This window comes from Carcharodon carcharias, chromosome 22, assembly GCF_017639515.1.
Source record: "Carcharodon carcharias isolate sCarCar2 chromosome 22, sCarCar2.pri, whole genome shotgun sequence".
NCBI classification, from domain to species: domain Eukaryota; kingdom Metazoa; phylum Chordata; class Chondrichthyes; order Lamniformes; family Lamnidae; genus Carcharodon; species Carcharodon carcharias.
In genome coordinates, this window is record NC_054488.1 from 13,336,325 (window position 1) to 13,624,682 (window position 288,358).

The window sequence follows — 288,358 nt, forward strand, 5'->3', positions numbered from 1 at the left end:
TAAGTTGGGGAGGGAGTCTGAGGGGATCGAAGGTTGGGGGAAGTCGGAGGTCAGAAGGGGGTTGGGTCGGGCCAGGCTTGCGGGGTGGAGAGTGTGGTCAGGCCTTAGGAAGGGGGAAGTGGTGGGGGGTGCTGTCTGGCCTCGGGTCGGGTTGGGTTGGGTCTGGTTGGGCCTGGGTGGGAGGTGAGGGGGAGGGTGTTGGGCCTAGAGGTGGAGGCTGTGAGGCAACAGGGATGGGCGGGAGGAGGGTGTCGGGCCTCAGGGATGATAGGCTTGTGGGGAAGGGTCAGGCTTGGGGGGTGGGGCCTGGTTGACGGGGGTGTTCGGGCCTCGGGAGGTGTCAGGCCTTGTGGAATTGATTGGGCCTCGGGACATGGGGGATGTCTGGCCTGGGGTTGTGTCAGGCTGGAGGTACGGTAAGGGTGATTGGCAGTGCAGGTGTCAGGCCTCAGGAGGGGTGGCCGGTCCTGTAGAGGGAGGGTCAGGCCTCGAGCCTCGAGGCGGGGGTTGGGGGGGGGGGGGGTGGTGGAGGCCTTGGGAGGGGTATGGCAATGGCTCTGGGAGGTAGGTCAGGCCTCAGGGGGGTTCGGGAAGGGCATCAAGGGGGTGGGGGGTGGTTTGGCTTTGGTGAGGGGTGTTGTAGGACCTCAGGAATTGGTGGGAATGGTGTTGGGCCACAGGTGAGGGTGCTGGGTCTCAGTTGAGGAGGGTGCTGGGCCTTGGCCGGGGAAAGCGGGGGGGGGTGGGGTTGAGCTTGCGGGGTAAGGTGGGGGATGTCAGGCCTCGGCACGGTGGGGCTTTGGGAAGGGTCAGGGAGGGCCTCGGGGAGGGACGGATGGTGGGGGAGGGGGTTCTGTGCAAGTGTGGGGAATCCTGTGGAGGTGGGAGTGGTAATGGGAGACTCCTTAGTTTTTGGGGGGAGGGGGTGGGGAGGAACCCCTTGGAGGGCCGGTTTGGGTCTGTACAATGGTTACCCAGAATTTAGAGGCGGTTTTAATTCTTGTAACTTTTCCTGGGTAACTATTGATGTAAGCCAGTCAGAACCATCTGAAGTTTGCGATTTAAATTGCATTTTTTCCAATGCAGGTTCCAATGCAGGGCAATAGCCCAGGGGAAGTTTGCACTTCTGGGCAATCGCTGTGCAAACCTTACCTGGGAACTTCCAGGTAAGAGGATTCTTCCACGCATCTTTGCATTCCCCCCACCCCACCCTGTCCAACAAATCTGGCTCTGTGGAGCTCGGAAGTTAAGGCCCAACGCCTACTATTCTTAAATGCGTGGATTCATCACACCAAGATATGCTGATGTATTAAATTATTTTTTTGTGATTTCAGTGCATTTATCAAAGCAATCCAATAGAACTGTGAGTATGTAGAAATCGTGTTCACAATGAATAAAATATTTATATAAATCCTGCACCAATTTTATTTGGCTGGATATAAATTCACATAAATATTGTAACCAATGAATCAGCCAAGCCATTACATGTTATAGAACCATGGAATCTTGCAGTATATTAGCAGGCCATTCATCCCATTCTGCCTATGCTGGCTATTTGAAAGAACGATCCAATTAGTCCCACTTCCCCTAGCCTTTCCCCATAGACTAGCAAATCCTTCCTTTTCAAATATATGTTTGAAAGTTATCACAGAATCTGCTTCCACCATCCACTAAGGCAGTTCATTCCAGATCATAACAACTCTTAAGTATTTTTTTCCCTCATCTCCCTCTTGGCTCTTTGATTAATTGTCTTAAATCTGTGCCTATTGGTTGTCAATTCTCCTGCTAGTTGGAACAGGTTTTTTCCTTTATATGCTACCAAAACCCTTCATAATTTTGAACACCTCTCTTAAGTCACTAATAAATAAACACTGCACAAACACTGAAATTTTCTCCTCTTTAGCATGAAATGATTCAATTTTTCTTTAAAAAAAAGTAAGGTATGTTGAACTGCTCAGGCCTTCTTTGCTGACAAAAGCTTGTTTTGAATAACCTCTTGACTGATTTCTCTGCTAAGTGCAATAAAAGGCTATAAGGAACACATTCACGTGAAATGCTGCTTAACATGTAACGTTTCACTATATTGTATCAGATGTTGGACAGTAACTTTGGGTACTGGATTGCAGTGGAAAGGGTTAATCAGGGCTGCTGCAGGTTTTGCTGATGTGATAAATTACGGTGCACTTTTCAGTGTTCATGGCCAGGGTTTTACAGTCGGTGTGCGGGGCCGGGCCCAACACACCGGCATGTAAGATGATGTGCGATGACTTCGGGCTTGTATCCCGACATCACCGCGCACCATCGCGATATTTCGGAAGGTGGGCGCGCTATGAGGATGGAGGCGCACCCACCATTAATTAACAGGCCAGTTAAAGTCCTTGAGGCACCAAACGAAATCGATTTTGTGCAGCCCGTGTGATTTTTCAGGGCATTGCATGGGAGCAATGGGCAGGCGGGTAGGCCACATTTTCAAAAGCCTCATCCACGGGTCAGTTAAGAGGGGTGTGTGGGCTCGTTAATGCGAGTTGTTAGTACTTTAGATTATTACTTACTGCTACTTGCTTGTGTGAACAGGACAACTTCATTTCGCTTCAGACCTGCTTTGACAGAAATAACAGGCTTCAGTTCCGGTCTCCAGAGGAGCCATAACACTTGGGGCCTTCCAGATATCAGACAGCCTGGGAATGGGGATTGTGGTCTCTGCTGGAGGCACCTCCTCTGAGGAGGAAGGGAGGGCCAGAAGGGGGAGGAGGCCAGGTGTCCCTATTCAGCCTCCAGTGGAGTGACCTGTGGGAGGAGAGGCGCAGGCACAAGGGGCGCAGGGCCAACAGGAAGGGGCCGTTGAAGACGCCACTATCCTGCTGCCAGGGTTTACAGGTGGTGATGCAGCTACCTCAATATGTCTGAGGTGCAATGCCGAAGGAGGCTCTACCTCTCAAGGGAGACTGTGACCTCCATCTGTCAGATGAGTGGCCCTGAGATTAGCTCCGACTATGTGGGTGGACACCCCATGCCAGTGGCGCTGAATGTCATGGTGGCCCTCAACTTCTATGCCTCCGGCTCTTTTCAGATGTCGGTGGGTGATCTTTATGGAGTCTCCCAATCAGCTGTCCACAGTTGTGTCAAGCTGGTGACAGAAGCTCTTTTCAGGCATGCATTGACTTTCATTCACTACCACATGGACAAGGCCAGACATGCTAAGTGAGCCAGAGGCTTCGCGGCCATTGCTGGCTTCCCCCGCATCAGGGTGCAATAGACTGTACACATGTGGCCATCAAGGCGCCAGCGGGTGAGTTGGGAGCCTTCGTCAACAGGAAGGGATTACACTCCATGAACGTGCAGATAGTGTGTGACCATAGGATGCAGATTCTGCAAGTCTGTGCAAGGTACCCAGGCAGCTCCCATGATGCTTACATCCTAAAACACTTCTAGGTGCTGAGGCTCTTCAGTGCTCCAGCCCTGCTGGATGCTTGGCTGCTGGGCGACGAGGGCTATCCCCTCAAAAGGTGACTCATGATGCCGCCATCCAAGAACAGAGGTCGAGTAGCGGTACAATAGGAGCCACGTCTCCACAAGGGTGGGGGTAGAGAGAACCATCGGTCTTCTCAAGATGTGCTACAATGCCTGGACTGTTCATGGGGCACGCTCCAGTACCCCTAGATTGTGTGTCATCGATAATGGTTGCATGCTGCGCTCTCCACAATCTGGCGCTGGAAAGGGGAGACGCAGTGGAGGAAGATGATGTTGACACAGATGCTCTGGCAGCAGACGATGAGTCCAGTAATGGGTCCGAGGGTGAGCACGCTCAGGAGAACACTGAGGGGATAGACACTGACCTGGGCAACCTCCAAGGAGGCAGGGACACCTGGAAGGCTTTGATCCAACGCTCCTTTAGCTAGCCTACCAAAGATAAACCACAACCACATGCCAGGGCTGCAGGCTCCATACTCGTTCCCTCTCAGGAACATTTGCTTGGTGAACAACATGCACTATGTGCCATTTCAATAAAGCTCAATGACAAACAAGTCACTCATAACATCATGGGTTCCCCTTCACCTGCAGAACTAATGAAGCACCCAGAGGCTTGTTGAAAACAAGCTTGTGGAGCCTGGCATACATAAATCAAATTAAATGTAAAGGTGTTCAACATCACATCAACTTAATAAAAACTCAAAAGTAGGACAAAAAAATAGCACAGTGATAAGCCTGTGTTGTATCTAAGGTGATTAACATTTATGTTTTCGGGTGCTACGTCTAGGTGCTCCCCCCTCACTGGCACCGGCATTGGAGACAGCCTGCTCACTCTGCTGTCCTGTTCGCCTTGATGACCTTGACAGGTGTCCTCTGGCCTCTGGAGCCTGTGCTGACCCTGCCTGGGAGGGAATGGCCAGTGGTACAGCTGGCATCTCCCCAGTTGCCACAGCCTCATCAGATGCCATCGTCACTGGCAGAGGGGCGGAGGAGCTGCTGCTGTCATCCAGAGCACCCTGAGAGGAGCCCACAGAGGCAACAAGTAGCTCGTGCACCAACATCAGGTCACTTTGGACCTCCCTGCTCACCATTGATGGATGGGCACTTAGCTGGGATACTGGGTGCCCAATCCATCTCCCACACTGGCAGTGACCACCTGAGGTCATTGCCTGTGTGAAGGCATGCAGGTCCAAGCACATCCCCAGGAATCCCTGATTGAGCTCCTGGAGGAACCTCTCCATGAGAGTCGCCACTATCTCCATGGAGGAGGCAGTGCGCTCAGCCATGAGGGTCATTGCATTGCTCATGCTCCGCATAGACTCCTCCACAACGGAGTCCATGGCACACAGACCCTCATGTGCCTCCGCCAGATCCTCCTGCACACCCTGCTGGACTTCCAGCATCTGCTGCCTCAGGGATGACTCCAGAGGCACATCATTGGCCACTAGCTGAGCATGTTCCTGATCCGCTCTGTCTGCCAGTGCCCTGGGCACTCTCTGCCTCTGCCTGTACCTCAAGCAAGTGTGAAGTGCCCTCACTGCTGTGCCCGGGGACACTAGCCAACGATCTAACTCCCACCGAGGTGCTGGTATCTGTGTTGGTGCCTGCCTGGCTGAGAGGGTGTGACGCTGGTGTGTTTAGGTCCTCTGTGTCCTCTGGGGTGAGTAGAGGTCCTTCAGGCTCCTGACCCCGAGGGTGTTCTGGTGACCCTGAAAGAAAGAACAAGGACATGTCATTAGTTGAAGTCGTTACACTGTTGCTGTGCATGCCTGGCATCTGGACCAGGGTGTCCTTGTCTTTCCACTATCAATGGGGATTCCATGTTGAAGGCTCAAATCAATATACAGACAACAGTGGAGTGGTTGCGATGACAGGCATTCTGACCTCAATGCATTGCACTCTTACCTCACTGTGTCACCCCAACCTCACCGCGGCTAGTTGATTGAGGTGCATGGCATCTCTCCAGCTCCAGTGACTTCTGCTCATATCTGATCAAGATTAGAAGGTGGGGCAGTCCTCCAGTCCGCAGCCTCTCTGCGTTACTGTGGGCTGTCTTCTCCTGAAAGGAGAGAGGAGCATTGATTATTCCACCCTGTATCTGCTTTGCCATTGTAGTCTGGCCAACCCCACCTGAGGAAACGTTGCAGGTCTCAGCAAATCCGTGACCCTGGAGCTGCAAAACTCTCATTCCAAGCAGCCAGGGCTCACCCCCTTGCCCCTCATTGACATTTGCCACTCACACTCTAAGAACTCTAAGGTCTGGCGGGGGAGTGGGGGGGGGTCTGTGTGTGGAGTGAGGTCAGGGTGGTGGGGCGCTCCTAACTGCTGTGCCAAATGACCCAATCCAACACGGTACTCGCCCCTCCCAATCGCAGGAGGTCATTAGAGCGCTTATGGCACTGCACCCATGTGCGCCTCACCACGTCATGGGAGCTGACCCCGAATGCTACCTCCTCCCAGGCATTTTTGGTGAGGTGGGGAGACCTTCTCCTCCCGTCCCTTGGGACAAGGATATCCCGGCGATGCTGCCACCTCCTCCAGGAGGGCAGCGGGACACTCATCAGAATACCTCGAGGCCAACTGCCCCGACGACCTGCCCTCCTGCCTGCCTCGTTCTGCAACGACCCTTCTGCATCATTACGGTGCTGCAACGTCAAGGACAGCCTTTGCACGGCTGCCTGCGCTGTTTTTGAATAGGCCGCTGGGCTGCTATTGGACCCGGCGGACATTGATCTCGCCCTGCTGCATGCCGATGCCAGAGACACGCATTACGCTGGGAGGGCTTTAATTGGCCCCCGTGTGAAATGGCGGTGCACTCCCGATCGCGGGCGGCGGTCACTTTCCTGAGCGTCCCCGCCCACTCCCACCAAACCCACCTGACACAGGAAAAATTCTGCCCTATGATTCAGAAATGGAATTCTGAAGTATAACTGAACCCTCTTTACTGATTCTGTGCTTCTTATGAGTGTAGGTCTGAGGCAGTTCCCTCAAGATGAATAGCAATGAATACTCTTTGGAAATATACTTAGGGTGCATATGAAGATTAAACTTCATCAAAAGTAAAGGTACCTCCCCTTTTCACTCCATTTCCATTAATTAGCGACATATATTTTTCACCAATGTAAATGGAGTCTCACTATATCTGAGTTTAATGTAAACAGTTCCATTATATTAGCTTTTATGATTTTCTGCTGTCCCGCTTCCTTGAACTTCTGTAAAGGCAAATGTGAAACAATATACTTCTAAGAAATATTAGCTTGAGATCTATTTGGTTGTTTTGGACTGAACTCACATTGAGTAATGAATTTTATCTGAGCCTCATTCTAGGTCAAATGGTTAAGGTGGTGGGCTGGACATGGAATTGATCAGGACATAATCATGATTCTGTGGTGGGTCTAGACCACCCCAAATGCCTCTTTCGTCAGTTAACATACTGAGGAAACTAACATAATTCAATCAGAAATACAGATTCCAAATGAATAAATGATTCACTCTTTCTTCAGCTCGCTGAAAACAATTCCTAGTAGTATTATTACATTTTCCAATGTTCTTGGTAAAAAATCTCCCACTAATTCCCATGCCACAGTCCCGAATCAGCTCTTGTCAAAGTCACAACTGACATTCTGTGTGACTGTGGGAAAGATGAACTTTTTCTCTTCATCCTTCTTGGCCTATCTGCAGCTTTGGACATGGTTGACTACATCATCCTTTCCCAACACTTCTCCAACAGCATTCAGTTGAATGGGACTGCACTCGCTTGGTTCCGTTCTTATCTATTCAGTCCTGGCCAGAAAAATGGCTGCTCTCCCTTCTCCTGCACTGTTTCAATGAGATCATCTCATATTCTTATAAAACCCAGAGACTAAGGCCCATTCTACAAAATCTCTCCTCCTAGGACAGCCCTCTCATCCCAGGAATCAATGTAGTGAATCTCCACTGCACTTGTTTTGGGCAAGTAAATTATTCCTTGGGTAAAGAAAGCAAAACTTGTTGCATGGTGCTCCAGGTGTAGTTTTGCCAAAGCCCCATATGATAGCAACCAGGCTTCCTTACTCTTAGACGCCAACCCCCTTGCAATATAGGTTAAACTGCTGTTTGCCTCCCTAATTGTTTGTAGCACCTGTGTATTAACCCTCTGTTATTTGTGTGTGAGGCACCCGAACTCCTCTTAAAACAACATTCACTAACCTCTCACCTTTTAAAAAATATTTTGCTTTCCAATTCTTCCTACCAAAGTGGATACTAAAACTAAATGTCTTTAACTGCACCCAGAGGCCACAGGGCAGCTGGTGTGGGAAGCGGAAAATGTTGCATTGCTGGGACTGAGGTTCATTGTTAAGGAAGAGTAGGTGGAACATTTCTATGACTGTATGATTACGCTACATCCAACTATTTTGATGCAGTGGGTACCCAAAATATAAAGTACTCCATTCCCCATAATAGCAATATCTTTCACCTTAATGAACACAGAAGAGAAAAGAAAGCATCTTCACTGTTGTTGTATAAATCACAACAATAAAAAGCTGCCCTCAACTGCAGTCGATGCCATGCTGATGAAAATTGCACATAGATCTTCAGGCTCCCTGCGCAAGCAAGAGTTTGGCAAATTGTGATGCCAAAGAGCCATTAAGCACTTGGTGCTATGTGAAAAAAAAATGAAAATGGGAACAAAAAACAATTGTATATAACCCACATTTTCCAGAAAAACACAGGCTATCATGCTCAGTAACTGTAATAGAGTAAATCAATCTTGTGAGGTGACTGTTAAAGTAATAATATTTAGATATGGTGAAAGTAAGAATTGAGATGCCACAACAGGGCTGATAAGATGCCAAATGATTAATAATAAAGTCCAGTGGCACAATTTAGGCTATTTGTATCTTGGCAAAAATGTGTAGCTAGACTGTCGTGCCTCACTTCATGTAGCAAGTCATTGAAATGTTGATGTTGGTGAGTTAACAACAGCAATTAAGCTGGGTGAATCCAATTAACTTGAGGCCGCACTCCTGAATCAAAACAAAGAATGCTGGAAGTACACATCTGAAACTTAAGCAGAAAATTCTGGAAACTGTCATCAGGTAAGACAGCATCTGTGAAGGCAGAAGGGTGGGCTTAATGCTTCAGGTCATTGAACTTTGGTCAGAAGATGTTAAAGATGAACAGCTTACAAGAAGCACAGGAGACGATTAAGTAGCAGAATTATGGGGAGGGTAGGAGATAATTAAACGACAGAATTGATCATGGTGTAAGAAAAAGGAGGCAATCATGAGACAGTTTGGAGAAATAATTTCTCTCAGGGTCCACTCCCATTATGGCACTCATCCCTCACTCCTCATACTTGTCTTCCTTTCTCCAGCATAGTCCTGTGCAAGTACAGGAAATGTAACACTGACCCTTTCAGCTCCCATACCAACTGCCAAGCACCCAAACACTCCTTCCAGGTAAATCAACAATTAATTGTGCTTCCAACCTAGTTTACTGTATTCAACGTTCACCATGCGATACCTTGTACACCAGGGACAAATAGTCATCAGCCTGAAATAATAATCTGACCTCTCCACAGGTGTTGCTTGACTTGTTGAATGCTTCAACACTTTCTGTTCTAATTTTGGGTATTATTGATGGTAGATTGATGAAAATGTTTTTGAAAACTTTGTTGCATTTTTGATTTTGTCATCCTTAATACATACTGAATAAGTACATTTGCAGAAATTTCATAACTACAATTATTATTTTATATTTAATTAGTATTTTAAAATCTGAAGATGAAGGACATTAAATAATATGCAGATTTCACAATTCCGTCTGTGATGTTTGTAATATCATATTGACCAGTAGGGGGTGATCACAACACACTGACTGCAATTCAACATCTTACTGTAATCAGTATCCAGGAGTTTCAATTCATTAAAAAAACCTTAAGTACAAAACCTAATGGTTCCAATTGGAACAGATGTACAAGAGAAACTGCAATGAATAGGAAAAGCAGCTTACTTGCCTGCAAGCCTACCCACATCCTTCAGACCCTCACATTCACAAAGGTCAAGTCATGTTACTTATTATGAGCTCTGCTCTCCAGCAAACAAAATTCTCACTCCCAGCCCCAATTCTACTTCTCACTATTGATTTTGCATTTCCACTTACTTTATCTGACCTGAAACTGAACTGAGTTCAGAGGAGAGAATTGCTTTAATTTGATTTGTGCTTAAATTCCTATGGTCCCCTGGATTTACATGTTTGAAAAAGAGTTTGATGCATTGATTGATCCACCAATGACAGTATTTTGATTAAAAAAAGGTGCACCAACTTCAGGCTCATGACCTAAATACACCAGCACTGATTGGGCTAAGGAAACTGGAGAACAAGTAAATACATTCTGAATCATGCTGGACCAATTGTACTCACTGCGTCTCTAAACCTGGCCACCTGACTCTCTGCTTGTCCCCACTCAAATCTCAGCAGCCTATCTGAGTCCAATATTCTGTGTGTTCGTCAGTCTCCACTTTTTAAAAATTCATTGTCAGGCTAAAGCATCACCAGCAAAGGCGACACTTATTGTCCATCCCTGGTTGTCCTTAAAAGCAGCTTCTTAAACTGCCGCTGTCCATGTGGTGAATATATTCCTACAATGCCATTAGATTTAAAGTTTGAGAATTGTGACTCAGGGATTATAAAGCAATGGTGATATATGCTCAAGTTAAAATGTCTTGACCGGTAACTTGAAGCTGACAGTGTTTTCAAGCACCCAATTTCCTTGTCCTCCTAGATGGTGGAGATCATGGGCTTTGGGAGGTGCTGTCGAAGTAGACTTGATGGGCTGTTGAGGTGTATCCTGTAGAGACACTTGCAACCGAGGTATGTAGGTGGTGGAGGGAGTGAATGTTTAAGGTGGTGGGTGGGATGCCAATCAAGCAGACTGCTCTATCCTGGATGGTGTCGAGCTTTTGAGTGTTATTGCAGCTGCACTCATCCAGACAAGTGGCAAGTATTCCATTGTTCTCCTGAGTCACTCCAATATAGATGATGGAGAGGAGGCAGGGAGTAAGAAGATGAGTTACCTGCTACAAAATACCCAGACACTGGTAACCAAAGCTTTGATTTGGCCAGTCCAGTTGAGTTCAGGGGAAGTTATCAACTGATAAGGCAGGGAGTAGAACTAGGTGGAATGCTTTTTCAGAGAGTCAGAGAGCCAATACAGACTCAATGTGCCGAATGGCCTCCTTCTGCATTGTAAAGATACTGTGATACTGTGATACAATGACTGGCTGCTATTACAGTCAACATACACTCTGATCACTAATTTTATGGTGCTCTTGCATACTGTACCTGCTGGCAGTTAACTTTGTGGATAAGAATGAGGCTATGATTTTGGATATGGGTTGTACACACACACACACACACACACACACACACACAGTCTGTCCTGGTTCTGTTTCCCTTATGTTTGAAGCAACTTAGGCTGATGTGTGCCAAGACCTTTCTAAAATGTTGGGTATGTACGTGGCTTGCCAGAAGCAACAAGTTGAGGCCAACCTGCACTATAGGCAACAGCTGTGCACAAGAGCTTAGGCAGCTTAAATGTATTATTAAGATGCTTGAAGAGGAGGAACAATAATAAAATGGTTGAACTTTTAATAAATTACACGCAAAAAAACAGACTCCTTCTTGCTGGCCCAAAGCACAAATGAGTTTGTTTTTTTCCCTGTTTACAGTCATTTATTTAAATGTAACTGCTGTTAAATATAAATCATTTAATTAACTTCTTCAAACATAAAAGTTATTTAGTATTGTAGACAGTTCCTCTTCTGTTGGTTTCATCGCCTGCAACTTCTTTTCCTCTTCCACCAACAAAACCATTCACCTCTGTGTGACCTTTCTCAGCTGCGGAGCTGGGTGGTCCAAACTGGAGGTTTCTTCACAACTGCCACCTTGCAATCAGCTGATATGAGAAGTTAGATGGATGAAGTGTTCCTCCCCAAGAACGAGACCTCAGATTGGAATCATGTTATTAAGAAATAGAAATAGCAAAAGCTGAAAGTGCGCAACAAACCAGTCAGCTTGTGTGAAATAATTCAACATGAAAAGGTGCAATAAAGATATTATCTACAAAAGCAAAATAGGCTAACGTTTGGGAACAGTTCCTGTTTCTTTCCAATGCTGATTGTGCTGCAGTACAACTCCAGCATTTTCTTTCTAGTTTTTTTTTACCATAGTTTCATAGAATGACTTTTTAAAAAATTTATTCTTTCATGGGATGTGGGCATTGCTGGCAAGGCCAGCATTTGTTGTCCATCCCTAATTGCACCTCAACTGAATGGCTTGCTAGGCCATTTCAGAGAACAGTTAAGCGTCAACCACATTGCTGTGGGTCTGGAGTCACATGTGGGCTAGAATGAGGTAAGGACAGCAGATTTCCTTCCCTAAAAGGCAGATGGGTTTTTACAACAATGAATGATAGTTTCATTATCACACTACTGAGATTTATCTCAATCTCAGATTTTGCTGTTAATTGAATTTAAATTCATCCAACTACTGGGATAAGGAGGATTAGCCTGGACTCTGGATTACTAGTTCAGTGACATTACTAGTTCTGGATTACTAGTTCAGTGACATTACCACTACACCACTATCTCCCCCTAAAACATTACAATACAGGAATAGGCCATTCAGTCTGTCGTGTCTGTGCTGGCTGTCTACTAAGGCAATTCACCTCGTCCCACTCCCCCGTCTTTTCCCTGTAGCCCTGAAATGTTTTTTTCTCTTCAGATAAGTATCCTATTCCCATTTGAAGACCTTGATTGAACCTGCCTCTACCAAACTCTCAGGCATTGCATTCCAGATCCTAACCAGTAGTTCTGTAAAAAACCTTTTCCTCATGTCGCCATTCCCTCTTTTGCCAGTTACCTCAAATTAGAGTCCCCTGGTTCCCATCATTTCCACCAATGGGAATAGTTTCTCCCTAACCACCCTGTCCAGGCCCCTCATGATTTTTGAACAGCTCAATCAAATCACCTCTCAACCTTCCATTCTCTAGGGAGAACAATCCAGTTTCACCTATTTATCCACGTAACTGAAGTTCCTTATCCCTGAAACCAATATCATGAATTTTTTCTGCACACTCTCTAATGCCTTCACATCCTTCCTAAAGTATAGTGCTCAGAACTGGATGCAATACTCCAGCTGAGGCCTAATTAATTTTTTTAAATACAGTTTTACATAACTTTTTGCTTTTGTACTCCATGCCCCTATTTAGAAAACCCAGGACCCTGAATGCCTTATTAATGTTATGACCACAGCCAGTGTTAATTGCTGTGCAAACAAAATCCCAGAGAGAAACTTGGCTTGCAGGCCACAACCTTTTTTTTGCATTCTGAAACCGAGATGAAGACGTATCAATCTCATCAGTAAGAAGTCCAGTAACACTTTTAGGATTTTAAAAATTAAAAGTAAAAGTTTTATTAACAAAAGATAAAAGAAAACTTAAGCACACAAGATTACAGTTCCACAATTAAGGCTGCTCTTACAAAACATTCCCCCAAAACCCTCTACTTGGTCAAATCCACAAGTAAACACCTTCCAGGCAACACTCCTTACAGATGTTTAGGTTTGAAATCCAGTAATATTACACAATGCAACTGCTGTAGCTTCGACAAAGGAGTACCACATGACCTTTACCCTCTTCCATTCTGCGGTGGGATCCACTTCAGAACAAGACTGCTTGCTGCAGCCCAAGACTTCTCTGGTTTGACTGGATGGGAGTTTTAAACTGCATCCTCCCCCTGTCCAGAGCTCCAGCTATCTCAACAGCTCAAACAGCTCCAGGTACCTCCAGCCATCTCTGGTTTAACAGCTATACAGCCATCTCCAGCTCCGCAGCTATCACCAGCTATCCACAGTAACTCTAATACACTCTTTTTCCCTTTCATTCCCTTTCTATTGTTCTCACACCCCTTTGAAACTCAAACCCTTCCAAATATAAAATCTTTCATGTTTCCATCTTGTCTTTGCTTTTGGGTCAATAAAATATCATATCCCCACTACCTGTTTACCTATGAACTTATGCATGGTGCAAACATTTTTTTTCCCACCTCTGAGCCCCCTATGATATTCAAACAACCTCTCAACTTATCTAAAAATGCAAACATTAGATCTAACCTATTTACTTGCACCTCAACTTAGCACCTCTATCCTTTTTGTATTTGCAAACCCCCAGACAACCTGACTCCTATCAAACTCTTGTCCAGCTTAATTAAATCCCACACACACAAACACACAGCCTTCTTTACAGAATAGCACAATCCATTCTCACATTAACTGCTTTCTCAACTGCCATGCAACATTCAGTGATTTGTGTACAAAAAGCCTGCAGGTCCCTCTGCTCCTGCAACCCCTATCGAATTGTACTCTGTTTTTGTTATTGCCTCACCTTATCCTTCCTGCCAAAATAAATTACTTCACACTTCTCTGCATTAAATTTCATTGACTTGTCCACCCATTCCACCAATCTGTCTACATCCTCTTGAAGTTTATCATTATCCTCCTATAGTTCACAATACTTCCACATTTTGTGCCATCTGCAAATTTTGAAATTGTGCCCTATTCATCCAAGTCTAGGCCATTGATATATATCAAGAAAAACGTTTTTCCCCATTGACTTAGATCTATCCCAGGACCTTTCATTGACCTGAAATGTTAAATCTGTTCCTCTCTGCACAGATGCTGAGTGACCTGTCAAGTATTTCCAACAATTTTTTATTTTGTTTTTATTTCAGGTTTCCAGCATCTACAGCATTTTGCTTTTGTAGATGAACTCACAGGAAATGAGTAATCAAGATCTGGTATCATTGCCAAATAGTATGTAGGCTGAAGGACAAAACCCAAGGTCAAGTCTATCAACCTTCCAGCGATTGCTAACAATTCAATTCACTGTTGACAGCTCTCACAGTCAATAATTCAATTTCCCCAGGATACTGTGGTTTCTTGTCGAGTACATTTCTTATATTTTTCCGCTACAATTTTTATTTTTGATACTTGAAGGTCATATCAGAAATAATTGTAAATATTGTGGTGGTAACCAACTAATAGCATCTCCATCAGACTTTTTTTCCTGCAGTTAAAAAATATTGCCATAATTGGATAGGTGGAGAGGCGTTTATTCAGACAGAAGAAACCCTATCTCACATTGATGGAAGAAGCTGAGCAGGAATGAGTCACCTTTCATGAGAAGGCCTGGAAAATCAAAAGGATGAGTCACACTGGGTTGCTCTTCTACAGTGTGTGTTATTAATGAGCATTGGTAGAAAGTTGCTTTCCTGTTTTTTTTTAGTTTTTAGTTGGAACAATATGTTGACTGAGAGAAAAAACTAAAAAGGGAAGAGTAGTTAACTAATGGGAAATGGACTAAAAGAAAAATTAAAATCTCTAAAAATAATGTTGCAATTTTCACTGTTTTGCTTTTGTGGAATGTAATCTAACAAAACCTTTCAATGAATATGTCATCTTGCTTTCTGTCCTTAAAGAGTTAACATAGCATTGGCTGTTATAAGTAAATTATTAAACATTATGCCATAATATTGAGCAAGTCGAAAATGTTGACGAAACTACCGGTTGTAAGAGCAGCACAACATTGTGTGTACTGGTGTAGTACAAACTCATCTCACTTCCGCATTCATTTCAAGAAGGACACTTGTGTTGCAACATGCCATCTGATGCCCAACACCGAGGAAAGTAGATGTTGGATGTCTTCTGATTGACAACAAAGCTGGCCAATCAGTAACTCCTCTTTTTTGTGAGTTTAAACAACATCCAGATATGGGAGTCAGGAGAGAGACAGTTGCAGTTAGTACAAAAGAACACATTATGACAGAAGGTAAAATAAATAAAGGTGGATAGCTTTCTCATTACTTGAATCAGTCAGGATAATCCTTTGAACTAAAACTTCACCGATCTACTGAAATTAAATTTGGTTGGGCAACATTATTTTGGTGAACACAGAATTTAGCACAAACTGTAGATGGATTTTTTTTCCGTATTGCTTTGAAGCTGTTTGAGGTTCTTTTTTTTTCAAATTTTGAAGTTAAAAAATTAAATGCAGGTGATCAACATGGAAGAAATAAATACTTCATTTCTTGAGTAAAAATGAGTGGGGTGAAAATTTTGTGTGTGGGAAAAAAATCTGCAAAAGCTTTTCTATACTTTTAGACTTTTACTAGTTTATTATTTAAATTAAGATTAATAGGAAAATATGGTTTGATTTATTCAGGGTGAACACTTTGTTATTATTGGAGCCAATCAGAAGAACACATAATGGGACCATATGACATTCCTCAGTACACTTTTTAAATGCAGGGTTTAACCTATTTATTTTAAATGGGTTATAACCTGCATTAAGATATCAGACAGACCATGTCATATGAGTATTGCTGAAAAAATGCTGTTGAAGCTTTTTGTCTTGCAGTCATCAGGCCAATTCGCAAGAATACCTAATTGTAAAGGGAACAACAATTTATACTGCATGAGAAGAGAGTGCTGATTGGTTGGTAAGTGGACTCTGATTGATAGAGGCGTTGCCATGAAGAATGCACCAGTTAACAGATAACTGACAGTTAACTGCCAAGTTTTGTTTAAATTCGAACTACGCAGGTTGATTGGCTAAGGCATTGCCCTGGGGATTTCAGCAGTACTCAAGTTCTGCATTACCAAATGACTACATGCCATATGAGCATTTATCCACTATCATTACAAGATTAATTTCTGTGCTAATACATTTTTATAAATCCCCTAATAATTGATAGGGAATTTAAATACAGTAGTTTTGAACTGGATTGTTATTTATCATTCCTCCCTAGTCTACTGTAGGGCTAGAGACATGTGTCAAGGTGGTTGGCCCATCCCTGAAGTATGTTAGTGAACCAATTGGGTTTTTAAGATACCACAGCAATCTTCAACACTATTTTTCTGGTGTTGCCCCAAGGATTACTGGATGAATTAAGTTATTAGAACTTGCCATGTAGGATTTCTACCGTTAACTTCTGGGTTGCTGGTCCAGTACTGTAATCTTTAGGCTGCCATTCTGATTCATTGAGTTGCTATTGGAGAGTCCTTCAACATAGCATAGTTGGTGATACAGCTAAGACAAAGAGACCTGATAGGAAAAAGAGAGCCCATACTGGAAACTTCACCTGGAATAACCATGGCATCTAATCAGGGCACAGCAACCATAGTGATGTAAACAGAATAATTATTGCATTGGTAACTTACCTTTGATGGTTTCTTGAGAGAATTCAGATGAAGAACTATAAAGCCCGCCAGATACAATCCCCCTATACAGGTGCAAAGACTACAGATCCAAATCTTATGAGAGTGCCAAAAATTCTGAGATTTCAGAAAATTGGTTAGCTCAGTTGGTTAGATGGCTCAAGCATGATGCATAATGGTGTGGGTTTAATCCCTGTACTGGCTGTGGTGGTTCATGGAGGCCTGCCTCCTTGCCTTATCCCACCCTTAGGGAGTGGTGCCCCTGAAGCTATATGCAACCAATAGACTGTCTCTCTCTCTAATAGAGAGAGATACCTAGGGTCCTTTGTGAATTATCACTACTTACCTATTCAGGTTGGGAAGTCTCAAAATTTGATTTAAAAAATGACTTTGGAATAATTTAAAATCCACTATTTGCTGATGAAAGCCAGCAGAACTAAAAATGAAGAATCTTTAAGCATAGTCTTGTCCAAAAACATAATTGTGGGTCTTATCTGTTTACTTTGGTGGAACAAATCATATTTCAACTTGATGCTAATTATTCAGATTTGGCACACACTAGATAACAAGTAAAATCATGCCAGTTTTTCATTTTCAAAAAATCTAGCTGGAAAGCAGCTGACAAATTGTTTAACGAGTCTTGCTACAAAAAGAAAATTTATTTTTTATTCATTCATGGGATGTGGGCTTCGCTGGCTGGGCCAGCATTTATTGCTCATCCCTATTTGCCCTTGAGAAGGTGGTGGTGAGCTGCCATCTTGAAGCACTGCAGTCCATGTAGTGTGGGTACACCCACAGTGCAGTTAGGAAGGGGGGCTCCAGGATTTTGACCCAGCGACAATGAAGGAATGGAGATATATTTCCAAGTCAGGATGATGAGTTACTCAGAGGTGAACCTCCAGGTGGTCATGTTCCCATCTATCTGCGGCCCTTGTCCTTTGAGATAGTAGTGGTCGTGGGTTTGGAAGGTGCTGCCTAAGGAACCTTGGTGAATTCCTGCAGTGCACCTTGTAGATGGCACACACTGTTGCTGCTGTGCGTCGGTGGTGGAGCGAGTGAATGTTTGTGGATGTGGTGCCAATCAAGCAGGCTGCTTTGTCCCGGATGGTGTCCAGCTTCTTCAGTGTTGTGGGAGCTGCACTAATACAGGCAAGTGAAGAGTATTCCATCACACTCCTGACTTGTGCCTTGTAGATATTGGACAGGCTTCGGGGAGTCAGGAGGTGAGTTACTCATCACACAATCCCTAGCCTCTGACCTGCTCTTATAGTCACAGTATTTATATGGCTGGTCCAGTTCCGTTTCTGGTCAATGGTAACCCCCAGAATGTTGATAGTGGGGGGAATTCATTGATTATAATGCCATTGAGCATCAAGGGGCAACAGTTGGATCAGTGTATCAAAAATAATTAATGTCGTAATTTTTTTTAGATGCATTTGAACTATGCAAATATTTTATCATTTATTATTGTAGACATGATTAAAAGCCAGTGGTGTATATACAGAAGCCATCACTTTTTATATCATCTCTCTGGTAATAAATTACAAGTTGTAATACATTCTGAAATATTTTATTTAAATTGATGGCCTTCCACATGTATGTGTTGAGACATCTGCCATATAAATGTAGTATAGTAGTGTATCACAGATTTGGGTGTTTGCATGTGATTCTCCTGGATAGTGAGCTCTCCATTTTAGAATAAAAACAGAATTACCTGGAAAAACTCAGCAGGTCTGGCAACATCGGCGGAGAAGAAAAGAGTTGACGTTTCGAGTCCTCGTGACCCTTCGACAGAACTTGAGTTCGAGTCCAGGAAAGAGCTCTTTCCTGGACTCGAACTCAAGTTCTGTCGAAGGGTCACGAGGACTCGAAACGTCAACTCTTTTCTTCTCCGCCGATGCTGCCAGACCTGCTGAGTTTTTCCAGGTAATTCTGTTTTTGTTTTGGATTTCCAGCATCCACAGTTTTTTTGTTTTTATCTCTCCATTTTAGATATGATTCTGTTAGGAAAACTAAGGGAAGACAAATTGTTGTACCACACAGAGACAAAGGCGATTTCAGGGTCAGTTATTCAAACAGTCCTTATGTACCTTCCAACAGCCTATTTGATAAATACATTGGTAGAAATTATGGGATTAGATTTCCCTCCCAGCCTGTCAGTCCCTGTAAATGTTTGGAGCTGCAAGCAAGTGGACAATATTAACACACCTTTTTTTCCTTCATCTTGAGAAATGGCTCGGCTCTGATTCTATTCTGGATTGCGTGTTAAGATTGGAGTTTACCATTTGGTGACCTGTAGATAGAAAACAAGTTTTTATGCCTCCAGGTCACAGCATGTTGATTCGATTCAATGTTGCACCTAACAAGATCAATTTTACAAAGCCCTCAAAAAGTGTACGACGAAGATAATTGTGTTATTCAACAGGGTGTTTGGAGCATTTATGATCCTATTGTCATTCTCTGGGTCAGCCTAAGCCATGAAACTTCCCCCATTTGTTTAAACATTTTGATAAAAGCAAAAAACAACGGATGCTGGAAATCCAAAACAAAAACACCTGGAAAAACTCAGCAGGTCTGACAGCATCTGCGGAGAGGAATACAGTTAATGTTTCGAGTCCGAATGACTCTTCATTGTTTTATCTCTACCTTTTAGCCTATTTCGATCCCTTCCCCCCACCCCACCCCCTTGCACATCCTGCTTTCTACCCTTAATGTCACCATTAGCACATTTCTTAGCTAATGTCACCACTGTCAACACCTCCTTGTCCTTTTGCCTATGACATCTTTTGGCAATCTCCACCTATCACTGGCCCTCTAACCAGCTCTACCTGTCCCACTCCCCCTTAAACCAGCTTATATTTCACCTCTTTTCTATTTTTCCTTAGTTCTGATGAAGAGTCATTCGGACTCGAAACATTAACTGTGTTCCTCTATGCAGATGCTGTCAGACTTGCTGAGTTTTTCCAGGTATTTTTATTTTTGTTTCAATACTTTTCTTCCCCACTTAAGTTTTTCCAGTCAAGTGGATTAATGGGCAACCACTTCCTACTCTCTTGCCAATGGCACTTTGTAACTAAATGTAAAGCTGTGTGACCACCTTCAGAGATGACTAGTCATCTTGGTTTCCCTGCTAATGGGAAGATGTCATGACTCCACTTAATGTATTGGCTTCAAATAAGATTGAAAACTGATCATGAGCTCACTCTTTACAGTACTTCAACACTTCATGCCTTTCAGGTCATCTTTGAGGTCCCCATCTGTAATTTGTCTGCAAAAGACCATGGGCATCTCTCTCTGTTAGAGAGACAAGTGGTTAGAGCTTGAGGGCCTTCACTCCACATCAAGCATGGCTGACCAGGAATCTCTGCCATTCTAACTGCCTGCCACGTGCATTTTGGAAGGATTAGGAGCTTCGTCCACATCATAAACACTCCTATGGCCAGCAAGGTGTAGGGCAGGAACTTCTGGCTCAGAGGCAGTAGAACTACCTACTGAGCCTCAAGATCACCTACTAGCGCAGCACTCAAAATTAAGTTAGAGTAAAAGATAAAAGCTAAAAATAAATACTGCAGTTGCTGGAAATTTGAAATAAAAGCAGAAAATGCTGGAAAAACTCAGGAGGTCTGACAGCATCTGTGGAGAGAGAAGCAGGGTTGATGTTTTGAGTCCATATGACTTCTTCAGAGCTAAAGAGAGGTAGAAATGCAATAAAATTTATAGTGCTTAAGGGGGTGGAGCAAGTGAAGCTGGATAGGTCAGCAATAGGTGGGGGCTGAGGAAAGATTGACAAGGATGTCATAGACACAAGTAAAGAGATCAGTTTTCAGCATTTCAACCAACCCATCAGATTATTGGCATCATGAGATTGAAATGTTCTTACTTAATGATGGAAATTGAATAACTAACATTTTGTATTGCTGAAAAAAGACATGCTGTCAAAGCTTTTCATCTTGCACTCATCAGGACTGATTCGCAAAAATATCAAATCAACAATTTATAATGCATGAGGAGGATGCAGATTGGTTGTCAAGTGGATTCTGATTGGTTGCCATGGAGAATGCACCAGAGAACAGTTAACTGCCAAACTTTTTTTTCAGCAATACTCAAGTTCTGTACGACCTAACAGCACTGTGGGTGTACCTACACCACATGGGCTGCAGTGGTTCAAGAAGGCGACTCACCAACGCCTTTTCAAGAACAATTATGGATGGGCAATAAAAGTTGATCTAGCCATTGATGTCTACATCCTGTGAAAGAATAAAGAGAACATACCCAGCAACTATATTTAACATTTTGCACATCCTCAAACACAGAAGAGGAAAAATAAATTCAGACTTTGAGTGTGCATTTATAACTTTGGAAATTGCATACAGGCCCACCCAAAAAAAAATGCAGGATGTCCAATTCAGAAAGGTCGTGTTCAGGAATTTATACTGAATAAATCAGGCTGCAATTTCAGCAAAGTTGCCCACTTCTCCCTTGCAGCAAAGCCCTGGATGTGGCCGCTGCCTGCGTCACAATCTCGACAAGGGCGAGGGGCGGGGCCCGATGCCCGGCGTCCCTCCTAACTGGTGCGCGGGGCGGCCGCGTTGGCGCCTGGGGTGGTGGGGGGGTGGGGGTGTGGCGGGGGGAAGTGTAGTTCTCCGACCGGCCGAGGCGCGCCTGCCTTCCAGGGAGGGAGGGCGGGACTACAGATCCCAGAGGGCGGCACGGCCGGGGTGGCGAGGCAGCCGGTCGCGCGCTTGCGCAGTGCGGGGGGTGTGTGTGTGTGTGTGTGTGTGTGTGTCTGCGCGCGCCGCCGCCCCCTCCCCCCTCCCTCCCAACAACACCTCCTTTCCCATCTTGTTCCTTCACTCACAGATGTGACGCCAGGAGAGACGCATTCTTGATGGGATTTTCCCGAATTTTTCTGTGATTACATCTTTGCCGGGGCCGCACACAGATTCTTTTTTTTTTAAAAATTATTAATATAAAAAAATCTCTCTCTCTCTCACACACACAGAGAGGGACTCTCTCGCCGTTGGAAAGGGGGCGGGCGGGGGGTGGGGGGGGTCAGCAGGGTTTCCATGGCTTCTTTGTCAGGGCTGCAGTGGCGGCGCCTCCAGGCACTCGGGCAGTTCCTAGTTTAAAATTATCTTTTTCTTTATTTTAAATATATATTTTTGTTTGCAAAACCAGAGAGAGAGAGAGAGAAAAGAAATAATAATTCGGTTCGGAAACTAACGTGTGGACTTATCCTGTGGAAACCATTTCTCTCTCTCTCTCTCTCTTTCTCGCCGTCTTTGGGAGTTAAATAAGATAAATTTGTTATTTTTTTTTCCGGAGGGGTTTAATTTAAAAAAAAAAATTATCTAACCGAGTCATTTTTTAAAAAAAAAATATTTATATATAAAAAAAATTGTACGTGTCTTTACTCCTGTTATGGAAGACAGGAGGCGGATTTTAACCGGTTTTTGTTGACGGCGCCGGTGGGGTTTGGCTGCTGTTAAAGGCTTCAGAGATTTGGGTGCAAGTGTGTTTGCGGGAGGGAGAGGGGGAGGGGGGAGGGTTGTTTTTATTTTATTTTATAAATAATCTATGTATATAATATAAAAAAAAGGAAGCAAGTGACCGTGAGAGAGAGAGTTGCTGCATTGCAGCTTCTCCCCACCTCCACCAACCCCCCCCCACCTTCCTCCTCTTTCCCCCACACCACCACCCCCGCCCCCCCCCCCCCCCCCCCCCCCCCGGAATATTATCTGTACAATGGCGACTCCCAGCTACAGCAACAACTCCAGCAGCTCAGCTCAGCAGCAACAGAGTCAACAGCAAAACACAACTACCTGCATGCAGGGTAAGCCACCTCACCGCACTCTTGTGCAGTATCATCTTGTAATGGTGTGTGATTTAAGATTTCCTCCTGCCGGCCTTCTCGTTTTTAGGAGTGTTAGTACTGTTGCACAGACAGCAGCTTCCAGGGCCAGGCCACCTCTCTTCATTGTGCCTAGAGATATGCAAGGTGTGCGTTAGACAGCTCTAATTTCACTACTCTTCAACATGAACTGTTATTAATATTGGGGGAGGGAGAAGCTTTTATAATTCCTTCAGTATTCGCAAAATTACAAAGTACTAGTGTGTGGTTTTTTTTTAAAACAGTTTTTGGCTCCTTTTCTGTATTTGCCTTTTACTGTAAGCAATAAATAATTACATTTAAGTATTGCCTTCTTGCACACCTGAAACATTCCAAAGTGCTTAACATAGTGAATTACTTTGGAGCGTTAGTATGAATGTTATGGCATAATGTAGTAGTGTTGGAATACAAATGCTTATACACTGCCCTATTTCCCCTCTCTGGTTACAGTGCAATATATTATAATTCCATTAACAGTGCAGTATTTTAAGCTGTTATGTCTTTTCACTCTGGCAATCATGTTTTTTATAGTTATTTTTTTTGGCTTACTGTGGTAAGAGTAATGGTGCCTGCCTGAAATTAGGGCTTTAGTTAAACAGGGTTACGTTTAGTTATTACTGAGCAGATATTGCTACCTGTTCTAGCTTATTTTTCAGGTCCACATTCCACTTTCTCTAAAATGGTGCAGTACTTGGACTATAGGTTTTTCTATGTAAATTTAATAAACCTAATTGTGTAAGCATACAGAATAGGTATTGCAGGTTAATGAAGAATTTGGAACATAACATTAAAGGCCAAATCTATTTTGGAAGGTGACAAAGTTTGTATTTGACATATAGCTGGAATGTAGTTGGTGATATAACGCAAATAATTGTAGTTGACTACATAAATTTTTTGCACCTTTTTGGTTTGTAGGATGTTACAGCAAGTACTTAAGATTTCATGTCTGTTTTCAGTGATTATACAGCACAGAGGACATATCTAAATTTGATAGTTGGTGGCCAGCTGCATAATTGTAGATAAGACTATGGTATTTTTCCTGGTATTCTGTCAAAAGTAAAAGATGTTACTTAAGTAATGCCGTATTTATTCATTTGTCATCTTTATTCTCTCAGCCATATCATGCTGTCTCTTATTAGGATCAGCATGATGAAAACAATGCAGTAATAAAACTTATTGAACTTGTAACTTACAAAAAGACATTAGTTATTGCCAACAAAGGAGCAATGTTTAATCTTATGCTGTTTATATTCTTGAATGGTTGAGCTTTGCTGTTATAATTTACAATATCATAAGTAGCTTGGTTAACTTATTGTTTTGGAATCTGCTCCCAGCCAGTCATCCATTCTATTGGTTTACCTTTGCTACATTTCCTTTTCTTCCCTTGCCTATTGTGAGGTGTCTCTATGCCCCACACCATGGTTTGAATATATGGTTAGCCTACTTCTTCAACCTCCATGAACCTTGCTGAAAATAATAATTAGAGATAATTGAGCAACTCTGGTTAACCCCCTTTAAAAAAAAGGTAATAGTAGTACCTACTTCTGTGTGCAGTCCCTAACAGTAACATTTGGGACAAACAAATTGGTGAGTATTGTGGCCATGTGTCCATGTTCTATCACACACTGGTGAGTGATGGTATGTCAGTATGGTGTGTGACTGTATTGCCATGCAAGCATTTCTATTCTGAAAATGTTAATTGACAAAATGTATTGCACCTAACATTATAGCGTAGAAATGTTGCTGTACATAATTTGCACAAAAATTGCAACTGATTTAACAAAAAAATGACAATTTGTCTCTGCATTAATTTTGACTATCGCAAGTTGGATTACGGAAGATCTTTAGTGCAGAGCGAGGAATTCCATACATTGACTGTAATCACTATTGTTTTGGAATTAATTTATGATTGATGTCCAGTGTGCCCTTGGGCATGTGCAATCAATGTAATAGAAGAAGATTTTTTGCAAACTCTTCCAGCAGAAATTGGTTACAGTGCCCCACCTGCACAGTACATTAGGGTGTGTGGTATATTCAACATTTTGTTGTTAGTTGGCTTTTGTGTAGTTATCAGTACAGGTGTTTGGCACTTTCATTTACTTGTGTTAATGTCAGAGCTCTTAATTTTAAGACAAATTATAACTAAAGTGAATTTGAATTCAGTTCCTTTTAAAGAAAATAAAATTCAGAATAAAAAGCTGATAATCAGTAAAGTGACCAGGAAGCTGAAGAATGTTGTAAAAACCTAACTGGTTGAATAATGTCCTTTAGAAAAGAAAACCTGTTCTTACCCGGCCTGGCCTACATGAGTTCAGTCCCATGCCAATGTGGTTGAGTCTTGACTACCCACTGAAGTCAACTTGCAAGCCACTTAGTTATATCAAACAACAGTAAAAAGAAGTTTAGCCTAGTTAGCCTTGTTCTCACCAATCTACCTGTTGCAGTTACATCTATTCATGGCAGCACTGATATTGTGTGTGTGGAAGCCAAGTCCCATCATCACCATAAGACAACCCTCTGTCATATGTTGCTTGCTACCACTATGCTAAATAGGTTTTATTTAGCTGTCAGCCTTGGCACAGTGTGTAGCACTCTTACCTCTGAGTTGGAAGGTTGTGGGTTTATGTCCCACTTCAGAGATGTTAGCACATTCATTCAGCACTGATGCTTCTGTGCGGTACAGAAGGAGTGCTACCCTGTCAGAGGTGCCATGTTTTGGATGAGTTAATCTGAGGCCTGGTCTGCCCCTTCAGGTGGATGTCAAAAAGATCCCAAAAAGTACTTTGGAATTGTCAAACGTTTTTTTTTTAATTCATTCACGGGATGTGGGCTTCGCCGGCTGGGCCAGCATTTATTGCCCATCCCTAGTTGCCCTTGAGAAGGTGGTGGTGAACTGCTGTCTGGAACCGCTGCAGTCCATGTGGTGTCAGTACACCCACAGTGCTGTTAGAAAGGGAGTTCCAGGATTTTGACCCAGCTACAGTGAAGGAATGGCGATATATTTCCAAGTCAGGATGGTGAGTGACTTGGAGGGGAGCTTCCAGGTGGTGGTGTTCCCATCTATCTGCTGCCCTCGTCCTTCTGGATGGTAGTGGTCGTGGGTTTGTCAGGTGCTAAGGAACCTTGATGAATTTCTGCAGTGCATCTTGTAGATGGTACACACTGTTACTGTGCGTCAGAGGTGGAGGGCGTGAATGTTTGTGGATGTGGTGCCAATCAGGCGGGTTGCTTTGTCCTGCATGGTGTCAAGCTTCTTGAGTGTTGTTGGAGCCTCACTCATCCAGCCAAGTGGACAGTATTCCATCACATCCTGACTTGCACCTTGCAGATGGTGGACAGGCTTTGGGGAGTCAGGAGGTGAGTTACTTGTCGCAGGATTCCTAGCCTCTGACCTGGTCTTGTAGCCACAGTGTTTATATGGCTAGCTCAGTTCAGTTTCCAGTCAATGGTAACTCCCCCAGGATGATGATAGCGGGGGATTCAGTGATAGTAATGCCATTGTACATCATGGGGCGATGGTTAGATTCCCTCTTGTTGGAGATGGTCATTGCCTGCCACTTGTGTGGCATGGATGTTACTTGTCACTTGTCAGCCCAAGCCTGGATACTGGCCAGGTCTTGCTGCATTTGGACATGGACTGCGTCAGCATCTGAAGAGTTGCGAATAGTGCTGAACATTGTGCAGTCATCAGTGAACATCCCCACTTTTGAACTTATGTTGGAAGGAAGGTAATTGATGAAGCAGCTGAAGATGTCTGGGCCAACGACACTACCCTGAGGAACCCCTGGAGTGATGTTCTGGTGCTCAGGTGACTGACCTCCAACAGCTACAACCATCTTCCTTTATGCTAAGTATGACTCCAACCAGTGGAGAGTTTCCCCCCGATTCCCATTGACTTCAGTTTCGCTAGGGCTTCTTGAGCCACACTCAGTCAAATGCAGCCTTGATGTCAAGGGCAGTCACTCTCACCTCGGTGCAGGTTCTTTCTTTCTAGCAGGCCTAGCAGTTCAGAATTGGGCAGCCACAAGATGCTGAGTGGACATCAGCAGAATTGTAATCCAATGCTATTTATTATCTCATTCTCCAGCAGGCTCCTCACTCCTCAATTACCACCAAGCCAGATGACCAAGATGACCCCTATCAACATCCTTGGGATTCAATCAGGAATGTAGGGGAGCATGCCAGGTGCAACACCAGGTGTACCTGAAAATGAGGTGCCAGCCTGATGAGGTGACAACACAGGCCTATATGCATGCTAAGTAGTATACTAAAGGTGAGCAACCCTGCAACCGATAGATCAGATCAAAGATCTGCAGTACAGCCATGTTCTGATGTGAATGATGGTGGAGAATTAAGCAACTAACAGGAGCAGAAGGCTTCATGAACAACCCATCCTCATTCATGGCAAAAGACAAGGCTGACGCATTTGCACTCATCTTGGCTAGAAGTGCCATGTGGTGGGCCAACATTGCCCTCTGAGATACCCTCACATATACCAGTGTTCATCCGGTTCAGTTCACTGCACATGCTATCAGGAAATGGTTGCGTTTCCTGACAACATCTGGCTATAGTGCTGAAGATATGGGTTTCAGAAATAGCCATGCCTCTAGCCAAGCTGTTCCAAGACAGCTGTGACATCTGACATTTACCTGGCAATGTGGAAAATTGCCAAGGTATGTCCTTTCCACAAAAACCAGGACAAATCCAATCCAACCAGTTGCTCTACTGTCAGGCATCAGTCAAGTGGAGGAAGGGATTGTCAACAGTGGTATCAATTGCTGCTTATTCACTGATAACCTGCTCACTGATGCCCATTTTGGTTTGCAATTTTGTTTCGAACGTGGACAAGAGAGCTGAATTCAATTGACTGCAGCATCAAGAAGTTCCAGTGAAACAAATCAATGGGAATTGTGGGTGGGGAGAGCTCTGCAGTGTTTGAAGTTGTACTTGACACAAAGGAAGGTAGCTGTGGTGTTGGAAGACAGTAATTTCAGCCTATGGACATTGCTGTAGGTGCTCCTCAGGGCAACAGTCTTGGCCCAACTATCTTCAGCTGCTTCACCAATAACCTTCCCTTTATCATGATGTCAGAATTGGGGCTATTTTCTGATGATTACACAATGTTCAGCTCCATTTGGAATTCCTAAGATAATGAAGCAGCCCACGCCTGTACCTAGCAAAACCTGGACAGCACCTAAGCTTGGGCTGATAAGTGGCAAATAAAATTTGCTGCTCAAGTACCAGACAATGACTGTCTTCTACAAGAGAGTCCAACTACCTCCCCATGACCATCAAACCCTGCACCATCACCTTCCTGGAGGTCATTACTGATCAAAAATTCAACTGACCCGCCTTGCACAATGTTGTGGATACAAGAACATCAGAGCCTGGGTGTTCTGAAATGAATGGCTCAGCTTTTGACTCACCAAAGCCTCTCCACCTACAAGTCAGGAGTGTGGTGTAATACTTCCCACTGGCCTGGATGAGTGCATTTGCAACAACACTCAAGAAACTCAACACCATCTAAGACAAATCAGCTTGCTGCCTATCCACCTTTAAACATCCACACCCTCCACCATTGGCACATGTTGGCTGCAGTTTATATGATTTACAGGATATACTGCAACATCTTGTCAAGACTTTTCAATAGCATCTCAAACACATTGCCTTTCTGATAGTTGAAGTCAATGTGAATGGGAGCATCAACATCGCCTAGTCACATATGTTGTCATAGGTCAATGTTTCTTCATTGTTAGGTCAAAATCCTTTATCCCTCTACAGAACGGATTGTGGGAGTACCTTCACCATTCATTCTGCAGCAGTTCAAGAAGACTCCCCGTCACCTTTTCAAAGACAACCAGAGCTGTGAGATAAATGTTGGTCTTGCCAGTGAACCCCATATCTAAAGAATGAATTTTAAAAATGTTAAGTAGAGCTGAAATTTAGTTATTACAGTAAGAACATTTGCCTCAGAACTGTGGAAGCGACTTATATTTCTGTACAATCGCTGCTGAGTTGCAAGAACTGGCTGCACTGTGATTTAGGAAAGTGAGTTTGTATTTGTTTTTTTAGATATCCTGTAGAGTGGCAGAGGTAGGTCTGTAGAAGCAATATAGAATTTGTATGTCTGTAGTTATGAAGTATTGATACATAAACTTTATTGTGAACAAGTTGTGCAGCAACTGGGAAAAAAACAATTGTATTCTTTTTTGACTTCCCTGGTAGTGTTAGTCTGTAATAGAGATGAGTAATTTTCAATGTGTGATTATGGCACAGTGTCCATTGTACAATGTGATCAAATACATTAAACAAGGTGTTTATAAAGTACATATGCAGCTTTAAACTTGAGTAACTCTGGATGTGCACATGATAGCAAACTGAAGTCTGCATATGAAAGCACAATTCATAAGGTTTTCACACAATACGTTGGAAGTTTCTAGGTTTGCAACATAATTACCCTCTTTTGTGATGCAGTGTAGAATTTGATTTTCCAACGATTCATTTTTTCTTCTGTTGCCATTTCAACCAATTAATAACATGAAATAGGAGCAGGAGTAGATCATGCAGGTCCTCCAGCCTGCTCGGCCATTCAGTACAATCATGGCTAATCTCTGCCTCACGCCCCATATCCCGTGATTTCCTGAAAGATCAAAAATATATTCCAGTTTTGAATATATTCAATGATAGGATCACCACAACCCTCTTCATAACCCTCTGAGTGAAGAATTTCTCCTAATCTCAATCCTACATGATAAACCCTTTATCCTGAGGCTGTGGCATCATATTCCCCAGCCAGGGGAAATGAACCCTCTGTATCTACCCTTGCAAGCCCCTTCAAAATCTTGTACATTTCAATGAGGCCATCTCTCACTCTTCCAAATTCCAGAGAGTATAGGCCCAATTTACCCAGTGTCTCATCATAGGGCAACCTGCTCATCCCAGGAATCAATCTAATGAACCTTTGCTTTACCGCCTTCAAGGTAACTATATTCTTCCTTAGATATGGAGATCAAAACTGCACACACTACTCCTGTTTCAGCATTAGTATTAAAGCACCTTGTGAATTATGCTTTTTTAAAAATTCTTTCATGGGATGTGAAGATCAGATTTGTTGCCCATCTCTGAATGCCCTTGAGAAGGCGATGGTGAGCCATTGCCTTAAACTGCTGCAGTCCATTTGGTGTAGGTGCACCCTCTGTATTTTTAGGAAGGGAGTTTGACATTTTTACAGTGAAGGAAAGGCAATACATTTTCCAATGCCGTTTATAATTTGCTTCTATCATGCACATCTAAAGTTATTAAAATATAAATTTGCTCAATGACTTTATAAATTCCCTGTATGTAGATTATTAAAGTATTAAAGGACTTGTATGCATCAATATTGTACTTGTCTTTAGCCTTTCTTGTATATTCTAACACTTCAGCATGCAATTTACATATAATGGTGAAAGAGCATTTGATAAAGTGCATCTTTATTCTATCCTTTCTTGTGTCAACTTCCTTCATTCAATGGACATGAGTTTTTTTTTACAATGAGGTGTGATTGTGTAGTGATTATGTGACTGGACTCGTAATCAAGAGACCTGGACGGTTAACCCAGAGAACATTAATACAAATCCCATCATTGCATTTTGATCATTTGAGTTCCTTGTGTTTTAAAGCTGACGTCAGTGAAATTGAATATGAAGCAGTTGGGATAGTTGTAAAACCACAACTGGCTTCCTAATATCCTTCAGGGAAGGAAGCCTGTCTTATCTGTTTTGGCTTTAACGTGATTTCCATTTCACACCAATACATTTGCGCCTCAAGTGGCCTGTATCCAACCACTAGAAGGGAGCCCACCAACATATTTTCTGGGAAATTGGGATGGCCAATACACACTGGCATTGTAAGCAGCGCCCATGCCTTGAAAATCAATTAAAATGCCCCTGTTCTTTGTTATTCAGCAAGTATTATGCAAAACCTGTCTCCCCATTTGCAATCCAGTCATATTTAATACAATCCTATTACAGCAAAAAGAGAGATGTAGCTTTGATAATCCTTTACTCGCTCACTTTATGCCTCAGTAAAATTTATTGATAAGACATGAATTCATAAAACTAGATATATACAAATAAACGGCTTCCCTAACTTTGCTTGCACAAACAGTACATCTTATCTGTTTCGCCAATGATTGCCCTGTATTCTGGGTACACCCTCCTCCTTTCCTTCCTTTCTCTCAGCAGTTCAACATGCTTCTTCATTGCCACATTTGCCTTCAAAATGTTTGGAACACCAATGTAAATAAACAAAATGTGCTTACAATGAGCTTGACTCTGTAAAGGAGTAGAATTCCCTGGAGCCTCTGCACAGCTGGGGTTCCAGTGCATACATGAAGAAATGTCTCCTGCCTTAATTTAATCAACAGCCTTGATAGGTACATTAATATCAGTGCTTTTCTGAGTCACTTTTCAACTTGAGTTGGGGAATCGTTTGAAGTAGAGAAGAGGGAGGATTTTTTCGGGGGAGATGGAGATAGAGTTGGTACTCAATTTGAGAGGGGCAGAGAGAAAGGCCTTGTTTGTGTTAGAAAGAGTAGGAGGAAGATGACCCTAGTTTGGATGAGGGGTAGAGAGTGAGAGCAACCCTGTTGTTGGAGGGGTGTTTCAGGCTCTCTTGAGTGGGAGAGTGGGCTGTTCTTAGGAAGGGATTGCATTATAAAATTATAATCTCTACATATTGTGAGCAATTTTACACGAAAATTAGCCCTCCTGATGAGCCATTTTAATTCATTGGAGTGAGGGATAAAGCTGTAATCCAATCTTAGGTTTCTATTCCACTCAGGCCTGAATTTATGCTGCATGATGGCATACTAATGCTTAATGCATTTGTTGAAAATTTCCCTTTCCACTGCCTTAGTAGAAGTGTTTACCCTTTTGTTTAAAGGCTTGCTATGCCTTGTTCTGATACAAAGCAAAGGAATTTCAGATAAATGTGCTAGGATTTCATAGGCCAGCATAATCCACACTCTAAATTTTGCAGACTTTATAACTGGTAAGAGCACCAAGATTGAATTACAGTTTTGTAATTCCCAGCTATTGTATATGTAAATTTAGCTCATATGCATGACCCAGTTAATAAGATTATTTTTAATTCCAAAGTGTCTTGTTTAGCACAATAAATTGTGACAGCAGTCATTTGGTTAAATCCAGTAAGCTGTTAGGTCGCACTCCCACTTTCTCCAAATCTGAATTATAAGTATTCTATTATACTAGTTGAATTATTCTGTCAATATTAGCAGTATTTTATTAACTATATTACTTCATTACTATTTGCAAGGTACCTTACCACTCACTATCAAATAGCTATTTAATTTGGAATGCCATGAGACAAATCTGCTCTCAAGGCTGTTTCTTAACACTTTCTTGTACCTCTCACCATTTGTGTTCCGCACTCCATTACCTCCACTTCCTTTTCTTCCACCCCAGGAAAAAAACCTTTCAAGTTATAGTTAATTTCAAACACCCAAATGTCGAGCCTCCAAACTTACATTCGCTGCAATACTTTTGCACCGGTCAAGTGTCTCCTCACCTTCACCTTTCTCTTTGCCCCAGTAGAGCCTTTACACTCCTCCATCTTGTTAATTCTTCTTGGTATGGCACCCATCTTTGCTCACTTAAGTTCTAGAGTTGCAGACTTGAGTACATCTGGCAAACAGCAGGTTTAGCCATCTATTTACAGATCTGGTTAGCCTACATCACACACTATAAGACTTCCTTTGCCAAAACTATCCAGCATTCCAGAATCAACCTGAAGAATGAAGATAGTTACTGTTATTTTGTTCTTTAATAGCAACCTTTTTCCTTAAAACCACCTTCCCTGTTCTGTTCCATCTTCACCTCCAACTACAGATGCGAGGAGCTCAAGGAATTCTGTATCACTTAAGATTGAACCTGTCTATTAAGCTGCCTCTGCTGCTTTCTCCTTTACTACCTAAGCCAAACCATCTTCTATGCTCATTCCTTGTCTTACTCTCACCCCAACCTCTAGTTTCTCCCCTCATGAACACTAATCTCATTCATGTGACACGGCCCCCTGCTCCCTTCAGCCCCACGCATTCCATTTTTTCCTGAGCCCCATGCTAGCTGACATTGTAAATGGTTACCTCTCCACGGTACTGTCAGTCTCTCTTCCAAAACTTCTGTTTTCAACTCTCCAACCTCTGACCTCTCAAGCCCTTGAGCTCGCCGCTTCCTAAATCCCTGCTTGTTTTTCCCCACAACCCCATGTTTGAATTGCCCTATTGAATTTCTGATACAGCACTTAAATTGATGTAATCAAAATCAAGCATGGCATTTACTGACTGACAATGATGCAAAATCCCCCTTGAAGATAATCACTGTTTTTACCCACACCACCAGACTCCAGTGTTGTGATGCTTTCCTGCTTCATGTTCCTTCACTTCAGTGATCTTCAGTATATCCATAATTGCTGCCCATATTGTATCTCATACTAAGTTCCACTCACCTTTTACCTTTGTCCTTGCTAACCCAAATTGGCTTCCCATCTTTCAGTGCCTTCAGTTTAAAATTCCCATCTTTGTGTTATAATAAATGCTTTTATGTTCTCCTCTCTTCCTAACTCTGTGAGCCCCATGCAACCCACAGAACTCTGATCTCTCGATTCTGGCCTCATGCATTCACCTGTCCTTTGTCCTGGCATTGTTGGTTGTACCTTCAGCCACCTTGGCCAAAGCTCCTTTCATAAATCTTTTCACCTCCCTGTCATTCTGAAGACCCTCCTTAAATCCCACTTCTTTAGCCAAGCTTTTGCCCACTCATATCCACTTCATTGGTTCACTGTGCATTTTTGTCTGATTTGTACATCTGCAAAGCATCTTGCAATATTAAAGGTACCACATTAATGCAAATTGTTCAAGCAGTTGCTTGAAAGGGAAAATCCTAATTTTTCATGTTAAAACCTGAATGAAGATTAATTGCAAAGATGAATTTGAAACCACATTGGCACCATTCTTAATGTTTTTCTTCTATTGTCTTAGTGAGACCACAGCTGGAGTATTGTGTGCAGTTTTGGTCTCTTTACCGAAGAAAGGATATATTTGCCATAAAGGGAGTGCAGCAAAGGTTCATCAGACTGATTCCTGGGATGGTAGGATTGTTGTATGAGGAGAGATTGGGCCAAGTAAGCCTGTACTCACTGGAGTTTGAAGAATGAAAGGGAATCTCATTGAATCGTGTAAGATTCTGATAGGGATGGATAGACTGGATACAGGGATGATGCTTCCTCTGGCTGAGGGGTCTGGAACAAGGGGTCACAGTCTCGTGATATGGGGTAGGCCATTTAGGACTGAAATGGGGAGAAACTACTACTTCACTGAGGGTGGTGAACCTGTGGAATTCTCTACCACAGAGGGCTCTGGAGGCCAAGTCACTGAATATATTTAAGAAGGAAATAGATTCCTAGACTCTAAATGTGTTAAGGGGTATGGGGAGATAGTGGGATTATGACGTTGAGATAGAGGATCAGCCACAATCATATTGATTGGTGGAGCAGTTCGAAGGGCCTAATGACCTACTTCTGCTTCTATTTTCTATGTTTCTGTTCTGAATAGTTCTGTTTGTCATTCTATACTCCTCTCTCCCACCCATTTATTCGAATATAAGGAATTAAATTTTAACATAGTTGTGATACTGAATTTATTTTTCTGTATTAATGCTTTGAAAAAATAAATGTGATTCTATCTTCTATAATGTAAAAAGGATTTCTCCTGGAGCCACCTGATGACTTGATTTATAAAGATGAATTGCTGAGCCACGCTGATCATCAAGCCCCATGTTTGATGTTCAGTTCGCTGATCTTGGCTGATGCAGTTTGAATGTTGGAACTGATAGCTGCCTTTGTGTTTGGGAGAGGAATAATTGGTGCTATAAAGGGATCTTTTGCAGGAAGTCTACTGTGTATTTAAGCAAATTTAGAGGCTGGAAATTAAATTTTACCTTCCACATGCCAATAGTATATCAATGCAGGAAAATAATAATGAAAGCTCGAAAACATTGTCATACCTTTGGGAAATAGTGTGTGTACAGGTTTCATCTAGGAACTCAAATAAATTGTACATCCTGCTGAGGCATACAATAGTATATAGAGTTACATTGGGTAGTTACAGAATTATCCAAGGATATTTTAAGATTTTAAAGTCTTCACCTTCTTCTGAAATGTTGCCTACTCACGTAGTACAAAATAGAGTTTTACTTCTCATTCCACAAGCAAGAATTCACAGGGTGTGTTCAGGATAGTTTCCTAGAACAATGTGTTGTGGATCCAACCATGGATCAGGCTACTATGGATCTGGTAATGTGTAATGAGGTAGGTTTAATAAATGATCTCAGAAAAAGACCCCCTAGAAAAGAGTGACCATAACATGGTGGAATTTAGCATTCAGTTTGAGAGTGGGAAACTTAGTTCAGAAACACCTATGCTAAACTTTAAGGGTGGTTACAAAGAACTGAGGGCAGAGTTGGCTGGAGTGGACTGGGAAAGGATTTAGCAGAAAAGACGGTTGATGAACAATGGCAGACATTTGAGAAAATAGTTCATGACTCACAACAACTGGCTCCCAGTGAGCAGGAAGGATTGTAGGAAGGGGATAAACCAACCATGGTTAACCAAGGAAGTTAAGGATAGTATTAACGTGAAAGAAAAAGTATACAATATGGCAAAGATTAGTGGTAAGCCAGAGGATTGGGAAAGTTTTAAAAACCAACAGAAGATGACCAAAAAAATGAGGGAGAAAATAAATGTTGAAGGTAAACTGGCAAGTAATATAAAAATGGACGGTAAGAGCTGCTTTAAATATATAAAAACAAAGAGAAATCATTATAGGCCCCTTAGAGAATGAGGCTGGGAAAATAATGGGGAACCAGGAAATGGCAGAGGAGTTGAATAAATACTTTGCATCAGTCTTCACGAAAGAAGACACTGATAACATACCAAAAATACTAAATAATCACAGGGCAAAAGTTAGGGGGTGGGGGGAGGGGGGTGGGGGTGAGGAAATAAATACAATAACTATCACTAGAGAAAAAGTACTAGGGAAACTAATGGGGCTAAAGGCTGATAAGTCACCTGGACCTGATGGGTTGCATCCTAGGTTACTAAAGGAAATAGCTGCAGAGATAGTGGATGCACTGGTAGTAATCTTCCAAGATTCTGGAAAAATCCCAGAGGATTGGAAAACTACCAATGTAACACCCTTATTCAAAAAGGGAGGGAGACAACAAACCGGTAACTATAGGTCAGTTAGGTTCTGTCATTGGGAAAATGTTGGAATCTATTATAAAAGATGTAATAGAGTATTTAGAAATGCATAATCTAATCAAGCAGAGTCAGCATGGCTTCATGAAGGGGAAATCATACCTGACAAATCTTCTTTTCAGGAGGTAACAAGCTGGATAGGTAAAGGGGAACCAGTATATATAACATATTTGGATTTCTAAAAGGCATTCGATAAGGTACCACACAAGACTACTTAATAAGATAAGAGCCCATGGTGTTGGGGGTAGAATATTAGCATGGATAGAAGACTGGCTAACTAATAGAAGACAGAGTTGGGATATGGGGGAGCATTTTCACAATGGCAGCCTGTAACTAGTGGAGTCACAGCAATCAGTGCTGGGCCCACAGTTATTTACGATATATATTAATGACTTGGATGAGGGAAATCAATAGACTATTGCAAAGTTTATGGATGGCACAAAAAAATAGGTGGGAAGGCAAGTGGTGAGGATGACACAGAGTCTGCAGAGAGATATAGACAGGTTAAGTGAATGGGCAAAAATATGACAATATAATGTGGGAAAGTGTGAGGTTATGCACTTTAACAGGAAGAATGGAGGAAATGACCATTATTAAAATGGAGAAAAACTGAAGAAAGCTGCAGCATGTAGGGATTTGGGAGTCCTCGTGCATGAACCCCAAAAAGTTAGCATACAAGTTCAGCAGGTAATAGTAAGGCAAGTGGAATGTTGGCCTTTATTTCAAAGGGAATGGAGTATAAAAATAGGGAATAAAAGCAAAAAAATGTGGATGCTGGAAATCCAAAACAAAAACAAAAATAAAAATACCTGGAAAAGCTCAGCAGGTCTGACAGCATCTGCGGAGAGGAATACAGTTAACGTTTCGAGTCTGTATGACTCTTCAATAGAACTAAGGAAAAATAGAAGAGAAGTGAAATATAAGCTGGTTTAAGGGGGGGTGGGACAAGTAGAGCTGGATAGAGGGCCATTGATAGGTGGGGATTGCCAAAAGATGTCATAGACAAAAGGACAAAGAGGTGTTGACTGTGTTGATATTAACTAAGAAATGTGTGATTAGGTGACATTAAGGGTAGAAAGCAGGACAAGCAAGGTACAGGTAGCCCTAGTAGGGGTGAGATGGGGGAAGGGATCGAAATAGGCTAAAAGGTAGAGATAAAACAATGGATGGAAATACGTTTAAAAATAATGGAAATAGGTGGGAAAAGAAAAATCTATATAAATTATTGGGGAAAAAAAGGGGATTGGAAAAGGGGTGGGGATGGAGGAGAGAGTTCATGATCTAAAGTTGTTGAACTCAATATTCAGTCCGGAAGGCTATAAAGTGCCTAGTCGGAAGATGAGATAGGGAAATCTTGCTAAATCTATACAAGGCACTAGTTAGACCACACCTAGAATACTCTGAACAGTTTTGGTCCCCTTATCGAAGGCAAGATATACTGGCATTGGAGGCAGTCCAGAGAAGGTTTCCACTAGGTTGCTCCCGGGTATGGAGGGATTTTCTTATGAAAAGAGGTTGAATCAGTTGGACCTGTACCCATTTGGAGTTTAGAAAAATGAGAGGTGACCTTATTGAAACAAGAAAGATTCTTAGAGGGCTTGACAGGGTAGATGCTGAGAGGTTATTTCCCCTTGTGGGAGAGTCTAAGACCAGAAGGCATAATCTCAGAGTAAAGAGATGCCCATTTAAAACAGATGAAGAGGAATTTCTTCTGAGGGTAGTGACTCTGTGGAATTTTTACCACAGAGGGCTGTAGAGGCTAAGTCGTTAAGTATATTCAAGGCTGAGATAGACATTTTTAATCAGTAAGAGAATCAAGGGTTATAGGGAAAAGGCAGGAAAGTGAAGTTGAGGATTATCAGACTAGCCATGATCTCATTGAATGGCGAAGCAGGCTCGATGGGCCACATGGCCCATTTCTTCTATGTTTTAAGGTCTTAGTTTTTTAACTTATCATTTGGAAAACAGCTGAATTTTTCCCCTTCATTTTAATTTTCTATTGTCTCCCATGAAGTTTTTGACCTTGAACTTCATCTATCTTGTGGAGATCAGTGCTGTTTGTTTCCATGATGGCATGGCGAAGATTTCTGTGTGTGCGTTATTGAAAGGGGATCCATATATTTTCTGTTTGTGGTATAACAGAACAGCAGTGTTGATTCACCACTTACTTCCCTTCTAATTTCCTCCAGTCTGCTAATTCTACAGACTTTTACTGTGGAAAGGAACCATGGATATTGGCAGCCCGACAGTACCTCATCATAGCCATTTTTCAGATGCGACAGACTTTTTCCCCAAAAGTTTTGTCTATTGTAAAATTTGTACAAGTACATAACAGTTCAAATTTGATGAAGCGCAATAGAGATCAGTTTCTTTTGATACAGTAGAAGAGGTGCCTCGCTACACTTGCTATTATGGGTTATATTTATGATATACATTTTCATTTCATATCAGACATTCTCTGGTGCACATAGCCCAAGGGGCTTTACACTGGTTCCAGCCCCTTGGTGTATCATGGTGGGAGGGCCTTAGACAGTGCCTTTCTGTTTTGAATCACTGTAGCGGCTGCCCCAGGCTTTAGTGCATCCCTCAGCACATATTGCTGGACCTTGGAATGTGCCAGTCTGAAATACTTGGTCACCGGTAGCTCTTTGTACTGGACCACCACATGTTTGGGCAGATCAAAGAACATCATTCACTGAGTTGATCCTCCAGCAGCAGTTGATGCTTATCTTTGTGTGTGTCTTTCAAAACAACCCAGTGAGCAGCGAGTCCTGCATAATGGAGCTGCTTGGGATGAACCTTGACAAAAAGCTCTGCAGATCTTTCCAGACCTGCTTTGCAAAGGCACATTCCAGAAGGAGGTGGGCAACATCTCTTCACCGCTGCAACCACCTCAAAGGCAGCATGTGGAGGTGGTGAGATCCTGGATGTGCAGGAAGGATCGGACTGGGAGGGCCTTTCTCACCACAAGCCAAGCTATGTCTTAGTGCTTATTTGAAAGTTCTGGAGATGAGGCATTTTGCCAAATGACTTTGACAGTCTGCTCAGGAAACCATTTGACGGGATCCACCATCTCTTTTTCCCGCAAGGCTTCGAAGACATTGCATGCAGACTGCTGCCTGATGGACTTGTGGTCAAAACTTTTCTGCACAAACTTTTCCATTAGGAAAAGTCCAACTGAATGGAGCAGTCCATGGCAGCATGGCCAGTCCTGAGCTTCGCAATACCAGGGATTGATGGAACCTCTGCATTTAGTGACATTTAGTGTTTGCGTACCGGGGATTGCACAGGTTGATACAGCCATGCATAAAGATGACCAAGATGAGGGTGACTTTGGGTGCGCTTCCCCTCCTCCCCACCTTTTCTAGAAGCTCATACATCATGTCCTTGGGGACATGGTCAATCTAATCTCCAGAAAAAGCAGAAGATGGCTTGGGTGACCACCACAGCGCAGGGGCATGGGCCAGAAGAGCAACAGCGAGAGCACCTTGCATTTGATGACCAGGTCCTTACCTGCAATAGAGAGGGAGTATCACTTCCACATGCCCAGTTTCACAATGGCTGTATGCTCCTTCCAGTTTTTGGCACATACACCCAGCCCCTTGGAACGACATTCCCATCACCTTCAGGCCATCTGACCTGATGGTGAAGAGGACAAAGGATCGATCAGCCCAATTTCTGAAGGATATGGCCTCGTTCTTGCTGTGTTTTACTTTGGCTCCCAAGGCAAGTTTCAAAATGCCAACAGACTGTTTTGCTGTTGCAGAATAGATATACCTGATTATCCTGTTGCATGCCTTCCATGGAAGTGCATTTCCTCATCATGTCAACCTCTGCTGATTTCTTCCTCCTTGCTCTACTTCAGTGACCAGGGGCACAGAAGTTAATTGTCAGTAGGCTACTGCTATCCCTGGTTGATACTCGCAAAATTACAGTGGATGGTGAATTGAGCCTTCAAACCAACCAGCATACATATTTTAAGGGCATAATTCCCCCGAGCTTTGTTTTTCCTGATTTGAAAATGGAGTGTACCAGATAGTATGATATTGTTGGTTCACTAAGTTGCACCAACTGGTAGTTGCAATGTAAATGTAGCATATGTACTGTCAGTTTGTATCAAGCTGTAAAGTGAAATGGCAGTTCTGTGATTTTTCTTAACCTCTATTTTTCACTATTTATTTTGATTTCATGCTATTCAGCTTCATTCCAAAGTAAGCAAGAAACATTCAGTATGTTCTTGATTCAATTATCAAGTTCCCTGTTGTTATTATGAAAGTAAAATACTGCAGATGCTGGAACTCTGATAAAACAAATTGCTGAAAATACTCAACAGGTCTGGCAGCACCTGCGGAGGGAGAAACAGCTAACATTTCAATCTGTGATCTTTCATCAAAAGTTAGAAATGTAATGAGTTTTGAGCAAGTAAAAGCAGGCAGGGTGGGAAGATGAACAAAGGGGTGATAGGGTGGAAGGCAGGAGAAATTGAATGACAAATGGTGCAGGGCCGAAGGGATTGGTAATGGGACAAGTAAAGAAACAATAGATTTGTCTAGAGGATATATGAATGGCAGGAACCTGAATAGCTGCTGTTCAGAAGCAAAGTAAAGGAAGTAAGAGAGAAATGAGCAATTAAACCAAATCAACAAAGAAACACAAAATGAAACAAAAACAGCAGAGATTACAAACTAAAATTGTTGAACTCGATGTTGAGTCCAGAAGGCTGTAAATTGTCCAGTCAACAAATGCAGTGCTGTTCCTTTATGCTTTCATTGAGTTTGATTGGAATGCTGCAGCAGACCAAGGGCAGAAAGGTGAGGGTGAGAGCAAGGTGGAGGATTAAAACAACAGATGACTGGAAACTTGTGCTCGTGCACATTCTTGGAGACTGAATGGAGGTGTTTGGGAAGTAGTCACCTAGTTTGCGTTTGGCCTCCCCAATATAGAGAAGCCTCATTATGAGCAATGAAGGCAGTATACTAAATTGACAAAAGTAAATCATTGTTTCACTTGGAAGGAGCATTTGTGACCTTGGTTGGGGTGAAGGGAAGAGATAGAAGGGCAAATATTGCATCTCCTGCGTTTGCATGGAAAACTGCCATAGGGAAAGGAGGAGGTGTTGAGGATGATTGAGGAGTGGTCCAGAGTGTCACTAGGGCAAGGGTCCCCCTGGAATGCTGGTTGGGAAGGGGAAGATGTGGTGGAATTGGCAGAGGACGATCCGTTGACTACAGAAGCTGGTGAGGTGGGCAAGGAGAATGCCAGTTGTGGTTCTGGGAGAGAAGAGAAGGGGTGAGAGCTGAAACAGAATGGACAAAGCCGAGGGGTGAACCCTCAGTTGAGGTAAAAGGAAGGCATGTCACAATGGTTAGTATAGAAGGTTGTTTCATCTGCACAGATAAGACTGAGACAGAGAAATTGGGAGAATGAATAGAGTCCTTATAGGAAGTGGGATTTGAGGAAGCGTAGTCAAGGTAGCTGTGGAAGGCAATGCTGGCTGTATCGAATTTTATTTTCACTTCTCTTTAAAATGATTCAGCTCCACACAGGACCCTGGACTTTTTAAGTAGAGGCATAATGTGAAAAAGCAAGAGGGTTATGCTGAGCCTTTATAAAACATTGGTTCGGTCTCAACTGGACTGTTGTGTCCAACTCAGGGCACCACACTTTAGGAGGGATGCGAAGGTTTTAGTGAGCTTGCAGAAAAGATTTACAAGAATGATTCCAGTGGTGAGGGGTTTCAAGTACATGCTTAGATTTAGAGATGTTTGTGCTTAAAGAGAAGGTTCAGAGCAGATTTGATAGAGGTGTTCAAAATCATGAGGGGTCTGGAGAGAGTAGATAGGGAGAAACTTCCCATTGGCAGTAGGGTCAAGAACCACAGGACACCGATTTAAGGTGATTGGCAAAATAAACAAAGGTGCAATAAGGGAAAACCTTCATGCAATGAGTGGTTAGGACCTGGAATGCACTGCCTGAGTGTGTGGTGGAGGCGGAGTCAATTGTGGCTTTCAACAGGAAATTGGATAACCTTTAAATTGAGAACATTTGCAGGGCTCTGGGGAAGGGGTGCTACAGTGGGGCTAGCTGATTTGTTCTTGCAGAGAACCAGCACAGACACAATGGGCTGGTTGGCTGCCGCCTTTGGCACATTCTTACAATCTTAGAATAGTAACAAATGAGGTGATTTTGTCCTGTGTTTTAATCTCTGTGCTATGCTGGGTTTTCTGTAAACTAGAAGTACGTTTGCAATGAAACACTACCCCATGTACCCTAATGTACAGTACTTGTAACATGTGCCTCTCCCTCATCTGCAATCCTTGAGATTTACTCTGCTGTCTGTAGACCTTCATTTGCAGCTCCTTAGCTCAAACGATGAACAGGGCCCTGGATAAAAGTTTACTAATATTGGTTTCCCACTAAGTAAAGCCTATTGATGTGATATCATTTTTAGTTGTGCTTGAGAAGTGATAAAATTTGTATGACCTAAACCACAAGTCTTTGGCTGTTAAAGGGAAAAATTTAGCTTTATATTAGTTAAGTCCTAAATCATTGGGAAACTTACTAAGTTGTTAGCCAATTGTTTGTGTTTAGCAGCATTCATTTTCAAAATTCGTTTTGAAATTGTGTAAATTCAAATCTGAAAATATGGACAAGATTTTTTTTCGTTATGTGTATTGTGGGACCCATAGCATTTTTTTGCTATTTATTGGCACAAAACTTGGAAGTTTTATGACCTGGGAGGATGATAAAGGTAGACTTCACAAGGGCATAGGTTCCTGGAATAGGCAGACACAAAGCAAATTAACTTTATTGCAGAGAAGTGTGAACTAATATATTCTGGTAGGAAGAACGAGGAGAGGCAGTATAAAGTATGCAATTCTAAAGTAGGGGCAGGAACAAAGAAACCTAGGGTATATGTGCACAAATCATTGAAGGTGGCAGAACAGTGTGAAAAAGTGGTTAAAATGCTAATGGGATCTTTGGCTTTATAAATAGAGGGACAGAGTACTAAAGCAAGGAAATTATGATGAGCCTTTATAAACCCCTTGTTCAGTCTCAACTGGAGTATTGTGTCCAATTCTGAGCACCACACTTTAAGAAGGGTAGGCTTGGCCTAAATAGCCAAGTGGTTATGGTACTGGGCTTGTAACCCCAAGATCAAGAGTTCAAATCTCACAATGGCAAACTATGAAACAATGTAACTTCATCTGAAGAAACAGATGGAAGCGTGTTTGTACTCGAAAGAGTTACAAAGGTATTAGAGTACAGAAAAGATTTACAAGGATGATTGCAGGGATGAGGGACTTCAGTTATGTGGATAGATTGGAGAAGCTGGAGCTGTTCTCCTTGGAGAAGAGAAGGTTGAGAGGTTTGATCGTGGTGCTCAAAATTATGAGGGATCTAGGTGGAGTTGATAAAGAGAAATTGTTTATTTGGCAGAAGGGCCAAGAACCAGAGGATATTGATTTAAGATGATTGCTAAAAGGCACATGAGGAAATACTTTTTAATGCATCAAGTGGTTAGGATTTGGAATGCCCTACCTAAACGTTTGGGCAGGCAGATTTCAATCATGGCTTTCAAAATGGAATTAGATAAGCACCTGAAGGGAAAAAAAATTGCAGGGCTGGGGGCAAAGGTTGGGGAGTGGTTTGTGCTTAAATTGCCCATGCAGAGAACTGGCATGAACTTACCAGGCTGACTGGCCTTCTGAACTGTAACCTAGTTGATTCTGATATGAAAATAATTTTCTCGATTTATATCTCCCGATTTATTTTTGACCCCATTTCTCTCTACTGTCATGTCAATGAACGTGATGATTTTGGTTGTGAACCAGAAGTGCGCTTGATCAGGTCATGTTTTCCTTTCTGAGATAGAACTTTGTGCCACAGTGAGGTGCTCCATCATGTGGCTCAGCTGACATTGAAATATCCCTTCCCAGCGATGTGGTCAGGGTCGAATGACTTAAGCATTTCAGTCAAAGAAGTTTTGTTTGCAGCTTATCAGGAATTTCATTGGTCAATAGACAGGCTTATTGTTGTATTATTATTGGCATGGCCTAGTTTTCAATTTTAAACTGTCAGATATTTGTAATATAGCAACATTTTCAATACAAAAGGATTGTTCACGCTTGTGATGTTCACAAATTCTTTCTTGAATTGACCTTTTGTAACAGCAATGTTGCCTACAGTTCCACAGGGTCTTGGGCCATTTTGCTTTGTAAGTCTGTTTCATACATAAATTGAATGAATATTGTCTGTGAATGTTGAAATGTAGGTATGGATCAGTTTAACCCAATGTGAGTGGAATCATGCAGATACAGTATATTTGCAATGATTTGGTAATGCTGAGATCTTGAACTCTTGCTCTGAGCATTCTTGTGTGGGCTCACAGCAAACGGTGGACATGTTTCAGTTTCTGACTTGATGATTTAATAATTGCAGTCCTTAGACTTGAGTCTTTACAAATCTGGCTGTGGTTGGAGGACATTTCATGTAATATTTATACTTTCTTTTCCAGTTCTGAGATTTTGTTTTAAATTTTGCTGCAGTTGACTTGGAGAAATTTCATGTGGTTGTACAGCTGTCTTATAACTTGTAATCTTAAATCAATTAAGCTCATGTAAAGTTGTCAGTTTTTTGGCCCCATGGATGCGTTAAATGAATTGGGAGTGCTGGACGTAGTAGGTGAGATAAGCTATTGGTCATCATAATTGGATGTAATGCCCTCACCAGCTGAATGTGATGAAGGGGACCACAGTCTGTTTACATGCCTGAGAGATGAACAGATACGTAGAGGTGACTGTTGGCAGGCATAGCAGCAGAACAGACTTGATCCTTACATTGCCAGCAAAGCTGAGTTTTTTTCCCGAGCTGTGTGTATTTTTAAAGATTCAACTGTACAGTGGTAGCAATAAATAGGTACATTTCTAAAATCAACTTGGTGTGTGAATTCTAATTGAAGTGTCAGACTGCAAATACGTGTTTTTAAAAGACGTTTTTCTTCGCAAGCTTCTGGAGCTATATTTAATAAATCCCACCCCCCTTCAATAAATTGAAATCAGCTAAATGTTGTCTTGTTAATCAGAGCTCCTGTTATTCTGTTTGCTTGGATTATCCCAGTTGATTGAAGTGTTGCTTTTCATAAAACCAAATAAAATACAGGTTGATGTAGATTCCCTGTGCTTATCTCATGTTGTACACATATTGTAATGCCCTGTGTGTGCATGTTATTTTGCCTTCTGTGGGATGTAACTTGAAAAATGTCTTTCCTAAAGCTAAGTAATTCCACTTGTTCAAGTCAATTATTCATCTTTGGACCAACGTTGTTATAAGTAAGAAATAAGGAAATAAGATGAGAAAATTTAGAAAATGCTCAGCAAGCCTAGCAGTATCTGTGAAGAGAGAAACAAAATTAACAGTTCAGGTTAATGACCTTTTATTGGCGATTGTGTCGCCAGTTTGAGACACAAGTACTGTGCCGTTTTCCTTGCTGTAAATGACACTAGCACATGTTGAAGATTGGTAAATGGGAATTACTTTCGGTGTGTCAATTGTTTTGCATGCCAGCTAGTGCTATTTCATCCTTCCCATGAACTTGCAATCAATGACATTTATTGAGGTTTGATAACTGGAGCACCACTACTCTCATATGCCTCGCTGCTGGTACCTATCTTGGTGGCATGAACTGTAAGCAGGATACAGATGTCCCAAATTGCTGCAAGTCATAAAGTGACTTACTACAGTTGACACTTTGAGGCAATTTGACTTAATGGTTCCTTGTTCTGTCCCCATGCAAAATCTCAAGGTGGGATGGGGTGCAGTACTGTAATGATTAGGGTTAAACATAACTCTATGAAGGAAAAGACATTTCTGTGTTGTAATGTTCGTCTGTCTGAGTTCCATCTGTGAATCACATGCCATTTTGATTTTTACCTGCTATTTGTTGTGCTTGCAATGTGTTTGTTTGCTAAGCATCATTGCTTTGTTGAAATTATATGTTCAGTAACTCATTACTATTCAGCTGCATTGCTTGTTCATCCAACAACGGTTGATGATCAGAGATGCACACTGAGTGCAGTTCTGGAGGTAGAGATCATGAGCATTTTCAATAAGAGGTCATATATTCAGTTATCTGTTAACTTAGTCTTGGATTTATCTGTTGAGTGCTTAGACTTTGAGAGAATCTTAAATTGGTTACCTGCTTTGGATGCCACATGACTGGAAGTAGTCTGTTTGCCAAGGCACTACCATTATACTTTATTACAGTTTTTGGATCTCAATTAATGATACCTTTCTGTTGATTCTTAATAGTTGATGGAATTGATTGACTTGTATTTCACTCTTTTGCCTTTATGCTCATACCTGCAAACTGTTAAGTACTTTGCAGGTCCACACAGGTACCCAACATTGAGACTAATCAACCTGGGTTGATTGGCAGAAAAGGATGCAGAAGGCATGTTGAAACAAATTCTGCAACTTTTTTTCCTTAACTCAGTCAGCAATTCCAAATTTTGAGTCTTTTAGTATATTTACCATTTTTTGCTTCTGTATGAGCATTATTTAACTGGAGCACAGGAAAGAAAACATTTCATCGGCTCTCTTAAATGCTAAAGACCCAAAATGTTAATTTGTCCTTTTTCTTTGCAGAATCTAATTGACCTGCTCTGCAGTTGATGCAAAGGATTTCATTGGCTTAAGAATTCAAAGGCAGTTTAGATTCAGTGTGATGTTCTGTTACTTAAATAGTTCTGTCATAGTTGCAAAAGCAGACACGTTATCCCCCATTGCTTGGTGAGGTAACTTTGTGTGTCTCATTCAGCATCAGAAGCTTAAATTCATCTTGAAGTATTCCAGGCAGACTTGGACAACTGAGTTAGTGAAAAGCCAAGAAACCAGCCCATAAAATTAACCTAGTAAAATGCTGCATTTGGTTAAAGACCAGTTGAAGAGGAATAGGTCACTGCTATCAACATTGAGATTCACATTTTGTTTGCTTCTGTGGCCACACTGTTAAATTAATAATTGACTTGCAAAGACTTAATCCTGGTTTCAGACTTCAGTGACCTCTGACACTGCACAGGTGGCCTACACCAATTTGTTTGTTTTAGTTACTGAATTTCAGAGAAGAGTGCTCGGAGACAGAATTTAAATTGAAAGGCTAAATATGAGGACTTTTAGAACTACCAGGAGCTTCTCATTATTAAGACAAAGGAGCAGAAGTAGGCCATTTAGTCCCTTGAGCCTGCTTTGCCATTCATTACGTTTATGGCTGATCTCATGTCTCAACTCCACTTTTCCACTCTCACCCTATCCCTTGACTTTCCTTGATTCCCTGGGAGATCAAAAATTTATCTATCCCAACCTTGAATATCGGATAGAGAATTCCAAAGATTCACAACCTTCCAAGTGAAGAAATTTCTCCTCACTTCACGTACCCAATAACCTGAGAATGTGCTCCCATATCATAGATTGCCCAGCCAGGGGAAACAACCTCTGTATTTTTACTGTGTCAGGCTATTTCAGAATCTTGTATGATGAGATAGCTACTCATTACTCCAGAAAGCCTAGGCCCATTTTACTCAACATAAAACAAACCTCTCATCCCAGGAATCAGTGTAGTGAACCTTTTGTTGTACTGCTTCCAAGGCAAGTATATCCTTCCTTGGATAAGGTTATCAAAAAACAGTGCAATACTCCAGATGTGGTCTCAAAAAGCCCTATACAATTGTAGTAAGACTTCCTTGTTTTTTTACTCCAATCTGCTTGCAGTAAAGACCAATGTGCCCTTTTGCCTTGCTAATTGCTTGCACGCTAAATTTGTGCTCCTTGTGAGTAGCCTCTCTAAACATCAACATTTACAAGTTTCATGCCTTCGTACCAAAAGTGAATTAACCTTTTATGTCCCCACATTATACTCCATCTGTCAGTGTTTCTCACTCACTTAACCAATCTCTATCTCTTTTTCAGCCTATGTCCTCCTCCAAACCATATGTTCCCACATAGAATTGTTTACTTCCAGCCAACTTGGATACTTTACTCGGTCTCTTTGTTGAATTCATTAATTTAACTTGTGGATAGCTAAGATACCAGCGTTGATGCTTGTGCCACTCCACTAGTTACAACCTACCAACTTGAAAGTTACCCTTTTATCCCTACACTCTGATTCCTGTCAGTTCACCAATTCCAAGCTCTTTCTTACATATTTAAATCCTTTGCTGCTCTATCAAATCCTTTTGAAAATACAAGTCTACCACGTCTACTGGCTTGCCTTTATCTTACCTCAAAAAACTTTACATTTGTCATGCACAATTTCCCTGTTGTCTCTGATCAGGCTGTGATTTTTCCATGCACATTAAGACTTCCTTAATAAATTCCAGCAATTTCCTGACTAATGTCAAGCCAACTGGCCTGCCTCTTCCTTTCTTGATCCTTCCTTCGTTAGTTCTCTCCTGTGCCTAGTGACATATGAGGCAGATGAAGTACATGCTAATGTCTGTTTCTGTAGCTTGTTTTTCCTGGAACAAGTCACCAATCTGCCAGAGGCTATGGCTTGAGGGGTGCCACCCTGCATCAAGCATGGCTGACCAGGAGACGCTCCTGCTCTTAATATCTGCGATAAATGTATTAGAAAGATTTACAGGTTGATAATCAACCTGTTTGGCCATGTTATGAATGCATCTTCCTTGGCCATCAAGCCCTGGAGTGGGATTTGAACCTGGCTCAGAGGCAGGTATGCTACAAGACCAGCTGTATTACATTTGCTAACTTGCAATCTGGTGGGATGTTCTAAATCTCAGGAATGTTGGAAAATCATAACCAGCGCACCACTGCAGCTGCTTCTTTTAGAAATCCAGAATATAGCCCATCAGATCCTGAGGATTTGTCAGCTTTTAGTTATTAAGCTTCTGGAATAGTTTTTTCTCTGCTAATATTAATTACCTTGGGTTTTTCATTCTTAGTAACCCATTGGTTACCCTTTATTTCTGGTATGTAATTTGTTTTCTATTATGAAGACAGACATAACATATTTGTTTGTCTCTGCTGTTTCTCATAATTTCTGCTATCTCTGGTGCTAAAGCACCAAAGTTTACTTTAGCTATTCTGTTATATATACCTAGTAAAAACTCTTATATGTTTTTATATTCCTGATTAGTTTACTATCCATTCTATTTTTTTCCCTGTTTATCGACTATTTGGTCATCTTTTGCTGGCATTTAAAACTCAAAATCTTCAGATTTACTACTATTCTTTGCAACAATACAGGGTTATCATTAGCTTCCCTAGCAAGCCAGGAATAGATCTTTCTTGCTGATTATTTTTATAGTGGAATGTATTTTCATTGAACATTTTGAACAATGCTTTTAAGTGTTTCTCACTGTTTAGTTACTGCCATACCTTTTAGTCTATTTAGCAATCAATCTTAGCCAGCTATTGTACTTGCTGAGCAATATTGGTGCATCATTCCTACACTCTATTTGAAATAATAACTACTTGGAGATTGAGGAAAAAATTGCAACTCTTAAATGGTTAATGGTATAAAAAAATTCCTTTTGTAGGTAATCTAGTATTTTGAACAATCAAACTTACAGTATAAACCAATGCCCTTGGCACTTCTATAACTTGACATCCTTTTATTTAACCATCTGACCAAGTTGTACTTCCCTAATGCTGAACTAGTAGACAGTTTTGCGCAGAGTAAATGTGCATTTCATATGAGGGCATTGATTTGTTAGAAACTGCATCTTCTATTCCCAAGGGATTCATTGTAGTCTCTTTGCGTGCCTGTGATCAATGAGCTGTTCTTAAATGTGCTGTGCTGTATGCTGCCAAAATCAATAGGTCACCCTTTTTTGTTTTGTAATTTCTTATGTCACTGTTCCCTATAGTCTTAATGTAGCATTGCTTTCCTTTCGTTATATATTATATATTTTGGTATAGCAGTTACTTTCTGAATGAAATGCTTTTTCAGTTATTATCAAAAATCGGGGAAAATTATGCTTCAAGTGGTACTGAACTGTAAAATTGAGGGGTGGCCTTGCATACACAAGACTTGTTATTAGCTTATGTCTGCTTAGTTTTACTTTGTATATTCCTTCCTCTGATTGTGAGGAAGGAGGAGACTTAACAGTAAATTTAAAAATAAAAATGATCCATTGTTTGAAATCATTGATTCAAATACTGCAATGCATATGTACCACAGATTTCAACAAAGCACATTTCTAGGAAGTATAAACTCTGTGCATAGAATAAATAGGATTCAGACCCATTGCCGCTTAAGAATCTACTTCTATTTTCAAAAACTCATCAGGTTGGTGAATGGGTTAAATGCTGTCTCATGAGCAGCAGTTATTCCTGGCATCCCAACAGGAAGATAAAATGACCTTTGGTATTTTAGACATGTTACTCTGATGTCTTTCTCAGCTCATGACACCCTTTAGTCCTTTTATTTTTGACCCTGGGAGGCCTTTCTAACTATCTGGTATGATGTAACAAATTTGTGCTCTGACTGATCCTTGTGTAGAGTTGACTTTCTTGTCAGCCTATGACTTGCTGTAGTATAGTATTGAATTTATGATTCAATGACTTTGATTGTGCCCAAGGGTGTAGGTCCAAGTAATAGAATGCTTAGTGACTAATATTTTAGCTGTAAATGCTAAATTTATTATTGGGGAAACATGAGAGTAAAACACTTTTGAAAATTCAATTTGACTTACAAAGCTGCAAGTTAAAGTAGCAAGTGGTGCAACAAATAATTAGGTAAGCTAATAGAATGTTATTATTTGTTGCGAGGGGAATTGAATACAAAAGTAGGGGGGTTATTCTTCAGTTACACAAGGCATTGGTGAGACCACATCTGGAGTACTGTGTACAGGAAGGATGTAAATTGTACGTTGGAAGCAGTTCAGAAAAGATTTACTAAATTAATACCTAGAATGGGCAGGTTGTCTTATGAGGAAAGGTTGGACAGGCTAGGCTTGTATCTGCTGGATTTTAGAAGAATAAGAGGCGACTTGGTTGAAACATTTAAGATCTTGAGGGGTTTTGATGTGGAAAGGATGTTTCCTCTTGTGGGAGAATCTTGAATGAGGGGGTCACTGTTTAAAAATAAGGGGTTGACCATTTAAGGCAGATAAGGAGAATTTTTTTCTAAGGGAAGACACTTCGTCAAAAGGCGGTGGAAGCAGTGTCTTTTACTGTTGAATGGCACAGCAGGCTCAAGGGGCCAAATGGCCTACTCTTAATTTGAATGTTCGTACATTTTTCCTGTAGTCTGACTGTATTAACTTTATAATGAGGCTAGTAGTGTATTTGCATCTGTGTAAAATTTACTTTTTTTCCACATTTTTCTCTTCGGCTGAGGGCAGAGTTCCACAGGCTTCATTGCCCTCGGGCACCTTATTGACTATTCTGCTGAGCCTAAAAATGAATGATCCCTGGTTATTTGACTGTGAAGAGAATCACTGTGGAGCCTGATGCTATCCTTGCCTGAGGTGCACTTTCTGGAAGGGGCTGCTGGACAGCTATGAGCTGCAGAAACAATGGCCAATTTATTTCCCCCCTTTAGCTTAGCTGCAGAGGTGGATGATAGTGCATTGGCTTAGGTCAGCTAGCTCTGCATAAACCAGAGATCAAATTTAGAACCGAATGATGTTGCATATTGCAGTGGAGATTTTGGAAGTTATCATATGTAGCATCTTTAGTTTCATCACCAACATCCACTTTTTACTTCTGAAACCGGATTGCAGTTCTCTTGTGCCAGTTTTCAAGCTGCTCATCCTCTCCTGGAGTCTTTGCTTCCTTACTCAGGTGTAGTTATATAAGCACTAGACGCCCTTTGTATTTTGACTAAGTGGCCATGTCATGTGTGGTATGCCATTCAGCCACAAGGCCAAACTGCTAAGTCTAAAGCTGTTCTTGCCTGGCGCCTACATGCTTATAGTGACCAGAAGCAGAAACCCTCCCCCATAAAAAGCTGTGGTTAATTTTAAAGCTCCTTATCACCATCCCATCTGAGAGCAGCTGACAGCATTAGGAATCTTTGTGGTCTGTGCAACAAGTGTGTGAAATCCATCCATTTATTGCCTTGAAGGAAAACATTTAAGCCAGGTTTTGTTTTGTTGCTTCCATCAATGGACATTGCTGTTCCCCTAATTTAAATCCAGGTGTAGCACCAGTTACATCCTTTTGAAGGCTGATTGCTCAAATGGCAACCTGATTGTCTTCTTTCCTTTAACCTATTTGTAAATTAAGCATTGACATTATTGTCCATTTTAGTTTTAGAGAAAAATGAACTTTAGCAGAAGACTAGAGGAAAGTAATATGGTAGCTTGAGAATCATGAAAATTTAGGCCTATGATGCTGTCACAACTCTGGATAAACCCTTGGCACTTGTTAATGCCAAACCAGTAAAGGAGAAAATAGGAGGGGTGACCATAATATTAGTTAAAGAACTAGGTTTTGATGAGATTTTTGAAGGTTTGGAAGTTAGAACGTTGACGAGCTTATGAGAGGTATTGTCACCTGTGGAGGGGTGAAAATGGGGAGGGGGCTGGAATCCATAAAACCAAGAATCAAATGAATTAAGTGTTGTGGGGATGTGAGCACAAAGTGGCTGACAAGATCAGATGGGCAGAGACAATAGAAGCATCTAAAGACAAGGGCAATTATTTTAAATTAAAAGACTGGTGGACAAAGGACCAGTAGACAGCAAAGACTGCGTTTGGGGGAAAGTGCAGCTTGGTGAGGACAGGATGCAAACAGCTTGTGTTTTGGATACAGATCAAAGCAAAATACTGCAGATGTTGGAAATTTGAAATAAAAATAGAAAATGCTAGCAAAGCTCAACAGGTCTCACAGCATCTGTGGAGAGAGAAACAGTATTAATGTCCCGAGCCTGTATGGCTCTGAAGAAGGGTCACACAGACTTGAAAGGTTAACTCTGTTTCTCTCTCTACAGATGCTGTTGGACCTGCTGAGTTTTTCCAGCATTTTCTGTTTTTATATTAGTGTTTTAAACACAGGAGTCGACTAGTGTCAGGCAGAGGTGGGAGCACAATGGTATTAAAAGTGTGGCAGGCAATAAATAGTAGATTCGATCAGGCAAAAGAAGGATGCAAGGGCGCAGAAGATTACAGATCAGAAAGGGAAAAGGATAAAAGGTATCGATATGCCTTTGTTAGTGTGGTTGTTTTGGGGGGGGGGGGGGTGTGGTGAGATTTTCAATGTCTGAAAGATGTGTGGCCCACTTGATGATTATGCCCTGTGGATCTGACCCACCGCTTCATAAAAATTCACCATGCCTCCTGTGATTAGCAGGACAACTGTGCTGTCAACAGCTCAAGACAAAACTCTTCAGAGGCTCTGTGCCTGTGGTGTATCTCCTTTTTGTCTTGCAGCTAATGAAAACTTAATATGGCATTCAGTATATTTTTGTACTTCTGTATAAGTAGATGTTTGTTGATATGTTCACAAAATATGCAGTGCCAGTAATAACTGCGTTGTAGAAATGTGCCTCCTCAGGCTTAATAGTCCTCCTTGAGCACCTCCATTTAAGTTTGTACTAAAGGTGATTTGAGATTTTTGTTCCTCAGATTGTTAAAATCTGATGTGCTGGGTGCACTTAGGTATTTTGTCAACTGACATTAAAAATTGGACATTGAGCCTCCAGGTTTTCAGACCACTAAAAACCTCATTGGAGGCATGACTTCTCAGACTGCTGCAGTTATTTGGTATTCCCAGCTTGCACTGTTGTTTTCTGGAATTGGGCAGTTGTAGAAAGTGAATCCAGCTGAGCCTCCACTCCAGCCTATTCTCTATGAAAATGTATGGAAACAGCCAGTTTAAAAAAAACTCAACCTTTTTTGATAAGTACACAAAACACAGTTCTCCTCAGTTCTGCTTGATTTGCTATTGTATAAAACTGGTGAGTATTTTGAACAAAACGTGCCAGAATAAGATCTTCCATTCTTTTTAAGTAAACCAGAGTGTTACAGTGCAGCTCTTGCCAACAAATGGATTCTATTTATACGTAGTACACTAAAGTCTTTACTGGCAGAAACTGACACTGTAAAAATCACAAGGCCTAATTACTTTAAATTTAGTAAATAGCCTGACTGTTTTCATATTGGGTTCTGGACCAAGGCCCATCCGTTAGTGATTACATGAATAATTCTTTGTAATTTAAAAAAAAAATTCTAGTAATCTGTAAGATTTGTCTCTATCCTAACCATTAAATGAACTCTGTTATGATCCAGTTAGGCACCAGTAATGTTTTGTTTAAAGTAGACAAAGATTGAAATCTTAATAAGAGAATAAAGCCACAAGTTTCCACGGTTTTAAACAAAATAAAATTTACCATGCAAAGTCAGAAAAATAAAAGTCTTATACTCCTAATGTTCAGAATTAGCATGAGGTAAATATGAAATAGCAGGCAAGCTGTGGTTGAACGCACCACGTGGCACATTAAATGGAAAATGCAACCAAAACAGACCCCATAGATTTCTTTACAATCCACCCAGATGTTGGTGTCCACTGTGAGTTGCGCAGTCTTGTTAAAACTGTCTCCCTTGTGAGAGATTTCAACTCTAGCCTCTGAATTCCCTTGAAATCCACTCTGACTTGGACTGTCTCAACAACTGCTCACCTCCCAATGGTTCAGTGTCTTCTCCTGGGACTGCGTTCCATGGGATTCACAAAACTGCACTCCAGCATCTATATACTAGCACAATTTCAACTCTTTAGTGGACAGCTAGCTTCACTGCTGGTGCTGCCCCTGAATTTCACTGAGCTTCAATCACCTGAGCTGCACCAAGTGATCAGCGGTCCCCAAGGCTTCTTCTGAGCCTTAACCTTCTCCACAGCACGGAGCCCCCCCGAACTTCCGCCGCCTTCTCAGCTCCCCAGGACTTCTGAGCCCCAACTACATGGAGCTATCAAATGACTCCTGGGACCTCTGTGCCCCAGCTACATGGATCCAGCTAACAGCAACCCTTCTGCTGCTTGGAGCCGCCACCTCTACTCAGCACACCCAGTTACCTGGCTTGCCTTTACCTGCCGCATCGTGTCCCGTGGTCAGGTTCAGCACCACCATGTAGGTGCCCCTGTGATCCCTACAACAGTCCCTGAAGAGCCCAGAACACTGGGCTGAGCATTTGTGACCTGTCCTGCTCCAGACATCCACCAGGGCATGCCAGGACTCTTAATCCTTGGCCTCTGCCCAGAAAACACCCCGGAGAGCCAGGTCAGTTTGCATTTCTTAACTTGAACAGCATCATGTAAAATGCTGATGCCTATAGTGCTGTGAAATTGTTCCCAAAGCCATGTAAAATGTGAATCTTGTAACTAAATACTATATTTCTAATTACCCAAATTATTCACTGCTGTCCTGCAGGAGACAGGCAATGTTCTTGTGGAAGTGGAACTTTTTGAAAGTATTTTCCAACCTTTGTCCTACACTGGCTCTGGGTGGCAGTAACATGACAGTGCAAAATAATTAATGTACTTATATACAAATTATACCATTGTCAATTTCATGTCCCAAATACATGATTAATGTGCTGATCAATAAAATGTTTGATTATTTAACTTTTCACCATAAATGCAATTAAATCAAAATTATGTTGCAGTGATTCGATCAGTTGAACATTTACAAAAATAGGCACAAGATGCCTAAACCTTTCCAAAACAAATGGAGCATTCCCTTGCATTCTAGGAAAGGGAGGTGGGTACAAGAGTGCGAAGTAGCTGTGCAGCCCTCAAACTATACTAATAATTGGGAATTCTATAATCTTACCTTAAAGCATTATTTGCCTTCCAGTGTTTTGCCATTGAATTTCCTTAGCCTGTATTGGGATGTTTTTGTTTGGTATCCAGAATGGTCAAGGGGTAGGGAGACACAACTTAAGACATTTTATGCTAATGAGGAAATTCAGTGTGAGTTCTGCTGAGGTTAATATTTTATCCATAGAAAAGGCAAGAATATTCTGTGTTTAATAAGTAGTTAGCTGAAACGTTGTTCTCCATTAACAACAAAGGGAAAGGTGTTTGCATCTATATTGCTTCTTTTAAAAAAAGTGATAGATTTATGACTATTCAGCCCAAAAACTATTATTTTCTCCATCACTTTTACTGGCTCCAGCTTGAACAAACTACAATTCTATAACTGCTTCATGTTGTAGGGAATATGAGCTATGAATAGAAAAATATAATTCTAAATGTTGTATTTAGAAAGTAGTTATGTTGAAATAAATGCTTAATTTGCTATGTTTCAAAGTATAGTATCCAACTGAAGAATAATATCTATTGCAGTTTGCCTTTTAGAATAGCTGGTGGCAATATTAGACTATAGGATCACATCTTAAACATAAGAATGCAGAGTTGAGAAAAGGTCAATCAGACAATCCAGTGCCCAATTTGATAAGTTTGTCACTTTCTGACTACTACCCGAATTCATCTGCTGAAGCAGAAACTGGCTCCATTTGCTTTTGACTGCTGACACGACAGGCAGACTACAGCTACCAACTACCCATGGGTATGTTGAACTTTTTTTTAAGAAGGAGCTGTGTTTTTAAAAGAAGTACAAGGAAAGACTGATCAAAAGATGGCTGATAATGTAAAGTGATCACTTTCTGGAAAATTCCTATGTTGGTTATACTGACAGACATGTCCTTGGAGAACATGGAATTTCGCACCTGAAGAGGTGTCAAGCCCCACTCCAAACAGATGCTTGAAAAAAAGGTATTGAAAATGCAAAAGACTGGATTTTAATCTCTGGTGGTTGTGTAGACAATGGAAACTGATTCCCACATATCAGCGGTCATTCAAAAACCCATATCCTGTTGATTTATACATCAGAATATGTAAAACATTCTGAATTGAAAGAAAAGCTGCCTATTCCCCCTCCTGGGAATACACAAAAAAAAGTGGGTTAAAAAGCTGGCTACAGACCAGTGTTTGAGAATGATAAAAACAAGAAGAAACACCATGCAGCCACCTTTGTAGAAGCAGGCAGCTTTTCTCCCTCCCTACTGGAGTTCTAGTAGAAACCACACTTAAAAAGGGAATAGGACAGTTTCTTCAGCTACCCTGCAGAACTAGGTTTCCTCCTCCTGGGATAAGTCAATAAGTGCCTCCAACAGACTGCGAATCTGCCAAAGTCAGCTGTACTGAAATCACCCAATTTAACAGCAGCAACCTACTACAACGTATGTCTCATGGACAAGCCAAGGACTGACTTGTATATTTTTAAACTTTTATTTGGACTCTTAATTTCTCCTATCTGATTGGTGTATGTACGTGTGCGTTATGTCATTTTATCATTTTTCCACTAGTTTTAGTAACTAAGAAACTTGCTCTTTCTTTGACTCAAGAAAACCTGGTTAAATTGTCTCTTTAAAAAGTAAATACAGTTGGGCTGGGAAAAGGTGTCCATGGGAAAAGGATTTTTAAACTAACCTTGTTGCAACCAACCAAAGAGGTTAAATAAAGAGGGAAGCCAGCTCATTCCTCCCCACCCGGGATCATAACAAAATTGGAATTCTCGTCTGGGAATTTAACAAATTGGGGGCCTTGTCCAGGATGGATCATAACACTGTGTCTTTGGAATAAGTATTATTGCACTAGGTTGTAGCCTGTTTCACAATTCAAGAATCTGTGCATTAAATTGTGTTGCTACGTTTGGCTCTTAAATTTCTCCATGTTTCCTTATAATCAACCTTACTGATACTTTTCCCTGTTTCTCAATTGTGCTTGCAATCTCATTCTTTGACTCACTTTTGCCTTCGCTCCCTCTTGCCTTTTCCACATGCTTTGCATTTAGTACTTGCTTTTCAATTTTTAGATGTAAATTTTGTTGCACTTGGTCAAATTTTGTTTTTCAAAAAAAGTAACAAACCATAGGGAAAAAATGAGAAAATCTGATAATAGATAAAGACATAGTGGAAACCTACTGAAAATATTGGAAAATAATTCACAATGAATTATTTGCTGTTCAGCAAAATCGACCGGTTGGAAAAGATGAAATAATGAAGTACTCTAAAAAAATAATTTTGTCTGCTGTACTTGTTTCTTAAGGTTTATAACATGATAGACATTAAAAATTTACAAGAATAGGTGGAAATTGCTAAAAACCTGCAAGTTTCTTGCCTGTTTGTCATGTCACTGATTTAAGCTTGAGGCCTGTGTCTCGCTGAGAAGCCTAATGCCAGTGTTTATGGGGCTTCCCAAAATATCAATGTCAGTTCAAAGAATGCCCAATAAGGTAACAGGTAACAGCACCCAGGCTGCACAAGTGTAACTGTGTGAGCAGAATATAGAATTCCTAGTGTTTCCTTAGACTGCCTACCCGCTTGAGTCTGTTGAATACAAGCATGTTTTGAAGCAATAAGGATGAATTTTCTTTGATTTGTGGGAAGACTGGCATTTTATGTGCCAGTGTGTGCTGTATGTTTGTGTGTTCCTTTAAGGAGACATTGAATTCTTAGCAAAGATTTACCCCAGTGAGAAAGATGCATCATCTGTGGGTGAATAAGGATAGTATTAAATACACTGTACAAATCTGCTAAGATTGCCGGTAGGTCAGAGGATTGGACAGATTTTAAGAACCAACAAATTACTGAATAGATATAAAAAGAGGCAGGAAGAAGAATGAGAGAAAGCTAGCTGGTAATATAAAACAGATAGTAAGAGTTTCTACAAGTATTTGAATAGGAAGAGAGTAACTAAAGCTAGTGTTGATCCTCTGGAGAGTGAGCCTGAGGAACTGGTAATGGAAAACAAAGAAATGGCAGAGGGGTTGAACAGGTATTTGGTGTCTGTCTTCATGGTGGAAGACTTGTAAAATTTCCCGAAGTTGCTTGATAATCAAAGTGATAGGGAGGGATGAACTTAATCATAATCAGCAGGGAAGAAGTGCTAGGGAAGCTATTAGACCTAAAGGCTGACACGTCCCCAGGACAGGATGGCCTGTATCCTAGGGTCTTAAATGGACAGGCAGCACAGATAGTTGATGCATTGGTTATAATCTTCCAAAGTTCCTTAGATTTTGGAATGGTCCTAGCGGATTGGAAAATAGCTAATGTAACACTTTCATTTGAAAAAGGAGGGAGGCGGAAAGCAGGAAATTATAGGCTAGCTAGACTAGCATCTGTCAGAGGAAAAGTGCTGGAATGCATTAAGTAGATTATAGCAGGATACTTGGAAAATCACAGTGCGCCCAGACAGAGCCAACATGGCTTTATGAAAGGGAAATCGTGTTTAACCTAATTGATTGAGTTTTTTGAAAAAGTAGCTTTCAAGGTGGATAAAGGGGAACCGGGAGATTTTAAAAATTCATTTATGGAATGTGGGTGTTGCTGGCTGGGCCAGCATTTATTGCCCATCCCTAATTGTACTTGAGAAGGTAGGTGATGAGCTGTTGCCTCGAACTGTTGCCTTCCCTGTGGTGTAGGTATTTGATAAGGTGCCACATCAAAGGTTACTACACAAGATAAGACTACATGGTATAGGGGGTAACATTACCATGGATAAAAGATTAGTTGACTAACAGGAAGTAGAGAGTAGGGATAAATGGGTCTATTTTGGATTGGCAAGCTATAAAGAGTAGATTGCCACAGGGATCAGTACTGCATCCTCAACTTTTTACAATCTATATCAATGACTTGGATGAAGAGACCAAATGTATGGTAGCTAAATTTGTTGATCACACCAAGATAAATAGAAAAATAACTTGTCAAGAGGAGGTAGAGTGTCTGTAAAGATATATAGACAGGTTAAGTGAGCGGGCAAAAAATTGGTAGATGGAGTATAACGTGGATAAACGTGAACTTGTTCACTTTGACAAGAAGAATACAAAAGCAGAGGGCCAGAGGGTTGTTAGTCTGTGTAATTCTCTTCCTCAGGAGCTAGTGGAGGCTGGGTCTTTAAATTTATTCAAGGCTGATTTAGGTAGATTTTTGATAAATAAGGGAGTCAAGGGTTTTGGGGGGAAGACAGGAAAGTGGAGCTGAGACCACAACCAGATCAGCCATGATCATCTTGAATGGTGGAGCAGGCTCGAAGGACCAAATGGCCTGCTAATCTCACATTCTATGTTCCTTTGTCCTATTCCAGTGATAGAGACATTACTGGGGAATGATGATTTAAAAACAAGAGGCCTTTTATTTTGTAGCAAGTTCTTTAAAGGTATGGTTAGTTTTGTCTAAAACCCAAAAAATGAGTCAAAACTCTTGAGGTAACGACATTCAAAGGATTCATTGCCTATGTAAGTGCAGCCTTTAGATATGCAAATTGAATTATGTAACTAATATGTAAAGTATAACCTCCATTGTACTTTGGAGAGAAGAGGTGTGATGAAAGACTGTCAGTTGTTACAAGCTGGGATACAAGTAAGGGGAACGGTTCTGCGTGATACAGTCTGTACAAAGTGGACCGTAGCAGATCAAATGGTAGAGGCATGTTATTATGATCCCTGTAGAGAATATTAACTTTAAAAAAAATAAATTCAAACTTCCATTTGAGTGGTGAAAGGATGACATGACAAGATTTCATGTTTTAAGACTTCTACTATAACGAACAGACAAAAAGTGCTATTGATTAAACACCATTTTTGTAGGCAACTTAGTTTTTAAATTACAGAACAGAACTTCCCCCTTTTTACTTTTAACTCAATCGAAAAACCCACTTCATCAACATACTTTGCAATGTCCCTTAAGTAGTTATTCGCATTTTTCTGGAACCAGTTCAAGTGATTCTTTCCTGAGGGTTCACTTCCATTCCTGTCCTTTCCAGCCTGGTAACTTTTAACCCTAGAATTGTCTTTGGAGATGAAATTCACCCTTTAGCACAAGCTGGGGGAATCTTCCAGCTTTGTTTCAAATCTGCACAAATTTAGCCTTTTCAATTGGAACATGTGCTCCCACCTGCATTCCTGCAGTTAACCATACTTTCCACCTGCTGCTCTCACTCTCCTGGATCTTGGAAGACTACTTATGTTTGAGAGTTTCCAGGGACATCTTAGAAACCTTGCCCCCCTCAAAGCCCATCTTCATGACAACGTGAAACACATGAGCCTTGTATTCAGGTAGAAATGCTGATTAGCTGTCCTTGAGATCCCAACTGTATTTTATCTTGGAACTAAATGGATAGTTTAAAGCATAACTGTTTACAACCTGACATTCTAAAACCTTCCTGGGACTTTGGAGACTAACAGTCTAACCACTGTCAGCGCACATGCTGCTGCCATTTATCTCTCGTGTGAACATCTTACACTTTCTTTCCAGCAAACAACCTGGGCCTTCCCTTAACCTGTACCAGCATGTCACCCAGGCCTATTGTTAGGCAGACCTCAGAACAGCTCCCTGACCCTCTTCATTTTATCCTCAATTAAAGACAGTCCCAAAGTGTAACAATCTTACAGAACCTCATTTGTAAAAAAACATAAGAAAGGTGACTTGGCGCAGCTCATTAATCTAAAAGAAAGATATAATCCCCTATCACCTTATCTAACTGTTCCTCCACTACCTGACCTAAAATTCTGCTTGAAGTATTGACCAGTGTGAAGAACTAACTCCTAAACATCTTAACTTTGTCCTTAGCCAGTAGGTAATTTAGCTCCAGTTAGTCCCCTGAATTTACCTTCACCTTACAGTTTACTACATTGTATATCTTGTTGAGGTCCCCTTTCAGTTGCCTCCTTTCAAACCTGAAGGGCCCAGGTTTCTCATGTCTTCCCTCGTAACTTAGTCCTTCAGTGCTATGGGTCAGCCTTTGCTTTGCATGCAGATATTGAATGACTTCCCTTTGACCTGATGAAGATGTTTGGCAGTTGTGGTTGAATTTCAGTCTACCAGAGCAGTGTACAATTTTAGCATTCAATGCGTAAGAAGAAAGAGGCGCTACTTTTTCCTTCCATAAATGAAACCAATTACCTGAATTTTTGACCCATTGTACGAAGTTGTGGTTTGGCACTCAGTAAACAAAGGATTGGTTTTTTTTACCGTATGTATGTATGATGTCGATAGTAAAGTGCTTTCTCAAGTCACATGCTCTTCAAAATAATTCATCTCGTATTAATCCAACTAAGAAATTTCTGTTTATTGCGTTATATTGCCAATGAAATTTGATCTCAAATTAAGATAGCTTTGAAAATTAGGAACATAGGAACAGGAGAAGGCCATTTAGCCCATTGAGCCTGCTCTACCATTCCATATGATCCTTTTACCCACACTATCCCCATAACCATTTATGTTATTGTTAATCAGAAATCTACCAATCTCTACCTTAAACATACTCAATAACTGAGCTTCCACAGCCCCTGGGATAGAGAATTCCAAAGATTCACAGCCATCTGAGTGAAGAAACTTCTCCTCATCTTGGTCTTAAATGACTTCCTCCTTATTTTGAAATTGTGTCCCCCGGTTCTAGACTTCCCAACAAAAGGAAACACCTTAACTTCATCTAACCAGTCTATTCCTTTAATATTTTGTAGGCCTCAATGAGATCAACTTTTGATTGATGCTTCAGCCACTTGAACCTTTATCTCAGCTTTTGGTCACTCCTCCTCATCTTCGCTGTTTTGGCTCATGTGGATTTCCTTGGGTCTTTGATGTCTCTTGAGATATTTTCTATATTAAAGGTACCATATAAACCTGTTGTGGCAGGTGCTGGGCTATTATCAATTGAATCTTATCCCAACAATTTTATCATTCCATATCACTGAAGCAGAGTGTTTGTAGAGTAGATCCTTCCAGTTGAATCAGAATGTAGTCTTGTCAGGAAACTAAAAACATTCATGGAATGATCAATTTGTTAACATCCAATCTAATCGAACAGCCACTTCCAAGTGTGAAATGAGATTGGTTTACTGAAGACAGAAAAGCTGTAGTGCTTGTTTCTCCAGCATACAGTTCTTGCAAACCTTTGCTATAGTATATTCTAATAACTAATTAGTTGCAAGCAAAGCAATTACACAATTTGGATATCCTTAGACACAGTGCTTTATGAACTCCTATTTCAAAACTTTCTCAATATTCTCTTACTAGAGAATTTCATGCAGATTGCTTGAGCAAGTCAAGTTTAAAAGAGCTTTGAGATCTTATATGCCTTGAAAATCAGGAGCTTCCTTTGCATCTAGATTTACCAAAATAAACTCTACTCTCCCAAAGTAGTTCCAGTTTTGCAAAACTTCCATGAATGTTTTTAGTTTCCTGACAAGACTACATTCTGATTCAACTGGAAGGACCTACTCTACAAACACTCTGCTTCAGTGATATGGAAAGATAAAATTGTTGGGATAAGATTCAATTGATATTAGCCCAGCACCTGCCACAACAGGTTTATATGGTACCTTTAATATAGAAAATATCTCAAGAGACATCAAAGACCCAAGGAAATCCACATGAGCCAAAACAGTGAAGATGAGGAGGAGTGACCAAAAGCTGGGATAAAGGTTCAAGTGGCTGAAGCATCAATCAAGAGGTCACCTCATTGAGACCTACAAAAAACTAAAGGAACAGACAGGTTAGATGAAGTTAAGATGTTTCCCCTGGTTTGGGAGTCTAGGTGAGCGTTTGGTTGGAGGAGTCGGAACAAGATTGGCCAAAAGAGGTTAATTTTAAGGAGGGTTTCAAAGACAGGTAATGGCCTGTCTGAGATGGTTGCAGTCAGAAGAACGAGGGCTTGAGGAATGTTGTGGAGCTGGAGGATATGAAGATAAGTTGGCTGGAGCGAGTGAATAATGGGAGGCTGGCTAGGAAAGCATTGAAGCAATTGAGTCAGTAACTGAGGTAGGGATGGAGGCAGATGATGCTGAGGTGGAAATATTTGTGGATATAAGATTTTGGCGGGGGAGGTGGCAGGGAACCTTGTACATAGATTCACTTAGATTTTAAGTGACTATCCATTCAAAAATTTATCAAAAATGGAATTAATTAAAGCGACGTACGTAACTTTAGCTGTCATGCTTTTCTGGTTTACTATTTTGAGTAGGATGTGTTATGTAATTAAACCCCCATTGTTACTGTAGATCTCATAATTACTATATTGAAGCCATTAAGTTTTTTAAACAGGGAAATTACTCTGAAGGTATAATTCTCATATTATGGATTCATATTTCCTAAAGCCATGAATGTAACCCAAGGCCAGGGAGACCCAGTGGGGTTTTATGATGTTTGTCCTTTAAGAGCATGTTGCATCATCCCATTATATGAATCTCCTAACCCCTGTATTATGCAATTGTCCCTCAATGTCATCTGTTTGTGGGAGTATTTTTTGTATCAGTGAGATCTAGACTTGTTAATTATCTTGCTAATATATGCAGTAAAGAAACTTTCCATGGTTTTTCTGTATGGACTACATTAATTTAAAAAAAAAAACCCGGTTTGTCTCTTTGGAGGGTAGAATTGCCCTATCTATTACATGTTTTTATTTTGTGTTTTTTAAACAGAATTGAAACACAGAAATCTCAAACAGAAGCCCTTCCTCAGTCCAGACCAAGATCCAGAGGGGAGGAGGGTGGGAAAGTTGGTATGTGGAGGAGAACTTCATTCAAAAAATGAGGACTACTACACTTTTGGTTAGTGACCTACATTATCTTGCTGCTTATTGCACTGCCCCACCTATCCTGAGCCCATTGAATCTCAGAATAAATTGGTGCAATTTAGGTTGTGACTTGAATAGGTTGCCTTCCTCTATTAGAGCTCCTATCAGACTATGCATTATGAACTAACTTTTGACTGTTTAAATATGAGAGAATTATTGTGCGCTAAGTGTGCTCATGCTAAATGTCAGTTAGCATAAGGGCATCAAATTCCCCTATGTTAAAGATAATAGGACTGTAGACAAGGTTGTTGACTTCCCACTTACATTTTCGTGTTCTAGGTTCTTGATTTCTGGTGGTTTTGTTGGGGCCATTATCAAGGTGTTCTTGGGTTTGACTGTGGACTTGGCTGATCTTCTGGGAAGTGGAGAGGAGGGCATCCTTGGTATTTGGGGATCCTGCTCCCAACTGCCCCATAACATGTTGTTTAGATAAAAGAGTGACAGTTACAGCTCTTGATTGTGCTAGAGAGGTACTGATTTTCTGGAGTTAAATGACTGTAATTAGAAGTATATTGATGCTGAATGAAGCAAGTGCTTTTGAACAGGCTCTGGCCTTTGGTTTAATTAGTGCGCTTGAGTGGGTCTGGTCATTGTTGTACGACAGGCTAGAATATGGATATTTTTAATATGTGTATATACATGCACACCACACATGGCGGCGGGTTGGTGGGGTGGGGGGGAATAATTTAAAAGGCTAAGGGAATGTTGATCTTTATCTTGAGGGGGCTTGGAATCGAAGGGGTGGCAGATATGAAGCTTTGTTGGACCTCATTTTGAGTACTGTGTTCAGCTCTTGACATCACACTGCTAGAACGACATATTAACTCTAGAGGTGCTATAGTGCAAATTCACAAAATTAACGTGGGAGTTAAAATAGTTAAGGACAGTAGACGTTTGTATTCTCTTGAGAGAAGGGTTGATCTCATTGAGGTGTTCAAATTGATTTAAGGAACTGGCGGGTAGATAGTGGTAAACTATTTCCTCTGATGGAAGAGCCCAGAACAAAGGGGACATAACATAGAATTTAAGCTAGCCCACTCAGTTCTGATGTCAGCAATTGCTTCTTCACACAAAGGATAGTGGAAATCTGGAACTCTTCCAAAATGTTTTTGAGGTTGGATCAATTGAAAATTTCAGAGCCTGAGATTGCTAGACTAATGTTAGGCAAGAGTATTAAAGGTTATGGAAACATTGAGGATTGATGGATTTGAGATACAGATCCACCATGATCTAATTGCATGGCAGAACAGGTTCAAAGGGCTGAATGGCTAACATGTTTCTTTGCATATCTTTTTCCAAAGAGAAAGGAGACCAACACATTTTTAAACTACAGGATGTAATTGCGTTTTTTTTTCTGCACAAGGCTCTCAAAGTAAGTGAGATTTAATAGGTCTGTCTTCTCTTTTGAAAAGCAGGAAGTACCTACCTTTTGATGAAACTGGAAAAGTGTTCAAATACTAATTTTTCTTCTGTATTTGTTATTGCAGCAAATACTTAATGCTTTATCAAACAGTATACAAGCTGGCAACTTAAGAGTGCGCGCGCTCTGCAGCCTTGCGTGCACGCGCTCTGCAGCCTTGCGTGCGCGCGCTCTGCAGCCTTGCGTGCGCGCGCTCTGCAGCCTTGCGTGCGCGCGCTCTGCAGCCTTGCGTGCGCGCGCTCTGCAGCCTTGCGTGCGCGCGCTCTGCAGCCTTGCGTGCGCGCGCTCTGCAGCCTTGCGTGCGCGCGCTCTGCAGCCTTGCGTGCGCGCGCTCTGCAGCCTTGCGTGCGCGCGCTCTGCAGCCTTGCGTGCGCGCGCTCTGCAGCCACTAGCTTGAGATCAGACAACAAACTCCATTTTCATCTTGATTCCACACCATCCCCTTTCCCCAACTAGAAATTTAACCGTCCTGTTTAGGAGAGAACGCTACAGATGTTTGCAGGGACAATTAGAAATATATATGTTTTGAGCAACCGGATGAGAGGCTCACAACACTTAAATTAAGGATAGGTGGGCTGTCAGGAAGTTCAGTGAACCCTCTGAGCAACTTATAAACCCGCTTGATTCTGTATTGGATTTACACTTCGATATGATGTCAAACTCAAGCAGTGTGAGACAGTGTCCTCTAGAGTGTTTCATTTGAGCCTGCAATAAGTAGGATCCAGATGTCTGATTCATCCTACCAGCTTAGCGGTTCAAAGCTAAAATTGCTTTATGTCAATCGTAAACCGTAGTGAAAATGTACCGTTAGAAATATTTTGCTCATTATGAAGCTTGGAATGAACTTAAGGTGTTTTTTCCTTGGAATTTTTTATTGGCGGAGGAAGGTGGTGGAATACCAGTACTGGGCTTACATTTCTAAAATACCTACCTTTTTGGATTCTTTCCCCTATAATGATATTGATTGATATTGCGTGTCAAAGTGGGAAATCGGCTACTAAGCTCTTCGTATAGCTAGTTCAGAAATTTTCCTCATATGTTGTCACACTTGCTCTGTAGGAACGCAGGCTGGTATTGAGACATGTGGCATGCAGTAACTACATTATCTTGCATTCTGAGTGCCTACTTAATTTAAAAACACACTGACATTGCTACCTATGTATAATCAACTGTCATGAAGGAGAGCCAGACAGAAAGTTACATTTTTGATGCATGTTACAGCATTTCAGTGACATTTGGCCTGAGGTTTAAATTCTTACTGTTGCAGTGAGAATTGGTGATTTGAAGTATTTCTATTTTCATGGGACCTGTTATGTTTGTGATCGATGCTGTGTTAAACTTTCAGTTATTGTGCTCCCTACTGCTTGGCTATGAAGTGTTTATGGTCAGTTCAGACTGAACACATCTGGTCTGTCTGGTAAAAATTTGTCTTCAAGAAACTGTGCTATGTTTTTAAAAATGGACTTTCTCTTCTGCAAAATTGGGTGTGGTTTGTCCCATTGGATTAAAGAAAAGCATGAAATTGACCAACTCAAATGGTAGATGCTTTGATTTGTTTGTGTGGACGAGTAACATTGCAGTTTCTAAAATACCTTTAGTACTTAAACTTTCCTTTATAAAATTAATTTTTAAAGCAGGACTGCAGAAACAGATATGTATACATATTCTTTAAGGCAACTTTGCTAGCTTAATTTCACAGAATTCTACTCATTCTCTGTTTTGGTGTGTAGAAACATAGAACTGTGTGTAATGAAAATATGAAGATTAGAATGAACTTTCTCACATGAAAAGATTTAAGCAAGAAGTTTAATGTAGTTTATAGCCTGTTTGGAAAGGAATCAAATTCTACCCAATTTAACAAAATTAGTTGATTATGGACTATCAGTCCAGGATTGAAAGATTGTAATTTGTAAGATTTACTTTAATGTGACCTATTTCAAATTGGGCAAACTACTTGAAAGCAGTTTTTAAAAAGACTTTTTAAAAAGATGCTGGAGAACATGGTAAAGATGGTACTGACCTTGTGTAGTATGCATAATCAGATTTCCTCTTGATATAAGCAAAAATAACATTGCTTAATTCAGAATAAATAGTCTTAATATATAGTTTGCTTTTGGGCTTTTCTTTCACAATCATTAAATAGAATACTTCAGCTACTGTTGTTACAAATGTACAGGATGTTTGTAAATTAGCTGCTTTAAGGAGGGAGAGTCATAGGAATAAGAGTAGGTTGTTCAACCCCTCAAACTTGTTCCATAATTCAGTTACCTCATGGCTGACCTGTGTCTCAACTTAATTACCTACTTGAGTTTCATATCCTTCGTTATCCCTGCCTAACAAATGTGTCTCAATCTCAGCCTTGAAAATTTCACTTTACCTAGCGACCACAGCCTTTTGGGGGACTGAGTTCCAGATTTAATTCTCCTTTGTGGAATAAGTTCCTCCTGATTTCATCCCTCTTTCCACAGGTACTGTCCTGCTCTTCAAATCTGTCGTTTGATATTACAGAGCTTGTGCTGAAAAAATGAGACATGTCTAAGCTTTTCGTCTTGCACTCACAAGAATACCAATATAAGGGGGAACAATAGTTTATACTGTATGTGGAGGGAGTGCTGATTGGTTGGCAAATGGCATTGCCTTGGAGAATGCACCAGTAATGTTGACTGACAGTTAACTGCCAAGCATTGTTGGTAATTTAAACCAGGCAGCTTGACCCTGATTTGGTTAAAGCATTGCCCTGAGGAATGAGTTAGCGAGTGGCTGTCACTTATTTTGTTTAGCTGAAACAGGCAAAATGTGTGCACCTGTTCTTTCTGTCTGCAAAGAACAGGGAATTACACTGACAACCAGTTTAAGATTCAGTCAGGCTTGCAGTGTGGCATATTTGCGTGTACTGGAAGCTACACATATTAATACACAGGGCCCTGACTTTAAATTTCAAACAATGCTTAGTAGTTAGCTGTCGGTCACCATCACTGGTGCATTCCCCATGGCAACAGCATTTGCTAATCAATCAGCAGTCTCTTCTCATGCAGTATAAATTGTTGTTTTCCCCTTACTGGCATTCTTGCAAAGTGTCCTAATGGTGCAAGACGAAAGCTTAGACGTGCCCCTTTTCTTCAGCAATACTCTTCAAATCTGCCATGATCATCTTGTTTCCTCAAAACAATCATTCCCCTCTCTCCTTGCAAACAGCTACCCCTTGAACTTGCTGTCGCTTGTGACCTACTTCAAATTGGGCAAACTACTTGAAAGCAGTTTTTAAAAAGATGTTTTAAAAAGATACTGGAGAACCTGGTAAAGATGGTACTGCCCTTGTGTAGTATGCATAATCAGATTTCCTCTAGATATAAGCAAAAATAACATTGCTTAATTCAGAATAAATAGTCTTAATATATAGTTTGCTTTTGGGCTTTTCTTTCACAATCATTAAATAGAATACTTCAGCTACTGTTATTACAAATGTGCAGGATGTTTGTAAATTAGCTGCTTTAAGGAGGGAGAGTCATAGGAAGTCTTTGAACGTGTTGTCACTTCCCAAATCCATGCCTCTTTGCCAGAACTCAGTGTTTACATCCTTCTAGTCAGGTTTCTGTCCCTGCCACAGTATCAAAATTGTTCTTAGCAAGTCCTAAATGACGTTCTACGTGACTGGGAATGGTATACAATCCCTCCTTGTCCTTCTTGATCTGTCTGCAGACTTTGACAAGGCTAGCTGCACCATCCTCCAATGTATCTCCGCTGTTGTCTGGCTGGATGGGATTGCACTCGTCTGGTTCTATTCTTATCTATCTAATCATTGCCAGGGCATCACTTGCAGTGGCTTCTGTTCCTGCTCCTGTATCATTAACTTTGGGTAATCTATTCTTGACTCCTATTTCTCATCTATATGCTGACCCGCAGCAGCATCATTACAAGATGGTGTCAGTTTCCACATATATATGCTGGCGGCACCCACATCCCATTACCTCAATACCACCCCTCTTCCTCTCCCCCCTCCGCCCCACTGTATTTAATACCGACTCAATGGGATACAAAGGCACATATCCAAAATATCCCAATGACAAAGATAGGCGGCAACGTAAGCATGTGGATTGGAGTGTAATATTAGAGATATAGTTAAATTATGTGAATTGGTAAAACTCCGGCAAAAGGATTTCAGTGTGGCAAATATGAGGCCACCACTTGACCTAAAAAGGATGAAAAAGGTTCTTTCTGATCGTGAAAACTTAAGAATACTTGGGGGTCCAGGTACATTGGGCATTAATGTTATGAACAGGTACAGAAAATAATCAAAAAGACTAATAGAATGCTGGCCTTTATTTCTCGAGGATTTGAATACAAGGGGTAGAAATCATGCTTCTGCAATACAAATCCTCTGATTTTACCACACCTGGAGTCCTGAGTGCAGTTCTGGACATCACACCTTAGGAAGAGTGAAATACAACATAGGTTTGCCAGAACTCCAAGGGTTAAATTTGAGGCTGTATTTCCTGAAATTTAGAAGGTTGAGGCGGTGATTCGATTGAAGTTTTCAAGGAATCATGGGGAACAGATAGGGTCGATAGAGGAACTGTTCCCATTGGTTGGGTAGTATAGAACTAGAGGGTTGTCTAAAAATTAGATCCAGGCTATTGAGGCGTGAAGTCAGGAAACACTTCTACATACAAAGGGAAATAGAAATTTGGAACTTCCTCCTGGAAACGGCAATTGATGTTGATCAGTTGTAAATTTTAAATCTGAGATTGATAAATTTTTGTCATTCAAAGGTATTAAGAGCCATGGGGAAAAGGTAGGTTGGTATGTGGAGTTAGATCACAGATCAGCCACAATTTCATATGATGATGATAGAACAGGCCTTTCGAGCTAAATGGACTACTGTTCATATGTTCCTAAATTGTCACGCTTCTTGTCGTCCAAAATCCAGTATTGGATGGATAGAAATTTCCTTCAGCTAAATATTGTGAAGACCCATAACCATTGTTTTCAGCCTCTGCCAGTAACTTGAGCCAATGACTATGCCTCTTCCAGGCAACTTTCTGGGGCCAAACCAAATATTGCCACCTTAGTGTCATATTTGATCCCAAGATGAGCTTCTGATCCCATATCCATGCTATCTCTAAGACTCTATTTCCAGCTCTGTAGCACTGCCTGATTCCAGTACTACCTCAGCTCGTGCTGCTAAAGTCCTCATCCGTGCCAATGTTACCTTCAGACTTGACTATTCAAATGCATTCTGGCTAGCCTACCATTTTCTACCCTTTGTAAGATTGAGGCATTCAAATCTCTGTTGCCTGTGTCCTAATTCTCAGTAGGTCCTGTTCCCCCATTACTCCTGTGCTCACTGGTGGTCTTTGTCTCTATTTTGGAATTCTCAACTTTGTTTCAAATCTATGGCTGTGCCCACAGCTGTCTCTGTAACCTCCTCCAGCCCTACACCCCTCCAAGGTATCTGCATTTTTCCAATTCTGACCTCTTGAGCATCTGCAGTTTTCTTCATTCCACCCTGCTTTCAGCTGCCTGGCCCTTAAGCTTGGCAGTTCCATTCCTAAACCCCACTACCTCTCTTCCCTCCTTTTTAAGATGCTCTTTCAAACCTACCTTTTAAACTAAGTCTTCTCTCCTAAGATTTCCTTGTATGGCTTGGTGTAATTTTGCTTGATGTCGCTCCTGTCACGTTTTACTACATTAAAGGTGAGATATAGACAGGTTAATTGAGGGCGAAAACTTGGCAGATGGAGTATAGTGTGGGAAAATGTGAACTTGTCCACTTTGGCAGAAAGAATAGAAAAGCAGTTTACTATTTTGATGGAGAGTGATTGCAGAACTCATTGGTACAGAGAGATCTGGATGTCCTGGTACATGAATCACAAAAAGTTAGTTTGTAGATACAGTTAATGATTAGGAAGGCAAATGGAATGTAGGTGTTCATTGCAAGGGGATGGATTATAAAAGTAGGGCAGTTTTACAGCAGCTGTACAGGACATTGATGAGACCACATCTGGAATACAGTATATAGTTTTGGTCTACTTGAAATAAGATATAATTGCGTTAGAAGCAGTACAGAGAAGGTTCACTCGACTCATTCCTGGGATGAAGGGTTTCTCTTATGAAGAAAGGTCGGGCCTATACCCAATGGAGCTTAGGAGAATGAGCGGTGATCTTATTGAAGCGTAAGATCCTGAGGATACGTGATAGCAAGATACCGGAAGGATGGTTCCTCTTGTGGGGAAACTAGAACTAGGGACACAGATTAAGAATAAGAGACAAAAACACAAATAAAAATACCTGGAAGAACTCAGCAGGTATGACAGCATCTGCGGAGAGGAATACAGTTAACGTTTCGAGTCCGTATGACACTTCATAGAACAGGTGTTCTGTTGAAGAGTCATACGGACTCAAAATGTTAACTGTATTCCTCTTCGCAGTTGCTGTCAGACCTGCTGAGTTTTTCCAGGTATTTTTATTTTTGTTTTGGATTTCCAGCATCCACAGTTTTTTGCTTTTATCTTAAGAATAAGAGACCTCCCTTTTAAGACTGAGGTGAGAGAATTTTTTCCCCTGAGGGTTGTCTGTGGAATTTTCTTCTCCAGGAAGCAATAGAGGTTGGGCCATTGAATTTATTCAAGGAATAGTTAGACAGATTTTTGATAGACAAGGGCATCAAGAGTTATGGGGAGGTAGATAACAAAGTTAAGTTGAGGCCACAACTAGATCAGCCTTAATCTTATTGAATGTTGGGGCAGGCTCGAAGGGCTGAATGGCCTATTCCTGTTCCTATGCTCCTGCATAAATACAAGTTGCTGTTGTTGTATATCTTAATCACTGAGGAGCAGCAGCCCCTTCATTGTGTGATAGATACTGTGTTTTGCAATTGCTGCTAAGTGAGTTCTCCAGTTTTCAGATAGAGGGCTCAAATACACAGGTGAAATGAGACCGATAAAGTGATCTACTTTGAACATATGAATCCATAGGGCAGTTTTATAGTGAGATACCCTCCCATCCCTCTGTTTCTTTGCCTATCTCGCTTCCTTTCTTTGTCAAGCTCAGTTTTATATAAAAATGACTGCAAGAGAAAGCTCTGATCCTGTCCCTAATCTTTCTCAAAGCTTGCTGTGTCAAGATAGTTACACTCCTGATATCCGGTTGGTGAGGAAGAAACTAGAGCACTCTACTTGGAATAGATTTATTCACCGTGAATCTTTACAGTTATATATCTCCTCACTCCACTTTCCTCCTGTCAGTGAGTGTCTATTTACAGGTGCTCAAGTAACTATCCAATTAACGCCCTCTGCCTGTATGTACTTAACCTCAATTAATACAATCAACAAAGATGGTCACAGCAAAAGAACCACCCCCTGTCCCGCGATACAAGAACTCATGATATTTGGTTGGTCAACGGGTGCCCTGGCAAAGTTCAATACATGAAAGTAATTTTTTTGTTAGGATGTGAATGTATTCAACAAGTTTGTATTCTCCCAAAGCTGAAGTAAAGTGCAAAAGCATGCAATTTGATGGTTGTTTATTCTGGAATACGAGCTAGTCAACATTCTTAAAGTGGCTACCTATGTGAGTTAAACCATTATAACTAAAATGAACTTCATAGCTGCTTTGTAAGAATATAAATTGCAACAAAATCCCTTCTAGGCAATGTAGGTTAAGATGCTATAATGTGCTTCCATGACACTGTATACAACTTTGTTCCATTAAAGTTGATGAAAACACAGTAGACTAACACAGAAATCCCACAGATCATGGTGTAGAGTACCTTAAAGAAGTGAACTTGAAAGTGCAGCAGGAATGAGAAAGCATGCACTGATGTAAGGTGATGATTGAATTGCATTGCTTTTAGGTGAGTGTGTTGCATATATTGAGGACATTGGGCAGGCTTGAATGCCTATAACTATGATTTTAGCGCAATGACCTGTCTGTTTTAATTAAAAGTATATTTTAAAGATAATGTACAGTTATCAATGCTGTATAGTGTTTATTTCATTGTAAAGTGCTAAGAACAACTCTTTCGATATAACTAGATCTGTCTGCAAATTCTTCCACTTGTGTATGACATTCAAGAGAAATTATATCAGCTTGTATTTATATTTGATATCTTGTCTGCAAACTACCTCATTTTCTAGGACTAGGTGGTGTGGGTATAGATTAGATGTTGACTTGTAGAATTGAGGTTTGAATTCATTCATGTTGATATGAAAACCTCCTCTGATGCTAAGCTATGAGTTCTGCAAATTGAGTTTTTATAGACTGTCAAGCACCTTGTGCATTTCATGTCTCAATTTAGTACCAGTGGCATTAAAATCTCCAGTTACTCTAAATTAATGATCAACAAAGCAAACACTGTTTGCTTTCTCTTCTATTAAGGAGCACAACAATCAGTAATGTATAGACTAGTCCAGTGCTCTCCTGGCTGGCTTCCCTTCTTCCATCCTTAGAAAATTTAATTCATCCAAATCTCTGTTGCTAGTATCCTAACTTGTAGCTGTCCTTTTTGCCCATCACCCCTGTGCCCACTCACTTGCATTGGCTCCCAGTCCACCAGCGCATCAGTTTTAATATTCTCAACCTTGTATTCAAATCCTTTCCTGGCCTTGACCTTCCTATCTCTGCATTTTCTTCTAGCCCTACAATCCTCCAGAAACTCTGCTTCTCCAACCATGGCCTCTTGTGCATTTCCCACTTCCTTCTCATCACCATTTATGGCATGTCTTCAACCTCAGGCCTTAAGTGCTCTAAGCCGCCCCCAAAACCCCTTTGCGCTACCATCTCTTAAGACTTTGCCTGAAACCTATCTCTGATTAAGCATTTAGTCGCCTTTCCTAATGTCACCTCCATTAGCTATTTGAAAAATCTTGCCACAACCATGTAATATAATTCCAAGTTCTTTAACACTTTTAGATTTACTTTCCAACAAAGGTCCTTGCAGCATAAATTAGAGCCAGGATCACAGCCATCAATACATTATTACATTTTATTATATAGTGCTGCCCAGCGCATATAGGAGAATTTCAAAAAGCTTGGATTTGATTTGAATGCAGGCCCAAGAAGTGAAAGGCCCATTTCTAACCAACTGTTCAAATGAGTCCTTCACTTTTGTGTGCCTCAGCTGCAGTTAGTAATAAATGGTGTATCCAAATCCTGGTACTCATTGTTTGACCTAGTTAATACTGTGAATAATTTTAATATGGCAATATAATTATGGCATGATGTTGATGGTTGATTACATCTGTCTGTCCTTTTATATTTATTTTGTGAAGTTATGGATTTATGATGTCATCTAAGATTTTTTTAAAATTTTAAGTATTAATTTAAGGTCCATAACAGTTCGAGTGCTGTATTTGTGGAGTCATAATGCTTCAGTGCACGTCAAAGGATTTACTCTTACTACTAATTTTTATTGAGGGAAAAATTAGGAGTTGTACCTCATGAAAGGTTGGAATTTGCAAGTTACTGTGGGTGAAGACTACCAACTTGTAATTGAATTGTGCATAGCAGATTCTGTGATTTGATCCAGATGTTTTGTAAAATTTTCTATTTGTGTAACAATAAAAAATCTTTTTAAATACTAGTTAAAATTCAATAAAAGTTTAATTTGAAAAATATGTCCTCAAGATCTTGTCATTATGTGCCACAGTTCAGCTAGAGCTTTCAAAGAAGCCAGCATTTGTTTTTCAGTAGATTGGCCAACAGCGTTTGGCAAGAAGCCCACTGATCAGTCTTTAACAAGTACAGTGGTAGCTGTGGAAATTTATTGTTGCAATTATTTCTAAAAAAAAATTTTTTGTTTTCTCTGCTTTAGGCGTTCAGCTAAGCGTCTGTGGAAACGAGCAAAGTAAGCTCCTATTTCATGGTACTGTATTCTGAAACTTGCTTCTGACTCTGATAACTGGGTAGTGGGTACCTGTCTACTGCCATTCCAACTAACAGTCTGTGGAACTTTGGTCTAGCAAATACTATTTCTTTTCTGGGCTGCAAATATTTTAGCACTCTTCTACAGTGTGCTGACATACATAGAGATTGTCAGAACTTCAGTGCAAAGTACAAGTTTAGTCAATGTCTTCCTGACGTTGGATTTATGTGAAATTGTGTACCAGTAACCATTAGAACTTTTGTGCTTTTGTTGAATTTCTTGGCAGATGGAGATTATTAGCATTTACTTAGTTAGTTCTGAAATGTTGTATAATTTTCAGCTGAAACAAAGAATCATTTTTTTGTAACAATGGAACTATGGAATGATTCCACACAAGATCTGTTGTTGGAAGAATTCTGTGGTTTTCAAAAGCATCATGGTTTGATCATTCAACTATAGGATTATCAATCCCCAATGTAATTCATTTGTTTCACTTTGGAATCTTCACAAATAATTGATCTGAATGTAAAACACACAAGCTGCTACTTTTAATAGGGTTGTGGCTGGTCTGTACAGTCAGACTTGTAATAGGAGTTTTCCAGTCCATGGGGAAGGCAGAAATTAAAGTTGTGATTATAACGTTAAACATATAGGCCAGGAGTTTACTCCAAATTAACATCCAGAGACATGTAGCCTCAGCATAAATAATCACTTAGCTTAAAATATTGTGAAATTTAGCTATTAATGAGGACAATGATAATATACACGAATCATCATCTTCTACTTTTGACTATCAAACTGGGTCTGCCCCCACCACAGCCCCTCCCCGCCCCGCCAAAATTTTCAAATGCAAATGTTTCTGTTTTTTTTAAAGGGGTGTAGGGAGGCAGAGATGGGGTAGGGTTGGTGGTGCGGTACTATTAGCATTGCGACCAAATTTTTTCTGAATTTTTAAAAATATCCTCATTGAGTCTTGTTCTGTTTTCTGTTTGTTTTAATAGATCTTTATTATATGTAGAAGTCACATTAAAAATTTAAAATCTTCCCCAATTGATGTGATGTTGATGTTCATAAATGAAGGCTAAATGAGCTGAAACTTCAATTTATTCTTTAAGTATGAAAATGTATAGTTTGGATTTAACGCTTTGGTTGATTTTCAGTTGTTTGCCCTAATTTACACCACCTTTAAGTTCAAGCATATTCTAACATGATTGATCAGATAATTGGGCGTAACTTTTTTTGTTGTTTCATGGGATAGGGCAGGCTGGCACTTATTGCCCATTCCTAATTGCCCTTGAGAAGGTGGTGGTGAGCCACCTTCTTGAACCACTGCAGTCCATCTGGTGCAGGTACACCTACATTGCTGTTAGGAAGAGAGTTCCAGGATTTTGATCCAACAACAGTGAAGAAAAGGCGATCTTGTTCCAAGTCAGAATGGTATGTCACTTGCAGGAGAGCTTACAGGTGGTGGTGTTTCCATCCGTCTGCTGCCCTTTGTGCTTCTAGATGGTTGAGTTAGTGAATTTGGAAGGTGCTGTCAAAGGTGCCTTGGTGAGTTCTTGCAGTGCAACTTGTAGATGGTACACACTGCTGTCACTGTGCATCAGTGGTGGAGGGAGTGAATAGGTAAGCTGGTGGGCGGGGTGCCAATCAAGCATACTGCTTTGTCCTGGATGGTTTCAAGCTGCTTGAGTGTCGTAGCTGCCCTCATCCAGGAAAGTGGAGAGCATTCCATCACACTCCTGACTTGTGCTTTGTAGATGGTGGATAGGCTTTGGGGAGTCAGGAGATAAGTTTCTCACCTCACAATTCCCAGTTTCTGACTTGCTCTTGTAGCCACAGTATTTATATGGCTGCTCCAGTTCAGTTTCTGTTCATTCGTAACCCCTATGATGTTGATGTTGGGGGAATCAGCGATGGTAATACCATTTGAATATCAGGGGGAGTTGGTTAGATGCTCTCTTGTTGGTGATGGCCATTGCCTGGGCACTGGTGTGGCGTGAATGTTACTTACCACTTATCATCCCAAATCTGAATGTTGTCCAGGTCTTGCCACATATGGGCACAGACTACTTCAGTATCTGAGGAGTTGTGAATGGTGATGAATGTTTTGCAATCATCAGCGAACAACCCCACTTCTGACTTTATGATGGAGGGAAGGTCATTGATGAAGCAGCTGAAGATGATTGGGTCTAGGAAGAAACCTGAGGAACTCTCGCAGCGATGTCGGGGGACTGAAATAATTGGCCTTCAGCAATCACAACCATCTTCCTTTGTAAAACAAAAACAGAATTACCTGGAAAAACTCAGCAGGTCTGGCAGCATCGGCGGAGAAGAAAAGAGTTGACGTTTCGAGTCCTCATGACCCTTCGACAGAACTTGAGTTCGAGTCCAGGAAAGAGCTGAAATATAAGCTGGTTTAAGGTGTGTGTGTGGGGGGGCGGAGAGATAGAGAGACAGAGAGGTGGAGGGGGTTGGTGTGGTTGTAGCGACAAACAAGCAGTGATAGAAGCAGATCATCAAAAGATGTCAACAACAATAGTACAATAGAACACATAGGTGTTAAAGTTAAAGTTGGTGATATTATCTAAACGAATGTGCTAATTAAGAATGGATGGTAGGGCACTCAAGGTATAGCTCTAGTGGGTTTTTTTTTATATAATGGAAATAGGTGGGAAAAGGAAAATCTTTATAATTTATTGGAAAAAAAAAGAAGGGGGAAACAGAAAGGGGGTGGGGATGGGGGAGGGGACTCACGACCTAAAGTTGTTGAATTCAATATTCAGTCCGGAAGGCTGTAAAGTCCCTAGTCGGAAGATGAGGTGTTGTTCCTCCAGTTTGCGTTGGGCTTCACTGGAACAATGCAGCAAGCCAAGGACAGACATGTGGGCAAGAGAGCAGGGTGGAGTGTTAAAATGGCAAGCGACAGGGAGGTTTGGGTCATTCTTGCGGACAGACCGCAGGTGTTCTGCAAAGCGGTCGCCCAGTTTACGTTTGGTCTCTCCAATGTAGAGGAGACCACATTGGGAGCAACGAATGCAGTAGACTAAGTTGGGGGAAATGCAAGTGAAATGCTGCTTCACTTGAAAGGAGTGTTTGGGTCCTTGGACGGTGAGGAGAGAGGAAGTGAAGGGGCAGGTGTTGCATCTTTTGCGTGGGCAAGGGGTTGTGCCATAGGAGGGGGTTGAGGAGTAGGGGGTGATGGAGGAGTGGACCAGGGTGTCCCGGAGGGAGCGATCCCTACGGAATGCCGATAAGGGGGGTGAAGGGAAGATGTGTTTGGTAGTGGCATCATGCTGGAGTTGGCGGAAATGGCGGAGGATGATCCTTTGAATGCGGAGGCTGGTGGGGTGATAAGTGAGGACAAGGGGGACCCTATCATGTTTCTGGGAGGGAGGAGAAGGAGTGAGGGCGGATGCGCGGGAGATGGGCCGGACACGGTTGAGGGCCCTGTCAACGACCGTGGGTGGAAAACCTCGGTTAAGGAAGAAGGAGGACATGTCAGAGGAACTGTTTTTGAATGTAGCATCATCGGAACAGATGCGACGGAGGCGAAGGAACTGAGAGAATGGGATGGAGTCCTTACAGGAAGTGGGGTGTGAGGAGCTGTAGTCGAGATAGCTGTGGGTGTCGGTGGGTTTGTAATGGATATTGGTGGACAGTCTATCACCAGAGATTGAGACAGAGAGGTCAAGGAAGGGAAGGGAAGTGTCAGAGATGGACCACGTGAAAATGATGGAGGGGTGGAGATTGGAAGCAAAATTAATAAATTTTTCCAAGTCCTGACGAGAGCATGAAGCAGCACCGAAATAATCATCGATGTACCGGAGAAAGAGTTGTGGAAGGGGGCCGGAGTAGGACTGCAACAAGGAATGTTCCACATACCCCATAAAGAGACAGGCATAGCTGGGGCCCATGCGGGTACCCACAGCCACACCTTTTATTTGGAGGAAGTGAGAGGAGTTGAAGGAGAAATTGTTCAGCGTGAGAACAAGTTCAGCCAGACGGAGGAGAGTAGTGGTGGATGGGGATTGTTCGGGCCTCTGTTCGAGGAAGAAGCTAAGGGCCCTCAGACCATCCTGGTGGGGGATGGAGGTGTAGAGGGATTGGACGTCCATGGTTTTAGCCATCTTCAATATTCTCCCTCCACCTGGACCCCTCCCTCTGGATTCTTACCTTCTCTCGATCTTTTCATTGAGAACTGTCGGCGCGACATTAGTCGTCTCAATTTCTCTGCTCCTCTCACCCATTCTAACCTGTCTCTCTCTGAACTTACTGCACTCCATTCTCTCAGGTCCAACCCTGACATTGTCATCAAACCCGCTGACAAGGGTGGTGCTGTTGTTGTCTGGCGCACTGACCTCTACCACGCGGAGGCTGAGCGTCAACTCGCAGACACTTCCTCCTACCTCTCCCTGGACCATGACCCCACCACTGAACATCAAGCCATTGTTTCCAGGACTGTCACTGACCTCATCTCCTCTGGGGATCTCCCTCCCACAGCTTCCAACCTGATAGTTGCCCAACCTCGGACGGCCCGCTTCTATCTCCTACCCAAAATCCACAAACAGAACTGCCCCGGTAGATCGATCGTCTCAGCTTGCTCCTGCCCCACAGAACTCATTTCTCGTTATCTTGACTCCCTTCTCTCTCCCCTTGTCCAGTCCCTTCCCACCTACATCCGTGATTCCTCTGACACCTTACGTCACATCAACAATTTCCAGTTCCCTGGCCCCTACCGCTTCCTCTTCACCATGGACGTCCAATCCCTCTACACCTCCATCCCCCACCAGGATGGTCTGAGGGCCCTTAGCTTCTTCCTCGAACAGAGGCCCGAACAATCCCCATCCACCACTACTCTCCTCCGTCTGGCTGAACTTGTTCTCACGCTGAACAATTTCTCCTTCAACTCCTCTCACTTCCTCCAAATAAAAGGTGTGGCTGTGGGTACCCGCATGGGCCCCAGCTATGCCTGTCTCTTTATGGGGTATGTGGAACATTCCTTGTTGCAGTCCTACTCCGGCCCCCTTCCACAACTCTTTCTCCGGTACATCGATGATTATTTCGGTGCTGCTTCATGCTCTCGTCAGGACTTGGAAAAATTTATTAATTTTGCTTCCAATCTCCACCCCTCCATCATTTTCACGTGGTCCATCTCTGACACTTCCCTTCCCTTCCTTGACCTCTCTGTCTCAATCTCTGGTGATAGGCTGTCCACCAATATCCATTACAAACCCACCGACACCCACAGCTATCTCGACTACAGCTCCTCACACCCCACTTCCTGTAAGGACTCCATCCCATTCTCTCAGTTCCTTCGCCTCCGTCGCATCTGTTCCGATGATGCTACATTCAAAAACAGTTCCTCTGACATGTCCTCCTTCTTCCTTAACCGAGGTTTTCCACCCACGGTCGTTGACAGGGCCCTCAACCGTGTCCGGCCCATCTCCCGCGCATCCGCCCTCACTCCTTCTCCTCCCTCCCAGAAACATGATAGGGTCCCCCTTGTCCTCACTTATCACCCCACCAGCCTCCGCATTCAAAGGATCATCCTCCGCCATTTCCGCCAACTCCAGCATGATGCCACTACCAAACACATCTTCCCTTCACCCCCCTTATCGGCATTCCGTAGGGATCGCTCCCTCCGGGACACCCTGGTCCACTCCTCCATCACCCCCTACTCCTCAACCCCCTCCTATGGCACAACCCCTTGCCCACGCAAAAGATGCAACACCTGCCCCTTCACTTCCTCTCTCCTCACCGTCCAAGGACCCAAACACTCCTTTCAAGTGAAGCAGCATTTCACTTGCATTTCCCCCAACTTAGTCTACTGCATTCGTTGCTCCCAATGTGGTCTCCTCTACATTGGAGAGACCAAACGTAAACTGGGCGACCGCTTTGCAGAACACCTGCAGTCTGTCCGCAAGAATGACCCAAACCTCCCTGTCGCTTGCCATTTTAACACTCCACCCTGCTCTCTTGCCCACATGTCTGTCCTTGGCTTGCTGCATTGTTCCAGTGAAGCCCAACGCAAACTGGAGGAACAACACCTCATCTTCCGACTAGGGACTTTACAGCCTTCCGGACTGAATATTGAATTCAACAACTTTAGGTCGTGAGTCCCCTCCCCCATCCCCACCCCCTTTCTGTTTCCCCCTTTTTTTTTTCCCAATAAATTATAAAGATTTTCCTTTTCCCACCTATTTCCATTATATAAAAAAAAACCCACTAGAGCTATACCTTGAGTGCCCTACCATCCATTCTTAATTAGCACATTCGTTTAGATAATATCACCAACTTTAACTTTAACACCTATGTGTTCTATTGTACTATTGTTGTTGACATCTTTTGATTTGTCGCTACAACCACACCAACCCCCTCCACCTCTCTGTCTCTCTATCTCTCCGCCCCCCACACACACACCTTAAACCAGCTTATATTTCAGCTCTTTCCTGGACTCGAACTCAAGTTCTGTCGAAGGGTCATGAGGACTCGAAACGTCAACTCTTTTCTTCTCCGCCGATGCTGCCAGACCTGCTGAGTTTTTCCAGGTAATTCTGTTTTTGCTTCTATCACTGCTTGTTTGTCGCTACAACCACACCAACCCCCTCCACCTCTCTGTCTCTCTATCTCTCCGCCCCCCCACACACACACCTTAAACCAGCTTATATTTCAGCTCTTTCCTGGACTCGAACTCAAGTTCTGTCGAAGGGTCATGAGGACTCGAAACGTCAACTCTTTTCTTCTCCGCCGATGCTGCCAGACCTGCTGAGTTTTTCCAGGTAATTCTGTTTTTGTTTTGGATTTCCAGCATCCGCAGTTTTTTTGTTTTTATCTTCCTTTGTGTTAGGTATAACTTCAACCAGTGGAGAATTTTCTTCCTGATTCCCATTGACTTCATTTTTACCAGGGCTCCTTGATGCCACACTCAGTCAAATGCTGCCTTGTTGTCTAGGGCAGTCACTCTCACATCCCTTCTTGAGTTCAGCTCTTTTGTCCATGTTTGGACTGAGGCTGTAATCAGATTAGGAGCTGAGTGGCCCTGGTGGAAACCAAACTGAGTGTCAGTGAGCAGCTTCTTGCTGTATAAGTGCTGCTTGATAGCTCTGTCGATGACGCCTTCTGTCACTCTTCTTTCCCAGATAGCACTGTGTTGGTGCCAAACAATGCAATGGACGGTGTGCTCAATGTGAAGATGGCACTTTGTCTTCACAAGGACTGTGAAGTGGTCACTCCTACCTATATTGTCATGGATAGATGCACCTGAGGGAGGTAGATTTGTGAGGACAAGGTGTAAAGGATTTTTCCCTTTATGTTGGTTCCCTCACCACCTGTCATATGTCCAGTGTGGCAAATATGTCCTTCAGGACTTGTCCAGCTTAGCCAGTAGTGGTGTCATTCTTGGTAATGAACATTGAAGTTGTCTCTCTGTAACCACCACCAACCCCCCCCCCCCCCAACCCCCCGCAGAGTTCATTCTGTGCCTTACCACCCTCAGTGCTTCTTCCAAATGGTGCTCAATATAGAGATACTGGTTCATCTGCTGAGGGAGGTAAACAGTTGGTGGTTTTCTTGCCCATGTTTGGACCTGATGCCATGAGACTTATGGAATCCAGAGTCAATGTTGAGGGCTCCCAGCACAACTCCCTCCTGACCTATACCACTGTGCTTCTGATGGATCTGTCCTACTGATGGGGCCAGATATACCCAGGGATGGTGATGGCGATATCTGGGACATTTCCTGTATTCTATGGTTCTGAGAGTATGACTGTTAGGATGTTGTTGACTCATTTGTGGGGCAGCTCTCGCAACTTTGGTACAAACCCATAATAAGGAGGACTTTGCAAGATTGACAGTGCTGGGTATGCCATTGTCATTTCCAATGTCAGTTCCAAATTGGCCCACTCATTTTTATTCCTTGACACCAGCAAGTTGTGTTTAGCGTTGGATGTGTTTTGGGGTCTAATGCTGCATGCCTTTGGAGGAAGCTCCAGGCCAGAGTTTTTGTTGATTTTAAAAGTTTATATCCCGCCATCTTCCCCCAGCTTCACATCCATCACTGTACATTAGGGCAATATATCTAATGTTAGAGCTGTTGTTACAATACATCTTTTGCATGTATCATTGTAATTAGGGTGAAAGTACTGTGTAATTGAACACACAACTCCTTAAGTTGTGTCAGTTTACAGTTGCAATAGTCTACAGGTATTCTGATCTGCAGCCAGCAAACATATTTCTGTAGGTTTTTAGCTATTTTGTGTAGTTGTAAATTCAAATTTTATGCACTTTTGATAACATACATGAAATTATTTAGACCTAGTTTTCATTTAACTTTCCCAGGGGGCTATAAAACATGCGGCTGGCCCCTTTGGCCCATTATTTTTTGCAAGATGGGCTAGGTAATAATTTTCTTTTAAAATATTCATTTTATTAAGCCATATTAATTGTAACCAGCATACTATCCATTGGCTTGCAAAGTAATAGTAAACTGACAGCTGGCGTCCTGTCTTTTATCTTACTGACTGAAATTTATATTACATTGGATTTACCCTAAGCTTATATGTTTATCAGGAGATAAAAGCAAAATACTGCGGATGCTGGAAATCTGAAACAAAAATAAAAATAACTGGAAAAACTTCTGATGAAGAGTCATACAGATTCGAAACTTTAACTGTATTCCTCTCCGCAGATGCTGTCAGACCTGCTGAGTTTTTCCAGCTATTTTTATGTTTATCAGGAGAGTTATTTGAAAATTTGAAACATTGTTCATATCATGCCATAGAAGTATGTTTTTTAGAAATGTAGACTGATCTAGTCCTAGTGAGCTTTTAATGGTGACTTCTGATGTTATTTATGCAGATTAAATGGTAATAGCTGGTGAAGGTTTTCTGTTTCCAGCTCTGTTTTGTCCTTTTTCTTTCTTTCCCTAAGTAAAACTAGGTTTGAAAGGTTGTGCTCTGGTGATGATGACTCAGGGCTAACTAAGACATGCATAATGCTAGTACTGTACTGCCCAAACTTCAGACAGCAGTTCTTTGTGAATCACTTGTAAATGAGTGTGAGGAACATCCATGCAGGACACTGATTGGTGGCTTGCAATCAACAACAGTTTGTTTTTCTAAATGTATTCTTTTAACTGTATCAAATTTGGCCTGCACTGATTTTGCCATTTAGGTCAACTTGTGTCTGTATAATGTGTTGTAACTTCTAAACTGGTAGTTGCATCAGAGAAAATATTTAACCTGTAGTAACTTCTCCAGAGATGATTAACTCAATTTTTTTTGAGCTGAATGTTATGCCTGGCCAATGGATTACAGCAGTTTACAGAAAATGATTGGTTAAAGATTCAGATGACTGATTAAAACTTTACCTTCAAAGAAAATTAGTCTATCTAAAATTTATTAACTGTAATGTAGTTCACACTAACATGAGTTAGACAGGAGCTTAAGTGAGTTTTTTTCCCCCCAGAAGTTGAGTTCTCATTTCCCAACTCTGGCCATCATGTTGTCATCAGTACAGTTCCTATCTCTTTCACTGAGGCCTGTGTTTTTCCCTAAAAGTTATGATGCAGAAGAAAGACGACTGTGAACCATAAATAGCTGTCAGTGGTTGGCATTTATGTAAACAGCATTTGTGATGTCTGCATTTACAGTTTTTTTACATAAGTTTATTTAAATCCAACACAAATAAATGTTTGCAGTGCTTTAAAATTCTTGAAATTAAACAAACGTTTCTAATTTAATGGATGCACGCGGAATTGGTCAGGTATTAACTTATTTAGACTGATTTATGTTTTGATTGCAGATTCCTGCCTAATGGAAATTAATTGATCTTCACACCTAAAAGAACATAAGATCATAAGAAATTGGAGGAGTAAGCCCCTCGCGCCTGCTCCACCATTCCATCAATTCAACCCCTTTGTCCCATGGCTGATCTGATCGTGATCTCCCTTCCACTTGCCTGTCCCCAGTAGCCCTTGACTCCCTTGCAGATGAAACATCTGTCTCCCTCAATCTTGAATATATACCAATGACCCAGCCTCCACTGCTCTGTGGTAGACAATTACAAAGATTAACAACCTTTTGAGAGAAAAGATTCCTTCTCATCTCCATCTTAAATGGGTGACCCTTTTTGCTGAAACTGTTACCTAATTCTGGATTTCCCCATGAGAGGAAACATCCTCTCAGCATTTACCCTGACAAGCCCCCATCAAAACCTTAGGTTTCAATAAAACTGCCTCTCATTCTCCTAAGCCGCAATGAGTATGGGCCAACCTGCTCAACCTTATCTCATAAGACAACCCCTTCATCCCATGAATCAATCGAATGAACCTTCTCTGAGCGGCCTCCAAACCATGTGTATTCCTCCTTAAATAAGGAGACCAAACTGTACAGAGTGCTCTTGGTGCAGTCTCACCAATGACCACTGTTGTAGCGAAATTTGCCTACTTTTATATTCCATCCCCCTTGCAATAAAGGCCAACATTGGATTTGCCTTCCTAATTACTTGCCGTACTTGGATACTAACATTTTGTGATTCAAGTATGAGGACACCCAGATCCTTCTGTACTGGAGCATTCGGCAGTCTCTCTCCATTTAAATAATCTGCTCTTCAATTCTTTCTGCCAAAACTTCTCACTTTCCCACATTATATTCCATCTGGCAATTTTTTCCCCACTCATTTAACCCATCTATATCCCTTTACAGATTCTTTGTGAACTTCTACCTATCTTTGTATTGTCAACAAATTTACCTACAATACAATCAGTCCCTCCTTCCAAGTCATTAATATAGATTGTAAACTGATTCTGTGCACCCCACTAGTTAGTTTTTCAGCGTGAGAATGACCCATTAGCCAATCCTCTATCGATACTAATATATCATCCCCAATGTCATAAAAGTTGTGCAGCTTTTATGTGGCACTTTATTGAATGCCTTTTGGAAATCCAAAACCACTACATCTACCAGTGTCCCCTTATCCACCCTGCTTGTTACAACCTCAAAGTACATCAATAAATTTGTCAAACACAATGTCCCATTCGCAAAAACATGTTGACTCTGCTTGATTGTATTATGATTTTCTAAATGTCCTACTAATTTAATAGTGGTTTCCCAATGACGAATGTTAGGCTAACTGGCCGATAATTTGCAGCTTTCCGTCTTCTTGCTTTCTTGAATAGAGGCACTACATTTGCGGTTTTCCAATCAGTTGGGACCTTTTCCAGAATCTAGGAAATTTTGGAAGATTGTGACCAATACATCTATTATCCTGGCAGCCAATTCTTGTCAGACTGGTGGATGCAGGCCACTAGGTCCCATTGGTTTTCCTTGTACTTTTTCTACTATTCTTGAGATGCTTTTACTGTCTTCCACCGTGAACACAGATACTAAATACTCATTTAAAGTCTCTGCCATTTCCTTGTTTCCATTAATAATTCCCCAGTCTCATCCTCTAAGCGGTCAACATTTACTTATTTAGTCTCTTCCTTTTTATATACATGTGGAAGCTCTTATATCTGCTTCACTATTTCTTGCTGGTTTCCTCTCATTCTAATTTCTGTCTCTAATTTTTTTAATAAAATTTTTTCAGTTATCTGGCCTACCAATAACCTTGGCAGCATTGTTCACCTCTTGTTTCAATTTGTTGCGAACTTTTAACTTCTTTAGTTCACCGCGGATAGTTCACCTTCTCGTAGAGTCTTTATCAATAGAAAATCTTTTCCAAGTCATGAAATACTGTATCTCCTTGATGTCTGCCGCTGCTTATCTACCGTCTTGGCTTTTAACCTATTTTCCTAGTCCACTTTAGTTGTCTTTATTTTAAGTTTAAGGCACTAGTTACAGACTCAGCAATTTGACCACTGAATAATGCTGACTAAACTTGGGATTTGAATCATTGTGGTTAAAATAAGTCAGCTCAGTTTGCAATTTTTTTGTGCGGACTTGGATACGTACTTCAATGAGTCTGCTGTCTCCACAGGTTAATGATTACAGAACAGTCAAAAAACAGGGTGTTTGTGTCACTTCCAATTTTGTTTATGCTCATAACACAATATGGCTGTACTGGGTTGAAAGACCCAAGGGAAAGACCTAAAAAAAAATGGTTGAGTCCATCTTCAGAACATTTCAAGGGCAGTACCATCATTTGAGCCCAAGTAACTGGAGTTCATGGATTGTGTTGGCAACTTGAAGTGTCATTAACCTTGAGGTATGTTCATAGTTGTTATGGTGCTATAACTATTCAGGAATCTATGACTCAGTCCTTAATGTAATTAGTTTGACACAGAATCACATCTTTAGCTACAAACTTGTTGCCACCCATTGGGGAAACTATGTTCTGGATTAGTTATCTTAAATAGATACAATTCTTTATGTTGCTTTCAATCCCAATGTCAGGTTTAGCATTGCACCAAAGTATCTTGCATTGGTCCATGCCATTTTTCTTGGGGCACCAAGGTAGCAGTAGCTGGTGAAACATGTATGTGGAAATCATGACACTATTACAGTGCATTCTGTTGCTGGTGAGCCTTGTGTTAATCTTGTTGCCTCAGCTCAGTGGCAACTAATACAAGTACAGCTCAATTTTGATTTTACAGTGATGTACCAGTGCACGTATTCAAAAGATGGCATTCCTTGTGCTTATTGTTCTTGCTATCGGGAGATGAATTGTTCTGTAGCTGAAATTCATAGATTGAGTTGGCAAGTTGAAATGGAGATTGTCATTAGCCATCAGTAGTGTTCATATTGTTCTGGTGGTGGTCTTGTAGAGGAATCTATAAGCCACTTCTTGTTAACCCATTCCTTAATGTCATTAGTTTGGTGGAGTGTCAGTTATCCTTAGTTACAGACTTGTTGCTAACCATTAGGGAGGTCATGTTCTGGATCAGTAATATTCATTAGGTACAATTCTTTTTTCAATACCAATGTTATGTTTGTCTGAGATACATCTCTTACACTGCTCCAGCTGATGCCAGGAAAGATTTCCGTGGTGAGAAATGCATTGAGATTGAATTTTGAGGGTTCTATGTGGTTCTTGAATTGTCCAGCATAAATTCGTGATTCATGTAACATTGATTATGCTACTTTAGCTGTCAACAAAAACATAGTTTAAAAATGTAGCCACTATTTAACTTCTAGGTCAGCAAAATAAAAAAAAATGCACTATTTTCTTTCAATGATTCTGCCCAAGAAAGGATTATGTAATTGGCATAGTAGCCTTCATCTGCAATGCTAAGCATCTGGGCACTAGCTGGGTTTAGCTTAATATAATGTAACTCCATTTGAGAATTCTTGTAGTACAGTCTTAACTGTATTCAATTGCACATTTAAATGTTTAGCTTAACGTAGCAAAAGTCAGTTCATTGTTAGTCTTTGCAGCTAGTCATTTTCAATTTAAAGAATGATCAATATATCTGGGGCCTCCTCTTTAAATCTGTTGGTAATATAAAGACATACGATGTGTAATGTGTATGTATGATGAATGCATTAATATAGCTATATCAGAACAGTTTGAATTTCTTTGTAAGGTTTCTGTTTTATCTTCATGGCACATCTTTGAAAACGTTTTACTGCAAAGTTACTGTTGCATCTCTCCGATGCTTGGATTTGATCCAAGCATTTTTTAATTTGTCTTGTGTGTAATTTCAACAATTATTTCTTCAAATATCTTCCTCCTTAGAGCTCATTTTGATTCTTAACTGAAATTCTCCAATTACTTGGACAAAAGCTTAAATTCTTTTTCTTTCTTGAGTTAAAGAATTCCATATGGTAATCTTTATTAAAGATACCAATTCAATAACTACACTTGACTCAAGTCACTTTTCGTGTCCCAGACAGGTTTTTTTTTTGCACCTTAGTGCGAGTTCTCACCACTCTTTTTTTAGGTAAAGAATTTTCTTCTGAATTTCCTGTTGGAAATCTTGGTGAAAGTTTATATTGATAGCCTCGAGTTATCCACCACCACCGTCCCTTCAAGGAGAGGCATTCTCTCCGTATTCACTGCAGTAAAAATATCATAATTTTAAAAACCTCTGTTAAATCACCCCTTAGGCTTTTTTCAGGGGATAAGAGGCCCAGTTCGTCAATCATTTCCTAATATGGATATCCCATGTTAGGATGTTCAAAAATCCTTTGAAAATTAGGGTTTTCAAGAATCCTTTGAAAACAAGCTGAATAGAGTATGCAACATTTTGTATTAATTGACAACATTTAACTATATTGTACCTGGACTAATGCAATATGTCACAGATAGTTCAACTGCAAGTTCTATTCCAGTAAATCTCAATACACGGTTCTGAATCGTGGGACATAACAAGTAGCTACGAGCTTCCCCCACAGATTATTAACTGGAAAGTACAGCTATTTGTACTGTTAATCGTTATCTAATATAGGGCCCAGGAGGACATTGATCCCTGTCTCAGTTTTATATTTATCAAAATACCACTCGAAACCTCAATTAATAAGCCTTTTCATTCAATATTTGCAGTACAGCAATAATATTAATTCACCTATTATCACAATTTCTTTGTCTTTCCGGCGGTACTAAAATCTTTCCCAGTGCAGAGGGACTGTGTTGGAATTTTGATATCTGCCTAGGGTCTTTGTGTAAATTCACCAATATTGAGCAATGATGATAAAGCTGCATACTATCAATAATGAAGATACCATACATATAATATTTCTATTTATGGATCTTCAGGGTGAAGACAGGGATTTTATGGACGTTTTATTGAGGCATCTCTTATGTTCTGAAGTTTAAAGCATTGATTTATGCCTTATCTGGAATTACAAAAGGAGGGTTGTCTTATGGCTGTTTCATGAGACAGGAGGTACCAAGAAGATTATGCATTCAGGCTTTATTCCCTGCTGTACTGGTCTCTGTTGCTATCAGTCCTGGCTACCCCACACTGACAGCAGCATTGTGGAGCTGGCTGGAGAATTGCAGTGGAGCCATTGCATTCTAGGAAACTACTAGTGACTGAGACAAAGTATAAAGTATTTTATCTAAAAATATATTAATTGTAAAAGCACATTACATGACAGTTTAAAGTTGACATAAGATGCAAACCAAATCAGATTCTTCCATCACTGTGTTGTTCAGTACGTTTGCAATTACTGTTAATATTTACAATATTCATTAAATGTATAGGCTGAGGGATTTTACCCAATTTCAGCCCCTTGGTGTGCTACAGCTGAAAGGTCTTAGACGGTGGCCTCTTCCCACTTCACTTTTGCAATGGCTTCCCCAAGCTTTCATTGCATTCTCCACCACGCAACCCCACATAAAAACAAAAATATGAATTAGGAGTAGCCTCAAGCCTGCTATGCCATTTGATAGGATCAGTCTTGGACCATGCAGTGTATCAGTTTGCAACAAATTCATGGACAACTCTTTGCACCAGCAAGTTTTGGGCAGGTTAAAGAGTGCCTTTCACAGAGTTGATGGTCCTCCAGTTGCAACTGATGTTTTTCTCTGTGTGCTTCTGGGAACAGCCTGTAGAGCTCCCATCAGGGAGCTGCTCAGGATGAATCTCGATTAAAAACCACAACTCTTTCCAGACCTCCTTTGCAAAGATAGATTCCAGGGAGAGGTGGATAATGGTCTCTTTTGCACCACTGTCCCCTTGAGGGCAATGTGTGGAGGGGGTGAGAAGGATTTGATGGGGAGGGCCTTTCTCACCACCAGCCAAGCTTTACTTTGGCGCTTGTTTGAAAGTTCTGTTGATGAGGGATTCTACCAAATGACTTTTACAGTCTGCCCAGGGAACCATCCAACAGGATCCATCATCACCTTTTCCTGCAGGGCCTTAAGGATGTTACATGCGGACCACTGCTAGAGGGCCTTGTGGTCAAAGGTGTTTTTCTACTTAAAGCTTTCCACGAGCAATAGGTGGGGTGGCACTGTCCAACTGAATGGAGTGCTCTGTGGCAACATATTCAACCCTTCCTGACTCCAGATTTGACTGGAAAGTTTTCCAATTCCCACTCATTGATTGAAACTGCGCTTCTGATGTCCAGTTGCAGATTTCATGTCCAAATACCATTTTGGAGAGCACATCCATCATGTAGGCGTGTGATGTTGTGTCAAAGGCCCACTCCCAGTCCAGGGTGATGGTGTCCGTTGCCCTGTTCCCCACACAGCCTTGCGCTGCTCAAGGATACGATCACCTATCAGAGATCTTCCTGCCAGGTGCAGCGCAAGTTGGGTCAGGGTGGATCACAAACTTGAGAGCAGACTTGACTCAATTGCCAATGACCTAAGGCAGAATTTTGTAGTCCATGTTGAGCAGTGAAATGGTTTGACAATTTCTGATTTTCCCCTTCCATTTGTAGAAAAGGGTGATGATGCCTTTCCTCATGAATTTTGACATGCTGCCAGCAAGAAGCATACTCTTGTACACTTGCAGCAGTTCTGGGCTGGTCCAGTCTCAAAATGCAACTTCACTGGTAAGCTGTCGCTTCCAGGAGTTTTATTTGTCTCAAAGGACCTGAAGGCCTTTGTCAGCTCGTCCAGAGTTGGAGTTTTGTCCAGACTCCCTCTCTCCCATGTACTGTCATCTAAGACTTCGATGATGGAGGACAAAAATATCTGGGAGGCTGTGCTGCCTGTGGTCTTCGTGTTGTACAGTCCAGCATAAAATGGTTTGTAGTTCCTTAGTATGTCAGGCTGCAGTGAAGTTACAGAGCCATTGTCTTCCTTCAGGCTGCTGATCACATAGCTCTCTCTGTGTACCTTTTGGAAGAAGAAACATGAGCACTATTCTCCTACTCCATCGAGCAGGATCTGGTCCAGAAGTTGATCATGGAGGCCTCCATAGCAAAATGTGAAGCCTGCTGGCTCTTCACTTTTGGAGATCCCCCTTGACCTCCACCCTGAGAGTAGGAGCAGATTCTGCGTGTTTTTTGAATTTGAGAAATTTGGAGATAGTGAAGTTGCCACCAGATTGATGATCCATCACATAAAGTATCCAACCAGAGGTGTCATTTTGTGACTTATTCTGATTCTAGGATGGCACTTGGGCTGGCCTGAAGTAGTAGCTCCGACTTTACAGTGCAGCTGTTTCAGAAGCATGGCCGAACCTAGCAGGGATCGATGACTTGATTTCGCATAGTTCTGAGCAACTGAGGGAATTGGTGGTGTTTTACTGATAATAGAATTGTGTAAATAATAAAAGTAAAATAATAAAATACATAATAAGTCTTGTTACAACTGTACACAGCGTTGATGAGGCTACACCTGGAGTACTGTGTACAGTTTTGGTCCCTGTATTAAAGAAAAGATATACTGGCATTGGAAGCAGTTTACAAGAGATTCACTAGGCTGATTCCTGGGATGAAGGGGTTAACTTATCAAGACCAGTTAAACAGGTTAGGCCTTTATTCATTAGAGTTTAGAAGAATGAGGGGTGATCTTATTGAAACGTAGAAGACCCTGGGAGGGCTTGATGTTTCCGCCAGTGGGGGAATCTCGAACTAGGGGACAGAGTTACAGAATAAGGGGACACTCATTTAAAACTGAGATGCGAAGGAATTTTTTCTCTGAGCGTAGTGAATGTCTGGAATTCTCTACCGCAGAGAGTTGTGGAGGCTAGATCACAAAGTATTTAAAGAGGAGTTAGATTGATTTTTGAAATATCAGGGAGTTGAGGGATATGAGGAGCTGACACGAAAGACGAGTTGAGGCCTGGGGCACATCAGCCATGACCTTATTGAATTTGCAGGGCAGGCTTGAGGGCCTGAATGGCCTACACTTTTCTTATGTTCTTAAGTGAGTGCTTAAGAACAGCAGGAAGTAAGAGTATTTTGAATAAAATGTACACTGTTGGACTTGCCTTTCCCTTTAATAATGACATATCCCAAATAGCTTAGAATTGGTTAGTGTATAATTCAAGTTCACAAAATTTAGACTTCATTGGACTGAAGAAATACTGTGAAGTAATTTCATTGAAACCTGGTATTTTCAGTGTAATATTGCAGCATCAACTTTTGTTTCTAGTGAGCATTCAAATTTTGTTTCCAGCTTCGCATTCTGCAGTTTTCAGGTTAGTGTAGCCACAGATAAGTTAAAACAGAGTGGGTGTTTAGTTTCAGCTCAGCATTCAGGTAAAATTTAAAGGAAAAAATACTACTGCTGTCATTAATAGATGTCTGCGGTAAACTGGGTGTGTAGCCCCATAATGTAATGGCAGCGGTCATATTATAATTATGGGTGTGGTAGCATTGTGGTTGAGTTACTGGACTAGTAATTTAGAAGCCTAGATGAGCAATCTAGCAATGGGAGTTCAAATCCCACCATGGCAAATGGTGAATTTAGATTGTTAATTTGTTTCTAGAATACAAAGCTACTGATATCCATGTAAAAATCCACCTGGTTCTCTAGCGCCCTTGAGGGAAGGATTTCAGCCATTGTGGCCTATATGTGACTTCATACCTGCAGTAATGTGATTGACTCTGAACTTTTTAAATTCATTCATGGGATATGAGCATCACTAGCTAGACCAGCATTTATTACCCATCCATAATGGTTTTTGCAAAACTGCACTCTGAAATGGCCTAGCCAGCCACTCAGTTGTATTAAAACCACTGCAGGAAAGACTAGTATGGACTGCAGCAGTTCAGGAAGGCAGCCCACCACCAACTTCCCAAGGGCAATGAGGGACGGGTGACGTCTATACAGTTTGAATGAATTTTTAAAAAATCCAGTTTTGTCAGTACACTGTCACTCAAATTCAGATATAAATCTGTGCTGTGCTGCTAGTTCAGTGACAAACCCAGTATTTCTTGACTGATAGATTTGAAATGATGAAATACAATGTCAATGTAATGCATGATTTTCCCCAATAGCAAACTAAGCATGTTCCTTAAAGTGTCTGTTTTCTTCTTGTGGGATTTAGCGAATATGTATAAACATGTAAGGAAAATGTAACTCATTTCTACAATCGGAAAATCTTTGTTAGTTCATTTGAAGCCAGCCTCATTTTCTCATACCAAATGAAATCTTGATATGGCCAGCATTTTGTCCTCAGCAACAAATAGCCATGGTTTTTGCTCTGAGGAATTGAGCCATCCATATCAGGTCTAGATTCATTTCCTAATCTGTGCAGTTAACTAAGCTCAGCTGGGGTAATGAAATTAACACGATAATCAGCCTGCATGCCCTTGGTCAGGGAGGAGAAAATTCAGCTGGGCTGCCCATCCCTGATCACTATCTGGCGAACTCTATTGGGTGGGAGATTTGGTGTTGATGACAAGACAATTGTGTTCAGTGCTTCCTGGAAGCTCTCATCTGCTTTGAAAATCTGTTTGCTAAGTTATAATTGTCTTACTGTATAAAGTACAGTGTGATATTGTTTTGCAATCTTGCACAAAATCTGTCATGAGACATTGTTGCTGAAGTCTGTCACAGAAAAGGCAGCAGTAGAGTGAAATTCTGTCCCTAAAAAAAGGGAAGTTTAATTCCATTTACAAAAAAGCAGACCTCATTTTCCTCCAATTGGTGTACTACATCACATTATAAACAAAATACTTGAATTGATTACAGAATTGTGGAATTGAATAGATCTATTTGTTGAGCAAAGGTACAGTATCGAGGACCTAATTCTAGTGGATGGTACGATTTAACATATTTTTTCTGTTTCCTTGTTTCTCATTGTTTTTTAAACAGTTAAACGTAAAGCATTGAAGTTGAATTTTGCCAACCCAGCCATCAAGACAACAGCAAGACTTCCACTAAATCCAACAGGAGGAGTTCACTTTCAGAACCCACACATGTGAGTGGAGATTTCTAGTTTTACAATTTAAAGCATGCATTAAGATCGGTAATGTATGCACCTAACAAATACTGGAGCATTGTTGTCAAACCCTTTTTATAACCAGCAGAGAAAGTGGGTCTGTCTATGGTCTCCATTAGTATTTTTCTCTGCTCAATCTGTAGAGGTGATTCGTAGTACAACCTGAGAATCCTTGCTTCTATTGATTAGATGCCTTACTTTTCACTCAGTGCTGTGCTTGATGACCGGATGAAGATCAGCAATTAGTATTGTGGGGCTGCCATGACTGGGATTTAAGTGTTTTAGATTATTTTCTGTTGCCAGAGCACTGCTGAATAATATTCTGTAGTAGTAAATCAGTTTTCAATGTAATTGAAACTGAGAATCATGGCACAAATTATCATTTATAATTTAGAATACTCTGTAAAAAATATTGAATATTTTCAACTTCTTGTTTTGTTATATAGATGTTATATGGCCGAAGTCGATTGTTACAGATTTCTATCCGCATGTATTCTATTTTATAACACAGTAAATACTTGGATGAAAAAGTTTTAAAGAAGCATCAACAGTTTTCTTTTGGAGCATGGAGCAACAGCTGATTTTTCGACTGGTGTTCTATCAGACATCAAGTCCCATTAGTGGGAGACTAACTCACTTTATAACGATACTTTTCAGATTCTCCAAATACTAGATCATGCCATCTTGTCCCATGATAAATGCCCTCAAATCGATGAGTCATGAGCTATTTCATTATTTTTCAATTAATATCTTTGTTTTGGAAGCTTACTTTCTAGACATGGAGGTACTAAGTAAGTAATACCTTGCGTAGGTACCCATTTTTAAGAATTGAACAAAATTTCTATTGAACAGTGTATTTTTTAGCTCTAAATAGTTAAGTGCTTCACTTCCAATCAGGTCAGAATTGAAGCCCTGGTTAGTTCCATTAATTCCATGGATTTTGAGTAGCATTGAGAGTTAAGTTCTGAGGAGACAGGCAGCCCTTTCTAATAGAAGTGCAGTTCCTTCCATCATCTTAAAATCGTGTTGAGAGCATACATGGGCAGCCATGGACCCTAACCTTCTCAGGTGGTGACAGAAAGTGATAGGCAGCTCAATAAAAGAAAATTGAGAGTAAAGAAAGGGAATTGGTTTTGCATGTGTGTAGATTTGTCATGAAGCTACTGAACTTGATCATTGTATAAAATGTTCCAAAAGAAGCATATTCTAAATCAGGCCTTATTGGAAAACTGACTACTCAATAATGGCATGTATTTTCTGAGTCGTCTTAATTAACTTAATTAGCTTAATTAACACCAAAACTTTGTACGTAAAATTAACTTTTCAATGTATTGGCTTATGTCGTATTAATTGACATGCTAGTATAATAAATCTCTTGTAACAATTGTTTATTTCACAGAACTTGTAACTGTTGCACATCTTAATGTTATTTTGATTTATGGAAGTGTGCACAACCTTGCATGAAACCTGGTTATATTGAAGTAAAATTTATTCCAGGATTCAGCTGGTGAAGTTGTGGGCAGATGTTCGGTTTAATACATTGATAACCCAATTTTCATAACATGTATGTATCTTCAAACATTTTCTGAGGCCCTGAGAGAAGTCTAACTATATTGAAGAATAATTTAGACCTGGACTTGCATATGCAGGGCATAATTTCAAAGCCTGCAGATGGCATGAAAGTCAGAATACTAGTAAACAGTAGAGAGTGTAGCCGCAGACTTCAGGGGTACATGGTCAGATACATCTCAGATAAAATTTAATTCAGAGAAGTGAGGTTAGTATATTTTGGAAGCGACAATGGAGGGGAGGCAGTATTAACTAAATGGTACAAATTTACAGGGGAGACAGGAACAGAGAGTTCGAGGGGTATTTGTAGGCAAATCTTTGAATGTAGTGGGACAAATTAAGAAGGCTGTTGACAAAATAAAGGACCCTTGGCTTTATGAATAGAGGTATACAGTACAAAAGCAAGGAAGTTCTGATTAAGCTTCTTAAATCACTGGTTAAGCCTCAGCTGGAGTATTGCATCCAGCTTTGGGCACTATACTTTAGGGAGAATGTCAAGGCCATGAAAAAGGGGCAGAGGGGGTCTTCAATTACATGTAGACAAATTTGAATCTGGAAATTTTCTTAATTTGAAAGCTCAAAGAGCGCTCTTTTAGGAATTTGTGTTGATGGATCATTCGGTTTCCTTGAGTCTCTCCATAACACATTTAACTTAAGCGAGATGAGGCTTGATGGTGACCTGATATCTGGCATGCACGTATCTTAGCTTGCTGAAGGGAAGTTGAGTGTTTCTCTTTTCTCAATGTACAGTTTACATATTTATTTTAAAAATGCGAGCGAGAATTATCCATCTTGAAGTTTGAAAAAATGTTTGTGTACGTGTGGTTATATTGGTCTAGTATCTCGTAATGTAATGTGGTCCAGTCCATTGAGAATCCCAAATCAAAATTTACATTTCTGTTCAGCATTGTTTTAAGTTAGCTTTTGACAATAATTTCCATTGGGTTCAAAAACTAAATGTTACAGCACTAACAATTACCACTTTGTTTTTCGTTAGTCTGTTAGATTTTACACTGATATTTTCTGCAGGGCTAGGCCTACCCAAAAACAAGGCCTGGACCTTGGATATTTGGAACTTCCAGCTCCTGTGGACAAAGACTTCATATCATTTGGAAATCAAATGGACAAGGTTTGTTTGGGATAAAAACAAAGTGCTGGAAATGTTTGGGATTACATAGAAAACATGACATTCTGGAACCAGTTATTATACTTGATGATTCATTTCAATTACATTTGTATTTTTGCCCTGGCCGGCAATACAGCCTTAATTATGTATAACCACCTGACTTGGGGAGAGTGGGGGGCACAGCATTTGGCCTGTGGTGTGTCTCAGCTATGTTGGAAGAGAAATACATACAGTTTTCAATTAATTGCTACTGGATATCAATTGAGCACTTGATTTATAAAATACAAATGAATGTTTGTGTGATAAGAGTATTGTGCACATCTCCCTTCTGACTAATGCAAATGCACATGGCTGCTTGCCTGTATTTGTTTGGTTCTGCAATTTCAGATTCTATAATACAGATCTTTTGAATATTTGTCAGTACTGTGTGCCGCCTGTATGATGCTTAATTTCTCCAAATACTTTATTGTAATAGACATAATAGAATTGTCAAACTTGGTTACAATTTTGTTGGATTTCTGTTCCAATTTCCTGTCTTAACTGAATATAACAGAGGTAATAATTATCTAAACTCCCATGTGTGAATTAGATTATGCTGTCATGCACTGGGTTGAGGGAGTGAGGTGGGGTGAAATGAGATCAGATAAGTGAGGAAAGTGCCTTGTGACATTAATCTCTTATGCTGCAATTTAAATTGAGTTTCACTTGGTTCAAGAAGTGACAGTGTGGAACTTGATTCCACTGTTTTTTTCTTATAGAATAATTGAATTTTGTAGAATAGCTAGAGGCCATTCAGTCCATTGTATTTGTGTTGGCTTGAGGGAGCTGTTGATATTTATTCACTTCTCTTAAAGTTACAAATTCTGCTTATACCACTTCTTGCTTTAACATTGTGTATAAAAAAAACTTCACTCATTTTGCGCTGATCTTGAACTTTGTTACCGATTTATGAGTGGAAATAGTGTTTCCACTTTACCTTCCGAGTCCCTCAATTTTGAAGATTTTTTTAATCTAGTCTCCTCTTATCCTTTCATTGATCTAATGAAAGGAACTCCTATTCTCTCATGTGCCCACATAACAAACACACTTGTCCCTGCTCTCATTTTAGTAAATCTGCACACTACATAGCCAAAACGGGACATGTTCTAACTGCAGCCTGACCAGTGATTAGTAAAGGTTTATTGTTATCTCTGTTTGGGATTCCTTGTATTTTTTAAAAGATTATCAGCATGTCCAGCCACTTTTAAAGAGGCAAGAATGTAGTGATATTGTCGCTGGACTAGTAATCCAGTGGTCCAGGGTAATGCTTCTGGGGACCCGGGTTCGAATCCCGTCGTGGCAGATGGTGGAATTTGAATTCAATAAAATCTGGAATGAAAAGTCTAATGATGACCATGAAACCATTGTCAATTGTTATAAAAACCCATCTAGTTCACTAATGTCCTTTAGGGAAGGAAATCTGCCTTCCCTTACATGGTTTGGCCTGCATGTGACTGCAGGTCACAACAATGTGGTTGAGTCTTAAATGCTCTCCGAAATGACTTAGCAAGCCACTCAGTTGTATCAAACCACTACAAAGTCACAAAAAAGGAATTAAACCAGACAAACTACCCGACATTGACCGAGGCACGGAATCATATCTTACAGATAATGTCCCAGACACCACCATCACCATCCCTTGGTATGTCTTGTCCCACCGGCAGAGGTGGCGGCATAGTGGTAATACAGTCAGGAGGGAGCTGCCCTGGGAGTCTTCAACATCGACTCCGGACCCCATGAAGTCTCATGACATCAGGTCAAACATGGACAAGGAAACCTCCTGCTGATTACCACATACCGCCCTCCTTTAGCTGATGAACACTACTTGAAGGAAGCACTCCAGGTGGCAAGGGTGCAAAATGTACTCTGGGTGGGGGGCTTCAATGTCCATCGCCAAGAGCGGCTCAATAACACCATTACTGACCGAGCTGGCCGAGTCCTAAAGGACATTGCTGCTAGACTGGGTCTGCGGAAGGTGGTGAGGGAACCAAAAAGAGGGAAAAACATACTTGACCTCATCCTCGCCAACCTGCCTGCCACAGATGCATCTGTCTATGGCAGTATCAGGAGGAGTGACCACCACACAGTTGTTGTGGAAATGAAATCCCACCTTCACGTTGAGGATACCCTCCGTTGTGTTGTGTAGCACTACCACTGTACTAAATGGGATAGATTTCCAACAGATCAAGCAACGCAAGACTGGGCGTCCATGAGGCACTGTGGGCCATCCGCAACAGCAGAGTTGTACTCTAACACAATCTGTAAGCTCATGGCCCGGCATATCCCCCACTCTACCATTACCATCAAGCCAGGGGATCAACCCTGGTTTAATGAAGGATGCAGGAGGGCATGCTAGGAGCAGCACAAGCCGTACCTAAAAATGAGGTGTCAACCTGGTGAAGCTATAACACAGGAATACTTGTGTGCCAAACAGCATAAGCAGCAAGTTATAGACAGAGCTAAACGATTCCACAACCAACAGATCAGATCCAATCTCTGCAGTCCTGCCACGTTCAGTCGTGAATGGTGGTGGACAATTAAGCAACTCACTGGAGGAGGAGGCTCCACAAATATCCCCTTCCTCAATGATGGAGGAGCCCTGCACATAGTGCAAAAGATAAGGCTGAAGCACTTGCTACAATCTTTAGCCAGAAGTACTGAGTGGATGTCCATCTCAGCCTCCTCTGGAGGTCCCCAGCATCACAGATGCCAGTCTTCAGACAATTCAAGTCACTCTGCATGATATCAAGAAACGGCTGAAGGCACTGGATACTGCAAAGACTATTGGCCCTGACAATATTCCGACAATAGCACTGAAGATTTGTGCTCCTGAACTAGCCAAGCTGTTCCAGTACAGCTACAACACTGGCATTTACCTGGTTGTGTGGAAAATTGCCCAGGTATGCCCTGTCCACTAAAAGCATGACAAATCCAACCTGGTTAATTATCACCTCATCAGTCTAATCTCATCAATAAAGTAATGGACGGGGCCATCATCAGTGCTATCCGGTGGCACTTGCTTAGCAATAACCTGTTCATTGATGCCCAGTTTAGGTTCTGCCAGGGCCACTCAGCTCCTGACCTCATTACAGCCATGGTTCAAACATGGACAAAAGAGCTGAATTCCCAAGGTGAGGTGAGATTGATTGACTTTGTCATCAAGGCAGTATTGGACCTAGTGTGGCATCAAGGAGCCCTAGCAAAACTGGAGTCAATGAGAATCAGGGGAAACCTCTCCACTGTTTGGAGTCATACCCAGCACAAAGGAAGATGGTTGTGGTTCTTGCAGATCAGTCATATCAGCTCCAGGACACCACTGCAGGCGTTCCTCAGGGTAATGCCATTTCCCCGACCATCTTCAGCTGTTTCATCAATGATCCTTCCTTCCGTCATAAGGTCAGAAGTGGGGATGTTCGTTGGTGATTGCATAATGTGTTTAACACCATTCGTGACTCCTCAGATACTGAAGCAGCCCATGTCCAAATGCAGCAAGACCTGGACAATATCCAGGCTTGGACTGATGAGTGGCAAGTAATATTCGTGCCACACAAATGCCAGACAATGACCATCTCCAACAAGAGAAATGCAGCCATTTCCCCTTGAAGTTCAATGGCATTACCAACACTGAATCCCCTATTATCAACATCCTGGAGGTTACCATTGACCAGAAACTGAACTGGACTAGCCATATGAATACTGTGGTAACAAGACCAGGTCAAAGGCTGGGAATCCTGTGACGAGTAACTTGCCTCCTGACTCCCCAAAGCCTTTCCACCTTCTACAAGGTGCAAGTCAGGAGTGTGATGGAATACTCCCCACTTGCCTGGATGAGTGCAGCTCCCATAACACTGTCCAGGGCAAAGCAATCCTGCTTGATTGGCATCACATCCACAAACATTCACTCCCTCCAACACCGACTCACAGTAGCAGCAGTATGTACTATCTGCAAGATACACTGCAGAAATTCACCAAGGTTCCTTCGACAGCACCTTCCAAACCCACGACCACTCGAAGGATATGGGCAGCAGATAGATGGGAACGCCACCACCTGCAAGTTCCCCTCCAAGCCTCTCATTATTCTGACTTGGAAATATATCACCGTTTCCTCACTGTCACTGGGTCAAAATCCAGGAACCCCCTTCCACGTTGGCATTATAATGTAGCTATGTGGATAATCTTGCTTTCATCAAGTTAAGCAGCATCTATGAAGAGAAACATAGGGTTAACATTTCTGGTTGAACTCATTCTGATGAAACTGTACCAAAACAGCCCTAACTAAAGTACCAAATTGCATAATATATGATTGTGCCTCAGGTAACTTACCCCTCCTAGTCTGTCTTGACCTGCCTGCAGCCTTTGACATGGTTGACTTTATCATCCTCCAATGTCTCTGCACCGGGAGAGTTGCCTGCAGTAGTTGCCTGGTTCCATTCTTATCAATCTAATTGTAGTTAGATTATTACTTGGGATGGCTTCACTTCCCCATTCCTGCGCAGTTACCCACTGCAAACTTGTGCTCATCCAAAAATCTGCTGCCTGTATCTTAACTCAGACCAAGTCCTGTTCATTCAACACCTTTGTGCTTACTGAACCGAATTGGCTCCCAGATAAGCAATGTCCCCGTTTTCAAATTCTCATCTTTATGTTTAGCCCCTTCCAGCACCTGGTCTCTCAACCTTGTAATTTCCTCCAGCCCCACAACCTTCCAAAAGATATGCGTTCATCTAATCCTGGTCTCTTGGGCACCCCTGAATTTACTTGTCACCATCAATTAGAATGTGAGAATAAACCAAGAAATATAAAAACAAGGTACTTAGAGCTTCTGCAAGTATATAAAAAGGAAAAGTAGCTAAAGTAAACATTGATTCCTTGGAGGATGAGACTGGGGAATTAATAATGGGAAACAGGGAAATGACAGAGACTTTGAACAAGTATTCTGTATCTGTCTTCATGGTAGAAGATGCAAAAAGCATCTCAAAAATAGTTGAAAATCAAGAGGCTGAAGAGAGGGAGGAACTTAAAACAATCACTGTCATTAAAGAAAAAGTTCTAGGCAAACTAATGGGACTAAAGGCTGACAAGTCTGGACCTGATGGCCTACATCCTAGAATCTTAAAAGAATTGGCTGCAAATATATACTGGATGTATTGGTTGTAATCTTCCAAAATTCCTTCGATTCTGGGAAATTGTTAGTGGATTGGAAAATCACAAATGTAGCACCTCTGTTCAAGAAAGGACGGAAACAGAAAAGAGCCAGTTAGCCAAACATCTGTCATTGGGAAAATGCTGGAACCCATTATTAAAGAAGTAATGACAGGACATTTGGAAAATCATAATACAATTACAGAGTCGACATGTTTTTGTGAAAAGGAAGTCATGTTTGACAAATGTATTAGAGCACTTTAAGGATGTAACCAGCAGGGTGGGTAAAAGAGAGCAAGTAGGTGTAGTGTATTTGGATTTCCAAAAGGTATTCAAAGAGGTGCCTCACTAAAGGTGCCACATAAGATAAGAGCTCATGGTGTTGGGGGTAATATATTAGTATGGATAGAGGATTGGCCAACTAACAGGAAACCGAGTAAGGATAAATGGGTCATTTTCAGGTTGACAAACTGTTAACTAGTGGGGTGCCACAGAGATCAGTGTTGGGGCCTTAACTGTTTACAACCTATATTAATGATCTGGATGAACGGATTGAGTGGATTGTAGCCAAATTTGCTGACGATACAGAAATAGGTAGGAAAGTGACTGCAAAGGGATAGAGGGAGGTTAAGTAAGTGGGCAAAAGTTTGGCAGATGGAGTTTATTGTGGGAACAATGTGAAGTTGTCCACTTTGGCAGGAATTGAGAGACACTGCAGAATGCTGTATTACAGAGGGATCTGACTGTCCTTGTAGATGAATCACGCAAGGTTGGCATGCAGATACAGCAAGTAATTCGGAAGACAAATGTAATGTGCCTTTATTGCAAGGGAGATGGAACATAAAAGCACGGAGGTCTTGCTGCAACTGTACAGGGTATTGTTGAGATCAAACCAAGAGTGGTGTGTACTGTTTTCATATTTAAGGAGGAATATACTTTGGAGGCAGTTCAGAAAAGATTCATTAGATTGATTCCTTGGATGAAAGAATTGCCTTAGGAGAAATTAAGGGGGTTGGGCCTATACTCGTTGGAGTTTAGAAGAATGAGACAATCGTATTGAAACAAAATATTCTGAGGGTCTTGACAGTGTAGATATTGAAAGAATGTTTTCCTTCGTGGGAGCATCCAGAACTAGGGGGTGCAGTTTGAAAATAAGAAGTTTCCCATTTAAGACAGAGATCGGAAGGAATTTCTTCGCTCAGGGTTGTTAATCTTAGGAATTCCCTACCCCAGAGAACAGTGGAGGCTGGGTCATTGGTATATATTCATGGTTGAGTAAGAAAGAATCAGAGAATGAGCCATCAACTAAAACACAGAACAAGTGAAGAGGTCACTCAGTAGAGCACATATCCCTCCATGCTGTAAACTCAACATTATTACAATTGTGTAGCTCGTCCTTGAGGCCTTTTTCCCCCCTAGTTGATGCTCTGTAACTACAAAGCTGAAAAATGAAATCTTAAGAGCTTCCATTTCACTGAGGAGGCATCAGGCCAATCCACATCCAACAACCTGCTCTGAACACTCCGCTCACAGAGCTACGACAGATTTCATCACAGCAGCTGAGGCAATCCACAACATTCTAAAACAATCAACAACATTCTAGATGAAACAATCCATAACATTCTTAAAAAAAATTCAATTTGCCCTGTGTCCCATTGTTAACAGATCCTTTTTAAAAATTTCAGAATCCGAATCTGGATCCACATCTTCACCAAAAACTGATCAGTTCATCCTTGGGGTATACCTTATCTGTGTACCAAGTTTTGTTGAAATCCATCGATTAGTTTTTGAGATATTATTTACAAGCAGACTAATAGTCCCCTTCAGTGGCCGATGTAATAACAATAGTGACTATTTTTAAATTACATTGTACATGACATGCTTTGGGATATCCTTGGGAATGTGTTGAGACCCTAAGTTTCCTTAAAATTCATGCCCCTAGCTTTAAGGTGGGCATGTAATTTTATATTTGAAAATGCTTATACTCCAATTTTGAATTCCTTGTTCTTCCCTAACATTCATTATGCTATAACCATTTTTTTGCATTTTACAGGTATTAACTGGCTTGCACTTTTTTCCCAGTTTTTTGATTGGGTGCACCTTGTATGTATAAACAAATAACCTACAGTTTGTGTTCTGTGTCTAATTTTGGTCTCCTTACTTAAGGAAGGATATACTTGCATTAGAAGCAGTTCAGAGAGGGTTCACTAGGCTAATTGCTGGGCTGAAGGGATTGCCTTATGAGGAAGGGTTGAGCTTATACTCATTGGAGTTTAGCTGAATGAGAGGTGATCTTACTGAAACATATAAGATTTTGAGGGGGCTTGACAGGGCAGTAACAGAGAAAATCTTTCCCCTCGTGAGGGAATGTAGAGCTGGGCACATTTCAAAGATAACTCATCTCCCGTTTTAAGACAGATGAGGAATTTCTTTTCTCAGAGGGTCGTTAGTCTGGAATTTTCTTCTACAGATGGCAGTGGTGGGTGGGTCAGTGAATATATCAAGGCTGAGTTATGCAGATTTTTGATTGAGAAGAGAGTTGAGGGTTATGGGGGACAGGCAGGAAAGTGCAGTTAAGGCTGCAATCAGACTAGATGATCTTATTGAATGGTTTAGGAGGCTTGATGAGTCATATGGCCCACCCCTCCTGTTTCCTATGATCTTGGGTTGTTAAAAAGGCAGGGAACTTTTCTTTGAACTCCCTGAATGTGTTTCTATCTATATCATGCACTGAAGTGCACTAGCATTTTTCAGATTAAACTTCAGAAATAGCTTTGTTATAGGAATAATCCCAAACTAAGCTACTGTATGAAAATAAAAAAATGATTACTCTGGTCTCTTTATTGCTTCTGTTGTTTCCCTCTTTTTATCTTTATTTTTTTAAAATTTCGACTACTGATTCCTTTTCTCCCTCTAACTTTACAAAATCCAAAGCTAGCTTGTTTCCTTCTGTTCATGCAACCACACCCACTATTTTGGAAGTGGGAGCAGTTGAATTCTGCCTCCCATTGGCAATTTTTCAGCCAAAGACAAAGAGTTGAAGGTTATCCAAGTCGAATTCTAGATTTGATATTCTTAATTCTTTTTATAAAAGGGCTATCACCACCCCAGTCCGACAGTATGCTTGCTCATTCCACTTAAAGTGGAAACAATCCATAAAACTTAAAATGATCAATCATCCAGCTTTGAGTTTGCTAAATTCTTTGTATTGCAATTAATAGCATCATCAGGATTTAGTTGAAATGTCATGAGAAAAAGTCAGCTGATAACACCAAGGGTGCCTTCATTGAAATCAAGTTGAGAGCCTCCATTCAATAAAACTGTTTGAGCTGAAGAGAAACCTTGTGTCGTATTGCGTGCATGTTAACAAGGGAATGAGCTGGATTGAAAGTATATGGGGTTGTCTGTTACCTTTGCTATCATTTAATGGGCCTAGAATGTTTTAGATACTGATAAGGATTCTGATGTTATACAGTTGATAGTATGTGCATCTGAGGGTTTGCATTAAGCAATATTAAATTCAAGGTTTCAGTTTTGACAGTACCTTAATGCAGTTTTATGACCTGATCAGACTATGAATAATGTAAAAGTCTTATGTTTAGGGAGCATTCCAAAATATGCGCGACATTTTACATTCATTAATACACTGAGAAAAGGGTATAGCACATGTAAAAAAGGCTAATACATTGGCATGGGGTTATAGAGCTATAGAAGAACTCAATGGTAATTGTAATTTGTACATAAATGACAAAGTAGTAAAACTTGGTATACTTTTTGGTTAAAATATTCTCTCATCTTGTAGATTATGTTAATTAAAACTTGGGAGAATTGTAAATCATATGAGGTCTTCCTTCACTGCTTTGGAGGTGCTCCGTTGGCGATGCTCTCAAGCATTCAGGAAAACAATTCTCTAGGAACATTGGGCAATCTTCAGCAAACATCCCCACTTGTGCAATCTTCAGCGAACATCCCCACTTCTAACCTTATGATGGAAGAAAGGTCATTGATGAAGCAGCTGAAGATGGTTGGGTAGATGACACTACCTGAGGAATGCCTGCAGTGATGTCCTGGAGCTGAGATGACTGACCTCCAACAACCACAGCCGTCTTCCTTTATGCTAGGCATGACTCCAACCAGTGGAGTGTTTTTCCCCTGATTCTCATGACTGCAACCCGTTGATTGTTTTTCCCCTGATTCTCATTGACTCCAGTTTTGCTAGGACTCCTTGATGCCATACTGGGTCCAATTCGATCTTGCTGTCAAGGGCAGTCACTCTCACCTCACCTCAGGAATTCAGCTCTTTTGTCCATGTTTGAACCAAGGCTGTAATGAGGTCAGAAGCTGAGTGGCCCTGGTAGAACCCAAATTGGGCGCCAGTGAGCAGATTATTACTCAGCAAGTGCTGCTTGATAGCACCGATGATGACCTCATCCTTACTTTGCTAATGATTGAGGTTAGACTGATGGGCCGGGTTGGATTTGTCCTGCTTTTTGTGTGCAATGCATACCGGAGCAATTTTCCACATAGCCAGGTAGATGCCAGTGTTGTAGCTGTACTGGAACAGCTTGGCTAGGGGTGCAGCAAACTCTGGAGCACAAGTCTTTAGTACTGTTGCTGGGATCTTGTCAGGGCCCACAGCCTTTGTAGTGTCCATTGCCTTCAGCCGTTTGTTGACATCACGTGGAGTGAATCATATTGTCTGAAGACTGACATCTGTGATGCTGGGGACTTCCGGAGGAGGACGAGACGGATCGTCCACTCGGCACTTCTGGCTGAAGATTGTAGCAAATGCTTCAACCTTATGCTTAAGGACTGCTGTGATGGTAACAATTCATGTTCTAGTAAGTAAATTCTTAGGAATATTTTTGTTCAAGATTTGGGATTTAGATTTTTTTAAAATAGCCTCTGGACTTCACACGCTACACTTGTCTTCAAACTCGGATGACAGTTCATCGATTTTCCATGCTGACTCCTCTTTACCTAAGCCAGTGTCATCTTACTGTACAACCTCTAATTCTGGACTCCTCCTTATTATCTCCTCTCTATTTCCTGTTTGCTATCAGGTTTTTATGTACCCTAATTACGTAGTATGTCTATGTCAGACTATGTAATTTGAGCTTTCCCTGAGTCCATTCACGTGCATGTTTTTGGCTGCTACTCCGAACCTGAGTCCATCACTTTGTGACCTTTTTAATTTCATTTCTCATTAACTCTCTCTTCTATAGTCATGCCTCCTTACATTTCTCTCCCCTCGGGTCCTCTGCCTTCCCAATTCCTGAACCCTTCAGTAGCCCTCGACCTTCCTGCTTTCTTGCAGCCACCCCAGGCTTGATTCCCTCTCAGATAAGCCTACAGCTTCCCCCTGTACCTCTCTTGGCATCCTCCAAAGGGGTCATCAAGTTAATCAGAGCTGGATCATTACAAGCAGCACCTCAAATTGCCCCATCCCAACCTCTCATTGACCTTCCCACCCAGTGCACCCACCAACCTTGCCAATCTCCACCCTGTCCAACTTGCTCCTCCCACTGCTGAGCCTGTGGATTCTGCCCCCTCACCACCCCTCTATCCATCTTCCTTCAGGATGTCCATTCGCTTGTGAAGAAAGCCCTTGAAGCCTCTCCTTCTGACTGTTCCATGCTTTGCCTTGCCAACGCTGTGGCAGTGACAGTGTGATGCTTATCACCAGATCACACCTTAACCTGACCCACTACTCCTCTAACACTTCCTCTTGCTCTGAGCATCTCACCTTGTTCCACCCCTCTCTCACTCATTCAAAATCATTGTTCTCTACCCACTTTGCAAGTACGATAATTTTCTTACCAAGATACCTTGACTGCTTTCTTCTCTTAGCATCTGAAACAAAGGCTTTTTCACCCTTGGTGATTTTAACTTCCATCTTTACTTGTCATGCTCTCTCTCCTCCGAGTTTGCTACCCTTTTATCTTCCCTGAATCTCTCCTTCCATGTAAAACCATCAAACTACTTACCCACTTTCCCATCATATCAACCACAGATAAAGCCATCTCAGACCGCTTCCTTGTATCACTCTACACCCACCACCCCCTTCCATATCTCACCCCTCTCCTCAAAAAAAAGATTCTGACTCCACTGTCTTTCCAAACTACCACCCCATCTTCAACCTCCCTTTCTTTCCTCTTCACATTCCCTGAGCATGTTGTCACCTTGCAGATCAGTGCCCATTTTTCCAGGAATTCTGTGTTTAAATCCCTCCAATTAGGTTTCCACCCCTACCACAGTACCAAAACAGCTCTCATCACAGTTACAAATTACATTGTCTGTAACTGTGACAAAGGTGAACTTTCCCACCTCATCTTTGTCATCCAGTCTGCAGCCTTTAACACAATTGAACTCAACATCCTCCTCCATCACCTTTGGGTAGGATTGCTATTGTGTGGTTCCATTCTTCCCTATCTAATCATTTCCAGTGTGCCAGTTGCAATGGCTTCTCTTCCTGTTCCTGTACTGTTGGCTCTGGTGACCCTCAAAGATCTATCCTTGGACCCCTCCTTTTTATCATCTACTTCTCCCCATTGGTGACATCATCAGAAAGCATAATATTAGTTTTCACATTGTCACTGAGGACACCCAGCTCTGTCTCACCACCACCTCAACCATTCCACGGTTGCTGAATTATAAAGCTATTTTATCGATATCAAGTAGTGGATGAGCAAATATTTCCTGCGATTTAATATTGGGAATACTGAAGCCATTGTTTTCAGCTCCCATTACAAACTTTTTCCCAAGCTACTGACTCTGTCCTCCATTCTGGAAAAAGTCTGAGACTAAACCAGTCTGTTTGCAACCTTGGTGCCATATTTTACTCCAAGATGAGCTTCCAACTATGCATTAACCACCATCGCTAAGATTGCATATTTCCACCTCTAACATCACTCAACTTCATGTGCTGCTGAAAATTTCATTCACGCCTTTGTGAAAATTTCATTCACGCCTTTGTTATATCTAGACTAGCCTATTCCAGTGCAATGCTGGTTGGTCTCCCACATTGTATCTCCCCCCCCCACCCCACAAAACATGAGTTCATCAAAAACTCTATTGCCTGTGTCTTAACTCACACCAAGTGCTGTTTACCCATCACCCCTGTGCTTGCTGACCTATGTTGGCTCCTGGTCAAGCAATTTCTCGATTTTAAAATTTTCATCCTTGATTTCAAACTCCTGCATGGCCTTGCCCCTCCCTATTTGGGGAATCGCCTCCAGCCCCCAACAACCCTCCGAGACATCTGTGCTCTAATTCTGGCCTCTTGCAATTCCCGGACTTAAATGGCTCCACCAATGATGGTCGTGCCTTCAGCTGCCTGGTCCCTAAGCTCTAGATCGCCCTCCCTCTCTTTCTTTCCTTCTTTAAAACAACCCTTTAAAACCACCTCTTTGACCAAGTTTTTAGATATCTGACCTAATATTGGTATCATATTTTGTTCTGTAATGCTTCTGTGAAGCATCTTAGGAGGTTTTCTTATGTTAAAGGTTCTATATAAATGTGCTATTTAAAAATACTACTACTTCTCTCTCTCCTTTTTCTGTCCACACCACCACCACCCCCACAACGTTTCATGCCCTTTAGGTAAGTTCCATGCCTTATAGATTTTTTTTTGGTGCTCGCAGTTTGGGGGCTGTTTACACTTTAAGAATCATAACCGGTGCTTCAAACATAATATGTAGTTAAGTCGTGTATTTTTATGTATGGTTTTTGATTTCTTGTGTGCTTAGTCTACAAACATATTCTAAGTAAATTAACTTAGGAATCAAGCCGATGACTATTGTAAGGAACACCTTCTAAATTAAGTTGATATAAATCCTATTACTCGTGCACCTGGGAAGAACATACGTAGACTTGAGATGAGTTTCATTTTAATAAAGTTGGGCCTTCTATATAGAGATATATTGAGTAATCCATTGGTTAACTTTGCTACAATGTTTGCATAACACTTTGGCTCTTTCCGCGACATCAAAGCAGCCATCCTTGAAAAAAATAAAGACAACTAGTTATACACTTTCAGGGCAGTGCAAGAGTACGAGGGGCCCAAGGCAAACCTGCAGCCTTGCGCATCACCCCCTACAATTAACTTTGGAAAATGAATATTGTACATTACGAATAAAAATTCTACATTTATAATAACACACTTTTTTAACATGAAAAAGCAGAATATTATGATACTGCATATTCTCATTCTACACTTTTCACAGGGTATTTACTAGAAGACATGCAGATTATAATGTGTAATATGGCTCACATGATGTATTACAGTGTGTTCCTGAAACAGTTACTAGATGATTTTGTGCACGATTTACACAATCAATAAATATTATGATAGAGTGGGTTAGTTTAAAATACGTTTTATGGTATTATTTACTGCTTCACAGTTTTTAAATTGTCATGTAGATGTACAAATTTGTAAAGCTGTCGCATAAAGAGAATACGGAAAATGTGAAATTTTGCAATGTAAACACATGGAAATCTATATGTATGTCAGTATACGTGGATGTATATCAGTAGATCTAGACCTTTCATTCCCCCTCATGAAATCTGTTTGTTTACTTATGCAGTTTCATGAAAAGTTCATTCAATTTTTTACATCCTCCCCCTCCACGCCCAAATTTTGCCACTCTCTGCGACTGCCTACTTTGCCCAGTGGTTGTACCACCCCTGGTTGCTTTGTATGTTTGAAGGAGGAGTTCACAGAATTACGGCACAAAAGGAGGCCATGCAGCCCATTGTGTCTGCACTGGCTCTCCAAATGAACATTATGACTTAGTGCCATTCTCTTGCCTTTTCCTCATACCCTTGCACATTGGCTAATTATTTGAATAAAAACAGTGCCCTCTTGAGTGTCTCGATTGGACTTGCCTCCACCACACTTCAAGGCAGTGCATTCCAGATTCAGACCACTCGCTGTGTGAAATAGTTTATTCTCACATCACATTTGCTTCTTTTGCAAATCATTTTAAATCTATGCCCTTTTGTTCTCAATCCTTCTACGAGCAGGAACAATTTCTCCCTGTCTACTCTATCCAGACCCCTCATGATCTTGAACACCTCTATTAAATCTCCTCGAGGCCTTCTCTCCAAGGAGAACAGTCCCAACCTCCCTGATCTAGCTTCATAACTGAAGCTTCTCACCCTTGAAACTATTCTTGTAAACCTCTTCTAGACTCTCTCCAGTGCATTCGCATTCTTCTTACAGTCATAGAGTTATACGGCACAGAAACAGGCCCTTCGGCCCATCGTGCCCATGCTGCCCATCAAGCACCTGTCCATTTTAAACCCATTTTCCAGCGCTTGGCCTGTAGCTCTGTATGCTTTGACATTTCATGTGCTCATCTAAATGCTACTTAACTGTTGTGAGGGTTCCTGCCTCTAGCACCCCCTCAGGCAGTGTATTCCAGGTTCCACCCACCCTCTGGGTGAAAACATTTTTCCTCAAATCCTCTCGAAACTCCCTGTCCCTTACCTTAAATTGATGCTCCTGGTTATTGACACCTCGGCTAAGGGGAAAATTTCTTCATATCTACCCTGTCTGTGCCCCTCATAATTTTGTATACCTCTATCAGATCCCCCTTCAGCCTTCTCTGCTCTGAGGAAAACAACACCAGCCTATCCAGTCTCTCTTCATAGCTGAAATACTCCAACCCAGGCAACATCATTGTGAATCTCCTCTGCACCTTCTCCAGTACGATCACATCCTTCCTATAGTGCAGCAACCAGAACTGCACACAGGACTCCAGCTGTCACCTAACTAGAGTTTTACACAGCTCCAACATAACCTCCCTGCTCTTATATTCTGTACCTCGGCTAATAAAGGCAATTATCCCATGTACCTTAACCACCTTATCTACCTGTGCTGCTGCCTTCAGGGATCTATGGACATGTACACCAAGGTCCTTCTGACTCTCTGTACTTCCTAGGGTCTTACCATTCATTGTGTATTCCCTTGCCATGTTAGTCCTCCCAAAATGCATCACCTCTCACTTCTCAGCATTAAATTCCATTTGCCACTACTTTGCCTATCTTACCAGCCCAACTATATCGCCCTGTAATCTAAGGCTTTCCTGCTCACCCTTTACAACACCACCAATTTTTGTGTCATCTGCGAACTTACTGACCATACCTCCCTATATTCACGTCTAAATCGTTAATGTACACTACAAACAGCAACGGTCTCAGTACCGATCCCTGCGGTACACCACTCATCACAGGCTTCCAGTTGCAAAAACAACTTTCAATCACCCTCTGCATCTTGCCACTAAGCCAATTTTGGATCCAAATTGCCCTGAATCCCATGGGTTCTCAACCCCTTGACCTTTCTCCCATGCAGGACCTTGTCAAAGCCTTACTGAAGTCCATGTAGATTACATCAACTGCACTACCCTCATCTACACAACTAGTCACCTCCTTGAAAAATAACATGGCGTCCAGAACTATATGCAATACTCCAGCTGAGGTTTAACTAGTGTCTTATGTAAGTTCAGCATAACCTTCTTGCACTTGTACTCTATGCCCCTATTAATAATGCCCAGGATACTGTATGCTTTATTAACTGCTGTCTCCACCTATCCTGCCATCTTCAATGATCTATGCACAGATACACCCAGGTCCCTCTGCTGCTGCACCCCCTTAAGAATTGTACCCCTTATTTTATATTGTGTCTCAATATTATTTCGGCATGAGTGTTTGTGTGGAAGGCATGCCTCTGTAGTCTGTCATATTTTGAATCTTGAATAAATTTCAGATTGCCTAAGAAATCAGCCCACCCATTGGAAACCTTTGGTAGTGAAATCCAGGAAACACACAGACCAAACAAATAAGTAAGATTTAATCCAATTGAAGCAAAACTTATTTCAAACTGAGTTCATGAACAGGAGGAAGTAAAGCTTGGTAGCATAGAAAATTGGTCCCAATTTAACTGCTCAACTACTCCAAGGTAAAAAAGGCTAAGGTTCATGATTTTCATACCATTTTGTTTGAACAAAACGAAAATCAGTAGAAAGAACTTTTAGTTTGGTCATTGTGTGCAGAAGCAACAAATTAGAAAATCCTTTTTGGACAAATGTCTGCAATAACTCATGGTCCATTCATGGTTAACACAGCCAATTCAAACAAGACAATTTATGATCTATAATTTGTCAGCACCCTTAGTCTTATAAATGTTACGTGTTGACATCATTTCTAGTAACTGAGGAGTCCAGGGAAGAAAAGCTAACTTTTTTGAAGAATGTTATATCTTACAATGAGGTAGTCTGAATCAGCAAGGTATTCCCCTGTTCTGAGGTCAGATACCAATTGTGGCTCATTGGGAACAATTCAGCTAAGTCATCCTATCTGATGCTAGTCTTTTTGAATTGAGGAGCAATCATTGATTGTATCTTCAGAGTTTCTGGGGTGTCTCAACTCTTAATGCCTATCCCCTGTTTGCCTGCCTTATAAGTGGCTAATTGAAACCACCCCATCTTTTTTACTGACAATCTTGGAGACTAGATTGCACAGCTACACATCCATTGCTCTGTTGTTTGGGCTTCTGTAACACAGATCCAAGTACTTGGGTATTTTTGATGCGCTCCACTTGAAGCCAGAGTCACCATTCCCAGTATTAGCTTGCTTCTAACAAAGGTGGACACCACATCTACTTTATTCTTCCTAAACTGTGTTGAGACATGTGAAAATCGGACCCTTTCTCAAAAAGCAGCCACGTTTCTGTGATGTCTATCAACTCACTTGCTGGGGTCAGGAATATCAGTACTGTGGATTATGATCTCTACTTTTGTTGCACAATGTCAACATCAAGTATTGTGTCCTGTCCAGCATATTAATGAAATTCCCTCTACTGTGTTTTGTGCCATAAACCTAAACAGAGAAGTACAGAACTATTTGAGCTTCAGGTTCTTGCCCTGACTACCTTTGTGAACTTTTGTAGGTAGAAAATTAAGGATAATTAAGCTGTAGATGTAGCTATTCATATTTGGATTGAGAAGGAACAGGACTCTTGCAGCAAAATAAGATAATTTTCCTTCAAGCAGTATGGGTTACATTTGAACCTGAGTCTCAAAATTTATAGGCCTTGTTCTAGCACATGTTCCGCAAAAGGCAGATTTACTTAAGCTTCTCATGTTTTCTTCCCTTTCGTCTAATTTTTGAAGTAATTTTATTCCTTGATAAAGGCACTTTACACCTAAACTGGCGCTGTCATGTGAGTTCAATAACTGGAAGAGACTTTTTGGCCCACTAAGCTTGTCTTTTTTCCATCTCTGACCCACCGACTGGCAATCTTGGAGTGAAAAATAGTTCCATCAGTTGAATTTTAGATTGATGTTTGGATCCCAAGTGCAGCTTGTTCAAATTTCAAGTAGTGAAGCTTGGCAGAACTAACACTGCACGATATTGCATTAAATTTATTCCCTAACCTCACAGCTGGCAGGCTGATGGGAGGCCGCATTGAAGTCTTGAAGGGGAAAAAGTGTAGCAAACCTTAATGGTAGCAAAAAATAATGAGCAATTGGACAGTAACATATATCAGTAGGGTTGTATAACAGGTTTTGTTGGACTGTAAGTCGACAGATGTTTGGAGTCTGGGCCTTGGAAGCGATAAAGAAGTATTCAAGCCCAAATATTAGCAATTCGTTCTAAGCATAAAAGTTCTATGAAGCCTGTTTGTATTTACTGTACTAAACTTTGTAAAATGATATGTCCTTATTTTGTTGGTCTTTGGGAATGCAATGCTGATTGTCTTTGGCACAGGATGTTAATGAGTGAAATAGCTTTTTAAAAAACAGCAACACTGTAGAGAATAATGAAATTCAATGATGCACGTATTAAAAAATAAATTGAGACACTTTATAAAATTCAGATATGCAGTATGACTGTGTTACATTGTGGCAATAAGCAATCTTTAGGCTGTGAAATTTTTGTGTGCATGATTAAATTTGGAGCTCAATTCAAACCTGGCCAAAATAGCTTTGTATGAAAAAATGTTTGTAAATTGGTACACATTCCCTTCCACGACCTAAGTGAGAGCCATCATCCTTTGAGAGAGACAGTGTAGATATTTTTCTTGCCTGTGTGAACAGGTTTACAGACATTGCATGCTGATGCAACAAACAGTAGCAGTACTGCCGGGGAAGTCAGTAATACTGGAGCTGTAGTTATTTTGGGAGGTGTGAAAGATCTGCTCTATATGTTTTAAGTTTTGACAGCTGCATGAAAACCTTTCTCACGCATGGTGAGACTTCATTAGCATTGATAAATGCCTTGGAGTTTTGGTGGTTGACACAGCACACAGTCTAACAGTTTGTGTGTCTTGGTTCTTCAGTATGTGGTTGCAGAAAGGAAGTTTTGCTTCAGTTCATGAAAGGACATTTATCTAATTGTAACGCCTGTTATAAATAGGTGTAGATTATCCTTTTTATCTGAAATACTGTATTTGATTGAAAGCCTTTGGACTAGCATGTTCTTCAATCTATAACATGGGAAAAGGCCCATCAATCCCAATTGTAGCTGGATGTCCATGGCAATTTTCCTCAATAAAAATAAATCAAATTACTGAGCTTGCAAGCCCTAATTTGTTATTTGAGGGAACTGGATCAGAAACAGAAATATTCTAGATAATTTTTATGAAGATGTAATTTTGTAATGGGTTTTGAAGGGTTGGAAATTAATAATTTTATGCATGCAAGCTTGCAGGTAGTACATGGGTTCTTTTTGCTCCTGTCATATGATTGTCATTGTCATTGCATCTACATAAAATAGCGAGTAGTGATTAATATCGAAGTAATTCTGTGCACAGTATGTTAATATTTCAGATTGAATTTAATCCTATTTTTAGAGTTTGGTTAGAAGTTGTGTTCAGGGTTGCTTTTTACAAGTCAGCAGCCTTTTGCAATCATGTTGAATTTATTGAATTGTTTAAGTGGCAGTGAAAACCCATGGTTTCAGTGTTGAGAAAATACTAGATTCTATAAACTCCTGTAAGATATTCCATTTGATTGCTTACAGAAAATTGGATTTTTAAAGCAAAAGCTTAGGAATTCTGTTTGCAATTCCATGGGGCATGCATCCATTCATCATGAATTAATTTCATTATTATGATTTGTGCTTCATCAAAAGGATTGTTTTCTTTCTGTGTAACATGCAAGATATTAGCAAAAATGGTTCTGGTATTCTGTGCTATATAGTTTGAAAGAGATGTGATTTCCAAAGTTCCAACCATTTCATACACTATTATCTATATGAATCTTGCTGAAACACTAATTGTTCACTTCAAGAAAAAAACTAATTTTATGCACGAGCACTTTCTCCCAGTACACTCCATCTTGATAATTGCCTTTTTTATACTTTAGTCAAAGTATATTACCAAGCTTTCCTAACTCTTATGTGATAATTAATACTGGAGGGGGTTGAAGTATCTATGTGTTAATATTTAATTCTGTTCCACCGTGATCAGTTTGCTTAAGCTGGCAATGTAGCACAAACTGATTCGAATGGTAAATGTTCAGAATACTGGTAGGGTATTGTAGACAATGTCAAATCTGTGAAATGTATATTTAGTTTTTTTAGTAGAGATAATTTGACTATTTGCTAGTTCTGTCTGCTTTCAGTATGCATTTAGATATGGCCTCCTGTTTGACTCAGCATGAATGATATGGCAGCTTTTATCTTTTGACACTGCTAGTGCCATTCCACTCCAAAAATACAAAACATTATGGTTCATTCCCTCATACGAGTACCCTTAATACAAAATGTTCTCAACCAGCTCTGCTGATTGTTTAATGGATAAATATGTTAACTGGCCTGATATTGAGCAATGTAGAACATCAAAAGTCGCGTCATGAATCATCTTGCCTCAGCCAAGATACCACTGAACCCTCATGTCACTCAATCAGAAGATGCAGAGCTTCCTGGTTATTATCCTTCTGTGAAGAGCTTCTCTGTTGACATTAGGTGACAGTGACTGCTAGTGAAATAGCTAACTTACTGTTAAGATGCCATTGATAGAGGTAGCTGCAGGTATCTGTCCAAGAAACCAAAGTCTAAATGACTTAGTGTCTTCCGGAGATAGGAGAAGGTGGTGTTACATATCTGTGGCACACGCCTGTTACCCTGTTTGTATTTTGCAGGTAAATCAGAAAGCATAATAACAGAAGCCAGGGTAAAGGAAGTACGCTAATCAGAAAAATGCAACTGAATATTCATATACCATTTCTCCTGTTCTAATGGTCATTTGTGAAATCCTGTTGCAGAGAAAGGCTGCGGACTCACAGCATTGAATCTTCAGGGAAATTGAAAATCTCTCCAGAACAGTTGTATGACTTCACTGCAGATGATCTAAAGGACCTTGGGGAAATAGGACGTGGAGCCTATGGTTCTGTGAACAAAATGATCCACAACCCAAGCGGACAGGTTATGGCTGTGAAAGTAAGCAATTACATTAGCTTTAAGCTAACTTCTGTGAAAATTGGCTTGACATGCATCTTAAACAGGATCTCATGTTAATTATAATAAGTCTAACAAACTTATTTGGAACACAGAGCTATTAAGTAATTTTTTTACTTTATTCCCATTTTCTTGTTTGCCTTGGTGATTAGGTATACTAGTTCTGGGCAGTCAGCATGGACTAGTTCCAAATCTTGTGGAGTATAATCAGTTACCAAGTAGCATGCATCCACTTTATCTCAGTAGTTTAACTTTCAATTTCAGAGTAGCATCCTTACTGCAGCAGTGAGATATTTTTTCATTTCCTATGTTTATTATCTTTATAGCCTTTATAGGTAAGTCTAACCATCTGTTCCAATTTATGGTTGAGAACTTGGTGTGGATCTGCCTGCACAAGAACTGGGTTGGAACTTCACAAGCTCTTCTGATTGATTAAAGCCACTAGAATAAGCACACGTCACACATTTTTCCAGGATGAGCACATTGGCGACAACTTGATTTGAACCCAGTGGTTATGGAGTGGAAAAGGCATTTCACCTAAAATTATAATTTGAGAGTTCTTAACTTGTTTCTGCACTTTGAGTTTAGTTATAACTAAAGAAACCATTACTGCTTTGACCCTTGTAATTTTTGTGTTTTAAGCAGGTGAATGCAGCTTTAGTCAGAATTGAGGATGTTCGCTGATGAATGCACAATGTTCAGCACCATTCGTGACTCCTCAGATACTGAAGCAGTCCGTGTCTAAATGCAGCAAGACCTGGACAGTATCCAGGCTTGGGCTGACAAGTGGCAAGTAACATTCACGCCACACAAGTGTCAGGCAAAGACCATCTCCAACAAGAGAGAATCCAACCATTGCCCCTTGATGTTCATTGACATTGCCATTACTGAATTCCCCCACTATCAACATCCTGAGGGTTACCTTTGACCAGAAACTTAACTGGACTAGCCATATAAATGCTGTGGCTACATGAACAGGTCAGAGGCTAAGAATCATGTGAAAGTAACTCACCTCCTGACTCCCCAAAGCCTGTCCACCATCTACAAGGCACAACCCATCCAATTGCCTGGATGAGTGCAGCTCCCACAACACTGAAGAAGCTTGACACCATCCAGGACAAAGCGGCCCGCTTGTTTGGCACCACATGCACAAACATTCACTCCCTCCACCACTGACGCACAGTAGCAGCAGTGTGTACCTTCTATGAGATGCACTTCAGGAATTCACCATGGCTCCTTCGGCAGCACCTTCCAAACCCTACCATCTAGAAGGACAAGGGCAGCAGATAGATAGAAACACTACCAAGCCCCTCACCATTCTGACTTGGAAATATATCGCCGTTCGTTCACTGTCGCAGGGTCAAAATCCTGGAACTCCCTTCCTAACAGCACTGTGGGTGTACCTACACCACACGGACAGCAGCGGTTCAAGAAGGCAGCTCACCCACCTTCTCAAGGGCAACTAGGGATGGGCAATAAACACTGACCCAGCCAGCAAAGCCTGCATCCCGAGAAGGAATAATAAAAAAAAACAAGAGCTTTAGTACTTTATAGGAAGTAGTAGATCATCTCTGATTAGTGTATTTTTGCTTTGCGCTTATACCCTCTGTTTCTACTCTGATTCACTCTAGTGAAAACTAGACAATTAATACACATGAATTAGCATTTAATGGTCTCATGTATTTCATGTTCCAATAAGGTTTTGAAACCAAGCTCAAATGGTGACTGTGAAATTGAATGTCACACTGTGGAAGCTTTGTGTTTTTTTTTTGCAAGAACCACCTTTTGTAATTCAAATGGCATCTTTTTACGAAAAGCAATGACTCATTGTTTGTACAGTATACCTAATATGCACCCTGTCTTGCATCATATACTGTAATGAATCAATTTGTCCATTTGTATCACTGGTTTCCTTTCTTTTACATTGCTCAAGTCATGTGCTTGTGCCATCAAGTTTTGGGGGCTAAATGTAAAATAGCCAGGACTTGCTTAATAAAAAAACATTTTCAGTACTTTTGTATGCTTTACTGTCAACTTGTATTGAATGTTTCAAACATTTGGAATTATTCAACCAGAGGTATAATACAGGGAAATGCCAAAATCTATAAAATAGGAAGACACAATTTACATATGCTTACATGAAATTTACAGCATAGGGAATATGACATTTGGCCCAATTGCCTATGCTTGTGTTTTTGCTCCTTACAGACATTTTCCCACCCTACTTCATCTAATATATCTACATACTCATCCATTCCTTTCTCTGCATGTTATTAGCTACCTTTCCCCTTCAGGCATTTGTGCTATTTGCCTCAACTATTCCATGTGGTAACAAATACACATTCTATCCACTGTCTGAGGAAAGAAGCTTCCCCAGGATTTTTTAATTGGATTTGTTAGTAATATCATAATTAGAGTTTTTAGCAAGTCTCTCAAGTAATGCTTTTAGCGTGCCCTTAGATGCTTCAATTTTGATTTTTAGCTGGCTGTTTTAGACTTGCCCTTTAGGAACTAGTGGCATTAGTGTGCATCTTGGACAGTGGAAAAACGTTGATTACTTGCTGTGGTGTGGTTCCACAGGTGCTGGTTGTTTTCTGTCACTAAGTGTCGCCATGCGCCTACACTTAATTGTATTGCCCTCATACTACTCAGACTTGAACTACTTTTTATGATGACCAAAGACGCAGCACAGGTCTCACTGCTACAGCTTAAACTAAACATTCTATGACTTGCTATCAGTAGCATCTGGGAAGACAACTTGTTTCTTTGCAAGACCCGGCATCGTCAGTTGATTGTCCCATCGCAGACATATGTCCAATAGCAAAAAGCAACAGATCAGTTAACTCCACAAACACCAGCTTTTGAACCTGGAGCCTGCCCAGTATGTATGACTCAACTATCGGTTGTATAAACTTGTTTTGCCGTTAAAGGAGTTCTCCATGTTGTTTAACGGCATAAGAGATTGTGTGAACTGGTTTGTTATGTGTAAGTTCAGGGTTTTTTTTAAAGGTGTTTAGGAGATATTAGTTTTGAAATGTCATCTGAATACATCAAACTATAAATGCAGCTTATTGGTTTAGTTCAAATTTACTTTTCAGTGTCTACCATTGCGACTGCAGTAAAGAGCAGACCACAAAATGATGTTTAAACCAGCAAATTATAATTTTTCATTTAAAAAAATGAGCAAAAATGTTTTTTAAGTCCAGGATGCATATTACTTTGAAATACCTCAATTAAGTGTAAATATTAATACATTTATAGTTGACATTTCCCTGTAGTCTGGTTGAATAATTACAAATGTTTGAAACATTCAATACAAGTTGACAGTAAAGTATACAAAAGTATTGAAAATGTTTTTATTCAATAAACTTAAAACTCTAGCCATAACAATGTGGTTTAAACTGCAGAAGCTAAAGTTCATAAATATTCATGCTTAGTTTGAACAAAGATAGAGCATCTGGGAGCTACTTAAAAATAGATTGCACTGTAACAAAACTCTTCTAATGTATAATATTGTCATCTTTCAGCGAATTCGATCAACGGTGGATGAGAAAGAACAGAAACAGCTTTTGATGGACCTGGATGTTGTAATGAGGAGTAGTGACTGTCCATATATTGTGCAGTTTTATGGAGCACTCTTCAGAGAGGTGAGAGAAATGAATAAGTTACTTTACCTATTTGAAGCATCAAAGTGCAGTTGCTGTTGGGGGGCCAAGCCATCACTTTTCAGTTATGTGTGGCCCAGTTGAATTGATGTTCAAGCTGAACGTTTAAGTGCAGTGACTGAAAAACTAGTACAGAATATATAGTCATGTTATACAACTTGGTTTAGAGTCAAGACTGATTGTAATTTAAAAACAATGGAAAGTTCAGTGGTAGTAACTGTCCTCCTGTTTGGTACTTCAAATATTAGCCAGCAAAAACAGAAAATGTTGCAAATCCACAGTAGGCCAGTTAGCATCTGTAAAAAGAAAAGATAGGTTCATGTTTTCAGATCTGTAAGATAAGTGAAGGTTGTAGTAGATTTGGAAAAAAGAGCCAGACAGCAGACTGCTAGGTTGAAATACCAGAGCATTTCAGCTAGAAAAAGAAGGGCATGATAATAACAGAATCATGTGCAAATAACTTCGATAGTGAGAGGCCCACACAGAAAAAGGGAGTAAAATGGAGAAAACAGGGGTGGAAAGGAGAAAGAAAACTTGTAGGTGTAGTTGGGCTGAATTGCCTTAGCTTTGATGTAACCCGGCTGAGGGGGTAATAACACATTTCCCAAAACTGAACCTCCCCAATGGACTAAGCCATCCACCACAAACCATTGTGGCTCAACACCAAATCACACCTTGGTCTGTCCCTACTCCTCTAGCATTTTCTTCCCCTCTGAGCACTTCCCCTTGTTCCACCGCTTTTGGCTCTCATTTAAAATCCTTGTTCTGTACTGGCCATCCAAGTACAATATCAATTTTCTCACTTGAGCTATCTTCATTGCTTCCCTCCCAACCATCTCTGCACCAACTGACTTCTCAGCCTAGGTGATTTCAACCTCCACCTCAATTCATCATGTTCTCCCTCCTCCCTTAATTACTCCCTTCCTAAACTCCATGATCCATACTCACAGTCAATCACTTGACATTGCCATTTCATGTGGTCATGCTACTCCCATAATATCAGTCACAGATAAAATCCATCTCTGATCACTTCCTTGGATTACTCACCAAACCTTTCTGCCTTCTTGGCCCGCTCCAGGGAAAATCTATCCCGGTTACTCAGAAACTGCACTTTCAAAATCTCAATTGTCTAATCTTTGCTCGTCTATTCAGCACACTAGTTCTGCAGCTACCAATCTACTCGATCATATCCTCATCTCCACTTTGCCTCATACCCATTAAAAGCATTGCTCTGTCATCCTGTCCATCCCCCTGCCGAGGTCCTCCCTCATCGTTGTTCCTCTGCTGAGGCTCTCCCTCGTTGCCCCACCCCTCCCCACCGAGGTCCTCATCTCCATTCCCTAAAACCCAAGGGAAACAGACTTGATCATATAAGACGAACAACTGGTTTAGCCCTTTACTCCAATAAGAGCCCATTGACTTCTTAGTCACAAGATTATGAGCATATGATCAGCTGCCTCTGCCATTTTCCTCTCTTCCCCTACACTACCAGACCAAACTTCCTCTAAGGCCTTGCCCTGACTCTGTCTCTTCCTCTAGTTTTTCTCCTACCTCATCTCATCCTCTTGTCGAGATAAGACCCAGGTCCTGCTGTTTTGACTATATTCCTGTTAAACTACTGACTACCCAACTTCTATTCCTGGCTTAAAAACAAAACACTGAAAATATTCAGCAGGTCTGGCAGCATCTTTGGAGAGAGAACTAGAGTTAACATTTCAGGTCTGTGGCCTTTCCTTCTGTTTGTTTCTCAGATTTCCAGCATCCGGAATATTTTGCTTCCTTTCCTGGCTCCCATGTTAGCTGCTATTCACGTTTCTCTCTCGGGTTCTGTCCTCAGCTCCTTCAAACCTACCGTCATCACATCACCTTAAAAAAGCCAAACCTTGATCCCTCCATCCTTGCAAACTACCATTCCATCTCCAAATTTACTTTCCCCGAATGTGTAATCACCTTCCAATTTGTGTCCATATTTTTCTGAACTCTGGATTTGAATCCCTCCAGTTAGGTTTCCACCCTGCCACAGTACTGAAACACAACTTGTCAAAGTCACAAATTGCATTTCCTGTGACTATGGCAAAGGTGAATTCTCCTTACTTGCCCTTCTCAATCTGCTTGTAGCCCTTAACTCAGTTGACACACCATCCTCCTTCAATGCCTCTCCACTGTCATCCAGTTGGACGGGACTGTACTCATCTGGTTCCATTCTCACCTAATCATAGCCAGAGAATCATCTGCGATGGCTTCTCTTCCTGCTCCTGCCCGGTTACCTCCGGTGTCCCCAAATAATCTATTTCTCACCTTCTTGCTGCCCATGGGCAGCATCACCTGAAAAGGCAGTATCAGCTTCCATATCTGTGCTGACAACATCCATTTCTTTTGACCCCTGCGCTATCTCTTACAATGTCCGACTGTTTGTCCGAAATCCAGTACTCACTGATCAGAAAATTCTTCCATTTAAATATTGGGAAGACCAGTGCTATTTTTGTTGTTCCTACCAGAAACTTGACTGCCTAGCCACCATCTCCATCCCTTTTCCTGGCAACTGCACGAGGATGAATCAAGCTTTTTGTTACCTTGGTGTCATATTTGACCGCGATAAGCTTTTGGCCACACATCTGTGTAATCACTAAGACAACCTATTTCTAACTTGGTAACATCGCCTGATTCTGCCCTTGCTGCAGCTCATTCACTGCTGAAACCCTCATCCATACCTTTGTTAACTCTAGACTTCACTATTCTAACCCACTCCTGATTAGCCTCCTACATTCTTTCCTCTATAAACTTGAAGTCTTCCAAATCTCTGCTGCATGAGACCTAACTAGCACCAAATCCTGCTCACTTATAGCCTCTGCTTGCTGACCTGCACTGGCTCCCTGTTAAACAATGCCTCGATTTTAAAATTCATCCATGCTTTTAAACACTTCCAAGACCTCATTACTTCCTAAATCTGTAATCTCTCCAACCCCTAATTCTGACCTCAGTGTCCCGATTTTAACTAATCCACCATTCTTGGCTGTGCCTTCAGTCACTAAGGCTGTAAGCCCTGGAATACCCATGCCTCCCTCCCCTCAGCATCCCCCCCCCCCCAAAAAAGTGCCTCCTTCCTTTAAGGCACTCCTTAAAACCTAGCCCTTTGGCCAAGCTTTTGGCCATTTGCCTTCATACCTCCTTATCTGATGTCTTCCATTAGAGGCTGCGACCTTATATTCAGTGCTCAGTATCATAATTTGTTTGCTCCCCTTGTGAAACATTTCGGGATGTTTTATCATGTTAAAACACTTGGATAAGTACAAGTCGTTGAACTGGAAATGTTGGCATCGCAGCGGATACATCAGTCTCAAACAGCAGGCTGATGCCAACAGCACAGACAGATTCTCTACCTTTCTGCTACCTCCCTCTAGAATAATGTTCTCACAGAGTCTGTGTGCATAATGCCATTCTGTCTTCCCACCTCTTTCCCTGGACGCAATCCCACATCAGCAGCACCAAAGTTGGTGTTCATTCAGTTGGGTTGCAAAGTGTCCAGGAGAAAGGTAAAATAATATTTCTGATGCTTTTTTTGATTTTTGAGGATCTTTGTATCAGTGATGAAAGATTTGAGGCTGAAGTGGAAATATAAATTGAAATGGTGGGCTATGTGCAGAATCACTTGGAGACAGAATGGAGAAGCTTGGCAAAATGGGCACCAAACCTTTTAGCTCCCCAGTAGTAATCCTACAGATTTTAGTTCAGGCTAGATATGTATCTTGTCTGCTCGTATAACTGGCTCAGAATAATATAGCAATCACATCAATAACTGATTTTTAGATCAGAATTTACATAAATAGTATCAGCTTTGCGTTGAAAAGGTAACTGATTCCTAGTCCTCATGACCCTTCAACAGAACTAGGTGAATCCAAGGAAGGTGTGTGTGTGTGTGTGTGTGTGTGTGTGTGTGTGTGTGTGTGTGTGTTGGGGGGGGTGGAGAGAAGTGGAGGGGGGGGTGTGGTTGTAGGGACAAGCAAGCAGTGAAAGAAGCAGATCATCAAAAGAACACATAGGTGTTGAAGTTGGTGATATTATCTAAACGAATGTGCTAATTAAGAATGGATGGTAGGGCACTCAAGGTATAGCTCTAGTGGGGGTGGGGGGAGCATAAAAGATTTAAAAATATTTAAAAATAATGGAAATAGGTGGGAAAAGAAAAATCTATATAATTTATTGGAAAAAACAAAAGGAAGGGGGAAGAAACAGAAAGGGGATGGAGGAGGGAGTTCAAGACCTAAAGTTGTTGAATTCAATATTCAGTTTGGAAGGCTGTAAAGTGCCTAGTCGGAAGATGAGGTGCTGTTCCTCCAGTTTGCGTTGGGCTTCACTGGAACAATGCATCAAGCCAAGGACAGACATGTGGGCAAGAGAGCAGGGTGGAGTGTTAAAATGGCAAGAGACAGGGAGGTTTGGGTCATTCTTGCGGACAGACCACAGGTGTTCTGCAAAGCAGTCGCCCAGTTTACGTTTGGTCTCTCCAATGTAGAGGAGACCGCATTGGGAGCAACAAATGCAGTAGACTAAGTTGGGGGAAATGCAAGTGAAATGCTGCTTCACTAGAAAGGAGTGTTTGGGCCCTTGGACGGTGAGGAGAGAGGAAGTGAAGGGGCAGGTGTTACATCTTTTGCGTGGGCATGGGGTGGTGCCATAGGTGGGGGTTGAGAAGTAGGGGGTGATGGAGGAGTGGACCAGGGTGTCCCGGAGCATCTCCGCCGATGCTGCCAGACCTGCTGAGTTTTTCCAGGTAATTCTGTTTTTGTTTTGGATTTCCAGCATCCGCAGTTTTTTGTTTTTATAACTGATTCCTAAATGTTTGAGAATTTGGCTAAAGGTGTAAGTCTACATCCATGTTATGGTCGTTTATTGTTCGCATTGACTGTTTTGCAACTGTAACTGGTATCAAAGCAACTTGTTTTAAACTGCAAAGGTTTGCCAGACTGCCTGTTTTTCATATCTGTAAAGAGCCAAGAAAGGTAGGTCACCAGCATTTGGCTGTTAGCATAGCTGTGAACCTGCATTTTAGCATTAATGAACAGCTCTCTTCTTTCACCCAGTTTGACAGCAATGTGAAATATGCAGTGAACAATGACTTGCACTGCTCTAAAAGCAGAAACAAATTAAACAATGACTGCAGTAGAACATCAGCAAGGCTGCTCTTACAGTGGCAATAGTAATAGTTTAGGTATGTTAGCCAGATATTTTTCTAATTATTAGATCCATCAGCACCAAACTTCAATTATTGGACCTTTCTAATTACATTGCTTCTAACATTTTCTGCTCCTTTAACCAACTCCAGTTCTGTCTCCAAGTGAAAGATTGATTCTCTGTAGTTATTTAGTAAAGTAGGTGGCCCAGATAGACATTATAATATCTGATTTCTTCAGTAAGAGGCTGCTACATTATTTTCAATGTTTAGCATTTATTTGGAGAGATCAATATGCTGCAGTTGTATAGTAATGGATAACCTGCCTTGTATGTCTCCAAGCAGGAATATCTTTCCTTAGTTGGTTCCTGGACCCAAAAAATAACAGCCCTGTGAGCAAAACAGAGAATTATTGTCTGAAGATTGACTAATTCTTGATTCTGTTTTAGGGTGATTGTTGGATATGCATGGAGCTCATGTCTACCTCATTTGACAAATTCTACAAATATGTATATGGTGCATTAGATGATGTTATCCCAGAGGAGATCTTAGGCAAAATCACATTAGCTGTAAGTAACTTGATGCATTTTTTAAATAGAAGTTACCTGTTGAGCAGTTTAGTATCTATAGTTAATGTTCAATTATGAAATACATGACTACAACAATTTGTAGTGAATTAATTTTACTGTTAATTGAGTGTCTGCCTAAACCTTAATTTGCTGGAAAATGGTTTCTGTCCCTGAGTTTCTCAGTGATATAAAGGGACTGAAATGTTCATAATCTCCTTAACTGTAGTTGTAAACTAAATCAAAAACATGCACAAAATCATTTCAGTTGACTTTTAATTAAAAACAGACTTGTCTGTCATTTTTGCTCAACCTGTTTGTTTTTATCCCAACCAAAAGCTAGAACAGCATTTGCTATTGCACTGGAGACAAGTAGGCAACATTTTTGTTTATGGAAATGAAAGGAGCTACAACAAATGAACAAATTAGTCAGTGGTATCTGAGTGGTTAATCCCTTGTGTTGAAGCAATGACTTTTCACCAATACCGTGTCCAGTTACTAGCTGAATTAGCTCTGATTAAGCACTCGCTGTAACTGTTGAAATTATTCTGTAAATTATCATTTTAAATATGAAAGTGTTGATCTCCTCAAGCTAAAGTCTTAGGGAAAATTTGAGATTCATTTTATCTTAGTCAAATAAAACATTTAGCTGACTAAAGTTTGAGCATCCAGTTGATCCTTTGAGATTTAATATTCAGATTTGTAGTTCAAAAAATAATTAAATATCTTTGACTTGAGAAATAGGAGTTTGATAAAATTACTTTGTTGATTATCAGATTCTTCATACTCCTTTGATGTTGGCGCTTCATCAATATTAGTGCAAATATTTTTACTACAGACTTTTCATTGATTAACTTCATTTTTGCTGAAGTTAGTTTCTAACTTTAGTTCACCCTGTAGAACTTGCTATCCTTTTTTTGTGGAGGTTTAAAGATTTTCATAAACTGTCATACCCTCAACGTGATTTTCATGTGCTGGCATGGAGGCATGAAGTAAACATTTTTGGATAAAGCTATATTTCTGCATTTTTAAAATTCTTTCCCTCTAGTTTACCAATGATGCATTTTACGGGCAAATGGCACTGCTCGCATTGCAGATCATTGTTATATATTTAATATAAGGATTTTGAAAATATATGCTATATATAAATATATATTTATTATAGATCTCGATAATATATGTATCTTGTTAGGATGACTGAGAAAGTTTCAACTATATTGAAGCATGGATACCATAAACATTAATTTGCAGAAACAATTAATTTCCCTCTTTTAGTTGGAGAGGAGATATGGTGACTTACAAGTGACCTGTTAATGCTGAAAAAGCGGCATGTTGAAACTTTTTGTCTTGAACTCATCAGCACGCTTTGCAAGAATACCAATAAAAGGGTGAAAACAACAATTTCTGCTGTATGAGAACAGGGTGCTGATTATTTGGCAGATGGACTTTTGTAGAGGCATGGCCATGAAGAGTGCACCAGTGATGGTAACTGATAGTTAACTGCCAAGCATTGCTTGAAATTTAAACCTGGCAGCTTGACCTTGATTTGTCAAAGCAATGCCCTGAGGAATGAGTCAGCAAATGGCCATCACTTATTTTGTTTAACAGAAATAGGCGCAATGTGTGTACATGTACTTTCTGCCTGCATAAACAGGGCCCTGTGTATTGATATATGTAGCTTCCAGTACACGCAGATGCACCAACTGTGAGCCTGACTAACAACCTTAAATTGGTTGTCAGCAAAATTCTTGGTACTGGTTGTCAGCAAAATTCTTTGCACACTGAGGATCGTTTAGCAAATATTGTCCAATCATGGAATCACATTTAATGTTGGACATTGTTTTGAGTTATGCAAGCATGGGCTGGTTAGGTATGGTCTGTACCTTGCCCGTTGCGATTGGCAGCTGGGACTGCTGTTTGATATGAGCCACCAGTCTTTGGGACGTACGACCTACATACCTAGCATCTCACTGATGCTGAAATTCATACACCACATTATTCATTTGTGTGACTAGCAGAGTGTTTTGTGGCTTGACAGCAGCATCCTGTTGGTGGCAAATACCACTCATGTTGCTACTGCACAGTAGCAGCGTGACACAGCTAGCTTCATCTGTTGCTCAAAACTTTGAGATACCGTGACCTTCCAGGTGCTCGAGCCAAAAAGACCTTCTGCCTATCGCACAAATGCGTAATGTGCTATATTATTTCAGTGCCATTGTGACGCAAAGCATGTCGGTCGTGCATCCCAAAGACTGGCGGATCATATCAAACAGCAAGCTCAAGCCACGGTTTGCAGCTGGCAAGGTACAGACTGTACCCCAGCCTGTGCTTGCAAAACTCAAAACAGTGTTCAACATTAGATGTGAATCCACAATTGGACAAGATATGCTAAATAACCCTGAGTGTGCTAAGAATTACGCTGACAACCAATTTAAGACTATCAGTCAGACTTGCAGCATGGCGCATTTGTGTGTTTTGGAAGCTACATATATTTATACACAGGACCCTGCTCTTTGCAGACAGAAAGAACATGTGTACGCGCAGCACCTGTTTCAGCTCAACAAAATAAGTGACAGCCATTCACTGACTGGCCAAGGCATTGCCTTGAGGAATCAATCAGGGTCAAGCTGCCTGGTTTAAATTTCAGGCAATGCTTGGCAGTTAACTGACAGTCACCATTACTGGTGCATTCTCCATGGCAACACCTCTACCAATCAGCATATACTTGCCAACCAATCAGCTTCTCATACAGTATAAATTGTTGCTTTCCCCTTTTATTGATATTCCTGTGGAGTGCCCTGACGAGTGCAGAGACGAAAAGCTTTAACATGTGTCTTTTTTCAGCAATACCCAAGCCCTATACTATCAAGCGACCAAAAACTATTAATGTTGCATTGGCTGTATTCAAATGGGTAATTTAGAGAAGTTTTGATAGTTTTTTTTTCCAGCTAGATTATATCTTGTATCTTTCACCTTTTGCTGCACCAGGTAATATTATGGTTCGTGCTAACTGGAATTATTTTCAGCCTGAATGCTCTCTAACCAGCCTGTATAAAGCCTACATGCATCTGTTCTTTTCCAGACTGTGAAAGCACTTAACTACTTAAAAGAAAACTTGAAAATAATTCACCGAGGTAAGAGTCCAAGCTGTTTAAGTAGAAGAAAAAGCTTGCATATTGAAATTTAGTTTCTTGTCAGCAAACATCAAAACCATATAAAATAAGACATTAAAAATAAATCTAGAAAATTGTTTCATTAAGTATTAATGTCTTATTTTATAATACAGTACTGGAAACACTACATCAATAGTTATTGTTCTGATATTGGAATGATATTCAATTGGTATGTTTGACAAAGTATTAGAATTGGGACCTGTTATGAGCTATCAACTTTGTAAAATAAAAATAATTTTTAAAAAGTTGATTTCCAGCTGAGGAGAACTCGGTATGGGACCAAATTTACTATTTTCTATGTGGGTGGACTGAGTGGACTGCAGCTGTGCATTCTGGCCCATATGTTGATTATGTAACAGTGACAGGCGTGTAAAACTCCCTATTACATCTGCCATTCCAATCGTTGAAGGAAGTTGAGACAGTCAAGTTAAAGATGCTTCAAAAGCTCCAAAAAGAGCTCTTTTTTAAAAAATACACTTATAAAATGATGAGTGCATCAAAAAGGAATTGGAAATTTTAAGCGTGAATATTTACTAATAGTATGTCGCCTCTGCCTTGTCCCATTGGTGTCTGTGAGCTAGTTCTCTGAAATGCTAGCATTCAAGGTTTAAATCAAAAATTTTGCTTAGTCAACAGAGAGCAAAAGTTAGATGTGAATGTATTATGAGATCAGGTAACTCAGCCTAGCCCGTTGATTGAAAATGACCAATTTATATGTCTGCATCACATCAGGTTATAAATTTTAACCACTGAGCCTTTGGAGAAGCTCAGATTTCATCATTTACTTAGTATGGACTTTGCATTGCTATTATAAGCATATAATGTAGTATTTATTGCTCTCTTCCAATGGATATTTGAATAATTGTAATACTTGTCTTCTGTGCAGAGAAGAATTTCAATCCCTTTTTTACAGAAAGTCTTGTATTCTTTGTAAAAGAGTGATCTTATTACATTGTAGTAATAACATGTTTGTTGTGATTTTTTGCAGATATCAAGCCTTCCAATATTCTTATGGACAGGAATGGCAATATTAAACTCTGTGATTTTGGTATAAGTGGACAACTAGTAGACTCTATTGCCAAAACAAGGGATGCAGGATGCCGACCATACATGGCAGTAAGGCAATAGTATTTGTTTTTCAGTTGTGTGAAACTTCAATCTGCTGACCCTCAATTGGAAGTTTGAAGAGCGCATATATTTTAATTTTTGAAACATATGGCCTGTGTTCCCAAAAACAATTCCTTGTAATTAAAGGAAGTTTAAAGTCATGCTAGGTGATGCCTTTCAAAATTTAAAAACTTTAAACCTTACTCCAATGTTTCAGCGAACTTGTAATTGTAGTCTGCGTAATTGCCGATTATATAGAGAATAAGTTAGTTATCAATACAGCTGATTTACAAGAGTATCTGTTTGCTTGTGGCAGGTTGCTAAATGTGTACGTTAGCCATTAACAGTAATAACTGCTTTTGTGGTTTGAAATAAGTATAATGCGGGTTTGTTCTAGCAAAATCACTCATTGCATGACTTAAAAGTAAAGTGCCAGTTAGAAAACAGCCGTTCTTGCCAGCAAGTTTCACTGCACTACCCTTTGCCTGGAAGTAGTTTGTTGTTACCTGTAGGTTTCAAAAGTAAAATGATCAGTTTATAAGTGAAGAGTAATTTGTTAAGATTGACAAACTGTTTTCATATGGTAGAAGTTTGTTATTTTAAAAAAAAAACTCTTTAGCTGCCACATGAAATCTTGTGCTCAAATTCTGCAATAGCCATTTCCTCTCACTGCTACAGTTTCTTTTTGTCTTGTTAGAACTTTCATGTACATTTTGCTAATCTTCACTTGAGATCTTTGGCTTCGGTGTCACAAGTTAGGTAGCATAGTAGCATTTTATGCAAGTTCTCACAATTAAAATTTTGAAGGTCAATGGTAGTGTGCTAACTGCATTTCCCTTCCTCCTTTCCTTGTCATCAAAAACCAAATTCTTGCCGTGACTTGGAACCGGCTTCAGGTTTCTTGAGCACTTCTGAAAATGTTCAGTGCTTTTAAAAACATGAATAGCCTTTAAGAAACTTAAAAACAGAATAATTTGGAAATATTCAGGTCAGGCAGCAGCTAGGGCAAAAGAAACGTTTGACGTTTCAAATCGATGCCCTTGCATCAGAACTGGAAGAAGGTGGAGATGCCATAGTTTTTAAGCAAGAGGTTGGCAAGGGGTGAAGGAGGAGGGTATGAAAGACCAAAATGGAAGGCAGGATTAAATGACAAAGGAATGATGGTCTAAGGCAAAAGAGGGTATTATTGGGACAGGTAAACAAAGGATAGGTGTGGAGAAACTGTAAATGGCAACAGCAGAATCATTATCAGCACCTGCTGTCTGAAAAATAGGAACAGTTGTTATGAACTGAAGTTACTGAATTCATTGTCAAGTCAGGAAGTTGGTGAACTGCCTGATTGAATTATGAGGTGCTGTTCCTCTAGCTTCTGTTAAGCTTAGTGGAACAGTATAGGAAACTAAGAACAGGGATAGGACAAAGAATGGCAAGCGACAAGAAGCCTGAAGTCACACTTGTGGATTGAATGCAGGTGTTCAGCAAAGCAGTTATCCAGACTGCGTTTGGCTTGCTCTTTTGGGGCGGTGGTGGGGGGAGGGAGGGAACAAATTCTAAGTAGCTAGTACAGTATGCTAAATTGAAGGAAATAAAAGTAAATTGTTGGATCACTTGGGGGAATATTTGGGGTCCTGGACGGTGGAAAGAAAGATGGTGAAAGTGGAGGTGTTGCCTCTCCTGTGCTTGCATGAGAGGATGCCATGGCAAAGGAGCAGATAATTGTGGGTGATAGAAAAGTGGACCAGAGCATCGCGAAGGGAACGGTCCCTTCTGAATGTTCACATGGGGAGAGAAAGATCTGCTTGGTGGCAGACATGGCAGAGGATAATCTGCTGACTGTGGAGACTGGTATGGACAAGCTTGGCCCTATTGTGGTCCTGGGGTGGGGAGGAAGTGCATGAAATAAGGCAGACACAGCTAATGCTCTGTCACCTGTAGTGGAGGGAAATCTACAGTAAAGGAAAGAGGAAGGCATACCTGAAACATTGGTATGGAAAATAGCATTGCCAGAACAGATTTGGCAAGGGTGGAGAAACTGGAGAATCAAATATAAATCCTTTGGAGGAAGTGAGGTGAGAAGAAAAGTAATCAAGGTAGCAGTTGGAGTTGAGGGTTGATAGTAGATGCTGGTTGACACCTACCCCCAGAAATGGAGATAGAGAAGTCGAGGAAAGGAAGAGTTGGAGAATGACCACATGAACGTGAGGGAGAGGTGGAAATTGGAAGCAAGGTTGAAGAAGCTTTCCAGTTCAGGGTGAGAGCAGAAATTGTCGAGGTAGTGGAAAAAGATGAGGGAGAGGACCCAAGTATGATAGAAGCAAAGAATATTCCATCTTTCAGCCATAAACAGGCTGACATAACTATGACCTCTGAGTTCCTGTAGCACAACTTTTATTTGGAGAAAGTGAGTGAAATTAAAGGCAAAGTTGTTTTTAGCAAGAACAAGTTGGAATCAGTCATCAGAGGGTGATGGTGGATAGGGAGGGATGGAGCCTCTGTTTAAGGAAGAAGTGAAGGGTATGCTGGTGGTGCATAGAGGTGTAGATGGGCTGGGTGTTTATTGTGAAAGGGGTCAATTAGAACCAGCAAATTAGAAATTTTTTAAAGTGGAGGAGGGCATCAGAAGAGTTTCAGACATAGGCCAGAAGAGACTGGACAAGGAGGTTAAAGTTAAGATGGGAATAAGTTCTGTAGGGTAAGAAAAGGCTAAATTGGGTCTACCAGGAAAGCCCTGTTTGAATCTTGGGAAGGAGGTAGAAGCAGACTGTCTAGATTTGGACATCTGAGGATGGAGGTTGTGATGGGGGTGATGCTGAAATGAGTAGTGATCAGTGACTGGAAAATGATGGTTTGATGGTGGGGTCTGATGCAGAAGGTGGTAGGAGTAGGTTTTTTCTGAGAATTGGCATTCACCTTCCACAGGCAGAGGTTTGGCGCCAAATAAAAACAGCACCACTTTTGTTAGCAAATTTAACAAATGTCAGGATTGGACCTAGGAGTCAAATGTTATAAAGTCAGAGGGAAGCAGGTTACAGTGAATGAGGAAGTAAAGGAATTGAGGGAGCCAATGGCATGCTGGCAGTTTCAGTGGAAAAGATCAGGAGGTTAAGAGGCCAGAAATAGTTGTCTAGATGAAACAAGAATTCTGAAGACAGGCCCCACTGTACAGGGTGAAGACCCCTGCCCAAAGAAGTGGGCATGAGGGCAAGGTAACAGTAAAAACACTCAGCATGTTGAGCATGAAACCTAATGCATCTTCTAATATATTTTGAGTGTAAATTGAGATTTTCACTCGGGCGAGTCTTGCTTCCACTCTCACCCTCATCAGCACTCTGACCCTTGCTTTGCCTCCAGCTTCCATCTTCTCTACGGATCTCTCCATCACATGCCTAACTTCTTGTTTCCAGCACTCGGTCCAAACTCCCCAAACCTTCGATTAAGTTTGTAGAACGTTTAACTTGACAGACCAGTAACCAATTTCAACACAATCCCATTCCTTTTTGTAAGTGCATTTTCCACTGAACTACTCTGTTCTGATTTGCTGCGTCTTGTCACATCCAGAGCTCACCAACGTAAGTGCAACTTTTCCCTAGGAAGCGAGCTGCCAATCATGAATACACAATTCTTAAATAATTTACTTGAAATATTTTGAAGATAAAATTCTGTTGCATTTTCTTTATGTAGAAATGTTAGTCTGCACAGATTGTTAGTAATTATTTTAACTAGTATAAACCTCTAATTTTATAATGGAAATTTTAATATATTTCTACATTTTTTGGATAAAATAGTTTATATTAAATGTAATTGCTCTTGTTCACTTTTACTTGTTTCTCTATTTTCACGAAAACTTTACTCTCGGTGCACACAGTAAGCCATCACAAAGTATTCTGAACTTCTCCATAATGTCCCTGCTCTCACTCAAGACATTGTGTGCAAATATGCGCAAAATTGTTGCATTGAAACCACAAATTGTCACAAACATTTTTATTTATTCATTCGTGAGATGTAGGCACCACTTGTAGCACTGCCATTCATTATCTATGGTGGTGGATAGTTTATAGTTTGACACTAAGTGGCCTGCTATGTTAATTCAGAGGCATTCGATAAGGTACCACATCAAAGGTTATTGTGTAAAATAAAAAGCTCATGGTGTAGGGAGTAACCTAATAGCATGGATAGAAGATTAGCTAGCTAACAGGAAACAGAGTAGGCAAAAATGGGTCTTTTTCTGGTTGGAAAAATGTAACGAGTGTGCGAAGCCTCGACTTTTTACAATTTAAATAAATGACTTGGATGAAGGGACCGAAGGTATGGTTGCTAAATGTGCTGATGACACAAAGATAGGTAGGAAAGTAAGATGTGAAGAGGACATGAGGCTACAAAGGGGTATAGATAGGTCAAGTGAGTAAGCAAAGATCTGGCAAAGAGAGTATAATGTGGGGAAATGCGAAATTCTCTATTTTGGCAGGAAAAATAAAAAAGCGTATTAGTTAAATGGCGAGAGATTGTATAACTCTGAGATCAAGAGATCTGGGTGTCCTAGTGCATGACTTGCAATAGACCAGTCTGCAGGTACAGCAAGTAATTAGGGAAGTTAATAGAATGTTAGCATTTATTGCGAGGAGAATTGAATACAAAAGTAGGGAGGCTATTTCAGTTATACAGGGTTGGTGAGACCACACCTGGAGTAGTGTGTTCAGTATTGGTCTCCTTATTTAAGGAAGGATGTAAATACATTGCAAGCAGGTCAGAGAAGTTTTGCTAGCCTAATGCCTGGAATGAGCGGGTTGCCTTATGAGGAATAGGCTAAGCTTGTATCTGCTGGTGACTTGATTGAAACATATAAGATCCTGAGGAGTGTTGATAGGGTGGATGTGGAGAGGATATTTCATCTTGTGAGAGAATCTAGAACTAGGGGTCACTGTTTAAAAATAAGGCGTTGCCCATTTAAGATAGAGATTAGGAGAAATTTTATTTCTGAGGGCTGTGAGTCTTTGGAACTCACTTCCTCTAAAGGTGGTGAAAGCAAAGCCTTTGAATATTTTTAAGACAGAGGTAGATAGATTCTTGATAAGCAAGGGGATGAAAGGGTAGCGGGGGTTGGCAGGAATGTGGAGCTGAGGTTACTATCAGATCAGCCACAATCATTGTGAATGGCGAAGAAGGCTCAAGGGGCAGAGTGGCCTGCTCCTTCTCCTAATTTGTATGTCCATATGTGTAAAAATCACCTATGTTGACGTGGGACTGGAGTCGCGTATAAACCAGACTAGGTAAGGGCAGCAGAATTCCTTCCTTCGAGGTCAGTTTTCATAATTATCTAACAGCATCATGATCACTTGATAACAGCTTTGTTGCCATGCCTCACATTACACTTAATTAAAAAGACTCATTCAGTATCTATATAAGAATGGTTTTCTCCTATATTGTGCATCATTTCATGCAAAACAACTCTGTGAAATCCACCAGTAATGTTTAGGAAGTATTGCATTTCTTGGCATACTTTCACTTAATCAAAAGTAAAATTAACAAAAAACTTTATCCCATGAGCCCTCCAAATTTATTCTCGAAGACAGGCTGAGCTGCTTCATTCTTAATGCTGAGACCTCTTCGCTTTATACCCGATATAAGAGATGCAGCTATCCTCAAAGCAACCTGCCATTCGTGGATACACAATTCTGTAACTAATTTGCATGGAGTATTTTGAAGATAAAATTATGTTGCATTTTCTTTATATAGAAATGTGCAGCTTTGTTCAGTGCCATCAGTCATACTGCTGCTAAGATCAGACCAGAAAACCAATACTCATTTCTCCCCTTTTGCTTTTTACCCCCCCCCCCGCCAAAAAAAAATGAAACCATGGTAGTTGAGTCCCGCTAGCATTGTGTGTTCCATAACAAAATAGTGTATTCTCTGGGTTTGTCATGAGCAATGCCATGGGACATTCACTTTTGGATGAAGTGAAACTGACATCCTGTCAGGTAGAAGTAAAAGTTCCTATGACACACTTTTGAAGAAAAGCAGGGCAGTTCTTCCTACTTTCCTGCCCAATATTTATCCCTCAAATCAAAAATACAGATTACTTGGTCATTATCACATTGCTGCTTGTGGGAGCTTGCTGAGTGCTAATTGGCTGCTGCACTTCCTACATTGCAACATTGACTGCACCTCAGTAGTACTTCATTGGCTGTGAAGCATGATGGGACACCCTGAGGGTTTGGAAGGTGCTACATGATTGCAAGTGTTCCTATTAGTTAATATTGATGCTATATTTAAACCTTGTGTAATGCATACATCCCATCATTGCCTCATAATGTTTTTTCCTTCACAATTATTTGGTTTTGTTTAGATAAAATATAGCAAAGCACAACTGAAAAGGTAATGAACATACAAACCCAAACATGAAATCAACTAGGAAGCTACTACAGATTTATGAAACTAATCAATCGCAAACGTCCAATTTGAAAGCCTTTATGTTTTTATATGAAAAGTATAGATATTCAAAATTAACATATTAAAAAAGCATGCTTTGCAATAAAATGATTGAATATGCCCATTAAATGGTGTTATTTTATCTTCAAGCCTAAATCTCTAAAACCTAGCCTTTAACAAGGTAGTTTTTCCTGGAAATGTTGAAGGGGTATACCATCACACCTTGGTACTTTGAACACGTGCAGTTTGCATTCATTTCTTGATTGCATCAGTAGGTTTCTCAGAGTTGAAATAGAAGGGTATCTCCCCTTGTCCTGAGCGCATGTGTTTTGTCACTTTGTCCTAACAGTCAACATTTGTCAGGAAAATGTCACGTTTGGGATAGACATTTTTTTCATCATGAACTCAATTTTTACCTTGGTGTAACTCCACCTGTGGTTTCTTTTTTTCATTTTTGGGATGAGAGTGCCATTGGCAAGGCTAGCATTTTTGGCCCATCAGTTAGATATAAATAGAGAAGAAATGTACACAAATAGTACGAGGGTGGTAAAAGGAGGAGTAGGGCCAATTAGGGACCAAAAAGGGGATTTACACATGGAAGCAGCGGGCATGGCTGAGGTGCTAAATGAATACTTTGTATCTGTCTTTACCGAGGCCACAGTGACAGAGGAGGAAACTCTGTCAAGAGAAGGGTTCAAAATTGATAAGGAGGAAGTGTTGGATAAACTGTCAGCACTTAAGGTTGACAAGGCACTGGGACTGGATGAGATGCATCCAAGGATATTAAAGGAAGTAAGAGTGGAAATTGCAGGGGCATTGGCCATAATCTTACAGTCTTCTCTAGACTTGGGGGAGGTGTCAGAGGACTGGAGAATTGCAAGCATTACACCCTTGTTCAGAAAAGCTTGTAAGGATAAGCCCAGTAATTATAGACCAGTCAATTTAGCTTCAGTGGTGGGGAAGCTTTGAGAAAAAATTATTTGGGATAGAACTAATAGTCACATGGAAAAATGTGGGTTGATTAGGAAGAGCCAGCATGAATTTATAAAGGGGAAATCGTGTTTAACTTTCTGGAGTTTTTTGAAGAGGCCACAGAGAGAGTTGATGAGGGTAATGCTGTTGATGTGGTGTACATGGACTTTCAAAGTACAGTGCCACACAACAGACTTGAAAAAAATTATAGCTCGAGGAATAAAAGGAACAGTAGCAACGTGGATACAAAATTGGCTGAGTAAGAGGAAATAGAGTAATAGTAACAGAGGGTAATGGTCAATGGCTATTTTTTGGGCCGGTGGAAGGTTTGTCGTAGAGTTCCCCAGGGGTTGCTATTAGGACGCATGCTTTCCCTGATAGCATGATCTTGGTGTGCAGGGGACAATTTCAAAGTTTGCAGATGATGTGAAACTTGGAAACATTGCAAACTATGAGGAGCACAGTAGAGAATTTCAAAAGGACATAGACAAGTTGGTGGAATGGGTGGTAGGTGGCAGATGAAGTCCAATGCAGAGAAGTGTGAGGTGATTCATTTTGGTGGGCAGAACATGGAGAGACAACATAAATAAGGGGTACAATTCTTAAGGGTGTACAGGAGCACAGAGACCTGGGTGTATATGTGCATAGATCACTGAAGGCGACAGGTCAGGTGGAGACAGCAGTTAATAAAGCATACAGTATCCTGGGCTTTATTAATAGCGGCATGGAGGTTATGCTGAGCTTGTATATGACACCAGTTAGACCTCAGCTGGAGTATTGTGCACAGTTCTGGGTGCCACACTCCAGGAAGAATGTGATCGTGTTGGAGAGAACGCAGAAGAAGTTTATAAGAGTGGTTCCAGGGAAAGAAACTTGCGTTATGAAGATAGATTGGAGAGGTTGGGACTGATCGCCTTGGAGAGGAGAATGCTAAGAGGTGTTCAAAATCATGAGGGGTCTGGATAGAGTAGATAGGGAGAGACTGTTCCCATTCATCAAGGGATCGAGAACAAGAGGGCACAGATTTGAAGTGATTTGTAAAAGAAGCAAACTTTTTCACACAGTGAGTGGTACGAGTCTAGAATGCTCTGCCTGGAAGTGTGGTGAAGGCAAATTCATTCGAGGCATTCAAGAGGGCAATAGATAATTATTTGAAAAGAACAATGTGCAAGGATACAGGGAAGAAGCATGAGAATGGCACTGAGTCATGCCTGTTTGGGGAGCCAATGCAGACATGATGGGCCCTAACGATTCTTTGATTAAAAATGTTTGTTTTTATCTCCATGCTGGAGTTGAAATGTATTTGTTTGAAGCGATTTAAGCCTAGTTTGAAGAGAAATTTGAATTATTACATTCCTGCTGATCGTGATCCAAATTCAGTTTAAAATCCTTTATTTACTGAGATATTAAGCCATTCACATACATAGAAAAATTAATAAAAACTTGAAAATTCATTTTGAACTTTTGATTATTTTATGGAGTAATTTTAGCTAATTTATAGAACTTTGTTTCTTTAAGACTCTAACATAGCAGGCACACTGTTCTGTAAGGCAACTGAGATTACAACGAAAGGGGTGCCAGAAGGCCCAAATAGGTCAATGGATTTTGGGAGGAAGGCCGATTTACAGGAAAGAAGTCAGGAAAGGAGCAAGGGGCAATTTTGAACCTATTTGTGGTAGAATCAAAACCTGAATTTCCACAAATGCTGATAACCTGGGACATGACCACCCCAAAGTAAGTTAAAGCAGATCATATAAAATTAAACAGCATTAAGCAAACAAAGATGTAGCTTCAACTTACATGGCACTCTGTAAACTTGAGGTTATCTAAACAGCTGCCTGTGTCTTAACTCTCAGCAAGCCCCGTTTCCCTTTTGCCCTGTGCTCGTTGACCTGCATCTTAACTTTAAAATTCTCAACCTTATTTTCAAATCCCTCTATGGCCTGGTCCTTTCCGATCTCTGTAATCTCCTCCAACCCCACAAGTCCCTGAGATATCCGCACTCTTCTAATTCAGGTCTCCAATGCATTCCTATTCATAATTGTTCCGCCATTGGTGGCTGTGTCTTAAATTGCCTAGGCCCCAAGCTCTGGTATTTTCTCTCTACATCTCTCCGATTCTCTACCTCATTTGCCTCCTTTAATGTACTTCTAAAAACTTACCTCTCTGACCAAGCATTTGGTTATCTGGCCTAACATCTCCTTATGTGGCTCATTAATGTACTTGGTTTTATAATGCTCCCTTAAAGCACCTTTGGAAGTTTCATTACGCTAAAGGTACTATATAAATATTACTTGTTTTGTTAATCACAAGACATCCTGACGTGCTCTATGGCTGTTGAAGTGGTCTTGTTTGTAATTTAGGGAAAGTTGGCCACCAGTTTGCATGCACCCACAAACATTCCCACAAACAATAACCTGTTTTCATGATATAATTTGAGAGAGAACTTTTGACCAGGAGAACTCCCATGTTCCTTTTCAAATAGTGTCCTGGGATCTTTAATATTATTGGCAGCACCCTAACTAATACTGCTGGGAATTGGATAGGCTTTGATTTTCTTATAATACCAAATACATCATCCAAAAGCTTTGCAATTTTAACAAGGTATTTTGCTGTATGAGCTGACTTCAGTGGTGAGATGAGAGTGACTGCCCTTGACATCAAGGCAGCATATGACAGAGTGAGCCAATGGGAATCTGGGAAAACTCTCCACTGGTTGGAGTCATACCTAGCACAAAAGACGATGGTTGTGGTTATTGGAGGTCAATCACTTCATGCCCAGGACATCACTGGAGGAGTTCCTCAGGGTGGTGTCTTAGACCCAACCATCTTCAGCTGCTTCAGCAATGACCTTCCTACCATCATAAGGTCAGAAGTGGGGATGTTCGCTGATGATTGTACAATGTTTAGCACAATTCGCGACTGCTCAGATATTGAAGCAGTCCATGTCCAAATGCAGCAAGACCTGGACAATATCCAGGCTTGGCTGACAAGTGGCAAGTAACATTCGCGCCACACAAGTGCCAGGCAATGACCATCTCTAACAAGAGAGAATCTAACCATCACCCCTTGATGTTCAATGGCATTATCATCACTGAATCTCCCACGATCAACAACCTGGGGGTTACCATTGTTCAGAAACTGAACTGGACTAGCCATATAAATACTGTGGCTATAAGAGCAGGTCAGAGGCGAGGAACCATGTGATGAGTAACTCACCACCTGACTCCCCAAAGCCTGCCCACCATCTACAATGCACAAGTCAGGAGTGTGATGGAATACACCCCCTTGCCTGGATGAGTGCAGCTCCCACAACACTCGAGAAGCTTGACACTGTCCAGGACAAAGCAGACCGCTTGATTGGCATCGCATCCACAAACACTCACGCCCTCCACCACCGATGCACAGTAGCAGCAGTGTGTACCGTCTACAAGATGCACTGCAGGAATTCACCAAGGCTTCTTCGACAGCACCTTCCAAACCCATGACCGCTACCACCTAGAAGGACAAGGGCAGTGGATAGATAGGAACACCATTACCTGGAAGTTCCCCTCCAAGTCACTCACCATCCTGAATTGGAAATATATCGCCATTCCTTCACTGTCACTGGGTCGAAAATCATGGAACTCCCTTCCAAACAGCACTGTGGCTGTACCTACACCACATGGACTGCAGCAGTTCAAGAAGGCAGCTTATCACTACCTTCTGGAGCAACTAGAGATGGGCAATAAGTTCTGGCCCAGCCAGCAAAGCCCACATCCCGTGAAAGAATAAGACATTTCTTTTATAAATAGCACAGCAACATTCACTTAGGCTTACGTGTGGCAACTGGTGCTCTCTTAGAATAACGGAGCGCACAACCCTTGTGGAAACTGTAATTAAGCATGGAGCTAGCTCCTAAAGGTGAAAAGGGGAGGAAGTGAAAACATCTCTACTTCCCGTCTGTTCAGAAAGAATTTGCCCTTTGTAGTCAACAATACTGAACTGATTTTGCCAAGCTGAGAGTGCAATCTTGGGCGGGAAGAGGCGAAAGCATTTGTGCATCTAACTTAATTTGTTACCTGTATATTTTACAGACATATCTTCTAGCCCAATTATTCTATTTTGAATTTATTTTCTTTCTTTGAATATCTGGTCTACTAAATCAAATCCTTATTTTAATGGTTTTAAAAAAAACTTCAGTTGAATGAGCTTCAGTTTCTCCAAAATGAATGCTTCTAAGCCTGTTATTGTGGTTAAGATCTAGCTTATTATCCTTTGTGCCTTTCTCTGCATCTTCTCTTAGAGCCCCAAGGGTATTCATGCATCTGATGACAATAGTATGTGTTCTCATGTAACATCACAGGGAATGCTGGCTGCATTTTTTTTCCATTCTTATTTCTTTGCAAGTACTGAGTCATTTTGGGGGATGATTTCACTGATGTTGGCAGGCTTATGTTGACCATGTTACATGTGTGTATATGGGCAACGTCAGTCAATTATTTGGCACAAGGGCATCACAACTGAGACCAACTGTCACTTAACAATTACTCAATTTTTCCGGCAGAGATCAGTATATAGGCAACACAAACAGAATCCGAGCCAGTTTTTCCCCCTGGAGTAACAAGGCCATTATTGCATATCTACAATTCTAGTTGTGATTCCCAGACTAATATAATTTAGGATCTAAATCTGGGATCTACCAGGTCATTGTCAATGTGTAAATGTTGGCTGTTTTACTACAAGTGGGAAGGCAATTGCAGTTGACCCTGACCCAACCCTACAAGATGTACATTTAAGTAGAGGAGCTGACTGTATATACAGCATTCTTTTTGATCTGCCTACAAGTTTTAAGAAAAAGTAGTCTGTTATCTTGAAAATACTTCATTGTTTCTCAACCTGGTAAGTGAGGCTTCTTTAGCAAATTTAAAATCCAGCTAGACGCTGAATAAAATTGTTCAAATTTGCAGTGTCACTTTTGACGCTGCATTGGTAATTAATCATTTTGTAGCTAAAATTAGTTCTTTAAAGATCTGCAATAAGCCAATATGACTTAGTATTGCACCATTCTTTCAACACAGCTAACACGACCTGTGACTCATCTGTAACTACCGTTGTCACTGGAATAAATGTATATTGGATCCCAGTTTTATTTTTTACCATTTGGGATTCTCCTTTTTTTGTCCCTGGGCTCTTAATGATGTTTTGATTGTAATGACAACATTCCACAATTTTTATTTTGCCATTTCACAAAGGATTTCGCAAACTTTAGTTATGTTGCAGGGGAGATACAATCTATAGTTAGTGCTGGCATTTTTAGTTAAATTGGAATAGTACAAAAATTTGAAGTGTCATCATTAAGCTACATTGAAATCATTGTGTCATCGCTATTGATGTGTCTATAGGATGACCAAAAGGACTAAGGTCTTTGCTATTGACAGTGATTTTTTCAAATTCTGTAATACTCCATATGACTTAACCTCCAAAAATGTAATTTTTAGGAGGCGGGTGCTCATCCAGGGATGTTGAGAGCTGATTCAAAGTGAGAAATAAATTGCAAGAATTTCTGTTGCAAATTGACTTTATGTTGCAACCGGTTTTTCCATGTAGATTGGAATGAATGTTTCTTTGTAACATTCCTGTTCTTCCATATTCCTGAAGTTATTCAAAGTATTATATCTTCTTGTAGCTTGTTTGAGTAAAACAGAACACCAAATGGTATAAAATGCATAAAGCCAAATAAGTATCTGGTTAAAGTTTAGCAAATTGTCATGTCACTTCTAATTTTTAAATGGCTCATAGAGGGATCATTTTCAGATGGTTTCAGGTGCAAAAGTTTTTAATGCCCAAATATTATAGGGGCAGTTTGATTTGTAGCTCCCTAGGGTGTGCAAAATGCTGCCATTTGAGCTGGCAGTCCCTGTATCACTTAAGAGGCTTAATTTGAGAGTTATGGCAGTCGATTTGGGAAAGCACTGATCAAGGGGAAACCTGAAACCTCTGAGTAGCCTTTTACAAGTTTACTGCACTTATACATTGCAGGACTCAGTTTGAATGTCAATAGGAAGAGAGGCCTTTCTTGTTGACTTGCCTGACGTCCTAATGGAGCACAAAAAAATTGTTTCCCAGGTGCGGTTAAGAGGCCAAGCTTTAACCTGCTTGTGCTATTGTGCTGGCAGAAACAGGAGCATTTTGACCTTCTTACTGTGGACTCAGTGTAAAAATGCCTTCAGGTGTCAAGTAGAGACCAAGGGTTGCAAAATGTAAAAACAAATTAATAACCATTATTTGCCCAAATAAAAAACAAGAATTAAAATAAAATTATAAACTGGAGCTACGTGAAAATTACTTATAATTTTCCTAGAACAGTATTTGCAGGTAAATTGTCAAATAATATGGCAGCTCCTCTTTCCATCACTGCTTGGGAACCAATGAAGGAACTTGATTGTTGCACAGTGTGGCCTAATTAGAAAATGGCCCTGTGTTGAAATGTATTGCTTTGTCACTGGTTTAGCACTGAAATTACAGGTAGGGAGTACTTTTCTGTTAACCTCCCATATGGCACCTCAAGTTTGTGTTGTTGGCTGTTTACTTTTTGTTTTGCCCGGCTTGTGTCTCCATGGCAACAATAAATCACAAGGTCTCTAGCTGTTGCATCAGAAATTTTGGTGAAGCTATTGGAAAAACAAGTTGATCGTAAATGAAACTGTGATCATAGCGAACTCACGGGGCTGCAGACATTTAATTAACAAATCACCACTATCTTGTGCTGTCACTGTGCCCCCAAACTTTGACCCTAATGCTGTAGCAGCAGTCATTTCAATTGTGAGGGAATATGGGAAAAATAACTCAAGTCTCTGTCATTTCTGCAATTTGCATTGCACATAAATTACATATTGTTTTTATAATGGTTATGTTTTGGCAACCTTACTGCTCCTATTGACAGAAATCTTGTTTATCCAGTCCCCTTTCCCCACGTAAATGATGGAAACCTTTCTAGTTAACTTTCACTCTTAAACTTGTATGCAATTCAAGTTCTGTTTCCCTCCATTTGACCCTATTGAAGTACTTGATTTAGATCTCCATTTAATCCATTTGAACAATGTCTAACTTATGTATTGTTCAAATGAATGACAACTTCCCTCCAGAAATAGCTAATATACTGTGAAGGTGGTGTTGATAATCTCAGCCTACATCCAGTTGATGATAAGCCCTTAGTATTGAATGCTTCTGATACTAAATTAGATCCCAGAAGGATATCTTTTGTAGAAAATGGAAATTTCACATTGCTCTTGTACACACAGTCTCAGGGTAAATTGCGACAAAGTAGAGGAAGCTTTTCTCTCTGCAGCTGCTTTAAAAAGGCCTTAGGAGTGCTTGATGTTGATACAGGCTGTCTAAAATGAGCAGTATTCCATTCTTCTGCGTAAGCATAAATTGACAATTGTTTTTTTAATTGCCAAATAAATGAAAACTTGAGGTTATAGTCTAACAGTTCCTTTAGAACTCAAAACAAATTTTCACGTGTACTATTAATCATTTTCAGATTGCCTTATTTCCCAAGAGCCATAAGAAGCTTTCCAGAGCTTTTCAGCAGCTGGCATTTAATCAGAATATATACATGAGGAAAATAGGCCTATATATGGAGAGGGCGAAGTGGAAAGAAAGAAAAGGAGGGGAAATTCAGTGCATTGATGCAGTGAGAAGAGACAGCAACCTCAGGTTCATTGTCTGGTGTTTGCCGAGTTGCCAAGCTTGGGCATTTTACGTACCCTGGCGGGCATGTTTATGGGGGTGGGTGGTTGACAGATAAAATAGGGCAGGTGTCCACTCACCCAGAGTTCACCCCCATAATGCGGGTTGGCAGGCACCGAAATCAGCAGTCCACCCACCATATTTAAATAGATAATAAAGGATCAATTAGTCTTGTTACCAAGCCAATTGACCCCGATACGTTTGAAACGTTTGACGTGGGCAGTTGGATGGGAGTAGGCAGCCTGATTTTTAAAATAATCTCTTTAAGGGCAGGAAGGGAAGGGGGGGTGGTGTTCTATCTTCAGGGGCTGGCCTTTGTGGATTGGGGACAGCCACCCTGGGGTAAATCCTGCCCCACTCCTTTTTTCCAACCTCCCACTGCCTTAAACCCAAAGTCCTCAACATCCTGCCTGGCCACAGCCTGCCCGCACCCTGCCTGGCCTGGTCTCTGTAAAGAACATAACATATCTTTTTAATTTCTGTTGGACTGTGGATTAAAATTACAATGGCTGGAGTTGAAAGACATGTCTATTGGAATAGGATGAGAGATATATTCAGTGTTGCAGGCCTGGAACAGACTGTGCCATGAAAGACAGGGTGGTGCCAGAAAGGAGTCCTGGACCAAGGTAGCTGCCTGTCAACAACATTTTAATTGGCACCTGACAAGGTGATCAGATTTTGTTTGAGAGCGCAGGGCAGCAGAACAGCTCCTAGCCTGAAAGGAACAAGGCATCAAACCTACCTTGTATTTGTGGAAGATTCCAATAATTCCACAATAATAGTTAACTGGCTTTTTCTTCTCATATCTCAATAACTTGCTCTCTTTGAAAACCCCTGTCAAGAGACAAAGGGGAAAATCACTGTTAAAAGGCAAGTGCTCAACCAGTGAACTAAATACTGAAGCAAAAATAAAAACAAAAAAACTGCTGGATGCTGCCAGACCTGCTGAGTTTTTCCAGGTAATTCTGTTTTTGTTTTGTAAATACTGAAGCAGTTCATCTTTCTTTCTTGCCACTGGTTAACGACAGTTTGTTCAATAAATAGTTATTTTCTTATTAAGTTTACAAACCTGGTGCTCATATTCTGTGAACTTAAATTAAACAATTAGGTAGAATTGGGACAACCTGGTGGTTTGATCAAACTTTTCACATTTGTCGTGGCTTAGGGGACATTGTAATTGATATTACAGCGTACCGTCCCCCAGTAAGTTGTGACATCTGCCCAACCCAGGCCCTCTCTGCTTCTGGGGATCCATGGGCCACCTTTCTCCTCCTCTTGCAGTCTCGGTAGTGCTCACTAAGGCGCTCTTTGCGCTGCCGGGACTGATTAAGCTACTGGCCAATCAGGTTGGCTGGCAGCTCCTGAGGCAATATTGCGTTTGGCCTCAGTGTTACTCTCCAAGGGAGGACAAACAATTGACGATCGTTCCTGCTGCTGACTTATATTCTAAATAGAAGCAACCCAATTTGTTGTGAAGACTTGAGAATCACGGCTAGCATTTAGCAATTTTTGTGGGTTTACTGCTGGTACTGCCATTTTGAATGGTAGAAAATTTTTCCATTGCTATTTTGGTGTTTTATGTAAATTCAAAATCCCTTTTCAATATCAGCGACTAGAGTGATATAATTAATCCTTTGTTTACAATACTCTGAATAACTTTTGCTGTATTTCCAGTGGACTTTAACCCTTTGTTTGCTTTTGTGACTCTTAACAAGTGTAACATCATTGTGTTCAATGTTGGTAACATAATGGGAATGTCCGGTATTGTGAACTTTACAAAATTTGTAAATGTGCTAATATTGAAACAGTTAATGCACTAGAGTTTTATATAATATAATATCCTACTTGTCACTGACCTCATGGTGAAGGCATATTCTGCACTGTAAAAAGTATTTTTAAAGTATGCAGACTGCGGCTTGGATTAGCGGCTGACGTCCTTTACTTTCCTATCTAAATTTGGTAGCCTTTCAACTGATGGTCATTCTTGTGTTTGTATTTGTGCCTAATGAATACATCACTTCACATTCATTATGCAATTTGGTCTTTCCCAGTCCAAGTGAGCTCAGGAAAAAGGCATGTGGCTTCTATCGTAATATGCTACTTCCTGTTTGATACAATAACAGTTTCAATCCTGGATTAGGCTTTGTTTTAGCAGTTTCTACCAGCGTAGAATAGAAAATTCGTTATTTACATGTGAAACTGCTAAAATCTTATCTAGTACTTTGGTGAAATTTGGATTTTTCTTGGCTAATTAATATAAATTACTAAATATATTATTTGGATCTGTACTCTTGGGTTATAAATTAAAACAAGTAATTTTATTTATTATTTCTACATCACTTTGCAACGTGTAATAAATACAATACTTTGCTAGCGTTTTTTTCACTTTTGTCAGAAGAACTGTATCTTCAGATGGAGCCAAAACCAGCTTTGAATTTACTAAGTGTAGACATGACCTAAGCTTTGGAACTAAGCACTTTAGTGTGGGCCAGCACCAACTGATGTAATGATCTAAGTTTAGGCAGTAAAAGCCCTAAACTGAGATGACATCATTGGCTCTATTCAACTTCTGAATGAGTGAGCGGAGGTATTTTTTCATCTTGAACTACTCGAGTATTGAGGTGACATCATTGGCATCCCTTTGATAAAGTAGATTTTGCTCACAGCATAGGCATTTTAGGAATTGCTGTGTACTCTGGTGATGTCAGCAGTGTGGACTATAGCCACGCTGCTTTCAGTTGCTGTGGAAAAACTGTAGCATTGACTGCCAATAGATATTCATGTGTTCACCTGAGCCTCTGAAAAGCTGTGATATATTGCTTCAGAAATAGTTTGTCAGTGGTATCTAAACGTTTACGAATGTATGAAATATTAAATGACTTGAGCTAAATCCAGAATATTGCTTTAAAGCTTTAAAACATGACAATGCTAGAATCTGAGCTCAGAAATGTAAACTCATGCAAAGTAAATTTAATTTACAACATCATGCAAAAAGGTGATAAATGTCTTGAGAAATGTTCCAGACAAGGTAATAGAGATGTAAGCTTCAGGCACATTAGTCTGATGCTAGACTGGGGCAACTGAACTCTTCGCAACTTTGTTTTTTCTTGTATTTATCTTAACTAAGCTGTCATACAGCTTACATGCAGTTTGCTGACATTACAAGGTAGATAAGGAATTGCTTAAAAGTGAGTAAACCTTGTAAAATTTCAGTAAACTGGAAGCCATTTAATCTCCATGCCAAGTAAGGAGAGTTGCTGTTATATTGAAGAAATTGATAAGCATTCTGAATGCTAAAAAGCATAACTTGATTATTCAACAGAATTGTGTCTCTTAAGATAGGTTTATGTAGTATCTTTTGGACCGCTCACCCTTAGCTGTTGAATTGTTCTATCATTAGATTTTTCATAACATCTAAAAATGTTTTCTATGCTCTCTTTACAAATAGAATTTTTGCTCTATTATAAATGCACATGGTTGAGAAAAGAAAATTATTCTCAACTTCATTACTGTTAGCAACAAATTGCATTTATATAGTACTATTCACAGGACCATGTTCTATTGAATTTTAGAAGGAATTGCAAGATGCTGTGCAGGGAATGAGAGCAAATGTAAAGGGTGGCCAGAAGAGGAAGATTTTGAGGAGGTCGTTGAAGGTGGGGAGTGGGGGGGGGAAAGCAGAACTTGGATCTAGGAAAGGAATTCAAAAGGATAGTGACCGATGATTCTCCCCCATTAGGTGTAACAAGGTGGAGGCAATCTGTAGCCTGAATGAGAAGACTGTGGTTTTGGGCAGCAGGCTTGGAGAAGATTGTGCAGTTGAGTTCCTGGAGAAGCAGATTTGAAAATAGGCATGAAAGTTTTAGTCAATTATCACTGAGAATGGAAGTCACAGAACATTGGATAACTTAATTTATGTCAGGTGGTGTTTGGGGGCTGGCAAAGAATGTTCTGGATCTAACTGAGTCTTGAGGTGGCAAAGGTGTGAATTAGGGCTTTGGTGCTGGTTGGGTGAGGTAGAAGAGTGTTGATGTGAAAGTGGTTTTGGTAATGAGCAGGAGGTCTAGTTCGAAACCAAGATCTAAGTTGAGCAAGGTGTGCATTGCAGGTGATGGTGGCATGGTGTTAATGTCACTGAATAGTAATTGAGAGGCCAGGCCCAGGCGAATGTTCTGGGGACACAGGTTCAAGTCCCACCATGGTAGGTGGTGGAATTTAAATTCATTTAGTAAATCTGGAATATAAAGCTAACCTCAGTAATAGTAACCATGACAACTGTCATCGATTGTTGTAAAAACCCAGCTGATTCACTCATGCCCTTCAGGGAAGGAAATCTACCATCCTTGCCTGTCCTGGTCAACACGTGACTCCTGACCCACAGCAATGTGGTTAACTCCCTTGCCCTTCTTCAAAATAGTGCTATGGGACCTTTTACGTCCACTTGAGAGGTCAGGGGGAGCCTCAGTTTAATGTCTGATCCAAATGACAGCACCTCCAACAGCGCAGCGTGCCCTCAGCACTGCACTGGAGTGTCAGTCTTGATTTTTTTGCTCAAATCGCTTGAGTGGGATTTGAACCCCACAGCCTTCTGAGTCAGGGAAAGCATGCTACCAGCTAAAGACTTGGATTCATATTGTGTCTTTGTGTCACAAGTGTTATGACCAAGTCCAGAGGAGTGAATAAACTCCTCTCTTTTTCACCCCTGGGGTTCGCTATAACAGAAGAGTTTGAATTTTTAAAAAGTGATGATTTTTCAATTCAGCATGTGCTTGACTGTAAAGCTATATGAAGAAATAAGCCAGCCAGGCCTCTTGAGGTAACAAGGAGCTAGTTTTATTGTTTAAACGCTCACTCAGGTAAAAATCTAAGACTTATTAAAAAAAGATTAAAACATGGCCTGAATCCCACAACATACATTCACACACACACACACACACACACACACAAGCACGTAAAACAGAACCGATTACAGGAGGTGGAGGAGGTTACAATTCTGTGAGAAACAAAAAAATATACTTTCCGTTATACCTTTGGGTTGTCTTGAAATTTCCAATGTAGGTTGGTTATATTTCTGGAGACGGTCTCTTTTAAATTGCAATTTGTCCTTTTCCAAAGTGGATGTTATGGTACTTGAAGTTCCTTTCGATTGAAATTCCCTATCTCTGTGATGTATTCCACAATGTAACAGAGAGGGCACCAAACTTGAAAATAGCAGGGAGAGAGATGACATTACAGTCCATTCTACAGACTCCTTTATGATAGCAGCTTGTGCTGTCCTTTTCTACACTTGGCAATAAAGGTGGCTACTGTCATGTGACTGGCTTTCAAACTGCACAGTCATTGTCCCTTCTCGCAGTGGGATTCTCTCTCTCCTGTTGTTAGAAACTCCATAGATCAATAGTGGCCTCCAACAGGTTAGACGATTAATTCCTTGTTTCTTGTTAGCCATTGTGATAGCCTTTTCAGCTATTGATTTGTTGAATGGTCCATTTCCCCCTTGATAATGTGGAAAGGGGCTTTTACACCTCCAAGGTGCTGCCATCGTCTGAGGGTTCCGCAGGCTTGATGACTCCATGATGGGGAATGCGGTTTCCACAAATGCAAATTATCAGCCATTTTAAAGTAGTGTCTTTTCTTGGCAAAAATCCTTTTGTAGAAGTTCAATATAAATCTGACCAGCCGATGAAATTAAAGATTAATATTCCACATGGCACATGACACATCATGCTGACACAAGGCATTTCATTCATGATTAACTGCTTTGAAATGCAATATTTGTTTTTCAGGCAAACGTGAGCCATAATGATTGAAGTGTGCTGAATCACAGTCTATTATTTTGGTGGTAACTGAGGAAAATATGTTGCCCAGGATACCAGAAGAACTCTTCCCCTGTTCACATTATGTCCTGGGATCTTTAAGAGATCACAGGAAAAACAAAGACATTTTGGCAATTCAAATCCTTTTGTGTCGTGCTGCTGTGTTAACATGTATTTCATGTTAAATAATGGAGGGGGTTTTGTAACATGAAGGTGGAATTGTTCCAGAGATAACCCAGACATATCAAGAGATAATCTAAATAATGGATATTCTATTAACGTTCATTTTTGATTTCTGTTCCTGGTATGTTTGAACTTTAGTTAATTTGCATAGTGCTTTGTAAACTGTTTGAAGGCCTGATAAATACAGTATTGTGTGCTGTTTTCATTCCTTAGCCTTTATGCGATAGCATGAAATTTAACTCGTTAGCTCAGTTATATGTTGCAGAAATGGTTTGGGTGATGAGCTAAGCTGCATCATGTACAATCCTTGGTTTATGGCATTAGCTTATCTCAGCTGGGCAGCAGTCAGGATACAACAATTTGTTTCATTTTTGGAAGAGGGAATATCGGCCAGCATCCTGCTCCAGTTTCTTTTTACTAGAAACTGCATGTGAATTTTAAGTGAGGCTCAGATTCAGCTTAAGTGTGATGCCTGCTACAGTCCAACAGCCTGGCTATACTCACTGACAGCATTCACTTTTATGATTAGCTCTTTGGGTGCAGTATGGTAGGATTGCTATCACCTTTTAATGCACAGCCTGGCAAGTTTTGATGACAGGAGAAAACTGGAAGTTAAGAAATCATGCAAAATGGCAGAAGGCTAGTGAGCTGTTCCATTATATGGTTGAAAAGGTGCCTTTCTATTGACCCTGCAAATTAGGGTTCAGTGCTGTTCAGTATTATTGGAAGAGATTTAATGGTTGTGTCAAAATCACAACTGAACAAACTTGGAGTCAATATATTTAGCTAAATCTGCATATTGATCATGTAAGAGTTTCAAATTATCTTGAAAAATGAAACATTAATGTCAACAATCTTGACATAGATTTCCAGCTTCTTTTAAGCTTAATTGTCCCCTTCAAAACAATTCCATCAGAGCTGCTCAGAATTTGAATTTTAAGGACATTAAGGGATATGTAGTAAAGTGGGTATATGGCGTTCAGTCGCAGATTAGCCATGATTTCATTTAATGGCAGAACAGGCTCGAGGGGCTCAATGACCTTGTCCTGTTGCAATTGTAATAACTGAAATTGCCCATCTAAACCTGGGCCCTGGTCCTTGGAGAGTGCCAGATGCTAAAAACATAGGACGTTGGTAAACTGGGAGAGATGTTCTTACAGTGTGTGTTATCTTGTGCACTTGTTCAGCCTCTGCATGTGTGCTTGCTCTCCCCTCTTGTGCACTCATTGTTCAATAAAGAATATCCTGTTGTTATGTAGTACCTTTAATTAACTTTGATTAGCTAACAGCTTGGACAGCTGGGCTTTTTTACTTTGAAATCAAAGAATTAAGTTGACCTTCAAAAACATACAAAATTGTAAAACACCAATCTTTCGTTACACAAAGAACACAACTAAGTTGGCAGTTTGGTGTTTGTACAAGAAATTGTACCTGTGAACTTTTTTGTATGAAATATATACTTCATGCCATTTTTCCACACTGGAAGTTTAACCATTGTGTGTGAATGTAGCTCTTTCATAATGTAGAAAATCTTTATTTAAAATTAATTCAGGAAATTAACTTTAGGAGTTTAGTTCCCACGTGAAAAAAATCTCACTTCTAGTACAACTAAAAGAGTACTCTTGTGGAATGTGCCATTAAGGTGCATTTCAAGAGGAAAAAGAGGGGTGTGGTGGGAACTAATCAGTTAAAATGTTCTTTTTTAGACAGTCAGAAGTGCCAGATAAAACAAAAGCTTCTGGATGGGAGGAGGGGAAAGGAAGCCCTAGTGCATTATCCATCAACCATGGAAACATGCGTTTATGATGGGAATGAGGTTGTTGATGGATTTCAAGGAATCTGAGTTGCAGCAAGTGTTTTCCTTTTTAAATTAAAAAATGTTCATATATTAACAACTGAAGTGCAATTGGTTGAAAAGGAAAGAAAGTTTAGTTAGAAGGAGACATTTTGTTTGAAGTATTACCTCATTTTAGCAGCAGTGTTCATGAAATTAAAATTAGTTTTGAAAAGTGTTGAACTTTAACTTCCAACTGAAACCCATCAGGCCTGGTTTGCTTGATGTGAAGCCCCTCTAATCAGTTGGTGGACTTCACCTTGAACAAATCAGAAGTCAACAGGCCCCAAAACCACTGTTATTGAATTAAAAAGTGCACGTTTTCCACACCTGAGTACAATCCAGCCGTTCCTACTGAATGTCAACAGATATAAATTAAGGACAACATCATTATTGGCTTTTGTGTTCTCCCTTGTACACGCTTAGCTTTCTAGCATTTACTGCCAAGGTGGACAGTGTCCATGTAAGTAAGCTGTTGAAGCATGAGTGTTGCCTGTGAAACCATACTTCTGAGGGGGATCAATATCTTCGAGAGGGAGAGCAAGATTTTGGCAGTCAAGAAAGCTGAGTTTACAGATTGATAGGCATGACAAGTAATTGAATAAAATTTGTATCTGAAAGTAATTCTGCATACATTCTATTTTGGGAGTGGGTGCAACTTTTTTAGTTTGTCAAAAAGCTACCTGTCCACCCAATTGACAATGCGGATTCAAAGGATTACCATTGCAGTGTGATAAATGTGACTAGATCAAACTGTGATGCGTCAATTATGTCCAAAACAGGAAACTGAACTGCTGATAAGTAAATTCTTTAATGACCCCTGCTGTTGAACAGCATCTGGACAAGTGAGCACATGGAAGATGATTAATGGGTATAAAATATGTAAAATCCCCTGTAGACTAAGGTATGAAGTAAAAATTGAGAACTATCATTTGAGTTACCTGCTGTGCTTTCAAAAAAGACTTAAATCACTTATGTTATGCAAGGTAAATTTATGTCCCCTAAATTTTCCTCTGCAATAATATGAGAAGTTATCATGCCAGATGTTCTAGAAAAGGCAACTTTTAGAATAGTTTTCAATTCAAATGGAATTTTCTCAGCCTAGCACAATATTTTCTAACAATCGAAAGGAAATGGATTCAGACATAGGTGGACTCGTGGGATTGGGCACAAAGCTTTGTAAATATAAAAGCAGCTGCTAAAGGAAGGAGAAAAGCTGCACTGTGATAGCTGCCATGAAAATGCAGTCTGAAATTGGTATGAGTCAGATCAACCATTTCGTCGAAAGATTATTTATCAAGGGCAACATCTGAGGTTAGTTGTGTTAGATTTCAAATTTGGCTGCCTTTGCAACCTTTAATTATAATGGGCTTCAGTAGGCAGACTAAATGGTGGCTTCACAGTGGCATGAGATGTTGAATGTTAGAAAGAAAGTGAACTACAGCAATCAAATTTTCTGGCACCTGACTGTAGAACTTCATTAATGAAGCAATGAGATGCAACTTAAGAGACTGCAAGAAAGGTAATTGAAGCAGAAGGGAGCAGCTTATATGAGCTTGTAAGATAATCATCTCCCTGGCATTGTGTAGGATAATACAGGATGCGGTGGGATGGGAGGGGGTAATTGTGCTGTCAAGGTACACAATTTATTTTCTCTTTCTCTCTCTCTCTCTCTCTGTCTCTGTCTCTGTCTCTCTCTCTCTCTCTCTCTCTCCTCCCCCCTCCCCCAAAAAAAACCAAATAGAAGAAATGGAAGCCTTTTAATGATTCCTAAGCCGATTAGAAATATTTTTATTGGAAGGCTTTGAAGCAGTTTCTGCACGTGTACAGTTAGGTCACTTGACCAGAGAACAGCAGTTCTCATGACAAGTGCAGCAGCCCATTTTTGTGCTAAGCCAGGTTCCTGCTACAGTAGAAAAGCAAAATACTGTGGATGCTGGAAATCTGAAAGGAAAACCAAGTGCTGGAAAGACTCAGGCGACTATTCAATGCTAATCTCTACTTGAAGGATCACAAGTAGCTGCCAGAATTGATATCCAAAAATAGAAAGAGTGTTCATTCTGGCTTTTTCCAATAGTTGATTAAAGAGACCCGTTGAGTTTCCACAAACAGCTTGCAATATTTACCAATGTATATATTTCCTTTAATATAGCTACTCTTCAGAATTCCTAGTGGAGAGCAGTTTTCCTTTTTCGCCTCTGCCAAGTAATCACGTTTAAGAACCTGCACATGCTTTGTGATCTCAACATTTATACTTGAATAAACTATCTTGTTCAACACCCTTCGGGGGGGGGAAGAATTTAACCCTTCACAGACCACATTTTGAGGAGAACCAGGAAGTTGGAGTCAGCTACCTTTGAGAAAGCTTAACAGAATGTCCTAGTTGTCAGTTGGATACCAAACAGTCCAAAGAAAAGGGCATAATGCTAAAATTGGTGTTTGGCTGGTTGGGATGTTGTCATGAAGTAATTCTTCACACACACGGTAGTGGAAAGCCAGAAAACTCTTCTCCAAAAAATTGAGGCTTAGGTCGCTTGAAAAGTTAACAATTGATATTGATAGGTTTTTGTTAGTAAGGGCATTAAGAGATATGGAATAAAGGCAGATAAGTTGAGTTAAGGTACAGATAATCACATGTAATTGATTCGGGAATCTGAATGGCCTTCTGCTGTGTCTATGTCCAAAATATCTGACTAATTTCATGTCGAGGGGACTACTTTCTGATGACCACTTACCGATTTTACTTTTATCATTGATTGTGCCTTGAAAAGGAAATTGCCAAAGCACTTCAAATTTTGAGCTAAACATCTACACAGGACAAATTTCACCATTTTCAACTTCTTTTCACCATTATCTTGCTTAGTTAGGTCCATGATGTATAATCCAAGCTCGGATTGGAAAATATCCTTAGCAAAGTATTAGTACCCCTAGCCAAGCTCTTAAAGCTAAGCTGTACTAAGGGTGCATATTGCAATGATGAGTCCATTTTTACTTGAGGCTTGCTCAGCTCAGACAACTGTTGACAGTAACCATCCAAAGTATGATCTGTAGTTGTACTTAAGTTCACAGAGGAAACTGAAGGCATTTAATTGTTTTTAAACATAATCTGGGTGTGGTGACCCATTCCAAGACTTGTTTGCATGATAAAACTACTCTGATCCACTCATAAAAAATTTGAGGCATTTTGGTTCTAATCTAGGGTGCTATTCTTTCAGATTGTATAACTCCTTTATAAGTGTGTGTTCTCATGCCTAAACCTGCAGAAGATGGCGAGTTCTGCAAAGTATGCTGTTCCCTTTACAAAGAAGTATAATAAGGGAAAGTGTTAAATTGACAAAGTACCTTTTTGTAAGTGTGAATTGGATACCAGTTTGTCACAATGAAATTTAGTTTTTAGATAATTTGGCAGCATTTTAACCTCTAAGTACTTTTGCTGAGACCAAAGTATATGTGATGGCAACTGCACAGAGGTCCAAATCCAACTGCACGCAGTATATGAAATAAGGTAAATGAGCTTGTGGCACACATTGAAATTGGCAGATATGATGTGGGCATTATGGAGACATGGCTGCAAGGGGATCAGGACTGGGAGCTAAATATCCAAGGATATACATCCTATCAAAAAGATAGACAGGTTGGCAGAGGGGGTGGGGTTGCTTTGTTAGTAAGAAATGAAATTAAATCAATAGCAAGAAATGATGTAGAGTCAGATGTTGTAGAATCTGTGGGTAGGGTTGAGGAACCGCAAAGGTAAAAAACCATAATGGGAGTTATGTACAGGCCTCCGAACAGTTGTCAGGATGTGGGGCATAAGATACACCAGGAGATAGAAAAGGCGTGTAAGAAAGGCAAGGTTACAGTGATCATGGGGATTTCAATATGCAGGTAGACTGGGAAAATCAGGTTGGTAGCGGATCCCAAGAAAAGGAATTTGTGGAATGTCTACGAGATGACTTTTTGGGGCAGCTTGTGGTGGAGCCCACTAGGGAACAGGCAATTCTAGATTTAGTGATGTGTAATGAGGCAGATTTGATAAGGGAGCTTAAGGTGAAGGAACCTTTAGGAGGAAGTGACCATAATATGATAGAATTTACCCTGCAATTTGAAAGGAAAAAGCTGGAATCGGATGTAACGGTATTACAGTTGAATAAAGGCAACTACAGAGGCATGAGGGAGGAGCTGACCAGAATTGACTGGGAGATGAGCCTAGCAGGAAAGACAGTGGAAGAGCAATGGCAGGAGTTTCTGGGATTAATTTGGGGGAGACAGCAAAAATTCATCCCTAGGAAGAAGAAGCATACTAAAGGGAGGACAAGGCAACCATGGCTGACAAGGGAAGTTAGGGACAGCATAAAAGCTAAAGAGAAAGCATACAATGCAGCGAAGAGCAGTGGGAAACCAGGGGATTGGGAAGCCTACAAAGACCAACAGGGGACAACTAAAAAAGAAATAAGGAAGGAGAAGATTAAATATGAGGGTAAACTGGCCAGTAATATAAAAGAAGATTGCAAGAGGTTTTTTTAGATATATAAAGGGTAAGAGAGAGGCAAAAGTAGACATTGGGCCACTGGAAAATGACGCTGGAGAAGTAGTAGTGGGGAACAAAGAAATGGTGGAGGAACTGAATCGGTACTTTACGTCGGTCTTCACGGTGGAAGACACGAGTAACATCCCCAAAGTTCAAGAGAGTTGGGGGGCAGAGGTGAGTATGGTGGCCATTACCAAGGAGAAGGTGCTAGGAAAATTGAAAGGTCTGAAGGTGGATAAATCACCTGGACCAGATGGATTACACCCCAGAGTTCTGAAGGAGATAGCTGAAGAGATAGTGGAGGCGTTAGTGGTGATCTTTCAGGAATCACTGGAGTCAGAGAGGGTCCCAGAGGACTGGAAAATCACTAATGTAATCCCCCGTTTAAGAAGGGAGTGAGGCAAAAGACGGGAAATTACAGGCCGATTAGCCTGACATCGGTCGTTGGTAAGATTTTAGAATCCATTATTAAGGATGAGATTTCAGAATACTTGGAAGTGCATGGTAAAATAGGGCGAAGTCAGCATGGTTTCATCAAGGGGAGTTTATGCCTGACAAATCTGTTAGAATTCTTTGAGGAGGTAACGAGTAAGTTAGACAAAGGAGAGCCAATGGATGTTATCTGCTTGGACTTCCAGAAGGCCTTTGACAAGGTGGCGCACAGGTGGCTGCTCAGTAAGATAAGAGCCCATGGTGTTAGAGGCAAAGTACTAGCATGGATAGAAGATTGGCTGTCTGGCAGGAGGCAGAGAATAGGGATAAGGGGGTCCTTCTCAGGATGGCAGCCGGTGACTAGTGGAGTTCCGCAGGGGTCAGTGTTGGGACCACAACTTTTCACTTTATACATTAATGATCTAGATGAAGGAACTGAGGGCGTCCTGGCTAAGTTTGCAAATGATACAAAGATAGTTGGAGGGACAGGTAGTATTGAGGAGGCGGGGAGGCTGCAGAAGAATTTGGACAGGTTAGGAGAATGAGCAAAGAAGTGGCAGATGGAATACAACGTGGGGAAGTGTGAGGTCATGCACTTTGGTAGGAAGAATAGAGGCATAGACTATTTTCTAAATGGGGAGAGAATTCAGAAATCTGGAGTGCAAAGGGACTTGGGAGTCCTAGTCCAGGATTCTCTTAAGGTTAACTCGCAGGTTGACGCGGTAGTTAGGAAGGCAAATGCAATGTTGGCATTTATTTCGAGAGGACTAGAATATAAAAGCAGGGATGTGCTGCTGATGCTTTATAAGGCTCTGGTCAGACCACATTTAGAATATTGTGAGCAATTTTGGACCCCGTATCTCAGGAAGGATGTGCTGGCCCTGGAGAGGGTCCAAAGGAGGTTCATGAGAATGATCCCAAGAATGAAAGGCTTAACATATAAGGAACGTTTGAGGACCCAAGGTCTATACTTGATGAAATTTAGAAGGATGAGGGGGGATCTGATTGGAATTTACAGAATACTGAAAGGCCTGGATAGAGTGGACGTGGGGAAGATGTTTCCATTAGTAGGAGAGACCAGGACCTGAGGGCACAGCCTCAGAGTAAAGGGAAGACCTTTTAGAACAAAGATGAGGAGAAACTACTTTAGTCAGAGAGTGGTGAATCTATGGAATTTATTGCCACAAAAGGCTGTGGAGGCCAGGTCATTGAGTGTATTTAAGACCAAGATAGATAGGTTCTTGATTGGTAAAGGGATCAAAGGTTACGGGGTGAAGGCGGGAGAATGGGGTTGAGAATCAGGCACGATTGAATAACGGAGCAGACTCGATGGGCCGAATGGTCTAATTTCTGCTCCTATATCTTATGGTCTAAGTATGGAAATAATTGCTGTTGTATTTCCTATTTTACAATGTAGTAATTGCACATGAAAATGGATACAAAAAACTTTAAAATATAAGTATAGTTTTGAAATAATATATTCCCATTTAATATCAACCAATTGCACAGTTTTTCTACTTATCCAGGACCAGATACAATGGCAATTTTTTTGTTTTACACACATCATTGAGATGATGATCAAACTACAGTGAGGAAGAAGCAAAATGCAGCTGTAGCACTCCAGTTTGCTGAATTTTAAAGTAACATTAATAAAAATTGATCCACTCCACTTTTATTTAGTTACTCACAACAGGGTTTAATTTTACAGGATAGCTCTTGGAAGCACTAACAGCTTGGAACTTTAGCAGGTATAATCTTCACTGACTTTAAACCTGACCACCTTTTTGACTAATGATGAAGGAATAAGGGCATCTTATCTGAAAAGAAATCGAAGGAACACATATGTGTGAAGCAGCGTGACAGTTTGCTGAATAACATGCTGTGCAAACCTAGGTCAGAATCAGATTGCTCTGTTTTCTGCATTTTTGAATATACTTAAGGTTCTAGGAAATTTGCCAGCTTGGAAGTGCTTTGGGCACTTTCCATGTGTCCCCGCTTAAATGGACAGTGGTTGCCATTGAGCATGAAGCACTTTTTAATGAAATAACTTCAGATTGGAGTTTCTGCTTAAAATTTCAAAGCATTAAGCATCACTTCAAGTGCTACTGTAACGATGCTGTTAAGTTTGTTGTTTAAGACCTTGGCTAGGATTTTCTCTTTGTGCATGCACTAGCTTGCACTTTTGCAACTATTCAAGTGAATAGGTAAGAAATTAGAGTGGTGAGTGCAGAAGCAGAAAAGCTCAACAGTTTTTTGGTCCTGTGTACAAGGATTCAGAAGACTTAAGGCACTTAACTCCAACTGATTCTGCACATTTTTAAGCACTTAGATGCTTATACAAAGGCATTTCTAAACAGTTCTGTCTATATTGGCTAATCAATAGCTGGTTAACAATACAACACAAACTATACTGCGAAACTATGAAGAAAATTGGCATACATATGCTAGTGGCTGTCCTGGAAACTGAATACCAATGTGTTTATCCCACTTTATTGAAATGTGCAGTGCTATAATTTCACAAAATAAACAAGGACATTTATTTAACCCAGCTGCTAGTATACCAATAAGCACCATTGTGTTTGTTTAGGGTGCAATGAGGTCCTGATTTACCTTAAAATTCTCTATGTAGTGTGTGTTGTAGCCCTTAATTGAGCAAGGGATAGATAGCAATTAAATTGCAAATTATGTCCAAAATTACTTGACAGATGAAGAGCAAATTAATTTACATCCTTTTAGGCACCTTATGGTGACCATTTTAATAGTGTTATTGGTGTAGTCTTAGGTTGTGGAACATGATGAGAACCATAGAAATGTTATGGCACAGAAAAGGGACCATTCAGCCCATTGTGTCTGCGCCAGCCAAAAAAGAAAAACCAGCTGCCCATTCCATTCCCACCCTCCAGCAGCCAGTCCGTAGCCTTGCAGGTGCAGGTACCTTTTAAATGAGTTGAGGGTTTCTGTCTCCACCATCAAACCAGGCAGTGAATTCCAAACACCCACCACCCTCTGGGTGAGGAAGTTTTTTCTTTTGTCCCCTCTAACCCTTCTACCAATCACATTAAATCTGTGCCCCCTGGTAATTGACCTCTCCACTAGGGGAAACAGGGCATCCCTGTCTACTCTATCTAGGCACCTCAAAATCATCTTCTCCTTAAACAGGTTACCTCTCAGCCTCACTTCCAAGGAAAACAACCCCAGTCTATCCAATCTTTCCTTACAGCTGCAATTTTCAAGCCCTGGCAGCATTCTTATAAATCTGCTCTACTGTCTCCAGAGCTATTATGTCCTTCCTGTAAGGTGATCAAAACCGTATACCAAATTTCAACTGTGGCCTAACCAGCATTTTATACAGTTCCATCATTACATCCCTGCTTTTGTATTCTTTACCTCATCCATTAAAGGAGAGCATTCCATATGCTTTCTTTGCCAACTTATCCACTTGTCCTGCCACCTTGAGGGACTTGTGGACATTTACTCCCAAGTTCCCTCATTTCCTCTACCCCTTCCAATATCCTCCCATTTATTGTGAGCTGAAGGGAGTGGGTGCAAAAAAGGTAGGAGTTGGGAAAAGAGTTTTGTGAGGTGTGGAACTGTAGGAGATTAAAATAAAGGCCCATCATTTTTGCTCAGCGATGAAGCAGCAATGCTCATGCTGATCTCTGAGAAAGCTGTGTTAAGAGATTTAGGCATCTCTGTGGAGTGAACGTTATCTCTCAGAATAAAAACAAAGTGCTGGGAAAGTTCAGCAGGTCTGGCAGCATCGGTGGAGAGAGAAACAGAGTTGATGTCCATATGACTTTTTGGAACCGATTGTCTCTCTCGACATGCAGTTGATTGTGACATTCTTTTATGGGGATTCTAAGCATCAAGCTGCAGTGATACCATCAAGCTGTCTAAGTAGCCAATTGCATTAAAGAATTATCTTTAACAAACCAGGAAATAAAGAGCACGCCTTAAAAAGTTCACAGTGAAATATCATGAACAAGCTTTTAAAAATGTTTTGACTATTTTTAAAAGCTGTTAATTATATTGGAGGTCTTGTGGTGCAGTGGTAGCGTCCGTAAATTCTGAGCTCCATGTTCAAATCCCACTTCAGGACTTGGCCATAGAATGTGTGTTCATAACGTGCAAACAAGTTGATGATCAGCCTGTAAACTCTTCCAGTACACCTGATGGCAGGCAGTAAGACTGGGAGAATTTCTTGGTCAGCCGTACTGCAGAAGGCAACAGCCAACCACTGCAATACTTTACCAAGCATAACCATGGACCAAACCAGTGGGAGTCCGTGGTCGCCAATGCCCTCTTGGGGCATGGCACCTGTAGGAGGAAGATAGTTATAGTGAGATGTGTAACAGCATTCCACGTTTTTCTGGGCCAGATAGATGTTCAGAAGTAGTGATCACTCAGGTTGCTGTCAAAAATTTACTTAAACCTCATTGAACAAGACTTAACTTTATTTGGGATTTCTAACAATGATATGGGGGAGGGGGAAAAATGCTTTTGCCAGAACAATTGATGTCAAAAATTGCCAACTCCAGGGGGTGCAGATCACAGTGCAGCCTGTGGTGGAGCAGTAAATAACAGACTGCAGCTTCAGAACTTGCGTTGTTCTGCATTTGCGCTAAATCCTGAAGTTGCGTTCAGATTCAGATGGGTAGTGACGGCAAATGCTATCAAAAGCCCTGAAAATTTCAGGCCTTAGAAATTGCTGATGCTATGGGGAGAGTTAAACTTGAGGATGAGAATTTTAAACTCCATATGTTGAAAGATTGGGAGCCAATATATGTCATGGAATGCTCTGCTGATGGGAATGGAGGTGATAAAGGCATGGATCAGGGTTTATGACCTCTGGCCTGGGATAGTGATGCTGAGATTGAAGTCTGCATTATTTGTAATAGAGACTATATAAGCGCCAAAACTCAGTTTAGGTTTGAATAGGATGCCAAGTTTGCAAACAGCATTGTTCAACCTGAGACAGCGGACTTGGGTAAATGCCAGAGTTGGTGATGTGGGTGGGGAGCTGGTGGTCATCACTGAAGTTGACATTGCTTAGCTGGAAGAAACTGCGGCTCACCCAAGACTGGAGGTCAGCCAAGAGGTCTAACAGAACAAAGGTGTAGGAGGTATTGAGAGATCAAGTGGCTAGGTAGAGCTGGGTATCATCAGTGCTCATTTGAAAAGTATTAACAATTGCTTTTCTGTTTTTAAAAAGTTCAAAGTTTTTGCTTCATTCGGAGCCTGCGACTTGCCATTTGGAATGCAGTACAGATATTGTTCATTGAGAATGTATTTTCTTTCTCAGTGCAGGATTGAAGAGGATTTCAGTTGTTTTTCTAAGCTATTTAACTGGATGATTTGATATTATTTGGTTCTTCCTGGTCACTGTCCATGTCAGTTTCAGTAAGCCTGACCTCTGCATTTTGGGTCAAACTTATGTTTTCTCTTTCAAGCAAGTCAATGAACAATATGGATTTAAATATAGTTTTTTTGATCGAAAAGCTTGCAAATTGCGCAAACAATTAATTTTTGAATGTTTTGAGGTCACTTTTTAAAAAAACCAACTTGTTTCAGACAAAAATCAGCAAACACTGTGTACTTGGAAATCCAGGCCAACTGGGTGAAATGCTGAGGGGTGCCTGGTGACCCAAAAGGGGCTGAAAGTGAGCCAGGAAGGAGATCTGATGGCAAATTTGTCAGGGAGCCAATGGTAATTTGGGTCCTTTCCTCCTGTTTTGTTAGCCTCTTCAAGACTGCTCGCTCTCTCCCGCCTCTTTCTTCCTCAGACCCCAGGAACTGTTTAATTTTTTTCCACCCACCCTGCCAGAGTTGACATCCTGCTACTATTGTTCTCTCACCCCTGAACTTGCCCAGCATACCAGACCCACTCTCTGCAGTGCTCCATTATCTCTCTTGCTGCAGAACTCTTTCTGGTGGGCTTTTATACATTGGGGCTCTTTTGGAGCCTGGAACCTCGCTCCGAAACACTGGTCCTTGAAACTCAATCTCAGCGCAAGTTCCCCAATTCAGTGCTGACTTTTTAAAAAATTTGTTCATGGAATGTGGGCATCGCTGGCTAGGCAAGCATTTATTGCCCTTGTTCAGGGGACATTTTAAGAGTCAACCACATTGCTGTGGGCCTGGAATCATATGTAGGCCAGACCAGGTAAGGACGGCAGATTTCCTTCCCTAAAGGGCACTAGTGAACCAGATGGGTTTTTACAACCATCGGTAATGGTTTCATGGTCATCATCAGACTTTTAATTCCAGATTTTTATTGAACTCAAATTTCACCATCTGCTGTGGTGGGATTCGAACCCAGGTCCCCAGAGAATACTAGTCGGTGAGAGCTTCTCAACTGATCCCAGGGCTAATCCCAACTCTGATAAATCAATATCCTAGCTGACATATGATTCCAGGCCCACAGCAATGTGCTTGACTCTTAAAATGTCCCCTGAACAAGAGCAATAAATGCTTGCCTAGCCAGCAACGCCCACATCCCATGAACTTGCACTTATGGTCCTTTCAATGTGAAGCATCCAACTCCCCAAGAACAATGAACATTGTTTCATATTATTTTAGTAATTCCAATTTTGTACAATTCATTTGAATCAAAAGTGCCTATTTAGAAGGGATATAATTATAACCCTGCAGTGAGACTTGCTGTTTTGAACTTGTAGTGTTGCCTTCTAAGGTGGACATGGAAGGGAGGCAGAAACGGGAGCAAGGGAGGAGAGTGGGCAGCAGAAGAGTACAATTACAGCCACCATTTATATTTGAAGGTCACTCAGAAATGAAATAATTTTAACCATTGTGTGCTTACATTACAAATGCTCTTCTAGCAAGATTACATCAGCTGGGATCAGCATTTTAATTAAGCTGATCCTAACTGATGTAATCTCGATAGAAAAACATTTCTTCCTTTTAATCAGTATACCTGTTGGATGACTCATAATAGCTTTGATTTATAAATATTGAAATTCTAGATGTGTTCTCTTCTCCTGGCGATTTTATTTCCTTGACCCTGATTCAATAACAGTATGTGACCATGATTTAAATTATTGCCCATGGGACTCACCACTACTCCTTCAGCCCTATTCTCACTAAACTGCTTACTCACCCAACTTCTCTTCCTGGCCTCCATGCTAGTGATACTGCAAATAGTTCCCTCTCCTCAGGTCCCACTCACTTCTCCAAATCCATCATTATCACTCCTCCTTTACCACCCCCCATTTTATGACATTGGAAGCTATATAAAGGCAAGCTGATAAGCCTTGGCGTGGTATAGGCCTGCATATTCATGTAGCTTCTGCTGCTCTGTAGCTGTTGGAGTACAATAGCTTGCAGTGGCCCTTCTAAATTTGAACACTGGCAGTTCAGTTGTCTTCTAAAAGAGTCTTTTTGTTCAGCTGGTGAATGACAAATGTGAATAATGATTGCCACATTTTGAGTTTTCAAAGTAGGCCGATGAGAATTACAAGTCTTAATTTGATTTAGTTTTAACTTGCCTGGATGGGTGTAGCAGCAACAGCATTAAAGAAGTTCAGTGCCATTCTGGGCACAGGGGTCTGCCGCTGAATTCAGTATCCACGCTCAACATGCACAGCGGCTGCACTATAGTATGTACTACTTGCAGGGTGTACTGCAGCAACCCTCCAAATTTTCATCAACAATTCTGTCTCATGACCTCCATCACAGAGAATGATAAGAGTAGCAATGTCAAGAAAATATCCTTCACCTGACGGTTCCCCTCCAGTTGCATATGATCCTGACTTAGGCATGTAGTCTTTCTTTATCACTGTTGACATGACCTAGAATTTCCTATCTCACCATAGTGGGAGCATCATCACTGCAAGGACTGCAGCAGTTCTAGGAGTTGTTCCAACATTACCGCCACCTCAGGGATACGAGAGAGGTGGTAATTAGGTAATTATAGTCCAACCAGCATCACCCATATTCTGAGGATCATCTTAAAAAATGGATGTAAAGCATCTATTTGCCTGATGTGAAATACCATGATCTCCAGTTTGAGCCATCTCTAATTTCCTTAACTGAATTGGCACATATTGACACAAACCCAAGTTTAGGTGTTTCCATATGAACATACGAATTAGGCAGGAGTAGGGCATTGAGCCCCTCGAGCCTGCTCTGCCATTTGATAAGATCATGGCTGATCTGATCGCAACCTCAACTCTATTTTCTCCTCAACCTCCTATGCCCTTTTACTCACTTGTCAGTCAGGAATCTAACTCAGCCTTAAAAATATTCAGTTACCCTTCCTGCACTGCTCTCTGGGGAAGAGAATTCCATAGACTAATGACCTCCTGAGAGAAAAATTTTCTCCTCATCTCCATCTAAAATGGCAGATCCCTTATTTTTAAACTGTGTCCCCTAGTTCTAGTCTCTTCCACCAGGGCAAACATCACTTCTGCATATATGTTTCAATCAGATCACCTCTCATTCTTCTAAACTCCAATGGATATAGGCCCAACCTATCCAACCTTCCCTTATAAGACAACTCCTTCATCCCAGGGATCAGTTGAGTGAACCTTCTCTGCACTTCTTATGCAGTTATATCCTACCTTAAACAAGGAGACCAAAACTGCATTGTTTTCCAAACATGATCTCACCAACAACTGCAATAAAAACTTCCCTACTTTTATATTCCATTCCCCTTGTAATAAACAACAACATTCCATTTGCTTTCCTAATCACCTGATGTACCTGCATACTAACTTTTTGTGATTCATATACCAGGGCACTCAGATCCCTCCACTGCAGAGTTCTGAAATCTCTTTCTATTTAAATAATATGCTACTTTTCTATTCTTCCTGCCAAAGTGGACAAGTTCAAATTTTCTCTCTCAATAGTCCATCTGCTAAATGTTTGCTAACTCATTTAACCTATCTATATTGCTTTGAAAACCTCATGTCCCCTTCACAATTTACTTTCTGACCTTTGTGTCATCAACAAATTTAGCAACTGCTTCACTGCCTTCATTAAAGTCATTTTTATAGATTGTAAATAGTTGAGACCCCAGCACTAACCTCTGTGGCATTCTCCTGAAAATGACCCTGTTAACTAATGAATCATTAGTTATCTACGCCATACACTATGATTTTGTGTAGTAACCTTTGTGGGACCTTGTCAAGTTCCTTCTCTAGATCCAAGTACACCATATGTACAGGTTCCCCTTTATCCACATTGCTTGTTCCTTCCTCAAAAAAATCTAATAAATTAGTCAAACATGATTTCCCCTTGACAGAACCACGTTCACTCTGCCTGATGCACTAAGATTTTCTAAGTGCCTTGCTTTAACTTCCTTAATAATAGATACTAGCATTTTCCCAATGACAGATGTTAAGCTAACTGGCCTGTAGTTACCTGCTTTTGGTCTCCCACCTTTTTTGAATAGAGGAGTTACATTTGCTATTTTCCAATCAGGTGAGACCTTTCAAGAATCCAGGGAATTTTGGAAAATTAAAACCAATGCATGCTTCAATTGTGCAAGAGGAATGCTTACTGAAGCTTAACTAAGACCATAATATTTACACAAACCAAGCACTAGTCAGATTCCCATTTCTCCTCCAGCTTGAACATTGGTTTGCAAGGAGCTCAGTAGGATGCATTCCATCCGACGGTGACTGGTCTATCCCTCCAGATCCCTTCAGTTGGCTGATTGGTCGCATGGAATCTTGTGGGGCCTTGGACACCAGCTGGAGCATCGGCGAAAGCCCTGCATCGCCTCTTTTACAGAAGGCCCACTGCATCTTGTTCCATTCGTAAATGACATGCCAATGGCAGGCCTTCCCCTGGGATCAAGGATCCGGTTCTGGAAGTCCTTTTGGCCAATCAGAGGCCGACAGCTCTCTTAAACGGCAGTGTCACTGGGGAGGCGGTGGCTGCTGCAGGTACGCCACTCACCTGAGGCCTAGGATCGTCACTGGATCCCAGGCCAGAGATGAGTAATAGCAGGATGGGAGCTCACGTGGGACAGGGGTTGACTCCCAGCAGGCACCACCACCACCACCACCACCACCACCACCCCCACCACCACCACCCCCACCACCCCCCCCCCCCCCCCCCCCCCCCCCCCCCCCCCCCCCCCCCCCCCCGATGTCTGGCCCCTTAGGCACTGAGGGCCTTTGAGCAAGAGACTCTGCCTGGGCGTTCGTAAGCAACCCTGCATGGGTTTGCATGTCATGGTCCCTATAGTGAGCCCCCCCCCCCAAACATGGTTATTAACAACTGCAGTAAGATGAGACAGTTAAGTGGGCATTAATTGGCTCCTGGCATCAAACTCACCATAGGGAGGGCACAGGATTCTTTCTGTCATATGAACACTTTGGAGTACTGCAGATGTGATTGTAATTGGCTCAGATACAGAATTACTTAATTGGTCACAGGATTGATTCTGTTTTAATCTCCCATGTTAAATCTTGAAGCCAATTCAACCCCAGAAACACGCCACTTAACTTTTTTTATAGCTCCACATTTCTCCAAAATGATTAGTAGATTTTTAAACTGGTGTTCAACCACTAAAAAACAAATTTCTAAAATTGTACCCCTAAAGTTGATTGCTGTAAAGTTCTCTATATTTACTGTAAAATAACGTTTGGACTTGATAAATATTTCTTCGCAGTAACCTGAGTAAATGTTCATTTATTTTTAATTTTCATATATTACATGTGCAGTTCCAAAGGTGCTAAACTTAATTAGGAATTCTCTCAGCCTGGGAAACTTTACAGAGCATAACTTGAAGGGTGAAATAAACATCTTTGCGTGAAGTGGACAAATTTTGTTTTAAAATCCAAAAATATTTGTTCAAGCGAAAGGCAAGAAACATCCAAAAATATCAGTATTGAAGACTCTTCCTATAAATCCACCATTCTGAAATAAGTGCAGTTGATAAAAACATTTTTGCATGGCGGTTTACATCTTTGAATTGTTGGTCACAAAATTTGGCCAGATGCAGGAGTAATGGGGCGATGTTTAGTATTTTAAAATTAGACACGAGAGCCTCAGGGAAAAGGTTTGTTTGTACATCGAAGTCTCAGCTGTACTTAACATGCACTATTTCTATTCACCGGCTTCCAGAACTGGCATATTTAGACTGTCACTTGTTGTTCAGAGCGAGATATGAGCAAGTGTTCATGGTACGTGTGACTGCTGTAGTGATAAAAACATAGAAAATAGGAGCAGGAGTGGGTCATTCAGCCCTTCGAACCTGCTTCCCCATTCGATACGATCATGACTGATCCCCTATCTCAACGCCATACTCCCGCACTCTCCCCATACCCCTTGACACCTTTAGAGCCCAGAAATCTATCTATTCCCAATTCACTATATATTTAGTGAAACGTTCCCTTGAAGATGAAGATATCAGCACCTTTTTAGCACCTTCTAGCCTTCAGAAACACTAAAAGAATTGGCAAAATCATGTTTTTTTTAGAAAATTGCTAGAAATATGCAGGAAACCTGTTAGCATCTAGGGAGGAAAGATTCATATTTCAGCTGTAGACCATGGAATGTTTTTATTTAGCATTAAGCTGCAGCATGTTAAAATGTTTAGTTAATGTAGTTCATACATTTTGCTTCTTGATATCTTGTGGCACAGTTGAAACACAGTATGTAACAAATTGAAGACCAGCCAGTATTGGAAACTGTGGGCAAAACACAAGTATTTTAGAAAATTTGGCTGTGTTTCAAATAGCATAACAGTTATCAGAATGCCACTCTTGTGGGCAACCGAATTTAAACACCCTAAAATTAGAGGTATGGCTCTGAAGGTATAGGTTCTGATTAATTCTGCACCAGAGTTACAGTGGGTTAGCTTGCTGGGCTTCCAGATAGGTATAAATGAGACTCAGACTGTTAGGAAGCCACATCTGCTGCGTGAAAGGATCGTACAAGAAATGAGTTGGCACCAGTCCAGAGCACACACAAATAGATACAATTTGGAAGCATTTATAGATGTCTCAAGGATGGCTGGCGTGAGGACTGGAAGAATTCAATCTTATGGTGTAGGGAGTGCTTTACTGATGTTGGGGTTGGAAGATGGAATCTTTATTGTGTAACTGATGTTCCCTATGCCTGATTTATCACTGTGTCAAAAATGGAGATCTGTTCCAATACCCCCCAGTAGTACTAAATGTACTTGAATTGTGTCCTGCATACCTCCAGTTATTGTTCTGAGATTTTGATGTTACAGAACTGTAGGACTTCACTGTTCTAATATTTATGTTGGTTTAGGCTACATCTGCAATTCAGCAATGTTGTACCTTCAGTGAACTGTACAGCCAAACATCTCCGAGCTATGAGCTGAACAGATATGTTTACTTAATAAATGGTTACTGTGTGAGGGATTCTGGTAACATTTTGGCGTTGTCCGTTTAGTTTACTATGCCAACAAGATCTGGGTTCAAGTTTGTCTGCAGACTTCATGATCTTGGCCAGGCCATTGGGGGAGTGGCTAATTGGAGACATGGTGATCTTCCCTTGGTGGGAAAACCCGGAGGGGAAGTCAACCCCAGCCATTTATATACACTTTGGAGACAACTATCCAGTGTATTATCCTGAAGAGGCAATTAAATTTCTTAAATGGAGAATGGGGGAGATGTATTTTCTGATCTCTTCCAAAGCAAATAGGTTTTTTAACATTCAAGCCCTATCTGTAATTATACGAAAGTATGTGCTAGCTTTGTTCAAAATAGAATTTCTGTCTAGTTTAAAATTGAGTCATCGTTCAAATTAGTTACTCGAGCAACAGTTGGTTTTAATAAAGTATCTTTTTCTCCTCCCTTTTTTCTCCTTTTCTGTCCCACCTCCCCAAAAAAAGCCTGAAAGAATAGATCCAAGTGCTTCAAGACAAGGCTATGATGTGCGATCAGATGTTTGGAGTTTGGGAATCACATTAGTAAGTAAAGTGTCTGCTATGCTTTTAAACAATTTTAAATTGAATAAGTGCACTGGAAACAAAAATTATTGTAATATTTGGAATCTAAATTTCCATATTCACCTTTAAAAGATAAGCACCTCGAAACGTTTTATTTTGCTAAAGTTGCTATATAAATAAAAGTTTTTGAACAAGACGGAATGCTGAAAGATTGAGAATATTAGCATAAATTATTTTTCAATAACTTACATTTTTTAAAATAACCTGTATTTTTCTACTGTTTTCTAGTATGAACTAGCCACTGGACGATTCCCATATCCAAAATGGAACAGTGTATTTGATCAACTAACCCAGGTAGTAAAAGGAGATCCCCCACAGCTTTGCAACTCTGAAGAGAGAGCGTTTTCTCCCAGCTTCATCAACTTTGTTAACTTGTGGTAAGAATGATGCAAAGTGGTTTCAAATAAAATAAAGCCTCATTCAGTTTGTGCCCTTTCATTTGAGTAGCACTTTTCTTCCTTTTGCGCTTTGCTGCCACGGCCTATTTCTGTTGCTCTTAGTTTATTAGACTTGCCTCCAGGGTTGTTGTCCAAAGTTGGTGTGGTTGCTCATGATGGGTAGTTGTGTCTTCACAGCACCACCCACCCAAGAGCTCCAGAATTCTGGCCACCAATGCTGGTTCCGTGCTACTGCCAGGTTTCCCCGCCCGTTTTTCTGCTATAATGTTCACATCTAGTGGTTAACAGTATTGATTCTGATTTTGAAAGCACTAAAAATTGCCTTAAGAACTTTGAAACTAAGAAAGCAGCTTTTCCCATTCTGGAGGACTTGGTTGTGAAGTTGGCAGGGCATGAAATATTTTTTGAATTTTCCCAATTTTGATTGTACATTTCATTTCCTTCACTCTGTACTGGGCTAGCCATTTTAAACTTCCTGCCTACACTAAGATAATAAAATATTCTAATAACATGAAGTTGCTCAGCCATCAGGACTATCTTATAATCGCTGTCCTGTAGAATTAAAAATTAAAAGCTGCAGTTCAAGTAGTCCCCCCTTTGCCTTCCAAGACCCCGTTATCTCCCGGTCCCAGTGCTCTTCTGTTTTTTTTCATGTTACTAATGTACCATATTCTAACTCTGGAACATTTCTTTTAACAAGAACTCTTGATTTACTCCACATAGAAAAAGTTAGCTTTTCTATTTCTACATATTGAGAAGTGAGAAGACTGCTCTGTTAGCTTCTGCTGTGATTTTATATTGAATATAAAGTAGTGCTATTACTGGAAATGGTGTTGTCTACAGCACTGGTGGTCTGTTTGCAGATGAGAGCTTCCTGTGATGCTCTGAATTAAAACTTTTCATTTGCCCTAGCCTCTGGATATTACAGTATTTTAATTCTTCATACTCTTATAGCCTAATAAAAAGATCTGCAAGATTGCTGCATTAACCCCAAGCTGAGTTAAACAGATTTTGATCTGCAAGGGAGTTGAGAGTTATGGCTGGCTGGTTGGTGTTGGGGGGCATGTGGGGTGGTGGGTAAGATCACAGTCAGATCATCCATGATCTAATTGAATGGCAGAGCAGGCCCAAGGGGCCAAATGGCCTACTTCTATTTCTTATCTTCTTAAAATGATGCTCTTGGAATAAAATAAATTTGTTTCTGGAGGGTTTCAGATCTGGGAGATAGTTAGGTTGCAATGTACCTGTTAATTTTGTCATTAAAATGCATCAGTTTTTAAGTGAAGATCTAAACACTTTTCATTGCAGGCAGGCAGTTATGAGTTCCATGCTGCCTTGATTTTTCTGTTCCAATTTCAGTATTTGTTGCTCTTAATCCAGCCCTGTTGCTGAATAAACTCAGAAGAATAAACATTTTTTCTGCCACCTGGTGGCCACATAAAATTTGAGCTGGGGTTTGGGATTCACTTTAGCAGTAATGAAAATGTGTACGTACATGTTTCAAACTGCCCTTAAGAAATTCTGTTCCCAGTTTACAAAGAACAAATTATCTCCAAGTAACATTGAAGAGGACCAATTAATTGATTGAGCTCACACAAGGGCTCTTGGAGTACAGATTGTTAATGAAAATGCTTCAAGGACTAATATGATAAATTACTGGTCAGTGTATAAGATATATTTGTTACAATCACTATAACCTTACCCTTGATCTTGGAAAAAGACACCCACTACATTTGAGGAAAGAGTTGACAGTATGTCTAGTACTGAATGTTGTTTTTCTAAACCTGCAGATGATTCACACTCTTTGGTAAATTATTCATGCTTCAAAACCACCACTGAGCAACATTACTTAATATAGAATTCATCCATTTGGAATGTATTTTGTTTCTATACCCTTAATTATGTGGCAGTTACATAACTTGGGGCTTGAATCAGACTCAGATTTCTTATACCAGCCATACTTTGTGTGTTGGAACCCCGCTGCTTTCTACAAAAGTGAAAAGTCCCCTGAAAGGCAGCCAATTTGGTCTGCTCACCCATCCTCAGGACTGACTGAAGAGCAGCACCCAGTGTAGGTTTAGGGGCACATCCAGTACCTTTGGTAAAGGAAGATATGCAACCTGGGAAGATTTCAAGGAATAGATGCTATGTTACATTTTTAAACCTCATGTAGAATGCCCTGGACAGACATATCAATGTAGTGCAGATCCCTGGACTGGATTGAGTTAGTTTATCTAAACTGGGGCAGATGATGAGCATGATAATTGGAGTCAGCCCTCCAGGGAGGGGCCAAATAATCTAGAGACCCCTCTTCATTGCCTTGTTGGCAAGGCTGGCAATTTTTGCTGTCTATCCCAGTTGGTAGTGGGGCTGCTTCTTGAAATCCAGTCGTGTGATGAAGGTGCTCCCATAATGTCGTTAGAAAGGGAGTTCCAAGATTCTGATTAAAACAACATATGACAAAATCAAATGGCGGGGAACTTTTAGTCCTGGTGTTCCTATACACTTTGCCCTTCTAGGCAGGCCTTGGAGGCGCTACCAAAGAAGCTGTCCTTATGAAATAATCTGCCAACAGTGTCTAGGATCACTCTTGAAGAAGGGTCATCTGACATGCTACTTTAGAGCTGTTGGCATTTGTGAAAGCATACTTCAGAGTTGACACCTTCAGTAGGGAAGGGGGAATTTTGGTGGGAGAGGAAGAAGAGAAATGACTTCTGCTAACTGTCAATAACGTCTGCCATGTAACCAAACTTCCATTTGAAGCATTGGCTGAACATACCGTGCTACTTACCTCCATGTACATAACAGTTTGCATCTCTTCTAGCCTTACAAAGGACGAGTCCAAAAGGCCAAAGTATAAAGAACTTCTGGTGAGTTTAATTTGCAATTTTTGCTCAAGCCCTAAATTTACATTCTGCTTCTATTTGTAGCCAACAGGATTATATAAAATAAAGATTACTATCTTGTATTTTTAGTATGCATTTTGAATGATTTTCAGAATAGTGAGTGACCTGCCATAATGGCAGAAAAACACAAGCATCTGTCTTTGTTAGTGTGAGATAATTGTTCATTCTTCTATTGACAGACCACCACTTCGTCAAATTTCAGTTTGTCAGTGTCACACAACTTCAGTTTTGTCTGTGATTGTGCAGCTTTTAAGGTTGCTTATACCGAAACCATCTCCAATTGCACATAATTAATCTCTGTTACAGTTCAGTCCTATTCTCAACACTCTTGATTCATGTGAACAAAAAGTGTGCCTCAGAAGTAACAGTCAATCCCTTTTTTGATTTTACACATCAGACAATGTGCTCCTCTTCACTCCTAAAATGCAGCATGGACCATGCTGTCAGACTATATTAAACTAATTTATTTACATGGGAGATAACTATAAAAACTCATGGCAAGTACCTAGCATTGCATTTGACTTGCATGACAACTTGGATTCATATTGAATCTTTTAATGTTTTGAACCTTCCCCCCCCCCCCCCCCAACTGCAAGATGCTTCGCAGGTGTGTGATTTGACCATCTTTTACACTGAGCTGCATCAAGAAATGTTAGGACAGGTGACCAAAAGATTGGTCAAAGAGGTATGCAAAGTATTTAAGCTGTTTCAGAAGTAAGGAATCCAGAATCTTTGAGTTGAGAAATGTTCCCCCAAAATGGGCAATCAAAGCAAGAAACTTTCAATGAAAGGAAACCCCATACTCAAAAGTTGCTCAAGTTCTCCAACAGGCAGGTTTCCTCTTGTCATTTTTTTTGCATTAGTCAGGTGATTAGAATATCAATTACCTTTATCGCTGAGGTAAATAAGATACCAACAGCACTCTCATGGTCCTCTGTTCAACTGCTTGCTTGGATACCTGGCCACGAGAGAAAATTTCTATGTTCCTCTGTCTAGCATGGGTCTGCAGATTTGCATATTTACATTTCCAATATATTGTGAACCAGTTAAACAAACTTCATCTGAATAGTTTCTGATCAGGCAGTGACAGCTGCCTCCCCACAAAGCTAACATAATCTCCGAACTACTTTATGCATTCTTCTCTCCCATTCCCTCTCCCCTGAATCCAATGTAAAAATTGATGTCTGATCCTGTTATCTGGTCAGTCTTAAAAATAACACCAGCTTCTCTTACTTTTCACAAAAGCTGATAGACCCGCTGGGTGTTTCTGTTTGCTATATGGATAACTCCTGCACCCTCGGTGCAATATTTACTGTATCACAGAATTGTTATAGCACAGGAGGAGGTCATTCGGCCTGTCATATCTGCACCAGTTCTCTGAATGAGCAGATTGTCATTGTCTTAAAACATTGAATTTTTTAAGTAGAAAGCAAAATATTGCCATTGTTAGAAATACGAAACAATAAGTAACCGCACAGCAATTGATTGGCATATGTGGAGAGATCAAATTGTTTACCTGTTTCAGGTATGCACACGACACAAAACTGTTGATTGACCTGTATGTTTTCAGCTTTTTCTGTTCTTGTTGAACATTTTTAATGCTAAAATTGAGGAAAACTTGAGCTTAAGATGTCTTAAATGACCTGGTGGTGATTGAATTAATCATTTTTCAGAGAATTAAGGAAGTAATAGGGAAAGTCAGCGTTCAATTGATATTGTGTATATGGACTTCTTAAGATTGATAAAGTGCCATATACTAGACTTGCTAGCAGTGTTTAAGTGACATTGTGGAATTGAAATTGGCTAAAGGAGAGAAACGAAGGATAATTGTAAACATGTTTTTCAGACAGGGGTATAAGTGGTGTCCCCACAGGCATTGGTCTTAGGACCACTGCTGTTTTTGATCTGTGTCTCTGACCTGGACCTGGGTATACAGGGAATAATTCTAAAGTTTGCAAGTGGCATGAAACTCACCTGTAAAGAGTGAGGAGGGGAGACAGATCTGTGAAATGGGCGGGCAGGTGGCAGATAAAATCTAATGTAGAGCAGTGTTAAGTGATGCATTTTGGAGGGAAGAATGAGAGGCAATATAAACTAAATGGTGAAGTTTAATGGGGGTGCAGAAACAGAGAGACCTGCGGGGTGTATGTGCACAAATCTTCGGCAGGTGAAATTATGAAGGCTGTGCTTTTTCAAAGAAGCGGGCAAGCAGAATCCTTGGCTTTATAATTTTAGTATAAAAGCAAGAAGTTATTCTGAATCTTTATAAATCATTGTTGGGCCTCAACTGGAGCATTGTATCCACTTTAGAAAAATTATTAAGGCCTTTTACTGCTGTAAATTTCACACATCCGAATGAGCACAAGTTTGAGGAAAAAGTCTTAATTTAGCATTGTGACATGATTCAGAGAAACTGATATCCCTCAAATTTTAAACTGTCAGTACTGCTGGAATCTTAAGCTTACTATCTGCATTGTAAATGTGTAAAGTTTAATGTTAAATGCTGAATGGGTGACTCTTTAGAACAGCAGGAGCTTTGCAGTTAGCAGTAGAAATGTTTGTGAAACTTAAAACCAACCCACTGCTAGTGATGGAATTTTGCTAAGAGATCGAATCATGCATGAATCTTGCAATTTTGATTGCAGGAAGAAATGTGATTTCTATATCCAATACATGCTATTATTTTCATTTATTCAGAAACATCCTTTCATCTCGATGTACGAGGAGCGCAGGGTGGACGTTGCAAATTATGTTTGCAAAATCTTGGATCAAATGCCCCCAACCCCTGTTTCCCCAATGTACGTCGATTGATTCTGCTGCTGAAAAGTTGGCCTTAATATGGCTGAAAGAAATCAAGGTGTAAAGATTTGTTTTATGACACATTGCAGTGTATTTTTAACTTGCTCAAACAGACCGTGCAATAAAAATTGGTGTTCCATTTTCTTTTGTCTGCCCACGATTGTCCATTCGAAAAGCGTCCTTCTCATAGTACCCAAGTCATCATGAGAGTTTATCTGGATCAAAGATAGTTATTGCCTTTTCGGGATAGACGTATGGAGGCTGCCAGTATGGTCGTTTAAATCTGGATCTTGGTGGGATATTATGCAGCCATTGTAGGGAAAAGTTTGAAACTGGAGACGTTTCAGTGCAGTACTGGAAAGACCAAGTCTTGGACTAGCTTTTCCCTCCATTCCATTGAATATTTTTGGCAGCACCTACAAGGACTCCTAGATATCTGCTTTGTCTTCAATGAAAGGAAACTTGTACATGAACAGGAAACTTTGATCAGTACTCCGATGCAGTCTCAAACACGTTGAGGAATTTTGCTTCACAAAGTGCAATAGATTTGCTGATTTTAATTCTGTTGCTTTATAGTTAGTGTCTTTCATGGAGGAAAGAATTCATCTGTATTTTACTGTTAATAAAGCTGAAATGATTTTTAAATAAGGGCATAACTGAACACTATGTCTTTCACCAAAAAATTGTGTGGACTGAGATTTGCAATGAAAACAAAATTGATACAGGAAAGATTTGCTGCAAAGAGGTATTTCTCCTAATGCAGAACTTTTACATGACTTACATGTCATTCAATGTACAATATCTTTGTAACTATTGGGAAAATGAGTCTAGACATCTGAGAAAAGTGTTTTAATATTGTCTATTGAAAACTAAAGAAAAGAATAATGAACTATGGTGTAACTTTGAGCAGTATCTCGAAGAGCAAGGCATGCTGGGAAAAAATAAGCTTGTGTTGAAGCAACGAATGTTTTCCTGTTTGTCAATCAGTCTGTAAATGTACACATTGATGTCTTAGGATCTTAGACAAAAGCAGGCTCTATATGGATTATGCAGTAAGCACCTGGCAGTGATGTTCTTAAATGTTGCCCACCGACAGCTCATATTGTGGTTCAATGTGCTATTTTTTACCAGAAATTATTTATGCAAAAATAAATGTATACCTGTGACTGCTGTAAACCTCGAAGTCCTCCAGGTTTATCAGTGATGCGATAACACCAATTGGCCACTTGTTTGGTTTAGTTATTGGTTGTACTTGTCTACTGAGGAAAAATTGCTAAATGGTAAGAGGAACAAGTCACCGAGTTCGGATGCTAGGTCCAGAGTCTTCCGATTAATGCAACACCACTGCGGTTGCCCAGCTCCAGAGGTGCTGAATGTCTGGAAGAATTCTGTTGCTCAAGATAACTACAGGAAAGTTTTAATTTTAGCTACACATGAACCAAGACTTGTGCTACACAAAAAGGATTCTTTGTGAGATTCTATTTTTCATACCAATGCCTATTGAGAGTGTGCTTGTTTTTTTGGGGGGATGTGATAGTTTTGTAATGGACAAGTATATCCAGTAAGTATCTCCATTGTAGATCAATAAGTCACTAAAGTTATAAAATTATGCAGATTTTTTTTTTGTTCCTCTTCTGCTTTCATAACTAAAAACACAGACCCACCTCTGCCCCACCCCACCCCAGCCTTGCTTGGCAATTCATTAATGTGTTCAATTCTACTGGTGGTGAAGTTACCTTGATGAGAATGTCAAGGGGACTTTTCTTCATACTTCTTGAGTGGAATGCCTGTAAAAATTGGCAATTTATTCCTATATTAATCTTAGATTATAATCTATTAAGGGTGAGGAATATATTACATTGTATCTTTAAAAAGGTGTATAATGGTCACAAACTGTGAAAATAGAATAAGAACTGTACATTGTGAACTTTGGTTATTTTCTCTTTCCTGTACCATAGAAAATGTATAAAAAATATCAAAGCTGATGTGCAGGGATATTGCCTTACTTGTCTGTGAAAATGGAGCTCGCTGAGTAACATCACCATAGCATTGTTTTACAGAGCTCTTGGATATTTCTTATCCTGTGTACTGGTTTGACTTCTTCCTATATTTAAAACATCATAAATGGAATCTTAAGTGTTCATGTAATAGTTCTATACTCTTGCCTGCAGGTCAGTTGTAATAAAACTAGAACGTGACTGTGACCTTGTTCTTGTTTTGTAAGATCTGAAACACAATTGCAGAAATAAACTCCAAATTGAAATACTGGGAAAAAATATGCACAACTTGATATGTTCCCCCTAAAAGACCAGATTGATGTGTTTTGTCTGGAATCATTCAGTCATCAGTAACTTGAGGCTCGTGCATCTGCATTAAAGAACTTCCATATGGCTTGCATTTTAAAATTGATAACTGTGGATAATAAAGCAGTTCAATTCGATGAATATGTAACTTCTGTATAGGACCGATCCTATTTGAATCCTAGGCTTTTTGTTGTTCAATGCTGTTCATTTATTTCGACAGGATCTTACTTCACAATTGGATTAAATAGTGCTCTGCCACTAGGGTTGCCTTTTCAAATGACTGCAGTCCAGCTTTTTGGAGATTGATTTCTTTGAACAACTGTAAACCGTTGCATTTTACCATTGTGAGAAGGAAATAATCTGTGTCTGATTTTGTGCAATAGTGTAAAATGTCTTTCGCTTGGTACTATGCATGCAAGCACTGGAGACACAGCATCTTCCATTTCATCTCTCTTCCCACCGGCAGGGCACCGAACACACCTTCCAGATGAAACAGCTTACATTAGTGAGAGCAAATGGAGATTGGGTGATCTCTGTCAAACAGCTCCTTTCAGTCCACAAGTGAGATCCGAAGCTTCCAGCCCTTCACTGTTTTAATTCTCTGCACCACTCTGATCTCTCTGTTGACCTCCTGTACGAGTGATGTTCAGTGGCAGCTCAAGGAACAGCACCACATATTTTGATTTAGGCTTTCCAGCCTTCCAGACTCAATGTAGAATTCAAAAATTTCAGATCCTTAACACTACTACTTTTTGTTTAATCACTCCTGCCTTCCACCCTAATACAGACCTTTTTGTTCTTCCACCACCTACCTTTTCCCTGTCTCTCTACTTAAAGCATTAGTAATATTTTACAATTCTGATGTTTCACTTAGGGATGCAGCCTGACCTTTTGAGTGTTTCCAATGTTTTTTCTTTATATTTTATTGTCAAATGGATAATAGTTCCATTGAAATCAAGGTGGAGGTCTTGTGGCTCGGTAGATAACACCTCTGCCTCTAAGCCAGAAGGTTCAGGTTCAAGTCCTGCTCCGAGACCTGTTGGCCACAGAAAGCAGTTCAAACAGGTTGATAATAAGTCTGCTAATCATTCTCACCATCATACTATTCCCCAGAGGGAAGGTGTTTGAAGGTTCAAACAAACACACACACTGAAATCAAAATGTAAAACGGGCTGCTGCCTCACTCGATAGTGTTTCTCTCTCCACAGATGCAGCCAGGCCTGCTGAGTATTTCCTTTCCAGCATTTTCTGCTTATGTGGTGCCTCATTGTCACCCATTTTACACTATCAAACAAAACCAAGGTCTACCTCAATGTGTACCTGATGCACCTGCACTGAAATCTGTGCTTAATCTCCGCAAAGTCCACTTCCAAAACAATAGATGGGGCCTGGTACCACTCGTTGGTTCGTTCTTAAGATAGCCTGAAACAGCCATTCTTTCAACTCAGCTTGGGTCTAACTTAATATAGAATCGACTATATTAAGTAAATTGGCAAGTCGTGTCTCTGCTGATCAAACAGTGGAAGGAAATTCACTTTATATACTGAATTGTTCTTTGAACTTATTTCTGAGAATGAGCTCCATTGTAATTACTATTGAGACATTTATTCCTACAAGCATCTTTCTGCAACTTGGATTGCTGTTTTAATCTAAAGGAAACTGAAAGGAATTTAACGGATGAGTATCTGCAGAACAAGATCATGTGAGCCATATTGTGAATAAATCTACAAGTAGCACCAGGCAAAAATGTTTTCCAATAAAAATATTTGCAACAAAAAGAGGAGATCATATAGCCTTTTGAACCTGCTCCCAAATTCAATAAAATCATGGTTGAATATCTACATCAGCTTCACTTTCCCCCACTAGCCCCTTTTACCTTGCTTCCCTTAGTGTCCAAAAATCTATTGATCTTATTCTTGAGCATGATTATTGCCTGAGCATCCACAGCTCTTTGGAGTAGTAAATTCCAAAGATTCACAATCTTTTAAGTGAAGAAATTTCTGATTCTTAGTCCTAAATGACCCTTTACCCTGACAGTGACCCCTAGTTCTAGACTCTCCAGCCAGGTGAAACAGCTTCTCAGCATTTATACTGTCATACCAAAGACTTTCCAACATTTTCATGACATCTCTCATTCTTCTTAACTGCAGCACCTGTGCTGACTGCAAAATTGAGCCTATTATATTTTTGTTTTCTAGGTGCCTTTTTTCTGCTCCTTTTGTAGGATTCCATTAGTTTTCCGACTACCTATTTTAAGCTGACTGGTCCATAATTCCCTGCATCTTTTCTATCTCTTAAACAAAGGTATAGTATTGGCTATCTGCCTGTCCTCTGGCACTACACCTTTTCTTGTAAATTATTACATTTGTGTAATAGTACCTCTGCTATCTCTAGATTCTTACAAAATGCACAGTTACAGTCCATCTTGGGCAGGGGTTTTATCCTCTGAGTTTGATTAGTTTATTTAATATTTCTCTATTTGAAATGCAGTTATATCATTTCTAATCTCATCTTCCAATGCCACGTCCACCTAATATCCTCAAGTACTGAAGCAAAGCAATTATTTCATATTACTGACATTTTGCTATCACTGCTGGTGATTTATTATCCTGTCTGTCCCTCAATGGCCCTATTCCCATCCTTTTGTTTTATTAATGTGTCTGCAGTATATTTTGCTATTTTGGTTTATGCTCCTTGATAATTTAATCTCTCAGTTCCTCTGCCTTGCCAAACTTTTGACATCTGTGTACTCCCCCTCCTGTTCTCCCTTGCTGTCCATGTACTTAGTGTATGCCTCCTCCCTTGCCCTCAATTTTTCCTTTATGCCTTTATTCATCAATGGTGTGCCAGTGTTTTTTTTAATGAGGTAGATATTTCCTGGACTTTGAACAGTGTTTTAAAAGTTTCCCAATGCTGTTCTATCCATTTTATTTTCCTGAGTTCTATTCTCAGCCCCTTCAGGGGCTTTTCTACAAACTATTAGTCTGGTCTTTGTCATGTTTATGCTCTTCTTGATTATTATCTTAAAGCTTATAATATGATCACTATTTCCTGATTATCCCTAGCTTTTATATCTGGTTCATTCCCCATTATTCAATCCAGTAATGAATCTTCCCTTGCTGGGTTTTTCTCTTACTGGGTTAGAAAAGTGTCCTGTACACATTGCAGAGACTCTATTCCTTTATCCCCTTTAACCATCTATTATAGCCAATTAATTTCAGATTAGTTGTAATCCCTCAATGATTATTATGCATTTGTTACTCATTTCCCTGATTTCTCTGTATATTTCTTCCTCCATCTCTTCCTATTTTAGATGTTCTGTAGATTACCCATATCAGACCAATTGATCTGTTATTTTTTATCTCTATTCACATGGATTTTGTAGTGGTATCCGTGCCACTTTTCTCTCCTGTGGTTGTGTTATCTCTAAGTACAGCTACCCCACTTCCTCTTGTCCTCCTTTATTTTTTAAAAGTTTATTATACCCTGCAATGTCTAATTCCATGTCTTGATTTTTCTGTAGCCACGTATAATCATAGAATGGCTATAGCACAAAATGCTCTGTAAGAGCTACTCAGCCAATCCCATTCCACTGTCCTTTTCCTCTTGCTCTGCAATTTTTTTTCTGTTCAGTTAATTATCCAATTCCCTTTTGAAAGCCACAATTGAGTCTTTCTCCACTGCTCAGGCAATGCATTCCTTACCCTAACCATTCACTGTTTTTAAAAAAAAAGTTTCCCTTAAATCGCCATTGCTTCTTTTGCCTATCCCCTTAATTCGATGTCCCCTGGCTCTTGATACTTCTCCTAATAGGAACAATTCCTCCCTATGTGCTTTGTCCAGACCCCTCATTATTTTGAACACAAAACAAATCTCCTAACCTTCCCTTCTCTAAGGAAAACAGCCCAACTTCACTAATGTATGTAACCGAAGTCCCACATCATTGGAACCATACTCAAATATTTTCTGCACCCTCTCTGAAACCTTCACATCCTTCCTAAAATGCAGTGCCCAGAATTGGACATACTACACCAGTTGAGGCTGAAACAGTGTTTTAGAAAGGTTCAGCAAAACGTGTTGCTTTTGTGCTATAAGGCCCAGCATCCCATGTGCTTCATTAACAGCTTTCTCAACATGCCTTGCCACATTCAATGATTTTTGCATGTATACATCTAGGTGCACCTGCACCTTCTTTAAAATTGTGTCCTTTATATTGCCTCACATTTTGGTAGGAACAATAAGGAATCACATCACAATTCTCTACCTTAAATTTCATCTGCCACTTGTCCACCCATTCCACCAGCCTGTCAGACCTCTTGAATTCTATCACTACGCCCCTCACAGTTCATAATACTTTCAAGTTTTCTATTTTCTGCAAATTTTGAAATTGGTAATCCCTGCTGTATCTGGTTCCTCCCTTGGGTTCCTCTTTATTACAGGCTTTGCCATACGGTTTAACTCATATTTAATAGCAGTTTTTCTCTCTTTATTTTTAACCCTTTTTTTACACTCCTGTTGTATAATTGTTCCCTAGCCAGTTGTGTTCTCCCTCAATTTAGTCTGTCCTACACTCTCCTTTTTCCATTATGTTTCATTTCTTGAAGATCCCTCCCGTCATCTTATTGGTTTAAGCCTTTGCCATTCCCCTGATTCAACTGGAGTCTATCGGATTAGTACAGCTCCTTCCTGTCCCAATAGTGGTGTCAGTGTTCCATGAAAAGGAAACACTCTTTTCAGTGCCAGGCAGGTAGCAACGTGTTGATTCTGCTGATCTATCTACCACTTTGCACATGACTTGGGCAATAATCCATTGATTATTACCCCTGAGGTTCTGTTTTCTATTTTAGCTCCTGACACCTGATACTCCCTCAGCAGGATTTCCTCCCTGCTCTTTGTTTGGACTGCAACAACTGGATTTTTCTCCCATCCTTTCCAAATTCATCTCTGGCCGCCTCAAAGTATCCCTTTTCCTGGCACCAGGTCAGCAACTGTTGTTCATGGCCACAGGGAACACCCTATTTATAGAATTCCTTATCACCAACATATTTCTATTTTGTTTGCCATATGTTCCCTTGGAGTTGCCTCATGAGGAAAGGTTGAGCAGGTTCAGCCTACACTTGGGAGTTTGGAAGAATGAGAGGTGATCTTGAAACATGAGATCCCTGAGTGGGGCTTGACAGGGTAGATGCTGAGAGGATGTTTCCCCCTCTTGGGGAGTCTAAAACAAGGGGGTACTGTTTAAAATCAAGGGGTCTCCCGTTTAAGATGCAAATGAGGAATTTATTTTCTGAGGGCTGTTGGTCTTTGGAATTCTTTTCCTAGAGAGCAGTGGAGGCTGGATAATTGTCTAACTCATCCTTGAATGTATTCAGATTTTTGATCTACAAGGGAGTCAAGAGTAATGGGGCAGGGGATGGGGAGGAAAGTGGAGTTAAGGCTATGATCAGATCAGCCGTGATCTTATTGAATAATGCAGCAGCTCAAGGAGGTGGATAGCCTGCTCATATTTCTTCCAATCTCTTGGACAGCCTCCTGAGCCACTGTGCCATGGTCTGTTTTGTTCCTGTCCTCCTGCGGTGTTTATCCTTGTCTTCAGGTAGCAAGTAAATTCCACTTCAAGAGCAGGACTAGTATCGCAGGACCTCTGCAACCTCATTCCCTGCTGCCCAGCTTTCTGACAGTTGCACCCTCCCCTTGTTGAACCTGTGCTTTTCTTCAGGGTTGTGACTGTGCTCTGAATAAAACTATCCAGAAATTCCTCCCCCTTCCTTTGTTTTGGATTGTCTTCAGTTTAATGGCTCTGAGCCGGAGTGACTAAAGGCAGAGATATTTCCTGCAGATATGGAAATCTGAGACAGCCTTGTGCAGAAACTCCCATGTAACAAAGGCCTGATACATCTGGTTTTTATTATTTATTTGTTTACTGATAGCCCAAATAAAAATTAGGTGGGACTGTTTTTGTTAAATAAGTTGGGTTACTCTCCCGATCTCCTCATCTTCTGAGCTCCGCCTCCATGCTCACTGCTGACTTGACTTGGGCTTTCACAGGCTGTTCCAGCCTGTCAACTCTGAAGCCATTTTTTCAAATGACTCAGTATGTTTCCACGTTCTCCTGAAGCTCTGATGATGTGCTGCTGTTTAAATGCTTGGGTTTGCTACTGTGATGCTTCACGCCCTCTCGGCTGTTTTATGTGTCTGTCTTTCAAGCAGCTCTAGTTCGCCTTTTAAAAAATAATTGTGTTTTGCTTCAATAGTGGCTCAAGGTGGCTGTACACCTAGAAGGTCACATGTTAACCTTTCAAAAACTTTTTCCAAAACACCCTTTTTAAGTTTGTGTCTTGTTTTTGCCACCTTGTGAGCCAGACAAAATGAACCTTAATATGATGATGAAAACCGTTAATGTTCTTGGCTCCAATGGAAAAGATTAAACTTGACTCTAATCCTAACCCAGTCCCTTGTGATAAATGTAAATGCTTATCCTCAATAACCCAGTCCCGGATTTATACTGCAACTTTTCATTGCATATTCTTCTGATAATGGGTTCCACAACACTGCGCATTAACAGGAGCTTAACTCGGGTCAGATACAACTTTGATAACGCCGCCTTATTTCTGTGTTCTCTGATTCAAGTTACAAACCAAGAATTCCAGGTTTGTCTGTTTTGGTTTTGTCTACTTGCTTGTCACTTTTTTAATGGTATGATTCTACATTCTGAGGTCTATTTCCTGTACTCTAAGGAAGCATTTGAAAAATTAGTTAGTTCAGTACCAACTTCCACAGTTCAGGGCTTCATAGGCCTGCAGGTGCAAGCTGCAGAATCACAGAAAACAGCATGTGAATGTAAAATTTATAGTGGGGCTCATTGGGATTCACCCCAATACAGTATTCCTATTAAATTGGTAGATACAAACATAGAAATTAAGAGCAGGAGTAGGCCACTTGGCCCTTTGAGCCTGCTCCATCATTCAATAAGATCATGGCTGATCTTATTGTAACCTCAATCCCATGTTCCAGCCTACCCCAACGACCTTTCACCCCTTTGCTTATCAAAAATCTATCTACCTCTTAAAAATATTCAGAGGCTGTGTTTCCACCACCTTTCGAGGAAGAGAGTTCCAAAGAGTCATGACCCTCAGAAAAATATTCTCATCTCTGTCTTAAATGGGCAACCCTGTATTGTTGGACAGTAACCCCTGGTTCTAGATTCTCCCACAAGAGGAAACATACTTTCAAATTCCACCCTGTCAAAACCCCTCAGGATTTTATATGTTTCAATAAAGTCACTTCTTACTCTTCTAAACTCCAGCGGATACAAGCCTAGTCTGTTCAATCTTTCTCATAAGACAACCCACCCATTCCAGGTAGTATTCCCTAGACTGCTTCCAACGCATATACATCCTTCCTTAAATAAGGAAACCAATACTGTACGTAGTATTCCAGATATGGCCTCACCAATGCCCTGTATAACTGAAGCATAGCTTCCCTACCTTTGTAGTCACACACTCTTGTAACGAACAATAATATTCTATTGGTTTTCCTAATTATTTTATGTACCCACACACTTTTTTGCGATTCATGTGCAAGAACACCCAGATCCCTCTGCATCTCTGAGCTCTGCAATCTCTCACCATTTAGATAATATGCTATTTTATTCTTCAGCCTAAATGGACAATTTCACATTTTGGCAGATCTTTGCCCACTCACTTAACCTATCTACATCCATTTGTAACCTCCTTACATCCTCTTCACAACTTACTTTCCTACCCATCTTTGTGTCATCAGCAGATTTAGCACCTATATCCCTTCATTCAAGTCATTTAAATAAATTGTAAAAAGTTGAGGCCCCAGCACATCTTGCCAACCAGAAAATGACCCATTTACAAAATAGGAGGTCAGCGAGCTGCACTGACCACACATTACATTCATGCAATAATGTCATGGGATCTCCTACATTTAACCGGTCAAATGGCCATCAGTTCATACATCTATCTGAAAAATGGCAGCACTCTGTCACTACTGCACTGAATGTCAACTTAGGTTATTTGCCTAATTCTCTAGAGTAGTCCTGGAACGCATGATGATGTACTTCAGAGGATGTGTGTCATCACTAAACTAATGCTATTACTTTTATCCTTTTAATTTTATGCTACATTTTACATGTTTTTGGTTTCTGTGCCTGACCATCTCTTTGGTGAATCCTTATTGTTGCATACTTAAGCCTACACTTGCCCTGATACTTAAGTAAGTTTGAAAGCACAATGATAATGAATGGAAAAGCTTTTTATAAGATTAGCTATTTTGGGTAGTAGCAGAATAACACAACAGGAAACCATGTTTTAGGCTTTGACTGCCCCCAAGTTAGTTTATTGAACAGTAAGCAAGTGGATAAATTTGTGATTGGTCGACTAACCCCCTGCCTTAGAAAAATAAATATACTTACCTATATTATTAATTTCATATATCCATTTTTGTCAAAGGAGTATCTGGCAAGTTAACACTTTGAAAGTTTTTAGTTGATTTACTGAAAGCGGCATGCCTGTACGAAAGCATAAAGCTTCTCAAGTTTGAAAAGAAGCAAACCCATTAGTCAGAATTTCCCTAACTCTATTCAAAAAGTTGCTAATCATCTAAGTTACAAAGCAAATTCCACACCACATTTGAGTTGTGCAATTTGTATGGGTTCCTCCCTTGAGTAATATGCCAGTCTCTCTCGCAGAAAACATGTTGTTCCAGAACTTTCGTACCCTGATAGTCGTACCCCATCATGCGCTAGGGAAACCCTCAGAAGTCCTGCTGCACTGAATTACCCGGAAAGTTTGAACTCCTGTGGGTAATTCCCGTATCTCTGGAATGCACCGAAACTCTGAGTTAAAGTCAGAGACTCCAGATGGTTTGGACTTATTTACCTGAATAGTTACCCAGGAACAGTTAAAAGGATTTAAACCATTTCTAATCCTGTAACTATTCTACTGAACTCCACCTCTAGACCGCCCCCCCTCCCCCAGACGGCCCACCCAACCCAACTACCTTTCCCTATCAACAGACTACCCTCTGACCCCACTACCCTCCCCCTCGGCCACCTGACTACCCAACCCACCCTACCCCCTCACACCCACATGCCATCTTACCTCTTCACCCACCCACCTGCTACCCTATCCCTCCTCACCCACCCTCCTGCCTACCACATTAACCATCTCACCTACTTACCTTATACACTTACCTTCTCTCTGCAGCTTCTGAGAGAATTCTCTATTTATCGATATAGAGCAGCTAGTGTTGTAAAAAGGGAGGTGGGGTTGGCTTGGTAGTCCCCAATGATCCTTCCCTACAAAGAAGGATTCTCAGAACCTGATGAGGCCCACTTTGGAAGTCCAGGCGAGAAACGCAGAGCACCAATACAACATAAGAAAATAGGAGTGGCGTGGCAGTGATTGATTCCTTGGAAGTTTTGGCCTGTTATTTCCTTATTTTTTAAAATTTTATTTACTCATTATTGGCTGTCACTGATGAGGTCAACATTTATTGCTGGTAGCCCTTGAGAAGGTGATTGTAAGGTGCCTTTTTAATCCACGGCAGCCTGTGTGCTGTTAGGTAGGGTGTTCATGATGTTGACTCAGCGGCGATTTAAAAAAAAGGCAATATATCCTCGAGTCACGATTGCACATGACTTAGAGCAGAGTTCGGAAATGCTGGCGTTCCCCCGCACCTGCCACTCTTGTCCTTCCTTGCTGTAGAGGTCACAGGTTTGGAAGGTGCTGCTGAAATAGCCTTGGCGAGTTGCTGCAGTTCATCTTGTAGATGGTACATGGGGCAGCCACAATGGCTGGTGGATGTAGTGGATTATTGGATGAATTAGGTCAAGCTGTTTTCTTGCAGTCATCATGTCTTCAGCCAGATGGAAAATAGGTGCAAACTTTAGGTTGCTCTCGATTGGTTTTGACCAATTCACATGGGAATCTTGAGGTTCAACCAAGAATAGTGGCATTTGGGCAAGCTATTGAAGGGCACTTGGCAACCATATGGGCATATGCAGCAGAGTCAGAACGTTCAGGAAAGGGATGAAGGGGAAGAATAAAGATGGGAGAAAATATTTTAAATAAAAGCAACATAAATTTTAAGGTTTGAAGTGGTCTTTACATTTTGAAGCCAGGCAACTAGGATGCACCTGTCTCACTGTACATTAATGTATCACACCTCAGGCCATCACACTTCCATGACAAATGTTATTGACTGGCTGATATGAAAATATATAGGTTTGATATTTGTGCAACCTAATGTAGTCATAACAAAAAGTGTTGAAGAGCAAATAGCAGGAAATGATGATAACTGGAAACACTAATCATGCTGGATTAACTTATTTACTGATAAAAGGAACATTTATGATGAATAAGCATATAATTCACAAAATGTCTACTCGAGCATCACACACATTGTAGTTTGGAAAGATTTTGTAGGATTATCCTACCATGTACACCGTCTCTCCTGTGTTGTTACTTGTGACTTGGATCTATGATGTTTTGCACTATGTAACACAATATTTTATCCAAGCTACTTTATGGAAATTTAGTTTACAGAAATTAAATAACATTATTGGTTTTATTATAAAGAATTAATCTTCGATTCCAGTGATGTTTTATTCTCCACAATGTCAAGGAAATTTTAAAGGTTATTCGTTATTAAATGTTTCTTTAGGTAGGTGATGGATTTTGTCTTATAGTTATAAATGTTATACAGTATAATGTGCGCAAAAATATGTGCTTGAACAATGTACATGGAGTTGACAATATAAACAGCATTCCCTGCAGAATTGGTTACGTGTGCCAAAGCAGCTGCTCAGAAATAAGTCTTTCATCCTTGGGCACTTGACCTGTTGTCACCATCTTTCATCATCTGTACTTCCCCCTGTATTAAATTTCTTTCTGAAATGCAAGTAGTGAGCAAATCATACTAAACACATAGACACACCGACTTTAATCTGCAACTGATTTTGCTCACCCACCTCTATCATAGAACTAATGTACAAACATTCTGAATGTAGCTTGGTGCAGGTGCAGTCATTGGTAATTAGCCATAGTCAACAAAGGACCATAGGCATCTCTCTAATGGAGAGAGAGAGAGAGACAATTGGTTACATATAGCTTGAAGGGCACCACTCAACATTGAGTATAGGGCAAGGTAAGGAGCAGGCCTCCATGAACTACCAGAGCCAGTACAGATTTTCACTGGGCAGGGGAAACAAGTTCCCTAAAAAATTGCAATATTGGAGCCTAATGTGTTTTCTCTGGAAACCTGCCACTTGATAGATTCAGTGCAGAATACAGCATTGTAGACCAGTGAACCGGACTGGCTTATTCTGTTTAAATCCACAATCTAGCTTTCAAGTGATGTAACTGGATTTCTAAACCCCTACAGGATTGACTGACTGTAGCAGCATGACCAGATTTATTTGTTCTTCGGCTAGACCCTTGTATTTACATGAAAAGCTGCTGCAGCTGATATCTCAATGATGAAAAATGCCTGTACAAAAAAGCCAATACCGATGTTTTGCATGGGTTCAACTTCCCCAAAAAAGTTCCCTTTGGCATATGAGTCCTTATGGTGTTTAGTAATATTGCATCATGGTTGACCAACCATCCTTTTTGGTACAGGGCCATGAGAATGAGCTCAAAAGGAATGGAGACAGAATGAAAGGGCTCTCATTTCCTGCAGTACTTAGTTTCCAACAGGCTCAAGAAGCTCTCAGATCAACAGCAGTTTTTATCACCAAAAAGGATTCCAATCCATTGACGTTCAGCTAGGTTGTGACTACCAGAGGATTTTTATGCATGTCTGTGCACAATATCTTGGAAGCTGTCACATTGCTTTTATAATGTGCCAGCAACATCTCTCAAAGATCTCCACACTTGCTAGTCAGTGGATGTCTCCTTGAGACAAGACCTACCATTTTGAGGAAGTGGCTGATGACACCTGTGATTAGCCCAACCATTTATGCAGAGGTAAGGTACAACTAGAGCCACATCAGTACAAGAGCCAGCATTAAACAAGTTGTTGGATTGCTGAAGGTGTGATTCAGGACAGAGCTGGATGCTCTTTAGTATGAACCAGCAAAGGTATCCAGAATGGTAGTGGTCTGTTGTACAAAAATAGCACTGCAGGGAAGACTAGAGCTGCATGAAAAGGAAGGTGCTGCCTGCTCCGCATCCTCAAAGGAAGAGTACCAGGAGGAGCAGGATGAGGAAGAGCCTGATGTTGCCAGGATGCCTGCAGCCAATCACCTAGCTGACAGAGAAGCCCACGATGGACCAGTCCAGGCATGGTTCAAAACCTGATCGTGTGAAGTCATATGGCTCATCAATGCGGAACCCACTGCTGCCCAATCCCCCACCTCCCAACTCAAATTATTTCCATTGTCAATGATCCCTCAATCTCATTTACAACCTCGGCCCATCTTCTACTCTCATCATACCATTTACCTCAATGGCACTCAGAAGGCAGGACACAACGATGGAGATGATTGGGCAATGGAGACTTGAAATAAAATGTATAATTCATTAACATTTTCAAATACATTAGCACAATACCATTGTTATAAACACCCAAGTGAATCACTCGTGCAGCAAAAAAAAGCTTCCTATTCTATTTCCTATTTATTACTCCCATATAGTGCTACCCCTGTGGTTCAACAGAGCGAGAGGCAGGCTGCTCATGCCCCGGCTCTCACATGAGATGCTCACGGCGGACGTCCTCTGGGTTTTGGGGCAGTGGATGAGAAGTGGGGAGCCTTAAGAAGAATTGCCACTTCCATGTGTTCTTCCTTCATCTTTGCTCTAATGGCCAACCCGCACTTACCTGCCAGCCAGGAGCTGGAGAGCTCTTTGCTGCCCTTTGCACTGCCAAGGCAAGGCTTTCCTCCATTCTGTTTCAAGTGGCAGACTGAGTGTGTATGACATTGGTGAGGGCCGGTGCTCACTCGATTGCCTGCTGTGTTTATGCAGGTGACCACTGTTTCCATGGAGGTGGTCATGAGTGCAAATGCCTGGAATGTCATGGCACGCGTGCTAGAGACCTACTCCTCCAATCATTCTCCAAGGGTGCAGAGTGTCTCTGGAAATGTTGACAGAACCAGACATATTTCTCGTTGATGCTCCAGAGTGTCCTCTTTGTTGACAACCCCTGCAGCTGGGTATCTGAGTCCAACTGAGCAGAACTTGGAGAGTCCTGCACCTCCGGATGGGTCTCCTCACTGCTGTCCCTGTCCACAACACCTGCTCCTGCTCACTTGTGACCCTCGCCATGTGACAACCTACTACCTCCCTTGGAGTCCCCACTGACGTGTGTGTTTCTGCACTAGCGGGGGTGTGGGGGGTGTGGCGGTTGGGCGTGTGAATTGTGTGACGGTTCTTCATCAGAGTGCATGACCTCCTCAGGACTCTTCACCCTCCTCCCACTCCAGTTTCTGCATCATGCTTGAGGGACCTGTGAGAGATGAAAGACATGAATTAGAACTAACGTGAGGAAAGGATTCAAAGCCAAAATTATTCAGGTGTTCATATTTAAGGCAGAGGTGACAGCGATCAGTGAGTGATTGTTATGTGTGAAAGGGCAGTGTGATCTAATTCTGACAGGCATCTGGGAGATCCCATCTCTCCATGGCCAATGGCCAGGTGCTCCACTGTCCTGCTGATTTCTAAGGCCTCCTCCTCCTCTGCAGCACTCAGGATAGCTATCATTGTAGGGCCACCCCCAGTTCTCTGTGTCTATCGCTGTAGGGCACACCCAGTTCTCCATCTCTCCCTGGAGCAATATGCTCTCCTGCAAAGAGAGAAAGCAGAGAGTTTTGGGTGTCAGAAATTGATTGTGTGAAGAGGATGAAATGGCAGCATTTGGACAGGATGGGTATGAGATGGCAAAAGGTTGATTGTGTGTGTTTCAGAGTTGGCTTTTCAGATGGGGATGTGAGGTCAAGCCTCAAGAGTTAGGGGAATGAGTGGAGCTGCAAGGTGTGTTGTTCTGAGGAGGGCTGTTCAGGAGAACACTGGGCAAGTCAGCATGTGGTGTTGGTATCTGAAAGTGGGATGTCATTCACCATGCAGCTGCAAGGGATGATAGTAGGTCTTCACTTCTTCAGCTACTACCTGTTTGGTTTGTGAGGCTGGCCTCTTCCTCCCATTCACAGGGAATAAGCCTTTTCTTTGGACCCTTACAGCTTACAAAATGAGTCCAGGGAAGCATTAGAGAACAGGGCCAGTTTTGTGGGGTGGTGGTTGGGAAGGAGCATTGGGAGGGGCAGATTTCTCACATTGCACATCCATCTTTCTGCTCACTTTATCCTCAGTGACAGACCTGCAAATGGAGCCATTCTGGCCTGCATTGGGGTTCCTTTAAATAGCGACCCTTGAGTTGACCAGTGCAGATTGTCAGTCATCATGCCAACTCTCTTAGTTTCTCAGGAAACCTGGAATCTGGATGTTAATGCCAAAGCTGAGTTATGAAAACATGACCAAACCATGTTAACTATTGTGTTCATGACCTGTTGCAGCCTCCCCTCCTGCAAGCGGGTCCACTGGGTAAGAAAGTTTTTCACTGTGCCTGTCACACTTCTAGTGAAGTTACAGCAATGGAATAGGAATACTTCCGAGGAAGTTCCCAACAAATAGAACACGCTAGACATCTGGATACCACTTTATTGAATAATGCTTCACACCTCATTGAGGTCAATCAAACATGTTCAGAGGGAGGAGAGAATTCCTGTTATTATTATGTAATGCCCTAGACAGTGTGTGTATATGCACAAACTATCCAACAACACATTTAGAATTAACTCCTTACAGAAAACGACTTAAATGTCCCAATTTTGACCTAGTTAGAAGGTATGACAATTCTAAGATATGACAAAATAGCTATTTAAAATTGTTTTTTTTAACTATTTGCTTATTTTTGTTTATCTTTCTATTGATTAAACAAAAATTAGCAGCTTCATTGTATGATTTTGGTTCTTGCTATGTTGCCTACATGGATGCTTGCCAGAGGCTGATTGGATCCTAACTTATCAGGGCATCTGGGATCTGAAATCTCCTGCTGAAATGCTGAGATTTGAGTGAAGGGTACAGGAAATGATGCTTTGCATGCCTGACCCAATCTATGTGATGTAACTTGACCTATCTGTGATACCAGATATCTGTGTTGTGAACTATTGACTTGGAGGATTTAGAGCTCGCTGTGTATTAGAGTGGATTTGGCGACATTTTTATTTTGTTTTCTCCTTTATGCATCAAGATGTGGTTCTCCAGTGTATTGACTGCTCTGCTATAGTAGGTTGTTCCTGAGGGTATGTTGTACATTTTCTCTGCCGTAACAATGCAAGATGTCTAAACAGTGAATGTGGCTGACATTGTGGGCATAGAGACTTGGCAGCATTGGTATGAAAAAAAGGGATAAATATTGATATGAATTCAGCTTGAATCTTGCTTGTTTATATTGCTTCTATTAAAGTTTAAGGTTTTAAGGTCAATAATTTCTCAACCACAACAGACAATGTGTTTAAAGGTATGTTAAAAACTGTGGAAGTAGAATAATATTAGTGAAAGTTCACCTTTTTTAAAATGGGAAGTGTTGTGGTACAGTAATTGCTTTGAGCTGTTATGCTTAATTATCTTTTCCTCTCCTGAGTATTTCTGTTTTTATTAATTTGAATTACATCTCCACCCCCCCCCCCCCCACCCCCCACCCCGCCCCATCCCTTGCCTGCTTTCATACTTAATTGTGCTCCAGCACCCTGGCTGGTGCAGTGCTTGGATTTGAATTGACCCCATATGACATTGGCAGTGTAAATCCTGCCAGTACTTACTGGCATGAAAATATAGTCTTGTGGTGATAGCTTCATTCCTGGCTTTGCTTGAAACCACATCAAGCAAAACTTTGCATCAAGATGCATAATCCAGTCGGCATGTGATTTTTGAGGAATTCACATTTAAATGAAGTGCAGGATTTGCAGTATTCTGGGAAGTATCTTTTATGTTCCTGTCCAAGGCTTTTCTACCATCCAGAGTTAGACGTTCTGTAATGATAATGGGATCTATGTAAGGTCACTAATATAAATTCAAGGACTGATTAATGTTTCTTGAATGATTCAGTGTTTCATAGGAAAATCTCTAAAGGTCATTAAAATTGAAACAAGTCTTTGATTTAATTCTTTTACATATATTAACACTTCATCTGTAATAGAAATGTACTGCATACTTGCCTTTAAAAAAGTCATCAGAAAATTGATTGTTATTAGTGAAGTTGCATTCTTAATTACTCCTGAATATTCTCTTGCTCAGAGTCTAAGATATCTGGTGTATTGGTCAGTCAGAGGGATAAAGAATGCAAAAAAAAAACACCCAGAAAATGCTAGAAACACTCCACAGGTCAGGCAGTATCTGTGGAGAGAGAAATAGTGTTAACATTTCAGGTTGAGGCCCTATTGCCAGAACTGAAAGATTAACTCTGTTCCTCTCTCCACAGATGCTGCCTGACCTGCTGAGTATTGTAACATTTTTGCTTTTAATTTTAGAGATTTCCAGCATCTGCAGTGTTTTCCCTTTTAGATAACGAACGCACTATACTGATCCTTACTATTCCCAGCTTGGTCAAAAACAACTCGGATTGATATAGTGCTTCAACGTAGAATAACACTCCAATATGTTTCTCAGAACAACAATCAATATAATGGATGCTGAACCAAGAAAGTGATTTTTGGAGTAATCATAATCGTAAGCGGTGGGTTTTTAGGACTGTCTTAAAATGTGGAAAGGGAGGTGGAATGTTTAGGGAAGGAATTATAGAGCTTGGAATCTAGGAGGCAGAAAGCATGATTGGCAAGGGCGGGTATGGTTGGGAGAACCAGATCTGAGTGTCCTCTGAGCATTCACACTAGATAAAGGTATGAATGGTTTACCATTAGTTTTCTACTCCTTAACAAATGCCCTAGCTTGTTCTCAGTACCCTTGGCCTCGCAGCCTATATTGACTCCCAGACCCTCAATGCATGAAATTTAAAATGTTCATCCTCTTGTTTAAATCCCTTTACAACCTTACTTCTCTATACTATATTAAGGTTCCTACTGTCACAGATACCAGTCTTCAGCTAATTTAATTTATTCCATGACAGGTGAGTGCACTAGACACAATGAAAGCTTTGGGTCCAGACAGAATCCCAGCTGTAGTCCTGAAGACTTGTGGCATAGAACTAGTTGTGCCTTTAGCCAAGATGTACCAGTACAGCTACAACATGGCATCTACCTGATGCTGTGTAAAATTGCTTAAGCCTGTTGTGTCCACGATGGACAGAACAAATCCAACCCAGCCAATTACTACCCCATTAGTCTACTCCCGATCTTCAGCAAGTATCAATATCAGCGATCAAGTGCCAACTGTTTGCCAATCACCTGCTCACTGACGCTCAGTTTGGATTCCACCAGGATTACTTAGCTCCAGACCTCAATGCAGAATTGGACACAAGCTGAATTCTACAAGTGAGGTGAGTGTAACTGCTGTTGACTTGTAGGTGGCATACAGCTCTAATAAAACTGAAGTCGATGTGGATCGGGGAAATTCTCATCACTGGTCGGAGTCATACCCAATACAAAGGAAGATTGTTCTAGTTGTTGGTCAATCTTCCCCACCCTTACTTTGCTGCAGGAGTGCCTCACAGCAGCATCCTTGGCTCAACTATAGCTGCTCCATCAATGACCTGCACTTCATCATAAGGTGAGAAGTGGGGTTGTTCGGCTCCATTTGAACTAATCCATGACCACATTTAGGAAGATCTGGACAACATCAAAACCTGGGCTGTTAAGTAGTCAGTGACATTCATGCCACAAAAGTGCAAGACATCTCCCTCAAAACATTCAATGGTAAAATCCATCCATCAATTACCTGGAGGTCACAGTTGACAAGAATTGCTTGGCTACTTGAGCAGGTCAGAGACTGAGTGTATTGTGGTGAGTGGTTCACCTTTGTATCAGAAGGTTCTACACCACCTTTAAAGCACAAGTCAGGAGTGTGATGGACTTGCCTAGGTCAGTGCAGCTCCAACAATATTCAAGAAGTTGAGCATTATCCAAAGAAGCCTACTTGATCACCACATTATCTAGTACCCTAAACACCCACCCTCTCCACCACCATGGCTGCAGAGTGTACTATCTACAGAATGCACTGCAACAACTTGCTAAAGGTGCTTCAGCAGCACACCCATGCCTGAGACCTTAATCACCAGGATGGACAAGGGCAGAAGGTGCATGGGAACACAACCACCTTCAAATTCCTCTCTAAGACACAAGCCATTCTAACTTGAGTATATATTACCATTCCATGACTGACACTGGGTTAATTTACTGGAATTCTTTACCTGCAATTGCACTGTAAGAGCACTTTCACCACAAAGGCTGCAACAGTTCCAGAAGACCCACCATCACTTTCTTAGAGCAGCTAAAGATGGCCAATAAATGCTGGCTTTGGCATTGATGTCCCCACCATGAAAATTAATTAAAAGAAGAGTGACTGGAGTCAGTGACAAGGAGGGAATATATTAACATTAAGCAAAACTAACAATGGAGCAGGGAATGTTTCACTACAGAGAATGATTCTAGCCAGACATTATTACATCTTTTAAGAGGAAATTGGCTAAATATTTGAAGCAGAAGATACAGAGTTATGAGGAGAGGCACAAGGTAGAGGGATTAAAAGAAAGAACTTGCATTTAGGTGGTGATTTTTGAAACCTCAGGACATTGCTAAGTGCTTCCCAGCTAATGAAGTACTCTGAAAGTGTAGTCTTTGTTGTAATGTAGGGATACACAACTTCCAGTTAGTTCACAATAAACAGTAATGTGACACAAGACCAGTTAATCTGTTTCTGGGGTGTTGGTTGAGGGATGAATGTTTGCGAGGATAATTCTCCTGCTCTGCTTCAAATTACGCCAGAGGATCCTTTGCAACCACTTGAAAGGACAGTTGGAACCTCAATTTTTACAAGTCAACTGTATCTCCAACAATGCATTACTCCCTCAGTACTATATTAAATATATTTTCAAGTCTGTGAAGTGCAGCTTGAATCCACCAAAGTCTGAATCAAAGACAAGAGTGCGACCAGTACAGCTGAGGCTGACAGGAGTTTTGAGTTGCTCCAACAAAGAGCCTACACAAGCACAATGGGTTAATATCCTTCACTTATAATTAAAATTTCAGAAAGCTAAATAAATAATTAGATAGATAATAGCTAATATAAAAATAAATAGGCTTAGAAATTTTTTAAAATATGTGAATTGTTATGACATAGCAGCTGATAAAGGCTGAGTTATTTAAATCCCAGAGGGAAATTTTAAACAACTGTCATAACCTATATTTTCAATAGCATGTTTGGGATGCAACTCTGAATTCAGAAATGAAACCACCAAACCTCCAGACGTTTTTCATATAAATTAAATTAAACATTTATTTATTTAACAAGGAATTAAACACATACAATATCTATAAATTACTACTATAATAACTTTTAAACAAATGCCCAAATTTATCATTCGTAGGTAAATCTTCACCAAGGCAACAAAAACCCATAGACTTAAACAGACACCAGGCAAAGCACATTTTATCATATGAACTCAAAATGTGGTTCCCTTCAATTTGGTTCCTTTGCACAGTTGTAGGCTTACAGGCAGCATGCCTCTGACTTACACACACAAAACTCTTTTCTGTATATAACAAGCCTTCCCAATTCTCATTGTATCATCAGGCCCTTTGAACTCCATCTCTTCTAATAATAAAACCCCTTTCATAGTACCAATTTTATTAGTAATATAAACATATTGCTTGGTGTCTCCTAGCTAGGTGCAAGATTTCACCCCCATTCTTTGAATGGTTTATTCAACAAATGCAAATGTACCCTCTACCTTATTGTTTACATCTCAAAACTATGACACATCAAAGAACCCAGACTAGCTGACTTTAATCCAATTAAGACAAACACACTCACACCCACACACATAGACCCTCCTACAACTCCAATTTAAAATAATTTCCAATAACATTATATACATTAATATCTTCATGACAGAATACATTTTCTTACTAAGGAAGAATTCAACATTTCAGAAAATAAAATTAACTTTTCAACAGTGAGGGTGGCTAGCTATAATTAGAAATTTAGTATGCTGTTAAAAACTCAATTGCCCCTCATTCAACAAGATGCAACTTTTTCAAGGGTTCTTCCAGTGAGACTAGCAGTATAAGAGTGGAAAGACTCGTCAATTCAAATGATTTTCATTGATTGCTGTTTGGGTGGTGTGGGTGGGAGACAGGTTGCCTCAACAGAGCACCCTCTGAAGGAATATGAAAAAAGACCTGAATTTCCAAGTTATTCCGCTAATGTGCGGACTCTAGAAGTTATTCTCTATTTCAGTGGATGGTGAATGCTGACAGTTTTGCCTACGTTACCACTGCAAAATTGGTGCCATTCTGTTTGTTAGAAATTAGTAAATATAATTAGGGTTTTTAATTAGGTTGGAAACAGTGGTCATTCAAAAACAGAAGATGCTTCTGGGTCCCTATGGAAAACAGACCCTGTATCTGGGACTGGATTCATAGTTTCTGTATATACTTGCTGAGAGATCCCGACATGTTTTTCAAAATCTGAATTGTTTACTTATTTTTATTATTTCTTGGGATGTGGGCATTTGTTGACCTGAGTGGCTTGTTTGACTATTTAAGAGGGCAGCTAAGAGTCGACCACATTGCTGTGGATCTCGAATCACATGTAGGCCAGACCAGGGAAGGACAGCAGATTTTCTTCCCTAAAGGGCATGAGTGAACCAGATGGGTTTTTACAACAATTGATGATAGTTTTATGCCACCATTACTGAGACTAGCTTTATATTCCAGATTTATTAATTGATTTTAAATTCCACCGGCTGCCATGGTGGGATTGGAACCCATGTTCCCAGACCATTAATCTGGACCTCTGGATTACTAGTCCAGTGACATTACCACAATGTCACCATCTACCCCCTGAATTAAATTAATTTTAATTAAACAAATATCAGTAACAAATAGATTCCTGAAGCCTTTTATCAGATTGCTGTTACTTCAGCTGTCCATTAGGAGCAGATGGGAGGGGGCATTGAGGGGTGGATGGGGTGATGAGAGACAGAGAGAGACAAACAGAGAAAGAGAGATCTGGAATGGTTGGTTCCAGTCGCAGCTATATTTAAACAAGATAATGAGCTGTACTTGCACACTACAAGGGTAGCAGGGAAACGTGACATTCCCAATGATGAAACCATGTTGAATGGTTGGCCAGTTAGCTTCAAGGAGCAGCAATTAACAGTTTGTGTCATTAACTTTAGCAGTAATTGAGCTGTCTTAATTAAATCAATTCCCTTTTGTAGGAGTAAGATTTTAAATGGTATTTTTAATTATATATATTATAAATATATATATTATATATATATAGTAACAGTGTATGCCATCTACTGGTGACAGTTGCGGCAAAAACAATACATGTATTAGGTCTCATGCTTGAAAATTCACTGTGACCAATTTCAATGCCCTGCTCTAAACATAATAAGCTTTGTAATTTCTTTGTCAAAACAGAACATTAGTAGCTGGGCTGGAATTAAAAACAGCTTTTAGAAACTCACTGGGAGCTCTTTCTAAGTCCACTTTGTAGCTATGAGTGAGGATGACCATCTCTTGACACTGAAGTAGCTGATTGCAACATGGGTTGTAAAAGTCAGTACTTAATTAGCACATTCGTTTAGATAATATCACCAACCCAACTTCGACACCTATGTGTTCTTTTGTTCTGCTGTCTGTGACATCTTTTGATGATCTGCTTCTAAACTGCTTTTGCCTACAACCACACCACCCCCCTCCACTTCTATCCCCCCCACCCAACCCCCCCCCACCCCACCTTAAACCAGCTTATATTTCACCCCTTCCTGGGATTCAACTAGTTCTGTCGAAGGGTCATGAGAACTCGAAACGTCAACTCTTTTCTTCTCCGCCGATGCTGCCAGACCTGCTGAGTTTTTCCAGGTAATTCTGTTTTTGTTTTGGATTTCCAGCATCCACAGTTTTTTGTTTTTATCTCTGTGTAAAAGTCAGTAACTGTGCAGAGTCTTCCTGTTTTCTATTTAGACCCCTTTTGCTGCAGTGGTTTCTTTTTACAGATTATACATGCAAAAAAAAAATGCTTGGCAGCACACAAAGCCCTCCAGTCCAGTCCATTTGCTGAGTATAACTTCACTGCTGACAAACTATTCTAAAACTGGGGCATAAACAGAAGACATTTATCTATTGGGATAACCCTAGGAAGATGTCAGCCTTACACTATGGTTTTACTGAGTAAACCAACAGGTACCACTGATTAACATCTAGCTAGTTTTGTGGAACAAATAACATGAATGGGGTTGCAACAACAACAACAACTTATATTTATATAGTACCTTTACACCCCAAAGTACTTCACAGGAGCATTATAAAACAAAATATGATACTGAGCCACACAGGAAGATATTAGGTCAGATGACCAAAAGCTTGGCCACAGAGGTAGGTTTTAAGGAATGTCTTACAGTAGGAAAACAAGGTACAGGGAGAGAATTCCAGAGCTTGGAGCCTAGACAACTGAAGGCACGACCAACAATGGTGGAATTATTCAAACCGGAGATGCTGAAGAGGCCAGAATTGGAGGGGCACAGATATCTCGAAAGGCTGTGGGACTGGAGGAGATTACAGAGATGGGGAGGGGGCTAGACCATTTCACATTTAAATTTAGGGCTACGTTAAAAAAAATCTATAAAGGATACTGGAGAAATTAAAAATAATTTCCAAGATTGTTTTTAGCAAAGCCTCCTTTAAATTTCTGGCAAACAGATGTCTGAGTGAAGTGTCAGGAGTCGTCATAACCACTAGTAATAAAACTTCTGCCTGGGTCATGTCAAGACAATGTGTGCTGGGGTTTCATTCTGCAACTTAGATTAAACTGATTTCATTTGGCTCCAATACATTTTCCTTCTTTTTATTGTGATTTAAAGGCAGTATTTGCTGCCTTGGAGGTACTGAGACGAGGCTCCATGGCCATCCTTGGGAATGGTCTTTCTGAAATACTTCAACAGGCAGCTTTGTCCTCAGACCTCTGAGGAAAAGAAAGTTGAAGTTATCTTCACCTCCCCGCTACCCCGGGCACGCAAAGCGTAAGGGGTGGATCCCCCACACAACACGTCACCAGCACAAAGTTACTGGGTAAGAATATGAAACGGAAGGAAAATGGAAGGAAAATCACAGCCAGGTCTCTGCAATTCGCCTCCCCCGCCGGTCTACCTCTGGTCCTGGAAAGCCTGCAACTTCTGCATGGCTTTCTTTTTTGCGCTCGCTGCTTACGTGCAGGTGAGTTTCCTGTTAACTGCTCGCGAACTCAGTGGGGTAACAAGTTTCATTCAACAACCCCCCCCCCCACCTCCCCAGTGCACATAATGTGGGACAACGTGCCCAAGTCCAACTTCGCTCCCCGATTGTATCACCCCCAAAAAAGGTGTTCCAGGTTATTGTGACTGGCATCCTCTTTTTTTAAAAAATTATTGTTTTCAATAATTAACAGCAGAGTTTGAAAAAAAAACTCAGCCAGGCTACTTTCCAGCCTCTGTGTTCACTTGGTTCATGGAGAATTAACTGCAATCCAAGCTATTTACCATCTTCCTTAATTTTGTGAAAAGGGTTATCCCAACTGCTTTAGAATGTCCAATACCAGTTTGCATCAAGACAACCTCAACAGGCCAAATGAGAGATAAAAACAAAAACAAAAAACTGTGGATGCTGGAAATCCAAAACAAAAACAGAATTACCTGGAAAAACTCAGCAGGTCTGGCAGCATCGGCGGAGAAGAAAAGAGTTGACGTTTCGAGTCCTCATGACCCTTCAACAGAACTGTTCTGTTGAAGGGTCATGAGGACTCGAAACGTCAACTCTTTTCTTCTCCGTCGATGCTGCCAGACCTGCTGAGTTTTTCCATGTAATTCTGTTTTTGTTTAGGCCAAATGAGAGTATCAGTGCAAAAGACAAGGCTGAAGCATTTGCAACAATCTTCAGCCAGAAGTCCCAAGTGGATGACCCATCTCGGCCTCCTTCGGAGATCTGCAGCAACACAGATGCCAGTCTTTAGACAATTTGATTCACTCCACATGATATCAAGAAACGGCTGAAGGCACTGGACACTGCAAAGGCTATGGGCCCTGACAATATTCTGGCAATAGTGCTGAAGACTTGTGCTACCGGAACTAGCCGTGCTCCTAGCCAAGTTGTTCCAGTACAGCTACAACACTGGCATCTGCCCAGCAATGTGGAAAATTGCCCAGGTATGTCCCATAACAAAAAGCAGGACAAATCCAATCCGGCTAATTACCGCCCCATCAGTCTACTCTTGATCATCAGTAAAGTGATGGAACGTGTCATCAACAGTGCTATCAAGCAGCACTTGCTTAGCAATAATCTGCTCACTGACGTTCAGTTTGGGTTCCGAAAGGATCACCGAGCTCTTGACCTCACTACAGCTTTGGTTCAAACATGGACAAAAGAGCTGAACTCCAGAGGTGAGGTGAGAGTGGCTGCCTTTGACATCAAGGCAGCATTTGACCTAGTGTGGCATCAAGGAGCCCTAGCAAAACTGGAGTCAATGGGAATCCGGGGGAAATCTCTCCACTGCTTGGAGTCATATCCAGAACAAAAGAAGATGGTTGTTGCTGTTGGAAGCCAATCATCTCAGTTCCAGGACATCACTGCAGGAGTCTCTCAAGGTGGTGTCCTCAGCCCAACCATCTTCAGCCGCTTCATCAATTACCTTCCTTCTATCATAAGGTCAGAAGTGGAGATGTTTGCTGATGATTGCACAATGTTCAGCACCATTTGCAACTACTCAGATACTGAAGCAGCCCCTGTTCAGATGCAGCAAGACCTGGATAATATCCAGCCTTGGGCTGACAGTGGCAAGTTAACATCCGTGCCATGTTGCCAGGCAATGACCATCTCCAACAAGAGAGAATCCAAGAGCCTCTTGACATTCAATGCTATTGCCATCATTGAATCCCTCATTATCAACATCCTAGAGTTTACCATTGACCAGAAACTGAACTGGACCAGCCATATAAATACTGTGGCTACAAGAGAAGGTCAGAGGCTAGGCATCCTGTGACAAGTAACTTACTTCCTGACTCCCCAAAGCCTGTCCACCATCCACAAGGTGCAAGTCAGGAGTGTGATTGAATACTCTCCACTTGCCTGGATGAGTGCAGCTCCAACAACACTCAAGAGATTTGACACCATCTAGGACAAAGCATCTTGATTGGACCCCAACCAGAAACATTCACTCCCTCCACCATCGACACACAGTAGCAGCAGTGTGTACCATCTACAAGATGCACTGCAAGAATTCGCTTAGACAGCACCTTCTAAACTCATGACCACTACCATCTAGAAGGACAAGGGCGGCAGGTGCATAGGAACACCACCATCTGGAAGTTCCCCTCCAAGCCACACACCATCCTGAATTGGAAATATATTGCCATTCCTTCACTGTTGCTGGGTCAAAATCCTGGAACTCCCTCCTTAACAGCACTGCGGGTATACCTAAACCACATGGACCGCAGCAGTTCAAGAAGGTGGTTCACTGCCACCTTCTGTTATGAAAGTATGATAATTTTCAGAATATTATTCTGGTTTATTGTAAAGTAGGTTTATGGGTGTGAGTGTAGTTGGTCCTGTCAATGTGATTTAATTACATTTGGAATCAGGTAGACTGCAAGCTGAAATTATCAAAAGAAGCTAGATGTATTTGAAAAGCTAAGGAGTAAACATGGATACTGGCTTAGCATGTAAGGTAAGAAGGGAATTTGCATTTTTAGATAAGTGAAGGGATTGTTTGGATTTCAAAGGGATGCTTGTCTATTTACAACTAGCCAGATAAGCAAGGCTACGGAGTATGTTTATTTTTCCCAAAGATTACTGACAATATTGGCAACATGAAGCTTTTTATATTATGGGAAAAAACATAAGGAACAATAGAATTTACATATTAAAGAGAGAGAAACATACATAAAGGAGAATGAAATATATGTGAGGTGAGGGTCATGTAAGTTCTAACAGGAATGTGTGAAAAAGCCTTGAAGAAGCTTCCAAACATTTGTACATAAGTCAGCTGTGTCCAGTAACTGAAGTTGGAGAAAACCATTTGGAACTCCACTGTCAAATGTGTACTTTGTTAACTTGCTGGTTTTGTTTTAAATCTAAAATCTATTGTGAACTGTTGCCTTAAAGGGGGTGTGTAAATGGGAGTTGGGTTAATTCGGAACTTTAGGATTTGTTAGAATATTAAGTCTTATGTATGTGTTTGAAATCTTTTATTTTGTTAATAAATATTTAATTTAATTTTTAAAATCTCTAAAGGTCTTAGTAGACTCATTACTTCTGAAATCAGTGCACACATCTTCTCATTGTAAATACAAATTGCAAATCTTTTGTGATAGCATGGCTAAATTTTCCTTGCGAATTTGGTTCACCTGGCACACATCATCTGCCACATCATAACACTTCTCAAGGGCAGTTAGAGACAGATGATAAATGCTGGCCTAGCCAGTGAAGCCCACATCCCAGGAATGAATAAAATAAATTATTATTTGAAATAAGGTCATCTTTCCCAGTCCCACAACCCTCCGAGATTTTTGCACTCCTGTAATCCTGGCCCCTTGTGCTTCCCAAATCATAATTGCTGCACCATTGGTGGATGTGCCTTCAGTTGCCTGGGCCCCAAACTCTGGAATTCCCTCTCTACACCTCTCCATCTCTCGACTCCACTTTTCTCCTTTGAGATATGTCGTCAAGCCTACTTCTTTGACCAAGCTTTTTGGTCTCCTTTATGGCCTGCTGTCATAATTTGTTTTATAATGCCTCTGTGAAGCACTTTGGGTGGTTTATTATGTTAAAGGTGCTATATATAAGTACAAGTTGCTGTTGGAGAAACACATATAAAGATAAGGGAACTACTTTGTAAGAAATGGATTTAAAGAGATGCTTGCCACCAGGAAAAATTGTTTAATCTTCAGGAAAGGGCCCTTGTTATTTTTATCATACAGGTCCATATTTTGCAGTTGTACTGATGATGAAACTGTCAATGTTCACCATCGTTACAACTGTGAAACTGACAGCAACTTCAGGTATCCACACACACACAAACACAGAAATCCAGAAGTTGCTGTCAGTGACTCCTGCTGCTCCACTGGACACACTGTTGAAGTCCCCCCAGACGGAAATCTTAGAAATTGCTTGAATTGATGTGAACTTCCACTCTTAGGCTACTTATCTCAACTTAAGAACCTTGGAAAAGTTACACAAGGTAAAATGAGGTGTAGCTGGATGTTTTAACGGTGTAATAAGTTCCTCTTCAGAGTGGAAAGCGAAATGTGTAGTAGTGTCCAAAAAGAAAATCATACCAGAATGTAAGATCACAGTGAAGGATAAAAAGGTCACACAGGTCGACAAATTTTGTTAAAAGCAAAACACTGCAGATGTTGGAAATCTGAAAGAAAAATAGAAAATGCTGGAAAAACTCAGCAGGTCTGGCAGCTTCTGTGTAGCGATAAACAGGGTTAAGCATTTTGAGTCCATACGACTCTTCTTCAGAGCAAATTTTGTTACCTAGGAAGTATGTTAGTATTGAACAGAAAGGGCAACCAAGTGATAAGACAAAGGACTGCAATGGCCAAAAATGCATTTCAAAAAAATTAAGAAAATAATGATCAACTCAAAATTAGTCATGAAAACAAAACTGAGAATCACACCAATTTTGACATCTGGAAGGGAGTGTTGGACGATCAGTGGAGTAATGCAGAGAAGAATTGAGGCTGCAGCATTGTGGTTTTTGAAGATATCTTGGACAAGTCACACTACCAATGAAGAGGTGCAAGTAAAATCTGAGACCAACAGAACTCTGCTGACCAATTTCAGGAAGAGACAGTTGGAATTTCTTGGACACATAATAAAAAATCATGATTTCGGAAGTCTGATGCTGATGGGAAAGATCAATGGTAAAAGAGACCGAGGTAGATAAAGAATGACCTTATTAAAGAGCCTTGCAAACTGATTGAATGTACCACCAACGAAGATGATCCATGCCTCTAGAGCAAGATTAATATTGAGGTCCATACTCCCTCTTGGGACATGGTACCCGTGAGAGAAAGAGAATAAGTTCCTAATTATTGTGGGCCAACCTCTCTGGCCCTGAAAAACTAACTTTATGGAATGTCAAATTTCTCTATATGATAAACATACCATAGATTTTTAAAAAATATAATGGGCTGGATTTTGTGGTGAAATAATGTGCTGCCATTGACCTTGAAGAAAGCTGTCTACAAAGAGCTAGCGATCTCTGTGGCATGGCCTGCCCCTTTCCTGCAGGCTGTTTAAATCTGGTGCTAAATCAATGAGCTCTCCAGGTGTCCAGCAACAGTGATGTCATTAAGTAGGATAAGCAACCAATCACAGTGAAGTAATCTCACATAGCAAACCAAGAATGCACTACTTTCACTTTAATATTTTAGATTGTGAAATTAATGATTATGATTGGATTAAGAAAGAAGCTGATGTACAAATAAACAATGCATATTTAAAAATGGGTTTTTTTTGTCATAATGGAGAAATTTGACATTCACCAATTGTTAAATTAACTTCTCAGGGCTGGTGAAGGTGTTCAGCAATAAGTATGAACTTAGTCCACTCTTAAAATCCCAGTTACACCTCACTTAACAAGTGTAACTTTTTCAAAGGTTCTTACAGCAAGGCTAGCAGCACCCTCTGTAGAAGCAATAATTACTGACAGAATCTCTAGATAACTGTGTTATTGTGGGCATGTGCAGAGCCTCAAAGTTACTGTCAGTTTTTTTAGCTTACACCTTCATCCCATGTGTATGCTCAGTCTTCATTTCACTCCCTATAAAATCATTTAAAAGTGAAGGATAATCAGTGTGTTTTACTTCCTGGTTTGCTGACTGTGAGAATACTTCAATGCGATTGGCTCCTTAGCTTGCCTGATGACATTGCTATAGTTGAGATCAAGTATAGCTAGCACCAGAATCAAGTTAACTTCGGGAAAGTGGAAATCCACAGCACAAAGATTGTCGGATCCAGCCCATTGTCAGCAGTGAGAGGGCTGTGCAATTTTGTAGACTGGCAGAATTTGTGAAAGTTGGTGGGTGACATGACAAGACAATAAGGTTGCACCCAACTGGTCTTGTGTGCTCCTTTCCACATCTTCTTCCATAGGAAGGGTTCTGCCCTCTGAAGGTTCAGCTCGTTTACAACCATCAGCAAGTCAATGTTCACTTTCCCATCAGATGTCATGATGCCTCCACTTTAAGGCAGTTCATCATTCCACTAATATTTAACCCAAAAAGACAAGTTTCAGGCTGATTCCAGGGCGACGAAGCTATTCCGCTGATATCTCTACGGCATCCAACAATACCAGGCACACTGGTGTAATGTTTATTCAACAATCACTGAATTCACCATTTACTTTATTACCTGTTTAATTATGTTTGCCTTTCCTCCTCCTGTCTCATTCTGTTCTTCATTTCTGAGGGAATGTGGTGACCATGAGCCTCCTGTGCATCTCTTATGTTAATCACGCTCTTATAAGTGGCTGTGCTTTCGGCTGCCTAGGCCTCAAATTCCGGAATTCCCTCCCTAAACCTCTGCACTTCTCTCTTTTCCTTTCAGGGGCTCCTTAAAGCCGAACTCATTGAACAGGCTTATGTGGCTCAGTGTCAAATTTTGTTTGGCAACACTCCTGGTGAAGCACCTTGGGATGTTTTACTCCATTAAAGCTGCTATATAAATGCAATCTCTTGCTGTATAGCAGTAAGATCTTACGCTCAAATCTGAAACCATTGTAGGTTAGCATAACATACAATAAAAGATGCAACACATCAACTGTTTAATGTTCCTATTTTTATACAAACTACAGCTAACTTTGCATGATCAGAGTAGCTATGGAATAACATTGGAAATCAAAATTATATAGCTAATGTATTCGATAATAGTAATTTTGCCATCAACATTTTGTGGTTAAGGCTCCAACAGCCCTACAACCCTCTATGTTCCTTCAATTTTATCCTTTTATACATCCCCAATTTTCATTGCCCACCATTGGTGGTTGCACTTTCAGTTGCCTAGGCTCCGAGCTCTGGAATTCTCTGATTAAGTATCTCTGGCTCCCTCTCCTCCTTTAAGACTCTCCTTAAAATCTATTTTTCTGATCGATCTTTTGTTCATCTGTCCTCATCTGATGTGGTTAAGTGATCTCAGATAGAGAAGCAGTTATCATGCTACAGTTGGTCTCAGCAATACTCAGCATGGTGGGATGGGAGAGCCAGAGAGGAGGAATGGGCAGGGGTTCTATCTCTAATCCACCATCCTCAGAACTACAGCTGCAAAGTTCTGAAACTCTCATCAATGCTTTTGTTCCCTTCAAACTCACCTACTTCAGTAGTCTCCTGACTCCTCCCCCCTCCAGCCATTTTCCAGCCTTTGTAAACTTAATTTCATCCTAAATCCTGCCTAACTTATACTGAATTCAGTTTAGCCATCAGCCCTGTGCTCACTGACCTATGTTAGCTCCCAGTCCAACAACACCTCAGCTTTAAATTTCTCATCAATTTGTTCAAATCCCTCCATGGCCTTGCCGCTCCCCAGCTCTCTGGCTCCAACAGCCCTACCACCCTCTATGTTCCTTCAATTTTATCCTTTTGTACATCCCCAATTTCCATTGCCCACCATTGGTGGTTGCACTTTCAGTTGCCTAGGCTCCGAGCTCTGGAATTCTCTGATTAAGTAGCTCTGGCTCCCTCTCCTCCTTTAAGACTCTCCTTAAAATCTATTTTTCTGATCGATCTTTTGTTCATCTGTCCTAAAATCTCCTGATGTGGTTCAGTGTCAAAGTTTGTCTGATTTTGTCTCTGAAGCCCTTTGCTACATTAAAGGTGCTTTTGGAGGCACATAGTTGAAATGTACGGATATAAGTGAGTGCAGGGCTGGATTCTATTGTAATGAACCTCATGTTAAAACAAAAACAGAATTACCTGGAAAAACTCAGCAGGTCTGGCAGCATCGGCGGAGAAGAAAAGAGTTGACGTTTCGAGTCCTCATGACCCTTTGACAGAGCTGTCACATATAATTGTACCTGTCCATATAACTTGATGACTTGTTTGGAGCTTTGGTTTAGCATGTAGAGTACAGAATATTCACAATATTTGCAACAAAGTCAGAAGTAATGCAATATGTTGACAGGGTGTGGAAGGTAATTTGGGGGGAGGGTGAGATGCTGCTATTTCTGGATAAACCAAGCTTTTTATACAGCTGTGCTTTTTGAAGAAAACGCTGGTGACACCAAAGTCATTCACATGCATTATTTGCAGTTCAAAGTCTGATGAACGGGGAACTTTTAAAATAAACACCGGCTTTTAGCTCTTCTGTAGCACCTCTGGAACGTATTATAAACAGGCTGCAATAATGTTATATGCACTTTGACTACAAGCTTAATTTATATTGCAATAAGATTTATTCTTACAGTCATAACTTTTAATACATATTCTTGTTCTTTTTATTTCAATTCACAATTTTTTTTTTTTGCTAATGCCCCTCTTCAATGCATTGAGATTGGAGTATGACCTGTCTTACCTCCTTTTGTTGAGGTCTCTTTGTTTCTGGCTCATACTGATTTTGTTACAACAGACTTGACGTCTACAGGGATTCACAGAAACAACTCACTGTACCACTATGCTGTACCTCGACTGCTACCCAGTTAATAAGATCTCAGCGTGGAATTTTCTGTCAGGGTTGATTTTATGGGAAAGTGGAGTAAGATTCGACAACACGCTTTAGTACAGCAACAATAGCTACTTATACTAAGATAAAAGCAAAATACAATGGAGGCTGGAAATCTAGAACAAAACAAAAATACCCGGAAAAACTCAGCAGGCCTGACAGCATTCGTGGAGAGGGATACAGTTGACATTTCGAGTACGTATGGCCCTTCATCAGAATTTAAGGCATATAGTATTAGTTCTGATGAAGGGTCTTACAGACTCAAAACGTCAACTGTATCCCTCTCCGCAGATGCTGTCAGGCCTGCTGAGTTTTTCCAGGTATTTTTGTTTTTGAGCTACTTACACTTACACCTTTAACATTATAAAATGTTCCAAGGTGCTGTACAGGAGCATTTTACAATAAAATGACAAACTGAGCCACAAAAGGCAATATTAAGGCAAATGGCCAGTCAAAGAGGCAAGTTTTAAGAAACATCCTAAAGGAAGAGAGAGAAACAGTGAATCAGAGCAGTTTAGGGGGATTGCAGAACTTCAGACCTAGGCAGCCGAAGCCTTCTTCACCAGTAGCGGAGCAACAAAAATTGGGAGTGCTGAGAGGGCAGAATTAGATGAATGCAGGTATCCCAGAAGGCTGTGGGGCTGGAGGAGATCACAGGTGCAGAGGGGCAAGGCCATGGAAGGATTTGAAAACGCGGATGGGAATTTTAAAGCCAAGATGCTGTTTGACTGTGGCCAGACAAATTAGTCACTGCAAAAACACGTCAGTCGAAGACCACGCATTTTCGCTCTGATGTACCATTACTGATATTAGCCTGAGCCTTTTTAAGGTTAAGTAACTGACTATTTTTTGTGATATGAAAATTGTAGCAGCAAGGAAAAAGCCAAGATTGTGTCAGCTTGTAATTATTATGGATATGCCACTTAGTCATAAATGCTTCAAGTGAGTCAGCAAAAGTTTAAAGTTAGCAAAAATGATAACCTTTTAGACATAATAATTTCCATGTTTTTCTGTGGGAATAAATATTTGTCATGTTTATTGGTACTAAAATTATGCTGGTGCAGTGAATTGAACACACAATGGGCTATGTAAATGCAACCCATGAGTAGAGGTCACAGAACCACTGAATAGTGCAGAAGTAGGCCATTTGGCCCATCATGTCTGCTCTGCCTCTTTGAATTAGCATTTCATCTAATGCCATTCTCCTGCCTTCTCCCTGTAACTCTGTACATTCTTTCATTTCAAATAATCATCCAATTCCCTTTTGAATTCCTTGACTGAACCTGCCTGTGCCAGTGCATTCCAGATCCCAACCACTTGCTGTGTGAAAAAGTTATATCTCGTATCACGTTTAATTCTTTTACCAATTACTTTAAATCTGTGCCATCTTGTTCTCAATCCTTCTGCCAATGGGAACAGTTTCTCCCGATCTACCCTGTCCAGGCCCCTCAAGATTTTGAATAGCTCCATTAAATCTCCTCTCAACCTTCTTTTCTCCAAGGAAAAGTCCCAACTTCTCCAATCTAACTTCATAACTGAAGTTTCTCATCCCTGGAACCATTCTTGTAAACCCCTTCTGCACTTTCCAATGCCTTCACATCCTTCCTAAAATGCAGCACCCAGAACTGGACACAATACTCCAGCTGAGGTATAACTAGTGTCTTACAAGCTCAGCTTAACCTCCTTGCTCTTGCATTCTATGCCCCTATTAATAAAGCCTAGGATACTGCATACTTTACTAACTACACTCTCAACCTGTCCTGCCACCTTTAATGACTTTTGCACATATACACCCATGTCCCTCTGCTCCTGCACCCCCTTTAGAATTGTCCCCTTTATTTTATATTGTCCGTCCTGCTCTTCTTCCCAAAATGAATCACCTCACAATTCTCTGCATCGAACTTCATCTGCCACCTATCTGCCCACTCCACCAACTTGTCCATGTCCTTTTGACATTTACACTGACCTCCTCACAGTTTACAATGCTTCCAAGTTTTGTATTGTTGGCAAATTTTGCAATTGTTCCCTGTACACCAAGGTCTAGATCATTAATATATATCAGGAAAAGCAAGGGTCCCAATACTGACCCCTAGAGAACTCTTCAACAAACCTGCCTCCACTGAGAAACAACCAATAACCACCATTACTCTGTTCCCTGTCACTCAGCCAATTTTGTATCCATGTTGCTACTGTCGCTTTTATTCCATGAGCTATAACTTTTCTCACCAGTCTGTTGTGCGTCACTGTATCAAATGCCTTTCAGAAGTCCATGTACACCACATCGACAGCCTTGCCCTTGTCAACCCTCTCTGATACCTCTTCAAAAAATGCCCTATTCCCTTAATTAACCTGCATTTGTCCGTGTGGCAATTAATTCTCTCCTGAATAATAGCTTCTAGAAGTTTCCCCATCGCTGAAGTTAAAGGTAATTGATAGTTTGGAATCGCATTGTTAATTTGAATTATATTTTTAATGTCAGTACTTTCTTACGAACTAAAATATGTAAACTTATGCATTTTAGCTAGCAGAATGAATTTTTTTTTCACTATTCCAGTCATATAGGTAGGATATATAGAATTGTACTGCGGGGGAACAGATGTATAGAAGTCATGAAAATTTCAGACATCAGGGTTAAGTGTTGGTGTAATTACAATTTTGTGAAGTATTTCAGGAATTTGAACTGATATGCCACCAATACTCTCAACTTGTACACTGTTGTACTTTGCATGGAGAGAACCCCCTCATTGTAAGGTAAACAGCGCACTCTACTGTCCCATATTGTGTATTGTCTAGAGTGGCTGTGTTATTTAATCATGCACCAATGGTTTAAATAATCAAACCAACTTAACAGAACATAAATCTGCTTCCAAATTTCTGCTAACTGCACATTTCCTAGATTTGCATAAAATTAGCCATTTTATGCAAATCTAGGAAGTGTGCAGTTAGCAGAAGTTTGGAAGCAGATTTATGTTCCGTTGTTAAATTTGTATGATTATTTAAATCACTGATACATAATTAAATGACAGAGACACTCATCACCACATTGAAGAACCTCCACTGCTGTGTCTGTGATTGAAAATACCTAAACATTTGCTTAATGGGTTTTGACATCACCTCATATACACAAATGCAGCTGGTCACCCTGCACCGTAATTAAAATTAAATAGTTGAAAAGTCAACAGTTATGAATCTCCATCGCAAAACAATTTATTCAAAAATGTAATCTCTCTTTTTTTTTGAATTGTCACAGATTAATGATCCAGATGCAGGAATATGGATCGTGAGTATATTTAATTACAAAGTGGACTACCTAAGAATTGCTCAGTAATATTTTGGTTATATGTTGATGTTAAGTAAAGAACAAAGAAATTTGTCACCATCTCTTTTCATCAACAGGTTGCCTATGTAATCCCTGCTGCTTTATCCTTTCTTGTTGGGCTGAATCCACCAATCACAGGTAGAAAGCACATTGTCACTCAGTCAGTATTTCCCTTAGGCTATATTTATTGTTGAATGCAAAGAATGCTTCTCACCCCTGTTTCCAAATCCATGATTGGCCTTGTCGCCTCACTAACTCTGCAACCTCTTTCAGCTCCACAACTCTCCGAAATTCCTGTGCTCCCCCATTCTGGTCTCTTGTACAAACCCGATTTTCAGTGCTCCACTATTGGCGACCATGCCTTCAGTTGCTGCGATCCCAAGATCCAGAAGTCTCTCCCTGAATCTCCACCTCTCTCCTTTGAAATTATTTCTTGAACGTTACCTCTTTGACCCAGTGTTTAGTCTGACAGTGTGGTTAAATGTCAAATTTTGTTTGATGATACTTCTGTCGAGCATCTAGGGACATTTTAATAGGTTATAGGTTAGGTTATATAACAGCAAGTTGTTGTAGAATATTTTGGTGCATCTCAGAATAATGTGAGTGTCTGGCCTCGCTAATGGTTGTAAAGCGGTCTGCGTTTAGTTAGATTGAGACATTTTTAATATAGTTCTTAATGATCACAAGTGCACAGGGCAGGAAAAAGCTGCCCATACCTTGTTGCTGAATTGACCATCTCATTCAGAAAAGCTGTAAACATGGCCGGTGTAGAAAATGGAAAGGTCATTTTTCCTTTGTAATTTTTCTGCCAAAGAACTAGTTGCGGCAACTTAGCTGACCACCATGTGCTCAGTCAGCAACATATTCTGAAAAGGACCTTGCCAGTATTATCAGGTCCCTTCTTTCTCTCAGTACATGGACTTTTGATCTGAATGATGATAGCTCAGGACAAGCAGCCTTCTGCGACAGGAAAAATGATCGATCTTCATTTCTTATAGTATTTGTGCCTGAGCAGTTGTCAGTTTTCCCACTGGTACCAGTCCTGGTTATTCAGTGCAAGTGTCCTCTTCCACCTATGATCTACGAAAACAAACCTTTGCTATCCCCCCAAAATATTGAGTCTGTAAATCTGTGATTTAAGTTTGTTATGTTACACATTGAAGGTTGGACAATCTTTTCAACTGTCGCATTTCAGAAACAACCGTAAAACAAGTTTCTATTTCCATTCCCATTCATGTGGCATTTTTCATGATTGCTTTTTGCACCATCAATAATTGTTCTTTTATATATTAATTCTGGGATGTGGGAGTCGCTGGCTAGGCCAGCATTTATTGCCCACCCCTAATTGCCCATGAGAAGGTGGTGGTGAGCGGCCTTCTTGAACCGCTGCAGTCCATGTGGTGTAGGTACACCCACAGTGCTGTTGGAAAGGGAGTTCCAGGATTTTGACCCAGCGACAGTGAAGGAACGATGATACATTTCCAAGTCAGGATGGTGTGTGGCTTGGAGGGGAACTTCCAGCTGGTGGTTTTCCCATGTGTCTGCTGCCTTGTCCTTCCAGATGGTAGTGGTCGGGGTTTGGAAGATGCTGTCTGAGGAGGCATGATGAGTTCCTGCAGTGCACCTTGTAGACCTTCTGTCACTGTGCATCAGTGGCGGAGGGAGTGAATGTTTGTGGATGAGGAGCCAATCAAGCAGGCTGCTTTGCCCTGGATGGTGTCCAGCTTCTTGAGTGTTGCTGGAGCCACACTCATCCAGGCGATTGGAGAGTGTTTCCTCGCACCCCTGATTTGTGCCTTGTAGATGTTGGTCAAGCTTTGGGGAGTAAGGAGGTGAGTTATTCATCACAGGATTCCTAGACTCTGATCTTCACTTGTAGCCACAGTATTATATAGCTAGTCCAGTTCAGTTTCTGGTCAATGTTAACTCCCAGGATGTTGATAGTGGGGGATTCAGTGATGGTTATGCCATTGAATGTCACAGGGCAATGGTTAGATTCTGTCTTGTTGGAGATGGTCATTTCCTGGCACTTGTGTGACATGAATGTTACTTGCCACTTGAGAGCCCAAGTCTGGATATTGTCCAGGTCTTGCTGCATTTGGGCATGGACTGCTTCAGTTTCTGAGGAGTTGTGAATGGTGCTGAACATTGTACAATCATCAGCGAACATCCCCACTTCTGACCTTATGATAGAAGCAAGGTCATTGCTGAAGCAGCTGAAGATGGTTGGGCCTAGGACACTACCTTGAGGAACTCCTGCAGTGATGTCCTGGAGCTGAGGTGACTGACCTCCAACAACCACAACCATCTTCAATTGCGCTGGGTATGACTCCAACCAGTGGAGAGTTTCCCCCCCTGATTCTCATTGACTCCAGTTTTGCTAGGGTACCTTGATGCCTCACTCAGTCAAATGCTGCCTTGATGTCAAGGGCAGATGCTCTCACCTCACCTCCAGAGTTCAGCTTTTATGTCAATGTTTGAACCAAGGCTGTAACGAGGTCAGGAGCTGAGTGGCCCTGGCGGAACCCAAACTGAGCGTCAGTGAGCAGGTTATTGTTAAGCAAGTGCTGCTTGATAGCACTGTTGATGACCCCTTCCATCACTTTACTGATGATCGAGAAAAGACTGATGGGGCAGTAATTGGCCAGATTGGGCTTGTCCTGCTATTTCTATACAGGACATACCTGGGCACTTTTCCACGTAGCCGGGTAGATGCCAGTGTTGTAGCTGTACGGGAAACATTTGGCTAGCGGCATGGCAAGTTCTGGAACACATGTCTTCAGTACTATTGCTGTAATATTGTCAGGGCCCATTGCCTTTGCAATACCCAGCACCAAGGAAGATGGCTGTGGTTGTTGGAGGTCAATCATCTCAGTCCCGGGACATCACACAGGAGTCCCTCGGGGTAGTGTCCTAGGCCCAACCATCTTCACCAGTGCTTCATCAATGCCCATTCCTCCATCATAAGGTCAGAAGTGGGGATATTCACTGATGATTGCACAATTATTGCAACCTTTGCAACTCATCAGATGCTGAAGCAGTCTATGTCCATGCACAGCAAGACCTGGAAAACATCAGGCTTGGGCTGATAAATGAAAAGTAATATTTGCATCTCACAAGTGTCAGGCAATGACCATCTCCAACAAAAGAGAATCTAACCATCTCCTCTTGATAATCAATGGCATCACCATCACTGAACTCCACCATTGTCATCCTGGGGGGTGGGGCATCGTTAACCTTAACTGGACCAGCCACGTAAGGACTATGGCTACAAAGCAGTTCAGGGCATGGGCATTTTGCAGTGGGTGACTCACCTCCTGACACTCCAAAGTCTTTCCACCATCTATAAGGCACAAGTCAGGAGAGTGATGGAATCCTCTGCTCTTCCATGGATGAATGCCCATTAACCTTTTTAAAAAAAGAGTTCTGCTACAACTTGCACTTCACCAGATTTGATTCAGCCGCTGAAATTCAGGGTGCACTTGAGTGCTGACGGTTGTATCTCTTATCATTGTCGTTGGGTTTCAAACAATGTGTCCAGTTTTAAATCAACAAAATGTTCATTGGCACTGATGCACTTCTTTAACCCAAAGGGGCACTGCCACAATTGATGGGCTTGGTGGAGGAAAGGTTAGCATAGTTATTAGTGTCAGCTAAGCTCAGTGTCAGCACCCTTGTCTTTGAGTCAGTAAATTGTGGGTTCAAACCCTACCCCAGAGATCTGAATGTAGAATCTAGGCTGATAGAGCTGCCATCTTTCAAATGTGAAGTTAAACCAAGGCCCCATCTTGCTCAGGTGGCACCATCTTGAAGAAGAGCACAAGTACGTCCCTGATTTCATGGGCAGCTTTTTACACTTAGCCAACGTGACTGAAACAATAATTCCTCTCATTATTGTTTGTGGGATCTTGTTGTGTTGTGTGCAAATGGTTAGCTGCATTTCCCTTCATTGCAACAGCTGTAATACTTCAAAAGTACATGATTGGCTGTGAAATGATTTTGGATGTCTTGAGAGTGTGAAAGGGGTGCTATATAAATGCAAGTTCTTTCTTCCATTCTATTAGCAGTGGTGAAAGGAATGGGATATGCTATGGTAACACTAATTTTAAGGAATTCCTGTGAAGAAGCTCATAAGAAAAGGTCCATATGATATTTCCTGTCTCAATCTTGATTTTTTTCCCTCAGTTTATCATCCCTTTTACCTTAATCCTTTGTAGACAACTTTGTCTGGAGAAGTCTCTCGGATTTGCACATGTTCATGTGTTCAATGGTCGCGATCCTGTGGGCTTGGCGGCTTCAACATGCTGCAAAGAGCAACGTTTTCCAAGAGGAGGAGGGGCGGTACGCAACTTCCACTTTAACTATGTCACTGACACAAGCAATAACATTTTACTGCATGTCATAGAGTCATAGAAGTCTACAGCACAGAAAAAGGCCCTTTGGCCCATCGAGCCTGCGCTGGTCAAACAAGTAACTAACTATTCTAATCCCATTTTCCAGCACCAGGCCCATAGCCGTGTATACCATGGCATTGCAAGTGCACATTCAAATATTTCTTAAATGTTATGAGGGTTTCTCCCTCTGCCACCCTTTGAGGCAGTGAGTTACAGATTCCCACCACCCTCTGGGTGAAAAACATCTTCCTCACATCCCCTCTAATCCTCCTGCCCCTTACCTTAAATCTATGCCCCCCTGGTTATTGATCCCTCCACCAAGGGGAAAAGTTCCTTTCTGTCTACCCTATCGATGCCCCTCATAATTTTATACACCTCAATCATGTCCCCCCTCAATCTCCTCTGCTCCAAGGAAAATAACACCAGTCTATCCAATCTCTCCTCATAACTAAAACTCTCCAGCCCAGGCAACATCCTGATAAATCTCCGCTGCATTGTCTCCAGTGCAATCACATCCTTCCTATAATGTGGATTCCAGAACTGCACGCGATACTCTAGCTGTGTCCTAACCATCAGTCATTCATTTACAAGTAAACACATTTGAGTATTACTGAAAAGAAAGATGAGTTGCCAAAGTTTTTCATCTTTCTCTCATCAGGATACGCAAAAATGCCGAACTTCAAACAAGCACAAAAATTTATACAGCAGGAGAAAAAGTGCTAGACATGACATACATTCATCCCCAGGGACCCGTTCTCTGCAAACAAAAGGAATATGTTCAAGCCTTGCACAATTTTTGAATTACCCAGGAGCTTGTGGAGTCTATAGTTCCCTGTTGCTTTTGCCATGGTAATGCCTTGGCGAATCAGAGCTGATTTGCCAACCAATCAGCACCCTTTCCTCCTGTAGTATAAATTGTGGTGATTGTTTGAAATTTGGTATTCTTGTATTTGTCCTGATGAGTGCAAGATGAAAAGCTTCAGCAACATGTCTCTCTTTTCAGTAATATTCAAGCATATTTGGTTCATTTTCCTCCATTCAACATGCTGTAGAAATACAAGTAATTGCTTCTTTGGGCACCCCTTTCATTTCATTTTATTTTTGCCCTTTTGGATCTTTCCATGTCACACTCTGTCCTTTGTCCCAGAGCTTGGGCCGAGCGAGATGCTCCCAGGCCTTTTACCCAGGTCAACCTTGGTTCAGCCACTTGGCAATTTACAGGGGAGACTGGGTAATTTTCCTGTCAATCTTCAGTTTGGCTCAATTGGTATCACTTGTACCTCTGAATCAGAAGATTGAGAGCTCAAGCCTCATGTAATCTAGGCTGACACTAGAATTAAGTGCTAGATTATCAGAGATGCAATTTTTCAGTTTAGGTATTGAACTGAAGCTCGTCTAGCTGGTCAGGTGGATGTGAAAGATCCCATGGCTGGTTGTGGGACTTTGCTGTGTGCAAATTAACAATTGGGTTTACCTATATAATGAAGTGGCTGCACTTAAGTAAGCAGTAAAGTGCTTGGCATTGTTCCAAAGTGCTGTATAATTACAAGTTTTTTCATGAATGATGGCATGAGTTACCTTCAAAAGAATTTAGTTGTCTGTATTCACTGTAGTTGTTACTATGAACTTTTTCCATTTCTTTTTACATTTCTTATAGATGTAAATTCCTTTTTATGTGGGTTGTTATGTATGTGATTTGTCTGTTCAATAATTGCTTTGCTACTTTCAAATCACAATGCTTTTTTTTTTGTGAGATTATGAAATAGGACCGTTTTGATTCTTGCTCTGTTATTCTGTTTTGTTTTGCAGGGAGTTTTTGGGGTTAGTTATTATTGTTATATGGATTCTTCTGTGTCGACATTCAGGAAAGTGAGTATAGTTCAATATTTTTCAAACACATCTTCAGGCATATGATATTTAAACAAAGAAATAACATGAATAATTCATCATCTAGGTTCCTTTATTCATTCCAACAATATTCTGTACAATACTCCTAAACCTAGAAGCTCTTTCTTTCAATGTACCTGCCCACAACCTTATGCTTTCCAAGGACTACCAGAGATAGAATATATATCACAGAATCTCACAGTGCAGAAGAGGCCCTTTGGCCCATCGGGTCTCCACTGACATGTGAGAAACACCTGACTTACCTACCTAATCCCATTTACCAGCACTTGGCCCATAGCTTTGAATTTTATGATGTGCCAAGTGCTCATCCAGGCACTTTTTAAAGGAGGTGAGGCAACCCGCCTTCAACACCCTCCCAGGCAGCACATTCCAGACCATCTCCACCCTCTGGGTAAAAAAGTCTTTTCCTCACATCCCCCCTAAACCTCCTGCTCCTCACCTTGAAATTATGTCCCCTTGTGACTGACCCTTCAACTATGGGGGACAGCTGCTCCCTATCCACCCTGTCCATGCCCCTCATAATCTTGTACACCTCGATCAGGTCGCCCCTCAGTCTTCTCTGCTCCAACAAAAATAACCCAAGTCTATCCAACCTCTCTTCATAACTTAAATGTTTCATCCCAGGCAACATCCTGGTGAATCTACTCTGCACCTCCAGTGCAATCACATCCTTCCTATAATGTGGCGACCAGAACTGCACACTGTACTCCAGCTGTGGCCTCACCAAGGTTCCATACAACTCCAACATGACCTCCCTATTTTTGTAATCTATGCCTCGATTGATAAAGGCAAGTGTCTCATGCCTTTTTTACCACCCTACTAACATGCCCCTCCGCCTTCAGAGATCTATGGATACACACGCCAAGGTCCCTTTGTTCCTCAGAACTTCCTAGTGTCATGCTGTTCATTGAATACTTCCTTGTCAAATTACTCCTTCCAAAGTGTATCACCTCACACTTTTCAGGATTAAATTCCATCTGCCGCTTATCTGCCCATTTGACCATCCCATCTATATCTTCCTGTAGCTCAAGACCCTCAACCTCACTGTTTACCACCTGACCAATCTTTGTGTCATCCGCAGGCTTACTAATCCTACCCCCCAACACAGTCATCTATGTTGTTTATATTAATAACAAATAATAGGGGACCCAGCCCAGATCCCTGTGGTACGCCACTGGACACTGGCTTCCAGTCACTAAAGTATCCTTCTGTCATCACCCTCTGTCTCCCACAACTAAGCCAATTTTGAATCCACCTTATCAAATTACCCTGTATCCCATGTGCATTTGCCTTTTTTATAAGTTTCTCATGTGGGACCTTGTCAAAGACTTTGCTGAAATCCATATAAACTACATCAACTACACTACCCTCATCTGCACACCTGGTCACCTCCTCAAAAAATTCAATCAAATTTGTTAGGCATGACCTCCCTCTGACAAAGCCATGCTGACTATCCCCTGATCAAACCTTGCCTCTCCAAGTGGAGATAGATTCTCTCCTTCAGAATTTTCTCTAATAGTTTCCCTACCAGTGATGTGAGACTCACTGGACTGTAGTTCCCTGGCTTATCTCTACAACCCTTCTTAAATAGCAGAACCATCTATTATTCTGAAAACTCACGTCCTTCAGAGCAATTGGATTCTTACATATTACCACCTTATCAATGACTCTTCATTCAGTATTACTCTTTAGCAAATGTTAATGTTTACCAAAAGCCTAGGTCACAGGACTAGTGTCATATACAACATAGAGATGGTATTGTGGTTTGTCTACAGTACTGCCATTTGTTATACAAATGATCCCAGTGGTCTTAAAGAGACAGGCTAGATGTTAAATATTACAGGTGCTTCAGATCACAGACTACCCAAACGGTATCAACTAGTCCTTTAAAATTACTACTACGTCTCCTACATTTAGAGGAGACAGTGGCATAGTGATAACGTCACTGGACTAGTAATCCAGAGGCCCAGGCTAACGGTCTGGGGTCACAGGTTCAAATCCCACCACGGCAGCTGGTGGCATTAAAATTTGATTAATAAATCTGGAATGTAAAGCTAGTCTCAGTAATGGTGACCGTGGAACTATCATTGATTGTCGTAAAAACCCATCTGGTTCACTAATGTCCTTTAGGGAAGAAAATCTTTTCTGGGTTCCATGTGACTCCCAATCCACAACCATGTGGTTGACTGTCAACTACACCCTGAAATGGCCTAGCTCGACACTCAGTTCAAGGGGCAATTAGGGATGGGCAACAAATGCCGGCCTTGCCAATGATACCCACGTCCCATGAAAGAGTAAATTTTTTTTAAATTAGAGAAATATTTGAGTTAAGTTTCACCTTTTCTATCATTTTGCGTAGACGAACAATATCCAGTATGAACAGTAGCGTTCTGTATATATTTTTAAAAAGAGATAATTGACTCTTCAGTGAGTCATATGCACCCTTAACTTTCTCCCCATTCTTTCTAGGTTCTGTCATGATGTTAACCTTGGCCATAGACATTGGATAGATGGCTAGGTTCACCGATCCCCTCTTTGGCTAGAGACATGAGCTGAACATCAACCTGAAAAGAACACCCCAGCTATTCTTCTCCCCTCATGCCCCCACTCCCTCCCCTTCAATGATATAGTTTAACCTTTGCCTTGCACAATTTGTATTAGGACTCGAGCAGAGTGGGTGGATTAAATGTGTGACTTGCCACTTCAATGTGCTGCTTTTTAGTGTTCTGATGCACATTGCCATCTTGTTGCTATTATTTTTTTCCAGTTTAAGTGCACCTAGAATCATTTGCTCAGTGATTACCAGTGCCTAACAGTTAAAATGCAATGATTCATTGTGTGGAATATTAACATGAGCTGAAGTTAGTATCGCTGTTAAAAGTAAATATGTGAGATGCTGCCAAATAGCAAATATTTTTCAAATCCTGTCACTCATAGCCCTGTGGATTTCCAAACCAGTAGCTAATCTGTCAGACAACTAGAGGACTCACTCCTATCTAGCCCAGAATACATGGCTTCAGTTCTTTGCCCTCATTGCAGGATCATATTGTGCCCTGATTCCACAGTAACATAGACCAGGTCTAAATGACTAAGCTTTGTAGGTGGGCACTGCTAGCCATTTATGCAGGATTATCAGAAAAGATAACAGAGACACGGATTAATCAGGGATAGTCAGCATGGGCCTGTTAAGAGAAGGTCGTGTTTGACGAATTTTTGATGAGGTAGCAAGGAGTGTTGATGAGGGTAATGCATTTGATGTGGTCTACATGGATTTTAGCAAAGCTTTTGAGAAGGTCCCTCATGGCAGACTGGTCAAGAAAGTAAGACCCCATGGGATCCAAGGCAAAGTGGCACGTTAGATCCAAAAATTGGCTGAGAGGCTGGAAGAGAGGGTGATGGTAGATGGATATTTCTGTGACTGGAAGTCTGTTTCCAAAGGGGTTCCGCAGGGCTCGGTGCTGGGGCCCTTGCCGTTTGTGGTGTACATAAATGATTTGGACTTAAATGGAGGGCTATAATCAAGAAGTTCACAGATGACACAAAAATTGGTAGAGTGCTAGATAGTGAGGAGGATAGTCGTAAACTGTAAGACAATATCAATGGACTGGCCAGATGGGCGGTGCGGTGGTAAATGGAATTCAACCCGGAAAAGTGTGAAGTAATGCACTTGGGGAGGGTTAACAAGGCAAGGGATTACACTATGAATGGGAGGACCCTGGAAAGTACTGAAGATCAGGGGGACCTTGTTGTGCATATCCACAGATCCCTGAAGGTAGCAGGGCAGGTAGATAAGGTGGGTAAGAAGGCATATGGGATAGTTGCCTTTATTAGCCGAGGCATAGAATACAAGAACAGGGAGGTTATGCTAGAACTGTATAAAATGCTGGCTAAGCTATAACTGGAGTACTGCATGCAGTTCTGGTCACCACATTACAGGAGGGATGTAATTACACTGGAGAGGGTGCAGAGGAGATTTACCAGATGCTGCCTGGGTTGGAGGGTCTGAGCTGTGAGGAAAGATTGGAGAGGCTGGGGTTGTTTTCCTTGGAGCAGCGAAGGTTGAGAGGGGATCTGATAGATATGTATAAAATTATGAGGGGCATAAATAGGGTGGATAAGAAAGCACTTTTTCCATAAGTAGAGGGATCAGTAACCAGGGGGAGATAGATTTATGTTGAGGTAGAAGGTTAAGAGAGGAGCTGAGGAGAGATATTTTCACCCAGAGGGTGGTGGGAGTCTGGAACTCACTGCCTGAAAGGGTGGTTGTGGCAGAAACTGTTGCAACATTTAAGAAGTATTTAGATATTCACTTGCATTGCCATAGCCTCCAGGGCTATGGGCCAAGCGCTGGAAAATGGAATTAGCGTAGTCAGATCTTTGTTGACCAGCATGGACACAATGGGCCAAATGGCCTCCTTCTGTGCTGTAAACGGCTATGAGTCAAACAACTGAAGGCTCCCTCTCTGAACAGTCCTGGACTAGGCAATTGGCTCAGTGGTGCGACTCTAAAGGCTATGAGATCTAACGTTGTCTCTGATTGTCACCCCAGTTTCAGGATACATTAGAGACATATGACACAATTTTTATGATTTTGAGTGGCAGTGATCCTGAAGTTGCCTCTTTAACATGGTTGTCAAATCATTTGGTTTCCATCTTTGGTTGGAGAGCACTCCCTCCTTTCTGTACCAGCTAGCTGCCCACCTGATTTCCTGAGTGATTTCTTGATTTGATAAAAAACACCATAAATTGCGACATATAAAGTCAACCCCATTTTTCCGGCCCCAAAAATCGATTTTTGCATTTATTCATCTAATAAGTCAACCCCTCTTTTCAGCCATGAAATACTACAGTCTCTTTAGTAGACAGCCTCAATTTTTCTCCCTGCAGATTCATGTTTTATTTACTGGGTACCTTCTAAATGGACATCATGGATCAAGCAAACGATATGGGCTGTGTTGCGAAGGTGCACAAGACTTTATAATGTGCCCACTCTATATCGGAAGCAGATGACATTTCAAAATGGTGACCACCCACACCCACGCCAGTGTTTCATTTTTTACACTCGGTATACAGATCGACCCCCACTTTTGGAGGGGTTTTTCAAGGCTTCAAATGTCAACTTATACGATGACATCTATGGTATTTTAAAGGAGAACAGTAATATAGAAGGAAATACTTTAAAAACGAAAGTCTTCCCTGTTAACTTGAACATGCAGAGGCCTTTGGGAGTGATGTTTGTTATTTTCCTGATAGCCAGTTGGTCAAGGAAGAAACAAAAGCCAGTCTTTACTTGGAATAGATTTATACACAGAGTGAAACATTTCGGGTATACATCTCCTGACTCCACTCTCCTCCTGTATACGTGCTCAAGGAACCATCCAATCCCTGTCCTCCACCTGTATGTCCTTAATCTCCTTTAATACAAATTGACAATGTTTACATGACCGCAGTTGCTCATATCTATGAGGACCTAAGGCTTTATTTGGGTCATGGTAGTGTTTCCAATACAATGAATCAGTTACAAAGCACTGCCCAAAATTAGATTGGCATCCTTTACCCTATGGATAGGATTTATTTGAAATACACATTTCAAATTATCAAAGGGCAATGTGTTGTTTTATAGTATTGTTCCTTTGTGCAATCTCAGTTGGTGATAAATTTAATAGGATATTGTTATATTTTCCAGGTACCTTGGTGGCTACAGACTTTCCATTGCGGTTCTCATTACAGTCCTGCCATTCATAACATGGCTATATTATTACATCAATAAAGAGCTGCGAGCATCTTGGCCAGATCACTGCAGGAACACTATTTAGACTGGACATGAGCCAACAATGGGACCAGGAAAAGCCTCTGAACTTGACTGAAATAGATTGTTTCAAAAGAAAAACTGAACCTCCAATTTACATTAGTTTTTAAAGCTGCTGATCCAATGTGGCTTTGTGAAAGAAAACTACTTTGAATTCAAGCGCACTTTTCTGTTTAAATAGTATATTGTACATAATTTAACCTTTAATTCATGTAAATTATTAATTTTGCATTTGAGAAACTTGAACATTGATTTTTTAAAATATTAATTCGTGGGATGTGGGCATCGTTGGCTAGGCATTTATTGCCCATCCCTAATTGCCCTTGTTCAGAGGGCATTTTAAGAGTCAACCACATATCAGTGGGTCTGGAGTCACATGTAGGCCAGACCAGTTGAGGACAGCAGATTTAATTCCCTAAAGGGGCATTAGTGAACCAAATGGTTTTTTTATGACAATCATTTCATGGTCATCATTAGACTTTTCATTCCAGATATTTATTGAATTCAAATTCCACCATCTGTTGTGTTGGGATCCAAACTCAGGTTCCCCAGAGCATTACCCTGGGTCTCTGGATTACCAGTCCAGTGATAGTACTACTACGCCCCTCTACCTCCACCTCCACCTCAATGTTATGGGCTAAACACATTTATGTTTGATGTAGTGGGCAGCAAAAAGACTAAAAAGCTGAAAGTTTCTATCTGCAGTCATAATACAATAGCTTTTAGGATCATTACATGATTATCAGGGTTAAAAAGCCCACCCCTTTATGGCAGATACCATTGCAAAAAGCAACAGGTTTGCTGTGCCTAATGGACTTGCACTCCTGGAAAACTTTTATTTTGCATATCCAGAATGGCAGATAAGTAATATATTGTTATTGTGAATTAGTTACTTTGAGTTAAGACAGCAGTTTTAAAATATAAAATGCTGTAGAAACTTTCTAACAGGGAAGCAACTCTTCACAAGCTTTGAGTTAAAATGAACTTCATTAGCATTGTTACATAACGTTGCCTCTTCATACAGCCTTGCTGGTCATTGCAGTGTTAACGAGATTCATATCAACATTTCTGGGTTTAGTTCATCAAGTTTAATTCACATTGAACATTGTTCTATTCAGTTATTTGCACACTTGGAACATTTACATTGCTACCAATGTGCTCATTTTACTGAGGTCAAGACTAGTCATAGACCTACTCAAGTATAAACTAAGCTAGAATTAATTTAAAATTTATAGTTGAACACATTTTTAATTGGCCTGAATTTTGCAGTAGTAATGACAGCGAAACTGTCAGCATTCACTGTCATTACTTATCTGAAACTGATAACAATGTCTCTAGACTGCACATGTGCGGACTAACGCATAAACACAGAATTTACCCTCAGTCATTCTATGCTTCCTCACAAGGTGTGCTATTGAAGTCCCCCCAGATTGCAATCAAGCAGGAATCACTGAACCAGTGAGAACATGCCCCCTTACCCTATTAGTCTCACTGTAAAAACCTTTGAAATCTGGTTACACCTTGTTGAATGATGTGTTACTGGGTTTCAGTGGCAAACTAAGTTCACAATTACTGTTTATAACCCATTTAGTCCCCGAAAAACTGATTTCATATTTGCAGAATGTCAAATGTCTCCATTATGATAAAGTTCACATTTTACATTTTTTAAAAAGTATTTTAGCATCTACCTTAATCCTATGTATAAGTCTCAATTTTTTTTTTTTGCTCTTTGTAGAATTTAATTAAAATTGAAGACTAATCAGTGTATTTTACTTCCTGATTTGCTGTGTATGAGAATACTTCAGTATGATTGGCTGCTTAGTAACCACTTTCGGAAGAAATTCATGCTACAGAGATTGCTAGGTTTTTGTTGACAGCTTTCTTTGAGTTACGTGGTCAGTGCTGTCACTTCGCTAAATCTAGGCTGGAAAGATTTTCTTTGCTATTGTTAACTTTAGAGGAAAGTGTACCCCAAAGAGAAAAAATATATACTTTTTTAAAAGCGCAAAATAGAGCACACAGACAAATGTAAGGAAAAAAATACTCACATAGGGAAATGAAATAATCTTCCAATCTCCCGAATGAAGAACTTGCATCAACTCAACATTTTATATCTCATAATGCTTCACCCAAAATGCTTCATAGCCGCTGAATCACTTTTTTAAAAGAAAGTTGCTGTTGCTATGTGAGTGTGGCAACAGGTTTGCCCGAGATTAGGTTCCACAAAAATGAGTTAAATGGTCTGTTTAAATACTCGTGGTGATGTTTGTTGAGAGGGGACAGTTGGTTTAGTCACTGGGAGAACTCCTCCTTCATATAGGGCAGAATTTTATGACAGAGGGATTTTACGTTCCTGCTGTCGTCAATGGGGTTTCGAATGTCTCGCCGCATTTTGCGGCTCTGTCCTTACCGAAACGGGGCCATCAAATTCTGCCCATAGTGTCTGGGGATGTTTATCACTCACCTGAACCACTGAAACTTTTGGTTGCTCAAAACTTCCATTACCCACATTAGGTGATGCTGCAGGCACTGCCAGAACTCCTATGATGGAGCAGGGTGGTCGTTTTGCCAGTTGGGATTGTACCCTCAAAATGGCAGGTGGTTTCTACAGCAACAATGTTGTCTTGAGAAGTTCAAAGTTGAAAGAATCACGTGTATAGTGAACAGACATATACATGAACTACATGGCAGTAACTGATTGTGCTTCATGCAGTTAGGTTATTATAAAGTGATTCGAGATGTTATGGCCTTGAAAGTTATGAGTAAATTACGTTTTTCGATTCCGTATTGGAAACTTGAAGGTGTACATTCCTGAGGAACAATTATGTATAAGTTTCACAGAATGAGGTTTAAGGTTATGTGAGGGCTTGGCATGGGCGAGGAATGAGCAGAACCAACCTTTAGGCCCACTCTAACAACTGATGGTACTGGTGGGTACTGTTTGCTTTCCAAATCACTTTATATTATCTTTTGCATCTAGTTCCACTTCTTGCTGGTAGTATGCACCATGCTGCATTATTGATCTAGGGAGGGATGCCAAATTAGGCAGGTCTCCTTGCAAACCCCCCCCCCCCAACTCCCATCTCATGCAGTTACATACCCATTTAATTATCTCTCAAACGAGGCATTTTACGAAGCACCCATTTTGCTTCCCCATTGGGTTTCTTTCCATTAACTTTACGCCTGTCACTTATTGTCGCACCTCCTTCTCAGTTTTGACAAATATCTGAAAGTGATTTTGAAGTTTGTTGAATATTTGTTTCTGTAGGCACTGTGCATACCTTGCTTTAGTTTGGATCTGCTGGGGAGCGTTTCCATTTCTCCATTGCGATCGCTCACTGCTCAAAGGCAAGATGGAATACCTATTAATGAATAATTGTTCACATGAAAATTTGAGCCAGTCCACTCATTGCTGTACTCTGGACATACAGTTGCTCTGAGGCTTCATGGCTCAATTGTGCCAGAATTGGAATTTCAGGGACCTAATGATCTAATACTGCCTTATTCTGACGTACAAGCCTTTCACTGCCTAAAATTGCATTGGACTGTCCCCACTACCCTTAGAGATGAGGGGAGGAACCTTTAAATTACAAACATATATTTGAATATTGTTGAAAAGAGAGACATGTTGCTGAAGCTTTTTGTCTTGCACTCATCAGGACAAATGCAGGAATGCCAAATACCAAATGATCACAACAATTTATGCTATAGGAGAAAAGGGTGCTGATTGGTTGGCAAGTTGACACAGATTGGCTGAGGTGTTGCCATGAAGAAAACAACAGGGAACCTTCGGCTCGCTAAGCTCCTGGGTAATTCTAAAGAAGCACAAATCTTGAACATATGTCTTTTGTTTGCAGAGAACGTGTCCCTGTGTATGAATATATGTCGCTTTTAGCAAGCATAAGTGAACCATGTTATGAGCTGGACTGATTATCTTAAATTGGTTGTTAGGGTAGCTATTAGTGCACTCAGGATTGTTGAGTAAGAGCTTCCCAATTGCATAATTACATCTAACAGCGGACATTTAGTTTTAGGATTTGCAAGCGCAGGCTGGTTGATTACGGTCTGTATTCTACCTATTATGAATAATCAAAGGAACATGCTGCTTGATTCAATCAGCTATATATTTTATTTCATCGACCCTTTTCCAAATGGGGACCAGTTGCTCATTAGTAGAAATTCAGTTGTCAATCCAAAATTTTGACCTATATCATTGGACACTTTCGATTTGAATTTACTGGTTATCCTTCTCAATCTATAATGGTTGTATTATCAAACAAACAATGGCCTAATATTAGTTAAAGAATAGACTTATTACTGTACTGTGGAGTGACAAGCTACATGAAAAACAGAATGAATATATGTGTTACCAGGAAGGAACAACAAGAACTATGCGTTTTGTTTGAAGTACTCGCTATAAAAATATTAATTGTTAAAATGTTCGCTGTTAAATGCTATTTTTTTTTTACTGCAAATGCCCTATTAAGAGTCACCCTCCTGTACACTGACATGCAGAAAGAGACCCAGAGTGTATCAATCTGCATGGCCATAGCCATGATTCTGGATTCACCTGAGAGTTGACTGCGAGTCATTCCCCAAGTGGAACCCACGTGACCACTTTAAACAACATTTTAAAATTTCTAGGGAAAGATGGAAAATTTTGCATTTTTACAGTTGCTTTCAGGACCTCAGGATGTTCCCAAAGCACTTAACATCTACTTTTGAAATGTGGTCACTATTTTAATGTAGGAAGCGCAGCAGACAAGTTCCCACAAACAGTAATCAGGTAATGACCAGATAATCTGTTTTTGGTTAGTGATGTTGGTTCAGGGATAAGTATTGACCAGGACATTGGAAGAGCTTTGCTGCTCTTCCAACAGGCCATTGGTTTAATTTGCATCCGAAAGGTAGCACTTCTGACAGTGCAGCACTAGTACTGATTGGTCAGATAAGACTGTGTGCTGTAGCTTCTTGAATGGGACTTGAATCAAAACCTTTTGGATTAGTGATAGGATTGAGCAAGAAACTTGGAAAATATGAGTTAAAATTTGATTATGAAGAATGCAAGGCCAGAAATCACATATTAATTCTTTCATGGCTATTCACATGAATTTGAAATAAAGACACAGAGATTCTGATGTAAAAAAAACAACATTGCACCTACCGGATCTGAAATTTTATTCTGTATCTGCTATTATACATAACAAGTCATGATCTAATTTTGATCACACCTACCACTTTTCACATTACAGTCATATGGTGCAGGATATTAACATATGTACAATGTTTTAACGTATGAATTGATTCAGATTTGTTTGTAACGTAGAATCCTGTCCTGAATCCTGCCTCTTCCCCTTAAGATCATTCTGTCATTGTATACATACATAGTCCCAAAAGCATAGCTCCCTGGTGAAGTTTCAATCACACCTTCAAAGGTAAGATGGTGAATTCCATGATCATCCAAGTGGTAGCCACCATCATGGTCATGTCCTGCTAGAAAACACACTACACTTGTGTGTGCGTGCAACACTGAGAGGATCTCATCATAGTTCCAGGCAACACCTTCTGAATTTGTAGAATTTGGATGGATTGGAACATGAGCTGCAATAAGAAAACAAAGACTTTGTCTGCTCAGATATACGAAATTGTCAGCGATCAAATCCAGGCAGCCTACCATTTGAGGATACTGGATTCGAAAGTTGTGGCTTCAGATATCACACAAGAAAGCTGATGTGGATCATAATTCTGGTTTGATTGGATAGTGATTTTCAGGAAATGTCTGCAGGCATTGGTGGGTGTGTATGGACTTTACTGCATGAAAGGTTATCCCTATGACCTATTACTTCTTCTGTTAGTGCTCTATTTTCTGCAACGGTTCAATATAAATTAAACAAATCATTTAATAGGGTTATATTTGATAAAAGCTAATGGAATGCTGGCCTTTATATCTAGAGGACTAAAAGGATAGAAGTCATGTTTCAGCTATACAAAGACCTGTTTAGGCCACACCCCACTGTGAGCAGTTCCAAGTACCGCACCTCAGGAAGGATATATTTGAAGGGAGTACAGTGTAAGTTTACAAGAACGATACTTGGACCGCAAGGATTGAATTCTGAGGAGAAATTGCACAAGCTAGGGTTGTATTCCCTGAAATTTAGGAAATTAAGGGGTACTTTGACATTTTCAAAGAGTTAAGGGAAACAGATAGGGTAGATAGACAGAACCTTTATTCTGGCTGGGGAAACCAGGACCAGAGGGCATTGTGTAATAGTTAGAGCAAAGCCTTTCAGGAGTGGAGAAAGGAAACACACTGGGTGGTAGAAGTTTGGAACACTCTTCCATGAACAGCAACTGATGCTACATCAATTTAAATTTGAAATCTGAGGTTGATAGATTTCTGTTATCCAAAAGTATTAAGGGGCAAGGGAGCTATATGGAGTTGGAGTGCACATTAGGCATGATCTCATTGAATGTCAAACACAGATGAGAGGATAATTAGCCTACTTGTATTCCAATATTCAAAGCAGAGGTCGATAGATTTCTAGATACCAATGACAGTGAGGGATAAGGGCAGAGTGCGGGAATATGGCGTTGAGGTGGAAGATCAGCAGTGATCTAGTTAAATGGAGGAGCAGGCTCGAGGGGCCAAATGGCTTACTCCTGTTCCTATGTTGCCATAATCAAAGATAAGTTATTGTTACCTTGACAAGTAGGGAAAATAGGCTCAGATACGAATGACAGTCCACAATGATTAATGTAATGCTGTAAAGAACAAAATTTGACAAAAATGTGCAATGCCTTTCGAGGCAAATCATAGTCTTTGTTCAATTAGGTGGAAATAGGTAGTGCCTGATTTTTGGCCCAGTATCTGTGATGCTCAGTTCTCTATCTACATGGCAAATGGAAGATCCATCTACAACAGGTGAACACTTTATCACTGCTTGCACATTCCACAGACACTCATCTGCAGGATGCCAAGTGCTCAGATTGTGAAGACTAACAAGTTAAACTGGAATTCACTTAAAGGCTAAAAAAGTGCAAGCTTAAGTGTTTTGGGTCCATTTCTGGGGGATTTTGGTTTGTTCATCATCCTCTGCTGACACTCAGACTCTCACAAGCATTTGTGCTAATTGTTCTTAATCTTTGGCCTTTTTGTTGTAAGCATCGATGTTACTGTCATAGGGTCAATTTTACAATCTACAGACATGGAAAAATGATGAATTGTATCAGCTAAACATTACGAGATTTCTTCCATCCTGCTCTTCTTGACCTAGGTGGATGTTCATTGTCAGCCCAAGATGTCTCAATTAAAATAACAATCAGGAATTCATATCCCAAAATAGTTAACTCTTACTGTTAGATTGTCCACTTGAACTGTAATAAACACCCAAAAGCACAATTATGGACTTATCACCAAATTTAATATAGTTGGAGAGAGCATTTTGAATAATGCAACAATTGGGGAAAAAACTACTGGCCTGTTACTGGTGGAGGTGGTGGTTAGAAAAATTCAAAGTCATGAATTAAATGCATCACCAAGAAATGTAAAAATGTATTGACTAATGTACAATTTATCTTTATAACATTGAAATGAATGCTCTAGATTCACCTATGGGTCCAGTGATGCTACCTGCAGAGTGCTGACTCTGTCCTTAGTAAATTGACCTCATCCCATAAAGTGAGGACAGCTCATTTATGTAACTTCTTGATGCCCCCACAGCACGTAACATGATTGAACAGTGTTGAGGGGGAGCATTGGGGTGATGGTGTGGAGGGAGGGTGTTGGGGGGGGGGGGGTGTGGGGGGGAGTTGGTGGGGGGAGGTGTGAAGGAGGAAAGACTTCAGGTGCCAACAGTCAGTTAATGGTTGGTGAGCGCTGGGAGCCTGCCCTGGTACAAATGGGTTGGGACATCAGATCCACTGGACGAGGGATTGTTTTTCTTGTTTGGGGTTCCTCTCCAGTTATCAAACCAAATATGTACTGTGTGGCTGTAACATTCTCAGATGCTCCAGATATGTTATGGAAATACCCTTTCATTGTTATTCTCTCTGGGACATAATGAGGCCAATGCACATTATATGTACAGAGCCTTTAGGGCTGGATGGTTTGGGTAAATAAAAGGCCCCTTCTTCACCCAACAAGCATTGCTTTATTGACCTCTGTAAGTTTTAGATTTTCCTCTTTTGAAGACCTTAGGGTATTCTGGGGGTGGGGGAGGGGCAGGGGGAGAGGGTGGGGGCAGAGGGTGATGAACAATATTCCTCAAGTTGTAACTACTTAACACCAGAAATGACTGATTTCAGAAAAACAAAAAGCCAGCAAAGGAAAATAAAAGGTTCTAGGTGTGCTATTGTATATCATCAGAACATCTTAAAATGTTAAAGAGGTTACATTAAAGGGAAAATAAGGTTAGCGAAATCATGATGATTTCAGTAGTTAAAAGTGTCACGAAACTCCGAACAAGTAAGGGAACATTTCCTCTCCTTGATGTGTGTAACAAGATTACAACCTCACTTACAAGGAACATACTTACAGTTTTATTACACTGAGCTCATCAGCACCTGCACCCCCACCTTCCCAAACCCAGTCACAACCACTGACCCCCACAACTCCTGCCCACCAAACCCCCCCAACCACACACCCCCTGCCCTGCCCCCCAAGCATTTAAGTCAAAGCTTTCATTATGATGCTATACAATCAAATACTGATCTCCCAGTGTGCTGACTTTTGGTTCTAGTCACGTCTCTAATATTGTATTATTGGTATTATCTTGTAAGCCTATATTTTGAACCAAAAATTCTGAGCTCGTATGTATTTTGCTTAGCCTTCACTTACCAGCAATTGTAACCTTTTCCTGGTTATTATCTGAGAATGTTAGTACTTTGTTCAGCCAGTCCAACTGCTCTTGACTGAAACCTCCATTGAATGCCACAAAGCGTTTATTCAGACCAGTGAGGCCTATTAATGAAATATTTTAGAGCTTTTCATTTCTCAAATTGTAATGATTTCAAACATTTGAAAGCACACCACAGATTTCTGAAATACTGTTAGGAAACTCTCAATTCAATATCTTTAGCTGTTTTTTAAATATACATTCTTCCCGAAATTTTACCCATGTGTCCACATGAAGTCATTCAGCAAGATGCTACAACGGTCATTATTGTTTCACTGAAATTCCATAGGACTTTGTCCCTGTTCGATACTTCTGAAACCAAACTTGATAAAGATCAAAGCTGCATAGCTCTGTATGCTCGTCCTCGGTGGGAGTGAGACAGAAGGGCTGAAATACAACCTGCGAATATGATACACCACATATTCTTTCTTCTCTTAACACTATCCCAACAACCATAAGAACATAAGGAATAGGAGCAGGAATAGACCATATGATCCTTTCAGCCTCTTTCAGTAAGATCCCGGCTGATCCTGGGCTTCAACACTTTCCCGCCTGCTCCACATGTCCCTTGATTCCCTGAGGGGCCAAAAACCTGTCTATCTCAGCCATAAATATGCTCAGTGTTGGAGCATCCATACCCCTCTGGGTAAAAGAATCTCAAAGATTCACAACAATTTGATTGAAGAAATTTTTGTGGACAGGATATACCTGGGCAGTTTTCCACATTGCTGGGTAGATGCCAGCATTGCAGTTGCACTGGAACAGCTTGGCTAGGGGCGCACCAAGTTCTGGAGGGCAATTCTTCAGTATTATTGCTGTAATATTCTCCGAGCCCATAGCCTTTTCACTACCCAGTGCCTTCAGCCGTTTCTTGATATCACATGGAGTGAATTGAATTGGCTTAAGGCTGGCATCTGTGATGCTGGGATCCAACGGAGGAGGCCGAGAGGGAACATCCAACTTGGTACTTCAGGCTGAAGATTATTGCTAATGCTTCAGCCTTGTCTTTTGCACTGATGTGCTGGGCTCCCCCCGGGGGAGGGGATGAGGATATTTGTGGTAAATAGTTGTTTAGCTCTAATGCATGCTGCTTTCGCTATTTGGCATGCAAGTAGTCCTGTGTTGTAGCTTCACCAGGTTAACACCTCACCTTTTTTTTAGGCATGCCCTCCTGCACTCTTCATTGAACCAGGGTTGGTGCCCCCAGCTTGATGGTAATGGTAGAGTGGGGGATATCCTGGGCCATGAGGTTACAGATTGTTGTTGTATACAATTCTGCTGCTGCTGATGGCCCACAGCACCCCATGGATGCCCAATCTTCAGTTGCTAGATCTATTTGAAATCTATCCCATTTAGCATGGTGGTAGTGCTACACAACGCGATAGAGGCTATCATCAATGTACAGATGGGACTTTGTCTCCACAGGACTGTGTGATGGTCACTCCGACCAATACTGTCATGGACAGATGCATCTGCGGCAGGCAGGTTGGTGAGGATGAGGTCAAGTAGGTTTTTCCCTTGTGTTGGTTCCCTCACCATCTGCTTCAGACCCAGTCTAGCAGCTATGTCCTTTAGGACTTGGCCAGCTGAGTCTGTAGTGGTGCTACCGAGCCATTCTTGGTGACGGACGTTGAAGTCCCCCATCTTCAGCGCTTTCTCCAAGCGGTGTTCTAAATGGAGAAGTACTGATTCATCAGCTGACGAAGGTTGGTTGGCAGGCGGGGTATGGCGGTTTAGGTGGTAATCGGCAGATTTCTTTGCCCATGTTTCACCTGATGCCATGAGCCTTCATGGAGTCCAGAGTCAATGTTGAGAACTCCCAGGGCAACTCCCCTCCGATTGTTGACCACTGTGCCGCCACCTCTGGTGGGGCCAGGACATACCCAGGGGTGGTGATGGTGGTGTCTGGGACATTGTCTGTGAGATATGATTCTGCGAGTATGACTATGCCAGACTGTTGCTTGACTAGTCTGTGAAACTGTTCTGCCAATTTTGACACAAGCCCCCAGATGTTAATAAGGAGGGCTTTCCAGGGTTGATAGTGCTGGGTTTGTCATTATCGTTTCCAGTGCCTAGGTCGATGCTGGGTGATCCATCCGATTTCGTTCCTTTTTGCTTCAACTGAGTGTCTTGCTAGGCCATTTCAGTGGGTGGTTAAGAGTCAACTACCTTGCTGTAAGTCTGAGTCACAAATAGGCCAGACCAGGTAAGCATGGCAGATTTCCTTCCCTAAAGGGCATTGGTAAACCAGATGTGTTTTTACAACAATCGAAAATGGTTTCATGGTCACTATTACCAAAACTAGCTTCTTAAATCCAGATTTATTAATTGAATTTAAATTCCACCAGCTGTGGTGGGATTCAAATCCATTAGTCTGGGCCATTGGGTTACTAGTACAGTGACATCACCACTATGCCACCACCTTTATGGATGACATGCCCAGCCTTAAGAAAAATGCATGAAAATTGTTGCTAAAAAAAATGAAATATACAATAATGCATTCTGGAATTATAAAACTAGCATTAATTAGAGGTTCAAAATTGATATTTTAATATTGGAAATCAAAAAAATAAAGGTTACCCAATACTGCTGTATATGAATGTAACCTTACATTACCTTTTGAGCTATTAAAATCTTCATTTTTGTTGAAAGTCTTCAGTTTCTCCATTGAGTAATGATGTTTCTTGCTGGAATATTTCCTTCCCAGAATGCTGAGATCGTATGAGTCAGTGATTATGAATCGAAACTTAGGAAAAGGACTAAAATGGTAGCCATAAAAAGCCTCATGATCATCAGGGTTGGACAGTGTCTTATCACCGCTCTCCAGCTTACCCAGGTGCTTGCTACTGAGAGCTGATTTATGCAGCAGTTCCCTGTCAAAGTTATAAAATTCATGGTTTCCCCAGATATGGTGCACAGGAGACGTACACTTTGTAAATTCATTTATTACCACTTGAAGTGCATCTTTTGAGGACTTTAGCTGTGAATTGCAGCCATCAATGACATCACCAAGCTGCAGAATAAACCTGGGAGTGATGGGTTCTTCATTCCATTCCATGACAGCACTGCTCAACAGATGGAGGCTGTTCCTATAGTAACGCCTCTTTGTGCGTGTGTCATTGTAACCATTATCTGCATCGGCGTATTGAATGTCTGCTATGACTCCAAAACTAAAGTTCCATTTTTTAGCCTCATCTGCTTCAGTTGCCATTCTTTCAATAGCTTAAAGTCCATATACTTTGCCACCATCTGAAACATATAAAACTTCGGTTTAAACATGGCTCAGTTCTAATGCAAGTTCATTGAATCGTTATTGTGAAGTTTTCTTTGCTCATACAGTGATACATTGGTAAAAGATCTACTAATAATTGAGTGCTTTGATACCAGAGCCACATTTTCAAATCACCTCCCTCCATCTTAAGAGCCAGGTCCAGAAGCTCCATGTGTCCAAACTCACTCGTTTCCAAGACGTTTTTCCATGTTCTATTAAAAGGCAGTCGAATAGGTGACACATAAAACATTTATGATGAAAAGTAAGATGCAGAGCATCAATGGTAATGCAGCCATAGGCCTGGACTTTTCCCACGTCGGGCGGGCTTGGCGGGAGTGGTCGTGGAACTGACCGCCAACTGTCATCGGCTCCGCACCGCCATTTTACGAGGACAGGCCAAGTAAGGCCCACCCAGCGTAATACGCGAGCAGTAGCGCTCAGTGCTACCTGTGCGGGCGCGGGTAGGAGGGAGAGTGGGTCCAACGCTCTTTCGCACATGTGTGCGTAAAAGTGCTTCAATCTCCCTGAGGCAGCTCCGTGCCTCTGGGATATTGAAGTGCCTCCGAAATAAATAAATAAATGGAATAAAAATTTAATGAAGCAGGTCCCCTCTGAAATGGGGCATGTTTTTATAGTTCAGAATTTGAATTTAAATTTCAACATCTGCCGTGGTAGGATTCAAACCCAAGTCACCAGAGCAGGTCTCTGGATTACTAGCCCAATGACAATACCACTATGAAACCAACTTCCCTTCAATATTCAAGAAGAAAATAATGTGGCATATTTCAGACAAGAAATCAATTAAAGAACATTTTAAACAGTGAGATTCTGAACAGAGTTGGTAAAATAAGCTGATATTTGAAAAGATGGAGTTCAAGTGGAAAAGATCTTATAAAGGAAAACAGGCTTTTGGATTTAATATGTTAGGGATACTGAGTACAAAATGAATTTCTACAATACTGGTTAACCTGGTACTTGCTGGAGTACAATGTACACCCATTGTACACCCAAGGTACACCCATTGTTTAGGCATACAGGAAGCATGGAAAAATCACAACAAAGAATCATTAGGATAAAAGGTTACAGATATGAAGTCAGAACTGAAAAATAGGAGCACAGAAGGGGAACAGAGATTTTTTTTTAAATGAAGGTTTTTGAGGTGGCAAGTAGAGAAAGGCATTTTTCACTGGTTAATAAAATGGTAAACAAGGGACACAGACTCAAGATTATCAATAGAAGAATAAAGGGGAATGTCTTTCACACAGAAGATTATAAGAACACGATATCCAGACAGTCCATCAGGTCAGATTTCTGTATTGTCACCAGATGTTTGTGCTTGTTCCATATTTGTTGACTTGCTGACACACTGGGCTTGAAATTCAGGCGTTTAAAATAACGGGCAGACAATCCCCAGTGCTAGTTTTACAACTGGGTAGCAAGTTGAATATCTACCCCATTATTTGTTATTATATGCCAATTTAAAACAAAACCTTCTGCAATAATAGCACTGACATTGTTTGGGTAGTTAAAACTGCCTTTTTAACGAATTTAAGAGAGGAAAATTCAAAAATGGGAGCCAGTACCAGTGACAGCAATTCAGATCTGGCTGTCTGAGGCCACTTTGAAAAAGAAAAATGCAGCTTTGTGCATATTGTTGATTGCTTTGGACCTACGTGCGTTATTTTTAAAACCCCAGTTAAATAGAAGAGGGTATCACAAAGCAATTATATCCTCTAGGGGTTCAGGTGACAGTTATAATGAATGGTTGAAGATGCCATCTGGATCACCAAATGCATAAGAGAATTGAGTGCAGACAACAGAGGGAGCAACTAGGCCTTTGGTGTTATATCAGTTGAATCTAGTTGGTTCCTGCTTCATGTCCTATGATCCAAGATGATTGAACCTGTACCCCAGGCTCACATGCAGCCTTTAAGAGAGGAACTTAGTGTTCTCTTCTCATGCAGTATAAATTGTTGTTCCATTTGTTGTTGGAAATCTTACAATCTGTCCTTCTGAGTGCAAGATGAAGAGCTTAGACAGCATGTCTCTTTTCCAGCAATAGTCAATTCAGTGTTACTTGTAGTACTTCAATTCTGTAACATTGGGGATTTGGAAAGCTCTATTTTTAGCACTGTTGCCTTACTAGATAAATCCATATTAGAATACCATGATCTAGCTCTATCTAAAGTTTGAGATATATGAATGCAGGGATTTAAACATTATAAAATCAATTTCCCACTTCAGAACCCATGGGTATAGGTTGGTGGAGAGAAGTCTGTACTGCAACTTCAGTCGTAAGCTCTCTAAAGTTTTTATTTCATTCTTTAACTTTAACGGCGTGAAGTCATGAACTGGTTGTGCCCGCATGATTTTAAGTGCCCACTGTCTTCTCTCTGCTGTTCGGCCTGGCTACCGGAAAAAGAAACTTGCCCAAACAAGCGGCCCAGCCAGGACTTGTGTCAGGGTACCCGTGTCGCCCAGGAGTTGGCTCATCTCTACCCATAGGTTTGCCTACATAAAACATTGCGCATAAAATGATGCACTTCCAAATCTGCATCCCTGCTTAAAATACTGCACTCCTGAGACCATTTCATCCTGTGAAGTGATTTGAAGAGGTTCAGCGCGATAAAGCGCTATATACATCAAGATATCAAGATGATCTAATTATACACGCGCAGCGCAGTCTTAGTTAAACCAAACCCGCGAGTTTCATTGAATACAGAGAAAAATGGACTGTGCGCCTATTGTAGCTCCTTGGGCATATAGACCGTCTCCCGCTTCTGAACTGTACCTGCCGCAGAATGCCTCTTGTTGTTTGTACGAGAAATAGCTGGCGATCCGGTAACAGTCCGCAATCTCTAAACGGATAACAGTCAGCAAATTTCCGCCAATGTCAGGGTGCAGAAAACTTACACAGTGGATCCTTCACCGCTAAGCCAGGCAGGGAACTTGATCTTTTAGACACAGTACCAAACTCAACATTTCTATTGATTCTACTGCAGAGGTTTATACGAGGGAAACCCATGTACATCATTTCCGCCAACTGGACAAATTGCAGCAGACTGCTAAGATCCTAACAGCAGCTATTTTCTTTCCAGATGAGGGCTGATAGTGGTGCGATCAACTACACACATTTTCTCTTCATCTTAATTTATATATTTTTTTGTCTTCCAGAGAGCTTGAGATTTATTTGCCCTACCTTTCATCTATGTGAGAACATATTTTGACTGTACCTGAACTATCTTCTCAAAAGACATCCCCTTGTTCGGTTACAGTCTTGCCTGCCAACCTTTGACTCCAAATTATCAGGATCAGAACTATTCTTACCGCGTTGAAGTCGGTTTACCCCCAATTAATTATCACTGTGGATTACTCCTCCTTTTCCATAGCCAACCTAAATCGTGATACAATGATCACTGTCCCCAAACCATTCCCCTATGATACTTGATCAACTTGGCCTACCTCATTCCCCAGAATCAGGTCTATCAGTGTTATTGGACTTCTTATTGGACTGCAAATATAGGCTTGTAATAGGCTTACAATGGAATGGCAATTGAGTCAGATTTAGGGGGCGGGTGGTGGGGGATGGGGGTGTCGGGCCTGGGGTTTGTCGGAGTGTGAGCAGGGATCAGGCTTGGGGTGGGGTTTCAGGCTGGGGGTTGGTGTCACGTCTGGGTCGGGTCACGCTGGCAGGTGGAAGGGTCAGGTTGGGCCGATGGGGTAATGGGTGGTGGGGGGGAGCCCCCGGTGAAGTCAGAGGGGGTAGTCGGGAATGGTAGTGGGGGGATGGGGTGGAGTCTCATGGCTGAATTGAGGGGGGGGGGGGTGGTGGTGATAGTGGGGGGTTGGGGTGTTAGCAAGAGGTGGGGGTGGGGGTTCTGTGGGCAGTCGGTGGGGTGGGGGTTGGGGGTAGCGGATTCCCATGGGGGTTTGGGGTGGGTTAGTGCCCTAGTTGCCCAGAAGCTAGAAGAGGTTTTAATTCTAACTTCCTCTGGGTAACTATTGCTGTATGACTGTTAGAATCATCTGAAGTTTGCAATTTAGATTGAATTATCAGATAGTTGCCAGGGCAGGACAATTGTCCAAAGGAAGTTTGAACTTCTCAAACAATTGCTATGCCATTATTTCGGAACTTCTGGGATTGCCGGGGGGGTGGGGTGGGGGGTCCCAATGCGTCTTTGGGGTGCCCCCCAAATATACTGCTCCAGAGCTTGGAAGTTACAGACCATACTGCTGTAGAAAATTCTCCTGAACAGACTCTTATGAATGCTTGCCTCTGCCCTTTACGCCACTACTATTCCAGTCCATATTCTGATAATTAAAGTTTCCTCATTATAACTATTCTATAATTCTGGCACCTCTCTCTCCTTGCAATCTTTTTCCTCTATATCTTTTCCACTAGTTAGTAACCAGAGACTACACTGAGAAATGTAATTGCACCTTTTTTGTTCCTTAAGCTCTAGCCAAATAGATTATATTCTTGAACCCTCTGGACATTCTTTCCCTCCAGCACTAAAATGTTTTCCTTATTCAATTCTACAACCCCTCCCCCTGCCTAACTTTCCAGAATACCTTGTATTCAGGAATATTTAATACCTAGACCTTCTTTGAACCATGTCTCCCTTAATGGCACATTCTGCATCATAGCTCCAAGCAGCTCTCTACACCTGCAACTCACCAATCTTATTTACCACATTCCAGCTTAAGGGGGTAAGTAATAAAGTCTACATTAGGGTTACTGTGCATGTACGTGAATGCACGGACTTTATTACTTTCCCCCCTTAAGCTGAACTCACATAATACCTTACTACTCTGGTGCTATCTGCCTCTCCCAGTGTTCAGCGCACCTTGGTATTCCTCTCTATTATTGCCTCCTGGTTCCCAAATCTAAATTCCTTTTTAAAGATCTAAATTTGCACTTATTGCATGCATACCAGTCTACTAAACCTCAAAAGGATGACAAATGGCTGCAAAATAGTGACCCATTTTCCCCTCACAAAAGAAGAACTGATATTTTTTTTTGTAAAAGAAAAAAGCTCTAGGTAAAGACCTGCTTGAATGTGAGCTGAATTAAGTTAAATTCATCTCCATTAAATTGGATTTCAGGATTTTCATTGGTCTTTTGGCATCTTATTATCAACCCCAGTAGCCTCATGCAAGTTTGGAGAACATATATGATGACACTGGAGTATCAAATGTGTGTGACTCGTGAATGAACACATATTATACAGTTACATTGTGATGGGAGACTTTTTTGTATAAATATTTCAGTATCATAGTTTCTAACGTAATTTACAGCTTATAATTGAGCCATGTTGCAGTATGGATGGGTAAGGTAAGCTATCAAAAGGGACATAACATTTTTGATTAGGCAAAAACAAAAGAGAATCAGGTTACGAGAAAGTGCTTTCTGACAGGTTTGGAATCCCTGCCCTGGACCGGCAATCTTCTTCCACTTTTAGAGCCAGGCTTTCTGTGTTGCTGACAGAATTTGCCCCGTTAACAATCTCAGATGAATTTATTGCACCTTTCTTTTCTGGAGAAGGTGCTTTACAAATTTGGGTTTCACGAGATACTGTCCTGGGTTCAGCGTTGCTAGTCTCCCTCGTCAATTGGATCCCACATCTCTTACAATCAGGCCTTTCTTTGCTCTACTTCCCAAGGACCTACAGGAGCTAGAACCATGTAACTTGCTATATGAACGGGATACATTAATCCTGGATGTGCCACGTGCAGTTCTCCAAATGGTGACTAGATCAACATTTAAGTGAGACAAATATAAATTGTCAATCTGTTTATTTTTAGGGATCACTAGAATCAATTTTCAGTCAGTTCAACTATACTCATTTTTTAATGTGATAGATTAATTAACACTTCTATCAATTTGAGAAAATATTCTAAAATTTCTCATCTTTTGCTTATCAAATAACAAATTCACATACATCCCACCTGTTACATTAACAGCTACGCTGTGTATTTACACACAGTGCCAAGGTCGCTGATGTGATGCACATACACTTTGGTCCCAATTGATGTAGGACAATAAATTATTGTGCGATTTCTTTTAATATAAAGTACAGCTGATGTCAAGTTTTATTTCCTAGACAGGTATGGAGCAAGAAGAGCAGTGTATAAACAGTTACCAAACTAATTGTCCCTTGGAGACCAAGGCCATCAACTCAGGTTACAGAAATCAAGGTTTACAACTGCCTTCCTATTTTTTTTAATTTTCCACTCAATAGCAGGTAAGCAGTGAAAGCTGGAATAAACATAGATTTTTCTATTTTACTATGAACTTTTTGAAAGAATCATGTGGTTAAGTGGGAGTCTGATGGTGAGACCCATCAGCACTGTTTGTGAATTATTATCTAGCTCAAATGCACTCTAATTCCCATGCTTGTTTTGAGCTTTAGTCATATTCAAAATACAAATTGAATTTACTCCTTTCTTCAAATTTACTCATTTTTTGGGTCCAATTTCCACCCCCCAAAATATTTTCTCTTATGATACTTAAAAATAATTTAATAACAGCCTTTTTATGCAAATAAAACATGGCTTTAAAAGTTCCAACTTAGCCTTCAAACAAGTAACAAATATAATGAATTTACAATATTTAACACTGTGCAACACAGAAACGACAAAGATGCCATACTGACCCAAATAATGAGCCAAGTAGAATCTTTCTCATCAATACTTGCTGAATTTGATCCACCTTGAGCAGAGAATGTGCCTGACTGCCTTACTTTCCCTATCTACTCTATTCAGACTCCTGATAATACTGAGTAACTGTATCAAATCTTCTCTTCTCCAAGGAAAACAAGGCCAACTTCTCTAATTTATCTAACTGAAACAAATCTCACTTAAAGCCAGCCAGCTTTGTATTTATATTCTCTAGTTCCACTACCTAGTTTAATTGTAATAAGTATAAAAGACTTGGATTATGTTCCTTCCTAACCATAATTTCTTTAATTGGAAAATGTTGACTTCTGAGTAGCTCCATATAGTTTTCAGCCTTTTCCCTCTTCTCTGAACCCTCTAAACTGCATCAGAATTCAGTGGAGTGAAAAATATCCTCACCAAGGAAACAAGTATTCTCTAGCAGCGTCTCATTATTTGATCAACCTTATTAGTAGTCTCACGATGACAAGATATCTTGCAGTGTTTGAAAAGCATAAAGCTTTACTCCTTCCTACCTCAGCACATGGGCACCTGGCCATTGTGGGCTTATGGAAAAATGGTCTGAGCTCTGGCCAGGTTTCAAATGGGAGCTTAATTACTGACATGTTTTGATGTATACACTTAAGTGAAGCTAAAGAAATAACCAAATTGGACATTCATATTGGGGGGGGAAAGAGTGCACCTCCATCAGAAGCCCCTTTCTGACTGGGGCCGGCCTCCCATTAAAGCCTGGTGACCTGCAGACCTCCCTCCAGCCCCCCAATCTGATCCCCTGGGCCTTCTCTACCCTCCTTGCCCATGCACCTGACACATACGTTTTTCTCTGGTTTCCTTGACCAAAGCTCAGGAAGGTTCTTGGCAGTGTTCCTTCCAGCCACTGCAGCACCCTTTCCTGGAGAGCTGCCGGCCAATCGGGCTGACAATTCTCCAAGGTGGGGCTTCCTCCCAAGTGAGGGGCAGGAATCCTGACTACTGCCGATCTGCCAATCAATGCTCATTAGAGCATAAAATGGCAGTGAGGCTGAGTCGGGCCGAGCCCACGCCATCCTAAAAATTGTGGCCCATGAGTAAAATATGTTCTCAGCAGCTGCTCCATCTTTTCCTGATGGATTTAAATCTATGACCTCTGGTTATTGCCCTATTTGCCAGCAGAAGTAGCTTTTCTTTATATACTCTGTCAAAACATTTCAACATTTTGAAAATCTCTACTAGATCACTTCTTGATCCTCTGTGTTCCAAAAATAGCCCTAACTTTTTCAACCACTCCTCATAGGTGACATCCCTCATTTTTGATAACATTCTGGTAAATCTCCTTTGTACCTTTTCTAAGGCCTTTACATTGCTTCTGAAATTGTCTATAATACTGTGCCTGAGGCATAACTAGAGATTTATGAAGTCCGGGCATGATCTCTTTGCATTTATATTCTACGCTTCCATTTAGAAACCCAAGTAAACCTTATACTTTTTTTAAAAACCATCTAATCAACTAGCCATGTTACCTTCAAGAATTTGTGTATATGGGCACCAAAGTCTCTCTCTGTTCACCTACACTTATCAAAATATGTGCCATTTATAGTTTAATATCTTTCCATATTTGTGCTCCCAAAGTTCATCGCTTCACATTTCTTTGCATTAGCTCCATCTGGTATGCTTCTTCCCATTTCACCAACCTGATGTCCATTCCCTATAAACTTGGAAACAGTAATCCATCAAAACTGACCATTTTGAATCCCAAATTGACCCTGGGAACCCCAGAGCAAACCATCTTCCAATCTGAAAAACTTCTATCCATCACCATCTACTCCTCCTTCTCACTGAGCAAATTCTGTATCCATATTGCTACTTTCCTCTTCACATCTTTGTAACAAGCCTTCTATATGGCACTTAGTTAAATATTTTCAGAAAGACCACATAAACACCTACTGCACTACCTTGATCACCCTTCTCTTACCTGTATTAAGGTACAGGATCCCATAACTTCAGCAAATTTTCTATCACATGATCAAATCAAGATATTTGGGACTAACAGGGCCCACTGAGTTTATGTATATTAACAGCTAATATAAATTAGTAACAGCTGACTTGAACCTCATTACAAGGGCACTTTAAAATTAAAGGGTTCAGATGAAATAATACTATGCTTAAGCAGTTTTATAAAATCAAAACTCCAGAAATTTTGAATCATTATCAGATTTTGGGGCTGAGTATGAATCTTCAGTTACTGCTGTGGGAATTTGTCAATGAAATTCTTTTTGCATCCCTGGATTCATTCCCTTGAATTAAATTTTTCAATACCACTGCACAGCTCTGTCATTTCAGTTTTTTTTATTAAAGTTACAACAGAAAATGCAAGGCAAAATGGGGAAACTGATTGCAACATTTGGTTGGAAAATGCACAGCATCATATGATAAACGTCTATATGACATACCAGATTATAACATAGAAGTCCATACACTTATGTTTTTCTGTAGTGTAGAACTCTCTCAGGAACCCTGCCCCTTCCCTTTAAGATCATTCTGTCTTCATACACTTGAATGGTACCAAATGCATGGCTCTTTGGTGATGTTTCAATCACACCTTCAAAGATAAGATGGTGAATTCCATTATCGTCCAAGTAGTAACCACCATCGTGATCATGTCCTGCAATAAAACACACTACACTGGTGTGTGCGTGCAATACCGAGAGGATCTCATCATAGTTCCAAGCAATGCATAGTGAATCTGAAGAACATGGGTGGACAGGAAGATGACCTGCATTAAGAAAACAGTTTACAATTACATAATCTTTTCCCCACCTCCTATCAAATACATGTTTTCATGCTTTCAACTGAATTGCTCAACACTGGTCAAAATATAAAGAAACATATCCATTCTACCCTTCTTTCAGTACTGTAGTCAAACCAGGTAACACAATAACCTATAAGAAAAGATGCAGCAATATTACAAGTACCAATCTGAGACCAATACGTCAATGAAGAGCTGACAGAACACTTGTGCAGTACTCTACATTACTCTCTAAATATGAGTAACTTAAGAACTCTGCATGTCTTTGCTCCCCATGCACATCATGAAAATCCAGGTTTAATGTCTGTAAGGAACTAATGCAGGTGCCAACAGAGCATCCCTACCTCTGGGCAGAAGCTCCAGGTTCAAGTCCCACTTCAGGACTTGATGGCTGTGGAAAGTACGTGCATGATGTGGTCAAATAGGTTGATTATCAGCCTGTAAATCCTTCCAATGTGCCTGATGGCAGGTGGTAAGAGCGGGAGAGTTTCCTGGTCAGCCACACTGCAGAAGGCAACTGCAAACTACTGCAGCACTTTGCCAAGCATAAACATGGACTAATCCAATGGAAGTCTAAGAGGGTATGGTACCTGAAGGAGAAGGAAGGAACTAATAGGAGAGTGAGCTCTTTGCTGACATTAGAAAATCTTAAAATGTGGCTGAAGTTATAAAATGAAGTTCCTAAGGTATCAACTGCTAAAACTAAGAAACACCCTAATAGTGACTTCATGCTTGACTGTTACGACATATTCTTCATCAATATGAAGCTCTAGCTGCTTTGCATTGATGTAAGATTTTGAGTCTGATTACTCTATTAGATGAATGGCAGATAAAGGTAATAAACTGACTTCAATAGTAAAAAAAAAAATCAAATTGCAAATTTGCTAGAAGTACTGCACAGGAGAATTCACAAACACATTCATATGACACAGTGACTAGAGATGTTTAGTTGCCTTTGCTAGCAGCAGCCATCTTGACTTGGGATCAGATTTGACCAGTTAATCTGCTCTTTTGCGGTACTGATTGAGGAAGGAATGTTGGCCAGGAAACTGCAAACACTCTGCTACTCTTTTAGCAAACAGGAAGTGAGCATGTCATGGGATCTTCATCCAGCTGAATTCTCAAACAGCACACGTGAATTTCGGATGAGAAGTTACACTGGAAAAGGGAACTACAATGATGCAGCAGCTCTTCAAAACTACATGGATTGTCAACCTAGATTAAGAGGGGGTGTCAAACCGATAAACAATCAAGTGGAAGATAAAGTTCATCTGGCATTAAGCTGCAAAGAGATAATGCTACTCTCAGTAATTTTTAGATTTCCTTGGCAAACTCCATTTCTCTGGAAGTGAAAGACCTTTTTCTTAATTGCTGAATGGATAAGCAATTTTTGTATTTATTCAAAATTTGACTCTAAACATAGCTACACACACTGGTCAGAGGACCTGCAATTTTTTGTACTGTAGTTTTAAGTGCTTGTGTATGTGTATTTTTAGTGTCAGCTTGGTTCAGTTGCCCATACTCTTGCCCAGGTCAGAAGACTGTGGGTAGTATTGACATCTAAATAAGATTCTGGGTTCAAACCCCACCATGGACATAATTATTTAATATCAACAGGCACTTCAGTGTAGCAATGAAGAAGAGCTGCAATCAACAGTACCAAAAACAGATTATCTGATCATTCACCTGCTCTTTATGGAACCGTATTATCTTAACAAAGTAATCCATTGGTTGTAAAGTACTTTAGGGAATCCTGAGGATATGAAAATAAGTATCAGCACATTGGTCAATATAAGTGAGATCAAGGCAATGTAGGTTCAGCTTCCACTATTATAAGTCTGTAATAAGAACATGAGTATGATGTCTTCCTGGTCAATATGGTGCACAAGAATGGAATGAGGGGGGTTATTTTGATTTCCTATTCTACTTCAAATTTTCAGAACATATACTGGGTGAAATATTTGTCACAGAATGGAAACCGTGCCTATTTTGATCTACAAGTTTGTCTCTTCATTACTCAAGGTTTAAGGTCTGCTGTACTTTGACCAGGTATGCATTTCCAGCATCTATATTTTTATGTTTAAAGAAAATCCAACTAGCGATGTCAATGAGTGACACACACAGCCTATGTCAAGGTCGCTCATCATCTATATAGCTGGCAATATCTACACTGTTCTTAATATAAGTCTCAACAATGATCAAAGTATTCAAAATAGAAATTACAGTAGTCCAAGAGGGTGGGTATGTTTTTGCCCAGTCTACACAGAAATGTCTACACGGTCTGTCCACAAGAAAGACCCAAACCTCCCTGTCGCTTGCCATTTTAACACTCCACCCTGCTCTCCTGCCCACATGTCTGTCCTTGGCTTGCTGCATTGTTCCAGTGAAGCCCAACACAAACTGGAGGAACAGCACCTCACCTTCCGAATAGGCACTTTACAGCCTTCCGGACTGAATGTTAAATTCAACAACTTTAGATCTTGAACTGCCTCCTCCATCCCCACCCCCTTTCCATTTCTTCCCCCTTCCTTTTGTTTTTTCCAATAATTTATATAGATTTTTCTTTTCCCACCTATTTCCATTATTTTTAAATCTTGTATGCCCTGCTAGTCCTTCCACCCCACCCCCACTAGATCTGTACCTTGAGTGTCCTGCCATCCATTCTTAATTAGCACATTTGTTTAGATATCACCATCTTCAACACTTTTGTTCCTTTGTCTCTTTGACACCTTTTGATTATCTGCTCCTATCACTGCTTGCTTGTCCCTACAACCACACCACCCCCCCTTCTCTCTCTCTCTCTCCCCCACACCACCCCCCCCACCTTAAACCAGCTTATATTTCACCTCTCTTCTAATATTCAATCAATCAGTTCTGCTGAAGGGTCATGAGGACTCGAAACGTCAACTCTTTTCTTCTCCGCTGATGCTGCCAGACCTGCTGAGTTTTTCCAGGTAATTCTGTTTTTGTTTTGGATTTCCAGCATCCTCAGGTTTTTGTTTTTATCTACACAGAAATGTCAGGCGTGTTTGAAGTACCAGACTGAAGCCTCGCAACAAAGACTGTACAGCGAGAGATACACATCATTCAGAAAACAATTCAGCTTTTGTGTCAGAAGAACATTTTTAACGGTTCATTATATTATTGCTGTACGAGCAATGATTTTGGACACACATCAACCTGCAAGTGGTAATGTGACAGAAATAAGTTGGATGATCTAACTACTGAGCAGAGTGAAAACAAGGAATGTAACCTGCTGCAAGCAGAGGTATGCAGTATAACTTGCACCAGTCACATAAGTACTGGTCAGAGACCATATCTGTAATGTAATGACATCTTTAGGTACATGGGATAAAAGCAAAATATTGTGGATGCTGGAAATCTGAAACAAAAACAAAAATTGCTGGAAAAACTCAGCAGGTCTGACACCATCTCTGAAGAGAAAGACAGAGTTTTGAGTCTATATGACTCTTCTTCAGAACTAAAGAGAAGTAGAAATGTGGTGAAATATACACTGTTTAAGGAAGGTGGGACAGGTGAAGCTGGATAGAAGGCCAGTGATAGGGGGAGGTAAAGGAGAGATTGCAAAAGATGTCATAAACAAAAGGTCGAAGGCGTGTTGATGGTGGTGACACTGGCTAAAGGATGTGCTAATGGTGACATTAAGAGTAGAAAGCAGGATGAGCAAGTGACAGATGGCCCTAGTGGGGGTGGGGTGGGGGAAGGCGAAGTGATGGTGTGGGGGAAAAGATCGAAAGGTGGTGGGGATAAAACAATGAATGGAAATAAATTTTAAAAATAATAGCTTTTAATTCATTGACTCTCCTTTTTTTGGTATTCGCACACCAATTCTATTCCAAAAGAACAAGTGTGGTTTATTTAAATCTAGGTTACTAATCAGACCTTTGTAATTAATGGAATGCATAATACAGATTAGTTGCTGAAATGAGATCTTCTATTTTGTTAAACACACCATAACTTACCAATGACTGTGACCTTTTCCTGGTTAATATCAGAGGAAGTGAGTATTTTGTTTAACCATTCCAGCTGCTCTTGACTGAATCCTCCATTAAATGCCGTAAAGCGAAAATTCAGTCCACTGAGTCCTGTCAATTAAATACATAGAACTAAACATTTTCAACTTGCGCTGATTCACTACAACAATGCCACTAGTATTCATACGAACATACAAAATAGGAGGAGTAGGCCACTCGGCCCCTCGAGTCTGCTCCGCCATTCGATAAGATCATGGCTGATCTGATTATAACCTTAACTCCACATTCCTGCCTAACCCCGATAACCTTTCACCCCCTTGCTTATCAAAAAGCTATCTTACAACACTCAGAAAAAAATATTCTCATCTCTCTTAAATGGGTGACCAATTGCTAAATATATTTCCTTTAATTTGTCTCAATTTTTACAAGTCTTTTGCTATTTGTGTGTTTTGCACTCTCATGTAAACAAGGCTAATAATTGAATTCTGACAAAATATTTCAAGCACCATTACTGTTAGGATTACACATGCAAAATGTATAATTACATGACTATTCTCCAAACAGTTAATGTTAACACAAACTGCTTTTCATTGTTGTCAATGCTACAAATACTGGACAGGTTGATAAAAGTTGTAGTTCAATCCAGGGGTTTGAAGTAAATTCTTAGATCATTCAAACATTGCTTGTGGTTCGAATAGGATCAAAATCCTCCAACCGGGTTTCAATCCTTTCAGGTAGTAATATAAATTTTTTGAAGTTTCTATCAGATGGACATTTATGATTATTTTATTCGTGGGCATGTACAATTGTAATGACTTTGAAAATCAAAGAGTCCTACAAGAAACAGAAATTTGGCCTGCAATGCAAGTTTTCTTCAAAACTAACAGGGCTTGTCCTGCTGAAAGGATGAAATGAAGGGAAAACGAATGGCCTATATGTCCATAATCCAAATAGGATATCTATAGGGAGGCAACCACACACAGTAAGTAGAGATTGGTAAATTGACAGATATTAGGTTTTTTTAAAAAATGATGTCATTATCCTGACATTCACAAACTGATGCCCTGTTGACATTTTTTCCCCAGTTCTCATTTTAATTCATTATAATATTGAATAATTCTGTACTAACAAGTGGCTTTTGCCTGAGCACCTGCCTATGCTTTTCTTAAGTTAGAACTAAGGTAACATCTCAAATGGATTCACCATCATTTTCACTCCCATTCTATGAGACAACCTAACAATCAGACAATTTGCAGATAAGGGCACATGTGTAGCATTGAGGGGAAGTAGGGTTAAAGGGTTGAGAAAATTAGATCATAAGGTGCAAATAAAAACCAGTTCTAATCTGAAAATCATATATATTCAGCTCTAATTTTTATATTTCCCTTGTAAGTTCCTATGCCCACATTTATAATGGGAACAGTCTATATAGACTAGACACAATGTAATTTGTCTCCTGTGAATAATGCCAGCAGTGCCAACATGAGGGGAAGTTTATAATTACAACCCAACAGGTTTTACACAGCCTGTTCCATTTTAAGTATAGCCATGAGACTTTCTGAAACGGAAAAGCTTGACAGCAAGTGCACACAAGGTCAAACCGAAACTGCAGTACAAGTAGACAACAAAATAACTGTTTACCTATGGGACTATTAAGATTTTCATTTCTGTTGCTTGATTTCAGTCTCTGCATAGAATCTTGATGTTTCCTGCTGTTCTTTTTCCTTCCCAGAATGCTGAGATCATAAGTGTCAGTTAATATGAAGCGGAATTTAGGAAAAGGGCTAAAATGGTAGCCATAAAACCCCTCAGAATCATCAGGGTCCAAGTCTGTCTTTTCGTTGCTGTCCGTGTTAGCGGAAGGTTTCTCATTTCCCAGGTGCCTGGTGTTGAGAGCTGATTTAAGTAGCAGCTCCCTGTCAAAGTTATAAAACTCGTGGTTTCCCCAGATATGGTGCACTGGAGACATACACTTTGCAAATTCATTTATTACTGTTTGAAGTGCATTTTCTGAGGACTTTATCTGTGAATTGCAGCCATCAATGATATCGCCAAGCTGCAGAATAAACTTGGGGGTGGTAGGTTCTTCATTCCATTCTTTGACAGCACTGCGCAGCAGATGGAGGCTGTTTCTATAGTAACGTTCTCTTGTCCCCGAATAGTTAAAGCCATTCTCTGTATTGGCATACTGAATATCTGCAATGACTCCAAAAGTAAAAAACAGGTCGTTTCCGGCTGCCTCAGTCTCCATTCTTTTAAACATTTCACATCCACGTAGCCACCGTCTTAAAAAAAAGTAGTAAGTGAAAACAATGACCTGGGTTCAATATAAGACAGGCTACTGACAGTAGTGCAAGACCAGCGCAAACTGGTTTTATAGCAACACGGTGGCAGGACATAGTTTTATGCTAATTTTGTGTTCTTGGGGCAGACAATTGAGCAATGCTAAGCAGGTGCAAGTACTGTCCACAGGGAAGGGGAAAACACAGTGAACAATTGCTGTCTAGGCAAGAATAGCTAGCTTTCCAGACCTATTCTAAAATGTAAACCTGGTTTGGAAAATAGAACTCTCTTTTCTCCCTGCCTACATCTATCTTCCTATGTGAAGGCATTAGCTGTGATTCTTTTCTTCCCCCATGGCATTTACATCAGCAGCAAAAGATATTTCAAGAACAAATGTACAATCCTAGCCCTGCCTGCCCATTCTGCCAGATGATAAAGAACTTGCTATGTGCTGGGAGTTTCCCTGGTGCCCTTAATGGTAAACCACCCACTCCCAGCCCAACCAGAATCAACAAGAATAGATTAACTGTTCAATCATTCCTTTGCCTTCACTTATACCATTGTTACTTCTAAACTCAATGAGTCTGATCTCCTGGCCATACTTTCATCCCTCACCCTCTCTAAAATGTCAGTTCATGCAAAACATGTCAAGCTGTCTTTATCCTATTCTACATCAAGTCCCTGTTTATCAATCAATGTAATTTCTGTTGACTCAAAGTTAGCTCACTCCCCCAAGCCACAAATTTAATATTCTCATCGATGTTCTCACTCCACCATTCCTCTGTACCCTCCTTCAGCTGTAGCTTTCCTCAGATTTTGGACTGACTGTCTTCTGCCACCTGGGCCTAACACTCAAGGATTTCACCCCTGAACCCCCGTACCTCTCATTTGCCCCCCTCTCTGAGGGCCCTCTTAAAACCCATCTCTGAAAAAGCTTTTGGTTAACCCTCCTAACATCTCCTCCCTTGTCTTGTCATCTATATATCCTCTGTGAAGCACCTTAGGAGGTTTTTCTATGTTAAAGGCATCACAAAAAGTGTTGAATGGCTGTGATCTTACTGTAGCTGCTGCAAGTACTTACTTAAGCATAGTCATCCAATTCAAAGCTGCTCAATGCATGTAAAATAAAGATGTTTCTAAGAGACCAATAAAGCTCAATATAAATGCAAGACTCCCTTCCTCACTATTGGATGTTAATGTGTCATCCATGGTTCAGTGGTAGCACATACACCTGAGTAAGAAGGTTGGGGTTCAACTTCCACTCTCCAGTGACTCAAGTACACAATCCAGGCTGACACCCTGCTGCAGTGCTGAGGGAGTGTTGCACGGTTGCTGGTGCCACCTTTCCAATGAAACGTGGCCCCATCTCTTCTCTCAGGTGGGCGTAAATGAACCCACAGCACTTAAACAAGAGGTGGGGAATTCGCCCCTGTGTCCTGGCCAATATTTATTCCCCAAGCAACACCATAAAGCAGATGACATTGCTGTTTGTGAGATATTGCCGCAACTTGATCATTGCGTTTCTTGTATTGCATCAGTGACTGTACTTTAAGTTGGTTGTGAAGTGCTTTGGGGCTTTTAAGCTCATGAAAGGGGCTATATAAATACAAGATAGTTTTCTTTTTAAGTACTCCCCTATTCACCATGGAAACCCTCAGAGTAATAATATCCCAGAGTTGTAGTCAGCAACGAAGGATGGGTGCTCACCACTGATCCTGATGTAAGTCTTGCTGAGAGATCTAGTGACCTCTGGCGAGCAGTGGTAATACAACTGATTGCAGCATTTTTTACTGGACATTCAGTGTGGAGCACTCGTACTATCATCAGGCTGTCCTAGCAGCTAATCGTATTAAACAATTTTCACAGCCTCCCAACCAGGAAACTAAAACAGTAAAATGAAAATCGCTTTTAGAAATGTTTACATAGAAAAAAATGAAGATTGGGAGATACACATAAGTAGAGGCTAAAATAGTCTGAAAAAAGTTGAAAATCTATTTAAAATTAATTTTTCATGACAAGTTCTGTTGTTCAAAATCCCAGTTACATCTGACTGAACATAAGAAATAGAAACAGGAGATGACCATATGGCCCATTGAGCCTGCTCCATTACTCAGTATGATCATGGCTGATCTTGGAATTCAACTCAATTTTCCCACCCATATCCCTTAATTGCATGAGACACCAAAAATCTGTCTTTCCCAGCCTTAAATGTATTCAATAGTGGAGCATCCACAACCCTCTGGGGGGTGGGGTTAGTGGATTCTAAAGATTCACAATCCTTTAAGTGAAGAAACTTCTCCTCATCTCAGTCTTAAGGCACCCTGATCTTCAGACTGTGCCCCTGGTTTTAGGTTCCCTGAACAATGGAAACAATCTCTCAGCGTCCACCCTATCAAGCACCTTCAGAATTCTGTAGGTTTCAATTAGATCGCCTCTCGTTCTTTTAAACTCCGGAGGACATAAGCTCAATTTGCTCAGCCTTTATTTTAACAAAGAACAAAGAAAAGTACAGTACAGGAAGGGGCCCTTCGGCCCTCCAAGCCTGCACATCAACTAAAATATTTTGCACTTCTGGAGTCCGTATCCTTCTATTCCCATCCTATTCATGTATTTGTCAAGCTGCCCCTTAAACACCACTATCGTACCTGCTTCCACCACCTCCTCTGGCAGCGAATTCGAGACACTTTAAGGGGTTTCCATTAAATTATGAACGATGTGAGGAGCGAGCGCAGAAGAGATTCAGGAGAACGGTTCCTGGGATGAGAAACTTCAGTTATGAAGATGGACTGGAGAAGCTAGGACAACATTCCTTGGAGAGGAAAAAGCGGAGGGAGTTTTGATAGAGGTAATAAAAAATCATAAGGGGTCTGGACAGAGCAGATAGGGAGCAACTGTTCCCCCGTTTGGAAGGATCGAGAATGAGGGAGCCCAGGTTAAAAAATAATTAGCCAAAGCAGCTAAAATGACATGAGTGGAAACTTCCAGTCAGTGGTTGGTTAGGATCAGGAATGTATTGAGAGAATGAGGCGAAGACAGGTTCAATCGAGAGGCAATTAGCTGATTATCTGAAAAGGATGTGGAGTGTTACAGGAAGAGGGCATGAGGGAGGCACTCGGTGAATTGCTCACTCAGAGGGTCAGGACAGACATGATGGGCCGAATGGCCTCCGGCTGGAACCCATTCTGCGGTTCCCCATTTGGGAAACCCACATCCATTTTATTCATACAAAATATCCCACCCAAAAAAAAGCAAATAAGCAAGTCTGTGGGCTCCTGGGCCCTGCTCCACAGAAGGTCCAGCCACCCGGCGCCCACCCGCAGCCGCTTCACTCACCTGCCGCGCTCACATAGCAGCCGCGTCTCGCCCGCCGAATCCGCCTCACCACCGCCAGCCCCGCCTCCAGCTATAAAAGCACCGGCGGAGAAGAACCCAGTCGACGTTTCGCATCCTCATGACCCTGCGACAGAACTCAACCCCGCCTCCAGGCTTCGCGTCAGCGCCACCCGCTCGTCATTTCCGGCAGCTGGTGATTGGGGAAATTCGTCAGTGACGTTGTCACTTCTCATCCTATGAGTCTGCGGCGAGGGGAAAACTGCTTCCGGGTTAGTTCAACACCTGGTGACTGTTCCTGGGGGATAACTGGTTAATGGTTATTTCTGAGAATAACTGGTTGATGGTTATTTCTGAGAATAATTGGTTAATGGTTATCTCTGAGAATAATTAGGTTAATAATTAGGTTAATAAACAGGTTAATAGTTATTTCTGAGAATAATTGGTTGATGGTTATATCTGTTACCATTGGCCATCTCTGGCTATCTCTCTAAGCAGCTGGGTGTGATAATGTCGAAATATCACACTAAAAATCAGAAACATCAGAGATTTCACAAAGGCAGAAAGCCATTTTGCCACTGCAGCATTAGGGTGTCATGGTGGCCATCAGTTTCCCTTTGTTATCAAAGGGGGCCATGTCTTGCCTGTGTAGCCATCTGTTGTATGTTCTAAGGAAGCTGTAGAGCCCGAGTACAGCCTCAATGACTTTTCACAGTGCACGAAAGGATGAACTGTCTGATTTTATTTTTTTTTTGTTGTCCAGTCTTTCTAGCTTGCTTTTTGCTGATTTTCTCCTTTTGTATGGCTGGGGATAGAGAAATAACAATAATTTTACAACAAGGACAGAAAACGCTGGAAAAACCCAAGGGTCATACAGACTCAAAACATTAACTCTGTTTCTCTCTCCACAGATGCTGTCAGACCTGCTGAGTTTTTCCATCATTTTCTGTTTTTGTTTCAGATTTCCAGCATCCGCAGTATTTTATTTTTTACTATAATTTTACATAAAGGTCGTCAAGCCAGGACCTTTTCTACCTGTATTCTTTGCTGTTTGTTAGGTCTTTATGTGCTTAATTAGAATTTTTGAGTCTTTTTATAAGTATTATTATATGCTTCTCAGTATTTTTGATTTCTCTCTTTCCAATTTTGAAATAAGCTTTACAAAAACACACATTCCTGATCTCAACCCAGGCAGTTGTTACAATTGACCTCAATGTCATCTGGGCTTGGGGGGAACTTGTAAAAAATAAGCTGACATTTAATTGCTATGCAGTGACTCCCGTTATTAAAAAAAGGCAGTGCATATTATCGAGGACAGTGTTATGTTGAGCTGTGGTTCTCCTATACTCTGGATTCATCAGAAGAATTGCTTTGTAGTTGAAATACTAGAAGCTTGCCAGTGCCTGAATAATGTAGCCGAGGAAAATGTCAGTTCCTTTAGGATAGGGAGGAAGGAAATTTACATATTTTGTGAATGAAATTAAATAAATTTACTATTGTTTAAGTTGCCTTTTTGGTTGTGTGACCTTTTAAAATCTACATGGTTATCTTATTTCTTGTGGAAAGATGTGACATGCTCCTAACATTCTGAGGATCATAATCAGGCGTGTTCTGCAACAACAGCAGCAACAACTTATATTTATATAGTGCCTTTAACATAATAGAACATCCCAAGGCGTTTCACAGGGGCATTATTAAATAAAATATGACACTGAATCACACAAGGAGATGTTAGGTCAGATGATCAAAAACTTGGGCAAAGAGGTAAGTTTTAAGTAATGCCTTAAAGGAGGAAACCAAGATAGAGAGGCAGAGGTGTGTAGGGAAGGTATTCCAGAGCTTAGGCCTAGGCAGCTGAAAGCACAGCGACCAATGGTGGACTGATTCAAATCAGGGATGCACAAGAAGCCAGAATTAGAGGAGCACAGAAATCTGTGAGGGTTGTGGGGCTGAAGGAGATTACTGAAGTAGGGAGGGAATGAGGCCATGAATGGATTTGAAAACAAGGATGAGAATTTTAAAATCAAGATGTTGCTTGACTGGAAGCCAATGAAGGTGAGCGTACAGGAATGGTGGGCAAACAGGACTTGGTGCGAGTTAAGACTTTGGAAAGTCTATAGAGAGAGTAGAGTGTGGGAGACCAGCCAGGATTGCATTGGAATAGTCAAGCCTAGAGGTAACAAAGACATGGGTGAGGGTTTCAGCAACAGATTGCCTGACTTTGCCCGTCTCAGGTTATGTTGCTGAGGTGGAAATAGGTGGCCTTAGCAATAATTTGAATATGAGGCTGGGAGCTCATCTTGGGATATGAATGGACTAGTGAGTTTGCGAACAAGCTGGCTTAATCTCAGATTGTTGCTAGTGGGATGGATAGAGTCGGTAGTTAGCGAATGGTGCTTGGAAATGGGGACCGAAAACAATGGTTTCAGTCTTCCCGATACTTAATTGAAGGAAATTTCTGCTTATCCAGAACAAGGCTACTCGTTTTTCCTGTATCTCTTTATTTTCCTGTATGATCAGAATAGTAAAAATAAACTAAGAAAATTATGAATTTTGACTTTTAAAATCACTTTGGAATTTTCCCTGATGTCCCAGTTGGTAAAGACTTCTACTGTGTAGATCCCCAAATTTTATCCATACAGTCCAAAGGCATCCCTCCTCACTTAGGTAGAAAAGTAGGTATAATTTAAAATTGCTGGAATAACTGCAGCAGTTTTGTGAAAATTTTCTGCATTTGGATTGGATATCAGCCAATGCTCATACTGTTGAATATTTCTTATTATCGTTTGTGGCAAAATCTTTAAAAAAAAACTGATTCATTAAAAATAAATGATAATTTAACCTGATGGTTGCATTACTTTTGGGGGAAAAAAGAGATTTAGAAAATGTTTAGGCATATGGGTATGCAGTTTGTCTGGTCTCCTGAGAAATGGTGGAAATAATATTAATTATAATAAATATATCTTTTGCAATAGGGCTTGATTTTTGTAATTTGAGCATATATAGTGGCACATACATTGATTAGTTTATTCAGTAGCAAAATGAGTATATATTTTTGGGGATCCCATTTAGCCATTGGAGCAATGTTGTCACAGATACATGTTTTAAGGGATCATGGAATGGTTACAGCACAGGAGGACATTCAGCCCATTGTGCCTGTACTGGCTCTCTGCAAGAACAATTCACCGAATGCAACTCGTTTTCCTTCTTCCCCATTGCCCTGCAATTTTTTTCCTCTTCAGTTCATTATCCAATTCTCCTTTGAAAGCCACGATTGAATCTGGCTCGACCACACTCTCAGGCAGTTCATTCCAGAACCTGAACACTTGCTGCATAAGAATTTTTTTTCCTCTTGTCACCTTTGAATTCTTTTGCAAGTCACTTTAAATCTCTGCGCTCTGGGTTCTTGATCCTTCCACCAATGTGAACAAACAGCGTCTTCCTGTGTACTCTGTCCAGACACCTCACGCTTTTGAACACCTCTATCAAAATGCAGCTTTACTTTGGGGTGTTTGTGCTTAACTTCAACTACGGGTGATGACTAAAGCTGCAATGTGGACAATTAAGTAAAATAACCCAGCTAGCAAATATTTTTGAATAGGTTTTTCCAAAAAATATAGCTTATTCATGAAATGTGTGGAAGTACATTCCAAAACATATCAGATTAGACTGATGAGAACAGATCTTTTCTCCAAAACATACTTTATAAAAGTTTGTAACATTATATGCCCAAACATTTCAAATTCGACTGATAAGAACAGATTCTCTCCCCCCCCCAAATATACTTTATTTATAAAATTTGTGAAAGTATATTCCAAAACATTTCAAATTGGACATGACAGAGAGTGCAATGGGATACTTTTCTCCTTATGTTACACTTTGAAGTTTGAACATTGTTGCAGTATGTGGTCTCTGCTGTTCACTGGTGGTTTTAATGATGTAAGGGAGCCTGGCGGTGTTGCTGGTGGGAGGAGGCTCTCACTCTGTTTCCGGATCTGCTGCACGGAGGTTATACAGTGTGCACCATGGCGCTGATGGTGCAGCTGCTGTGCAAACGGACGAGCGCCGTGTCCAGAGCGTTTAATCGGAAAGTTTCCTGCGAAGCCTCTTTTTGCTGCAGGGTCAGCGCCAGGGAGCGCTGCCGCCCGAATTTACTGGCAGCGAACCCGCTGTGCCCGACGAGAGCGGTGAGTGTCAGACCCAGGAAATGCCAAACACTCAACAGATGCGTTGCCAATGAATAAAGGTTTCACAGAAACAAAAACGACCTGAGTTGTATTGCTCAGCATTGTTTGAGCCCAATGTGTAGCTTATACGTCCACAACGCAAGGCATATGAATAAGCAAAGGGCTGATCTCTGGTAACTAATGTTTGATTTGTGAATTTCAAGAATTTCCAGTCAGGCATGGGGAAGGGGCTGAATATCTGGAGTTCAGTCTGTTTAATGTCTGGCTTGTGTCAATTTGCAGGTCACGCAGAGGCTGGAGGATTAACAATCACAAATTCACAGTTTTGTCATTGCTAAATACGCTCGGGGTGGGGGGTGAGGATGAGGGCGAGAGTGGGAGGCGGTGCCTGTTGCTCCCTGTGTGAATTCACCAATTATCATTGGGGATACAAAGTGTGACGAGGGGCAGCATAATTGGAGTTGGCAGTGTCAGTGTTTGGCCTTCGTAAAATGTAAATTAGAGCACCAATGTGGTGTGGAGTGATATTTAAAGGGTGGTTTCTTCATCCACTTAAGCAACCCAAGCACTTACTGCAGTGTTTATTTAAAAATATTTCTTCAGTATTGGTCAGAAATTGGAGCTCTTTCTGTAGGCATATGTTTACAAAATTGCCCCTTGCCTGGCAAGAGTATGATTAGCAGCCCCAAAACAACATAAGAGGTGCCAACTGAACTCTTTGGGCACTACTCTTCGACTAGTGGGGCAATATTATTACAAACTGGCAAAACGATGCAAAGATGTTATTGAATAGAAAATTGAGACAACAGCAATGCAATGACAACTGTTCCGGGAGTAGAGAATTTACCTGAAGCTTCTGTAGTTTCTAATTTATCCTCCTGCACCTTAATTGGTGCAAATTCTAATGCCACAAGTATTATGAGTGATTCATGACTGCACTATAGGCCTCTGACTGCTTACAGGTAGAGTATACGGCTACAAGAAGTAAAATCTTTATTTTTTAACTTTGCATTTAAAATAAACATTGCGGTTTGTATTAAATCTTTAGTAAGAAGGGCTATTTTACTCAATGCCAGAGAGGTTAGGACTAAATATTCACTGGATCATTTTGAAGATATCTTGTATAGCTATTATAAGTGTTAGATTTTGTCAACTTAGTTTCAATGAAATAAACTTACTTTCAAATAGTATTGTTAAATGAGCTATTCAGTTTATCCAAGAACTGGATATCTATATCACGGATGGGTGTACAGCTTTGTTTACAATGGCTTTGCAATGATTTTGGAGCCAAAAGTTCACATGACTGGTCAAGTCACAGTATCTCGAAGATGTTAGAATTCCTAGTGAGGGTGTTGGTCTACAATGTGTTTTGTTTTCCTAGTCAGCCTTGGCTCACTGGCAGCACCCTCACCTCTCACTTGGAGGTTGTGGGTTCAAGCACTGCTCCAGGACTTGATCACAAAATATAGGCAGAGACTCCAGTGCTCTGCTGAGAGAGTGCTGCATTGTCAGAAAAGCCATCTTTTGGATGAGGCAATAGACTGAAGCCCAGTCTGCTTGCTCAGGGGGTTGTTTGAGATCCTGTGGCCTATTCGGAGAAGAACTGCCTCCTAGTGTTTTGGCCAATATTTATCCCTCTATGAATATCATTTTAAGCATAGCAGAGTATTTAGCTATTATCTCATAACTATTTGTGCAATTTTGCTGAGTGCAAATTGGTTAACTGTGTGAAAGAACATAATGTAAGAAATAGGAGCAGGAGTAGACCATACAGGTCCTTCGAACCTGTTCCGCCATTCAGTATGGTTGATCTACTGCCTCAATTCCATTCCCCGTGTGCCAAGATTGCCTGAAAGACCAGAAGTCTGTCTATCTCAGCCATAAATATACTTAATGATGGAGCAACTACAATCTCTGTGGTAGAGAATTCCAAAGATTCACAACCCTTTGGGTGAAGGACTTTCCGGTCACCTCAGTTCTAAATGATCGGCCCCTTATCCTGCGACTGTGTCCCCGTGTTCTAGATACTCCATTCAGGGGAAACAACTCCTCAGTGTCGACCCTGTCAAGCCCCTTCAGAATCTTGTATATTTCAATGAGATCACCTTTCATCCTTCTGACTTCCTGAGTATATTGGTCCAATTTACTCAGCCTCCCATCATAGGATAACCCTACTACCCTAGGAACAGATACAGTGAACCTTCGCTGTACCACCTCCAATGCAAGTACATCCTTCCTTAAATATGGAGACCAAAACTGCTCAAAAGTATTCCAGGCGTGGCCTCATCAAAGCCCTCTACAATTGTAGTAAGACTTTCTTGTTCTCGTACTCCAATCTCATTGCAATAATGACCAGGGTAACATTTGCTTTGTTAATTGCTTGCTGGATCTGCATGTTAACCTGTGTGTTTGCATACAAAACATCAATCACTCCACATTAAAAGTAATTCATTGTGCTTTACAATGTGCTGGGTATGTGAAAGGTGCTCATTAATTGCAAGGTTTTTTCATGTTTCTACAGTTCAGTAAAGATCTTTGTCCAATATGGAAGTCTACCAGATACTCCACACACAATCTCCACTCCTTCAGTACAATGCCTCCATCACCACCTCGAAAGAAACCAGACAGTGGCACTAATAAGGGTGGGGTAAGTGAGGCTGTGGCTAATTTTGATGAATAAAATAGGAATGTCGATTCAGCCTTCATTGTTAAATAGTTGTATAGACCATGGGACAGATTTTCCTGTTCCTGCACAGTTGGACTCCTTTGCAGGCATGTTACCTTCCCTGCCTGGCTTTCCATTATACGCCACCAGGCAATCCAATATGTCCAGGTCCAAGAAGGGTAAATTCTATCCCAACAATTTTTTGTAAGGATTGAGTATAGCTATGGCAAACATTTGAATTAATCAATTCTTATTCTGGAAACTTGAGTACAAAATGTGATGCTCCAATGGGAGCACCTTGGGAGATGGGGTGTTAAAATGAGGTCCAAACTGCTCTCCAAGATGGCTGTAAAAGATCCTATGGCATTCCTTTGAGATGAGCAGCAAAGTTATCCTCATGTCCTGGCCAATATATATCTGTCAATCATCATAATTAAAACAGATTTTCTGGTCATTATCACTTTGCTGTTTGTGGGAGCTTGATGTATGCAAATTGGCTCCTGCATTTCCTACGTTATGACAGTGACTGCACTTCAAAAGTACTTAACTGGCTGTAAAGCACTTTGGGACACCCTGAGTTGTGAAAAATGTTATATAAATGCAAACCTTTTTTAGGGCAGTTTAAAAAAAATAAATATAATTGGCTAATTTGGAGGACCAGTTTTTCTCTACCAATTGCACAGAATTTATTGAGCAAGTGTTACTGTGAAGGCGCAGCATTGTTGCATTAACATTGTTTTGCTTCACAATGTTACACACTACGGTTGAATAGTAATAGATTAAAACATTGTACGTGCCGATAGTCTGAGTAATACATTACTAAATATATTTTACTTTCTAAACTATTCTCAATATTAATGTTTTGTAAATTACATTGTTAAGGTTTGTCAATTTCATTGTTAATGTTAAGAGAAACAGGTGATGGGTATTAATTGTCTTTGAGCACATTTAAGTAGGGCCCTTGCGCAACCGGTGCTCTTACTTTTATGCCACTATCAGCACCTTCTTTAGTCTATACCACTACCATTAACACTTCCTTTGTCTTCTGTCCATGACATCTTTGTCAATCTCTCCTTAGCTCCCACCTATCCCTGACCTTCTATCTTGCTCCACCTGCTCCATCCCCTCTTAAACATTATGAACTCCATCACATTTCTACTTCTCTTTAGCGCTGAAGAAGAGTCACATGGACTCGAAACGTTAACTCTGTTTCTCTCTCCACAGATGCTGCCTGACCTGCTGAGTTTTTCCAGCACTTTTGTTTTTATTTGAGATTTCCAGCATCCGTAGTATTGTGCTTTCAATACAAATAGGGGCCTTCCGCGACCGGTGGGTGCCGCAGGGGCTGGAGTACATCGTTAGCCCCTGTAACAGCATTTTAATTTGAATAGTTAAGTTTCCTTGTAAAGGTTGATTTTTGTTACAATGTCCGACCAGGGGATATCCCTGATCATTAGTTTATTTTATTGATTATTTGTTTTATTTTTAAAGAGCATATAATAGGGAACTAATGATCCACAGATGTAAATTCAAATCCCATGGTAGCAACTGGGGAATTTAGGCAGCAGGTTAGCTCAGTTGGCTAGACAGCTAGTGTATGGATTAGGTTAATGTCAACAGCACAACGTTCGGTCTGCAATTCAGCTGAGGTAGACTCAGGGCCTGTCTGCTCTCTGTACCCATAGAAAAAAAATCACAGCGCTAAGCTGTGATTCAGTAAATAATTGCTAAGGACCTGCCTCCAGGCAGGGAACAGAAGAAGAAATATAAATAGGGGATAGCTGGGACACTGGGTTGATTGGGAGGAGAGCTGTGAGACTGAATAAGTCAATAAACTCCCTGGATAAAGAAAAGTTCTGTGTCTTGTTTTCAGCTTCACCAGCCGAATTAGATCCTATTAACACTCAGGTCCCCGGTGTTCAAAGCCACTGAAATTATTTTAAAGCTGGCCATCTGTTTACTGTTTGGTTTATACTGTTTTTTATCTGAGACATGTTTTCTCTTTCTTAGTAGCCTGTAACGTGGAAATCTTTAGCAATCACTTTTGCTGTAGGAGGAGCACTGTTGGTTGCCATGAAGTACTTTAAGAAAGAAAAAGAAGAAAGTAAGTCTTGGTTACAACATACTTTTATCACTTTGGATCTACAAAGGAAAGATCAAAATGGTGAAAAGCTAGAAACAGTGGAAGTCCAGAGAGATTGGGGTCCATGTGAATTCACCATTTAATTGTCGAAGGCTGGCACAGAAATTAATCAAAATTGCTAATGGAACACAAAATTTTATACCTGAAGGAGTAGAATAGCATGGAGCACAAGTCTACATCACTATAATGACTACGCTTCAAAAGTATTTAATCGGCTGCTTTGCGATGTCCTGTCGTTGTAAAAGTCGCTATATAAATGCAAGTCTTTCTTTGAAGAAAAACATCGGCTCTTTAATAAAAACGTAAAATGCTGTAAATGCTCAACAGATCCGGCAACATCTGTGGAAAGAGAAAGAGAGTTAACATTTCAAGTTGATGGTCTTTCATCTGTTCAGTTAGAAGGTCATGGGCTTGAAACGTTTAACCTGTTTCTCTATCCACAGATGCAAGGCTTGCTGAGCATTTCCACCACTTTCTCTTTTTTTATTTCGGATTTCTACTTTCCACAATATTTATCTTTTGCATTAATCTTCACGTTATTGTAAAGACTTACCATTGTTTGAGCTGGAGGATTAATGGAGCCCTTTCTGTTTGGATGAAGCATTCAATTTTGATTGAGTCAATTTGCATCCCAGTGAGATAAAGGAATGGATATTGTATTTACATGTTAATATACTACTTTAAAATTACCTCTGATTATTATCAACAACAACAAGAAGCATTTATATAGTCCCTTCAACATCGTAGTCCCAAACAATGTTCCCTTTAAAATTTAGTTGTTGTCTGCGGCCTGTTTTTTTCAGTGTGCAGTCCCTTTAAATTTATTTGCACAGCTGTTCCTACAGGTTGGGCTTGATTTTACGCTCCCCTGCCGATGAGTTTGAAGGCGGGGTCACGGTAAGTCCGCTGGGGGCCCTGCCCGTTGCCTACCCACCCGCCACTGTGCCGACCACAGTTTTACCTGCGGTGGGGGTAGTGTCTGATGGCTGCCTGCCAGTTGGCCAATTGAGGCACTTAACTGGGAAATTAATGCTCGCTCTCGCCGCTGCCAGCATTTAACTGGCAGAGGGGAAGGCCCAGGCCATGTGTCCAGCCCAACAGTTTTCCCTGCATGGGCTGGTGGCGGGTAGGGTTGTGGACCCCTACTTAACAGGCTCCCTGAACCCAATGGAGGGCCTCCCAGAAAGATGTTACACCCCCAGCTTCCAACCCCATCCCCCACTTCACCCAGCCACCAGCCTCTCAAACCCAAGCCACTCCACCCGCTTCACAGTGGACCCCCAAACACTTACCAAGTACCGATCTGGTGCTGAGTACCTCCTCAAGCACCGAGTGCAATACCGACAGTGCCCACCCCTCCCGGTAGCGCTGTAAGTACAGGAGAGCAGCTGGCCTCTGATTGGCCGGCAGCTCTCTAAGATGGGACCTCCTGCTCCTGAGGGGCGGAAATCCCGCCTCAATTCGCTTAATGGCCAACTGGCTGCCCCCCAACATTTTAGCCAGGGGCTTTTGGGGGAAAATCCAGCCCGTTATTTCTCATGGAACAAGGACTGCAAGCTACCTTTCAAGCTACTGCGCAGCGCGCATCTTAGCAGGAACATTGATCCCTAAGGAGCATTATCAAGCAATACTTGACACCAAGCCATTGGAGCTATTAGTTCAAATGACCAAAAGCTTGGTCAAAGAGGTAGGTTTTAAGGAGCCTCTTAAAGATGAGAGGTAGAGAGGCAGCAAGTTTTATGGAGGGAATTCCAGAGCTTAGGGGCCTCAGCAACTGAAGACACACTGCCAATGATGGAGCAATTAAAATTGGAAATGCACAAGAGACCAGAATTACAGGTGTACTGATGTCTTAGTGTGTGGTAGCACTGGTCATGATTACAGAGATAGGGAGGGTCAAGTTGGAGTGATTTGAAAATAAGGATGAAAACTTTAAAATCAAGGCTTTGCTTCACCAGGAGGCAGTGTAGACCAGGGAGCAGGGGCTGACCGGTGAATGGGACCTGGTGCGAGTTAGGCCATGGGCAGCAGAGTTTGGCTGAGTTTGGGTTTATAGAAGGTGGAAGATGTGAGGCTGATATGGACTGTGTTGAAACAGTCAAGTCCAGATGTAACAAAGGCATGAATGAGGGCTTCAGTAGTAGATGAGCTGAAGCAGGAACAGAGTTGGACAATGTTAGGGAGGTGAAAATAGGCACGTTGATGTTGCAGAAATGTGGTTGCTTGCTGATCCTGATTTCAAGTATGACACTAAGGTTGCCAACAGTCAGGTCCTGCCTCAGACAGTTGCCAGGGAGAGGGATAGAGTCGGTGGCTAGGGAACGGAGTTTGTGGTGGGTACAGAAGACAACGGCTTTGGACTTCCCAAGTTCAGTTGGAGGAAATTTCTGTTCATCGAGTACAGGATTGTCAGACAAGCATAATTTAGCAACAGTGAACGGGTTGAGAGAGGTCCTGATCAAGCAGAGCTGGTTATCTTCAGGGTGCAGTTTGAAGCTGGCATTTACAGAAAGTATCGTCGAGAGGCAGCACTTCCTTGTGGTTTCTCTACACCATACCTCTGGGACTGAGGTCGTGGGAAGCCATTTGATCTCAAGTCTGCACCGAAACCATTCCTAATTGAATGCTAAGAGGAGGGTGATATTGGGATGGGGCCTCCTTTGTCCTTGCAGGGAAATGCCTTCCAGTTTACAGAAACCCTGTCTGTGGCAATATGGGATCCTAAGCACACACAAGTTTTAAAGCATCACTTTGTTTTCTACAAGTTTAAGAGTATCACATTGCAACCACATTTCTGCAACATCAACGTGCCTATTTTCACCTCCCTAACATTGTCCAACTCTGTTCCTGCTTCAGCTCATCTACTACTGAAGCCCTCATTCATGCCTTTGTTACATCTGGACTTGAGTGCTCTTTCTAATGCTTTTTGGCAGTCATTTTCTAAGTTTTGTGTTATGCATATTTGTCAAAAGATGGTTAATTATTTTAAATTTATTCTTTCATGGGATGTGGGCATCACTAACAAGGTCAGTATTTGTTGCTCATCCCTAATTGCTCTTGAACTGAGTGGCTTGCTAAACCATTTGAGAGGATGGTTAAGAGTCAACCACATTGCCATGGGCCTGGACATGTAGGCCAGATCAGATAAGGATGGCAGATTTCTCTTCCCTAAAAGGCATGATTGAACCATATTGGTTTTCGCAACAATCAATGACACTTGACATAGTCACCATTTCTGAGACTAGCTTTCAATTCCAGATTTGTTAATTGCATTTAACTTGCACCATTGGTGAGATTTGAACCCATGTCCCAAGAGCCTGGGCCTCGGGATTACTAATCCAGTGACATTACCACTACGCCACTCTCTCTGCATCTGTGGACTGAAGATCATGTACAATGTCAGTGTTTTATTTTCTAATATGTGCATTTGCTCCCAACATACCCTGAGGGATACTGTTTTGAGATCTTTAATGAAGATATAACAGCATAGAAAACTGCTCCTGATTTTCATATAAAGCTGTGGTATATGCAAATGCTGTGCTTGCCTGAAATGGCATCAACCTTTTTATTAAAACTGTCTTTGTTTAGAGCTTGAGAAGGAGAGAACCCGAAGTATTGGAAAGGCAGCACTCGGAGGACCGTTTTCACTCATCAATCATACGGGGCAGCCCAAGACAGACAAAGATTATCTTGGCCAGTGGGTCTTGATTTACTTTGGGTTCACACATTGTCCGGACATTTGTCCTGAAGAACTGGAGAAAATGATTGCCGTTGTGGATGAAATAGGTAAAAATTTCAATAAAGATTGCAGCGTTTGGCGATTAAAATATATACCAGAGAGCAAACAAAAGATTTTGCTGTTCAAACTGCTATCATTTTAAAAATAATTACTTTGTAATGTAACAGTGGGATTATATTTAAAACATCTTTCATGTGTGAACTAACATTGAAGTGTCACTTCAGGCTAATATAGCCATAGTGTAGGTCCATAGATAGTGTAGTTCCCAGCAATTTATACAGAGTGATGTCCTAGTGCATTTCCCTCTGTCTTGAAGTGCAGGAATAAAGAATTTTTTTTCTTGAAGGCCATTTTGTCTCTCCCTCTGTCTGTCTCTGTTGGGGAGATATGAGCTGAGGGATAGGGCAACAGTGAGCAGCACGACTCCTGATGACTACACATAAGGGAGAGTTGAGCTTCAAGAGTCACCAGTACTTTCCTAGGAAAATCATTTTTTGTGTGTGTCCGTGTTCTGTTGTGTACCTCACTCTAACACTTTGAATAGTTGACCCCCAAGTAGCTATTATGGTGAAGGTTAAATGCCTATTATAAATCATGTTGTGGAGTTTAATATCATTTAAGTTTTTTTTAAAAAAAGATGGAGATTTAATAATTTAAAATGAAACTCATGAATATGCTGATTAAAGAGGTGCCAAGCCAAACTTGCATTGATTTCAGGACCCATATTGTGTGATAATACACTTCATCATATTTTCATAGCAGTTCTAGCTATCAGCATCAGGTGGCTTCAATACTTCTTGCAGCTTGTTCTCTCACATTGCAAGGTTGACAATTGTACATTCAAGCTACAAGAGTCCCTCATCTGGGTAGGAGCTATGAGGGTTTTGCAATTTTTGATTGGGAGATCAATTTCACTGCCATTTACTTGTCTCTTGTGACCAGTCAGCACCACAGTGGATGTCCAGAACCACATTTCCTTTCTTCCAAGTGCTAGGCAACATCTGTGGAGAAAGAAACAGAGATAATGTTTCAGGTCTGTGACCATTCATCAGAACTGGGAAAAGTTAGTGATGTAATCGATTTTGAGCATGGGGTGGGTGGGACAAAGGAAGGTCTATGATAGGGTGGAAGATGGAAGAGATTGACTGACAGAAGAGGGAATGGTGATGAGGCAAAAAAAAAAGAAACAAAGAAACAAAAAATGTACCTAGAACAGAAAGGAAAAAAAAAGACAAAAAGTGAAACGTGCCAAGAAAAGGAAACAAAATGGGGCAGAGATTATGATCTGAAGCTGTTGAACTCAATGTTGAATCCAGATGACTGTAAAGTGCCTAATCAAATGATGAGGCGCTGTTCCTTGAGTTTACATTAGCCTCACTGGAACAATGCAGCAGGGCAAGGACAGAGATGTCAGCGAGCGAGCAGAGTGGAGAATTAGAATGACAGGCTACCGGAAGCCCAGGGTCATGTTTATGGACTGAATGGACGTGTTCCGCAAAGCGGTCAATCAGCCTATGTTTGAACTCCCCAATGTAGAACAGACCACATTGTGAGCAGTGAATACAGTAGGCTAGATTGAAAGTAGTATACGTAAATTGCTGCTTCACCTGTAAGGAGTATTTGGAGCCTAGGACGGAGTGGGGGGCGTTTAAAAGAGATGTTACAGCTCCTTTGCTTGCTTGGAAAGGTGCCATGGGAAGGGGACAGGGTGTTGGGGGTGATTCAACATTGAGTTCATCAATTTCAGACCGTGATCTCTGCCCCACTTTGTCGGCGGCACAGCTGCTCGAAGCACATCCTTTGTTTCTTTTCTTGCCCCTTCACCATTCCCTTTGGCTATTTTAGCTCCTGTGTGGGGGGTGAGCTCCTGAGCAGGGGGAGGAAGTTCAGCGTGGTGGGAATTGTATAAACTGCAGCGTTTTAAAACAAACACAGCAGCAATCAGGCCTCAAAAACCTGTCCTTTAGGCCACGCCCAGCAATTGAAATAAATCGCAAGGATTTAAAGGGGCCTCACAGCTGTTAGCATTCAGTCCGAGCTCCACAACAGCCATTGCTGCCACAGAACTCATGGCCCCAAAATCTCATCGTGTGACCCCACTGGAGGTTGCGACCCACATTTTGGGACACCCTGATATCATCTAATCTTCTATGGTTATACAAGATAGATTTAAATGGAACAGGATCTATATTTTTGGATAAAGGTATTTTGAATATAGGAACTGGCCTAGGGGATGTTTCATTACTTAATTCTGCACGTGTAGAGGGACTGTAGAGAGCCATTGTAACTTGTCTAGTGCAGTCACCCATGTAAAATACACAATGTTGTGCAATGACTAGATCTCTCTATTTTGTTTAGAGTGACCTTACATCTCTCTTATACTTTCCTGTTACAGACAAAGTCCCCTCTTTGCCAAACCTGACACCACTTTTGATCACAATAGATCCAGACCGAGATAATGTTGAGGCCATGGCAAGATATGTCAAAGGTAGGTTGGCTAATCTTTTGAAGAAATAGAAAATTCTGCAGTTACATAGCAGATCAGTTAGCATCTACAAGGAGATAGAAAGTTAATGTTTCTGGTTTAATCCTTACTCTTTGCAGAGGCAGCTTGGTCTGTGTACCTGTACCATTTTCTGCTGTTGCTTCATGAGTTGAAGAATTTGCATTTTTCTTTTCCTTTTCATCTAATTAATGTCTTTGAAAAATGCTTTCTGGAGGCCTGCTGTGACATCCATGGGCAGAATTTTGCCCTTGTCGGGCGGGCTTGGCAGGAGTGGTCAGGAAGCCGACCACCGCCTGCGATCGGGGCCAGACTGCGATTTCACGCTTGCAGGCCAGTTAAGGCCTGCCCAGTGTGAAATGCGCCTGGCTGCGCTCAGCACTGCCTGTGCGAGCGGGGGAGGAGGATGAGCGGGAAACTTCCCACATGCGCGTGAGTGAGCACTTGAAAACCTCCCGGAGGCACACAGCTGCCTCAGGGAGATGGAGAGTTTTAAAAATTACAAATAAAGATTTTAAAAATTTAATAAAACATGTCCCCTCATGTGACTGTGTCACATGAGTAGGGACATGTTACAAATGAAATTTTAAAAGTTTTATTTTTTATTTGGAGCAGGATTTTGAGGTCGGCAAGTGGGGGCGGGGCCTGCTCGCCGATGCGTAAAATGACACGGAGTGACATCGAACGGAACTCCCAACGTCACCCCACGTCATTTCAATTTTCAGGTCGGCGGGGGCGCAGCCGAATCAGCTGTGCGCCCGCCGAACTGTCAACAGCCAACTGAGGCTGTTTAAAAAGTAATTAAACTCGTTAAAGGACCTGCCCGTCCAACCTTAAGGTTGGTGGGCAGGCCGGGAGCCCTGGCGGGCTTCAGAGAAAGCATGAAACCTCATCCACGGGCGAGATGAGGTTTCACGTAGGTTTTTAAAAGTTTAATAAAAGTTTAATTGAAAGTGATGGACATGTCCCAACTCATGACAGTGTCACACGAGGGGACGTGTCAGGGAAATTTATTTTTCTATATTTAACATTTTTGAATTTGGCGCCGATCTCCCTGAGACAGCGCTTAGCCTCAGGGAGATGTGTGCTCTTTCATGCTTAGGGACTCCCCCCCACCACCCCTGTCCTCACAGGGAGCGCATAGCGCTTCCTGGCGGACGTCACGCTGGGCAGGCCTTAATTGGCCCTCCCATGTAAAATGGTGGCGCGCCCCTAATCGGGGGTGCTGATCAGAGGCGCGCCTGCCCGCGCCCACTCCTGAACTCCCTCCCCCCCCCCCCCCCACCACCAAACGGGGGAAAATTCTGCCCTTGATGTTGGAAATCTCATCAACGGGCAAATGCAGAGGCCACTTAGCCTTTTCGCCTGCCCGCCAACCGTGAGGTTCGAAGGACAGCAAAAAATTTAGGTTAATTATCTTTTTAATGGCCTTGATAGGCCTTTTAATTGTCGGCGTGCGCTGCTGATTGCCCCGCACGCCTGCCAACTGAAATATCGCACGACTGCACGTTGACGTCGGGATGCTCACCTGATGTCAACGTGCGTCATTTTACGCTCGAGCGGGTTGGGTCCATGCCCACCCGCCGAGCTAAAGCTTCTGCTCCATGAGAAAGGAAGATGGCATTAGATTAAGGACTTAAGCAGCATTGTAGCATTAAAGTCTTCATTGCCTGTTTGGGTCTAGTGCCCAAGGCTTCAGCCACTCGATCTTTCAGTTGGCACGTGTTATTTTTACAGCTCTTACTACACATTACTCTGGGACATCCTGAGGTTGTGAAAGGCACTATACAAATGCAGTCCTTTGTTTTATTACGTAGGTCTCTTTTTTAAAAAAGAAAGTACATACTACAATGCAATACAAAGAAATCTTTGATTCTTTCTCTAGAATTTTCTCCAAAGTTAATTGGCTTAACAGGGTCACGAGAGCAAATTGAACAGGTATCAAGAGCCTACAGAGTCTATTATAGCCAAGGCCCTAAAGATGACGACAATGATTATATTGTAAGTAAATTTGTTTCCATGCCACAGTGTTTGCTTGTTTTCATTTTAAAATATTGTAGATGGTAACCATTTCAGACAGGAGGAATCCTTCCATCAATCTGGCCCACCTATCCACACCTTCTCTTTGTGTATTTCTAATTAACCCTGAATCCCATTTGTTGTCATTGACTGGTCTGGTTTCTTCCTGAAACACATTAGGATTTCTTGTTCCAGCATCTTTGAGAGTAATCTTTTCCACATACTTACTACCCTTTTAGTAACTACGGTTTCCTCCTGCATCTCTTATTGTCTTTCATTCATAAGTAGGATTCCTTGCACTTAAATGCTCTACACACAGAAAAGCTAACTTGGATCCAATTTGTCCAAACCTGTAATAATTTTTAAACATTTCTGTCATTCCCCTTCAGAATATTCTCTTTTCAGGAAAGAAAAGACCCAGGGCAGTGAATCTTTCCTCATATGTCATTCCATCATGCTCTGGGATTAACAGTGTTCTTCTCTGTAACTTCTTCACTAACTGGATATCCTTTTTGAAACAGGAAGACAAAAAAATTGCATGCAGAACTCCTGATGTGGCCTTATCAGAGGCCAGTACAGTTTTAAAATGACTTCTCTGGATTTATCTATGTATACCTCTTGCTAAACATTCCAGCATTCTTTTTTTTAAACGGTTTGGGAACGTTGTGTTGATAGTTTCGGTGACCTGTTCATTAAAACTCCAAGATCTCTACCCAGTTACAACATCTCAAATACAATCCCATTTAGCACGTAATCTAGATTATCATTTTCTCTGCCAGAAAATCATAATGTTACATTTTCCCATATTGAATTGTCTCCACCCACTCATCAAGCTTGTCAAGATCCTTTTAAGTCTGTGCACATTGATATTCATCATTTGCCACTGCTCCCCATTTAGTGTTGTCTGTAAATTTGAACACTGTGGGCACAATTCTTTCCTCTCAATCCATTATAAGAGATATAAACAGCAGCCTTACTGCTGAACCTTGTGCCATTCCACTGGTAACCGACCAGATATCTGAACATGCACTACTGTTGTCTATAAATTAACCATTTATCAATCCATTTTCATCCATTCCCATTTATCCCAGAGGTTTAGACCATATGCAGTAGCCTATCGTGTAGGACAGTGTCAGATGTCTTCCTGGAATCCAAGTAGTTAATGTCCACTGTCTCATAACATCAGTGTCTCCCTTACCTATTAGATCTGTTGTCTGCTCAAAGAAATCCAGTAAGTTAGTCAAGCATTCCCTCCTACTCACGATACTTTCCTTTAGCAGATTATCTTATGCCTTTCAAGATGATCCCTCATAATACTTTCAGACACTTTCCCCAAAGTATCTTTCCGAGTAAGGCTACAATTAGTTTTTTTCTAATATAGGATGGGATTTGGCCAGCATTTATTACCCATCTCTAATTGCCCTTGTTCAGAGGGCATTTAAGAGTCAATCACAATGCTGTGGGTCTGGAGTCACATGTAGACCCAACTAGGTAAGGATGGTGGTGAACCAGATGGGTTTTTACAATAATTGACAATGGTTTCATAGTCATCATTAGACTTCTAATTCCAGTTTTTTTTATTGAATTCAAATTCAATTTCTACCATCTGCCGTGGTGGGATTTGATCCCAGAGCATTACCCTGGGTCTCTAGATTTCTAGTCCAGCGACAATATCTGTATGCCACCACCTCCCCATTGATCCCTATTGCTTTTTTTTGAAGAGAGGAGTCATATTGTTTATTTTCCAATCTTTGGGAGTGCTGTGAGTTCTGAAACATATCTGTAAGAGAACTTACAGTCAATTCGGAATACTGGAATGAAAGCTGTCAGAACCCAAGAGTCTTATATACCTTCAGTTTCAACAATTTCCCAAATATATCCTGTTTTGAGGTTTACAAAAATTTCAGTCTACATTCACCTTTAAACTGTACCCCACTTTGACAGTTCTCCCCCATTACTTTGGTGAACAGAATTGAAAAATAACAGCTAAATACTCAAAGCAGTTTCTCTGTCTTGGGACACCATTTCTCTCTTGTCCTTTTTCAAACTTGATGGCAAATTTGATTTTTTTTTCCCGTCTCAGATGAATGTTGGCTAAAAGAGAACAAGTGCGACAACAGGAAGCAGAAAGGCCTCATGATAGCCCACAAACTCTGCATCCTTGATACTGTGAAGCAGATACTACAGGGCAACCTCTTTGCAGTTTCATTCTCACGCATCTTAAAATAGATGCAGTGGGGAATTTTTACAATGCTAATTTAAAACCAATAAATATAATGTGATCTGGACAGTAGTATAGATTATGGAAAACATATTTGTATATTTAATGCGCTTTTCCCTATTAATAGAAGAGCACCATGGCATCCATTTCTTATTCTCCTTGACTTAGGTTATGAATTGTAGGCTACTTTGTTTTTCTGAATTGCCCCTATTTAGGATTGTCACTAAGAACTTACATACAGTGAGCAAAGAGAGATTTTTGTTCCTCAGCTGGATGCAGATATGATCCTAGATCCCAGAAATTGAGTGTTTTGTAACTGATTGGGACCAATCCGTAACTAAACTTCAGCATCGGCTGTTCTTTCGGAGGCTGGGACGCTTTTGAAAATAAAACCTGTGTTGTCAAGTGTCGCCGCTGATTGTTTTGTAGTTTCCTTGTACTTTTAAGGCGCTGTTGGATTCCTTTGCTTTTAAATATGTTGCATTATCATGCACAATGGGTGTATTATATGCATCCTATCTGGAAGGCACTCAGTCAATTGATGGAACTTCATGCAAGTGCCTTAAACAATAAGCTGGGAGTTTTGCCTTGGATCTTTGTAGTCTGTAGTGTTCTGTTCCACAATAGGCAGTGCATTTAACCACATGGGGACCTTTGATTTGTTCTTACCCTTTAGATTACTATTACGATGCATCTCAATTCCAGCCTCAACAAATGCTCCATTTAATGCACCGATATTTTTGGTCTTCTAAAACTGAATTACATAATTTTGTGCAAATGAACAAGATCAGAAAGCCTTTTTGTTGATGATATTTAAAAAGCAAACCTCCTTAAACTCTTGAAGGGGAACATGAAGGCCATATACAAAATCCAAAGCCAGTTTAGTTTAAAAAAAAAATGAGGATTGCTTGAGTTGAAGTATTTTTCAGTTCTAATATAGAGATATGGTCAAGGATTCTGTTGCAAAAAACTAACTTCCTTTATGTTGCCAATTTGTTTCAGGTTGACCATACAATAATCATGTATCTTATTGGACCCAATGGAGAGTTTCTGGAGTATTATGGTCAGAACAAGAATAGTGCTGAGATTTCTAGTTCTATAGCTTCACACATGAGAAGTTTCAAACACAAGTAATATGAATACTTGATTACACATCAGAAAGAAAACTGGGGAAATCAAGCTGACCGTTTCTGGGAAATAAAGGATGCAATGTTTCAAATAAAATAATAGTTCAAAGTTCTTTTGCAAAAGGTACAAGTTTGTACATAACATATCTGCTGCTTTTGAAAAGGTAAGCACGCGTCAAAACTGAGTAAATCCATGAACAAAGTCTGAATCATAAATAAAAATTGGAAATGCAAAGGTTGGTCAGCATCTGTAAAGACAAAGGGCTTTGTTATGCTGCTTCAGGTGTGTATCCTTGATCAGAACTCTCAAAATTACAAAAATTGCCCCGTTAAAACTACGTCAATGCTTTTCACTGCATGAGCCACCTCATCTAGTTCCACTCTCCCGCTCACTGTCTGTAGCCCATGATATTCCACCTCTTCAAGCAACTGTCTCATTCAATTTTAGAGGAATTCTTAGAATCTGCTGTAACTACAGTTTGTGAGAGAGGACTCTCCAGCTCCCACTTGCTTTCCAATCTACCCTTTAATTAGTTTAAATTTGTGCCCTCCTGTTCCAGTCTAGCCAGCCAGTAAAATGAATCTATTGCTATTCACCTCATCCTAACCCTTTATAATCTTGAAGACCCCTGTCAGATTATCCCTTAACCTTTTCAACGCTAGTGACAAAAGCCTCAACTTCTCGAGTGTCTCCATTTTTTTAAATTCTTCCATGAAATGTGGGAGTCACAGGCTAGGCCTATCCCTAATTGTCCTTGGGAAGGTGGTGCTGAGCCACCTTTTTTGAACTGTTGCAGTCCATCTGCTGTAGGTACACCCACAGTGCTGTTAGGGAGGGAGTTCAAGGATTTTGACCCGTCAACAGTAAAGGAACGGTGATCTAGTTCCAAGTCAGGATGGTGTGTGGCTTGGACAGGAACATGCAAGCTGTGGTGTTCCCATGCACCTGCCACCCTTGTCCTAGATAGTAGAGGCTGAGGGTTTGGAAGGTGCTGTTGATGGAGGGCTGGTAACTAGTTGCAGTAAGTCTTGTATTTGATATCTTAGCACTTAAAGTGCATTTTTTTCAATGGGTTTCTTCAAAGTTATCAACAGTAAGCACCACACAGGCTGCGCAACTAACAGCCAGTGGCACTGTCTGCCCTTGGAGATTTAACATAGTCTACGTAGAGGCACTTCAAAGTAGTGTCATGTGAACAAATTTTCCCCCAGATGTTTAGTACAGCCCCGTCCATATACCTTTGGAATAGACGGGCAGCACATTGTTTAAATGGTAAACCAATGACAGTGAGGGACTCTTGGCCTAGCTTATTAGGTCAACCATGATATGGAGTTCAAACCCAAAGTCTTTTGGCCCAGAAGCTTGGGTGCTATCCACTGAGCTAAGGTGATGCATGATGAAAGGTTTAATATTTGCTTCTCTTTAGCCTCTTCTTCTGAAGACAGAGGGCCATGTTAGGCTGTCATTCCACGAAAACAGTCAGTCCTCTTGGGTGCGAAGGCAGGTGACAAATTCTTCATTTGTGACCCTAGATAATATTAGCAACCCTCTGAACTGGGGTAGGGGTGGTGCTGGGATGGGGGGGTAGGGTCACATGAACCCGGAAAACAGAAGAGAATTATAGTTGAACTTGATCTGCCCTTACTGGGCCATCCATGTAACTACATTTTCCAGATGGTTTTGGTGTGTGGTGCAGCTAATATTTACCTTCCCCATTGCTGGGGTACTTTTGCACACAATCATATCTAAAATCTCTTATTTTGATTCTTGTCTTATCCGACATCTTTTCAAGGTATATTTATAGGACAACTTGGTCAAACTGAATTTAAATTCCTGTATCTTTGAGATCGTGCAGCCAGACTTGATTAAAAATACCTGGAAAAACTCAACAGGTCTGACAGCATCTGCGGAGCGGAACACAGTTAACGTTTCAAATGCATATGACTCTTCATCAGAACTAAGGAAAAATAGAAAAGAGGTGAAATATAAGCTGGTTTAAGGGGGGTGGGACAAGTAGAGCTGGAGAGAGGGCCAGTGATAGGTGGAGATTGCCAAAAGATGTCATAGACAAAAGGACAAAGAGGTGTTGAAGCTGGTGATATTATCTAAGGAATGTGATAATAAAGGTACAGATAGCCCTAGTGGAGATGGGGTGGGGTGGGGGGAAGGGATCAAAATAGGCTAAAAGGCAGAGATAAAACAATGGATGGAAATACATTTAAAAATAATGGAAATAGGTGGAAAAAGAAAAATCTATATAAATTATTGGAAAAAAGGGGTATCAGAAAGGGGTGGGGATGGAGGAGAGAGTTCATGATCTAAAATTGTAGAACTCAATAATCAGTCTGGAAGGCTGTAAAGTGCCTAGTTGGAAGATGAGGTGCTGTTCCTCCAGTTTGCGTTGAGCTTCACTGGAACATTGCAGCAAGCCAAGGATGGAGATGTGGGCATGAGAGCAGGGTGGAGTGTTGAAATGGCAAGCGACAGGGAGGTCTGGGTCATGCTTGCGGACAGACCGATGGTGTTCCGCAAAGCGGTCACTCAGTCTGTGTTTGGTCTTTCCAATGTAGAGGAAACTGCATTGGGAGCAGCGAATGTAGTAGACTAAATTGAGGGAAGTGCAAGTGAAATGCTGCTTCACTTGAAAGGAGTGTTTGGGCCGTTGGACGGTGAGGAGAGGGGAAGTAAAGGGGCAGGTGTTGCACCTTCTGCGGTTGCATGGGAAGGTGCCGTGGGAGGGGGTTGAGGTGTAGGGGGTGATGGAGGAGTGGACCAGTTGTGTCCCGGAGAGAATGCTGCTGGGGGTGGGGAGGTGGGGAGGGGGGGAGGCGGTGAAGGGAAGATGTGCTTGGTGGTGGCATCATGCTGGAGTTGGCGGAAACGGTGGAGGATGATCCTTTGAATGTGGAAGCTGGTGGGGTGATAAGTGAGGACAAGGGGGACCCGATAATGGTTCTGGAAGGGAGAGGAAGGTGTGAGGGCAGATGCGCGGGAGATGGGCCGGACACAGTTGAGGGCCCTGTCAACCACCGTGGGTGGAAAACCTCGGTTAAGGAAGAAGGAAGACATGTCAGAGGAACTGTTTTTGAAAGTGGCATCAGAACAGATGCGACGGAGGCAAAGAAACTGAGAAAATGGGATGGGGTCCTTACAGGAAGTAGGGTGTGAGGAGCTGTAGTCCAGGTAGCTGTGGGAGTCGGTAGGCTTGTAATGAATATTGGTGGACAGTCTATCTCCAGAAATTGAGACAGGTCAAAGAAGGGAAGGGAAGTGTCAGAGATGGACCATGTGAAAATGATGGAGGGACGGAATTTGGAAGCAAAATTAATAAATTTTTCCAGGTCCAGACGAGAGCATGAAGCAGCACCGAAGTAATCATCGATGTACCGGTGAAAGAGTTGTGGGAGGGGACTGGAATAGGACTGGAACAAGGAATGTTCCACATATCCCATAAAGAGACCAGCATAGCTGGGACCCATGCGGGTACCCATAGCCACACCTTTTATTTGGAGGAAGTGAGAGGAGTTTAATGAGAAATTGTTCAGTGTGAGAACAAGTTCAGCCAGATGAAGGAGAGTAGTGGTGGATGGGGATTGTTCGGGCCTCTATTCGAGGAAGAAATGGAGTGCGATCAGACCATCCCAGTGGAGGATGGAGGTGTAGAGGGATTGGACGTCCATGGTGAAGAGGAGGTGGTTAGGGCCAGGGAACTGGAAATTATTGATATGATGTAGGGTGTCAGAGGAATCACAGATGTAGGTGGGAAGGGATTGGGCAAGGGAAGAGAGAATGGAGTCAAGATAGCAAGAAATGAGTTCCGTGGGGCAGGAATAGGCTGATACAATCGGTCTACTGGTACAGTCCTGTTTGTGGATTTTTGGTAGGAGGTAGAAGCGGGCCGTCCGAGATTGGGAGACTATGAGGTTGGAAGCTGTGGAAGGAAGATCTCCAGAGGAGATGAGGTCAGTAACAGTCATGGAAACAATGGCTTGATGTTCAGTGGTGGGGTCATCGTCCAGGGGGAGGTAGGAGGAAGTGTCTGCGAGTTAATGCTCAGCCTCTGCGAGGTAGAGGTCAGTGCACCAGACAACAACAGCACCACCCTTGTCAGCAGGTTTGATGACAATGTCAGGGTTGGACCTGAGAGAACGGAATGTAGCAAGTTCAGAGAGACAGGTTAGAGTGGGTGAGTGGAGCAGAGAAATTGAGATGACTGATGTCACACCGACAGTTCTCAATGAAAAGATCAAGAGAAGGTAAGAATCCAGAGGGAGGGGTCCAGGTGGAGGGAGAATATTGGAGGTGGGTAAACGGATCCATTGAACGGGGAGAGGACTCTTGCCCAAAGAAGTGAGTACAGAGACGAAGAAGAGTTCAGCACCGTGCCGAGCCCGAAATTCATTAAGATGAGGGCGTAAGGGTATGAAACTAAGCCCTTTGCTGAGCACTGAATGTTCAGCATCGGAGAGGGGAAGGTCAGGGTGTATGGTGAATACACAGCAAGGGCTGGGATTGGAAGATGGGATGGGGACAGAGGGACAGGCAGGGACGGAGGGTCCTGGATGGGCGTTGGTGTCGATGAGTTGTTGGAGCTTGCGTTCCTTTGCACCTGAAAGAAAGAGACAAAGTTTCTTGTTGAGGCATCGGATGAGACGAAGAATAAAATGAAACGGGGGGCATGGGAAGCTTAGAAATTGGGTGCGGCAGTGCTGCTGGAGGGAGAGGTCGAGTGTATTCATATGGTGGTGCATGGCACTGAGTGTGGATCTCAGAATGTGACGGGAACAGCAGTCCGAGGAATATTGTAAGTCCTGGAGATACCTGTAATCCTGGGTGGGTTTGAAACATGAGGGATGGAACTTCAGTTGAAATCCACATGGGGTAAGCCGGAGATGGAGACAGTCACTGAGGAAGGAAATATGGATGTGAAAGCGAGTTTTAATAAATACCTTGTCAAACACCAGGAGAGAAATGGAAAGCAATGAAGGTGAACAATGCAAAAGAGAGAGACGGAAATCCTGTCGGAGAGAAGAGCAATACTTCTTCAAGGTAGGCAGTCCTTGAAGAGAAGTGACAGTCAATTAAACATTAAGATAAGGGCAAAAAACTGCGGATGCTGGAAATCCAAAACAAAAACAAAAATACCTGGAAAAACTCAACAGGTCTGACAGCATCTGCGGAGAGGAACACAGTTAACATTTCAAGTCCGTATGACTCTTCAACAGAACTAAGGAAAAATAGAAAAGAGGTGAAATATGAGATGGTTTAAGGGGAGGTGGGACAGGTAGAGCTAGATAGAGGGCCAGTGATAGGTGGAGATAACCAAAAGATGTCATTGACAAAAGGACAAAGAGGTGTTGAAGCTGGAGATATTATCTAAGGAATGTGATAATAAAGGCACAGTTAGCCCTATGGGGTATGTGGAACATTCCTTGTTCCAGTCCTACTCCGGTCCCCTCCCACAACTCTTTCTCCGGTACATCAATGATTGCTTCGGTACTGCTTCATACTCTTGTCTGGACCTGGAAAAATTTATTAATTTTGCCTCCAATTTCCGTCCCTCCATCATTTGCACATGGTCCATCTCTGACACTTCCCTTCCTTGACCACTCTGTCTCAATTTCTGTTGATAGACTGTCCACCAATATCCATTACAATCCTACCGACTCCCACAGCTACCTCGACTACAGCTCCTCACACCCCGCTTCCTGTAAGGACTCCATCCCATTCTCTCAGTTCCTTCGCCTCCGCTGCATCTGTTCCGATGATGCCACTTTCAAAACCAGTTCCCCTGACATGTCTTCCTTCTTCCTTAACCGAGGTTTTCCACCCACGGTCGTTGACAGGGCCCTCAACTGTGTCCGGCCCATCTCCTGCGCATCCGCCCTCACACCTTCCTCTCCCTCCCAGAACCATGACAGGGTCCCCCTTGTCCTCGCTTATCAACCCACCAGCCTCCACATTCAAAAGATCATCCTCTGTCATTTCCACCAACTCCAGCATGATGCCACCACCAAGCACATCTTCCCTTCACCACCTCCCCCCCTCCCCACCCCCAGCAGCATTCTCTCCGGGACACAACTGGTCCACTCCTCCATCACCCCCTACACCTCAACCCCCTCCCACTGCACCTTCCCATGCAACCGCAGAAGGTGCAACACCTGCCCCTTTACTTCCCCTCTCCTCACCGTCCAAGGGACCAAACACTCTGTTCAAGTGAAGCAGCATTTCACTTGCACTTCCCTCTATTTAGTCTACTGCATTCGCTGCTCCCAATGCGGTTTCCTCTACATTGGGGAGACCAAATGCAGACTGGGCAAGCATGACCCAGACCCTCCTGTTGCTTGCCCTTTCAACACTCCACCCTGCTTTCATGCCCACATCTCCGTCCTTGGCCTGCTGCATTGTTCCAGTGAAGCTCAACACAAACTGGAGGAACGGCACCTCATCTTCCAACTAGGCACTTTATAGCCTTCCGGACTGAATATTGAGTTCAACAATTTTAGATCATGAACTCTCTCCTCCATCCCCAACCCTTTCTGATACCCCTTTTTTCCAATAATTTATATAGATTTTTCTTTTCCCACCTATTTCCATTATTTTTAAATGTATTTCCATCCATTGTTTTATCTCTGCCTTTTAGCCTATTTTGATTCCTTCCCCTCACCCCACCCCCTCTAGGGCTATCTGTATCTTTATTACCACGTTCCTTAGATAATATCACCAGCTTCAACACCTCTTTGTCCTTTTGTCTATGACATATTTTGGTTATCCCCACCTATCACTGGCCCTCTATCCAGCTCTACCTGCCCCATCACCAAACACCCCCAAACCTTAAACCAGCTTATATTTCACCTCTTTTCTATTTTTCCTTAGCTCTGATGAAGAATCATACGGACTCAAAACGTTAACTATGTTCCTCTCCGCAGATGCTGTCAGACCTGCTGAGTTTTTCCAGGTTTTTTTTTGGATTTCCTGCATCTGCAGTTTTTTGCTTTTATTTTATTGGTTGTATATATGCTTGTATATCTAATACAAAGATGCGTACACAGAGCATCTATTTAAACAGTATTTCTGGCAACATTCAATTTGTATTGCGGATTTTCAACAGTTACAAGAATTAACCTGTGAATGTAATTTGTTAATTTAACTAAGCAGAGGTAAATATTGGAAACTTATATTGAGGAATATAAAATATTCTAATGCAAAACTAAACTACCAGGAAGGTATCTTTGGGAAATGGATCTGTCCGGCACAGTGAGCTAAGGTCTAGGATAGTTACTATT

The 288,358-nt window shown here is 41.1% G+C and overlaps 5 protein-coding genes and 1 long non-coding RNA gene across 12 annotated transcripts; 3 read left to right on the forward strand and 3 right to left on the reverse strand.

Annotated features, from left to right (window-relative positions):
- Positions 1 to 16,468: 16,468 nt before the first annotated feature.
- LOC121293695 lies at positions 16,469 to 22,710 on the reverse strand. Its single transcript, XR_005946580.1, has 3 exons — positions 22,551 to 22,710; positions 18,937 to 19,021; positions 16,469 to 16,615 (listed from the first exon to the last, which is right to left on the reverse strand). It is a non-coding gene; the product is annotated as an uncharacterized LOC121293695 (long non-coding RNA).
- Positions 22,460 to 181,802, forward strand: map2k4a (mitogen-activated protein kinase kinase 4a). 4 transcript variants are annotated; one of them, XM_041216864.1, is made up of 13 exons: positions 22,460 to 22,561; positions 64,374 to 64,502; positions 75,760 to 75,810; positions 95,473 to 95,578; positions 118,745 to 118,919; positions 122,465 to 122,584; positions 128,222 to 128,341; positions 131,421 to 131,472; positions 132,500 to 132,627; positions 173,379 to 173,456; positions 173,724 to 173,872; positions 176,718 to 176,763; positions 179,497 to 181,802. In XM_041216864.1, exons 1-13 carry the CDS (start codon positions 22,474 to 22,476, stop codon positions 179,608 to 179,610), a joined length of 1,356 nt encoding a protein of 451 aa, XP_041072798.1. In that variant the 5' UTR covers positions 22,460 to 22,473; the 3' UTR covers positions 179,611 to 181,802. The 4 variants fall into 4 exon arrangements, with proteins under 4 accessions (XP_041072798.1, XP_041072799.1, XP_041072800.1 ...); XM_041216865.1 differs by having other exon boundaries at positions 75,760 to 75,792; XM_041216866.1 differs by lacking the exon at positions 75,760 to 75,810.
- A 23,404-nt stretch (positions 181,803 to 205,206) lies between these two features.
- Positions 205,207 to 229,524, forward strand: tmem220 (transmembrane protein 220). Its single transcript, XM_041217391.1, has 6 exons — positions 205,207 to 205,323; positions 217,052 to 217,081; positions 217,198 to 217,258; positions 221,338 to 221,461; positions 223,324 to 223,383; positions 229,109 to 229,524. The coding sequence occupies exons 1-6, from the start codon at positions 205,288 to 205,290 to the stop codon at positions 229,236 to 229,238; spliced, it is 441 nt and encodes a 146-aa protein (XP_041073325.1). The 5' UTR covers positions 205,207 to 205,287; the 3' UTR covers positions 229,239 to 229,524.
- A 4,876-nt stretch (positions 229,525 to 234,400) lies between these two features.
- On the reverse strand, positions 234,401 to 241,336 carry LOC121293712 (manganese-dependent ADP-ribose/CDP-alcohol diphosphatase-like). The gene is made up of 3 exons (XM_041216909.1): positions 240,742 to 241,336; positions 238,068 to 238,190; positions 234,401 to 234,832 (listed from the first exon to the last, which is right to left on the reverse strand). Exons 1-3 carry the CDS (start codon positions 241,334 to 241,336, stop codon positions 234,537 to 234,539), a joined length of 1,014 nt encoding a protein of 337 aa, XP_041072843.1. The 3' UTR covers positions 234,401 to 234,536.
- A 9,048-nt stretch (positions 241,337 to 250,384) lies between these two features.
- adprm (ADP-ribose/CDP-alcohol diphosphatase, manganese-dependent) lies at positions 250,385 to 260,625 on the reverse strand. Of its 4 annotated transcripts, XM_041216905.1 has the most exons (5): positions 260,471 to 260,622; positions 259,783 to 259,891; positions 256,496 to 257,139; positions 254,843 to 254,965; positions 250,385 to 250,826 (listed from the first exon to the last, which is right to left on the reverse strand). In XM_041216905.1, exons 3-5 carry the CDS (start codon positions 257,115 to 257,117, stop codon positions 250,531 to 250,533), a joined length of 1,041 nt encoding a protein of 346 aa, XP_041072839.1. In that variant the 5' UTR covers positions 257,118 to 257,139; positions 259,783 to 259,891; positions 260,471 to 260,622; the 3' UTR covers positions 250,385 to 250,530. The 4 variants fall into 4 exon arrangements, with proteins under 4 accessions (XP_041072839.1, XP_041072840.1, XP_041072841.1 ...); XM_041216906.1 differs by lacking the exon at positions 259,783 to 259,891 and having other exon boundaries at positions 260,471 to 260,625; XM_041216907.1 differs by lacking the exon at positions 260,471 to 260,622 and having other exon boundaries at positions 259,783 to 259,946.
- A 3,827-nt stretch (positions 260,626 to 264,452) lies between these two features.
- On the forward strand, positions 264,453 to 281,183 carry LOC121293564 (protein SCO1 homolog, mitochondrial-like). Its single transcript, XM_041216606.1, has 7 exons — positions 264,453 to 264,654; positions 267,176 to 267,301; positions 269,333 to 269,423; positions 273,051 to 273,248; positions 275,597 to 275,689; positions 277,590 to 277,705; positions 280,947 to 281,183. The coding sequence occupies exons 1-7, from the start codon at positions 264,493 to 264,495 to the stop codon at positions 281,076 to 281,078; spliced, it is 918 nt and encodes a 305-aa protein (XP_041072540.1). The 5' UTR covers positions 264,453 to 264,492; the 3' UTR covers positions 281,079 to 281,183.
- Positions 281,184 to 288,358: the final 7,175 nt, after the last annotated feature.

Excerpts from the sequence above, each read along its gene's own strand:
- map2k4a (XM_041216864.1), top strand. The coding sequence starts at position 22,474 with ATGGCGACTCCCAGCTACAGCAACAACTCCAGCAGCTCAGCTCAGCAG. Across the intron at positions 95,579-118,744 it reads CACTTTCAGAACCCACACAT|AGAAAGGCTGCGGACTCACA; the intron begins GTGAGTGGAGAT and ends ATCCTGTTGCAG. Across the intron at positions 132,628-173,378 it reads GATGCCGACCATACATGGCA|CCTGAAAGAATAGATCCAAG; the intron begins GTAAGGCAATAG and ends CCCCAAAAAAAG.
- tmem220 (XM_041217391.1), top strand. The coding sequence starts at position 205,288 with ATGGCTTTCTTTTTTGCGCTCGCTGCTTACGTGCAG. Across the intron at positions 217,259-221,337 it reads GCTGAATCCACCAATCACAG|ACAACTTTGTCTGGAGAAGT; the intron begins GTAGAAAGCACA and ends AATCCTTTGTAG. Across the intron at positions 221,462-223,323 it reads TTCCAAGAGGAGGAGGGGCG|GGAGTTTTTGGGGTTAGTTA; the intron begins GTACGCAACTTC and ends TTTGTTTTGCAG.
- LOC121293712 (XM_041216909.1), bottom strand. The coding sequence starts at position 241,336 with ATGGCAACTGAAGCAGATGAGGCTAAAAAATGGAACTTTAGTTTTGGA. Across the intron at positions 238,191-240,741 it reads AGATTTTAATAGCTCAAAAG|GCCTCACTGGTCTGAATAAA; the intron begins GTAATGTAAGGT and ends TTTCATTAATAG. Across the intron at positions 234,833-238,067 it reads GGAAAAGGTTACAATTGCTG|CTCATGTTCCAATCCATCCA; the intron begins GTAAGTGAAGGC and ends TTCTTATTGCAG.
- adprm (XM_041216906.1), bottom strand. The coding sequence starts at position 257,117 with ATGTTTAAAAGAATGGAGACTGAGGCAGCCGGAAACGACCTGTTTTTT. Across the intron at positions 254,966-256,495 it reads AAATCTTAATAGTCCCATAG|GACTCAGTGGACTGAATTTT; the intron begins GTAAACAGTTAT and ends TTTAATTGACAG. Across the intron at positions 250,827-254,842 it reads GGAAAAGGTCACAGTCATTG|GTCATCTTCCTGTCCACCCA; the intron begins GTAAGTTATGGT and ends TTCTTAATGCAG.
- LOC121293564 (XM_041216606.1), top strand. The coding sequence starts at position 264,493 with ATGGCGCTGATGGTGCAGCTGCTGTGCAAACGGACGAGCGCCGTGTCC. Across the intron at positions 264,655-267,175 it reads CGCTGTGCCCGACGAGAGCG|TTCAGTAAAGATCTTTGTCC; the intron begins GTGAGTGTCAGA and ends ATGTTTCTACAG. Across the intron at positions 273,249-275,596 it reads TGCCGTTGTGGATGAAATAG|ACAAAGTCCCCTCTTTGCCA; the intron begins GTAAAAATTTCA and ends TTCCTGTTACAG.